The following is a 288,358-nucleotide window of genomic DNA, read 5'->3' on the forward strand; positions in this document are numbered from 1 at the left end:
AATTGGCTCCGACGGATGAGCAGAGGAAGCAAGCGGTACACCGGACAGAGCAGAGTGGGAGGAAAGCCGCGCGACTGATTGAGATATTGAGTCCAACACCTCAAAAATGGACAGAGTCATCCTCTCCATATTACCTATACTGGTGGCCTGAGCGTCTAGTTCCTCCTGCCAGCCTTTCACCACTGCTGGGTCCATAATTATGGCCAGATCGTTTCTGTCACGGGAACGAAGGGACGAGGGAGCTAAAGCCACGTAGGAGGACGTGGTGTAGGACCCAAGTGCAAGTGGTTATAGGCACAGGAGGCAGGAGGGAATTATAAATTATATTTAATAATTAAACAAACTAAAACAGAACAGAAAGCGTCACCGAACCGGGAGAAACAGAGCGAACACAGAATGTAAAAACAGAGTAACCAATACTAACGGAAGTGCACAAACATGAGTAAAAAGTCAAAACAGAAAGCGTCACCGACCCGGGAGTTAAATGAACTTAAATCACAAATGAGACCGAGAATAAACTACAAAAGAAACCAAGAAAAACGGCAAACAGCAAGAAACCAAAAACATTAACTCAAGGCAGCAGGGTTAAACAGTGTAACAAAAGAACTAGCAAGCGCACAGAACAAGAGAACGAAAACAAAGAGAGCCACGAGTTCAATTAACCTGTTAGCAAACAGAACTAAAAGCCGAACACAGGAAGAGACACGAGAACCAGGAGAGCTAGCAAATGGAACGAAAGAAGCCTTAACACAGGGAGAGACACGAGAACCAGGAGAGCTAACAAATCGAACAAAAGAAGCCGGACACAGGGAGAGACACGAGAACCAGGAGAGCTAGCAAATTGGAACAAAAGAAGCCGAACACAGGGAGAGACACGAGAACCAGGAGTTACCACGGGGGAACGAGAGGAGTCCAGAAGCACAGGAACCAGAGGAAACATTACAGGGGACGTGGAAACACATAGGGACTAGGAGAACTGGCAGGAAACAAAGACAACGATCTGGCACACGTTGCTGGAGCCCAGGTGTTCTTGAAGACCGTAATCAGGGGGTAATCGGCTCCAGCCGTGTGCCAAAGGAACAGAGGGAGAGAAGCAAAACTAGGACTCGGAGCCTGGAAGCGGAGCCATGACATTATCAACATTTTTATGTTTGGTGTTCCGGAACCCACCTTATCTCAAGCTGAAAACGCGTTTTCTGCATTGTGCCATAACTTTGCAGGGAAGTTTCAGAACATGAAATGTTCACTTCCCACTATAGCAGAAAGGGTCTTTCTAGTAGTTGCACATCAAATCTATGCTGTCTGAAGTGTTTTTTGAAAGTTATCAACATTTTTATGATTGGCGTTCCAGAATCGACCTTATCTCAGGCTAAAAACGCGTTGTCTGCATTGTGCCATAACTTTGCTTGGAAGCTTTCGAACATGAAATTTTAACCTCCCACTATAGCAGAAACGGTCTTTCTAGTAGTTGCACATCAAATCTAAGCTGTCTGATGTGTTTTTCCAAAGTTATCAACATTTTTATGTTTGGCTTTCCGGAATCGACCTTATCTCAGGCTGAAAACGTGTTTTCTGCATTGTGCCATAACTTTGCAGGGAAGTTTCAGAACATGAAATTTACACCTCCCACTATAGCAGAAATCGTCTTTCTAGTAGTTGCACATCAAATCTAAGCTGCCTGAAGTGTTTTTCGAAAGTTATCAACATTGTTTTGTTTGGCTTTCCGAAACCCACCTTATCTCAGGCTGAAAACGCGTTTTCTGCATTGTGCCATAACTTTGCAGGGAAGCTTCAGAACATGAAATTTTCACCTCCCACTATAGCAGAAAGGGTCTTTCTAGTAGTTGCACATCAAATCTAAGCTGTCTGATGGGTTTTTCGAAAGTTATCAATGTTTTTTTGTTTTGCATTCCGGAAGCCACCTTATCTCAGGATGAAAACGCTTTTTCTGCCTTGTGCCATAACTTTGCAGGGAAGCTTCAGAACATGACATTTTCACATCCCACAATAGCAGAAAGGGTCTTTCTCATAGTTGCACATTAAAGCTAAGCTGTCTGAAGTGTTTTTCCAAACTTATCAACATTTTTATGTTTGGCGTTCCGGAGTCGATCTTATCTCAGGCTGAAAATGCTTTTTACGCATTGTGCCACAACTTTTCAGGGAAGCTTCAGAACATGAAATTTTAACCCCCCACTATAGCAGAAAGGTTTTTTACGGAGTTGCATATCAAATCTAAGCTGTCTGAAGTGTTTTTCAAAAGTTATCAGCATTTTTATGTTTGGCGTTCCGGAACCCACCTTTTCTCAGGCTGAAAACGCTTTTTCTGCATTGTGCCATAACTTTTCAGGTGAGCTTCAGAACATGACATTTTAAACTTCCTCTATGGCAGAAAGGGTCTTTCAAGTAGTTGCACATTCAAGCTAAGCTGTCTGAAGTGTTTTTCCAAACTTATCAACATTTTTATGTTTGGCGTTCCGGAACCCATCTTATCTCTGGCTGAAAACGTGTTTTAAGCATTGTGCCACAACTATGCATAAAGCTTAAGAACATGAAATTTTCACCTCCCACTATAGCAGAAAGGGTCTTTCTAGTAGTTTCACGTGAAATCTAAGCTGTCTGAAGTGTTTTTCCAAAGTTATCAACATTTTTATGTTTGGCGTTCCGGAATCGACCTTATCTCAGGCTGAAAACGCATTTTCTGCATTGTGCCATAACTTTGCAGGGAAGCTTCAGAATAAGAAATTTTAACCTCCCACTGTTGCAGAAAGGGACTGTCTTGTAGTTGCACATCAAATCGAAGCTGTCTGAAGTGTTTTTCCAAAGTTATCAACATTTTAATGTTTGGCGTTCCGGAATCGACCTTATCTCAGGCTGAAAACGCATTTTCTGCATTGTGCCATAACTTTGCAGGGAAGCTTCTGAACATGATATTTTCACCTCCCACTATAGCAGAAAGGGTCTTTCTCGTAGTTGCACATCAAATCTAAGCTGTCTGAAGTGTTTTTCCAAGGTTATCAACATTTTTATCTTTGGCGTTCCTGAATCGACCTTATCTCAGGTCGAAAACGCGTTTTCTGCATTGTGCCATAACTTCTCAGGGAAGCTTCAGAAAATGAAATGTTCACCTCCCACTATAGCAGAAAGGGTCTTTCTAGTACTTGCACATCAAATCTAAGCTGTCTGATGTGTTTTTCAAAAGTTATCAACATTTTTATGTTTGGCGTTCCGGAATCGACCTTATCTCAGGCTGAAAACGCGTTTTACGCAATTTGCCATAACTTTGCAGGAAAGCCTCAGAACATGATATTTTCACCTCCCACTATAGCAGAAAGGGTCTTTCTCGAAGTTGCACATCAAATCTAAGCTGTCTGAAGTGTTTTTCCAATGTTATCAACATTTTTATCTTTGGCGTTCCTGAATCGACCTTATCTCAGGTCGAAAACGCGTTTTCTGCATTGTGCCATAACTTCTCAGGGAAGCTTCAGAAAATGAAATTTTAACCTCCCACTATTGCAGAAAGGGTCTTTCTCGTAGTTGCACATCAAATCTAAGCTGTCTGAAGTGTTTTTCCAAGGTTATCAACATTTTTACGTTTGGCGTTCCGGAATCAACCTTATCTCAGGCTGAAAACGCGTTTTCTGCATTGTGCCATCACTTTGCAGGAAAGCTGCAGAATATGAAATTTTCACCTCCCACTATTGCAGAAAGGGTCTTTCTAGTAGTTGCACATCAAATCTAAGCTGTCTGAAGTGTTTTTCCGAAGTTATCAACATTTTTATGTTTGGCGTTCCGGAATCGACCTTATGTGAGGCTGAAAACGCGTTTTCTGCATTGTGCCATAACTTTGCAGGGAAGCTTCAGAACAAAAATTTTTCACCTCACACTATAGCAGAAAGGGTCTCTCTAGTAGTTCCACATCAAATCTAACATGTATGAAGTGTTTTTCCAAAGTCATCAACATTTTTATGTTTGGCGTTCCGAAATCAACCTCATCTCAGGCTGAAAACGCGTTTTACGCATTGTGCCATAACTTTGCAGGGAAGCTTCAGAACATGAAATTTTAACATCCCACTATAGCAGAAAGGGTCTTTCTAGTAGTTGCACATCAAATCTAAGCTGTCTGAAGTGTTTTTCCAAAGTTATCAACATTTTTATGTTTGGCGTTCCGGAATCAACCTTATCTCAGGCTGAAAACGCGTTTTCTGCATTGTGCCATAACTTTGCAGGGAAGCTTCAGAACATGAAATCTTAACCTCCCACTATAGCAGAACGGGTCTTTCTAGTAGTTGCACATCAAATCTAAGCTGTCTGAAGTGTTTTTCCAAAGTTTTCAACATTTTTATGTTTGGTGTTCCTGAATCGACCTTATCTCAGGCTGAAAACGCATTTTACGCATTGTGCCATAACTTTGCAGGAAAGCTTCAGAACATGAAATGTTCACCTCCCACTATAGCAGAAAGGGTCTTTCTAGTAGTTGCACATCAAATCTAAGCTGTCTGAAGTGTTTTTCCGAAGTTATCAACATTTTTATGTTTGGCGTTCCGGAATCGACCTTATGTGAGGCTGAAAACGCGTTTTCTGCATTGTGCCATAACTTTGCAGGGAAGCTTCAGAACAAAAAAAATTCACCTCCCACTATAGCAGAAAGGGTCTTTCTAGTAGTTGCACATCAAATCTAAGCTGTCTGAAGTGTTTTTCCGAAGTTATCAACATTTTTATGTTTGGCGTTCCGGAATCGACCTTATGTGAGGCTGAAAACGCGTTTTCTGCATTGTGCCATAACTTTGCAGCGAAGCTTCAGAACATGTAATTTTCACCTCCCACTATAGCAGAAAGGGTCTTTCTAGTAGTTGCACATCAAATCTAAGCTGTCTGAAGTGTTTTTCCGAAGTTATCAACATTTTTATGTTTGGCGTTCCGGAATCGACCTTATGTGAGGCTGAAAACGCGTTTTCTGCATTGTGCCATAACTTTGCAGGGAAGCTTCAGAACAAAAAAATTTCAGCTCCCACTATAGCAGAAAGGGTCTTTCGAGTAGTTGCACATCAAATCTAAGCTGTCTGAAGTGTTTTTCCGACGTTATTAACATTTTTTATGTTTGGCGTTCCGGAATTGACCTTATGTGAGGCTGAAAACGCGTTTTCTGCATTGTGACATAACTTTGCAGGGAAGCTTCAGAACATGAAATTTTAACCTCCCACTAAAGCAGAATGCGTCTTTCTAGTAGTTGCACATCAAATCTAAGCTGTCTGAAGTGTTTTTCCAAAGTTATCAACATTCTTATGTTTGGCGTTCCGGAATCGACCTTATCTCAGGCTGAAAACGCGTTTCCTGCATTGTGGCATAACTTTGCAGGGAAGCTTCAGAACATGAAATTTTAACCTCCCACTGTAGCAGAAAGGGTCTTTCTAGTAGTTACACATCAAATCTAAGCTGTCTGAAGTGTTTTTCCAAAGTTATCAACATTTTTATGTTTGGCGTTCCGGAATCAACCTCATCTCAGGCTGAAAACGCCTTTTCTGCATTGAGCCATAACTTTGCAGGGAAGCTTCAGAACATGAAATTTTCACCTCCCACTATAGCAGAATGGGTCTTTCTAGTAGTTGCACATCAAATCTAAGCTGTCAGAAGTGTTTTTCTAAAGTTATCAACATTTTTATGTTTGGCGTTCCGGAACCCACCTTACCTCAGGCTGAAAACGCGTTTTCTGCATTGTGCCATAACTTTGCAGGAAACTTCAGAATATGAAATTTTAACCTCCGACTATTGCAGAAAGGGTCTGTCTTGTTGTTGCACATCAAATCTAAGCTGTCTGAAGTGTTTTTTCCGAAGTTATTAACATTTTTATGTTTGCCGTTCCGGAATTGACCTTATGTGAGCCTGAACACGAGTTTTCTGCATTGTGCCATAACTTTGCAGGGAAGCTTCAGAACATGAAAATTTCACCTCCCACTATAGCAGAAAGGGTCTTTCTCGTAGTTGCACATCAAATATAAGCTGTCTGAAGTGTTTTTCGAAAGTTATCAACATTTTTAGGTTTGGCGTTTCGGAATCGACCTTATATCCGCCTGAAAACGCGTTTTCTGCATTGTGAAATAACTTTGCAGGGAAGCTTTAGAACATGAAATTTTCACCTCCCACTAGAGCAGAATGGGTCTTTCTAGTAGTTGCACATCAAATCTTAGCTGTCTGAAGTGTTTTTCCAAAGTTATCAACATTTTTTTGTTTGGCGTTCTGAAAACAACCTCATCTCAGGCTGAAAACGCGTTTTACGCATGGTGCCATAACTTTGCAGGGAAGCTTCAGAACATGAAATTTTTACCTCCCACTATAGCAGAAAGGGTCTTTCTAGTAGTTGCTCATCAAATCTAAGCTGTCGAAAGTGTTTTTCCAAAGTTATCAACATTTTTATGTTTGGCGTTCTGAAATCAACCTCATCTCAGGCTGAAAACGCGTTTTACGCATTGTGCCATAACTTTGCAGGGAAGCTTCAGAACATGATATTTTCACCTCCCACTATAGCAGAAAGGGTCTTTCTCGTAGTTGCACATCAAATCTAAGCTGTCTGAAGTGTTTTTCGAAAGTTATCAACATTTTTATGTTTGCCGTTTCGGAATCGACCTTATATCCGGCTGAAAACGCGTTTTCTGCATTGTGAAATAACTTTGCAGGGAAGCTTTAGAACATGAAATTTTCACCTCCCACTCGAGCAGACAGGGTCTTTCTAGTAGTTGCACATCAGATCTAAGTTGTCTGAAGTGTTTTTCGAAAGCTATCAACATTTTTTAGGTTGGCGTTCCGGAAACGACCTTATCTCGGGCTGAAAACGCATTTTCTTCATTGTACCATAACTTTGCAGGGAAGCTTCAGAACATGAAATTTTAACCTCCCACTATAGCAGAAAGGGTCTTTCAAGTCGTTGCACATCAAATCTAAGCTGTCTGAAGTGTTTTTCCAAAGTTATAAACATTTTTACGTTTGGCGTTCCGGAACCCACCTTATCTCAGGCTGAAAACGCGTTTTCTGCATTGTTACTTAACTTTGCAGGGAAGCTTCAGAACATGAAATTTTCAACTCCCACTATAACAGACAGGGTCTTTCTAGTAGTTGCACATCAAATCTAAGCTGTCTGAAGTGTTTTTCGAAAGCTATCAACATTTTTTAGGTTGGCGTTCCGGAAACGACCTTATCTCGGGCTGAAAACGCGTCTTGTGCATTGTGCCATAACTTTGCAGGGAAGCTTCAGAACATGAAATTTAAACCTCCCACTACAGCAGAAAGGGTCTTTCAAGTCGTTGCACATCAAATCTAAGCTGTCTGAAGTGTTTTTCCAAAGTTATAAACATTTTTATGTTTGGCGTTCCGGAACCCACCTTATCTCAGGCTGAAAATGCGTTTTCTGCATTGTCCCATAACTTTGAAGGAAAGCTTCAGAACATGAAAGTTTCACCTCCCACTATAGCAGAAAGGGTCTTTCTAGTAGTTGCACATCAAATATAAGCTGTTTGAAATGTTTTTCCAAAGTTATCAACATTTTTATGTTTGGCGTTCCGGAATCGACCTTATCTCAGGCTGAAGACGCGTTTTACGCATTGTGCCATAACTTTGCAGGGAAGTTCCAGAACATGAAATTTTCACCTCCCACTATAGCAGAAAGGGTTTTTCTAGTAGTTGCACATCAAATCTAAGCTGTCTGAAGAGTTTTTCGAAAGTTATCAACATTTTTATGTTTGGCGTTACGGAACCCACCTTATCTCAGGCTGAAAACGCGTTTTCTGCATTGTTCCTTAACTTTGCAGGGAAGCTTCAGAACATGAAATTTTCACCTCCCACTATAGCAGAAAGGGTCTTTCTAGTAGTTGCACATCAAATCTAAGCTGTTTGAAGTGTTTTTCGAAAGTTATCAACATTTTTATGTTTGGCGTTCCGGAATCGACCTCATCTCAGGCTGAAAACGCGTTTTACGCATTGTCCCATAACTTTCCAAGGAAGCTTCAGAACATGACATTTTTACCTCCCACTATGGCAGAAAGAGTCTTTCTAGTAGTTGCCCATCAAATCTAAGCCGTCTGTAGTGTTTTTCGAAAGTTATCAACATTTTTATCTTTGGCGTTCCAGAATCGACCTTATCTCAGGCTGAAAAAGCATTTCACGCATTGTGCCATAACTTTGGTTGGAAGCTTCAGATCATCGAATTTTCACCACCCACTATATCAGAAAGGGTCTTTCTAGTAGTTGCACATAAAATGTAAGCTGTCTGTAGAGTTTTTCCTCAGTTATCAACATTTTTACGTTTGGCGTTCCGGAATTGACCTTATGTGAGGCTGAAAACGCGTTTTCTGTATTGTGCCATAACTTTGCAATGAAGCTTTAGAACATGAAATTTTCACCTCCACAATGGCAGATATGATCTTTCTAGTAGTTGCACATCAAATCGAAGCTGTCTGAAGTGTTTTTCCAAAGTTATCAACATTTTTATGTTTGGCGTTCCGGAACCCACCTCATCTCAGGCTGAAAACATGTTTTCTGCATTGTGCCAAAACTTTGCAGGGAAGCTTCAGAACATGAAATTTTCACCTCCCACAAAATCAGAAAGGATCTTTCTAGTAGTTGCACATCACATCTAAGCTGTCTGAAGTGTTTTCCCGAAGTTATCAACATTTTTCTGTTTGGTGTTTCGGAATCGACCTAATCTCAGGCTGAAAACGCGTTTTCTGCATTGTGCCATAACTTTGCAGGGAAGCTTCAGAACATGAAGTTTTCACCTCCCACTATAGCAGAATGGGTCTTTCTAGTAGTTGCACATCAAATCTAACCTGTCTGAAGTGTTTTTTCAAAGTTATCAACATTTTTATGTTTGGCGTTCCGGAATCGACCTTATCTCAGGCTGAAAAAGCGTTTTACGCATTATGCCATAATTTTCCGTACAGCTTCAGAACATGAAATTTTCACCTCCCACTATAGCAGAATGGGTCTTTCTAGTAGTTGCACATCAAATCTAACCTGTCTGAAGTGTTTTTCCAAAGTTATCAACATTTTTATGTTTGGCGTTCCGGAACCCACCTTATCTCAGGCTGAAAACGCGTATTCTGCACTGAGCCTTAACTTTGCAGGGAAGCTTCAGAACATGAAATTTTCACCTCCCACTATAGCAGAAATGGTCTTTCTAGTAGTTGCACGTCAAATCTAAGCTGTCTGAAGTGTTTTTCCAAAGTTTTCAACATTTTTATGGTTGGCGTTCCGGAACCCACCTCATCTCAGGCTGAAAACGTGTTTTCTGCATTGTGCCATAACTTTGCAGGGAAGCTTCAGAACATGAAATTTTCACCTCTCACTATAGCAGAAAGGGTCTTTCTAGTAGTTGCACAACAAATCTAAGCTGTCTGAAGTGTTTTTCGAAAGTTATCAACATTTTTATGTTTGGCGTTCCGGATCGCACCTTATTGAAAACGCCTTTTCTGCATTATGCCATAACTTTGCAGGGAAGCTTCAGAACATGAAATTTTAACCTGCCACTATAGCAGAAATGGTCTTTCTAGTAGTTGCACATCAAATCTAAGCTGTCTGAAGTGTTTTTCCGAAGTTCTCAACATTTTTATGTTTGGCGTTCTGGAACACATCTTATCTCAGGCTGAAAACGCGTTATCTGCATTGCGCCATACCTTTGCAGGGAAGTTTCAGAACATGAAATTTTCACCTCCCACTATAGCATAAAGGGTCTTTCTAGTAGTTTCACGTGAAATCTAAGCTGTCTGAAGTGTTTTTCCAAAGTTATCAACATTTTTATGTTTGGCGTTACGGAACCCACCTTATCTCAGGCTGAAAACGCGTTTTCTGCATTGTTCCTTAACTTTGCAGGGAAGCTTCAGAACATGAAATTTTCACCTCCCACTATAGCAGAAAGGGTCTTTCTAGTAGTTGCACATCAAATCTAAGCTGTTTGAAGTGTTTTTCGAAAGTTATCAACATTTTTATGTTTGGCGTTCCGGAATCGACCTCATCTCAGGCTGAAAACGCGTTTTACGCATTGTCCCATAACTTTCCAAGGAAGCTTCAGAACATGACATTTTTACCTCCCACTATGGCAGAAAGAGTCTTTCTAGTAGTTGCCCATCAAATCTAAGCCGTCTGTAGTGTTTTTCGAAAGTTATCAACATTTTTATCTTTGGCGTTCCAGAATCGACCTTATCTCAGGCTGAAAAAGCATTTCACGCATTGTGCCATAACTTTGGTTGGAAGCTTCAGATCATCGAATTTTCACCACCCACTATATCAGAAAGGGTCTTTCTAGTAGTTGCACATAAAATGTAAGCTGTCTGTAGAGTTTTTCCTCAGTTATCAACATTTTTACGTTTGGCGTTCCGGAATTGACCTTATGTGAGGCTGAAAACGCGTTTTCTGTATTGTGCCATAACTTTGCAATGAAGCTTTAGAACATGAAATTTTCACCTCCACAATGGCAGATATGATCTTTCTAGTAGTTGCACATCAAATCGAAGCTGTCTGAAGTGTTTTTCCAAAGTTATCAACATTTTTATGTTTGGCGTTCCGGAACCCACCTCATCTCAGGCTGAAAACATGTTTTCTGCATTGTGCCAAAACTTTGCAGGGAAGCTTCAGAACATGAAATTTTCACCTCCCACAAAATCAGAAAGGATCTTTCTAGTAGTTGCACATCACATCTAAGCTGTCTGAAGTGTTTTCCCGAAGTTATCAACATTTTTCTGTTTGGTGTTTCGGAATCGACCTAATCTCAGGCTGAAAACGCGTTTTCTGCATTGTGCCATAACTTTGCAGGGAAGCTTCAGAACATGAAGTTTTCACCTCCCACTATAGCAGAATGGGTCTTTCTAGTAGTTGCACATCAAATCTAACCTGTCTGAAGTGTTTTTTCAAAGTTATCAACATTTTTATGTTTGGCGTTCCGGAATCGACCTTATCTCAGGCTGAAAAAGCGTTTTACGCATTATGCCATAATTTTCCGTACAGCTTCAGAACATGAAATTTTCACCTCCCACTATAGCAGAATGGGTCTTTCTAGTAGTTGCACATCAAATCTAACCTGTCTGAAGTGTTTTTCCAAAGTTATCAACATTTTTATGTTTGGCGTTCCGGAACCCACCTTATCTCAGGCTGAAAACGCGTATTCTGCACTGAGCCTTAACTTTGCAGGGAAGCTTCAGAACATGAAATTTTCACCTCCCACTATAGCAGAAATGGTCTTTCTAGTAGTTGCACGTCAAATCTAAGCTGTCTGAAGTGTTTTTCCAAAGTTTTCAACATTTTTATGTTTGGCGTTCCGGAACCCACCTCATCTCAGGCTGAAAACGTGTTTTCTGCATTGTGCCATAACTTTGCAGGGAAGCTTCAGAACATGAAATTTTCACCTCTCACTATAGCAGAAAGGGTCTTTCTAGTAGTTGCACAACAAATCTAAGCTGTCTGAAGTGTTTTTCGAAAGTTATCAACATTTTTATGTTTGGCGTTCCGGATCGCACCTTATTGAAAACGCCTTTTCTGCATTATGCCATAACTTTGCAGGGAAGCTTCAGAACATGAAATTTTAACCTGCCACTATAGCAGAAATGGTCTTTCTAGTAGTTGCACATCAAATCTAAGCTGTCTGAAGTGTTTTTCCGAAGTTCTCAACATTTTTATGTTTGGCGTTCTGGAACACATCTTATCTCAGGCTGAAAACGCGTTATCTGCATTGCGGCATACCTTTGCAGGGAAGTTTCAGAACATGAAATTTTCACCTCCCACTATAGCATAAAGGGTCTTTCTAGTAGTTTCACGTGAAATCTAAGCTGTCTGAAGTGTTTTTCCAAAGTTATCAACATTTTCATGATTGGCGTTCCGGAATCGACCTTATCTCAGGCTGAAAACGCGTTTTACGCATTATGCCATAATTTTGCATACAGCTTCAGAACATGAAATTTTCACCTCCCACTATAGTAGAAAGGGTCTTTCTAGTAGTTGCACATCCAATCTAAGCTGTCTGAAGTGTTTTTCCAAAGTTTTCAACATTTTTATGTTTGGCGTTCCGGAATCGACCATATCTCAGGCTGAAAACGCGTATTCTGCACTGTGCCTTAACTTTGCAGGGAAGCTTCAGAACATGAAATTTTCACCTCCCACTATAGCAGAAATGGTCTTTCTAGTAGTTGCACGTCAAATCTAAGCTGTCTGAAGTGTTTTTCCAAAGTTTTCAACATTTTTATGTTTGGCGTTCCGGAACCCACCTCATCTCAAGCTGAAAACGTGTTTTCTGCATTGTGCCATAACTTTGCAGGGAAGCTTCAGAACATGAAATTTTCACCTCTCACTATAGCAGAAAGGGTCTTTCTAGTAGTTGCACAACAAATCTAAGCTGTCTGAAGTGTTTTTCGAAAGTTATCAACATTTTTATGTTTGGCGTTCCGGATCGCGCCTTATCGAAAACGCCTTTTCTGCATTGTGCCATAACTTTGCAGGGAAGCTTCAGAACATGAAATTTTAACATCCCACTATAGCAGAAAGGGTCTTTCTAGTAGTTGCACATCACATCTAAGCTGTCTGAAGTGTTTTTCGAAAGTTATCACCATTTTTATGTTTGGCGTTCCTGAATCGACCTTATCTCAGGCTGAAAACGTGTTTTCTGCATTGTGCCATAACTTTGCATAAAGCTTCAGAACATTAAATTTTCACCTCCCACTATAGCAGAAAGGGTCTTTCTAGTAGTTGCAGATCAAATCTAAGCTTTCTGAAATGTTTTTTCCAAAGTTATCAACATTTTTATGTTTGCCGTTCTGGAACCCACCTTATCTCAGTCTGAAAACGTGTTTTCTGCATTGTGCCATAACTTTGCAGGGAAGCCTCAGAACATGAAATTTTCACGTACCACTATAGTTGAAAGGGTCTTTCTACTAGTTACACATCAAATCTAAGCTGTCTGAAGTGTCTTTCATAAGTTATCAACATTTTTATGTTTGGCTTTCCGGAATCGACCTTATCTCAGGCTGAAAACGCGTTTTCTGAATTGTGCCATAACTTTGCAGGGAAGCCTCACAACATGAAATTTTCACCTCCCACTATAGCAGAAAGGGTCTTTCTAGTAGATGCACATCAAATCTATGCTGTCTGAAGTGTTTTTCAAAGTTATCAACATTTTTATGTTTGGCTTTCCGGAATCGACCTTATCTCAGGCTGAAAACTTTTTTTCTGCATTGTGCCATAACTTTGCAGGGAAGCCTCAGAACATGAAATTTTCACCTCCCACTATAGCAGAAAGGGTTTTTCTAATAGTTGCACATTAATTCTAAGCGGTTTAAAGTGTTTTTCCAAAGTTATCAACATTTTTATGTTTGGCGTTCCGGAAACCACCTTATCTCAGGCTGTAAAAGCGTTTTCTGCATTGTGCCATAACTATGGAGGGAAGCTTCAGAACATGAAATTTTAACCTGCCACTATAGCAGAAGGGGTCTTTCTACTAGTTGCACATCAAATCTATGCTGTCTGAAGTGTTTTTCCAAAGTTATCAACATTTTTATGTTTGGCGTTCTGGAACCCACCTAATCTCAGGCTGAAAACGCGTTTCCTGCATTGTGGCATAACTTTGCAGGGATGCATCAGAAAATGACATTTTAAAGTTCCACAATAGCAGAAAGGGTCTTTCTAGTAGTTGCACATCAAATCTAAGCTGTTTGAAGTGTTTTTCGAAAGTTATCAACATTTTTATGTTTGGCGTTCCGGAATCGACCTCATCTCAGGCTGAAAACGCGTTTTACGCATTGTCCCATAACTTTCCAAGGAAGCTTCAGAACATGACATTTTTACCTCCCACTATGGCAGAAAGAGTCTTTCTAGTAGTTGCCCATCAAATCTAAGCCGTCTGTAGTGTTTTTCGAAAGTTATCAACATTTTTATCTTTGGCGTTCCAGAATCGACCTTATCTCAGGCTGAAAAAGCATTTCACGCATTGTGCCATAACTTTGGTTGGAAGCTTCAGATCATCGAATTTTCACCACCCACTATATCAGAAAGGGTCTTTCTAGTAGTTGCACATAAAATGTAAGCTGTCTGTAGAGTTTTTCCTCAGTTATCAACATTTTTACGTTTGGCGTTCCGGAATTGACCTTATGTGAGGCTGAAAACGCGTTTTCTGTATTGTGCCATAACTTTGCAATGAAGCTTTAGAACATGAAATTTTCACCTCCACAATGGCAGATATGATCTTTCTAGTAGTTGCACATCAAATCGAAGCTGTCTGAAGTGTTTTTCCAAAGTTATCAACATTTTTATGTTTGGCGTTCCGGAACCCACCTCATCTCAGGCTGAAAACATGTTTTCTGCATTGTGCCAAAACTTTGCAGGGAAGCTTCAGAACATGAAATTTTCACCTCCCACAAAATCAGAAAGGATCTTTCTAGTAGTTGCACATCACATCTAAGCTGTCTGAAGTGTTTTCCCGAAGTTATCAACATTTTTCTGTTTGGTGTTTCGGAATCGACCTAATCTCAGGCTGAAAACGCGTTTTCTGCATTGTGCCATAACTTTGCAGGGAAGCTTCAGAACATGAAGTTTTCACCTCCCACTATAGCAGAATGGGTCTTTCTAGTACTTGCACATCAAATCTAACCTGTCTGAAGTGTTTTTTCAAAGTTATCAACATTTTTATGTTTGGCGTTCCGGAATCGACCTTATCTCAGGCTGAAAAAGCGTTTTACGCATTATGCCATAATTTTCCGTACAGCTTCAGAACATGAAATTTTCACCTCCCACTATAGCAGAATGGGTCTTTCTAGTAGTTGCACATCAAATCTAACCTGTCTGAAGTGTTTTTCCAAAGTTATCAACATTTTTATGTTTGGCGTTCCGGAACCCACCTTATCTCAGGCTGAAAACGCGTATTCTGCACTGAGCCTTAACTTTGCAGGGAAGCTTCAGAACATGAAATTTTCACCTCCCACTATAGCAGAAATGGTCTTTCTAGTAGTTGCACGTCAAATCTAAGCTGTCTGAAGTGTTTTTCCAAAGTTTTCAACATTTTTATGTTTGGCGTTCCGGAACCCACCTCATCTCAGGCTGAAAACGTGTTTTCTGCATTGTGCCATAACTTTGCAGGGAAGCTTCAGAACATGAAATTTTCACCTCTCACTATAGCAGAAAGGGTCTTTCTAGTAGTTGCACAACAAATCTAAGCTGTCTGAAGTGTTTTTCGAAAGTTATCAACATTTTTATGTTTGGCGTTCCGGATCGCACCTTATTGAAAACGCCTTTTCTGCATTATGCCATAACTTTGCAGGGAAGCTTCAGAACATGAAATTTTAACCTGCCACTATAGCAGAAATGGTCTTTCTAGTAGTTGCACATCAAATCTAAGCTGTCTGAAGTGTTTTTCCGAAGTTCTCAACATTTTTATGTTTGGCGTTCTGGAACACATCTTATCTCAGGCTGAAAACGCGTTATCTGCATTGCGCCATACCTTTGCAGGGAAGTTTCAGAACATGAAATTTTCACCTCCCACTATAGCATAAAGGGTCTTTCTAGTAGTTTCACGTGAAATCTAAGCTGTCTGAAGTGTTTTTCCAAAGTTATCAACATTTTCATGATTGGCGTTCCGGAATCGACCTTATCTCAGGCTGAAAACGCGTTTTACGCATTATGCCATAATTTTGCATACAGCTTCAGAACATGAAATTTTCACCTCCCACTATAGTAGAAAGGGTCTTTCTAGTAGTTGCACATCCAATCTAAGCTGTCTGAAGTGTTTTTCCAAAGTTTTCAACATTTTTATGTTTGGCGTTCCGGAATCGACCATATCTCAGGCTGAAAACGCGTATTCTGCACTGTGCCTTAACTTTGCAGGGAAGCTTCAGAACATGAAATTTTCACCTCCCACTATAGCAGAAATGGTCTTTCTAGTAGTTGCACGTCAAATCTAAGCTGTCTGAAGTGTTTTTCCAAAGTTTTCAACATTTTTATGTTTGGCGTTCCGGAACCCACCTCATCTCAAGCTGAAAACGTGTTTTCTGCATTGTGCCATAACTTTGCAGGGAAGCTTCAGAACATGAAATTTTCACCTCTCACTATAGCAGAAAGGGTCTTTCTAGTAGTTGCACAACAAATCTAAGCTGTCTGAAGTGTTTTTCGAAAGTTATCAACATTTTTATGTTTGGCGTTCCGGATCGCGCCTTATCGAAAACGCCTTTTCTGCATTGTGCCATAACTTTGCAGGGAAGCTTCAGAACATGAAATTTTAACATCCCACTATAGCAGAAAGGGTCTTTCTAGTAGTTGCACATCACATCTAAGCTGTCTGAAGTGTTTTTCGAAAGTTATCACCATTTTTATGTTTGGCGTTCCTGAATCGACCTTATCTCAGGCTGAAAACGTGTTTTCTGCATTGTGCCATAACTTTGCATAAAGCTTCAGAACATTAAATTTTCACCTCCCACTATAGCAGAAAGGGTCTTTCTAGTAGTTGCAGATCAAATCTAAGCTTTCTGAAATGTTTTTTCCAAAGTTATCAACATTTTTATGTTTGCCGTTCTGGAACCCACCTTATCTCAGTCTGAAAACGTGTTTTCTGCATTGTGCCATAACTTTGCAGGGAAGCCTCAGAACATGAAATTTTCACGTACCACTATAGTTGAAAGGGTCTTTCTACTAGTTACACATCAAATCTAAGCTGTCTGAAGTGTCTTTCATAAGTTATCAACATTTTTATGTTTGGCTTTCCGGACTCGACCTTATCTCAGGCTGAAAACGCGTTTTCTGAATTGTGCCATAACTTTGCAGGGAAGCCTCACAACATGAAATTTTCACCTCCCACTATAGCAGAAAGGGTCTTTCTAGTAGATGCACATCAAATCTATGCTGTCTGAAGTGTTTTTCAAAGTTATCAACATTTTTATGTTTGGCTTTCCGGAATCGACCTTATCTCAGGCTGAAAACTTTTTTTCTGCATTGTGCCATAACTTTGCAGGGAAGCCTCAGAACATGAAATTTTCACCTCCCACTATAGCAGAAAGGGTTTTTCTAATAGTTGCACATTAATTCTAAGCGGTTTAAAGTGTTTTTCCAAAGTTATCAACATTTTTATGTTTGGCGTTCCGGAAACCACCTTATCTCAGGCTGTAAAAGCGTTTTCTGCATTGTGCCATAACTATGGAGGGAAGCTTCAGAACATGAAATTTTAACCTGCCACTATAGCAGAAGGGGTCTTTCTACTAGTTGCACATCAAATCTAAGCTGTCTGAAGTGTTTTTTCAAAGTTATCATATTTTTATGTTTGGCGTTCCGGAATTGACCTTGTCTCATGCTGAAAACGCGTTTTCTGCATTGTGCCATAACTTTGCAGGGAAGCTTCAGAACATGACATTTAAACATCCCACTATAGTAGAAAGGGTCTTTCTACTAGTTGCACATCAAATCTAAGCTGTCTGAAGTGTTTTTCCAAAGTTATCAACATTTTTATGTTTGGCGTTCCGGAATCGACCTTATCTCAGGCTGAAAACGCGTTTAACGCATTGTGCCATAACTTTGCAGGGACGCTTCAGAACATGACATTTTCAAATCCCACTATAGCAGAAAGGGTCTTTCTAGTAGTTGCACATCAAATCTATGCTGTCTGAAGTGTTTTTCCAAAGTTATCAACATTTTTATGTTTGGCGTTCTGGAACCCACCTTATCTCAGGCTGAAAACGCGTTTTCTGCATTGTGCCATAACTTTGCATGGAAGCTTCCGAACATGAAATTTTCACCTCCCACTATAGCAGAAAGGGTCTTTCTAGTAGTTGCACATCAAATGTAAGCTGTTTGAAGTGTTTTTCCAAAGTTAACACTATTTTTATGTTTGGCGTTCCAGAAACAACCTTATCTCAGGCTGAAAACGCATTTTATGCAATTTGCCCTAACTTTGCAGGAAAGCTTCAGAACATGAAATTTTAACCTCGCACTATAGCAGAAAGGGTCTTTCTAGTAGTTGCACATCAAATCGAAGCTGTCGAAAGTGTTTTTCCAAAGTTATCAACATTTTTATGTTTGGCGTAACGGAATCGACCTTATCTCCGGCTGAAAACGCGTTTTCTGCATTGTGCCATAACTTTGCAGGGAAGCTTCAGAACATGAAATTTTTACCTCCCACTATAGCAGAAAAGGTCATACTAGTAGTTGCACATCAAATCTAAGCTGTCTTGAAGTGTTTTTCTAAAGTTATCAACATTTTTATGTTTGGCGTTCCGGAACCCACCTTATCTCAGCCTGAAAACGCGTTTTACATATTTTGCCATAACTTTGCAGGGAAGCTTCAGAACATGAAATTTTAACATCCCACTATAGCAGAAAGGGTCTTTCTAGTAGTTTCACATCAAATCTAAGCTGTCTGAAGTGTTTTTCCAAAGTTATCAATATTTTTATGTTTGGCGTTCCGGAATCGACCTTATCTCAGGCTGAAAACGCGTTTCCGGCATTGTGGCGTAACTTTGCAGGGATGCATCAGAACATGAAATTTTCACCTCCCACTGTAGCAGAAAGGGTCTTTCTAGTAGTTGCACATCAAATCTAAGCTGTCTGAAGTGTTTTTCCAAAGTTATCAACATTTTTATGTTTGGCCTTCTGGAACCCACCTAATCTCAGGCTGAAAACGCGTTTTACATATTTTGACATAACTTTGCAGGGAAGCTTCAGAACATGAAATTTTCACCTCCCACTGTAGCAGAAAGGGTCTTTCTAGTAGTTGCACATCAAATCTAAGCTGACTGAAGTGTTTTTCCAAAGTTATCAACATTTTTATGTTTGGCGTTCTGGAACCCACCTAATCTCAGGCTGAAAACGCGTTTCCTGCATTGTGGCATAACTTTGCAGGGATGCATCAGAAAATGACATTTTAAAGTTCCACAATAGCAGAAAGGGTCTTTCTAGTAGTTGCACATCAAATCTAAGCTGTCTGAAGTGTTTTTCCAAAGTTATCAACATTTTTAAGTTTGGCGTTCCGGAATCGATTTTATCTCAGGCTGAAAACGTGTTTTCCGCATTGTGCCATAACTTTGCAAGGAAGCTTCAAAACATGAAATTTTAAACTTCCACTATAGCAGAAAAGGTTTTTCTGGTAGTTGCACATCACATCTAAGCTGTCTGAAGTGTTTTTCCAAACTTTTCAACATTTTTATGTTTGGCGTTCCGGAATCAGCCTTATCTCAGGCTGAAAACGCGTTTTCTGCATTGTGCCATAACTTTGCAAAGAAGCTTCAGAAAATGAAATTTTCATTTCCCACTATAGCAGAAAGGGTTTTCTAGTAGTTGCACATCAAATCTAAGCTGTCTGAAGTGTTTTTCGAAAGTTATCAACATTTTTATGTTTGGCGTTCCTGAATCGACCTTATCTCAGGCTGAAAACGCGTTTTCTGCATTGTGCCATAACTTTGCAGGAAACTTCAGAATATGAAATTTTAACCTCCCACTATTGCAGAAAGGGTCTGTCTTGTTGTTGCACATCAAATCTAAGCTGTCTGAAGTGTTTTTCCAAAGTTATCAACATTTTCATGTTTGGCGTTCCGGAATCGTCCTTATCTCAGGCTGAAAACGCGTTTTACGCATTGTGCCATAACTTTGCATAAAGCTTCAGAACATTAAATTTTCACCTCCCACTATAGCAGAAAGGGTCTTTCTAGTAGTTGCAGATCAAATCTAAGCTTTCTGAAGTGTTTTTCCAAAGTTATCAACATTTTCATGTTTGGCGTTCCGGAATCGTCCTTATCTCAGGCTGAAAACGCGTTTTCTGCATTGTGCCATAACTTTGCAGGGAAGCTTCCGAACATGAAGTTTTCACCTCCCACTATAGCAGAAAGGGTCTTTCTAGTAGTTGCACATCAAATCTAAGTTGTTTGAAGTGTTTTTCCAAAGTTAACACCATTTTTATGTTTGGCGTTCCAGAAACAACCTTATCTCAGGCTGAAACCGCATTTTACGCAATTTGCCCTAACTTTGCAGGAAAGCTTCAGAACATGAAATTTTAACCTCGCACTATAGCAGAAAGGGTCTTTCTAGTAGTTGCACATCAAATCGAAGCTGTCGAAAGTGTTTTTCCAAAGTTATCAACATTTTTATGTTTGGCGTTACGGAATCGACCTTATCTCCGGCTTAAAACGCGTTTTCTGCATTGTGCCATAACTTTGCAGGGAAGCTTCAGAACATGAAATTTTAACCTCCCACTATAGCAGAAAGGCTCTTTCTAGTAGTTGCACGTCAAATCTAAGCTGTCTGAAATGTTTTTCCCAAAGTTATCAACATTTTTATGTTTGGCGTTCCGGAATCGACCTTATCTCAGGATGAAAAATCGTTTTCTGCATTGTCCCATAACTTTGCAGGGAAACTTCAGAACATGAAATTTTCACGTCCCACTATAGCAAAAATGGTCTTTCTAGTACTGGCACATCAAATCTAAGCTGTCTGAAGTGTTTTTCTAAAGTTATCAACATTTTTATGTTTGGCGTTCCGGAACCCACCTTCTCTCAGCCTGAAAACGCATTTTACATATTTTGCCATAACTTTGCAGGGAAGCTTCAGATCATCGAATTGTCAACTCCCACTATAGCAGAAAGGGTCTTTCTAGTAGTGGCACATCAAATCTAAGCTGTCTTAAGTGTTTTTCCAAAGTTATCAACATTTTTATGTTTGGCGTTCCGGAATCGACCTTATCTCAGGCTGAAAACGCGTTTTCGGAATTGTGCCATAACTTTGCAGGGAAGCTTCGGAACATGAAATTTTCACATCCCACTATAGCAGAAAGGGTCGTTCTAGTAGTTGCACCATCAAAGCTAAGCTGTCTGAAGTGTTTTTCCAAAGTTATCAACATTTTTATGTTTGGCGTTGCAGAATTGACTTTATCTCAGGCTGAAAACCTGTTTGCCGCATTGTGCCATAACTTTGCAAGGAAGCTTCAGAACATGAAATTTTAAACTTCCACTATAGCAGAAAAGGTCTTTCTGGTAGTTGCACATCAAATCTAAGCTGTCTGAAGTGTTTTTCCAAACTTTTCAACATTTTTACGTTTGGCGTTCGGGAACCCATCTTATCTCAAGCTGAAAACGCGTTTTCTGCATTGTGCCATAACTTTGCAGGAAACTTCAGAATAAGACATTTTAACCTCCCACTATTGCAGAAAGGGTCTTTCTAGTAGGTGCAGATCAAATCTAAGCTGTCTGAAATGTTTTTCCAAAGTTATCAACATTTTTATGTTTGCCGTTCTGGAACCCACCTTATCTCAGTCTGAAAACGTGTTTTCTGCATTGTGCCATAACTTTGCAGGAAAGCTTCAGAACATGAAATTTTCAATTCCCACTAAAGCAGAAAGGGTTTTTCTCCTACTTGCACATCAAATCTAAGCTGTCTGAAGTGTTTTTCCAAAGTTGTCAACATTTTTATGTTTGGCGTTCCGGAATCGACCTCATCTCAGGCTGAAAACGCGTTTTGCGCATTGTGCCATAACTTTGCATAAAGCTTCAGAACATCACATTTTCACATCCCACTATAGCAGAAAGGGTCTTTCTCGTAGTTGCACGTCAAATCTAAGCTGACTGATGTGTTTTTCCGAAGTTATCAACATTTTTATGTTTGGCGTTCCGGAATCAACCTTATCTCAGGCTGAAAACGCGTTTTCTGCATTGTGCCATAACTTTGCAGGGAAGCTTTAGAACATGAAATTTTCACCCCCCACTAGAGCAGAAAGGGTCTTTCTAGTAGTTGCACATCAAATCTAAGCTGTCTGAAGTGTTTTTCCAAAGTTGTCAACATTTTTATGTTTGGCTTTCCGGAATCGACCTTATCTCAGGCTGAAAACGCGTTTCCTGCATTGTGGCATAACTTTGCAGGGATGCTTCAGAACATGAAATGTTCGCCTCCCACTATAGCGGATAGGGTCTTTCTAGTAGTTGCACATCAAATCTAAGCTGTCTGAAGTGTTTTTCCAAAGTTATCAACATTTTTATGTTTGGCGTCCTGGAACCCACCTAATCTCAGGCTGAAAACGCGTTTTCTGCATTGTGCCATAACTTTTCAGGGAAGCTTCAGAACATGAAATGTTCGCCTACCACTATAGCGGATAGGGTCTTTCTAGTAGTTGCACATCAAATCTAAGCTGTTTGAAGTGTTTTTCCAAAGTGAAAACCATTTTTATGTTTGGCGTTCCAGAAACAACCTTATCTCAGGCTGAAAACGCGTTTTACGCAATTTGCCATAACTTTGCAGGAAAGCTTCAGAACATGAAATTTTCACCTCCCACTAAAGCAGAAATGGTCTTTCTAGTAGTTGCACATCAAATCTAAGCTGTCTGAAGTGTATTTCCAAAGTTATCAACATTTTTATGTTTGGCGTTCCAGAATCGACCTTGTCGCAGGCTGAAAACGCGTTTTACGCAATTTGCCATAACTTTGCAGGAAAGCCTCAGAACATGAAATTTTCACCTCTCACTATAGCAGAAAGGGTCTTTCTAGTAGTTGCACATCAAATCTAAGCTGTCTGAAGTGTTTTTTCAAAGTTATCATATTTTTATGTTTGGCGTCCTGGAACCCACCTAATCTCAGGCCGAAAACGGGTTTTCTGCATTGTGCCATAACTTTGCAGGGAAGCTTCAGAACATGAAATTTTCAAATTCCACTATAGCAGAAAGGCTCTTTCCAGCAGTTGCACATCAAATCTAAGCTGTGTGAAGTGTTTTTCCAAAGTTATCAACATTTTTATGTTTGGCTTTCCGGAATCGACCTTATCTCAGGATGAAAAATCGTTTTCTGCATTGTCCCATAACTTTGCAGGGAGACTTCAGAACATGAAATTTTCTCCTCCCACTATAGCAGAAAGAGTATTTCTAGTAGTTGCATATCAAATCTAAGTTGTCTGAGGTGTTTTTCGAAAGTTTTCAACATTTTTACGTTTGGCGTTCCTGAATCGACCTTATCTCAGGCTGAAAACGCGTTTTCTGCCATGTGCCATAACTTTGCAGGGAAGCTTCAGAACATGAAATTTGAACTTCCACTATAGCAGAAAGGGTCTTTCCAGCAGTTGCACATCAAATCTAAGCTGTCTGAAGTGTTTTTCCAAAGTTATCAACATTTTTATGTTTGGCGTTCCAGAAACAACCTTATCTCAGGCTGAAAACGCGTTTTCTGCCATGTGCCATAACTTTGCAGGGAAGCTTCAGAACATGAAATTTGAACTTCCACTATAGCAGAAAGGGTCTTTCCAGCAGTTGCACATCAAATCTAAGCTGTTTGAAGTGTTTTTCGAAAGTTATCTACATTTTTTTTGTTTGGCGTTCCGGAATCGACCTTATCACAGGATGAAAAATCGTTTTCTGCATTGTCCCATAACTTTGCAGGGAAGCTTCAGAACATGAAATTTTGACCTCCCAATATAGCAGAAAGGGTCTTTCTAGTAGTTGCACATCAAATCTAATCTGTCTGAAATGTTTTTCCAAAGTTATCAACATTTTTATGTTTGGCGTTCCGGAATCGAAATTATCTCAGGCTTAAAACGCGTTTTACGCATTGTGCCATAACTTTGCAGGGAACCTTTAGAACATGAAATTTTCACCTCCCACTATAGCAGAAAGGGTCTTTCTAGTAGTTGCACATCAAATCTAATCTGTCTGAAATGTTGTTCCAAAGTTAGCAACATTTTTTAAGTTTGGCGTTTCGGAACCCACCTTATCTCAGGCTGAAAACGCGTTTTCTGCATTGTGCCATAACTTCTCAGGGAAGCTTCAGAAAATGAAATGTTCACCTCCCACTATAGCAGAAAGGGTCTTTCTTGTAGTTGCACATCAAATCTAAGCTGTCTAAAGTGTTTTTCCAAAGTTATCAACATTTTTATGTTTGGCGTTCCGGAACCCACCTTATCTCAGGCTGAAAACGCGTTTTCTGCATTGTGCCATAACTTTGCAGGGAAGCTTCAAAACATGAAATTTTCACCTCCCACTATTGCAGAACGTGTCTTTCTAGTAGTTGCACATCAAATCTAAGCTGTCTGATGAGTTTTTCCAAAGTTATCAACATTTTCAAGTTTGGCGTCCCGGAACCCACCTTATCTCAGGCTGAAAATGCGTTTTCCGCATTGTTCCATAACTTTGCAGGGAAGCTTCAGAACATGAAATTTTTAACTCCCACTATAACAGACAGGGTCTTTCTAGTAGTTGCACATCAAATCTAAGCTGTCTGAAATGTTTTTTAAAAAGTTATAAACATTTTCAAGTTTGGCGTCCCGGAACCCACCTTATCTCAGGCTGAAAACGCGTTTTCGGCATTGTGCCATAACTTTGCAGGGAAGCTTCAGAACTTGAAATTTTCACCTCCCACTACAGCAGAAATGGTCTTTCTAGTAGTTGCACATCAAATCTAAGCTGTCTGAAATGTTTTTCGAAAGTTATCAACATTTTTACGTTTGGCGTTTCAGAATCGACCTTATGTGAGGCTGAAAACGCGTTGTCTGCATTGTTCCATAACTTTGCATGGAAGCTTCAGAACATGAAATGTTCACCTCCCACTATAGCAGAAAGTGTCTTTCTAGTAGTTGCACATCAAATCTAAGCTGTCTGAAGTGTTTTTCCAAAATTATGAACATTTTTATGTTTGGCGTTCCGGAACCCACCTTATCTCAGGCTGAAAATGCGTTTTCGGCATTGTGCCATAACTTTGCAGGGAATCTTCAGAACATGAAATTTTCAGGTACCACTAAAGCAGAAAGGGTCTTTTTCGTAGTTGCACATGAAATCTAAGCTGTCTGAAGTGTTTTTCGAAAGTTATCAACATTTTTATGTTTGGCGTTCCGGAATCGACCTTATCTCAGGATGAAAAATCGTTTTCTGCATTGTCCCATAACTTTGCAGGAAAGCTTCAGAACATGAAATTTTCACGTCCCACTATAACAGAAAGGGTCTTTCTAGTATTTGCACATCAAATCTAAGCTGTCTGAAATGTTTTTCCAAAGTTATCAACATTTTTATGTTTGGCGTTCCGGAATCGACCTTATCTCAGGATGAAAAATCGTTTTCTGCATTGTCCCATAACTTTGCAGGGAAGCTTCAGAACATGAAATTTTCACCTCCCACTAAAGCAGAAAGGGTCTTTCTAGTCGTTGCACATCAAATCTAAGCTGTCTGAAGTGTTTTTCCAAAGTTATCAACATTTTTATGTTTGGCGTTCCGGAACCCACCTTATCTCAGGCTGAAAACGCGTTTTCGGCATTGTGCCATAACTTTGCTGGGAAGCTTCAGAACATGAAATTTTCACATCCCACTATAGCAGAAAGGGTCTTTCTAGTATTTGCACATCAAATCTAAGCTGTCTGAAGTGTTTTTCGAAAGTTATCAACATTTTTATGTTTGGCGTTCCGGAACCCACGTTATCACAAGCTGAAAACGCGTTTTCTGCATTGTGCCATAACTTCGCAGGGAAGCTTCAGAACATGAAAATTTCACCTCCCACTATAGCAGAAAGGGTCTTTCAAGTAGTTGCACATTAAATCTAAGCTGTCAGAACTGTTGTTCCAAAGTAATCAACATTTTTACGTTTGGCGATTTGGAAACCACCTTATCTCAGGCTGAAAACGCGTTTTCTGCATTGTCCCATAACTTTGCAGGGAAGCTTCAGAACATGAAATTTTCACCTCCCACTACAGCAGAAAGGGTCTTTCTAGTAGTTGCAGAGCAAATCTAAGCTGTCTGAAGTGTTTTTCCAAAGTTATCATCATTTTTATGTTTGGCGATCCGGAACCCACCTTATCTCAAGCTGAAAACGCGTTTTCTGCATTGTGCCATAACTTTGCAGGGAAGCTTCAGAACATGAAATTTTAACCTCCCACTACAGCAGAAAGGGTCCTTCTAGTAGTTGCACATCAAATCTAAGCTGTCTGAAGTGTTTTTCCAAAGTTATCAACATTTTTATGTTTGGCGTTCCGGAATCTACCTTATCTCAGGCTGAAAACGCTTTTTACGCTTTGTGCCATAACTTTGCAGGGAAGCTTCAGAAAATGAAATTTTCACCTCCCACTATAGTAGAAAAGGGACTTTCTCGTAGTTGCATATCAAATCTCAGCTGTCTGAAGTGTTTTTCCAAAGTTATCAACATTTCTATGTTTGGCGTTCCGGAATCAACCTTATCTCAGGCTGAAAACGCATTTTCTGCATTGTGCCATAACTTTGCAGGGAAGCTTCACAACATGAACTTTTCACCTCCCACTATAGCAGAAAGGGTCTTTCTAGTAGTTGCACCTCAAATCTAAGCTGCCTGAAGTGTTTTTCCAAAGTTATCAACATTTTTATGTTTGGCGTTCCGGAATCGAAATTATCTCAGGCTTAAAACTCGTTTTACGCATTGTGCAATAACTTTGCAGGGAACCTTTAGAACATGAAATTTTCACCTCCCACTATAGCAGAAAGGGTCTTTCTAGTAGTTGCACATCAAATCTAATCTGTCTGAAATGTTGTTCCAAAGTTAGCAACATTTTTTAAGTTTGGCGTTTCGGAACCCACCTTATCACAAGCTGAAAACGCGTTTTCTGCATTGTGCCATAACTTTGCAGGGAAGCATCAGCACATGAAATTTTCACGTCCCACTATACCAGAAAGGGTCTTTCTAGTAGTTGCACATCAAATCTAAGCTGTCTGAAGTGTTTTTCGAAAGTTATGAACATTTTTATGTTTCGCGTTTCGTAATCGACCTTATCAGAGGATGAAAAATCGTTTTCTGCATTGTCCCATAACTTTCCATGGGAAGATTCAGAACATGAAATTTTGACCTCCCACTATAGCAGAAAGGGTCTTTCTAGTAGTTGCACATCAAATGTAAGCTGTCTGAAGTGTTTTTCGAAAGTCATCAACATTTTTATGTTTGGCGTTCCGGAATCGACCTTATCTCAGGCTGAAAACGCGTTTTCTGCATTGTCCCATAACTTTGCAGGGAAGCTTCAGAACATGAAATTTTCACCTCCCACTATAGCAGAAAGGGACTTTCTAGTAGTTGCACATCAAATCTAAGCTGTCTGAAGTGTTTTTCGAAAGTTATCAACATTTTTATGTTTCGCGTTACGTAATCGACCTTATCTCAGGATGAAAAATCTTTTTCGGCGTTGTCCCATAACTTTCCACGGGAAGCTTCAGAATATGAAATTTTCACCCCCCACTATAGCAGAAAGGGCCTTTCTAGTAGTTGCACATCAAATCTAAGCTGTCTGAAGTGTTTTTTGAAAGTTATCAACATTTTTATGTATGGCGTTCCGGAATCGACCATATCTCAGGCTGAAAACGCGTTTTACGCATTGTGCCATAACTTTGCAGGGAAGTTTCAGAAAATGAAATTTTCACGTCCCACTATAGCAGAAAGGGTCTTTCTAGTAGTTGCACATCAAATCTAAGCTGTTTGAAGTTCTTTTCCAAAGTTATCAACATTTTTATGTTTGGCGTTCGGGAATCAACCTTATCTCAGGCTGAAAACGCGTTTTCTGAATTTTGCCATAACTTTGCAAGGAAGTTTCAGAACATGAAATTTTCACCTCCCACTATAGCAGAAAGGGTCTTTCTAGTAGTTGCACATCAAATCTAAGCTGTCTGAAGTGTTGTTCCAAAGTTATCAACATTTTTACGTTTGGCGTTCCGGAACCCACCTTATGTCAGGCTGAAAACGCGTTTTCGGCATTGTGCCATAACTTTGCAGGGAAACTTCAGAACATGAAATTTTCAGGTCCCACTAAAGCAGAAAGGGTCTTTTTAGGAGTTGCACATGAAATCTAAGCTGTCTGAAGTGTTTTTCGAAAGTTATCAACATTTTTATGTTTGGCGTTATGGAATCGACCTTATCTCAGGATGAAAAATCGTTTTCTGCATTGTCCCATAACTTTGCAGGGAAGATTCAGAACATGAAATTTTCACCTCCCACTATACCAGAAAGGGTCTTTCTAGTAGTTGCACCTCAAATCTAAGCTGTCTGAAGTGTTTTTGGAAAGTTTTCAACATTTTTATGTTTGGTGTTCCTGAATCGACCTTATCTCAGGCTGAAAACGCGTTTCCTGCATTGTGCCATAACTTTGCAAGGAATCTTCAGAACATGAAATTTTCACCTCACACTACAGCAGAAAGGGTGTTTCTAGTAGTTGCACCTCAAATCTAAGCTGTCTGAAGTGTTTTTGGAAAGTTTTCAACATTTTTATGTTTGGTGTTCATGAATCGACCTTATCTCAGCCTGAAAACGCGTTTCCTGCATTGTGCCATAACTTTGCAAGGAATCTTCAGAACATGAAATTTTCACGTCCCACTATAGCAGAAACGGTCTTTCTTGTAGTTGCACATCAAATCTAAGCTGTCTGAAGTGTTTGTCCAAAGTTATCAACATTTTTATGGTTGGCGTTCCGGAATCGACCTTATCTCAGGCTGAAAACACGTTTTCGGCATTGTGCCATAACTTTGCTGGGAAGCTTCAGAACATGAAATTTTCAGGTCCCACTATAGCAGAAAGGGTCTTTCTAGTAGATGCACATCAAATCTAAGCTGTCTGAAGTGTTTTTCGAAAGTTATCAACATTTTTATGTTTGGCGTTCCGGAATCGACCTTATCTCAGACTGAAAATGCGTTTTCGGCATTGTGCCATAACTTTGCATGGAAGCTTTCGAACATGAAATTTTAACCTCCCACTATAGCAGAATGCGTCTTTCTACTATTTGAACATCAAATCTAAGCTGTCTGAAATGTTTTTCGAAAGTTATCAACATTTTTATGTTTGGCGTTCTGGAACCCACCTTATCACAAGCTGAAAACGCGTTTTCTGCATTGTGCCATAACTTTGCTGGGAAGCTTCAGAAAATGAAATTTTCACCTCCCACTATAGCAGAAAGGGTCTTTCTAGTAGTTGCACATTAAATCTAAGCTGTCAGAAGTGTTGTTCCAAAGTAATCAACATTTTTACGTTTGGCGTTTTGGAAACCACCTTATCTCAGGCTGAAAACGCGTTTTCTGCATTGTCCCATAACTTTGCAGGGAAGCTTCAGAACATTAAATTTTCACCTCCCACTATAGCAGAAAGGGTCTTTCTAGTAGTTGCACATCAAATCTAAGCTGTCTGAAGTGTTTTTCGAAAGTTATCAACATTTTTATGTTTCGCGTTCCGTAATCGACCTTATCTCAGGATGAAAAATCTTTTTCTGCGTTGTCCCATAACTTTCCACGGGACGCTTCAGAACATGAAATTTTGACCTCCCACTATAGCAGAAAGGGCCTTTCTGGTATTTGCACATCAAATCTAAGCTGTCTGAGGTGTTTTTCGAAAGTTATCAACATTTTTATGTTTGGCGTTCTGGAACCCACCTTATCTCAAGCTGAAAACGTGTTTTCTGCATTGTGCCATAACTTTGCAGGGAAGCTTCAGAACATGAAATTTTCACCTCCCACTGTAGCAGAAAGGATCTTTCTAGCAGTTGCACATCAAATCTAAGCTGTCTGAAGTGTTTTTCCAAAGTTATCAACATTTTTATGTTTGGCGTTCCGGAACTCTCCTTATCTCACGCTTAAAACGCGTTTTCTGCATTGTGCCATAACTTTGCAGGGAAGCTTCAGAACATGAAATTTTCACCTCCCACTAGAGCAGAAAGGGTCTTTCTAGTAGTTGCACATCAAATCTAAGCTGTCTGAAGTATTTTTCGAAAGTTATCAACATTTTTATGTTTGCCGTTTCGGAATCGACCTTATATCCGGCTGAAAACGCGTTTTCTGCATTGTGAAATAACTTTGCAGGGAAGCTTTAGAACATGAAATTTTCACCTCCCACTATACCAGAAAGGGTCTTTCTAGTAGTTGCACATCAGATCTAAGTTGTCTGAAGTGTTTTTCGAAAGCTATCAACATTTTTTAGGTTGGCGTTCCGGAAACGACCTTATCTCGGGCTGAAAACGCATTTTCTCCATTGTACCATAACTTTGCAGGGAAGCGTCAGAACATGAAATTTTAACCTCCCACTATAGCAGAAAGGGTCTTTCAAGTCGTTGCACATCAAATCTAAGCTGTCTGAAGTGTTTTTCCAAAATTATAAACATTTTTACGTTTGGCGTTCCGGAACCCACCTTATCTCAGGCTGAAAACGCGTTTTCTGCATTGTTACTTAACTTTGCAGGGAAGCTTCAGAACATGAAATTTTCAACTCCCACTATAACAGACAGGGTCTTTCTAGTAGTTGCACATCAATTCTAAGCAGTATGAAGTGTTTTTTCCAAAATTATCAACATTTTTATGTTTGGCGTTCCGGAACCCACCTCATCTCAGGCTGAAAACGCATTTTCTGCTTTGTGCCATAACTTTGCTGGGAAGCTTAAGAACATGAAATTTTCACCTCCCACAATGGCAGAAAGGGTCTTTCTAGTAGTTTCAGGTGAAATCTAAGCTGTCTGAAGTGTTTTTCCAAAGTTATCAACATTTTTCTGTTTGGTGTTTCGGAATCGACCTAATCTTAGGCTGAAAACGCGTTTTCGGAATTGTGCCATAACTTTGCAGGGAAGCTTCAGAACATGAAGTTTTCACCTCCCACTATAGCAGAAAGGGTCTTTCTAGTAGTTGCAGATCAAATCTAAGCTGTCTGATGTGTTTTTCCAAAGTTATCAATATTTTTATGTTTGGCGTTCCGGAATCGACCTTATCTCAGGCTGAAAACGCGTTTCCTGCATTGTGGCATAACTTTGCAGGGAAGCTTCAGAACATGAAATTTTCACCTCCCACTGTAGCTAAAAGGGTCTTTCTAGTAGTTGCACATCAAATCTAAGCTGTCTGAAGTGTTTTTCCAAAGTTATCAATATTTTTATGTTTGGCGTTCTGGAACCCACCTAATTCCAGGCTGAAAACGCGTTTCCTGCATTGTTGCATAACTTTGCAGGGATGCATCAGAACATGAAATGTTCGCCTCCCACTGTAGCAGACAGGGTCTTTCGAGGAGTTGCACATCAAATCTAAGCTGTCTGAAGTGTTTTTCCAAAGTTATCAACATTTTTATGTTTGGCGTTCTGGAACTCACCTTATCTCAGGCTGAAAACGCGTTTTCTGCAATGTGCCATAACTTTGCAGGGCAGCTTCAGAACATGAAATTTTTACCTGCCGCTATAGTAGAAAGGGTCTTTCTAGTAGTTGCACATCAAATCTAAGCTGTCTGATGTGTTTTTCCAAAGTTATCAACATTTTTATGTTTGCCGTTCCAGAATCGACCTTATCTCAGGCTGAAAACACGATTTACGCATTCTTCCATAACTTTGCAGGGAAGCTTCAGAACATGAAATTTTAACATCCCACTATAGCAGAAAGGGTCTTTCTAGTAGTTGCACATCAAATCTAAGCTGTCTGAAGTGTTTTTCTAAAGTTATCAACATTCTTATGTTTGGCGTTCCAGAATCAACCTTATCTCAGGCTGAAAACGCGTTTTACGCATTGTGCCATAACTTTGCAGGGAAGCTTCAGAACATGAAATTTTAACCTCCCACTATAGCAGACAGGGTCTTTCTAGTAGTTGCACATCAGATCTAAGCAGTCGAAAGTGTTTTTCCAAAGTTTTCAACATTTTTATGTTTGGCGTTTCGGAATCGACCTTATCTCAGCCTAAAAACGCGCTTTACATATTTTGACATAACTTTGCAGGGAAGCTTCAGAACATGACATTTTCACCTCCCACTATAGCAGAAAGGGTCTTTCTAGTATTTGCACATCAAATCTAAGCTGTCTGAAGTGTTTTTCTAAAGTTATCAACATTCTTATGTTTGGCGTTCCGGAATCGACCTTATCTCAGGCTGAAAACGCTTTTCACGTATTGTGCCATAATTTGCAGGGAAGCTTCAGAACATCGAATTTTCACCACCCACTATCGCAGAAAGGGTCTTTCTCCTATTTGCACATCAAAACTAAGCTGTCTGAAGTGTTTTTTCCAAAGTTATCAACATTTTTATGTTTGGCGTTCTGGAACCCACCTTATCTCAGGCTGAAAACGCGTTTTCTGCATTGTGCCATAACTTTGCAGGGAGACTTCAGAACATGAAATTTTCTCCTCCCACGATAGCAGAAAGGGTATTTCTAGTAGTTGCACATCACATCTAAGTTGTCTGGAGTGTTTTTCCAAAGTTATCAACATTCTTATGTTTGGCGTTCCGGAACCCACCTTATCTCAGCCTGAAAACGCGTTTTACATATTTTGCCATAACTTTGCAGGGAAGCTTCAGAACATGAAATTTTCACCTCCCACTGTATCAGAAAGGGTCTTTCTAGTAGTTGCACATCAAATCTAAGCTGTCTGAAGTGTTTTTCCAAAGTTATCAACATTTTTATGTTTAGCGTTCTGGAAACCACCTTATCTCAGGCTGAAAACAGGTTTTCTGCATTGTGTCATAACTTTGCAGGGAAGCTTCAGAACATGAAATTTTTACCTCCCAGTAGAGCAGAAAGGGTCTTTCTAGTAGTTGCACATCAAATCTAAGCTGTCGAAAGTGTTTTTCCAAAGTTATCAACATTTTTATGTTTGGCGTTTCGGAATCGACCTTATCTCCGGCTGAAAACGCATTTTCTGCATTGTGCCAAAACTTTGCAGGGAAGCTTCAGAACAGGAAATGTTCACCTCCCACTATAGCAGAAAGGGTCTTTCTAGTAGTTGCACATCAAATCTAAGCTGTCTGAATTGTTTTTCGAAAGTTTTCAACATTTTTATGTTTGGTGTTCCTGAATCGACCTTATCTCAGGCTGAAAACGCGTTTTCTGCATTGTGCCATAACTTTGCAGGGAATCTTCAGAAAATGAAATTTTCACCTCCCACCACAGCAGAAAGGGTCTTTCTAGTAGTTGCACATCAAATCTAAGCTGTCTGAAGTGTTTTTCCAAAGTTATCAACATTTTTATGTTTGGCGTTCCGGAACCCACCTTATCTCAGGCTGAAAACAGGTTTTCTGCATTGTGCCATAACTTTGCAGGGAAGCTTCAGAACATGAAATGTTCACCTCCCACTATCGCAGAAAGGGTCTTTCTAGTAGTTGCACATCAAATCTAAGCTGTCTGAAGTGCTTTTCGAAAGTTATCAACATTTTCATGTTTGGCGTTTCGGAATCAACCTTATCTCAAGCTGAAAACGCGTGTTACGCATTGTGCCATAACTTTGCAGGGAAGCTTCAGAACATGACATTTTCACCTCCCACAATAGCCGAAAGGGTCTTTCTAGTAGTTGCACATCATGTCTAAGCTGTCTGAAGTGTTTTTCCAAAGTTATCAACATTTTTATGTTTGGCGTTCCGGAACCCACCTTATCTCAGGCTGAAAACAGGTTTTCTGCATTGTGCCATAACTTTGCAGGGAAGCTTCAGAACATGAAATGGTCACCTCCCACTATAGCAGAAAGGGTCTTTCTAGTAGTTGCACATCAAATCTAAGCTGTCTGAAGTGTTTTTCGAAAGTTTTCAACATTTTTACGTTTGGCGTTCCGGAATCAATCTTATGTTAGGCTGAAAACGCGATTTACACATTGTGCAATAACTTTGCAGGGAAGCTTCAGAACATGAAATGTTCACATCCCACTATAGCAGAAAGGGTCTTTCTAGTAGTTGCACATCAAATCTAAGCTGTCTGAAGTGTTTTTCCAAAGTTATCAACATTCTTATGTTTGGCGTTCCGGAATCAACCTTATCTCAAGCTGAAAACGCGTTTTCTATATTGTGCCATAAATTTGCAGGGAAGCTTCAGAACATGAAATGTTCACCTCCCACTATAGCAGAAAGGGTCTTTCTAGTAGTTGCACATCAAATCTAAGCTGTCTGAAGTGTCTTTCGAAAGCTATCAACATTTTTATGTTTGGCGTTCCAGAATCGACATTATCTCAGGCTGAAAACGCGTTGTCTGCATTGTGCCATAACTTTGCTGGGAAGCTTCAGAACATGGAATTTTCACCTCCAACTATAGCAGAAAGGGTCTTTCTAGTAGTTGCCCGTCAAATCTAAGCTGTCTGAAGCGTTTTTCCAAAGTTATAAACATTTCTATGTTTGGCGTTTCGGAACCCAGCTTATCTCAGGCTGAAAACGCGGTTTCTGCATTGTGCCATAACTTTGCAGGGAAGCTTCAGGACATGAAATTTTCACCTCCCCCTATAGCAGAAATGGTCTTTCTAGTAGTTTCACATCAAATCTAAGCTGTCTGAAGTGTTTTTCGCAAGTTATCAACATTTTATGTTTGGCGTTCCGGAACCCAACTTATCCCAGGCTGTAAAAGCGTTTTCTGCATTGTGCCGTCACTTTGCAGGGAAGCTTCAGAACATGAAATTTTCACCTCCCACTATAGCAGAAAGGGTCTTTCTAGTAGTTGCACATCAAATCTAAGCTGTTTGAAGTGTTTTTCCAAAGTTATCAAGATTCTTATGTTTGGCGTTCCGGAATCAACCTTATCTCAGGCTGAAAACGCGTTTTACGCATTGTGCCATAACTTTGCAGGAAAGCTTCAGAACATGAAATTTTCAACTCCCACAATAGCAGAAAGGGTCTTTCTAGTAGTTGCACATCAAATCTAAGCTGTCTGAAGTGTTTTTCCAAAGTTAACATCATTTTTATGTTTGGCGTTCCAGAAACAACCTTATCTCAGGTTGAGAACGCGTTTTACGCAATTTGCCCTAACTTTGCAGGAAAGCTTCAGAACATGAAATTTTCAACTCCCACAATAGCAGAAAGGGTCTTTCTAGTAGTTGCACATCAAATCTAAGTTGTCTGAAGTGTTTTTCCAAAGTTATCAACATTCTTATGTTTGGCGTTCCGGAATCAACCTTATCTCAGACTGAAAACGTGTTTTCTGCATTGTGCCATAACTTTGGAGGGAAACTTCAGAACATGAAATTTTCACATCCAACTATAGCAGAAAGGTTCTTTCTAGTAGTTGCACATCAAATCGAAGCTGTTTGAAGTGTTTTTTCAAAGTTAACTCCATTTTTATGTTTGGCGTTCCAGAAACAACCTTATCTCAGGCTGAAAACGCGTTTTACACAATTTGCCATAACTTTGCAGGAAAGCTTCAGAACATGAAATTTTTACCTCCCACTATAGCAGAAAGGGTCTTTCTAGTAGTTGCACATCAAATCTAAGCTGTCTGAAGTGTTTTTCCAAAGTTATCAACATTCTTATGTTTGGCGTTCCGGAATCAACCTTATCTCAGGCTGAAAACGCGTTTTACGCATTGTGCCATAACTTTGCAGGAAAGCTTCAGAACATGAAATTTTCAATTCCCACTAAAGCAGAAAGGGTTTTTCTCCTACTTGCACATCAAATCTAAGCTGTCTGAAGTGTTTTTCCAAAGTTATCAACATTTTTATGTTTGGCGTTCCGGAATCAACCTTATCTCAGGCTGAAAACGCCTTTTCTGCATTGTGCCATAACTTTGCAGGGAAGCTTCAGAACATGAAATTTTAACCTGCCACTATAGCAGAAAGGGTCCTTCTAGTCGTTGCATATCAAATCTAACCTGTCTGAAGTGTTTTTCCAAAGTTATCAACATTCTTATGTTTGGCGTTCCAGAATCGATCTTATCTCAGGCTGAAAACACGTTTTCTGCATTGTGCCATAACTTTGCAGGGAAGCTTCAGAACATGAAATTTTCACCTCCCACTATAGCAGAAAGGGTCTTTCTAGTAGTTGCACATCAAATCTAAGCTGTCTGAAGTGTTTTTTCAAAGTTATCATATTTTTATGTTTGGCGTTCCGTAATTGACCTTGTCTCATGCTGAAAACGCGTTTTCTGCATTGTGCCATAACTTTGCAGGGAAGCTTCAGAACATGAAATTTTCAACTCCCACTATAGCAGAAAGGCTTTTTTCCAGTAGTTGCACATCAAATCTAAGCTGTCTGAAGTGTTTTTCCAAAGTTATCAACATTTTTATGTTTGGCGATCCGGAATCGACCTTATCTCAGGCTGAAAAGGCGTTTTCTGCATTGTGCCATAACTTTACAGGGAATCTTGAGAACATGAAATTTTCACCTCCCACTATATCAGAATGGGTCTTTCTAGTAGTTGCACATCAAATCTAAGCTGTCTGAAGTGTCTTTAGATAGTTATCAACATTTTTATGTTTGGCGTTCCAGAACCCATCTTATCTCAGGCTGAAAACGCGTTTTACGCATTGTGCCATAACTTTGCAGGAAAGCTTCAGAACATGAAATTTTCAACTCCCACAATAGCAGAAAGGGTCTTTCTAGTAGTTGCACATCAAATCTAAGCTGTCTGCAGTGTTTTTCCAAAGTTGTAAACATTTTTATGTTTGGCGTTCAGGAACCCACCTTATCCCAGGCTGTAAAAGCGTTTTCTGCATTGTGCCGTCACTTTGCAGGGAAGCTTCAGAACATGAAATTTTCCCCTCCCACTGTATCAGAAAGGGTCTTTCTAGTAGTTGCACATCAAATCTAAGCTGCCTGAAGTGTTTTTCTAAAGTTATCAACATTTTTATGTTTGGCGTTCCGGAATCGACCTTATCTCAGTCTATAAACGCGTTTTCTGCATTGTGCCATAACTTTGCAGGGAAGCTTCAGAACATGAAATTTTCAACTCCCACAATAGCAGAAATGGTCTTTCTAGTAGTTGCACATCAAATCTAAGTTGTCTGAAGTGTTTTTCCAAAGTTATCAACATTCTTATGTTTGGCGTTCCGGAATCAACCTTATCTCAGACTGAAAACGTGTTTTCTGCATTGTGCCATAACTTTGGAGGGAAACTTCAGAACATGAAATTTTCACATCCAACTATAGCAGAAAGGTTCTTTCTAGTAGTTGCACATCAAATCGAAGCTGTTTGAAGTGTTTTTTCAAAGTTAACTCCATTTTTATGTTTGGCGTTCCAGAAACAACCTTATCTCAGGCTGAAAACGCGTTTTACACAATTTGCCATAACTTTGCAGGAAAGCTTCAGAACATGAAATTTTTACCTCCCACTATAGCAGAAAGGGTCTTTCTAGTAGTTGCACATCAAATCTAAGCTGTCTGAAGTGTTTTTCCAAAGTTATCAACATTCTTATGTTTGGCGTTCCGGAATCAACCTTATCTCAGGCTGAAAACGCGTTTTACGCATTGTGCCATAACTTTGCAGGAAAGCTTCAGAACATGAAATTTTCAATTCCCACTAAAGCAGAAAGGGTTTTTCTCCTACTTGCACATCAAATCTAAGCTGTCTGAAGTGTTTTTCCAAAGTTATCAACATTTTTATGTTTGGCGATCCGGAATCGACCTTATCTCAGGCTGAAAAGGCGTTTTCTGCATTGTGCCATAACTTTACAGGGAATCTTGAGAACATGAAATTTTCACCTCCCACTATATCAGAATGGGTCTTTCTAGTAGTTGCACATCAAATCTAAGCTGTCTGAAGTGTCTTTAGATAGTTATCAACATTTTTATGTTTGGCGTTCCAGAACCCATCTTATGTTAGGCTGAAAATGCGTTTTCTGTATTGTGTCATAACTTTGCAGGGAAGCTTCAGAACATGAAATTTTCACCTCCCACTATAGCAGAAAGGGTCTTTCTTGTAGTTGCACATCAAATCTAAGCTGTCTGAAGTGTTTTTCAAAAGTTATCAACATTTTTATGTATGGCGCTCTGGAACCCACCTTATGTCATGCTGAAAATGCGTTTTCTGCATTGTGCCATAATTTTGCTGGGAAGCTTCAGAACACGAAATTTTCCCCTCCCACTGTATCAGAAAGGGTCTTTCTAGTAGTTGCACATCAAATCTAAGCTGCCTGAAGTGTTTTTCTAAAGTTATCAACATTTTTATGTTTGGCGTTCCGGAATCGACCTTATCTCAGTCTATAAACGCGTTTTCTGCATTGTGCCATAACTTTGCAGGGAAGCTTCAGAACATGAAATTTTCGAATCCCACTGTAGCAGAAAGGGTCTTTCAAGTAGTTGCACACCAAATCTATGCTGTCTGAAGTTTTTTTTCCAAAAGTTATCAACATTTTTATGTTTGGCGTTCCGGAATCGACCTTATCTCAGGCTGAAAACGCGTTTTAAGCATTGTGCCATAACTTTGCAGGCAAGCTTCAGAACATGAAATTTTCACATCCCACTGTAGCAGAAAGGGTTATTCTATGCATCAAATCTATGCTGTCTGAAGTGTTTTTCAAAAGTTATCAAAATTTTTATGTTTGGCGTTCCGGAATCGACCTTATCTCAGGCTGAAAACGAGTTTTCTGCATTGTGCCATAACTTTGCAGGGAAGGTTCAGAACATGAAATTTTCACGTCCCACTATAGCAGGAAGGGTCTTTCTAGTAGTTGTACATCAAATCTAACCTTTCTACAGTCTTTTTCCAAAGTTATCAACATTTTTATGTTCCGCGTTCCGGAATCGACCTTATCTCAGGCTGAAAACGCATTTTTCGGAGCATGCCATAAATTTGCAGGGAAGCTTCAGAACATGAAATTTCCACCTGCCACTCTAGCAGAAACGGCCTTTCTAGTATTTGCACATCAAATCTGAGCTGTCTGAAGTGTTTTTCTAAAGTTATCAACATTTTTATGTTTGGCGTTCTAGAACCCACCTTATCTCATGCTGAAAACGCGTTTTCTGCATTGTGCCATAATTTTGCTGGGAAGCTTCAGAACCCGAAATTTTCACCTCCTACTGTATCAGAAAGGGTCTTTCTAGTCGTTGCACATCAAATCTAAGGTGTCTGAAGTGTTTTTCCAAAGTTATCAACATTTTTATGTTTGGCGTACCGGAATCGACCTTATGTCAGGCTGAAAACGCATTTTCTGCATTGTGCGATAACTTGGCAGGGAAGCTTCAGAACATGGAATTTTCACCTCCCACTGTAGCAGAAAGGGTCTTTCTGTTATTTGCACATCAAATCTAAGCTGTCTGAGGTGTTTTTACAAAGTTATCAACATTTTTATGTTTGGTGTTCGAGAACCCACCTTATCTCAGGCTGAAAATGCGTTTTCTGCATTGTGCCACAAAATTTGCAGGGAAGCTTCAGAACATGAAATTTTCACATCCCACTGATGCAGAAACGGTCTTTCTAGTAGTTTCACATCAAATCTAAGCTGTCTGAAGTGTTTTTCGAAAGTTATCAACATTTTTATGTTTGGCGTTACGGAATTGACCTTATGTGAGGCTGAAAACGCGTTTTCTGCATTTTGACATGACTTTGCAGGGAAGCATCAGAACATGAAATTTAACCTCCCACGATAGTAGAAAGGGTCTTTCTAGTAGTTGCACATCAAATCGAAGCTGATTGAATTGTTTTTCCAAAGTTATCAAGACTTTTATGTTTGGTTTTCCGGAATCAACCTTATCTCAGGCTGAAAACGCGTTTTACGCATTGTGCCATAACTTTGCAGGGAAGTTTCAGTACATGAAATTTTCAATTCCCACTATAGCAGAAAGGGTCTTTCTAGTAGTTGCACATCAAATCTAACCGGTCTGAAGTGTTTTTCCAAAGGTATCAACATTTTTATGTTTGGCGTTCCGGAATCGACCTTATCTCAGGCTGAAAACGCGTTTTACGCATTGTGCCATAACTTTGGTGGGAAGCTTCAGAACATGAAATTTAAAACTTGTGCTATAGCAGAAAAGGTCTTTCTAGTAGTTGGACATCCAATCTACGCTGTCTGAAATGTTTTGCAAAGTTATTAACATTTTTATGTTTGGCGTTCTGGAACCCACCTTATCTCAGGCTGAAAACGCGTTTTCTGCATTGTGCCATAACTTTGCAGGGAGACTTCAGAACATGAAATTTTCTCCTCCCACTATAGCAGAAACGGTCTTTCTAGTAGTTGCACATCAAATCTAAGCTGTTTGATGTGTTTTTCCTAAGTTATCAACATTTTTATGTTTGGCGTTCCGGAATCAACCTTATCTCAGGCTGAAAACGCGTTTTCTGCATTGTGCCATTACTTTGCGGGGAAGTTTCAGTACATGAAATTTTCAATTCCCACTATAGCAGAAAGGGTCTTTCTAGTAGTTGCACATCAAATCTAACCGGTCTGAAGTGTTTTTCCAAAGGTATCAACATTTTTATGTTTGCCGTTCCGGAATCGACCTTATCTCAGGCTGAAAAGGCGTTTTCTGCATTGTGCCATAAATTTGGAGGGAAGCTTCAGAACATGACAATTTCACCTCCCACTATAGCAGAAAGGGTCTTTCTAGTAGTTGCACATAAAATCTAAGCTATCTGAAGTGTTTTTCCAAAGCTATCAACTTTTTTATGTTTGGCGTTCCGGAATCGACCTTATCTCAGGCTGAAAACGCGTTTTACGCATTGTGCCATAACTTTGCAGGGAAGCTTCAGAACATGAAATTTTCACCTGCCATTATAGCAGAAAGGGTCTTTCAAGTAGTTGCACATCAAATCTAAGCTGTCTGAGGTGTTTTTTAAAAGTTATCAACATTTTTATGTTTGGCGTTCCGGAATCGACCTTATCTCAGGCTGAAAACGCGTTTTACGCATTGTGCCATAACTTTACAGGGAAGCTTCTGAACATTAAATTTTAACCTCCCACTATCGCACATAGCGTCTTACTAGTAGTTGGACATCAAATCTAAGCTGTCTGAAGTGTGTTCCCAAAGTGATCAACATTTTTATGTTTGGCGTTCCGGAACCTACCTGGGCTGAGGCTGAAAATGCCTTTTCTGCATTGTGCCATAACTTTGCAGAGAAGCTTCAGAACATGAAATTTTCACCTCCCACTACAACAGAAAGGGTGTTTCTAGCAGTTGCACATCAAATCTAAGCTGTCTGAAGTGTTTTTCCAATATTATGAACATTTTCATGTTTGGCGTTCGGGAATCAACCTTATGTCAGGCTGAAAAGGCGTTTTCTGCATTGTGCCATAACTTTGCAGCGAAGCTTCAGAACATGAAATTTTCACCTCCCACTATAGCAGAAAGGGTCTTTCTCGTAGTTGCACATCAAATCTAAGCTGTCTGAAGTGTTGTTCCAAAGTTGTCAACATTTTTACGTTTGGCGTTTCGGAAACCACCTTATCTCAAGCTGAAAACGCGTTTTCTGCATTGTGCCATAACTTTGCAGGGAAGCTTCAGAACATGAAATTTTCACGTCCCACTATAACAGAAATGGTCTTTCTAGTAGTTGCACAACAAATCTAAGCTGTCTGAAGTGTTTTTCCAAAGTTATCAACATTTTTATGTTTGGCGTTCCGGAATCGACCTTATCTCAGGCTGAAAACGCGTTTTCTGTATTGTGCCATAACTTCTCAGGGAAGCTTCAGAACATGAAATGTTCACTTCCCACTATAGCAGAAAGGGTCTTTCTAGTAGTTGCTCATCAAATCTAAGGTGTCTGAAGTGTTGTTCCAAAGTTATCAACATTTTTACGTTTGGCGTTTCGGAAAACACCTTATCTCAGACTGAAAACGCGTTTTCTGCATTGTGCCATAACTTCTCAGGGAAGCTTCAGAAGATGAAATGTTCACCTCCCACTATAGCAGAAAGGGTCTTTCTAGTAGTTGCACATCAAATCTAAGCTGTCTGAAGTGTTGTTCCAAAGTTATCAACATTTTTATATTTGGCGTTCCGGAATCGACCTTATCTCAGGCTGAAAACGCGTTTTACGGATTGTGCCATAACTTTGCAGGGAAGCTTCAGAACATGAAATTTTCACCTCCCACTATACCAGAAAGGGTCTTTCGAGTAGTTGCACATTAAATCTAAGCTGTCTGAAGTGTTGTTCCAAAGTTATCAACATTTTTACGTTTGGCGTTTCGGAATCGACCTTATCACAAGCTGAAAACGCGTTTTACGCATTGTGCAATAACTTTGCAGGGAAGCTTCAGAACATGAAATGTTCACCTCCCACTATAGCAGAAAGGGTCTTTCTAGTAGTTGCACATCAAATCTAAGCTGAATGAAGTGTTTTTCGAAAGCTATCAACATTTTTATGTTTGGCGTTCCGGAATATACCTTATCTCAGGCTGAAAACGCGTTTTACGCATTGTGCCATAACTTTGCAGGGAAGCTTCAGAAAATGAAATTTTCAACTCCCACTATAGCAGAAAGGGTCTTTCTAGTAATTGCACATCAAATCTAAGCTGTCTGAAGCGTTTTTCCAAAATTATCAACATTTTTATGTTTGGCGTTCCGGAATCGACCTTATGTCAGGCTGAAAACGCGTTTTACGGATTTTGCCATAACTTTGCAGGGAAGCTTCAGAACATGAAATTTTCAGGTCCCACTATAGCAGAAAGGGTCTTTCTAGTAGTTGCACATCAAATCTAAGCTGAATGAAGTGTTTTTCGAAAGCTATCAACATTTTTATGTTTGGCGTTCCAGAATCGACCTTATCTCAGGCTGAAAACGCGTTGTCTGCATTGTGCCATAACTTTGCATCGAAGCTTCCGAACATGAAATTTTTACCTCCCACTATAGCAGAAAGGGTCTTTCTAGTAATTGCACATCAAATCTAAGCTGTCTGAAGCGTTTTTCCAAAATTATCAACATTTTTATGTTTGGCGTTCCGGAATCGACCTTATCTCAGGCTGAAAACGCGTTTTACGGATTGTGCCATAACTTTGCAGGGAAGCTTCAGAACATGAAATGTTCACCTCCCACTATAGCAGAAAGGGTCTTTCTAGTAGTTGCACGTCAAATCTAAGCTGTCTGAAGTGTTTTTCCAAAGTTATCAACATTTTTATGTTTGGCGTTCTGGAACCCACGTTATCACAATCTGAAAACGCATTTTCTGCATTGTGCCATAACTTTGCAGGGAAGCTTCAGAACATGAAATTTTCAGGTCCCACTATAGCAGAAAGGGTCTTTCTAGTAGTTGCACATCAAATCTAAGCTGTCTGAAGTGTTTTTCGAAAGTTATCAACATTTTTATGTTTGGCGTTCCAGAATCGACCTTATCTCGGGCTGAAAAATCGTTTTCTGCATTGTGCCATAACTTTGCAGGGAAGCTTCAGAACATGAAATTTTCACGTCCCACTATAGCAAAAACGGTCTTTCTAGTATTTGCACATCAAATCTAAGCTGTCTGAAGTGTTTTTCGAAAGTTTTCAACATTTTTATGTTTGGCGTTCCGGAATCGACCTTATCTCAAGCTGAAAACGCGTTTTCTGCATTGTGCAATAAATTTGCAGGGAAGCTTCAGAACATGAAATGTTCACCTCCCACTATAGCAGAAAGGGTCTTTCTAGTAGTTGCACATCAAATCTAAGCTGTCTGAAATGTTTTTCCAAAGTTATCAACATTTTTACGTTTGGCGTTTCAGAATCGACCTTATCTCAGGCTGAAAACGCGTTGTCTGCATTGTGCCATAACTTTGCATGGAAGCTTCCGAACATGAAAATTTAACCTCCCACTATAGCAGAAAGGGTCTTTCTAGTAGTCGCAGATCAAATCTAAGCTGTCTGATGTGTTTTTCCAAAGTTATCAACATTTTTATGTTTGGCGTTCCGGAATCGACCTTATCTTAGGCTGAAAACGCGTTTTACGCATTGTGCCATAACTTTGCAGGGAAGCTTCAGAACATGAAATGTTCACCTCCCACCATAGCAGAAAGGGTCTTTCTAGTAGTTGCACATCAAATGTAAGCTGTCTGAAGTGTTTTTCCAAAGTTATCAACATTTTTATGTTTGGCGTTCCGGAATCGACCTTATCTCAGGCTGAAAACGCGTTTCACACATTGTGCCATAACTTTTCAGGGAAGGTTCAGAAAATGAAATTTTCACCTCCCACTATAGCAGAAAGGGTATTTCTAGTAGTTGCACATTAAATCTAAGCTGTCTGAAGTGTTGTTCCAAAGTTATCAACATTTTTACGTTTGGCGTTTCGGAAACCACCTTGTCTCAGGCTGAAAACGCGTTTTCTGCATTGTGCCATAACTTCTCAGGGTAGCTTCAGAACATGAAATGTTCACCTCCCACTATAGCAGAAAGGGTCTTTCTAGTAGTTGCACATCAAATCAAAGCTGTCTGAAGTGTTTTTCCAAAATTATCAACATTTTTATGTTTTGCGTTCCGGAACCCACCTTATCTCAGGCTGAAAACGCGTTGTCTGCATTGTGCCATAACTTCTCAGGGAAGCTTCAGAACATGAAATGTTCACCTCCCAGTATAGCAGAAAGGGTCTTTCTAGTAGTTGCACATCAAATCTAAGCTGTCTGAAATGTTTTTCCAAAGTTATCAACATTTTTACGTTTGGCGTTCCGGAATCGACCTTATCTCAGACTGAAAACGCGTTTTCGGAATTGTGCCATAACTTGGCAGGGAAGCTTCAGAACATGAAATTTTCACCTCCCACTATAGCAGAAAGGGTCTTTCTAGTAGTTGCACATCAAATCTAAGCTGTCTCAAGTGTTTTTCCAAAGTTATCCAAATGTTAATGTTTGGCGTTCTGGAATCGACCTTATCTCAGGCTGAAAACGCGTTTCTTGCATTTTGGCATAACTTTGCAGGGAAGCTTCAGAACATGAAATTTTCACCTCCCACTGTAGCAGAAAGGGTCTTTCTAGTAGTTGCACATCAAATCTAAGCTGTCTGAAGTGTTTTTCCAAAGTTATCAACACTTTTATGTTTGGCGTTCCGGAATCGACCTTATCTCAGGCTGAAAACACGATTTACGCATTCTGCCATAACTTTGCAGGGAAGCTTCAGAACATGAAATTTTCATATCCCACTATAGCAGAAAGGGTCTTTCTAGTAGTTGCACATCAAATCTAAGCTGTCTGAAGTGTTTTTCCAAAGTTATAAATATTTTTATGTTTGGCGTTCCGGAATCGACCTTATCTCAGGCTGAAAACGCGTTTCCTGCATTGTGGCATAACTTTGCAGGGAAGCTTCAGAACATGCAATTTTCACCTCCCACTGTAGCAGAAAGGGTCTTTCTAGTAGTTGCACATCAAATCTAAGCTGTCTGAAGTGTTTTTCCAAAGTTATCAATATTTTTATGTTTGGCGTTACGGAATCGACCTTATCTCAGGCTTAAAACGCGTTTTCTGCATTGTGCCATAACTTTGCAGGGAAGCTTCAGAACATGAAATTTTCACCTCCCACTATAGCAGAAAGGGTCTTTCTAGTAGTTGCACTTCAAATCTAAGCTGTCTGAAGTGTTTTTCGAAAGTTATCAACATTTTTATATTTGGCGTTCCGGAACCCACCTTATCTCAGGCTGAAAACGCGTTTCCTGCATTGTGGCATAACTTTGCAGGGAAGCTTCAGAACATGAAATTTTCACCTCCCACTATAGCAGAAAGTGTCTTTCTAGTAGTTGCACATCAAATCTAAGCTGTCTGAAGTGTTTTTCCAAAGTTATCAATATTTTTATGTTTGGCGTTACGGAATCGACCTTATCTCAGGCTTAAAACGCGTTTTCTGCATTGTGCCATAACTTTGCAGGGAAGCTTCAGAACATGAAATTTTCACCTCCCACTATAGCAGAAAGGGTCTTTCTAGTAGTTGCACTTCAAATCTAAGCTGTCTCAAGTGTTTTTCCAAAGTTATCCACATGTTAATGTTTGGCGTTCTGGAATCGACCTTATCTCAGGCTGAAAACGCGTTTCTTGCATTGTGGCATAACTTTGCAGGGAAGCTTCAGAACATGAAATTTTCACCTCCCACTGTAGCAGAAAGGGTCTTTCTAGTAGTTGCACATCAAATCTAAGCTGTCTGAAGTGTTTTTCCAAAGTTATCAACACTTTTATGTTTGGCGTTCCGGAATCGACCTTATCTCAGGCTGAAAACACGATTTACGCATTCTGCCATAACTTTGCAGGGAAGCTTCAGAACATGAAATTTTCATATCCCACTATAGCAGAAAGGGTCTTTCTAGTAGTTGCACATCAAATCTAAGCTGTCTGAAGTGTTTTTCCAAAGTTATCAATATTTTTATGTTTGGCGTTACGGAATCGACCTTATCTCAGGCTTAAAACGCGTTTTCTGCATTGTGCCATAACTTTGCAGGGAAGCTTCAGAACATGAAATTTTCACCTCCCACTATAGCAGAAAGGGTCTTTCTAGTAGTTGCACTTCAAATCTAAGCTGTCTGAAGTGTTTTTCGAAAGTTATCAACATTTTTATATTTGGCGTTCCGGAACCCACCTTATCTCAGGCTGAAAACGCGTTTCCTGCATTGTGGCATAACTTTGCAGGGAAGCTTCAGAACATGAAATTTTCACCTCCCACTATAGCAGAAAGTGTCTTTCTAGTAGTTGCACATCAAATCTAAGCTGTCTGAAGTGTTTTTCCAAAGTTATCAATATATTTATGTTTGGCGTTACGGAATCGACCTTATCTCAGGCTTAAAACGCGTTTTCTGCATTGTGCCATAACTTTGCAGGGAAGCTTCAGAACATGAAATTTTCACCTCCCACTATAGCAGAAAGGGTCTTTCTAGTAGTTGCACTTCAAATCTAAGCTGTCTGAAGTGTTTTTCGAAAGTTATCAACATTTTTATATTTGGCGTTCCGGAATCGACCTTATCTCAGGCTGAAAACGCGTTTTCTGCTTTGTGCCATAACTTTGCAGGGAAGCTTCAGAACATGAAATTTTAACCTCCCACTATAGCAGAATGCGTCTTTCTAGTAGTTGCACATCAAATCTTAGCTGTCTGAAGTGTTTTTCCAAAGTTATCAATATTTTTATGTTTGGCGTTCTGAAATCGACCTTATCTCAGGCTGAAAACGCGTTTTACGCATTGTGCCATAACTTTGCAGGGAAGCTTCAGAACATGAAATTTTCAGCTCCCACTGTAGCAGAAAGGGTCTTTCTAGTAGTTGCACATCAAATCTAAGCTGTCTGAAGTGTTTTTCCAAAGTTATCAACATTTTTATGTTTGGCGTTCTGGAACCCACCTTATCTCAGGCTGAAAACGCGTTTTCTGTATTGTGCCAAAACTTTGTAGGTAAGCTCAGGAACATGAAATTTTCACCTCCCACTATAGCAGAAAGGGTCTTTCTAGTAGGTGCACATCAAATCGAAGCTGTCTGAAGTGTTTTTCCAAAGTTATCAACACTTTTATGTTTGGCGTTCCGGAATCGACCTTATCTCAGGCTGAAAACACGATTTAGGCATTCTGCCATAACTTTGCAGGGAAGCTTCAGAACATGAGATTTTCATATCCCACTATAGCAGAAAGGGTCTTTCTAGTAGTCTCACATCAAATCTAAGCTGTCTGAAGTGTTTTTCCAAAGATATCAACACTTTTATGTTTGGCGTTCCGGAACCCACCTTATCTAAGGCTGAAAAGCGTTTTTGTGCATTGTGCCATAACTTTTCAGGGAAGCTTCAGAACATCGAATTTTCAACTCCCACTATAGCAGAAAGGGTCTTTCTAGTAGTTGCTCATCAAATCTAAGCTCTCTGAAGTGTTTTTCCAAAGTTTTCAACATTTTTATGTTTGGCGTTCGGGAACCCACCTTATCTCAAGGTGAAAACGCGTTTTCTGCATTGTGCCATAACTTTGCAGGAAACTTCAGAATACGAAATTTTAACCTCCCACTGTTGCAGAAAGGGTCTGTCTTGTAGTTGCACATCAAATCAAAGCTGTCTGAAGTGTTTTTCCAAAGTTATCAACATTTTCATGTTTGGCGTTCCGGAATCGACCATAGCTCAGGCTGAAAACGCGTATTCTGCACTGTGCCTTAACTTTGCAGGGAAGCTTCAGAACATGAAATTTTCACCTCCCACTATAGCAGAAATGGTCTTTCTAGTAGTTGCACGTCAAATCTAAGCTGTCTAAAGAGTTTTTCCAAAGTTATCAACATTTTTATGTTTGGCGTTCTGGAACCCACCGTATCTCAGGCTGAAAACGCGTTTTCTGCATTGTGCCATAACTTTGCAGGGAAGTTTCAGAGCATGAAATTTTAACCTTCCACTATAGCAGAAAGTGTCTTTCTAGTAGTTGCACATCAAATCTAAGCTGTCTGAAGTGTTTTTCTGCAGTTATCAACATTTTTATGTTTGGCGTTCTGGAACCCACCTTATCTGAGGCTGAAAACGCATTTTCTGCATTGTGCCATAACTTTGCAGGGAGACTTCAGAACATGAAAGTTTCTCCTCCCACTATAGCAGAAAGGGTCTTTCTAGTAGTTACACATCAAATCTAAGCTGTCTGAAGTGTTTTTCCGAAGTTATCAACATTTTTCTGTTTGGTGTTTCGGAATCGACAAAATCTCAGGCTGAAAACGCGTTTTCTGCATTGTGCCATAACTTTGCAGGGAAGCTTCAGAACATGAAGTTTTCACCTGCCACTATAGCAGAATGGGTCTTTCTAGTAGTTGTTCGTCAAATCTAAGCTGTCTGAAGTTTTTTTCCAAAGTTATCAACATTTTTATGGTTGGCGTTCCGGAACCCACCTTATCTCAGGCTGTAACCGCGTTTTCTGCATTGTGCCATAACTTTGCTGGGACGCTTCAGAACATGAAATTTTCACCTCCCACAATAGCATAAAGGATCTTTCTAGTAGTTGCACATCAAATCTAAGCTATGTGAAGTGTTTTTGCAAAGTCATCAACATTTTAATGTTTGGCGTTCCGGAACCCACCTTATCTCAGGCTGAAGATGCATTTTCTGCCATGTGCCATAACTTTGCAGGGAAGCTTCAGAACATGAAATTTTCACAACCCACTATAGCAGAAAGGGTCTTTCTAGTAGTTGCACATCAAATCTAAGCTGTCTGAAGTGTTTTTCCAAAGTTATCAATATTTTTATGTTTGGCGTTCCGGAATCGACCTTATCTCAGGCTTAAAACGCGTTTTCTGCATTGTGCCATAACTTTGCAGGGAAGCTCCAGAACATGAAATTTTCACCTCCCACTATAGCAGAAAGGGTCTTTCTAGTAGTTGCACTTCAAATCTAAGCTGTCTGAAGTGTTTTTCGAAAGTTATCAACATTTTTATGTTTGGCGTTCCGGAATCGACCATATCTCAGGCTGAAAACGCGTATTACGCATTGTGCCATAACTTTGCAGGGAAACTTCAGAACATGAAATTTTCACCTCCCACTACAGCAGAAAGGGTCTTTCTAGAAGTTGCACATCAAATCTAAGCTGTCTGAAGTGTTTTTCAAAAGTTATCAACATTTCTATGTTTGGCGTTCCGGAACCCACCTTATCTTAGGCTGAAAATGCGTTTTCGGCATTGTGCCATAACTTTGCAGGGAAGCTTCAGAACATGAAATTTTCACGTCCCACTATAGTAGAGAGTGTCTTTCTAGTAGTTGCACATCAAATCTAAGCTGTCTGAAGTGTTTTTCGAAAGTTATCAACATTTTTATGTTTGGCGTTCCGGAACCCACCTCATCTCAAGCTGAAAACGCGTTTTCTGCATTGTGCCATAACTTTGCAGGGAAGCTTCAGAACATGAAATTTTCACGTCCCACTATAGTAGAAAAGGTCTTTCTCCTACTTGCACATCAAATCTAAGCTGTCTGAAGTGTTTTTCCAAAGTTATCAACATTTTTATGTTTGGCGTTCCGGAATCTACCTTATCTCAGGCTGAAAACGCTTTTTACGCTTTGTGCCATAACTTTGCAGGGAAGCTTCAGAACATGAAATTTTAACCTCCCACTATAGCAGAAAGGGTCTTTCTAGTAGTTGCTCAACAAATCTAAGCTGTCTGAAATGTTTTTCCAAAGTTATCAACATTTTTATGTATGGTGTTCCGGAACCCACCTTATCTGAGGCTGAAAACGCGTTTTCTGCATTGTGCCATAACTTTGCTGGGAAGCTTCAGAACATGAAATGTTCACCTCCCACTATAGCAGAAAGGGTCTTTCTAGTAGTTGCACATCAAATCTAAGCTGTCTGAAGTGTTTTTCCAAAGTTATCATCATTTTTATGTTTGGCGTTCCGGAATCGACCTTATCTCAGGCTGAAAACGCGTATTACGCATTGCGCCATAACTTTGCAGGGTAGCTTCAGAAAATGAAATTTTCACCTCCCACTAAAGCAGAAATGGTCTTTCTAGAAGTTGCACATCAAATCTAAGCTGTCTGAAGTGTTTTTCAAAAGTTATCAACATTTTTATGTTTGGCGTTCCGGAACCCACCTTATCTCAGGCTGAAAAGGCGTTTTCTGCATTGTGCCATAACTTTGCAGGGAAACTTCAGAACATGAAATTTTCACCTCCCACTATACCAGAAAGGGTCTTTTTAGTAGTTGCACATCAAATCTAAGCTGTCTGATGTGTTTTTCCAAAGTTATCAACATTTTTATGTTTGGCGTTCCGGAATCGACCTTATCTCAGGCTGAAAACGCGTATTACGCATTGTGCCATAACTTTGCAGGGAAGCTTCAGAAAATGAAATTTTCACCTCCCACTATAGCAGAAAGGTTCTTTCTAGTAGTTGCACATCAAATCTAAGCTGTCTGAAGTGTTTTTCCAAAGTTATCAACATTTTTATGTTTGGCGTTCCGGAACCCACCTTATCTCAGGCTGAAAACGCGTTTTCTGCATTGTGCCATAACTTTGCTGGGAAGCTTCAGAACATGAAATGTTCACCTCCCACTATAGCAGAAAGGGTCTTTCTAGTAGTTGCACATCAAATCTAAGCTGTCTGAAGTGTTTTTCCAAAGTTATCAACATTTTTATGTTTGGCGTTCCGGAATCTACCTTATCTCAGGCTGAAAACGCTTTTTACGCTTTGTGCCATAACTTTGCAGGGAAGCTTCAGAACATGAAATTTTAACCTCCCACTATAGCAGAAAGGGTCTTTCTAGTAGTTGCTCAACAAATCTAAGCTGTCTGAAATGTTTTTCCAAAGTTATCAACATTTTTATGTATGGTGTTCCGGAACCCACCTTATCTGAGGCTGAAAACGCGTTTTCTGCATTGTGCCATAACTTTGCTGGGAAGCTTCAGAACATGAAATGTTCACCTCCCACTATAGCAGAAAGGGTCTTTCTAGTAGTTGCACATCAAATCTAAGCTGTCTGAAGTGTTTTTCCAAAGTTATCATCATTTTTATGTTTGGCGTTCCGGAATCGACCTTATCTCAGGCTGAAAACGCGTATTACGCATTGCGCCATAACTTTGCAGGGTAGCTTCAGAAAATGAAATTTTCACCTCCCACTAAAGCAGAAATGGTCTTTCTAGAAGTTGCACATCAAATCTAAGCTGTCTGAAGTGTTTTTCAAAAGTTATCAACATTTTTATGTTTGGCGTTCCGGAACCCACCTTATCTCAGGCTGAAAAGGCGTTTTCTGCATTGTGCCATAACTTTGCAGGGAAACTTCAGAACATGAAATTTTCACCTCCCACTATACCAGAAAGGGTCTTTTTAGTAGTTGCACATCAAATCTAAGCTGTCTGATGTGTTTTTCCAAAGTTATCAACATTTTTATGTTTGGCGTTCCGGAATCGACCTTATCTCAGGCTGAAAACGCGTATTACGCATTGTGCCATAACTTTGCAGGGAAGCTTCAGAAAATGAAATTTTCACCTCCCACTATAGCAGAAAGGTTCTTTCTAGTAGTTGCACATCAAATCTAAGCTGTCTGAAGTGTTTTTCCAAAGTTATCAACTTTTTTATGTTTGGCGTGCCGGAATCAACCTTATCTCAGGCTGAAAACGCATTTTCTGCATTGTGCCATAACTTTGCAAAGAAGCTTCAGAACATGAAATTTTCACCTCCGACTATACCAGAAAGGGTATTTCTAGTAGTTGCACATCAAATCTAAGCTGTCTGATGTGTTTTTCCAAAGTTATCAACATTTTTATGTTTGGAGTTGCGGAATCGACCTCATCTCAGGCTGAAAACACGTTTTACGCATTGTGCCATAACTTTGCAGGAAAGCTTCAGAAAATGAAATTTTCATCTCCCACTATAGCAGAAAGGATCTTTCTTGTAGTTGCACATCAAATCTAAGCTGTCTGAAGTGTTTTTCCAAAGTTATCAACATTTTTATGTTTGGCGTTCCGGAACCCACCTTATCTCAGGCTGAAAATGCGTTTTCGGCATTGTGCCATAACTTTGCAGGGAAGCTTCAGAACATGAAATTTTCAGGTCCCACTATAGTAGAGAGTGTCTTTCTAGTAGTTGCACATCAAATCTAAGCTGTCTGAAGTGTTTTTCGAAAGTTATCAACATTTTTATGTTTGGCATTCCGGAAACCACCTTATCTCAAGCTGAAAACGCGTTTTCTGCATTGTGCCATAACTTTGCAGGTAGACTTCAGAACATGAAATTTTCACCTCCCACTATAGCAGAAAGGGTCCTTCTAGTAGTTGCACATCAGATCTAAGCTGTCTGAAGTGTTTTTCCAAAGTTATCAACCTTTTTATTTTTGGCGTGCCGGAATCAACCTTATCTCAGGCTGAAAACGCATTTTCTGCATTGTGCCATAACTTTGCAAGGAAGTGTCAGAACATGAAATTTTCACCTCCCACTATACCAGAAAGGGTATTTCTAGTAGTTGCACATCAAATCTAAGCTGTCTGATGTGTTTTTCCAAAGTTATCAACATTTTTATGTTTGGCGTTGCCGAATCGACCTTATATCAGGCTGAAAACGCGTTTTACGCATTGTGCCATAACTTTGCAGGGAAGCTTCAGAAAATGAAATTTTCACCTCCCACTATACCAGAAAGGGTATTTCTAGTAGTTGCACATCAAATCTAAGCTGTCTGATGTGTTTTTCCAAAGTTATCAACATTTTTATGTTTGGCGTTCCGGAACCCACCTTATCTCAGGCTGAAAACGAGTTTTCGGCATTGTGCCATAACTTCGCAGGGAAGCTTCAGAACATGAAATTTTCACGTCCCACTATAGCAGAAAGGATCTTTCTCATAGTTGCACATCAAATCTAAGCTGTCTGAAGTGTTTTTCGAAAGTTATCAACATTTTTATGTTTGGCGTTCCGGAACCCACCTTATCTAAAGCTGAAAACGTGTTTTCTGCATTGTGCCATAACTTTGCAGGGAGGTTTCAGAACATGAAATGTTCACCTCCCACTTCAGCAGAAAGGGTCTTTCTAGTAGTTGCACATCAAATCTAAGCTGTCTGAAGTGTTTTTCCAAAGTTATCAACATTTTTATGTTTGGCGTTCCGGAATCTACCTTATCTCAGGCTGAAAACGCTTTTTACGCTTTGTGCCATAACTTTGCAGGGAAGCTTCAGAACATGAAATTTTAACCTCCCACTATAGCAGAAAGGGTCTTTCTAGTAGTTGCTCAACAAATCTAAGCTGTCTGAAATGTTTTTCCAAAGTTATCAACATTTTTATGTATGGTGTTCCGGAACCCACCTTATCTCTGGCTGAAAACAGGTTTTCTGCATTGAGACATAACTTTGCAGGGAAGCTTCAGAACATGAAATTTTCCGGTCCCACTATAGCAGAAAGGGTCTTTCTAGAAGTTGCACATCAAATCTAAGCTGTCTGAAGTGTTTTTCCAAAGTTATCATCATTTTTATGTTTGGCGTTCCGGAATCGACCTTATCTCAGGCTGAAAACGCGTATTACGCATTGTGCCATAACTTTGCAGGGTAGCTTCAGAACATGAAATTTTCACCTCCCACTATACCAGAAAGGGTATTTCTAGTAGTTGCACATCAAATCTAAGCTGTCTGATGTGTTTTTCCAAAGTTATCAACATTTTTATGTTTGGCGTTGCCGAATCGACCTTATATCAGGCTGAAAACGCGTTTTACGCATTGTGCCATAACTTTGCAGGGAAGCTTCAGAAAATGAAATTTTCACCTCCCACTATACCAGAAAGGGTATTTCTAGTAGTTGCACATCAAATCTAAGCTGTCTGATGTGTTTTTCCAAAGTTATCAACATTTTTATGTTTGGCGTTCCGGAACCCACCTTATCTCAGGCTGAAAACGAGTTTTCGGCATTGTGCCATAACTTCGCAGGGAAGCTTCAGAACATGAAATTTTCACGTCCCACTATAGCAGAAAGGATCTTTCTCATAGTTGCACATCAAATCTAAGCTGTCTGAAGTGTTTTTCGAAAGTTATCAACATTTTTATGTTTGGCGTTCCGGAACCCACCTTATCTAAAGCTGAAAACGTGTTTTCTGCATTGTGCCATAACTTTGCAGGGAGGTTTCAGAACATGAAATGTTCACCTCCCACTTCAGCAGAAAGGGTCTTTCTAGTAGTTGCACATCAAATCTAAGCTGTCTGAAGTGTTTTTCCAAAGTTATCAACATTTTTATGTTTGGCGTTCCGGAATCTACCTTATCTCAGGCTGAAAACGCTTTTTACGCTTTGTGCCATAACTTTGCAGGGAAGCTTCAGAACATGAAATTTTAACCTCCCACTATAGCAGAAAGGGTCTTTCTAGTAGTTGCTCAACAAATCTAAGCTGTCTGAAATGTTTTTCCAAAGTTATCAACATTTTTATGTATGGTGTTCCGGAACCCACCTTATCTCTGGCTGAAAACAGGTTTTCTGCATTGAGACATAACTTTGCAGGGAAGCTTCAGAACATGAAATTTTCCGGTCCCACTATAGCAGAAAGGGTCTTTCTAGAAGTTGCACATCAAATCTAAGCTGTCTGAAGTGTTTTTCCAAAGTTATCATCATTTTTATGTTTGGCGTTCCGGAATCGACCTTATCTCAGGCTGAAAACGCGTATTACGCATTGTGCCATAACTTTGCAGGGTAGCTTCAGAAAATGAAATTTTCACCTCCCACTAAAGCAGAAAGGGTCTTTCTAGAAGTTGCACATCAAATCTAAGCTGTCTGATGTGTTTTTCCAAAGTTATCAACATTTTTATGTTTGGCGTTCCGGAATCGACCTTATCTCAGGCTGAAAACGCGTATTACGCATTGTGCCATAACTTTGCAGGGAAGCTTCAGAAAATGAAATTTTCACCTCCCACTATAGCAGAAAGGGTCTTTCTAGTAGTTGCACATCAAATCTAAGCTGTCTGAAGTGTTTTTCCAAAGTTATCAACATTTTTATGTTTGGCGTGCCGGAATCAACCTTATCTCAGGCTGAAAACGCATTTTCTGCATTGTGCCATAACTTTGCAAGGAAGTGTCAGAACATGAAATTTTCACCTCCGACTATACCAGAAAGGGTATTTCTAGTAGTTGCACATCAAATCTAAGCTGTCTGATGTGTTTTTCCAAAGTTATCAACATTTTTATGTTTGGCGTTGCGGAATCGACCTTATATCAGGCTGAAAACGCGTTTTACGCATTGTGCCATAACTTTGCAGGGAAGCTTCAGAAAATGAAATTTTCACCTCCCACTATATCAGAAAGGGTCTTTCTAGTAGTTGCACATCAAATCTAAGCCGTCTGAAGTGTTTTGCGGAAGTTATCAACATTTTTATGTTTGGCGTTCCGGAACCCACCTTATCTCAGGCTGAAAATGCGTTTTCGGCACTGTGCCATAACTTTGCAGGGAAGCTTCAGAACATGAAATTTTCACGTCCCACTATAGTAGAGAGTGTCTTTCTAGTAGTTGCACATCAAATCTAAGCTGTCTGAAGAGTTTTTCGAAAGTTATCAACATTTTTATGTTTGGCGTTCCGGAACCCACCTTATCTCAAGCTGAAAACGCGTTTTCTGTATTGTGCCATAACTTTGCATGGAGGCATCAGAACATGAAATTTTAACCTCCCACTATAGCAGAAAGGGTCCTTCTAGTAGTTGCACATCAAATCTAAGCTGTCTGAAGTGTTTTTCCAAAGTTATCAACATTTTTATGTTTGGCGTTGCGGAATCGACCTTATCTCAGGCTGAAAACGCGTTTTACGCATTGTGCCATAACTTTGCAGGGAAGCTTCAGAAAATGAAATTTTCACCTCCCACTATAGCAGAAAGGGTCTTTCTAGTAGTTGCACATCAAATCTAAGATGTCTGAATTGTTTTGACAAAGTTATCAACATTTTTATGTTTGGCGTTCCGGAACCCACCTTATCTCAGGCTGAAAACGAGTTTTCGGCATTGTGCCATAACTTCGCAGGGAAGCTTCAGAACATGAAATTTTCACGTCCCACTATAGCAGAAAGGATCTTTCTCGTAGTTGCACATCAAATCTAAGCTGTCTGAAGTGTTTTTCCAAAGTTATCAACATTTTTATGTTTGGCGTTCCGGAACCCACCTTATCTAAAGCTGAAAACGTGTTTTCTGCATTGTGCCATAACTTTGCAGGGAGGTTTCAGAACATGAAATGTTCACCTCCCACTTCAGCAGAAAGGGTCTTTCTAGTAGTTGCACATCAAATCTAAGCTGTCTGAAGTGTTTTTCGGAAGTTATCAAAATTTTTATGTTTGGCGTTCCAGAATCGACCTTATCTCAGGCTGAAAACGCGTTGTCTGCATTGTGCCATAACTTTGCATGGAAGCTTCCGAACATGAAATTTTCACCTCCCACTATAGCAGAAAGGGTTTTTCTAGTAGTTGCACATCAAATCTAAGATGTCTGAATTGTTTTGACAAAGTTATCAACATTTTTATGTTTGGCGTTCCGGAATCGACCTTATCTCAGGCAGAAAACGCATTTTCTGCATTGTGCCATAACTTTGCAGGGAAGCTTCAGAAAATGAAATTTTCACTTCCCACTATAGCAGAATGGGTTTTTCTAGTAGTTGCACATCAAATCTAAGATGTCTGAAGTGTTTTCCCAAAGTTATCAACATTTTTACGTTTGGCGTTCCGGAATCAACCTTATCTCAGGCTGAAAACGCATTTTCTGCATTGTGCCATAACTTTGCAAGGAAGCTTCAGAACATGAAATGTTCACCTCCCACTATAGCAGAAAGGGTCTTTCTAGTAGTTGCACATCAAATCTCAGCTGTCTGAAGTGTTTTTCGGAAGTTATCAACATTTTTATGTTTGGCGTTCCAGAATCGACCTTATATCAGGCTGAAAACGCGTTTTACGCATTGTGCCATAACTTTGCAGGGAAGCTTCAGAACATGAAATTTTCACGTCCCACTATAGCAGAAAGGGTCTTTCCTGTAGTTGCACATCAAATCTTAGCTGTCTGAAGTGTTTTTCGAAAGTTATCAACATTTTTATGTTTGGCGTTCCGGAATCGACCTTATCTCAAGCTGAAAACGCGTTTTCTGCATTGTGCCATAACTTTGCAGGGAAGCATCAGACAATGAAATTTTCACCTCCCACTATAGCAGAAAGTGTCTTTCTAGCAGTTGCACATCAAATCTAAGCTGTCTGAAGTGTTTTTCGAAAGTTATCAACATTTTTTTGTCTGGCGTTCCGGAATCGACCTTATCTCAGAATGAAAATGCGTTTTCTGCATCGTGCCATAACTTTGCAGGGAAGCTTCAGAACATGAAATTTTGACCTCCCACTAAAGCAGAAAGGGTTTTTCTAGTAGTTGCACATCAAATCTAAGCTGTCTGTAGTGTTTTTCCAAAGTTATCAACATTTTTATGTTTGGCGTTCCGGAACCCACATTATCTCAGGCTGAAAACGCGTTTTCTGCATTGTGCCATAACTTTGCAGGGAAGCTTCAGAACATGAAATGTTCACCTCCGACGATAGCAGAAAGGGTCTTTCTAGTAGTTGCACATCAAATCTAAGCTGTCTGATGTGTTTGTCCAAAGTTATCAACATTTTTATGTATGGCGTTCCGGAATCGACCTTATCTCAGGCTGAAAACGCGTTTTACGCATTGTGCCATAACTTTGCAGGGAACCTTTAGAACATGAAATTTTCACCTCCCACGATAGCAGAAAGGGTCTTTCTAGTAGTTGCACATCAAATCTAAGCTGTCTGAAGTGTTTTTCGAAAGTTATCAACATTTTTATGTATGACGTTCCGGGATCGACCTTATCTCAGGCTGAAAACGCGTTTTACGCATTGTGCCATAACTTTGCAGGGAACCTTTAGAACATGAAATTTTCACCTCCCACTAAAGCAGAAATCGTCTTTCTAGTAGTTGCACATCAAATCTAAGCTGTCTGATGTGTTTTTCGAAAGTTATCAACAGTTTTATGTTTGGCGTTCCGGAATCGACCTAATCTCAGTATGAAAATGCGTTTTCTGCATTGTCCCATAACTTTCCAGCGAAGCTTCAGAACATGAAATTTTAACCTCCCACTATAGCAGAAAGGGTCTTTCTAGTAGTTGCACATCAAATCTAAGCTGTCTGAAGTGTTTTTCCAAAGTTATCAAAATTTTTATGTTTGGCGTTCCGGAATCAACCTTATCTCAGGCTGAAAACGCATTTTCTGCATTGTGCCATAACTTTGCAAGGAAGCTTCAGAACATGAAATTTTCACCTCCCACTATAGCAGAAAGGGTCTTTCTAGTAGTTGCACATCAAATCTAAGCTGTCTGAAGTGTTTTTCGAAAGTTATCAACATTTTTATGTATGGCGTTCCGTAATCAACCGTATCTCAGGCTGAAAACGTGTTTTCTGCATTGTGCCATAACTTTGCAAGGAAGCTTCAGAACATGAAATTTTCACCTCCCACTATAGCAGAAAGGGTCTTTCTAGAGGTTGCACATCAAATCTAAGCTGTCTGAAGTGTTTTTGAAAAGTTATCAAGTTTTTTATGTTTGACGTTCCGGAATCAACCTTATCTCAGGATGAAAACGTGTTTTCTGCATTGTCCCATAACTTTCCAGGGAAGCTTCAGAACATGAAATTTTGACCTCCCACTATAGCAGAAAGGGTCTTTCTGGTAGTTGCACATCAAATCTAACCTGTCTGAAGTGTTTTTCGAAAGTTATCAACATTTTTATGTTTGGCGTTCCGGAACCCACCTTATCTCAAGCTGAAAACGCGTTTTCTGCATTGTGCCATAACTTTGCATGGAAGCTTCAGAACATGAAATGTTCACCTCCCACTATAGCAGAAAGGGTCTTTCTAGTAGTTACACATCAAATCTAAGCTGTCTGATGTGTTTGTCCAAAGTTATCAACATTTTTATGTATGGCGTTCCGGAATCGACCTTATCTCAGGCTGAAAACGCGTTTTACGCATTGTGCCATAACTTTGCAGGGAACCTTTAGAACATCAAATTTTCACCTCCCACTATAGCAGAATGGGTCTTTCTAGTAGTTGCACATCAAATCTAAGCTGTCTGAAGTGTTTTTCCCAAGTTATGAACATTTTTATGTTTGGCGTTCCGGAATCGACCTTATCTCAGGCTGAAAACGCGTTGTCTGCATTGTGCCATGACTGTGCATGGAAGCTTCCGAACATGAAATTTTAACCTCCCACTATAGCAGAAAGGGTCTTTCTAGTAGTTGCACATCAAATAAAAGCTGTCTGAAGTGTTGTTCCAAAGTTATCAACATTTTTACGTTTGGCGTTTCGGAACCCACCTTATCTCAGGCTGAAAACGCGTTTTCTGCATTGTGCCATAACTTCTCAGGGAAGCTTCAGAACATGAAATGTTCACCTCCCACTATAGCAGAAAGGGTCTTTCTAGAAGTTGCACATCAAATCTAAGCTGTCTGAAGTGTTTTTCGAAAGTTATCAACATTTTTATGTTTGGCGTTCCGGAACCCACCTTATCTCAAGCTGAAAACGCGTTTTCTACATTGTGCCATAACTTTTCAGGGAGGCTTCAGAACATGAAATTTTAACCTCCCACTATAGCAGAAAGGGTCCTTCTAGTAGTTGCACATCAAATCTAAGCTGTCTGAAGTGTTTTTCCAAAGTTATCAACATTTTTATGTTTGGCCTGCCGGAACCCATCTTATCTCTGGCTGAAAACAGGTTTTCTGCATTGAGACTTAACTTTGCAGGGAAGCTTCAGAACATGAAATTTTCCGGTCCCACTATAGCAGAAACGGTCTTTCTAGTAGTTGCACATCAAATCTAAGCTGTCTGAAGTGTTTTTCGAAAGTTATCAACATTTTTATGTTTGGCGTTCCGGAACCCACCTTATCTCAGGCTGAAAACGCGTTTTCTGCATTGTGCCATAACTTTGCTGGGAAGCTTCAGAACATGAAATGTTCACCTCCCACTATAGCAGAAAGGGTCTTTCTAGTAGTTGCACATCAAATCTAAGCTGTCTGATGTGTTTTTCCAAAGTTATCAACATTTTTATGTTTGGCGTTCCGGAATCGACCTTATCTCACGCTGAAAATGCGTATTACGCATTGTGCCATAACTTTGCAGGGAAGCCTCAGAAAATGAAATTTTCACCTCCCACTATAGCAGAAAGGGTCTTTCTAGTAGTTTCACATCAAATCTAAGCTGTTTGAAGTGTTTTTCCAAAGTTATCAACAATTTTATGTTTGGCGTTCCGGAATCGACCTTATCTCAGGCTGAAAACACGTTTTACGCATTGTGCCATAACTTTGCAGGGAAGCTTCAGAAAATGAAATTTTCACCTCCCACTATAGCAGAAAGGGTCTTTCTTGTAGTTGCACATCAAATCTAAGCTGTCTGAAGTGTTTTTCCAAAGTTATCAACATTTTTATGTTTGGCGATCCGGAACCCACCTTATCTCAGGCTGAAAACGTGTTTTCTGCATTGTGCCATAACTTTGCAAGGAAGCTTCTGAACATGAAATTTTCACCTCCCACCACAGCAGAAAGGGTCTTTCTAGTAGTTGCACATCAAATCTAAGCTGTCTGAAGTGTTTTTCCAAAGTTATCAACATTTTTATGTTTTGCGTTCCGGAATCGACCTTATCTCAGGCTGAAAACGCGTTTTCTGCATTGTGCCATAACTTTGCAGGGAAGCTTCAGAACATGAAATGTTCACCTCCCACTATAGCAGAAAGGGTCTTTCTAGTAGTTGCACATCAAATGTTAGCTGTCTGAAGTGTTTTTCCAAAGTTATGAACATTTTTATGTTTGGCGTTCCGGAATCAACCTTATCTCAGGCTGAAAACGTGTTTTCTGCATTGTGCCATAACTTTGCAAGGAAGCTTCTGAACATGAAATTTTCACCTCCCACCACAGCAGAAAGGGTCTTTCTAGTAGTTGCACATCAAATCTAAGCTGTCTGAAGTGTTTTTCCAAAGTTATCAACATTTTTATGTTTTGCGTTCCGGAATCGACCTTATCTCAGGCTGAAAACGCGTTTTCTGCATTGTGCCATAACTTTGCAGGGAAGCTTCAGAACATGAAATGTTCACCTCCCACGATAGCAGAAAGGGTCTTTCTAGTAGTTGCACATCAAATCTAAGCTGTCTGAAGTGTTTTTCCAAAGTTATCAACATTTTTATGTTTGGCGTTCCGGAATCGACCTTATCTCAGGATGAAAAATCGTTTTCTGCATTGTCCCATAACTTTCCAGGGAAGCTTCAGAACATGAAATTTTGACGTCCCACTATAGCAGAAAGGGTCTTTCTAGTAGTTGCACATCAAATCTAAGCTGTCTGAAGTGTTTTTCGAAAGTTATCAACATTTTTATGTTTGGCGTTCCGGAATCGACCATATCTCAAGATGAAAAATCGTTTTCTGCATTGTCCCATAACTTTGCAGGGAAGCTTCAGAACATGACATTTTGACCTCCCACTATAGCAGATAGGGTCTTTCTAGTAGTTGCACATCAAATCTAAGCTGTCTGAAGTGTTTTTCCAAAGTTATCAACATTTTTATGTTTGGCGTTCCGGAATCGACCTTATCTCAGGATGAAAAATCATTTTCTGCATGGTCCCATAACTTTCCAGGGAAGCTTCAGAACATGAAATTTTGACGTCCCACTATAGCAGAAAGGGTCTTTCTAGTAGTTGCACATCAAATCTAAGCTGTCTGAAGTGTTTTTCGAAAGTTATCAACATTTTTATCTTTGGCGTTCCGGAATCTACCTTATCTCAGGCTGAAAACGCTTTTTACGCTTTGCGCCATAAATTTGCAGGGAAGCTTCAGAAAATCAAATTTTCACCTCCCACTATAGCAGAAAGGGTTTTTCTAGTAGTTGCACCTCAAATCTAAGCTGTCTGAAGTGTTATTCCAAAGTTATCAACATTTTTATGTTTGGCGTTCCAGAATCAACCTTATCTCAGGCTGAAAACGCGTTGTCTGCATTGTGACATAACTTTGCATGGAAGCTTCCGAACATGAAATTTTAACTTCCCACTATAGCAGAAAGGGTCTTTCTAGTAGTTGCACATCAAATCTAGGCTGTCTGAAGTGTTTTTCCAAAGTTATCAACATTTTTATGTTTGGCGCTCCGGAACCCACCTAATCTCAGGCTGAAAACGCGTTTTCTGCATTGTGGCATAACTTTCCAGGGAAGCTTCAGAACATGAAATTTTAACCTGCCACTATAGCAGAAAGGGTCCTTCTAGTAGTTGCACATCAAATCTAAGCTGTCTGAAGTGTTTTTCCAAAGTTATCAACATTTTTATGTTTGGCGTTCCAGAATCGACTTTATCTCAGGCTGAAAACACATTTTCTGCATTGTGCCATAACTTTGCAAGGAAGCTTCAGAACATGAAATTTTCACTTCCCACTATAGCAGAAAGGGTCTTTCTAGCAGTTGCACATCAAATCTAAGCTGTCTGAAGTGTTTTTCCAAAGTTATCATATTTTTATGTTTGGCGTTCCAGACTTGACCTTGTCTCATGCTGAAAACGCGTTTTCTGCATTGTGCCATAACTTTACAGGGAAGTTTCAGAACATGAAATTTACACCTCCCACTATAGCAGAAATGGTCTTTCTAGTAGTTGCACATCAAATCTAAGCTGTCTGAAGTGTTTTTCCAAAGTTAACATATTTCTATGTTTGGCGTTCCAGAATTGACCTTGTCTCATGCTGAAAACGCGTTTTCTACATTGTGACATAACTTTGCAGGGAAGCTTCAGAACATGAAATTTTCACCTCCCACTATAGCAGAAAGGGTCTTTCTAGTAGTTGCACATCAAATCTAAGCTGTCTGAAGTGTTTTCCCAAAGTTATCATATTTTTTTGTTTGGAGTTCCGGAACCCACCTTATCTCAGGCTGAAAACGCGTTTTCTGCATTGTGCCATAACTTTGCAGGGAAGCTTCAGAACATGAAATTTTCACCTCCCACTATAGCAGAAAGGGTCTTTCTAGTAGTTGCACATCAAATCTAAGCTGTCTGATGGGTTTTTCGAAAGTTATCAACATTTTTTTGTTTTGCGTTCCGGAACCCACCTTATCACAGGCTGAAAACGCTTTTTCTGCCTTGTGCCATAACTTTGCACGGAAGCTTCAGAACTTGAAATTTTCACCTCCCACTGTAGCAGAAAGGGTCTTTCTAGTAGTTGCACATAAAATCTAAGCTGTCTGAAGTGTTTTTCAAAGGTTATCATATTTTTATATTTGGCGTTCCGGAATTGACCTTGTCTCATGCTGAAAACGCGTTTTCTGCATTGTGCCATAACTTTGCAGGGAAGTTTCAGAACTTGAAATTTACTCCTCCCACTATAGCAGAAAGGGTCTTTCTAGTAGTTGCACATCAAATCTAAGCTGTCTGAAGTGTTTTTCGAAAGGTATCAACATTTTTATGTTTGGCGTTCCGGATCGCACCTTATTGAAAACGCCTTTTCTGCATTGTGCCATAACTTTGCAGGGAAACTTCAGAACATGACATTTTCACCTCCCACTATAGCAGAAAGGGTCTTTCTCGTAGTTGCACATCAAATCTAAGCTGTCTGAAGTGTTTTTCGAAAGTTTTCAACATTTTTATGTTTGGTGTTCCTGAATCGACCTTATCTCAGGCTGAAAACGCGTTTTCTGCATTGTGCCATAACTTTGCAGGGAAGCTTCAGATCATGAAATGTTCATTTCCCACTATAGCAGAAAGGGTCTTTCTCGTAGTTGCACATCAAATCGAAGCTATCTGAAGTGTTTGTCCAAAGTTATTAACATTTTTATGTTTGGCGTTCCGGAATCAACCTTATCTCAGGCTGAAAACGCATTTTACGCATTGTGCCATAACTTTGCAGGGAAGCTTCAGAACAAAAATTTTTCACCTCCCACTATAGCAGAAAGGGTCTTTCTAGTAGTTGCACATCAAATGTAAGCTGTCTGAAGTGTTTTTCCAAAGTTATCAACATTACTATAGCAGAAAGGTTCTTTCTAGTAGCTGCACATCAAATCTAAGCTGTCCGAAGTGTTTTTCGAAAGTTATCAACATTTTTATGTTTGGCGTTCCGGAACCCACATTATCTCAGGCTGAAAACGCGTTTTCTGCATTGTGCCATAACTTTGCAGGGAAGCTTCAGAACATGAAATGTTCACCTCCCACGATAGCAGAAAGGGTCTTTCTAGTAGTTGCACATCAAATCTAAGCTGTCTGAAGTGTTTTTCCAAAGTTATCAACATTTTTATGTTTGGCGTTCCGGAATCGACCTTATCTCAGGATGAAAAATCGTTTTCTGCATTGTCCCATAACTTTCCAGGGAAGCTTCAGAACATGAAATTTTGACGTCCCACTATAGCAGAAAGGGTCTTTCTAGTAGTTGCACATCAAATCTAAGCTGTCTGAAGTGTTTTTCGAAAGTTATCAACATTTTTATGTTTGGCGTTCCGGAATCGACCATATCTCAAGATGAAAAATCGTTTTCTGCATTGTCCCATAACTTTGCAGGGAAGCTTCAGAACATGACATTTTGACCTCCCACTATAGCAGATAGGGTCTTTCTAGTAGTTGCACATCAAATCTAAGCTGTCTGAAGTGTTTTTCCAAAGTTATCAACATTTTTATGTTTGGCGTTCCGGAATCGACCTTATCTCAGGATGAAAAATCATTTTCTGCATTGTCCCATAACTTTCCAGGGAAGCTTCAGAACATGAAATTTTGACGTCCCACTATAGCAGAAAGGGTCTTTCTAGTAGTTGCACATCAAATCTAAGCTGTCTGAAGTGTTTTTCGAAAGTTATCAACATTTTTATCTTTGGCGTTCCGGAATCTACCTTATCTCAGGCTGAAAACGCTTTTTACGCTTTGCGCCATAAATTTGCAGGGAAGCTTCAGAAAATCAAATTTTCACCTCCCACTATAGCAGAAAGGGTTTTTCTAGTAGTTGCACCTCAAATCTAAGCTGTCTGAAGTGTTATTCCAAAGTTATCAACATTTTTATGTTTGGCGTTCCAGAATCAACCTTATCTCAGGCTGAAAACGCGTTGTCTGCATTGTGACATAACTTTGCATGGAAGCTTCCGAACATGAAATTTTAACTTCCCACTATAGCAGAAAGGGTCTTTCTAGTAGTTGCACATCAAATCTAGGCTGTCTGAAGTGTTTTTCCAAAGTTATCAACATTTTTATGTTTGGCGCTCCGGAACCCACCTAATCTCAGGCTGAAAACGCGTTTTCTGCATTGTGGCATAACTTTCCAGGGAAGCTTCAGAACATGAAATTTTAACCTGCCACTATAGCAGAAAGGGTCCTTCTAGTAGTTGCACATCAAATCTAAGCTGTCTGAAGTGTTTTTCCAAAGTTATCAACATTTTTATGTTTGGCGTTCCAGAATCGACTTTATCTCAGGCTGAAAACACATTTTCTGCATTGTGCCATAACTTTGCAAGGAAGCTTCAGAACATGAAATTTTCACTTCCCACTATAGCAGAAAGGGTCTTTCTAGCAGTTGCACATCAAATCTAAGCTGTCTGAAGTGTTTTTCCAAAGTTATCATATTTTTATGTTTGGCGTTCCAGACTTGACCTTGTCTCATGCTGAAAACGCGTTTTCTGCATTGTGCCATAACTTTACAGGGAAGTTTCAGAACATGAAATTTACACCTCCCACTATAGCAGAAATGGTCTTTCTAGTAGTTGCACATCAAATCTAAGCTGTCTGAAGTGTTTTTCCAAAGTTAACATATTTCTATGTTTGGCGTTCCAGAATTGACCTTGTCTCATGCTGAAAACGCGTTTTCTACATTGTGACATAACTTTGCAGGGAAGCTTCAGAACATGAAATTTTCACCTCCCACTATAGCAGAAAGGGTCTTTCTAGTAGTTGCACATCAAATCTAAGCTGTCTGAAGTGTTTTCCCAAAGTTATCATATTTTTTTGTTTGGAGTTCCGGAACCCACCTTATCTCAGGCTGAAAACGCGTTTTCTGCATTGTGCCATAACTTTGCAGGGAAGCTTCAGAACATGAAATTTTCACCTCCCACTATAGCAGAAAGGGTCTTTCTAGTAGTTGCACATCAAATCTAAGCTGTCTGATGGGTTTTTCGAAAGTTATCAACATTTTTTTGTTTTGCGTTCCGGAACCCACCTTATCACAGGCTGAAAACGCTTTTTCTGCCTTGTGCCATAACTTTGCACGGAAGCTTCAGAACTTGAAATTTTCACCTCCCACTGTAGCAGAAAGGGTCTTTCTAGTAGTTGCACATAAAATCTAAGCTGTCTGAAGTGTTTTTCAAAGGTTATCATATTTTTATATTTGGCGTTCCGGAATTGACCTTGTCTCATGCTGAAAACGCTTTTTCTGCCTTGTGCCATAACTTTGCACGGAAGTTTCAGAACTTGAAATTTACTCCTCCCACTATAGCAGAAAGGGTCTTTCTCGTAGTTGCACATCACATCTAAGCTGTCTGAAGTGTTTTTCGAAAGTTATCAACATTTTTATGTTTGGCGCTCCGGAATCGACCGTATCTCAATCTGAAAACGCGTTTTCTGCATTGTGCCATAACTTTGCTGGGACGCTTCAGAACATGAAATTTTTACCTCCCACTATAGCAGAAAGGGTCTTTCTAGTAGTTGCACATCAAATCTAAGCTGTCGAAAGTGTTTTTCCAAAGTTATCAACATTTTTATGTTTGGCGTTTCGGAATCGACCTTATCCCCGGCTGAAAACGCGTTTTCTGCATTGTGCCATAACTTTGAAGGGAAGCTTTAGAAAATGAAATTTTCACCTCCCACTAGAGCAGAAAGGGTATTTCTAGTAGTTGCACATCAAATCAAAGCTGTTTGAAGTGTTTTTCCAAAGTTATCAACACTTTTATGTTTGGTGTTCCGGAATCGACCTTATCTCAGGCTGAAAACACTATTTACGTATTCTGCCATAACTTTGCAGGGAAGCTTCAGAACATGAAATTTTCATATCCCACTATAGCATAAAGGGTCTTTCTAGTAGTCTCACATCAAATCTAAGCTGTCTGAAGTGTTTTTCCAAAGTTATCAACATTTTTATGTTTGGCGTTCTGAAATCAACCTCATCTCAGGCTGAAAACGCGTTTCACGCATTGTGCCATAACTTTGCAGGGAAGCTTCAGAACATGAAATTTTAACATCCCACTACAGCAGAAAGAGTTTTTCTAAAGTTATCAACATTCTTATGTTTGGCGTTCCGAAATCGACCTTATCTCAGGCTGAAAACGCGTTTCCTGCATTGTGGCATAACTTTGTAGGGAAGCTTCAGAACATGAAATGTTCACCTCCCACTGTAGCAAAAAGGGTCTTTCCAGTAGTTGCACATCAAATCTAAGCTGTCTGAAGTGTTTTTCCAAAGTTATCAACATTTTTATGTTTGGCGTTTCGGAATCGACCTTATATCAGGCTGAAAACGGGTTTTCTGCATTGTGCCATAACTTTACAGGGAAGCTTCAGAACATGAAAGTTTCACCTCCCACTATAGCAGAAAGGGTCTTTCGAGTAGGTGCACATCAAATCAAAGCTGTTTGAAGTGTTTTTCCAAAGTTATCAACACTTTTATGTTTGGCGTTCCGGAATCGACCTTATCTCAGGCTGAAAACACGATTTACGCATTCTGCCATCACTTTGCAGGGAAGCTTCAGAACATGAAATTTTCATATCCCACTATAGCAGAAAGGGTCTTTCTAGTAATCTCACATTAAATCTAAGCTGTCTGAAGTGTTTTTCCTGAGTTATCAACATTTTTATGTTTGGCGTTCTGAAATCAACCTCATCTCAGGCTGAAAACGCGTTTCACGCATTGTGCCATAACTTTGCAGGGAAGCTTCAGAACATGAAATTTTAACATCCCACTACAGCAGAAAGGGTTTTTCTAAAGTTATCAACATTCTTATGTTTGGCGTTCCGAAATCGACCTTATCTCAGGCTGAAAACGCGTTTCCTGCATTGTGCCATAACTTTGCAGGGAAGCTTCAGAACATGAAATGTTCACCTCCCACTGTAGCAAAAAGGGTCTTTCTAGTAGTTGCACATCAAATCTAAGCTGTCTGAAGTGTTTTTCCAAAGTTATCAACATTTTTATGTTTGGCGTTCTGGAAACCACCTTATCTCAGGCTGAAAACAGGTTTTCTGCATTGTGCCATAACTTTGCAGGGAAGCTTCAGAACTTTAAATTTTCACCTCCCACTATAGAAGAAAGGGTCTTTCTAGTAGATGCACATCAAATCTAAGCTGTCTGAAGTGTATTTCCAAAGTTATCAACATTTTTATGTTTGGCGTTCTGGTACCCACCTTATCTCAGGCTGAAAACGCGTTTTCTGCATTGTGCCATAACTTTGCAGGGAAGCTTTAGAACATGAAATTTTCACCTCCCACTAGAGCAGAAAGGGTATTTCTAGTAGTTGCACATCAAATCTAAGCTGTCTGTAGAGTTTTTCCTGAGTTATCAACATTTTTATGTTTGGCGTTCTGAAATCAACCTCATCTCAGGCTGAAAACGCGTTTTACGCATTGTGGCATAACTTTGCAGGGAAGCTTCAGAACATGATATTTTCACCTCCCACTATAGCAGAAAGGGTCTTTCTTGTAGTTGCACATCAAATCTAAGCTGTCTGAAGTGTTTTTCGAAAGTTATCAACACTTTTATGTTTGGCGTTCCGGAATCGACCTTATCTCAGGCTGAAAGCGCGTTTTACGCATTGTGCCATAACTTTGCAAGGAAGCCTCAGAACATGAAATTTTAAACTTCCACTATAGCAGAAAGGGTCTTTCTAGTAGTTGCACGTCAAATCTAAGCTGTCGAAAGTGTTTTTCCAAAGTTATCAACATTTTTATGTTTGGCGTTCCGGAACCCACCTTATCTCAGCCTGAAAACGCGTTTTACACATTTTGCCATAACTTTGCAGGGAAGCTTAAGAACATGACATTTTAACATCCCACTACAGCAGAAAGGGTCTTTCTAGTAGTTGCACATCAAATCTAAGCTGTCTGAAGTGTTTTTCCAACGTTATCAACATTCTTATGTTTGGCGTTCCGGAATCAACCTTATCTCAGGCTGAAAACGTGTTTTACGCATTGTGCCATAACTTTGCAGGGAAGCTTCAGAACATGAAATGTTCGCCTCCCACTATAGCAGATAGGGTCTTTCTAGTAGTTGCACATCACATCTAAGCTCTCTGAATTGTTTTTCCAAAGTTATCAACATTTTTATGTTTGGCGTTCTGAAATCAACCTCATCTCAGGCTGAAAACGCGTTTCAGGCATTGTGCCATAACTTTTCAGGGAAGCTTCAGAACATGAAATTTTAACATCCCACTATAGCAGAAAGGGTCTTTCTAGTAGTTGCACATCAAATCTAAGCTGTCTGAAGTGTTTTTCCAAAGTTATCAACATTTTGATGTTTGGCGTTCTGGAACCCACCTTATCTCTGGCTGAAAACGCGTTTTCTGCATTGTGCCATAACTTTGCAGGGAGACTTCAGAACATGAAATTTTCTCCTCCCACTATTGCAGAAAGGGTATTTCTAGTCGTTACACTTCAAATCTAAGCTGTCTGGTGTTTTTCCAAAGTTATCAACATTTTTATGTTTGGCGTTCCGGAATCGACCTTATCTCAGTCTGCAAACGTGTTTTTTGCATTCTGCCATAACTTTGCAGGGAAGCTTCAGAACATGAAATGTTCACCTCCCACTATAGCAGATAGGGTCTTTCTAGTAGTTGCACATCAAATCTAAGCTGTCTGAAATGTTTTTCCAAAGTTCTCAACATTTTTATGTTTGGCGCTCCGGAATCGACCTTATCTCAGGCTGAAAAGGCGTTTTCTGCATTGTGCCATAACTTTGCAGGGAATCTTGAGAACATGAAATTTTCACCTCCCACTAGAGCAGAAAGGGTCTTTCGAGTAGTTGCACATCAAATCTAAGCTGTCTGAAGTGTTTTTCCAAAGTTATCAACATTTTTATGTTTGGCGTTACAGAATCGACCTTATCTCAGGCTGAAAACGCGTTTTCTGCATTGTGCCATAACTTTGCATGGATGCTTCCGAACATGAAATTTTCACGTCCCACTATCGCAGAAAGGGTATTTCTAGTAGTTGCACATCAAATCTAAGCTGTCTGAAGTGTTTTTCCAAAGTGATCAACATTTTTATGTTTGGCGTTCGGCAATCGACCTTATCTCAGGCTGAAAATGCGTTTTCCGCATTGTGCCATAACTTTGCCCAGAAGCTACAGAACATGAAATTTTCACCTCCCACTATTGCAGAAAGGATCTGTCTTCTAGTTGCACATCAAATCTAAGCTGTCTGAAGTGTTTTCCCAAAGTTATCAACATTTTTATGTTTGGCGTTCGGGAACCCATCTTATCTCAGGCTGAATAGGCGTTTGCTGCATTGTGCCATAACTTTGCAGGAAACTTCAGAATATGAAATTTTAACCTCCCACTATTGCAGAAAGGATCTGTCTTCTAGTTGCACATCAAATCTAAGCTGTCTGAAGTGTTTTTACAAAGTTATCAACATTTTTATGTTTGGCGTTCCGGAATCGACCTTATCTCAGGCTGAAAACGCGTTTTACGCATTGTGCCATAACTTTGCATAAAGCCTCAGAACATGAAATTTTCACCTGCCACTATTGTAGAAAGGGTCTTTCTAGTAGTTGCACATCAAATCTAAGCTGTCTGAAGTGTTTTTACAAAGTTATCAACTTTTTTATGTTTCCCGTTCCGGAATCGACCTTATGTCAGGCTGAAAACGCGTTTTACGCATTGTGCCATAACTTCTCAGGGAAGCTTCAGAACATGAAATTTTCACCTCCCACTATAGCAGAAAGGGTCTTTCTAGTAGTTGCACATCAAATCTAAGCTGTCTCAAGTGTTTTTCAAAGTTATCAACATTTTTATGTTTGGCGTTCTGGAACCCATCTTATCTCAGTCTGAAAACGACTTTTCTGGATTGTGCCATAACTTTGCAGGGAAGCCTCAGAACATGAATTTTTCACCTCCCACTACAGTAGAAAGGGTCTTTCTAGTAGTTGCAGATCAAATCTTAGCTGTCTGAAGTGTTTTTTCAAAGTTATCAACATTTTTATGTTTGGCGTTCCGGAATCGACCTTATGTCAGGCTGACAACGTGTTTTACGCATTGTGCCATAACTTTGCATAAAGCTTCAGCACATGAAATTTTCACCTCCCACTATAGCAGAAAGGGTCTTTCTAGTAGTTGCACATCAAATCTAAGCTGTCTGAAGTGTTTTTCGAAAGTTTTCAACATTTTTATGTTTGGCGTTCTGAAATCAACCTCATCTCAGGCTGAAAACGCGTTTTACGCATTGTGGCATAACTTTGCAGGGAAGCTTCAGAACATGATATTTTCACCTCCCACTATAGCAGAAAGGGTCTTTCTTGTAGTTGCACATCAAATCTAAGCTGTCTGAAGTGTTTTTCGAAAGTTATCAACACTTTTATGTTTGGCGTTCCGGAATCGACCTTATCTCAGGCTGAAAGCGCGTTTTACGCATTGTGCCATAACTTTGCAAGGAAGCCTCAGAACATGAAATTTTAAACTTCCACTATAGCAGAAAGGGTCTTTCTAGTAGTTGCACGTCAAATCTAAGCTGTCGAAAGTGTTTTTCCAAAGTTATCAACATTTTTATGTTTGGCGTTCCGGAACCCACCTTATCTCAGCCTGAAAACGCGTTTTACACATTTTGCCATAACTTTGCAGGGAAGCTTAAGAACATGACATTTTAACATCCCACTATAGCAGAAAGGGTCTTTCTAGTAGTTGCACATCACATCTAAGCTCTCTGAATTGTTTTTCCAAAGTTATCAACATTTTTATGTTTGGCGTTCTGAAATCAACCTCATCTCAGGCTGAAAACGCGTTTCAGGCATTGTGCCATAACTTTTCAGGGAAGCTTCAGAACATGAAATTTTCACCTCCCACTATAGCAGAAAGGGTCTCTCTAGTAGTTGCACATCAAATCTAAGCTGTCTGAAGTGTTTTTCTAAAGTTATCAACATTCTTATGTTTGGCGTTCCGGAATCAACCTTATCTCAGGCTGAAAACGCGTTTTAGGCATTGTGCCATAACTTTGCAGGAAAGCTTCAGAACATGAAATTTTCAACTCCCAATATAGCAGAAAGGGTCTTTCTAGTAGTTGCACATCAAATCTAAGCTGTCTGAAGTGTTTTTCCAAAGTTATCAACATTTTGATGTTTGGCGTTCTGGAACCCACCTTATCTCTGGCTGAAAACGCGTTTTCTGCATTGTGCCATAACTTTGCAGGGAGACTTCAGAACATGAAATTTTCTCCTCCCACTATTGCAGAAAGGGTCTTTCTAGTAGTTGCACATCAAATCTAAGCTGTCTGAAATGTTTTTCCAAAGTTCTCAACATTTTTATGTTTGGCGCTCCGGAATCGACCTTATCTCAGGCTGAAAAGGCGTTTTCTGCATTGTGCCATAACTTTGCAGGGAATCTTGAGAACATGAAATTTTCACCTCCCACTAGAGCAGAAAGGGTCTTTCGAGTAGTTGCACATCAAATCTAAGCTGTCTGAAGTGTTTTTCCAAAGTTATCAACATTTTTATGTTTGGCGTTACAGAATCGACCTTATCTCAGGCTGAAAACGCGTTTTCTGCATTGTGCCATAACTTTGCATGGATGCTTCCGAACATGAAATTTTCACGTCCCACTATCGCAGAAAGGGTATTTCTAGTAGTTGCACATCAAATCTAAGCTGTCTGAAGTGTTTTTCCAAAGTGATCAACATTTTTATGTTTGGCGTTCGGCAATCGACCTTATCTCAGGCTGAAAATGCGTTTTCCGCATTGTGCCATAACTTTGCCAAGAAGCTACAGAACATGAAATTTTCACCTCCCACTATTGCAGAAAGGATCTGTCTACTAGTTGCACATCAAATCTAAGCTGTCTGAAGTGTTTTCCCAAAGTTATCAACATTTTTATGTTTGGCGTTCGGGAACCCATCTTATCTCAGGCTGAAAAGGCGTTTGCTGCATTGTGCCATAACTTTGCAGGAAACTTCAGAATATGAAATTTTAACCTCCCACTATTGCAGAAAGGATCTGTCTTCTAGTTGCACATCAAATCTAAGCTGTCTGAAGTGTTTTTACAAAGTTATCAACATTTTTATGTTTGGCGTTCCGGAATCGACCTTATCTCAGGCTGAAAACGCGTTTTACGCATTGTGCCATAACTTTGCATAAAGCCTCAGAACATGAAATTTTCACCTGCCACTATTGTAGAAAGGGTCTTTCTAGTAGTTGCACATCAAATCTAAGCTGTCTGAAGTGTTTTTACAAAGTTATCAACTTTTTTATGTTTCCCGTTCCGGAATCGACCTTATGTCAGGCTGAAAACGCGTTTTACGCATTGTGCCATAACTTCTCAGGGAAGCTTCAGAACATGAAATTTTCACCTCCCACTATAGCAGAAAGGGTCTTTCTAGTAGTTGCACATCAAATCTAAGCTGTCTCAAGTGTTTTTCAAAGTTATCAACATTTTTATGTTTGGCGTCCTGGAACCCATCTTATCTCAGTCTGAAAACGACTTTTCTGGATTGTGCCATAACTTTGCAGGGAAGCCTCAGAACATGAATTTTTCACCTCCCACTACAGTAGAAAGGGTCTTTCTAGTAGTTGCAGATCAAATCTTAGCTGTCTGAAGTGTTTTTTCAAAGTTATCAACATTTTTATGTTTGGCGTTCCGGAATCGACCTTATGTCAGGCTGACAACGTGTTTTACGCATTGTGCCATAACTTTGCATAAAGCTTCAGCACATGAAATTTTCACCTCCCACTATAGCAGAAAGGGTCTTTCTAGTAGTTGCACATCAAATCTAAGCTGTCTGAAGTGTTTTTCGAAAGTTTTCAACATTTTTATGTTTGGTGTTCCTGAATCGACCTTATCTCAGGCTGAAAACGCGTTTTCTGCATTGTGCCACAACTTTACAGGGAAGCTTCAGGACATGAAATTGTCACCTCCCACTATAGCAGAAAGGGTCTTTCTAGTAGGTGCACATCAAATCTAAGCTGTCTGAAGTGTTTTTCCAAAGTTATCAACATTTTTTTGTTTGGCGTTCCGGAATCGACCTTATCTCAGGCTGAAAACGCGTTTTACGCATTGTGCCATAACTTTGCAGGGAAGCTTCAGAACATGACATTTTCACCTCCCACAATAGCCGAAAGGGTCTTTCTAGTAGTTGCACATCATATCTAAGCTGTCTGAAGTGTTTTTCCAAAGTTATGAACATTTTCATGTTTGGCGTTCCGGAACCCACCTTATCTCAGGCTGAAAACAGGTTTTCTGCATTGTGCCATAACTTTGCAGGGAAGCTTCAGAACATGAAATTTTCACCTCCCACTACAGCAGAAAGGGTCTTTCTAGTAGTTGCACATCAAATCTAAGCTGTCTGAAATGTTTTTCCAAAGTTATCAACATTTTTACGTTTGGCGTTCCGGAACCCACCTTATGTCAGGCTGAACACGCGTTTTCTGCATTGTGCCATAACTTTGCAGGGAAGCTTCAAGACATGAGATGTTCACCTCCCACTATAGCAGAAAGGGTCTTTTTAGTAGTTGCAGATCAAATCTAAGCTGTCTGATGTGTTTTTCCAAAGTTATCAACATTTATATGTTTGGCGTTCCGGAATCGACCTTATCTTAGGCTGAAAACGCGTTTTACACATTGTGCAATAACTTTGCAGGGAAGCTTCAGAACATGAAATGTTCACATCCCACTATAGCAGAAAGGGTCTTTCTAGTAGCTTCACATCAAATGTAAGCTGTCTGAAGTGTTTTTCCAAAGTTATGAACATTTTTATGTTTATCGTTCGGGAATCAACCTTATCTCAGGCTGAAAAGGCGTTTTCTGCATTGTGCCATAACTTTGCAGGGAAGCTTCAGAACATGAAATGTTCACCTCCCACTATAGCAGAAAGGGTCTTTCTAGTAGTTGCACATCAAATCTGAGCTGTCTGAAGTGTTTTTCCAAAGTTATCAACATTTTTATGATTGGCGTTCCGGAATCGACCTTATCTCAGGCTGAAAACGCGTTTTCTGCATTGTGCCATAACTTTGCAGGGAAGCTTCAGAACATGAAATTTTAACCTCCCACGATAGCAGAAAGGGTATTTCTAGTAGTTGCACATCAAATCTAAGTTGTCTGAAGTGCTTTTCCAAAGTTATTAACATTCTTATGTTTGGCGTTCCGGAACCCACCTTATTTCAGCCTTAAAAAACACGTTTTACATATTTTGCCATAACTTTGAGGGAAGCTTCAGAACATGAAATTTTAACATCCCACTAGAGCAGAAAGGGTATTTCTAGTAGTTGCACATCAAATCTAAGCTGTCTTTAGAGTTTTTCCTGAGTTATCAACATTTTTATGTTTGGCGTTCTGAAATCAACCTCATCTCAGGCTGAAAACGCGTTTTACGCATTGTGGCATAACTTTGCAGGGAAGCTTCAGAACATGATATTTTCACCTCCCACTATAGCAGAAAGGGTCTTTCTCGTAGTTGCACATCAAATCTAAGCTGTCTGTAGAGTTTTTCCTGAGTTATCTGTCGTCGGGTTTAGGTTATCAAGGTCTTGTGTACAAGGCGATTGGCTATAACATAAGCCGTCCCTAGTTCCGAGCACACTACCTCCCTTTGCCTCTCTGGTAAAGGGCCCCTCGGTTGGTCAACTCAGTCAGCCTCTTGTTGCGGACACGGTTCTAAGACTATAATAAGCATATCAACTATACCTTATTATATTAGTGAGTAGTGTCGGCGCTTCACTGAGCGGGTTATTTAATTAGCCCGACCTGTTAAAAAACAGGTTCTTGACCTTACAATGCTACACCTCTTACCGTAGTCTCTTTACTTAACTTCGTTTAGGGACTCATGATCGGATCCTAAATCCATTCCTTTCAAATCACATTTTCCCCATAAATGCCTAAAACTACCACCTAATCATTGACACAATAATTCAGGATGGAATAATGCTACCATGTGAGACACTCATTAAATGTGCAACAGGAGGAAATCAAACAATAACTCACCTATAACCCAATTGATGGTAGTAGGTAGGAGCCAGTTGATTCTTTAGTAGTCAGGGATCAACGCCGTTGTGCCTTTTCAGTACTTAATTCGTACTCAATTTTATTATGTTTTTTATCACAAAAATGTTTCTTCAAAAAATTAATAAAAGAATAGTAAAAACAGCAAAGTCAACCAAGAATAATAAAATCCATAAACTCAAGGGTATCGCCAGACGCTGATACCCAACAATATCAAAAGTACCGCCAGACGCTGGTACTAGTACATATACTTCAAAAACCATATAATCAAAAATACTTCAAAAGTCATATAATCAAAATACATGCAATAAAAAGAATTAATTCAAAAATAGTAAGAGAAAAATAAAAGATGAGTTAAAATCAGATGGTCTGAGAGCAAACAGCAAGAGCACCGTCCCAAGATAAGATATAAAATCTTACAGCGGACAGACGCGGGCGAAGATCCAAAAAGAGCAAGAACCCAGGGTCACATCTCCGAGCGCTTATATAGCAACACGCATGGCTTTGAAGACATACCGACGTCCGTTTCTCATGCCGAGGCAATTAATCATATCTTTAACTTATCTTGTTTTTCTCCAGATGGCCTTTGAAGTCCTTCCCTCAAAAGGATGCATGTTTGGTGATAGATCATATTAGTGTCAATTGCATCAGCACTTGCATCATTATTTACGTCAATGATGCCCGGTTTACCATATTAGGTCAGTACATCTACTCCATCTTTGTCTGCACGTGCGCTTACAAGTTCAAACTCAGTTCAAGATGGCCACCTGCTCATGACTTCAAACGAGCGCGCCTACAAGGTCATTCTTAGTTCAAAGCACACAGCTGTTCGTGAGTTCAAACGTTCACAATCAAAAGCATACAGGTTCACTAAAGTTCAAAACATCAAACAATTAATGATAAAAAATCAGAAATAATATCAAATATTATTTAGCAGGTTTGTCAATGATAAAAACAGAAATAATATCAAATATTATTTAGCAGGTTTTGATTATAATATTTTCGAATTTCCAGTATATACAACATTATCAACATTTTTATGTTTGGCGTTCCGGAACCCACCTTATCTCGGGATGAAAAATCGTTTTCTGCATTGTCCCATAACTTTGCAGGGAAGCTTCAGAACATGAAATTTTGACCTCCCAATATAGCAGAAAGGGTCTTTCTAGTGGATTCACATCAAATCTAAGCTGACTGAAGTGTTTTTCGAAAGTTATCAACATTTTTATGTTTGGCGTTTCGGAATCGACCTTATCTCAAGCTGAAAACGCGTTTTCTGCATTGTGCCATAACTTTGCAGGGAAGCTTCAGAACATGAAATTTTAACCTCCCACGATAGCAGAAAGGGTATTTCTAGTAGTTGCACATCAAATCTAAGTTGTCTGAAGTGCTTTTCCAAAGTTATTAACATTCTTATGTTTGGCGTTCCGGAACCCACCTTATTTCAGCCTTAAAAAACACGTTTTACATATTTTGCCATAACTTTGAGGGAAGCTTCAGAACATGAAATTTTAACATCCCACTAGAGCAGAAAGGGTATTTCTAGTAGTTGCACATCAAATCTAAGCTGTCTTTAGAGTTTTTCCTGAGTTATCAACATTTTTATGTTTGGCGTTCTGAAATCAACCTCATCTCAGGCTGAAAACGCGTTTTACGCATTGTGGCATAACTTTGCAGGGAAGCTTCAGAACATGATATTTTCACCTCCCACTATAGCAGAAAGGGTCTTTCTCGTAGTTGCACATCAAATCTAAGCTGTCTGTAGAGTTTTTCCTGAGTTATCTGTCGTCGGGTTTAGGTTATCAAGGTCTTGTGTACAAGGCGATTGGCTATAACATAAGCCGTCCCTAGTTCCGAGCACACTACCTCCCTTTGCCTCTCTGGTAAAGGGCCCCTCGGTTGGTCAACTCAGTCAGCCTCTTGTTGCGGACACGGTTCTAAGACTATAATAAGCATATCAACTATACCTTATTATATTAGTGAGTAGTGTCGGCGCTTCACTGAGCGGGTTATTTAATTAGCCCGACCTGTTAAAAAACAGGTTCTTGACCTTACAATGCTACACCTCTTACCGTAGTCTCTTTACTTAACTTCGTTTAGGGACTCATGATCGGATCCTAAATCCATTCCTTTCAAATCACATTTTCCCCATAAATGCCTAAAACTACCACCTAATCATTGACACAATAATTCAGGATGGAATAATGCTACCATGTGAGACACTCATTAAATGTGCAACAGGAGGAAATCAAACAATAACTCACCTATAACCCAATTGATGGTAGTAGGTAGGAGCCAGTTGATTCTTTAGTAGTCAGGGATCAACGCCGTTGTGCCTTTTCAGTACTTAATTCGTACTCAATTTTATTATGTTTTTTATCACAAAAATGTTTCTTCAAAAAATTAATAAAAGAATAGTAAAAACAGCAAAGTCAACCAAGAATAATAAAATCCATAAACTCAAGGGTATCGCCAGACGCTGATACCCAACAATATCAAAAGTACCGCCAGACGCTGGTACTAGTACATATACTTCAAAAACCATATAATCAAAAATACTTCAAAAGTCATATAATCAAAATACATGCAATAAAAAGAATTAATTCAAAAATAGTAAGAGAAAAATAAAAGATGAGTTAAAATCAGATGGTCTGAGAGCAAACAGCAAGAGCACCGTCCCAAGATAAGATATAAAATCTTACAGCGGACAGACGCGGGCGAAGATCCAAAAAGAGCAAGAACCCAGGGTCACATCTCCGAGCGCTTATATAGCAACACGCATGGCTTTGAAGACATACCGACGTCCGTTTCTCATGCCGAGGCAATTAATCATATCTTTAACTTATCTTGTTTTTCTCCAGATGGCCTTTGAAGTCCTTCCCTCAAAAGGATGCATGTTTGGTGATAGATCATATTAGTGTCAATTGCATCAGCACTTGCATCATTATTTACGTCAATGATGCCCGGTTTACCATATTAGGTCAGTACATCTACTCCATCTTTGTCTGCACGTGCGCTTACAAGTTCAAACTCAGTTCAAGATGGCCACCTGCTCATGACTTCAAACGAGCGCGCCTACAAGGTCATTCTTAGTTCAAAGCACACAGCTGTTCGTGAGTTCAAACGTTCACAATCAAAAGCATACAGGTTCACTAAAGTTCAAAACATCAAACAATTAATGATAAAAAATCAGAAATAATATCAAATATTATTTAGCAGGTTTGTCAATGATAAAAACAGAAATAATATCAAATATTATTTAGCAGGTTTTGATTATAATATTTTCGAATTTCCAGTATATACAACATTATCAACATTTTTATGTTTGGCGTTCCGGAACCCACCTTATCTCGGGATGAAAAATCGTTTTCTGCATTGTCCCATAACTTTGCAGGGAAGCTTCAGAACATGAAATTTTGACCTCCCAATATAGCAGAAAGGGTCTTTCTAGTGGATTCACATCAAATCTAAGCTGACTGAAGTGTTTTTCGAAAGTTATCAACATTTTTATGTTTGGCGTTTCGGAATCGACCTTATCTCAAGCTGAAAACGCGTTTTCTGCATTGTGCCATAACTTTGCAGGGAAGCTTCAGAACATGAAATGTTCACCTCCCACTATAGCAGAAAGGGTATTTCTAGTAGTTGCACATCAAATGTAAGCTGACTGAAGTGTTTTTCCAAAGTTATCAACATTTTTATGTTTGGCGTTCCGGAACCCACCTTATCTCAGGCTGAAAACGCGTTTTTCGGCATTGTGCCATAACTTTGCAGGGAAGCTTCAGAACATGAAATTTTCACCTCCCACTACAGCAGAAAGGGTCTTTCTAGTAGTTGCACATCAAATCTAAGCTGTCTGAAATGTTTTTCCAAAGTTATCAACATTTTTACGTTTGGCGTTTCAGAATCGACCTTATCTCAGGCTGAAAACGCGTTGTCTGCACTGTGCCATAACTTTGCATGGAAGCTTCCGAAAATTAAATTTTTACCTCCCACTCTAGCAGAAAGGGTCTTTCGAGTAGTTGCACATCAAATCTAAGCTGTCTGAAGTGTTTTTCCAAAGTTATCAACATTTTAATGTTTGGCGTTACAGAATCGACCGTATCTCAGGATGAAAAATTGTTTTCTGCATTGTCCCATAACTTTCCAGGGAAGCTTCAGAACATGAAATATTGACCGAACACTATAGCAGAAAGGGTCTTTCTAGTACTTGCACATCAAATCTAAGCTGTCTGAAGTGTTGTTCCAAAGTGATCAACATTTTTACGTTTGGCGTTTCGGAACCCACCTTATCTCAGGCTGAAAACATGTTTTCTGCATTGTCCCATAACTTTCTAGGGAGGCTTCAGAACATGGAATTTTGACCTCCCACTATAGCAGAAAGGGTCTTTCTAGTAGTTGCACATCAAATCTAAGCTGTCTGATGTGTTTTTCCAAAGGTATCAACATTGTTATGTATGGCGTTCCGGAATCAACCTTATCTCAGGCTGAAAACGCGTTATACGCATTGAGCCATAACTTTGCAGGGAACCTTTAGAACATGAATTTTTCACCTCCCACTATAGCAGATAGGGTCTTTCTCGTAGTTGCACATCAAATCTAAGCTGTCTGAAGTGTTTTTCCAAAGTTATCAACATTTTTATGTTTGGCGTTCCGGAATCAACCTTATCTCAGGCTGAAAACGCATTTTCTGCATTGTGCCATAACTTTGCAAGGAAGCTTCAGAACATGAAATTTTCACCTCCCACTATAGCAGAAAGGGTCTTTCTAGTAGTTGCACATCAGATCTAAGCTGTCCGAAGTGTTTTTCGAAAGTTATCAACATTTTTATGTTTGGCGTTTCGGAACCCACCTTGTCTCAGGCTGAAAAATCGTTTTCTGCATTGTCCCATAACTTCTCAGGGAAGCTTCAGAACATGAAATTTCGACCTCCCACTATAGCAGAAAGGGTCTTTCTTGTTGTTGCACTTCAAATCTAAGCTGTCTGAAGTGTATTTCAAAAGTTATCAACATTTTTATGTTTGGCGTTCTGGAACCCACCTTATCTCAGTCTGAAAACGTGTTTTTTGCATTGTGCCATAACTTGGCAGGGAAGCTTCAGAACTTGAAATTTTGACCTCCCACTATAGCAGAAAGGGGCTTTCTAGTAATTGCACATCAAATGTAAGCGGTCTGAAGTGTATTTCAAAAGTTATCAACTTTTTTATGTTTGACGTTCCTGAATCGACCTAATCACAGGCTGAAAAGGTGTTTTACGCATTGTTCAATAACTTTGCATAAAGCTTCAGAACATGAAATTTTCACCTCCCACTATAGCAGAAAGGGTCTTTCTCGTAGTTTCACGTGGAATCTAAGCTGTCTGAAGTGTTTTTCCAAAGTTATCAACATTTTAATGTTTGGCGTTACAGAATCGACCGTATCTCAGGATGAAAAATTGTTTTCTGCATTGTCCCATAACTTTCCAGGGAAGCTTCAGAACATGAAATTTTGACCCAACACGATAGCAGAAAGGGTCTTTCTAGTAGTTGCACATCAAATCTAAGCTGTCTGAAGTGTTTTTCCAAAGTTATTAACATTTTTATGTTTGGCGTTCCGGAATCGACCTTATCTCAGGCTGAACACGCATTTTCTGCATTGTGCAATAACTTTTCAGGGGAGCTTCAGAACATGACATTTTAAACTTCCACTATAGCAGAAAAGGTCTTTCTAGTAGTTGGACATCAAATCTAAGCTGTCTGAAGTGTTTTTCCAAAGTTATCAACATTCTTATGTTTGGCGTTCCGGAATCGACCTTATCTCAGGCTGAAAACACGTTTTACGCATTGTGCCATAACTTTCCAGGGAAGCTTAAGAGCATCGAATTTTCACCACCCACTATAGCAGAAAGGGTCTTTCTAGTAGTTTCACATCAAATCGAAGATGTCTGAAGTGTATTTCAAAAGTTATCAACTTTTTTATGTTTGGCGTTCCGGAATCGACCTTATCTCAGGCTGAAAACGTGTTTTACGCATTGGGCCATAACTTTCCAGGGAAGATTCAGAACATCGAATTTTCTCCACCCACTATAGCAAAAAGGGTCTTTCGAGCAGTTGCACATCAAATCTAAGCTGTCTGAAGTGCTTTTCCAAAGTTATCAACGTTTTTATGTTTGGCGTTCCGGAATCGACCTTATCTCAGGCTGAAAACGCATTTTACGCATTGTGCCATAACTTTGCAGGGAAGCTTCAGAACATGAAATTTTCACCTCCCACTATAGCAGAAAGGGTCTTTCTAGTAGTTTCACGTGAAATCTATGCTGTCTGAAGTGTTTTTTCAAAGTTATCAACATTTTTATGTTTGGCGTTCGGGAACCCACCTTATCTCAGGCTGAAAACGTGTTTTCTGCATTGTGGCATAACTGTGCAGGAAACTTCACAATATGAAATTTTAACCTCCCACTATTGCAGAAAGGATCTGTCTTCTAGTTGCACATCAAATCTAAGCTGTCTGAAGTGTTTTTACAAAGTTATCAACATTTTTATGTTTGGCGTTCCGGAATCGACCTTATGTCAGGCTGAAAACGCGTTTTACGCATTGAGCCATAACTTTGCAAGGAAGCTTCAGAACATAAAAATTTCACATCCCACTATAGCAGAAAGGGTATTTCTAGTAGTTACACTTCAAATCAAAGCTGTCTGGTGTTTTTCCAAAGTTATCAACATTTTTATGTTTCTCGTTCCTGAACCCACCTTATATCAGGCTGAAAATGCGTTTTCTGCATTGTGCCATGATTTTGCAGGGAAGCTTCAGAACATGAAATTTTCACCTCCCACTATAGCAGAAAGGGTCTTTCTAGCAGTTGCAGATCAAATCTAACCTGTCTGAAATGTTTTTCCAAAGTTATCAACATTTTTATGTTTGGCGTTCTGGAACCCACCTTATCTCAGTCTGAAAACGTGTTTTTTGCATTGTGCCATAACTTTGCAGGGAAGCTTCAGAACATGAAATTTTGACCTCCCACTATAGCAGAAAGGGGCTTTCTAGTAGTTTCACGTGGAATCTAAGCTGTCTGAAGTGTTTTTCCAAAGTTATCAACACTTTTATGTTTGGCGTTCCGAAACCCACCTCATCTCAGGCTGAAAAGCGTTTTTGTGCATTGTGCCATAACTTTTCAGGGAAGCTTCAGAACATGAAATTTTAAACTTCCACTATAGCAGAAAGGGTATTTCTGTGAGTTGCACATCAAATCTAAGCTGTCTAAAGTGTTTTTACAAAGTTTTCAACATTTTTATGTTTGGCGTTCGGGAACCCACCTTATGTCAGGCTGAAAACGCGTTTTCTGCATTGTGCCATAACTTTGCAGGAAACTTCAGAATATGAAATTTTAACCTCCCACTATTGCAGAAAGGGTCTCTCTTGTAGTTGCACATCAAATCGAAGCTGTCTGAAGTGTTTTTCCAAAGTTAGCAGCATTCTTATGTTTGGCGTTCCGGAATCAACCTTATCTCAGGCTGAAAACGCGTTTTCTGCATTGTGCCATAACTTTGCAGGAAAGCTGCAGAATATGAAATTTTCACCTCTCACTATAGCAGAAAGGGTCTTTCTAGTAGTTGCAAAACAAATCTAAGCTGTCTGAAGTATTTTTCCATAGTTATCAACATTCTTATGTTTGGCGTTCCGGAATCGACCTTATCTCAGGCTGAAAACGCGTTTTCTGCATTGTGCCATAACTTTGCAGGGAAGCTTCAGAACATGAAATTTTCAACTCCCACTATAGCAGAAATGGTCTTTCTAGTAGTTGTACCTCAAATCTAAGCTGTCTGACGTGTTTTTCCAAAGTTAACAACATTTTTATGTTTGGCGTTCCTGAACCCACCTCATCTCAGGCTGAAAACGTGATTTCTGCATTGTGCCAAAACTTTGCAGGGAAGCTTCAGAACATGAAATTTTCAGCTCCCACTATATCAGAAAGGATCTTTCTAGTAGTAGCACATCACATCTAAGCTGTCTGACATGTTTTTCCAAAGTTATCAACATTTTTATGTTTGGCGTTCCGGAATCGACCATATCTCAGGCTAAACACGCGTTTTCTACATTGTGCTTTTCAGGGGAGCATCAGAACATGACATTTTAAACTTCCACTATAGCAGAAAAGGTCTTTCTAGTAGTTGCACATCAAATCTAAGCTGTCTGAAGTGTTTTACCAAAGTTTTAAACACTTTTATGTTTGGCGTTCCGAAACCCACCTTATATCAGGCTGAAAAAGAGTTTTTGTGCATTGTGCCATAACATCACAGGGACGCTTCAGAACATGAAATTTTCACCTCCCACTATAGCAGAAAGGGTCTTTCTCGTAGTTGCACATCAAATCTAAGCTGTCTGAATTGTTTTTCCAAAGTTGTCCACATTTTTATGTTTGGCGTTCCGGATCCCACCTTATCCCAGGCTGAAAACGCATTTTACACATTGTGCCATAACTTTGCAGGGAAGCTTCAGAACATCGAATTTTCACCACCCACTATTGCAGAAAGGGTCTTTCTAGTAATGGCTCATCAAATCTAAGCAGTCTGAAGTGATTTTCCAAAGTTATCAACATTTTTATGTTTGGCGTTCTGGAACCCACCTTATCTGAGGCTGAAAACGCATTTTCTGTATTGTGCCATAACTTTGCAGGGAAGCTTCAGAACATGAAATATTCAAATGCGACTATAGCAGAAAGGGTCTTTCTAGTAGTTACACATCAAATCTAATCTGTCTGAAGTGTTTTTCCAAAGTTATCAACATTTTTATGTTTGGCCTTCCGGAATCGACCATATCTCAGGCTGAAAACGCGTTTTCTGCATTGTGCCATAACTTTGCAGGGAAGCTTCAGAACATTAAATTTTCAACTACCACTATAGCAGAAAGGGTCTTTCTAGTAGTTGCACATCAAATCTAAGCTGTCTGAAGTGTTTTTCGAAAGTTATCAACATTTTTATGTTTGGCGTTCCGGAATCGACCTTCATCTGGACTCCGCAGGAACCTATGCCAGGATCCTGTTTGTGGACTTCAGCTCTGCCTTTAATACAATTCTTCCAACTCTGCTTGAAGACAAGCTTCGCCAGCTGGACGTGCCTGACTCCCTCTGCAGATGGATTACAGACTTCCTGACCAGCCGAAGTCAGCGTGTGCGGCTGGGGATGACTGTCTCTGACACTCGGACCCTCAACATTGGGTCTCCTCAGGGCTGTGTTCTCTCTCCATGGCTCTTCTCCCTGTACACTAACTGCTGCACCTCCAGCCACGAGTCCGTGAAGCTGATCAAGTTTGCGGACGACACCACCATCATCGGGCTCATCTCAGATGGAGATGAGTCGGCTTACAGGAGGGAGGTGGAGCGGCTGGTGTCCTGGTGCAGCCACAACAACCTGGAGCTCAACGCTCAGAAGACAGTGGAGATGATCATGGACTTCAGGAGAGTAACAGCTCCTCCGTCCCCTCTCATGTTGGCTGGTTTATCGATTCCTATTGTGGACTCCTTCTGCTTCCTGGGAACCACCATCACTGAGGACCTCAAATGGGAGCCAACCATCAGGTCCCTCATCAGGAAGGCCCAGCAGAGAATGTTCTTTCTGAGGCAGCTACGAAAACTACGACTGCCGACGAAGTTGCTGGTGGAATTCTACACAGCCATCATCCAGTCCATCATCACCTCCTCTATCACCGTCTGGTACAACAGTGCCACCTCCAGGGACAAGAGCAGACTGCAGCGCATCGTACATTCTGCTGAGAAGGTGATCGGTTGCAGCCTGCCACCTCTTCATGACCTGTATGCCTCTAGGACCCAGAGACGTGCAGGTCGGATCAGAGCCGACCCTTCTCACCCTGGACATAGACTGTTTGTTCCTCTTCCCTCTGGCAGGAGGCTACGGTCCATCCAGACCAGAACCTCCCGTCACAGGAACAGCTTCTTTCCCTCGGCCGTCAGATTGTTAAATTCATGAACAGCCTTGTTGTAATGTTATTCTATTTATTTTATTTTATTTGTTTTTTGTTGCACTTTATTCCAAGGCACTTTCCTAGTCAGTGGGCTCCCCACTGACCATGGCAATAAATTTGATTCTGATTCTGATTCTGATTCTGATTCTGATTCTGATTCTGATTCTGATTCTGATTCTGATCTCTGGCTGAAAACGCGTTTTACGCATTGTGCCATAACTTTGCAGGGAAGCTTCAGAACATGAAATGTTCACCTCCCACTATAGCAGAAAGGGTCTTTCTAGTAGTTGCACATCAAATCTAAGCTATCTGAAGTGTTTTACCAAAGTTATCAACATTTTTATGTTTGGCGTTCCGGAATCGACCTTATCTCGGGCCGAAAACGCGTTTTCTGCATTGTGCCATAACTTTGCAGGGAAGCTTCAGAACATGAAATTTTCACCTCCCACTATAGCAGAAAGGGTCTTTCTAGTATTTGCACATCAAATCTAAGCAGTCTAAAGTGTTTTTCGAAAGTTATCAACATTTTTATGTTTGGCGTTCCGGAACCCACGTTATCACAAGCTGAAAACGCGTTTTCTGCATTGTGCCATAACTTTGCAGGGAAGCTTCAGAACATGAAATTTTCAGGTCCCATGATAGCAGAAAGGGTCTTTCCAGTAGTTGCACATCAAATCTAAGCTGTCTGAAGTGTTTTTCGAAAGTTATGAACATTTTTATGTTTCGCGTTCCGTAATCGACCTTATCTCAGGATGAAAAATCGTTTTCTGCATTTTCCCATAACTTTCCATGGGAAGCTTCAGAACATGAAATTTTGACCTCCCACTATAGCAGAAAGGGTCTTTCTAGTAGTTGCACATCAAATCTTAGCTGTCTGAAGTGTTTTTTCCAAAGTTATCAACATTTTTATGTTTGGCGTTCCGGAACCCACCTTATCTCAGGCTGAAAACGCGTTTTCGGCATTATGCCATGACTTTGCTGGGAAGCTTCAGAACATGAAATTTTCACCTCCCACTATAGCAGAAAGGGTCTTTCTAGCAGTTGCACATCAAATCTAAGCTGTCTGAAGTGTTTTTCGAAAGTTATCAACATTTTTACCTTTGGCGTTCCGGAATCGACCTTAACTCAGGATGAAAAATCGTTTTCTGCATTGTCCCATAACTTTGCAGGGAAGCTTCAGAACATGAAATTTTCACGTCCCACTAAAGCAGAAAGGGTCTTTCTAGTATTTGCACATCAAATCTAAGCTGTCTGAAGTGTTTTTCGAAAGTAATCAACATTTTTACCTTTGGCGTTCCGGAATCGACCTTAACTCAGGATGAAAAATCGTTTTCTGCATTGTCCCATAACTTTCCATGGGAAGCTTCAGAACATGAAATTTTGACCTCCCACTATAGCAGAAAGGGTCTTTCTAGAAGTTGCACATTAATTCTAAGCTGTCAGAAGTGTTGTTCCAAAGTTATCAACATTTTTACGTTTGGCATTTTGGAAACCACCTTATCTCAGGCTGAAAACGCGTTTTCTGCATTGTGCCATAACTTTGCAGGGAAGCTTCAGAACATGAAATTTTGACCTCCCACTATAGCAGAAAGGGTCTTTCTAGAAGTTGCACATTAATTCTAAGCTGTCAGAAGTGTTGTTCCAAAGTTATCAACATTTTTACGTTTGGCATTTTGGAAACCACCTTATCTCAGGCTGAAAACGCGTTTTCTGCATTGTGCCATAACTTTGCAGGGAAGCTTCAGAACATGAAATTTTGACCTCCCACTATAGCAGAAAGGGTCTTTCTAGAAGTTGCACATTAATTCTAAGCTGTCAGAAGTGTTGTTCCAAAGTTATCAACATTTTTATGTTTGGCGTTCCGGAACCCACGTTATCACAAGCTGAAAACGCGTTTTCTGCATTGTGCCATAACTTTGCAGGGAAGCTTCAGAACATGAAATTTTCAGGTCCCATGATAGCAGAAAGGGTCTTTCTAGTAGTTGCACATCAAATCTAAGCTGTCTGAAGTGTTTTTCGAAAGTTATGAACATTTTTATGTTTCGCGTTCCGTAATCGACCTTATCTCAGGATGAAAAATCGTTTTCTGCATTGTCCCATAACTTTCCATGGGAAGCTTCAGAACATGAAATTTTGACCTCCCACTACAGCAGAAAGGGTCTTTCTAGTAGTTGCACATCAAATCTAAGCTGTCTGAAGTGTTTTTCGAAAGTTATCAACATTTTTACGTTTGGCGTTCCGGAATCGAGTTTATCTCAGGATGAAAAATCGTTTTCTGCATTGTCCCATAACTTTGCAGGGAAGCTTCAGAACATGAAATTTTCACGTCCCACTATAGCAGAAAGGGTCTTTCTGGTATTTGCACATCAAATCTAAGCTGTCTGAAGTGTTTTTCGAAAGTTATCAACATTTTTATGTTTGGCGTTCCGGAATCGACCTTATCTCAGGCTGAAAACGCATTTTCTGCATTGTGCCATAACTTTGCAGGGAAGCTTCAGAACATGAAATATTCAACTCCCACTATAGCAGGAAGGGTCTTTCAAGTAGTTGCACATCAAATCTAAGCTGTCTGAAGTGTTTTTCGAAAGTTATCAACATTTTTATGTTTGGCGTTCCGGAATCAACCTTATCTCAGGCTGAAAACGCGTTTTACGCATTGTGCCATAATATTGCAGGGAACCTTTAGAACATGAAATGTTCACCTCCCACTATAGCAGAAAGGGTATTTCTTGTAGTTGCACATCAAATCTAAGCTGTCTGAAGTGTTTTTCGAAAGTTATCAACATTTTTATGTTTGGCGTTCCGGAACCCACCTTATCTCAGGCTGAAAACGCGTTTTCGGCATTGTGCATTAACTTTGCTGGGAAGCTTCAGAACATGAAATTTTCACGTCCCACTATAGCAGAAAGGGTCTTTCTAGTAGTTGCACATCAAATCTAAGCTGTCTGAATTGTTTTTCGAAAGTTATCAACATTTTTACCTTTGGCGTTCCGGAATCGACCTTAACTCAGGATGAAAAATCGTTTTCTGCATTGTCCCATAACTTTGCAGGGAAGCTTCAGAACATGAAATTTTCACGTCCCACTATAGCAGAAAGGGTCTTTCTAGTATTTGCACATCAAATCTAAGCTGTCTGAAGTGTTTTTCGAAAGTTATCAACATTTTTATGTTTGGCGTTCCGGAACCCACGTTATCACAAGCTGAAAACGTGTTTTCTGCATTGTGCCATAACTTTGCAGGGAATGTTCAGAACATGAAATTTTCAGGTCCCACTATAGCAGAAAGGGTCTTTCTAATAGTTGCACATCAAATCTAAGCTGTCTGAAGTGTTTTTCCAAAGTTATCAACATTTTGATGTTTGGCGTTCCGGAATCCACCTCATCTCAGGATGAAAAATCGTTTTCTGCATTGTCCCATAACTTTCCATGGGAAGCTTCAGAACATGAAATTTTGACCTCCCACTATAGCAGAAAGAGTCTTTCTAGTAGTTGCACATCAAATCTAAGCTGTCTGAAGTGTTTTTCGAAAGTTATCAACATTTTTACGTTTGGCGTTCCGGAATCGACTTTATCTCAGGATGAAAAATCGTTTTCTGCATTGTCCCATAACTTTGCAGGGAAGCTTCAGAACATGAAATTTTCACCTCCCACTATAGCAGAAAGGGTATTTCTAGTAGTTGCACATCAAATCTAAGCTGTCTGAAGTGTAATTCCAAAGTTATCAACATTTTTACGTTTGACGTTTCGGAAACCACCTTATCTCAGGCTGAAAACGCGTTTTCTGCATTGTGCCATAAATTTGCAGGGAAGCTTCAGAACATGAAATTTTAACCTCCCACTATAGCAGAAAGGGTCCTTCTAGTAGTTGCACATCAAATCTAAGATGTCAGAACTGTTTTTCCAAAGTTATCAACATTTTTATGTTTGGCGTTCCGGAATCTACCTTATCTCAGGATGAAAATGCATTTTCTGCATTGTCCCATAACTTTCCAGGGAAGCTTCAGAACATGAAATTTTGACCTCCCACTATAGCAGAAAGGTTCTTTCTAATAGTTGCACATCAAATCTAAGCTGTTTGAAGTGTTTTTCGAACGTTATCAACATTTTTATGTTTGGCGTTTCAGAATCGACCTTATCTCAGGCTGAAAACGCGATCTCTGCATTGTGACATAACTTTGCATGGAAGCTTCCGAACATGAAATTTTAACCTCCCACTATAGCAGAAATGGTCTTTCTAGTAGTTGCACATCAAATCTAAGCTGTCTGAAGTGTTTTTCAAAAGTTAAAAACATTTTTAAGTTTGGCGTTCCGGAATCGACCTAATCTCAGGCTGAAAACGCATTTTCTGTGTAGTGATTCCTTCTCCAGAGATTAAAGCATGGACCTGGTGAACTTTTCCGGAATGTGTAACTTCAACTCGGAGACATCTCCTTGGGTTCCCACCATGCCTTTGGCAGCTCAGAGGTTTCTGAACCCTCCGATAAGGACCATAAATCATTGGAATGGTCAAAGGGGGGAGAGACTAGAGCAACAGTCCAGGATGCTGTGCCGTAAGAGGAAAAAACCCTGAACAACTCGTGAACCCTGTTCGGTGGGGGACACACACAGCTCCCCCTTTTCCAAGTTCCAGATGAACAAAGACAGACTTATATGTGAATGTGTCTTAATGTGTATTTCTGAAAAAGGACTTTTGTTTCCCACTTAACCCATGGGTTCCACAGGATGTTCCAGCAAACCAGATGCCCTGAACATGTGATGTTAAACTTGACATGAATGGTTGATTGTTATGTTGATCATTATAAGAAGACAATGTGCTAGGATGGTCATGTTTGGTGTCGTTTGAATGCTTAAATTGAGATGGGAAAGTTTTGACAGATTGTGAGCAACTTTACAACTCAGGTAATGTTTTATTGTGAAATAAAACTCTGGTACTGGGGGGATCAAAATCTCCCATCTCAAGACTGGAATTTAGGACCCCGTTGGAGGAGGAGGAGGAAGGCCAGGCTTGGAAATCCTCGTCCAATCAGCAATAGGTGATGGAACTCCTTCAACCAATCAAGACTGGACAAGGAGACTCTTCATGAGAGTTTAAAAGACCCAGTTTACAGAGGTTCATAGCTCTGTTCACCCCCGTCTATTCACTCCTCTGTTGCCCTCTGTTCAGCCCTCTGTGCTCCTCTCTTACCCCGTTGCTCTTTTCTCTTCTGTTCCCCTCTGTCCCTCTGTTGCCCTCGGTTGCCCTCTTTCCCCTCCTTCTGCCGCTTCCTCTGGATACTTCGCCTCCTACAACCAACTACAACCAACTTCTCCGACGGTTCCTGCTCAAGTTCCTGCAAAGACTCTTGCTTCTCCTCCACCCTTGAAGCCGTACCAGCGTTCCACTCGCTGCCCATCCAAGTGTGAGAGTGATAGAGAACTTCTCCAAAGTTGCACGTCGCCCTCGTCCTACAGCGGTCTGCCAAGCCAGAGCCTCCTTCAGGAACGGCCCAGTCACACCACGTGATCACAGCCGGCGGCCGTGACGAGCACGCGAGTCCAACTTCCAACAACCTTCCGCTACCTGGAGTGTGTCATTAAGGCGACCACTCTAGAAGGTTGTTCAGACCGGTGAATCACCTGGCATGAGAGAAAGATACGCCTTCGGTCCTACGCCGCTCTCTGCCAGCTACGATCACCCCGTCTGCGACGAAAGATCCACGACGGTCGGGAAGACGATCCGAGAGTGCCATCGACGCCTGAAGCTGCGGGTCCTCATCACCTCCAAGTCACTACGCTGAGAACCAGGACGCCTCCTTCCAAAGCCGCCTGCCTCCTCCCTCGCCTCCTAATCGACCTTCTGCATCTACTCATCACCCTCTCATCCATCCATCCATCCCATTCATCCCTCCATTCATCGCCAAAGTAAGCCGCCGCTTGTCATCTCTGCACAGATTGGTGTGTTGGGGTTTAGTAATATCATTACTTGCCTGAGGTTCACAGTTAGACTAGAACGTCTTAACTTTCCCATCAGTTACATACGCGTCTGATGCAGTATTGACATTGCTTCATAACTGGTTTGCGTTTCCATCGCGATATTGTTGGGATCATATTATTCTACTTCTGCATCTTTCCTGTTTCTTTCTGTTCTTTTATTCCTAAATAAATCTATAAAATTACGTTGGTCTTGATCACGTTACTTTGGAGTGTATTATAATCAATCTAAGACCCTCTGATGAGTAAAGGACATTACATCACGAGTAGTGACTTCAGATAAATAGATTGATTACGCTAATAATTAATTAAGTTACCACAGTTAATTAATTAATTAAGTGTTAATCAAGAGAGCTTAATAGTCTCCTGGAAACTATATTTCAGGTGGTGCCCCAAACTTTCGAGGAGATATTATTTTTCATAATATCCACGTCACAGACGCAGGCGTCCGTGACCCGACAATCCGTCACTTTCACTACATCTGCATTGTGCCATAACTTTGCAAGGAAGCTTCAGAACATGAAATTTTGACCTCCCACTATAGCAGAAAGGGTCTTTCTAGTAGTTGCACATCAAATCTAAGCTGTCTGAAGTGTTTTTCGAAAGTTATCAACATTTTTATGTGTGGCGTTCCGGAATCTACCTTATCTCAGGATGAAAATGCATTTTCTGCATTGTCCCATAACTTTCCAGGGAAGCTTCAGAACATGAAATTTTGACCTCCCACTATTGCAGAAAGGGTCTTTCTAGTAGTTGCACATCAAATCTAAGCTGTATAAAGTGTTTTTCCAAAGTTATCAACATTTTTATGTTTGGCGAAATGGAATCGACCTTATCTCAGGCTGAAAACGCGTTTTCTGCCTTGTGCCATAACTTTGCAGGGAAGCTTCAGAAAATGAAATTTTCACCTCCCACTATAGCAGAAAGGTTCTTTCTAGTAGTTGCACATCAAATCTAAGCTGTCTGAAGTGTTTTCCCAAAGTTATCAACATTCTTATGTTTGGCGTTCCGGAATCAACCATATCTCAGGCTGAAAACATGTTATCTGCATTGTGCCATAACTTTGCAGGCAAGCTTCAGAACATGAAATTTTCACCTCCCACTATACCAGAAAGGGTCTTTCTAGTGCTTGCACATCAAATCTAAGCTGTCTGAAGTGTTTTTCCGAAGTTATTAACATTTTTATGTATGGCGTTCTGGAACCCACCTTATCTCAGGTTGAAAACGCGTTTTCTGCATTGTGCCATAACTTTGCAGGGAAGCTTCAGAAGATGAAATTTTCACCTCCCAGTATAGCAGAAAGGGTATTTCTAGTAGTTGCACATAAAATCTAAGTTGTCTGAAGTGTTTTCCCAAAGTTATCAACATTTCTATGTTTGGCGTTCTGGAACACACCTTATCTCAGGCTGAAAACGCGTTTTCTGCATTGTGCCATAACTTTGCAGGGAAGCTTCAGAACATGAAATTTTCACCTCCCACTATAGCAGAAAGGGTATTTTTAGTAGTTGCACATCAAATCTAAGCTGTCTGAAATGTTTTTCCAAAGTTATCAACATTTTTATGTTTGGCGTTCCGGAACCCACCTTATCTCAGGCTGAAAATGCGTTTTACGCATTGTGCCATACCTTTGCAGGGAAGCTTCAGAACATGAAATTTTCACCTGTCACTAAAGCAGAATTGGTCTTTCCAGTAGTTGCACATCAAATCTAAGCTGTCTGAAGTGTTTTTCAAAAGTTAAAAACAATTTTAAGTTTGGCGTACCGGAATCGACCTTATCTCAGGCTGAAAACGCGTTTTCTGCATTGTGCCATAACTTTGCAGGGAAGCTTCAGAACATGAAATTTTCACCTCCCACTATAGCAGAAAGGGTATTTTTAGTAGTTGCACATCAAATCTAAGCTGTCTGAAATGTTTTTCCTAAGTTATCCACATTTTTATGTTTGGCGTTCCGGAATCGACCTTATCTCAGGCTGATAAGCGTTTTTCGCATTGTGCCATAAATTTGCAGGGAAGCTTCAGAACATGACATTTTCACCTCCCACTATAGTAGAAAGGGTCTTTCTAGTAGTTTCACATCAAATCTAAGCTGTCTGAAGTGTTTTTCCAAAGTTATCAACATTTTTATGTTTGGCGTTCCAGAGTCGAACTTATCTCAGGCTGAAATCGCCAATTACGCATTGTGCCATAGCTTTGCATAAAGCTTAAGAACATGAAATTTTCACCTCCCACTATAGCAGAAATGGTGTTTCTAGTAGTTGCACATCAAATCTAAGCTGTCTGAAGTGTTTTTCCAAAGCTATCAACATTTCTATGTTTGGCGTTTCGGAATCGACTTTATCTCAGGCTGAAAACCTGTTTTCTGCATTGTGCCTTAACTTTGCAGGGAAGCTTCAGAACATGAAATTTTCACCTCCCACTATAGCAAAAAGGGTCTTTCTAGTAGTTGCACATCAAATCTAAGCTGTCTGAAGTGTTTTTCCAAAGATATCAACATTTTGATGTTTGGCGTTCCGGAATCGACCTTATCTGAGGATGAAAACGCGTTTTCTGCATTGTGCCAAAACTTTGTAGGTAAGCTCCAGAACATGAAATTTTCACCTCCCACTATAGCAGAAAGGGTCTTTCTAGTAGTTGCACATCAAATCTAAGCTGTCTTGAAGTGTTTTTCTGAAGTTATCAACATTTTTATGTTTGGCGTTCCGAAACCCACCTTATCTCAGGCTGAAAAGCGTTTTTGTGCATTGTGCCATAACTTTTCAGGGAAGCTTCAGAACATGAAATTTTAACATCCCACTATAGCAGAAAGAGTCTTTCTAGTAGTTGCACATGAAATCTAAGCTGTCTGAAGTGTCTTTCCAAAGTTATCAATGTTTTTATGTTTGGCGTTCCGGAATCGACCTTATCTCAGGCTGAAAATGCGTTTCCTGCATTGTGGCATAACTTTGCAGGGAAGCTTCAGAACATGAAATTTTCACCTCCCCCTATAGCAGAAAGGGTCTTTCTAGTAGTTGCACATCAAATCTCAGCTGTCTGAAGTGTTTTTCCAAAGTTATCAACATTTCTATGTTTGGCGTTCTGGAACCCACCTTATCTCAGGCTGAAAACGCGTTTTCTGCATTGTGCCGTAACTTTGCAGGGAGACTTCAGAACATGAAATGTTCTCCTCCCACTATAGCAGAAAGGGTCTTTCTAGTAGGTGCACATCAAATCGAAGCTGTCTGAAGTGTTTTTCGAAAGTTATCAACACTTTTATGTTTGCCGTTCCGGAATCGACCTTATCTCAGGCTGAAAACACGATTTACGCATTCTACCATAACTTTGCAGGGAAGCTTCAGAACATGAAATTTTAACCTCCCACTATAGCAGAATGCGTCTCTTTCTAGTAGTTGCACATCAAATCTAAGCTGTCTGAAGTGTTTTTCCAAAGTTATCAATATTTTTATGTTTGGCTTTCCAGAAACAACCTTATCTCAGGCTGAAAACGCGTTTCCTGCATTGTGGCATAACTTTGCAGGAAAGCCTCAGAACATGAAATTTTCAACTCCCACTGTAGCAGAAAGGGTCTTTCTAGTAGTTGCACATCAAATCTAAGCTGTCTGAAGTGTTTTTCCAAAGTTATCAATATTTTTATGTTTGGCGTTCCGGAATCGACCTTATCTCAGGCTGAAAACGCGTTTCCTGCATTGTGGCATAACTTTGCAGTGAAACTTCAGAACATGAAATTTTCAACTCCCACTGTAGCAGAAAGGGTCTTTCTAGTAGTTGCACATCAAATCTATGCTGTCTGAAGTGTTTTTCGAAAGTTTTCAACATTTTTATGTTTGGCGTTCCTGAATCGACCTTATCTCAGGCCGAAAACGCGTTTTCTGCATTGTGCCATAACTTTGCAGGGAAGCTTTAGAACATGAAATTTTCACATCCCACTGTAGCAGAAAGGGTCTTTCTCGTAGTTGCACATCAAATCTAAATGGTCTGAAGTGTTTTTCCAAAGTTATCAACATTTTTATGTTTGGCGTTCTGGTACCCACCTTATCTCAGGCTGAAAACGCGTTTTCTGCATTGTGCCATAACTTTGCAGGGAAGCTTCAGAACATGAAATTTTCACCTCCCACTATAGCAGAAAGGGTCTTTCTAGTAGTTGCACATCAAATCTCAGCTGTCTGAAGTGTTTTTCGAAAGTTTTCAACATTTTTATTTTTGGTGTTCCTGAATTGACTTTATCTCAGGCCGAAAACGCGTTTTCTGCATTGCACAATAACTTTGCAGGGAAGCTTTAGAACATGAAAATTTCACCTCCCACTATAGTAGAAAGGGTCTTTCTAGTAGGTGCACATCAAATCAAAGCTGTTCGAAGTGTTTTTCCAAAGTTATCAACACTTTTATGTTTGGCGTTCCGGAATCGACCTTATCTCAGGCTGAAAACACCATTTAAGCATTCTGCCATAACTTTGCAGGGAAGCTTCAGAACATGAAATTTTCACCTCCCACGATAGCAGAAAGGGTCTTTCTAGTAGTTGCACATCAAATCTAAGCTGTCCGAAGTGTTTTTCCAAAGTTATCAATATTTTTACGTTTGGCGTCTTGGAAACCACCTTATCTCCGGCTGAAAACGCATTTTCTGCATTGTGCCATAACTTCTCAGGGAAGCTTCAGAACATGAAATGTTCATCTCCCACTTTTGCAGAAAGGGTCTTTCTAGTAGTTGCAGATCAAATCTAAGCTGTCTGAAGTGTTTTTCGAAAGTTATCAACATTTTTCTGTTTGGCGTTCCGGAACCCACCTTATCTCAAGCTGAAAACGCGTTTTCTGCATTGTGCCATAACTTTGCAGGGAAGCATCAGAACATGAAATGTTCACCTCCCACTATAGCAGAAAGGGTCTTTCTAGTAGTTGCACATCAAATCTAAGCTGTCTGAAGTGTTTTTCCAAAGTTATCAACATTTTTATGTTTGGCGTTCCGGAACCCACCTTATCTCAGGCTGAAAACGCGTTTTCTGCATTGTGCCATAACTTCTCAGGGAAGCTTCAGAACATGAAATGTTCACCTCCCACTTTTGCAGAAAGGGTCTTTCAAGTAGTTGCACATCAAATCTAAGCTGTCTGAAGTGTTTTTCCAAAGTTATCAAAATTTTTTTGTTTGGCGGTCCGGAACCCACCTTATCTCAGGCTGAAAACGCGTTTTCAGCATTGTGCCATAACTTTGCTGGGAAGCATCAGAACATGAAATTTTCACGTCCCACTATAGCAGAAAGGGTCTTTCGAGTAGGTGCACATCAAATCTAAGCTGTCTGAAGTGTTTTTCCAAAGTTATCAACATTTTTATGTTTGGCGTTCCGGAATCGACATTATCTCAGGATGAAAATGCATTTTCTGCATTGTCCCATAACTTTCCAGGGAAGCTTCAGAACATTAAATTTTGACCTCCCACTATAGCAGAAAGGTTCTTTCTAATAGTTGCACATCAAATCTAAGCTGTCTGAAGTGTTTTTCCAAAGTTATCAACATTTTTACCTTTGGCGTTCCGGAATCGATCTTTTCTCAGGATGAAAAATCGTTTTCTGCATTGTGCCATAACTTTGCTGGGAAGCTTCAGAACATGAAATGTTCACCTCCCACTACAGCAGAAAGGGTCTTTCTAGTAGTTGCACATCAAATCTAAGCTGTCTGAAGTGTTTTTCCAACGTTATCAACATTTTTATGTTTGGCGTTCCAGAATCGACCTTATCTCAGGCTGAAAACGCGTTGTCTGCATTGTGACATAACTTTGCTTGGAAGCTTCCGAACATGAAATTTTAACCTCCCACGATAGCAGAAAGGGTTTTTCTAGTAGTTGCACATCAAATCTAGGCTTTCTGAAGTGTTTTTCCAAAGTTATCAACATTTTTATGTTTGGCGTTCCAGAATCGACCTTATCTCAGGCTGAAAACGCGTTGTCTGCATTGTGCCATAACTTTGCATGGAAGCTTCAGAACATGGAATTTTCACCTCCCACTGTAGCAGAAAGGTTCTTTCTAATAGTTGCACATCAAATCTAAGCTGTCTGAAGTGTTTTTCGAACGTTATCAACATTTTTATGTTTGGCGTTCCAGAATCGACCTTATCTCAGGCTGAAAACGCGTTGTCTGCATTGTGACATAACTTTGCATGGAAGCTTCCGAACATGAAATTTTAACCTCCCACTATAGCAGAAAGGGTCTTTCTAGTAGTTGCACATCAAATCTAAGCTTTCTGAAGTGTTTTTCCAAAGTTATCAACATTTTTATGTTTGGCGTTCCAGAATCGACCTTATCACAGGCTGAAAAAGCGTTTTCTGCATTGTGCCATAACTTCTCAGGGAAGCTTCAGAGCATGAAATGTTCACCTCCCACTATACTAGAAAGGGTATTTCTAGTAGTTGCACATCAAATCTTAGCTGTCTGAAGTGTTTTTCCAAAGTTATCAACATTTTTATGTTTGGCGTTCTGGAATCGACATTATCTCAGGATGAAAACGCGTTTTACGCATTGTGCCATAACTTTGCAGGGAAGCTTCAGAACATGAAATTTTGACCTCCCACTATAGCAGAAAGGTTCTTTCTAGTAGTTGCACATCAAATCTAAGCTGTCTGAAGTGTTTCTCGAAAGTTATCAACATTTTTATGTTTGGCGTTCCAGAATCGACCTTATCCAGGCTGAAAACGCTTTGTCTGCATTGTGCCATAACTTTGCATGGAAGCTTCAGAACATGGAATTTTCACCTCCCACTGTAGCAGAAAGGGTCTTTCTAGTAGTTGCACATCAAATCTAAGCTGTCTGAAGTGTTTTTCGAAATTTATCAACATTTTTATGTTTGCCGTTCCAGAATCGACCTTTTCTCAGGCTGAAAACGCCTTGTCTGCATTGTCCCATAACTTTCCAGGGAAGCTTCAGAACATGAAATTTTGACCTCCCACTATAGCAGAAAGGTACTTTCTAATAGTTGCACATCAAATCTAAGCTGTCTGAAGTGTTTTTCGAACGTTATCAACATTTTTATGTTTGGCGTTCCAGAATCGACCTTATCTCAGGCTGAAAACGCCTTGTCTGCATTGTCCCATAACTTTCCAGGGAAGCTTCCGAACATGAAATTTTAACCTCCCACGATAGCAGAAAGGCTCTTTCTAGTAGTTGCACATCAAATCTAAGCTTTCTGAAGTGTTTTTCCAAAGTTATCAACATTTTTATGTTTGGCGTTTCGGAACCCACCTTATCTCAGGCTGAAAACGCGTTTTCTGCATTGTGCCATAACTTCTCAGGGAAGCTTCAGAGCATGAAATGTTCACCTCCCACTCTACTAGAAAGGGTCTTTCTAGTAGTTGCACATCAAATCTTAGCTGTCTGAAGTGTTTTTCAAAAGTTATCAACATTTTTATGTTTGGCATTCCGGAATCGACATTATCTCAGGCTGAAAACGCATTTTCTGCATTGTGCCATAACTTCTCAGGGAAGCTTCAGAGCATGAAATGTTCACCTCCCACTCTACTAGAAAGGGTCTTTCTAGTAGTTGCACATCAAATCTTAGCTGTCTGAAGTGTTTTTCAAAAGTTATAAACATTTTTATGTTTGGCATTCCGGAATCGACCTTATCTCAGGCTGAAAACGCGTTTTACGCATTGTGCCATAACTTTACAGGGAAGCTTCAGAACATGAAATTTTCACCTCCCACTATAGCAGAAAGGGTATTTCTAGTAGTTGCACATCAAATCTAAGCTGTCTGAAGTGTTTTTCCAAAGTTATCAACATTTTTATGTTTGGCATTCCGGAATCGACATTATCTCAGGCTGAAAACGCATTTTCTGCATTGTGCCATAACTTTGCAAGGAAGCTTCAGAACATGAAATTTTGACCTCCCACTATAGCAGAAAGGGTCTTTCTAGTAGTTGCACATCAAATCTAAGCTGTCTGAAGTGTTTTTCGAAAGTTATCAACATGTTTATGTTTGCCGTTCCAGAATCGACCTTATCTCAGGCTGAAAACGCCTTGTCTGGATGGTGCTATAACTTTGCATGGAAGCTTCCGAACATGAAATTTTAACCTCCCACTATAGCAGAAAGGGTCTTTCCAGTAGTTGCACATCAAATCTAAGCTGTCTGAAGTGTTGTTCCAAAATGATCAACATTTTTACGCTTGGCGTTCCGGAATCGACATTATCTCAGGCTGAAAACGCGTTTTCGGCATTGTGCCATAACTTCTCAGGGAAGCTTCAGAACATGAAATGTTCACCTCCCACTTTTGCAGAAAGGGTCTTTCTAGTAGTTGCACATCAAATCTAAGCTGTCTGAAGTGTTTTTCCAAAGTTATCAACATTTTTAAGTTTGGCGTTCCAGAATCGACCTTATCTCAAGCTGAAAACGCGTTGTCTGCATTGTGCCATAACTTTGCATGGAAGCTTCAGAACATGGAATTTTCATCTCCCACTATAGCAGAAAGGGTCTTTCTACTAGTTGCACATCAAATCTATACTGTCTGAAGTGTTTTTCGAAAGTTATCAACATTTTTACCTTTGGCGTTCCGGAATCGATCTTTTCTCAGGATGAAAAATCGTTTCCTGCATTGTGCCATAACTTTGCTGGGAAGCTTCAGAACATGGAATTTTCACCTCCCACTATAGCAGAAAGGGTATTTCTACTAGTTGCACATCAAATCTAAGCTGTCTGAAGTGTTTTTCCAAAGTTATCAACATGTTTATGTTTGCCGTTCCAGAATCGACCTTATCTCAGGCTGAAAACGCCTTGTCTGCATGGTGCTATAACTTTGCATGGAAGCTTCCGAACATGAAATTTTAACCTCCCACTATAGCAGAAAGGGTCTTTCCAGTAGTTGCACATCAAATCTAAGCTGTCTGAAGTGTTGTTCCAAAATGATCAACATTTTTACGTTTGGCGTTTCGGAACCCACCTTATCTCATGCTGAAAACGCGTTTTCTGCATTGTGCCATAACTTCTCAGGGAAGCTTCAGAACATGAAATGTTCACCTCCCACTATAGCAGAAAGGGTCTTTCTAGTAGTTGCACATCAAATCTAAGCTGTCTGAAGTGTTTTTCCAACGTTATCAACATTTTTATGTTTGGCGTTCCAGAATCGACCTTATCTCAGGCTGAAAACGCGTTGTCTGCATTGTGACATAACTTTGCTTGGAAGCTTCCGAACATGAAATTTTAACCTCCCACGATAGCAAAAAGGGTTTTTCTAGTAGTTGCACATCAAATCTAGGCTTTCTGAAGTGTTTTTCCAAAGTTATCAACATTTTTATGTTTGGCGTTCCAGAATCGACCTTATCTCAGGCTGAAAACGCGTTGTCTGCATTGTGCCATAACTTTGCATGGAAGCTTCAGAACATGGAATTTTCACCTCCCACTGTAGCAGAAAGGTTCTTTCTAATAGTTGCACATCAAATCTAAGCTGTCTGAAGTGTTTTTCGAACGTTATCAACATTTTTATGTTTGGCGTTCCAGAATCGACCTTATCTCAGGCTGAAAACGCGTTGTCTGCATTGTGACATAACTTTGCATGGAAGCTTCCGAACATGGAATTTTCACCTCCCACTGTAGCAGAAAGGTTCTTTCTAATAGTTGCACATCAAATCTAAGCTTTCTGAAGTGTTTTTCCAAAGTTATCAACATTTTTATGTTTGGCGTTCCAGAATCGACCTTATCTCAGGCTGAAAACGCGTTTTCTGCATTGTGCCATAACTTCTCAGGGAAGCTTCAGAGCATGAAATGTTCACCTCCCACTATACTAGAAAGGGTATTTCCAGTAGTTGCACATCAAATCTTAGCTGTCTGAAGTGTTTTTCCAAAGTTATCAACATTTTTATGTTTGGCGTTCCGGAATCGACATTATCTCAGGATGAAAACGCGTTTTACGCATTGTGCCATAACTTTGCAGGGAAGCTTCAGAACATGAAATTTTGACCTCCCACTATAGCAGAAAGGTTCTTTCTAGTAGTTGCACATCAAATCTAAGCTGTCTGAAGTGTTTCTCGAAAGTTATCAACATTTTTATGTTTGGCGTTCCAGAATCGACCTTATCTCAGGCTGAAAACGCGTTGTCTGCATTGTGCCATAACTTTGCATGGAAGCTTCAGAACATGGAATTTTCACCTCCCACTGTAGCAGAAAGGGTCTTTCTAGTAGTTGCACATCAAATCTAAGCTGTCTGAAGTGTTTTTCGAAAGTTATCAACATGTTTATGTTTGCCGTTCCAGAATCGACCTTATCTCAGGCTGAAAATGCCTTGTCTGCATGGTGCTATAACTTTGCATGGAAGCTTCCGAACATGAAATTTTAACCTCCCACTATAGCAGAAAGGGTCTTTCCAGTAGTTGCACATCAAATCTAAGCTGTCTGAAGTGTTGTTCCAAAATGATCAACATTTTTACGTTTGGCGTTTCGGAACCCACCTTATCTCATGCTGAAAACGCGTTTTCTGCATTGTGCCATAACTTCTCAGGGAAGCTTCAGAACATGAAATGTTCACCTCCCACTACAGCAGAAAGGGTCTTTCTAGTAGTTGCACATCAAATCTAAGCTGTCTGAAGTGTTTTTCCAAAGTTATCAACATTTTTATGTTTGGCGTTCCAGAATCGACCTTATCTCAGGCTGAAAACGCGTTGTCTGCATTGTGCCATAACTTTGCATGGAAGCTTCAGAACATTGAATTTTCACCTCCCACTGTAGCAGAAAGGTTCTTTCTAATAGTTGCACATCAAATCTAAGCTGTCTGAAGTGTTTTTCGAACGTTATCAACATTTTTATGTTTGGCGTTCCAGAATCGACCTTATCTCAGGCTGAAAACGCGTTGTCTGCATTGTGACATAACTTTGCATGGAAGCTTCCGAACATGAAATTTTAACCTCCCACGATAGCAGAAAGGGTCTTTCTAGTAGTTGCACATCAAATCTAAGCTGTCTGAAGTGTTTTTCGAAAGTTATCAACATGTTTATGTTTGCCGTTCCAGAATCGACCTTATCTCAGGCTGAAAATGCCTTGTCTGCATGGTGCTATAACTTTGCATGGAAGCTTCCGAACATGAAATTTTCACCTCCCACTATAGCAGAAAGGGTCTTTCCAGTAGTTGCACATCAAATCTAAGCTGTCTGAAGTGTTGTTCCAAAATGATCAACATTTTTACGTTTGGCGTTTCGGAACCCACCTTATCTCATGCTGAAAACGCGTTTTCTGCATTGTGCCATAACTTCTCAGGGAAGCTTCAGAACATGAAATGTTCACCTCCCACTATAGCAGAAAGGGTCTTTCTAGTAGTTGCACATCAAATCTAAGCTGTCTGAAGTGTTTTTCCAACGTTATCAACATTTTTATGTTTGGCGTTCCAGAATCGACCTTATCTCAGGCTGAAAACGCGTTGTCTGCATTGTGACATAACTTTGCTTGGAAGCTTCCGAACATGAAATTTTAACCTCCCACGATAGCAGAAAGGGTTTTTCTAGTAGTTGCACATCAAATCTAAGCTTTCTGAAGTGTTTTTGCAAAGTTATCAACATTTTTATGTTTGGCGTTCCAGAATCGACCTTATCTCAGGCTGAAAACGCGTTTTCTGCATTGTGCCATAACTTCTCAGGGAAGCTTCAGAGCATGAAATGTTCACCTCCCACTATACTAGAAAGGGTATTTCTAGTAGTTGCACATCAAATCTTAGCTGTCTGAAGTGTTTTTCCAAAGTTATCAACATTTTTATGTTTGGCGTTACGGAATCGACATTATCTCAGGATGAAAACGCGTTTTACGCATTGTGCCATAACTTTGCAGGGAAGCTTCAGAACATGAAATTTTGACCTCCCACTATAGCAGAAAGGTTCTTTCTAGTAGTTGCACATCAAATCTAAGCTGTCTGAAGTGTTTCTCGAAAGTTATCAACATTTTTATGTTTGGCGTTCCAGAATCGACCTTATCTCAGGCTGAAAACGCGTTGTCTGCATTGTGCCATAACTTTGCATGGAAGCTTCAGAACATGGAATTTTCACCTCCCACTGTAGCAGAAAGGGTCTTTCTAGTAGTTGCACATCAAATCTAAGCTGTCTGAAGTGTTTTTCGAAAGTTATCAACATGTTTATGTTTGCCGTTCCAGAATCGACCTTATCTCAGGCTGAAAACGCCTTGTCTGCATTGTGCCATAACTTTGCATGGAAGCTTCAGAACATGGAATTTTCACCTCCCACTGTAGCAGAAAGGTTCTTTCTAATAGTTGCACATCAAATCTAAGATGTCTGAAGCGTTTTTCGAAAGTTATCAACATTTTTATGTTTGGCGTTCCGGAATCGACCTTATCTCAGGATGAAAAATCGTTTTCTGCATTGTGCCATAACTTTGCAGGGAAGCTTCAGAACATCAAATGTTCACCTCCCACTATAGCAGAAAGGGTTTTTCTAGCAGTTGCACATCAAATCTAAGCTGTCTGAAGTGTTTTTCGAAAGTTATCAACATTTTTATGTTTGGCGTTCCGGAACCCACCTTATATCAGGCTGAAAACGCGTTTTCTACATCGTGCCATAACTTTGCAGGGAATCTTCAGAACATGAAATTTTCACCTCCCACTACAGCAAAAAGGGTCTTTCTAGTAGTTGCACATCAAATCTAAGCTGTCTGAAGTGTTTTTCGAAAGTTATCAACATTTTTATGTTTGGCGTTCCGGAATCGACCTTATCTCGGGATGAAAAATCGTTTTATGCATTGTCCCATAACTTTGCAGGGAAGCTTCAGAACATGAAATTTTGACCTCCCAATATAACAGAAAGGGTCTTTCTAGTAGATGCAGATCAAATCTAAGCTGACTGAAGTGTTTTTCGAAAGTTATCAACATTTTTATGTTTGGCGTTCCGGAACGCACCATATCTCAAGCTGAAAACGCGTTTTCTGCATTGTGCCATAACTTTGCAGGGAAGCTTCAGAACATGAAATGTTCACCTCCCACTATAGCAGAAAGGGTTTTTCTAGTAGTTGCACATCAAATCTAAGCTGTCTGCAGCGTTTTTCGAAAGTTATCAACATTTTTATGTTTGGCGTGCCGGAATCAACCTTATCTCAGGATGAAAAATCGTTTTCTGCATTGTCCCATAACTTTGCAGGGAAGCTTCAGAACATGAAATGTTCACCTCCCACTATAGCAGAAAGGGTCTTTCTAGCAGTTGAACATCAAATCTAAGCTGTCTGAAGTGTTTTTCGAAAGTTATCAACATTTTTATGTTTGGCGTTCCGGAATCGACCTTATCTCGGGATGAAAAATCGTTTTATGCATTGTCCCATAACTTTGCAGGGAAGCTTCAGAACATGAAATGTTCACCTCCCACTATAGCAGAAAGGGTCTTTCTAGCAGTTGAACATCAAATCTAAGCTGTCTGAAGTGTTTTTCGAAAGTTATCAACATTTTTATGTTTGGAATTCCAGAATCGATCTTATCTCAGGCTGAAAACGAGTTGTCTGCATTGTGCCATAACTTTGCACGGAAGCTTCCAAACATGAAATTTTAACCTCCCACTATAGCAGAAAGGGTCTTTCTTGTAGTTGCACATCAAATCTAAGCTGTCTGAAGTGTTTTTCCAAAGTTATCAACATTTTTATGTTTGGCGTTCTGGAACCCACCTTATCTCAGGCTGAAAACGCGTTTTCTGCATTGTGCCATAACTTTGCAGGGAAGCTTCAGAACATGAAATGTTCGCCTCCCACTATAGCAGAAAGGTTTTTCCAGTAGTTGCACATCAAATCTAAGCTGTTTGAAATGTTTTTCCAAAGTTAACACCATTTTTATGTTTGGCGTTCCAGAAACAACCTTATCTCAGGCTGAAAACGCGTTTTCTGCATTGTGCCATAACTTTGCAGGGCGACTTCAGAACATGAAATTTTCTCCTCCCACTATAGCAGAAAGGGTCTTTCTCGTAGTTGCACATCAAATCTAAGCTGTCTGAAGTGTTTGTCCAAAGTTATCAACATTTTTATGTTTGGTGTTCCGGAATCAACCTTATCTCAGGCTGAAAACGCGTTTCCTGCATTGTGGCATAAATTTGTAGGGAAGCTTCAGAACATGAAATTTTCTCCTCCCACTATAGCAGAAAGGGTCTTTCTAGTAGTTGCACGTCAAATCTAAGCTGTCTGAAGTGTTTTTCGGAAGCTATCAACATTTTTATGTTTGGCGTTCCGGAATCGACCTTATGTGAGGCTGACAACGCGTTGTCTGCATTGTGCCATAACTTTGCAGGAAAGCTTCAGAACATGAAATTTTCACCTCCAAATATAGCAGAAGGGGTCTTTCTAGTAGTTGCACATCAAATCTAAGCTGTCTGAAGTGTTTGTCCAAAGTTATCAACATTTTTACGTTTGGCGTTTCGGAAACCACCTTATCTCAGGCTGAAAACGCGTTTTACGCATTGTGCCATAACTTTGTAGGGAAGCTTTAGAACATGATATTTTCACCTCCCACTATAGCAGAAAGGGTCTTTCTCGTAGTTGCACATCAAATCTAAGCTGTCTGAAGTGTTTTTCGAAAGTTTTCAACATTTTTATGTTTGGCGTTCCGGAATCGACCTTATGTGAGGCTGACAACGCGTTTTCTGCATTGTGCCATAACTTTGCAGAGAAGCTTCAGAACATGAAATTTTCACCTCCCACGATAGCAGAAAAGGTCTTTCGAGGAGTTGCACATCAAATCTAAGCTGTCTGAAGTGTTTTTCGAAAGTTTTCAACATTTTTATGTTTGGCGTTCCGGAATCGACCTTATGTGAGGCTGACAACGCGTTTTCTGCATTGTGCCCTAACTTTGCAGGGAAGCTTCAGAACATGAAATTTTCACCTCCCACGATAGCAGAAAGGGTCTTTCGAGTAGTTGCACATCAAATCTAAGCTGTCTGAAGTGTTTTTCCAAAGTTATCAACATTTTGATGTTTGGCGTTCCGGAATCAACCTTATCTGAGAATGAAAATGCGTTTTCTGCATTGTACCAAAACTTGGTAGGTAAGCTCCAGAACATGAAATTTTCACATCCCACTACAGCAGAAAGGGTCTTTCTAGTAGTTGCACATCAAATCTAAGCTGTTTGAAGTGTTTTTCCAAAGTTATCAACACTTTTATGTTTGGCGTTCCAGAATCGACCTTATCTCAGCCTGAAAACGCGCTTTACATATTTTGCCATAACTTTGCAGGGAAGCTTCAGAACATTGAATTTTCACCTCCCACTATAGCAGAAAGGGTATTTCTAGTAGTTGCACATCAAATCTAAGCTGTCGAAAGTGTTTTTCCAAAGTTATCAACATTTTTATGTTTGGTGTTCCGGAATCAACCTTATCTCAGGCTGAAAACGCGTTTCCTGCATTGTGGCATAAATTTGTAGGGAAGCTTCAGAACATGAAATTTTCACCTCCCACAGTAGCAGAAAGGGTCTTTCTAGTAGTTGCACGTCAAATCTAAGCTGTCTGAAGTGTTTTTCGGAAGCTATCAACATTTTTATGTTTGGCGTTCCGGAATCGACCTTATGTGAGGCTGACAACGCGTTTTCTGCATTGTGCCATAACTTTGCAGGAAAGCTTCAGAACATGAAATTTTCACCTCCCACTACAGCAGAAAGGGTCTTTCTAGTAGTTGCACATCAAATCTAAGCTGTCTGAAGTGTTTGTCCAAAGTTATCAACATTTTTACGTTTGGCGTTTCGGAAACCACCTTATCTCAGGCTGAAAACGCGTTTTACGCATTGTGCCATAACTTTGTAGGGAAGCTTCAGAACATGATATTTTCACCTCCCACTATAGCAGAAAGGGTCTTTCTCGTAGTTGCACATCAAATCTAAGCTGTCTGAAGTGTTTTTCGAAAGTTTTCAACATTTTTATGTTTGGCGTTCCGGAATCGACCTTATGTGAGGCTGACAACGCGTTTTCTGCATTGTGCCATAACTTTGCAGAGAAGCTTCAGAACATGAAATTTTCACCTCCCACGATAGCAGAAAAGGTCTTTCGAGGAGTTGCACATCAAATCTAAGCTGTCTGAAGTGTTTTTCGAAAGTTTTCAACATTTTTATGTTTGGCGTTCCAGAATCAACCTTATCTGAGAATGAAAATGCGTTTTCTGCATTGTACCAAAACTTGGTAGGTAAGCTCCAGAACATGAAATTTTCACCTCCCACTACAGCAGAAAGGGTCTTTCTAGTAGTTGCACATCAAATCTAAGCTGTTTGAAGTGTTTTTCCAAAGTTATCAACACTTTTATGTTTGGCGTTCCAGAATCGACCTTATCTCAGCCTGAAAACGCGCTTTACATATTTTGCCATAACTTTGCAGGGAAGCTTCAGAACATGACATTTTCACCTCCCACTATAGCAGAAAGGGTATTTCTAGTAGTTGCACATCAAATCTAAGCTGTCGAAAGTGTTTTTCCAAAGTTATCAACATTTTTATGTTTGGCGTTCCGGAAACGACCTTATCTCAGGCTGAAAACGCGTTTTCTGCATTGTGCCATAACTTTGCAGGGAAGCATCACAACATGAAATTGTCACCTCCCACAAAAGCAGAAAAGGTCTTTCTAGTAGTTGCACATCAGATCTAAGCTGTCTGAAGTGTTTTTCAAAAGTTATCAACATTTTTATGTTTGGCGTTCCGGAACCCACCTTATCTCTGGCTGAAAACGTGTTTTCTTCATTGTGCCATAACTTTGCAGGGAAGCTTCAGAACATGAAATTTTCACCTCCCACTATAGCAGAAAGGGTCTTTCTCGTAGTTGCACATCAAATCTAACCTGTCTGAAGTGTTTTTCCAAAGTTATCACCATTTTTATGTTTGGCGTTCCGGAACCCACCTCATCTCAAGCTGAAAACGCGTTTTCTGCATTGTGCCATAACTTTGCAGGGAAGCTTCAGAACATGAAATGTTCACCTCCCACTATAGCAGAAAGGGTCTTTCTAGTAGTTGCAGATCAAATCTAAGCTGTCTGAAGTGTTTTTCCAAAGTTATCAACATTTTTATGTTTGGCGTTCCGGAATCGACCTTTTCTTAGGCTGAAAACGCATTTTACGCATTGTGCCATAACTTTGCAGGGAAGCTTCAGAACATGAAACTTTCACCTCCCACTATAGCAGAAAGGGGCTTTCTAGTAGTTGCACATCAAATGTAAGCTGTCTGAAGTGTTTTTCCAAAGTTATCAACATTTTTATGTTTGGAGTTCCGGAATCGACCTTATCTCAGGCTGAAAACGCGTTTCACGCATTGTGCCATAACTTTGCAGGGAAACTTCAGAACATGAAATTTTCACGTCCCACTATAGCAGAAAGGGTCTTTCTAGTAGTGGCACATCAAATCTAAGCTGTCTGAAGTTTTTTTCGAAAGTTATCAACATTTTTATCTTTGGCGTTCCGCAACCCACCTGATCTCAGTCTGAAAACGCATTTTCTGCATTGTGCCATAACTTGGCATGGAAGCTTCCGAACATGAAATGTTCACCTCCCACTATAGCAGAAAGGATCTTCCTAGTAGTTGCACATCAAATCTAAGCTGTCTGATGTGTTTTTCCAAAGTTAATAACGTTTTTATGTTTGGCGTTCCTGAATCGACCTTATCTCAGGCTGAAAACGCGATTTACGCATTGTGCCATAACTTTGCAGGGAACCTTTAGAACATGAAATTCTCACCTCCCACTATAGCAGAAAGGGTCTTTCTAGTAGTTGCACATCAAATCTAAGCTGTCTGAAGTGTTGTTCCAAAGTTATCAACATCTTTACGTTTGGCATTTCGGAAACCACCTTATCTCAGGCTGAAAACGCGTTTTCTGCATTGTGCCATAACTTCTCAGGGAAGCTTCCGAACATGAAATGTTCACCTCCCACTATAGCAGAAAGGGTCTTCCTAGTAGTTGCACATCAAATCTAAGCTGTCTGAAGTGTTTTTCGAAAGTTATCAACATTTTTATGTTTGGCGTTCCAGACTCGACCTTATCTCAGGCTGAAAACGCGTTTTCTGCATTGTGCCAAAACCTCTCAGGGAAGCTTCAGAACATGAAATGTTCACCTCCCACTATAGCAGAAAGGGTCTTTCTAGTAGTTGCACATCAAATCTAAGCTGTCTGAAGTGTTTTTCCAAAGTTATCAACATTTTTATGTTTGGCGTTCTGAAATCAACCTCATCTCAGGCTGAAAACGCATTTTACGCATTGTGCCATAACTTTGCAGGGAAGCTTCAGAACATGAAATTTTCAACTCCCACTATAGCAGAAAGGTACTTTCTAGTAGTTGCACATCAAATCTAAGCTGTCTAAAGTGTTTTTCCAAAGTTATCAACATTTTTATGTTTGGCGTTCCAGAATCGACCTTATCTGAGGCTGAAAACGCGTTTTACGCATTTTGCAATAACTTTGGAGGGAAGCTTCAGAAAATGAAATTTTCACCTCCCACTATAGCAGAAAGGGTCTTTCAGGATGTTGCACATCAAATCTAAGCTGTCTGAAGTGTTTTTCCAAAGTTATCAACATTTTTATGTTTGGCGTTCCAGAATCGACCCTATCTCAGGATGAAAAATCGTTTTCTGCATTGTCCCATAACTTTGCAGTTAAACTTCAGAACATGAAATTTTCACCTCCAACTATAGCAGAGAGGTTCTTTCTAGTAGTTGCACATCAAATATAAGCTGTTTGAAGTGTTTTTCCAAAGTTAACACCATTTTTATGTTTGGCGTTCCAGAAACAACCTTATCTCAGGCTGAAAACGCGTTTTACACAATTTGCAATAACTTTGCTGGAAAGCTTCAGAACATGAAATTTTTACCTCCCACTATAGCAGAAAGGGTCTTTCTTGTAGTTGCACATCAAATCTAAGCTGTCTGAAGTGTTTTTCCAAAGTTATCACCATTTTTATGTTTGGCGTTCCGGAACCCACCTCATCTCAAGCTGAAAACGCGTTTTCTGCATTGTGCCATAACTTTGCAGGGAAGCTTCAGAACATGAAATGTTCACCTCCCACTATAGCAGAAAGGGTCTTTCTAGTAGTTGCAGATCAAATCTAAGCTGTCTGAAGTGTTTTTCCAAAGTTATCAACATTTTTATGTTTGGCGTTCCGGAATCGACCTTATCTTTGGCTGAAAACGCATTTTACGCATTGTGCCATAACTTTGCAGGGAAGCTTCAGATCATGAAATTTTCACCTCCCACTATAGCAGAAAGGGTCTTTCTAGTAGTTGCACATCAAATGTAAGCTGTCTGAAGTGTTTTTCCAAAGTTATCAACATTTTTATGTTTGGAGTTCCGGAATCGACCTTATCTCAGGCTGAAAACGCGTTTCACGCATTGTGCCATAACTTTGCAGGGAAACTTCAGAACATGAAATTTTCACGTCCCACTATAGCAGAAAGGTTCTTTCTAGTAGTGGCACATCAAATCTAAGCTGTCTGAAGTTTTTTTCGAAAGTTATCAACATTTTAATCTTTGGCGTTCCGCAACCCACCTGATCTCAGTCTGAAAACGCATTTTCTGCATTGTGCCATAACTTGGCATGGAAGCTTCCGAACATGAAATTTTAAACTCCCACTGTCGCAGAAAGTGTCTTTCTAGTAGTTGCACATCAAATCTAAGCATTCTTAAGTGTTTTTCCATAGTTATCAACATTTTTATGTTTGGCGTTCCGGAATCGACCTTATCTCAGGCTGAAAACGCGTTTTCTGCATTGTGCCATAACTTTGCAGGAAAGCTTCAGAACATGAAATGTTCACCTCCCACTCTAGCATAAAGGGTCTTTCTAGTAGTTGCAGTTCAAATCTAAGCTGTCTGAAGTGTTTTTCCAAAGTTATCAACATTTTTATGTTTGGCGTTCCGGAACCCACCTTACCTCTGGCTGAAAACGCGTTTTCTGCATTGTTCCTTAACTTTGCAGGGAAGCTTCAGAACAAGAAAGTTTCTACTCCCACTATAGCAGAAAGGTACTTTCTAGTAGTTGCACATCAAATCTAAGCTGTCTAAAGTGTTTTTCCAAAGTTATCAACATTTTTATGTTTGGCGTTCCAGAATCGACCTTATCTGAGGCTGAAAACGCGTTTTACGCATTTTGCAATAACTTTGTAGGGAAGCTTCAGAAAATGAAATTTTCACCTCCCACTATAGCAGAAAGGGTCTTTCAGGATGTTGCACATCAAATCTAAGCTGTCTGAAGTGTTTTTCCAAAGTTAACACCATTTTTATGTTTGGCGTTCCAGAAACAACCTTATCTCAGGCTGAAAACGCGTTTTACACAATTTGCAATAACTTTGCTGGAAAGCTTCAGAACATGAAATTTTTACCTCCCACTATAGCAGAAAGGTTCTTTCTAGTAGTTGCACATCAAATCTAAGCTGTCTGAAGTGTTTTTCCAAAGTTATCAACATTTTTATGTTTGGCGTTCCGGAATCGACCTTATCTCAGGCTGAAAACGCGTTTCCTGCATTGTGGCATAACTTTGTAGGGAAGCTTCAGAACATGAAATTTTCACATCCCACTGTAGCAGAAAGGGTCTTTCTAGTAGTTGCACATCAAATCTAAGCTGTTTGAAGTGTTTTTCGAAAGTTATCAACATTTTTATGTTTGGCTTTCCAGAATCGACCTTATCTCAGGCTGAAAACGCGTTGTCTGCATTGTGCCATAACTTTGCAGGGAAGCTTCAGAACATGACATTTTAACCTCCCACTATAGCAGAAAGGGTCCTTCTAGTAGTTGCACATCAAATCTAAGCTGTCTGAAATGTTTTTCCAAAGTTATCAACATTTTTATGTTTGGCGTTCCGGAATCGACCTTATCTCAGGCTGAAAACGCTTTTTACGCTTTGTGCCATAACTTTGCAGGGAAGCTTCAGAAAATGAAATTTTCACCTCCCACTATAGCAGAAAGGGTTTTTCTAGTAGTGTCACATCAAATCTAAGCTGTCTGAAGTGTTGTTCCAAAGTTATCAATATTTTTGCGCTTGGCGTTCCGGAATGGACCTTATCTCAGGATGAAAACGCATTTTCTGCATTGTCCCATAACTTTGCAAGGAAGGTTCAGAACATGAAATTTTCACCTCCCACTATAGCAGAAAGGGTCTTTCTAGTAGTTGCAGATCCAATCTAAGCTGTTTGAAGTGTTTTTCCAAAGTTATCAACATTTTTATGTTTGGCGTTTCGGAATCGACCTTATCTCCGGCTGAAAACACGTTTTCTGCATTGTGCCATAACTTTGCAGGGAGACTTCAGAACATGAAATTTTCTCCTCCCACTATAGCAGAAAGGGTATTTCTAGTAGTTGCACATCAAATCTAAGTTGTCTGAAGTGTTCTTCCAAAGTTATCAACATTTTTATGTTTGGCGTTCCGGAATTAACCTTATCTAAGACTGAAAACGTGTTTTCTGCATTGTGCCATAACTTTGCAGGGAAACTTCAGAACATGAAATTTTCACCTCCAACTATAGCAGAAAGGTTCTTTCTAGTAGTTGCACATCAAATCTAAGCTGTTTGAAGTGTTTTTCCAAAGTTAACACCATTTTTATGTTTGGCGTTCCAGAAACAACCTTATCTCAGGCTGAAAATGCATTTTACGCATTGTGCCATAACTTTGCAGGAAAGCTTCAGAACACGAAAGTTTCATCTACCACTATAGCAAAAAGGGTCTTTCTAGTAGTTGCACATCAAATCTAAGCTGTCTGAAGTGTTTTTTCGAAGTTATCAACATTTTTATGTTTGGCGTTCCGGAATCGACCTTATGTGAGGCTGAAAACGCGTTTTGTGCATTGTGCCATAACTTTGCAGGGAATCTTCAGAACATGAAATTTTCACCTCCCACTATAGCAGCAAGGGTCTTTCTAGCAGTTGCACATCAAATCTAAGCTGTCTGAAGTGTTTTTCCAAAGATATCAACATTTTTATGTTTGGCGTTCCGGAATCGACCTTATGTGATGCTGAAAACTCGTTTTCTGCATTGTGCCATAACTTTGCAGGGAAGCTTCAGAACATGAAATTTTCACCTCCCACGATAGCAGAAAGGGTCTTTCGAGTAGTTGCACATCAAATCTCAGCTGTCTGAAATGTTTTTCAAAAGTTATCAACATTTTGATGTTTGGCGTTCCGGAATCGACCTTATCTGAGGATGAAAATGCATTTTACGCATTGTGCCATAACTTTGCAGGAAAGTTTCGGAACATGAAATGTTCATTTCCCACTATAGCAGAAAGGGTCTTTCTAGTAGTTGCACATCAAATCTAAGCTGTTTGAAGTGTTTTTCCAGAGTTAACACCATTTTTATGTTTGGCGTTCCAGAAACAACCTTATCTCAGGCTGAAAACGCGTTTTACGCAATTTGCCCTAACTTTGCAGGAAAGTTTCAGAACATGAAATTTTCACCTCCCACTATAGCAGAAAGTGTCTTTCTAGTAGTTGCACATCAAATCTAAGCTGTCTGATGTGTTTTTCCAAAGTTATCAACATTTCTATGTTTGGCGTTCCGGAACCCACCTTATCTCAGCCTGAAAACGCGTTTTACATATTTTGCCATAACTTTGCAGGGAAGCTTCAGAACAAGAAATGTTCGCCTCCCACTATAGCAGATAGGGTCTTTCTAGTAGTTGCACATCAAATCTAAGCTGTCTGAAGTGTTTTTTCAAAGTTATCAACATTTTTATGTTTGGCGTTCTGGAATCGACCTTATCTCAGACTGAAAACGTGTTTTCTGCATTGTGCCATAACTTTGCAGGGCGACTTCAGAACATGAAGTTTTCAACTCCCACTATAGCAGAAAGGGTATTTCTAGTAGTTGCACATCAAATCTAAGTTGTCTGAAGTGTTTTTCCAAAGTTATCAACATTTTTATGTTTGGCGTTCCGGAACCCACCTTATCTCAAGCTGAAAACGCGTTTTCTGCATTGTGCCATAACTTTGCAGGGAAGCTTCAGAACATGAAATTTTCACCTCCCACTATAGCAGAAAGGGTCTTTCTAGTAGTTGCACATCAAATCTAAGCTGTCTGATGTCTTTTTCCAAAGTTATAAACATTTTTATGTATGGCGTTCCGGAATCTACCTTATCTCAGGCTGAAAACGCGTTTTCTGCATTGTGCCATAACTTTGCAAGGAAGCTTCAGAACATGAAATTTTAACCTCCCACTATAGCAGGAAGGGTCCTTCTAATAGTTGCACATCAAATCTAAGCTGACTGAAGTGTTTTTCAAAAGTTAACAACATTTTTATGTTTGGCGTTCCGGAACCCACCTTATCTTAAGCTGAAAACGCGTTTTCTGCATTGTGCCATAACTTTGCAGGGAGGCTTCAGAACATGAAATTTTAACCTCCCACTATAGCAGGAAGGGTCCTTCTAGTAGTTGCACATCAAATCTAAGATGTCTGATGTGTTTTCCCAAAGTTATCAACATTTTTATGTTTGGCGTTCCAGAATTGACCTTATCTCAGGCTGAAAACGCGTTTTACGCATTGTGCCATAACTTTGCAAGGAAGCTTCAGAACATGAAATTTTTACCTCCCACTGTAGCAGAAAGGGACTTTCTAGTAGTTGCACATCAAATCTAAGCTGTCTGAAGTGTTTTTCCAAAGTTATCAACATTTTTATGTTTGGCGTTCCAGAATTGACCTTATCTCAGGCTGAAAACGCGTTTTACGCATTGTGCCATAACTTTGCAGGGAAGCATCAGAAAATGAAATTTTCACCTCCCACTATAGCAGAAATGTTCTTTCTAGTAGTTGCAAATCAAATCTAAGCTGTCTGAAGTGTTTTTCGATAGTTATCAACATTTTTACGTTTGGCGTTTCGGAACCCACCTTATCTCAGGCTGAAAACACGTTTTCTGCATTGTGCCATAACTTTGCAAGGAAGCTTCAGAAAATGAAATTTTCACGTCCCACTATAGCAGAAAGGGTCTTTCTAGTATTTGCACATCAAATCTAAGCTGTCTGATATGTTTTTCCAAAGTTATGAACATTTTTATGTTTGGCGTTCCGGAATCAACCTTATCTCAGGCTGAAAACGCATTTTCTGCATTGTGCCATAACTTTGCAAGGAAGCTTCAGAACATGAAAATTTCACCTCCCACTATACCAGAAAGGGTCTTTCTAGTAGTTGCACATCAAATCTAAGCTGTCTGATGTGTTTTTCCAAAGTTATCAACATTTTTATGTTTGGCGTTCCGGAATCGACCTTATCTCATGCTGAAAACGCGTTTTACGCATTGTGCCATAACTTTGCAGGGAAGCTTCAGAAAATGAAATTTTCACCTCCCACTATAGCAGAAAGGGTCTTTCTCGTAGTTGCACATCAAATCTAAGCTGTCTGGAGTGTTTTTCCAAAGTTATCAACATTTTTATGTTTGGTGTTCCGGAACCCACCTTATCTCAGGCTGAAAACGCGTTTTCGGCATTGTGACATAACTTTGCAGGGAAGCTTCAGAACATGAAATGTTCACCTCCCACTATGGCAGAAAGGGTCTTTCTAGTAGTTGCACATCAAATCTAAGCTGTCTGAAGTGTTTTTCCAAAGTTATCAACATTTTTATGTTTGGCGTTCCGGAATCGACCTTATCTCAGGATGAAAAATTGTTTTCTGCATTGTCCCATAACTTTGCAGGGAAGATTCTGAACATGAAATTGTCACGTCCCACTATAGCAGAAAGGGTCTTTCTAGTATTTGCACATCAAATCTAAGCTGTCTGAAGTGTTCTTCCAAAGTTATGAACATTTTTATGTTTGGCGTTCCGGAATCAACCTTATCTCAGGCTGAAAACGCATTTTCTGCATTGTGCCATAACTTTGCAAGGAAGCTTCAGAACATGCAATTTTCACCTCCCACTATACCAGAAAGGGTCTTTCTAGTAGTTACACATCAAATCTAAGCTGTCTGATGTGTTTTTCCAAAGTTATCAACATTTTTATGTTTGGCGTTCCGGAATCGACCTTATCTCAGGCTGAAAACGCGTTTTCGGCATTGTGCCATAACTTTGCAGGGAAGCTTCAGAACATGAAATTTTCACGTCCCACTATAGCAGAAAGGGTCTTTCTAGTAGTTGCACATCAAATCAAACTGTCTGAAGTGTTTTTCCAAAGTTATCAACATTTTTATGTTTGGCGTTCCGGAACCCACCTTATCTCAGGATGAAAATGCGTTTTCTGCATTGTCCCATAACTTTCCAGGGAAGCTTCAGAACATGAAATTTTGACCTCCCACTATAGCAGAAATGTTCTTTCTAGTAGTTGCAAATCAAATCTAAGCTGTCTGAAGTGTTTTTCGATAGTTATCAACATTTTTACGTTTGGCGTTTCGGAACCCACCTTATCTCAGGCTGAAAACACGTTTTCTGCATTGTGCCATAACTTTGCAAGGAAGCTTCAGAAAATGAAAATTTCACGTCCCACTATAGCAGAAAGGGTCTTTCTAGTATTTGCACATCAAATCTAAGCTGTCTGATATGTTTTTCCAAAGTTATGAACATTTTTATGTTTGGCGTTCCGGAATCGACCTTATCTCATGCTGAAAACGCGTTTTACGCATTGTGCCATAACTTTGCAGGGAAGCTTCAGAAAATGAAATTTTCACCTCCCACTATAGCAGAAAGGGTCTTTCTCGTAGTTGCACATCAAATCTAAGCTGTCTGGAGTGTTTTTCCAAAGTTATCAACATTTTTATGTTTGGTGTTCCGGAACCCACCTTATCTCAGGCTGAAAACGCGTTTTCGGCATTGTGCCATAACTTTGCATGGAAGCTTCAGAACATGAAATGTTCACCTCCCACTATAGCAGAAAGGGTCTTTCTAGTAGTTTCACATCAAATCTAAGCTGTCTGAAGTGGTTTTCGAAAGTTATCAACATTTTTATGTTTCACGTTCCAGAATTGACCTTATCTCAGGCTGAAAACGCGTTTTCTGCATTGTGCCATAATTTTGCATAGAAGCTTCAGAACATGAAATGTTCACCTCCCACTATAGCAGAAAGGGTCTTTCTAGTAGTTGCACATCAAATCTAAGCTGTCTGAAGTGTTTTTCGAAAGTTATCAACATTTTTATGTTTGGCGTTCCGGAATCGACCTTATCTCAGGATGAAAAATTGTTTCCTGCATTTTCCCATAACTTTGCAGGGAAGATTCTGAACATGAAATTTTCACGTCCCACTATAGCAGAAAGGGTCTTTCTAGTATTTGCACATCAAATCTTAGCTGTCTGAAGTGGTTTTCGAAAGTTATCAACATTTTTATGTTTGGCGTTCCGGAATCGACCTTATCTCAGGCTGAAAACAGGTTTTCTGCATTGTGACATAACTTTGCAGGGAAGCTTCAGAACATGAAATTTTCACGTCCCACTATAGCAGAAAGGGTCTTTCTAGTATTTGCACATCAAATCTAAGCTGTCTGAAGTGTTCTTCCAAAGTTATGAACATTTTTATGTTTGGCGTTCCGGAATCGACCTTATCTCAGGCTGAAAACGCGTTTTCGGCATTGTGCCATAACTTTGCAGGGAAGCTTCAGAACAAAGAATTTTCACGTCCCACTATAGCAGAAAGGGTCTTTCTAGTATTTGCACATCAAATCTAAGCTGTCTGAAGTGTTTTTCGAAAGTTATCAACATTTTTATGTTTGGCGTTCCGGAACCCACCTTATCTCAAGCTGAAAACGCGTTTTCTGCATTGTGACATAACTTTGCAGGGAAGCTTCAGAACATGAAATTTTCACGTCCCAATATAGCAGAAAGGGTCTTTCTTGTAGTTGCACATCAAATCTAAGCTGTCTGAAGTGTTTTTCGAAACTTATCAACATTTTTATGTTTGGCGTTCCAGAATCGACCTTATCTCAGGCTGAAAACGCGTTTTCTGCATTGTGCCATAACTTTGCATGGAAGCTTCAGGACATGAAATGTTCACCTCCCACTATAGCAGAAAGGGTCTTTCTCGTAGTTGCACATCAAATCTAAGCTGTCTGAAGTGTTTTTCCAAAGTTATCAACATTTTTATGTTTGGCGTTCCGGAATCGACCTTATCTCAGGCTGAAAACGCGTTTTCTGCATTGTGCCATAACTTTGCAGGGAAGCTTCCGAACATGAAATTTTAACCTCCCACAAAAGCAAAAAGGGTCTTTCTAGCAGTTGCACATCAAATCTAAGCTGTCTGAAGTGTTTTTCCAAAGTTATCAACATTTTTATGTTTGGCGTTCCGGAATCAACCTTATCTCAGGCTGAAAACGCATTTTCTGCATTGTGCCATAACTTTGCAAGGAAGCTTCAGAACATGAAATTTTCACCTCCCACTATAGCCGAAAGGGTCTTTCTCGTAGTTGCACATCAAATCTAAGCTGTCTGAAGTGTTTTTCAAAAGAAATCAACATTTTTATGTTTGGCGTTCCGGAATCGACCTAATCTAAGGATGAAAATGCGTTTTCTGCATTGTCCCATAACTTTACAGGGAAGCTTTAGAACATGAAATTTTAACCTCCCACTATAGCAGAAAGGGTCTTTCTAATAGTTGCACATCAAATCTAAGCCGTCTGAAGTGTTTTTCCAATGTTATCAACATTTTAAGTTTGGCGTTCCGGAACCCACCTTATCTCAGGCTGAAAACGCGTTTTCTGCAGTGTGCCATAACTTTGCAGGGAAGTTTCAGAACATGAAATTTTAACCTCCCACTATTGCAGAAAGTGTCTTTCCAGTAGTTGCACATCAAATCTAAGCTGTCTGATGAGTTTTTCCAAAGTTATCAACATTTTTATGTTTGGCGTTCCGGAATCTACCTTATCTCAGGCTGAAAACGCTTTTTACGCTTTTTGCCATAACTTTGAAGGGAAGCTTCAGAAAATGAAATGTTCACCTCCCACTATAGCAGAAAGGGTCTTTCTAGTAGTTGCACATCAAATCTAAGCTGTCTGAAGTGTTTTTCGGAAGTTATCACCATTTGTATGTTTGGCGTTCCAGAATCGACCTTATCTCAGGCTGAAAACGCGTTGTCTGCATTGTGCCATAAATTTACATGGGAAGATTCCGAACATCAAATTTTTCAGCTCCCACTGTAGCAGAAAGGGTCTTTCTAGTAGTTGCACATCAAATCTAAGCAGTCTGAAGTGTTTTTCCAAAGTTATCAACATTTTTATGTTTCGCGTTCCGGAATCAATCTTATCTCAAGCTGAAAACGCGTTTTCTGCATTGTGCCATAACTTTGCAGGGAAGCGTCAGAATAAGAAATTTTCACCTCCCACTATAGCAGTACGGGTTTTTCTAGTAGTTGCACATCAAATCTAAGCAGTCTGAAGTGTTTTTCCAAAGTTATCAACATTTTTATGTTTCGCGTTCCGGAATCAACCTTATCTCAGGCTGAAAACGCGTTTTCTGCATTGTGCCATAACTTTGCTGGGAAGCTTCAGAACATGAAATGTTCACCTCCCACTATAGCAGAAAGGGTCTTTCTAGTAGTTGCACATCAAATCTAAGCTGTCTGAAATGTTTTTCCAAAGTTATCAACATTTGTATGTTTGGCGTTCCGGAACCCACCTTATCTCAAGCTGAAAACGCGTTTTCTGCATTGTGCCATAACTTTGCAGGGAAGCGTCAGAATAAGAAATTTTCACCTCCCACTATAGCAGTAAGGGTTTTTCTAGTAGTTGCACATCAAATCTAAGCAGTCTGAAGTGTTTTTCCAAAGTTATCAACATTTTTATGTTTCGCGTTCCGGAATCAACCTTATCTCAGGCTGAAAACGCGTTTTCTGCATTGTGCCATAACTTTGCAGGGAAGCTTCAGAAAATGAAATTTTCACCTCCCACTATAGCAGTAAGGGTTTTTCTAGTAGTTGCACATCAAATCTAACCAGTCTGAAGTGTTTTTCCAAAGTTATCAACAGTTTTATGTTTGGCGTTCCGGAATCGACCTTATCTCAGGATGAAAACGCGTTTTCTGCATTTTGCCATAACTTTGCAGGGAAGCTTCAGAAAATGAAATTTTCACCTCCCACTATAGCAAAAATGGTCTTTCTAGTAGTTGCACATCAAATCTAAGCTGTCTGAAGTGTTTTACAAAAGTTATCAACATTTTTATGTTTGGCGTTCCGGAACCCACCTTATCTAAAGCTGAAAACGCGTTTTCTGCATTGTGCCATAACTTTGCTGGGATGCTTCAGAACATGAAATTTTCACGTCCCACTATAGCAGAAAGGGTCTTTCTAGTAGTTGCCCATCAAATCTAAGCTGTCTGAAGTGTTTTTCGAAAGTTATCAACATTTTTATGTTTGGCGTTCTTGAATCAACCTTATCTCAGGCTGAAAACGCGTTTTCTGCATTGTCCCATAACTTTCCAGGGAAGCTTCAGAACATGAAATTTTGACCTCCCACTATAAGAGAAAGGTTCTTTCTAGTAGTTGCACATCAAATCTAAGCTGTCTGAAGTGTTTTTCGATAGTTATCAACATTTTTACGTTTGGCGTTTCGGAACCCACCTTATCTCAGGCTGAAAACGCGTTTTCTGCATTGTGCCATAACTTCTCAGGGAAGCATCAGAAAATGAAATTTTCACCTCCCACTATAGCAGAAAGGGTTTTTCTAGTAGTTGCACATCAAATCTAAGCTGTCTGAAGTGTTTTTCCAAAGTTATCAACATTTTTATGTTTGGCGTTCCGGAACCCACCTTATCTCAAGCTGAAAACGCGTTTTCTGCATTGTGCCTTAACTTTGCTGGGAAGCTGGAGAACATGAAATGTTCACCTCCCACTATAGCAGAAAGGGTCATTCTAGTAGTTGCACATCAAATCAAACTGTCTGAAGTGTTTTTCGAAAGTTATCAACATTTTTATGTTTGGCGTTCCGGAATCGACCTTATCTCAGGATGAAAATGCGTTTTCTGCATTGTCCCATAACTTTCCAGGGAAGCATCAGAACATGAAATTTTGACCTCCCACTATAGCAGAAAGGTTCTTTTTAGTAGTTGCACATCAAATCTAAGCTGTCTGAAGTGTTTTTCGATAGTTATCAACATTTTTACGTTTGGCGTTTCGGAACCCACCTTATCTCAGGCTGAAAACGCGTTTTCTGCATTGTGCCATAACTTCTCAGGGAAGCATCAGAAAATGAAATTTTCACCTCCCACTATAGCAGAAAGGGTTTTTCTAGTAGTTGCACATCAAATCTATGCTGTCTGAAGTGTTTTTCCAAAGTTAACAACATTTTTATGTTTGGCGTTAAGGAATCAACCTTATCTCAGGCTGAAAACATGTTTTACGCATTGTGCCATAACTTTGCAGGGAAGCATCAGAAAGTGAAAGTTTCACCTCCCACTATAGCAGAAAGGGTTTTTCTAGTAGTTGCACATCAAATCTAAGCTATCTGAAGTGTTTTACAAAAGTTATCAACATTTTTATGTTTGGCCTTCCGGAACCCACCTTATCTCAAGCTGAAAACGCGTTTTCTGCATTGTGCCTTAACTTTGCTGGGAAGCTGCAGAACATGAAATGTTCACCTCCCACTATAGCAGAAAGGGTCTTTCTAGTAGTTGCACATCAAATCAAACTGTCTGAAGTGTTTTTCCAAAGTTATCAACATTTTTATGTTTGGCGTTCTGGAACCCACCTTATCTCAAGCTGAAAACGCGTTTTCTGCATTGTGCCATAACTTTGCAGGGACGCTTCAGAACATGAAATGTTCACCTCCCACTATAGCAGAAAGGGTCTTTCTAGTAGTTGCACATCAAATCTAAGCTGTCTGAAGTGTTTTTCGGAAGTTATCAACATTTTTATGTTTGGCGTTCCAGAATCGACCTTATCTCAGGCTGAAAACGCGTTGTCTGCATTGTGCCATAACTTTGCATGGAAGCTTCCGAACATGAAATTTTAACCTCCCACTATAGCAGAAAGGGGCTTTCTAGTAGTTGCACATCAAATCTAAGATGTCTGAAGTGTTTTCCGAAAGTTATCAACATTTTTATGTTTGGCGTTTCGGAATCGACCTTATCTCAGGCAGAAAACGTTTTTTACGCTTTGTGCCATAACTTTGCATGGAAGCTTCAGAACATGAAATTTTCACGTCCCACTATAGCAGAAAGGGTCTTTCTAGAGGTTGCACATCAAATCTAAGCTGTCTGAAGTGTTTTTCGAAAGTTATCAACATTTTTATGTTTGGCGTTCCGGAACCCACCTTATCTCAGGCTGAAAAGGCGTTTTTTGCATTGCGCCATAACTTTGCAGGGAAGCTTCGGAACATGAAATTTTAACCTCCCACTATAGCAGAAAGGGTCTTTCTAGTAGTTGCACATCAAATCTATGCTGTCTGATGTGTTTTTCCAAAGTTATCAACATTTTTATGTATGGCGTTCTGGAATCGACCTTATCTCAGGCTGAAAACGCGTTTTACGGATTGTGCCATAACTTTGCAGGGAACCTTTAGAACATGAAATTTTCACGTCCCACTATAGCAGAACGGGTCTTTCTAGTAGTTTCACATCAAATCTATGCTGTCTGAAGTGTTTTTCGAAAGTTATCAACATTTTTATGTTTGGCGATCCGGAACCCACCTTATCTCAAGCTGAAAACGTGTTTTCTGCATTGTGCCATAACTTTCCAGGGAAGCTTCAGAACATGAAATGTTCACCTCCCACTATAGCAAAAAGGGTCTTTCTAGTAGTTTCACATCAAATCTAAGCTGTCTGAAGTGTTTTTCGAAAGTTATCAACATTTTTATGTTTGGCGTTCCAGAATCGACCTTATCTCAGGCTGAAAACGCGTTTTCTGCATTGTGCCATAACTTTGCAGGGAAGCTTCAGAACATGAAATTTTCACCTCCCACTATAGCAGAAAGGGTTTTTCTAGTAGTTGCACATCAAATCTAAGCTGTCTGAAGTGTTTTTCCAAAGTTATCAACATTTTTATGTTTGGCGTTCCAGAATCGACCTTATCTCAGGCTGGAAACGCGTTCTACGCATGGTGCCATAACTTTGCAGGGAAGCTTCAGAACATGAAATTTTCACATCCCACTATAGCAGAAAGGGTCTTTCTAGTAGTTGCACATCACAGCTAAGCTGTCTGAAGTGTTTTTCCAAAGTTATTAACATTTTTATGTTTGGCGTTCCGGAACCCATCTTATCTCAGGCTGAAAACGTGTTTTCTGCATTGTGCCATAACTTTGCAGGGATGCCTCAGAACATGAAATTTTCACCTCCCACTATAGCAGAAAGGGTCTTTCTAGTAGTTGCAAATCAAATCTAAGCTGTCTGAAGTGTTTTTCGAAAGTTATCAACATTTTTATGTTTGGCGTTCCGGAACCCACCTTATCTCCGGCTGAAAACGCGTTTTCTGCATTGTCCCATAACTTTGCAGGAAGCTTCAGAACATGAAATTTTCACCTCCCACTATAGCAGAAAGGGTCTTTATAGTAGTTGCACATCAAATCTAAGCTGTCTGAAATGTTTTTTCCAAAGTTATCAACATTTTTATGTTTGGCGTTCCGGAACCCACCTTATCTCTGGCTAAAAACGCATTTTCTGCTTTGTGCCATAACTTTGCTGGGAAGCTTCAGAACATGAAATTTTCAACTCCCACTATAACAGACAGGGTCTTTCTAGTAGTTGCACATCAAATCTAAGCTGTCAGAAGTGTTTTTCGAAAGTTATCAACATTTTTATGTTTGGCGTTCCGGAAATCACCTTGTCTCAGGCTGAAAACGCGTTTTCTGCATTGTGCCATATCTTTGAAGGAAAGCTTCAGAACATGAAAGTTTCACCTCCCACTATAGCAGAAAGGGTCTTTCTAGTAGTTACACATCAAATCTAAGCTGTCTGAAGTGTTATTCCAAAGTTATCAACATTTTTATGTTTGGCGTTCCGGAACCCACCTTATCTCTGGCTGAAAACGCGGTTTCTGCATTGTTCCTTAACTTTGCAGCGAAGCTTCAGAACATGAAATTTTCAACTCCCACTATAGCAGAAAGGGTCTTTCTAGTAGTTGCACATCAAATCTAAGATGTCTGAAGTGTTTTTCGAAAGTTATCAATATTTTTATGGTTGGCGTTCCGGAATCGACCTTATCTCAGGCTGAAAACGCGTTTTCTGCATTGTGCCATAACTTTGCAGGGAAGCTTCAGAACATGAAATTTTAACCTCCCACTATAGCAGAATGCGTCTTTCTAGTAGTTGCACATCAAATCTTAGCTGTCTGAAGTGTTTTTCCAAAGTTCTCAACATTTTTATGTTTGGCGTTCCGGAATCGATCTTATCTCAGGCTGAATACTCGTTTTCTTCATTGTGCCATAACTTTGCAGGAAGACTTCAGAACATGAAATTTTCTCCTCCCACTATAGCAGAAAGGGTATTTCAAGTAGTTGCACATCAAATCTAAGTTGTCTGAAGTGTTTTTCCAAAGTTATCAACATTCTTATGTTTGGCGTTCTGGAACCCACCTTATCTCAGGCTGAAAACGTGTTTTCTGCATTGTGCCATAACTTTGCAGGGAAGCTTCAGAACATGAAATTTTCACCTCCCACTATAGCAGAAAGGGTCTTTCTAGTAGTTGCACATCAAATCTAAGCTGTCGAAATTGTTTTTCCAAAGTTATCAACATTTTTATGTTTGGCGTTCTGGAACCCACCTTATCTCAGGCTAAAAACGCGTTTTCTGGATAGTGCCATAACTTTGCAGGGAAGCTTCAGAACATGAAATTTTAACATCCCGCTATAGCAGAAAGGGTCTTTCTAGTGGTTGCACATCAAATCTAAGCTGTCTGAAGTGTTTTTTGAAAGTTTTCAACATTTTTATGTTTGGTGTTCCTGAATCGACCTTATCTCAGGCCGAAAACGCGTTTTCTGCATTGTGCCATAACTTTGCAGGGAAGCTTTAGAACATGAAATTTTCATATCCCACTATAGCAGAAAGGGTCTTTCTAGTAGTTGCACATCAAATCTAAGCTGTCTGAAGTGTTTTTCCAAAGTTATCAACATTCTTATGTTTGGCGTTCCGGAATCAACCTTATCTCAGGCTGAAAACGCGTTTTACGCATTGTGCCATAACTTTGCAAGAAAGCTTCAGAACATGAAATTTTCAACTCCCACTATAGCAGAAAGGGTCTTTCTAGTAGTTGCGCATCAAATCTAAGCTGTCTGAAGTGTTTCTCCAAAGTTATCAATATTTTTATGTTTGGCGTTCCGGAATCGACCTTATCTCGGGCTGAAAACGCGTTTCCTGCATTGTGGCATAACTTTGCAGGGAAGCTTCAGAACATGAAATTTCTACATCCCACTATAGCAGAAAGGGTCTTTCTAGTAGTTGCACATTAAATCGAAGCTGTCTGAAGTGTTTTTCCAGAATTATGAACCTTTTTATGTTTGGCGTTCCGGAATCGACCTTATCTCAGGCTGAAAACGCGTTTTACGCATTGTGCCATAACTTTGCATGAAAGCTTCAGAACATGAAATTTTCACCTCCCACTACAATAGAAACGGTCTTTCTAGTGGTTGCACATCAAATCTAAGCTGTCTGAAGTGTTTTTCCAAAGTTATCAATATTTTTATGTTTGGCGTTCCGGAATCGACCTTATCTCAGGCTGAAAACGCGTTTCCTGCATTGTGGCATAACTTTGCAGTGAAGCTTCAGAACATGAAATTTTCACCTCCCACTGTAGCAGAAAGGGTCTTTCTAGTAGTTGCACATCAAATCTAAGCTGTTTGAAGTGTTTTTCTAAAGTTATCAACATTTTTATGTTTGGCGTTCTGGAACCCACCTTATCTCAGGCTGAAAACGCGTTTTCTGGATAGTGCCATAACTTTGCAGGGAAGCTTCAGAACATGAAATTTTAACATCCCACTATAGCAGAAGGGGTCTTTCTCGTAGTTGCACATCAAATCTAAGCTGTCTGAAGTGTTTTTCCAAAGTTATCAGTATTTTTATGTTTGGCGTTCCGGAATCGACCTTATCTCAGGCTGAAAACGTGTTTCTTGCATTGTGGCATAACTTTGCAGGGCAGCTTCAGAACATGAAATTTTCACCTCCCACTGTAGCAGAAAGGGTCTTTCTAGTAGGTGCACATCAAATCGAAGCTGTCTGAAGAGTTTTTCCAAAGTTATCGACACTTTTATGTTTGGCGTTGCGGAATCGACCTTATCTCAGGCTGAAAACGTGTTTCTTGCATTGTGGCATAACTTTGCAGGGAAGCTTCAGAACATGAAATTTTCATATCCCACTATAGCAGAAAGCGTCTTTCTAGTAGTTGCACTTCAAACCTAAGCTGTCTGTAGAGTTTTTCCTGAGTTATCAACATTTTTATGTTTGGCATTCCAGAATCGACCTTATCTCAGGCTGAAAACGCGTTTTCTGCATTGTGCCATAACTTTGCAGGGAAGCTTCAGAACATGAAATTTTAACCTCCCACTATGGCAGAATTCGTCTTTCTAGTAGTTGCACATCAAATCTAAGCTGTCTGCAGTGTTTTTCCAAAGTTATCAATATTTTTATGTTTGGCGTTCCGGAATCGACCTTATCTTAGCCTGAAAACGCGTTTCCTGCATTGTGGCATAACTTTGTAGGGAAGCTTCAGAACATGAAATTTTCTCCTCCCACTATAGCAGAAAGGGTCTTTCTAGTAGTTGCACATCAAATCTAAGCTGTCTGAAGTGTTTTTTGAAAGTTTTCAACATTTTTATGTTTGGTGTTCCTGAATCGACCTTATCTCAGGCCGAAAACGCGTTTTCTGCATTGTGCCATAACTTTGCAGGGAAGCTTTAGAACATGAAATTTTCATATCCCACTATAACAGAAAGGGTCTTTCTAGTAGTTGCACATCAAATCTAAGCTGTCTGAAGTGTTTTTTGAAAGTTTTCAACATTTTTATGTTTGGTGTTCCTGAATCGACCTTATCTCAGGCTGAAAACACGATTTACACATTGTGCCATAACATTGCAGGAAAGCTTCAGAACATGAAATTTTCAACTCCCACTATAGCAGAAAGGGTCTTTCTAGTAGTTGCACATCAAATCTAAGCTGTCTGAAGTGTTTTTCCAAAGTTATCAATATTTTTATGTTTGGCGTTCCGGAATCGACCTTATCTCGGCCTGAAAACGCGTTTCCTGCATTGTGGCATAACTTTGCAGGGAAGCTTCAGAACATGAAATTTCTACATCCCACTATAGCAGAAAGGGTCTTTCTAGCAGTTGCACATCAAATCTAAGCTGTTTGAAGTGTTTTTCCAAAGTAATCAACATTTTTAAGTTTGGTGTTCCGGAATCAACCTTATCTCAGGCTGAAAACGTGTTTCTTGCATTGTGGCATAACTTTGCAGGGAAGCTTCAGAACATGAAATTTTCACCTCCCACTGTAGCAGAAAGGGTCTTTCTAGTAGGTGCACATCAAATCGAAGCTGTCTGAAGAGTTTTTCCAAAGTTATCGACACTTTTATGTTTGGCGTTGCGGAATCGACCTTATCTCAGGCTGAAAACACGATTTAGGCATTCTGCCATAACTTTGCAGGGAAGCTTCAGAACATGAAATTTTCATATCCCACTATAGCAGAAAGCGTCTTTCTAGTAGTTGCACTTCAAACCTAAGCTGTCTGTAGAGTTTTTCCTGAGTTATCAACATTTTTATGTTTGGCATTCCAGAATCGACCTTATCTCAGGCTGAAAACGCGTTTTCTGCATTGTGCCATAACTTTGCAGGGAAGCTTCAGAACATGAAATTTTAACCTCCCACTATGGCAGAATTCGTCTTTCTAGTAGTTGCACATCAAATCTAAGCTGTCTGCAGTGTTTTTCCAAAGTTATCAATATTTTTATGTTTGGCGTTCCGGAATCGACCTGATCTTAGCCTGAAAACGCGTTTCCTGCATTGTGGCATAACTTTGCAGGGAAGCTTCAGAACATGAAATTTTCTCCTCCCACTATAGCAGAAAGGGTCTTTCTAGTAGTTGCACATCAAATCTAAGCTGTCTGAAGTGTTTTTTGAAAGTTTTCAACATTTTTATGTTTGGTGTTCCTGAATCGACCTTATCTCAGGCCGAAAACGCGTTTTCTGCATTGTGCCATAACTTTGCAGGGAAGCTTTAGAACATGAAATTTTCATATCCCACTATAGCAGAAAGGGTCTTTCTAGTAGTTGCACATCAAATCTAAGCTGTCTGAAGTGTATTTTGAAAGTTTTCAACATTTTTATGTTTGGTGTTCCTGAATCGACCTTATCTCAGGCTGAAAACACGATTTACACATTCTGCCATAACTTTGCAGGGATGCTTCAGAACATGAAATTTTCACCTCCCACTATAGCAGATAGGGTCTTTCTAGTAGTTGCACATCAAATCTAAGCTGTCTGAAGTGTTTTTCCAAAGTTATCAACATTCTTATGTTTGGCGTTCCGGAATCAACCTTATCTCAGGCTGAAAACGCGTTTTACGCATTGTGCCATAACATTGCAGGAAAGCTTCAGAACATGAAATTTTCAACTCCCACTATAGCAGAAAGGGTCTTTCTAGTAGTTGCACATCAAATCTAAGCTGTCTGAAGTGTTTTTCCAAAGTTATCAATATTTTTATGTTTGGCGTTCCGGAATCGACCTTATCTCGGGCTGACAACGCGTTTCCTGCATTGTGGCATAACTTTGCAGGGAAGCTTCACAACATGAAATTTCTACATCCCACTATAGCAGAAAGGGTCTTTCTAGCAGTTGCACATCAAATCTAAGCTGTTTGAAGTGTTTTTCCAAAGTAATCAACATTTTTAAGTTTGGTGTTCCGGAATCAACCTTATCTGAGGCTGAAAACGCGTTTTACGCATGGTGCCATAACTTTGCAGGGAAGCTTCAGAACATCGAATTTTCACCTCCCACTATAGCAGAAACGGTTTTTCTCGTAGTTGCACATCAAATCTAAGCTGTCTGAAGTGTTTTTCCAAAGTTATCAACACTTTTATGTTTGGCGTTCCGGAATCGACCTTATCCCAGGCTGAAAACGCGTTTTACGCATTGTGCCAAACTTTGCAGGGAAGCTTCAGAACATGAAAATTTCACCTCCCACTATAGCAGAAAGGGTCTTTCTAGTAGGTGCACATCAAATCGAAGCTGTCTGAAGTGTTTTTCCAAAGTTATCAACTCTGTTATGCTTGCCGTTCCGGAATCGACCTTATCTCAGGCTGAAAACACGATTTACGCATTCTGCCATAACTTTGCAGGGAAGCTTCAGAACATGAAATTTTAACTTCCCACTATAGCAGAAAGGGTCTTTCTAGTAGTTGCACATCAAATCTAAGCTGTCTGAAGTGTTTTTCCAAAGTTATCAATATTTTTATGTTTGGCGTTCCGGAATCGACCTTATCTCAGGCTGAAAACGTGTTTCCTGCATTGTGGCATAACTTTGCAGGGAAGCTTCAGAACATCGAATTTTCACTTCCACAATGGCAGAAATGGTCTTTCTAGTAGTTGCACATCAAATCGAAGCTGTCTGAAGTGTTTTTCCAGAATTATGAACCTTTTTATGTTTGGCGTTCCGGAATCGACCTTATCTCAGGCTGAAAACGCGTTTTACGCATTGTGCCATAACTTTGCATGAAAGCTTCAGAACATGAAATTTTCACCTCCCACTATAGCAGAAAGGGTATTTCAAGTAGTTGCACATCAAATCTAAGCTGTCTGAAGTGTTTTTCCGAAGTTATCAACATTTTTACGTTTGGCGTTCCGGAATTGACCTTATGTGAGGCTGAAAACGCGTTTTCTGCATTGTGCCATAACTTTGCAGGGATGCCTCAGAACATGAAATTTTCACCTCCCACTATAGTAGAAAGGGTCATTCTTGTAGTTGCACATCAATTGTAAGCGGTCTGAAGTGTATTTCACAAGTTATCCACTTTTTTATGTTTGACGTTCCTGAATCGACCTGATCACAGGCATAAAACGCGTTTCACGCATTGTTCCATAACTTTACCGTGAAGCTTCAGAACATGAAATTTTCACCTCCCACAATGGCAGAAAGGGTCTTTCTAGTAGTTTCACCTGAAATCTAAGCTGTCTGAAGTGTTTTTCCAAAGTTATCAACATTTTCATGTTTGGCGTTCCGGAAACGACCTTATCTCAGGCTGAAAACGCGTTTTAAGCATTGTGCCACAACTATGCATAAAGCTTAAGAACATGAAATTTTCAGCTCCCACTATAGCAGAAAGGGTATTTCTAGTAGTTTCACGTGAAATCTAAGCTGTCTGAAGTGTTTTTCCAAAGTTATCAACATTTTCATGTTTGGCGTTCCGGAATCGACCTTATCTCAGGCTGAAAACGCGTTTAACGCATTGTTCCATAACTTTGCAGGGAAGCTTCAGAACATGAAATTTTCACCCCCCACTATAGCAGAAAGGGTCTGTCTTGCAGTTGCACATCAAATCTAAGTTGTCTGAAGTGTTTTTCCAAAGTTGTCAACATTTTTATGTTTGGCGTTCCGGAACCCACCTTATCTCAGGCTGAAAACGCGTTTTCTCCATTGTGCCATAACTTTGCAGGGAGGCTTCAGAACATAAAATTTTCACCTCCCACTATAGCAGAAAGGGTCTTTCTAGTAGTTGCACATCAAATCTAAGCTGTCTGAAGTGTTTTTCGAAAGTTATCAACATTTTTATGTTTGGCGTTCCGGAATCGACCTTATCACTGGATGAAAAATCATTTTCTGCATTGTGCCACAACTTTGCACGGAAACTTCAGAACATGAAATTTTCACCTCCCACTATAGCAGAAAGGGTCTTTCTAGTAGTTGCACATCAAATCTAAGCTGTCTGAAGTGTTTTTCGAAAGTTTTCAACATTTTTATGTTTGGCGTTCCGGAATCGACCTTATCTCAGGCTGAAAACGCGTTTTCTGCATTGTGCCATAACTTTGCAGGGAATTTTCAGAACATGAAATTTTCACCTCCCACTATATCAGAAAGGGTCTTTCTAGTAGTTGCACATCAAATCTAAGCTGTCTGAAGTGTTTTTCCAAAGTTATCAACATTTTTATGTTTGGCGTTCTGGAACCCACCTTATCTCAGGGTGAAAACGCGTTTTCTGCATTGTGCCATAACTTTGCAGGAAAGCTTCAGAACATGAAATTTTCACCTCCCACTATAGCAGAAAGGGTCTTTCTAGTAGTTGCACATCAAATATAAGCTGTCTGAAGTGTTTTTCCGAAGTTATTAACATTTTTATGTTTGGCGTTCCGGAATTGACCTTATGTGAGGCTGAACACGAGTTTTCTGCATTGTGCCATAACTTTGCAGGGAAGCTTCAGAACATGAAAATTTCACCTCCCACTATAGCAGAAAGGGTCCTTCTAGTAGTTGCACATCAAATCGAAGCTGTCTGAAGTGTTTTTCCAAAGTTATCAACACTGTTATGTTTGCCGTTCCGGAACCCACCTTATCTCAAGCTGAAAACGCGTTTTCTGCATTGTGCCATAACTTTGCATGGAAGCATCCGAACATGAAATTTTAACCTCCCACTATAGTAGAACGGGTCTTTCTAGTAGTTGCACATCAAATCTAAGCTGTCGAAATTGTTTTTCCAAAGTTCTCAACATTTTTATGTTTGGCGTTCCGGAATCAACCTTATCTCAGGCTGAAAACGCGTTTCCTGCATTGTGCCATAACTTTGCAGGGAAGCTTCAGAACATGAAATTTTCACCTCCCATTATAGCAGAAATGGTCTTTCTAGTACTTGCACATCAAATCTAAGCTGTCTGAAGTGTATTTCAAAAGTTATCATATTTTTTATGTTTGGCGTTCCTGAATCGACCTTATCTCAGGCTGAAAATGCGTTTTACGCATTGTGCCATAACTTTGGAGGGAACCTTCAGAACATCAAATTTTCACCACCCACTATATCAGAAAGGGTCTTTCTAGTAGTTGCACATCAAATCTAAGCAGTCTGAAGTGTTTTTCCAAAATTGTCAACATTTTTATGTTTGGCGTTCCGGAATCGACTTTATCTCAGGCTGAAAATGCGTTTTACGCATTGTGCCATAACTTTGCAGTGAAGCTTCAGAACATCGAATTTTCAACTCCCACTATAGCAGAAAGGGTCTTTCTAGTAGTTGCACATCAAATCTAAGCTGTCTGAAGTGTTTTTCCAAAGTTATCAACATTTTTATGTTTGACGTTCCGGAATCAACCTTATCTCAGGCTGAACACCCCGTTTTCTGCATTGTGCCATAACTTTGCAGGGAAGCTTCAGAACATGAAATTCTGACCTCCCAATATAGCAGAAAGGGTCTTTCTAGTAGTTGCGCATCAAATCTAAGCTGTCTAAAGTGTATTTCCAAAGTTATCAACATTTTTATGTTTGGCGTTGTGGAACCCACCTTATCTCAGACTGAAAACGCGTTTTCTGCATTGTGCCATAACTTTGCAAGGAAGCTTCAGAACATGAAATTTTCACCTCCCACTATAGCAGAAAGGGTCTTTCTAGTAGTTGCACATCAAATCTAAGCTGTCTGAAGTGTTTTTCCAAAATTATCAACATTTTAATGTTTGGCGTTCCGGAATCGACCTTATCTCAGGCTGAAAATGTGTTTTACGCATTGTGCCATAACTTTGGAGGGAAGCTTCAGAACATCGAATTTTCACCACCCACTATATCAGAAAGGGTCTTTCTAGTAGTTGCACATCAAATCTAAGCTGTCTGATATGTTTTTCCAAAGTTATCTACTTTTTTCTGTTTGGCGTTCTGGAACCCACCTTATCTCAGTGTGAAAACGCGTTTTCTGCATTGTGCCATAACTTTGCAGGGAAGCTTCAGAACATGAAATTTCCACCTCCCACTATAGCAGAAAGGGTTTTTCTCGTAGTTGCACATCAATTCTAAGCTGTCTGAAGTGTTTTTCCAAAGTTATCAACATTTTTATGTTTGGCGTTCCGGAACCCACCTTATCTCTGGCTGAAAACGCGTTTTTTGCATTGTGCCATAATTTGCAGGGAAGCTTCAGAACATGAAATTTTCATCTCCCACTATAGCAGAAAGGGTCTTTCTAGCAGTTGCACATCAAATCTAAGCGGTCTGAAGTGTTTTTCCAAAGTTATCAACATTTTTATGTTTGCCGTTCCGGAATCGACCATATCTCAGGCTGAAAAGGCGTTTTCTGCATTGTGCCATAACTTTGCAGAGAAGCTTCAGAACATGAAATTTTCACATCCCACTATAGCAGAAAGGGTATTTCTAGTAGTTGCACATCAAATCTAAGCTGTCTGAAGTGTTTTTCCAAAGTTATCAACATTCTTATGTTTGGCGTTCCGGAATCGACCTTATCTCAGGATGAAAACGCGTTTCCTGCATTGTGGCATAACCATGCAGGGAAGCTTCAGAACATGAAATTTTCATCTCCCACTGTAGCAGAAAGGGCCTTTCTAGTAGTTGCACATCAAATCTAAGCTGTCTGAAGTGTTTTTCCAAAGTTATCAACATTTTTATGTTTGGCGTTCTGGAACCCACCTTATCTCAGGCTGAAAACGCGTTTTCTGCATTGTGCCAAAACTTTGCAGCGAAGCTTCAGAACATGACATTTTCACCTCCCACTAAAGCAGAAAGGGTCTTTCTAGTAGTTGCACATCAAAATTTCCAAAGTTATCAACATTTTTATGTTTGGCGTTCTGGAACCCACCTTATCTCAGGCTGAAAACGCGTTTTCTGCATTGTGCCATAACTTTGCAGGAAAGCTTCAGAACATGAAATTTTCACCTCCCACTATAGCAGAAAGGGTCTTTCTAGTAGTTGCACATCAAATATAAGCTGTCTGAAGTGTTTTTCCGAAGTTATTAACATTTTTATGTTTGGCGTTCCGGAATTGACCTTATGTGAGGCTGAACACGAGTGTTCTGCATTGTGCCATAACTTTGCAGGGAAGCTTCAGAACATGAAAATTTCACCTCCCACTATAGCAGAAAGGGTCCTTCTAGTAGTTGCACATCAAATCGAAGCTGTCTGAAGTGTTTTTCCAAAGTTATCAACACTGTTATGTTTGCCGTTCCGGAACCCACCTTATCTCAAGCTGAAAACGCGTTTTCTGCATTGTGCCATAACTTTGCATGGAAGCATCCGAACATGAAATTTTAACCTCCCACTATAGTAGAACGGGTCTTTCTAGTAGTTGCACATCAAATCTAAGCTGTCGAAATTGTTTTTCCAAAGTTCTCAACATTTTTATGTTTGGCGTTCCGGAATCAACCTTATCTCAGGCTGAAAACGCGTTTCCTGCATTGTGGCATAACTTTGCAGTGAAGCTTCAGAACATGAAATTTTCACCTCCCACTGTAGCAGAAAGGGTCTTTCTAGTAGTTGCACATCAAATCTAAGCTGTCTGAAGTGTTTTTCCAAATTTATCAACATAATTATGTTTGGCGTTCCGGAACACATCTTATCTCAGGCTGAAAACGCGTTTTCTGCATTGTGCCATACCTTTGCAGGGAAACTTCAGAACATGAAATTTTCACCTCCCACTATAGCAGAAAGGGTCTTTCTAGTAGTTGCGCATCAAATCTAAGCTGTCTAAAGTGTATTTCCAAAGTTATCAACATTTTTATGTTTGGCGTTGTGGAACCCACCTTATCTCAGACTGAAAACGCGTTTTCTGCATTGTGCCATAACTTTGCAGGGAAGCTTCAGAACATGAAATTTTCACTTCCCACTATAGCAGAAAGGGTCTTTCTAGTAGTTGCACATCAAATCTAAGCTGTCTGAAGTGTTTTTCCAAAATTATCAACATTTTAATGTTTGGCGTTCCGGAATCGACCTTATCTCAGGCTGAAAAAGTGTTTTACGCATTGTGCCATAACTTTGGAGGGAAGCTTCAGAACATCGAATTTTCACCACCCACTATATCAGAAAGGGTCTTTCTAGTAGTTGCACATCAAATCTAAGCTGTCTGAAGTGTTTTTCCAAAGTTATCAACATTGTTATGTTTGGCGTTCCGGAATCAACCTTATCTCAGGCTGAAAACGCGTTTTCTGAATTGTGCCATAACTTTGCAGGGAAGCTTCAGAACATGAAATTTCCACCTCCCACTATAGCAGAAAGGGTCTTTCTAGTAGTTGCACATCAAATCTAAGCTGTCTGATATGTTTTTCCAAAGTTATCTACTTTTTTCTGTTTGGCGTTCTGGAACCCACCTTATCTCAGTGTGAAAACGCGTTTTCTGCATTGTGCCATAACTTTGCAGGGAAGCTTCAGAACATGAAATTATCACCTCCCACTACAACAGAAAGGGTGTTTCTAGCAGTTGGACATCAAATCTAAGCTGTCCGAAGTGTTTTTCGAAAGTTATCAACATTTTTATGTTTGGCGTTCCGGAATCGACCTTATCTCAGGCTGAAAACGTGTTTTACGCATTGTGCCATAACTTTGCAGGGAAGGTTCAGAACATGAAATTTTCACATCCCACTATAGCAGAAAGGGTATTTCTAGTAGTTGCACATCAAATCTAAGCTGTCTGAAGTGTTTTTCCAAAGTTATCAACATTCTTATGTTTGGCGTTCCGGAATCGACCTTATCTCAGGATGAAAACGCGTTTCCTGCATTGTGGCATAACTATGCAGGGAAGCTTCAGAACATGAAATTTTCATCTCCCACTGTAGCAGAAAGGGCCTTTCTAGTAGTTGCACATCAAATCTAAGCTGTCTGAAGTGTTTTTCCAAAGTTATCAACATTTTTATGTTTGGCGTTCTGGAACCCACCTTATCTCAGGCTGAAAACGCGTTTTCTGCATTGTGCCATAACTTTGCAGGGAAGCTTCAGAACATGAAATTTTCACCTCCCACTAAAGCAGAAAGGGTCTTTCTAGTAGTTGCACATCAAATCTAAGCTGTCTGTAGAGTTTTTCCTGAGTTATCAACATTTTTATGTTTGGCGTTCCGGAATCGACCTTATCCCAGGCTGAAAACGCGTTTTCTGCATTGTGCCAAAACTTTGCAGGGAAGCTTCAGAACATGACATTTTCACCTCCCACTAAAGCAGAAAGGGTCTTTCTAGTAGTTGCACATCAAAATTTCCAAAGTTATCAACATTTTTATGTTTGGCGTTCTGGAACCCACCTTATCTCAGGCTGAAGACGCGTTTTCTGCATTGTGCCATAACTTTGCAGGGAAGCTTCAGAACATGAAATTTTCACCTCCCACTAAAGCAGAAAGGGTCTTTCTAGTAGTTGTACATCAAATCTAAGCTGTCTGTAGAGTTTTTCCTGAGTTATCAACATTTTTATGTTTGGCGTTCCGGAATGGACCTTATCTCAGGCTGAAAACCCGTTTTCTGCATTGTACCATAACTTTGCAGGGAAGGTTCAGAACATGACATTTTCACCTCCCACTAAAGCAGAAAGGGTCTTTCTAGTAGTTGCACATCAAATCTAAGCTGTCTGGAATGTTTTTCCAAAGTTATCAACATTTTTATGTTTGGCGTTCCGGAACCCACCTTATCTCAGGCTGAAAACGCGTTTTCTACATCGTGCCATAACTTTGCAGGGAATCTTCAGAACATGAAATTTTCACCTCCCACTACAGCAGAAAGTGTCTTTCTAGTAGTTGCACAACAAATCTAAGCTGTCTGAAGTGTTTTTCGAAAGTTATCAACATTTTTATGTTTGGCGTTCCGGAATCGACCTTATCTCGGGATGAAAATCGTTTTCTGCATTGTCCCATACCTTTGCAGGGAAGCCTCAGAACTTGAAATTTTGACCTCCCAATATAGCAGAAAGGGTCTTTCTAGTAGATGCACATCAAATCTAAGCTGACTGAAGTGTTTTTCGAAAGTTATCAAGATTTTTATGTTTGGCGTTCCGGAACCCACCTTATCTCAAGCTGAAAACGCGTTTTCTGCATTGTGCCATAACTTTGCAGGGAAGCTTCAGAACATGAAATGTTCACCTCTGACTATAGCAGAAAGGGTTTTTCTAGTAGTTGCACATCAAATCTAAGCTATCTGAAGTGTTTTTCCAAAGTTATCAACATTTTTATGTTTGGCGTTCCGGAATCGACCTTATCGTAGGCTGAAAACGCGTTTTACGCATTGTGCAATAACTTTGCAGGGAAGCTTCAGAACATGAAATGTTCACCTCCCACTATAGCAGAAAGGGTCTTTCTAGTAGTTGCACATCAAATGTAAGCTGTCTGAAATGTTTTTCCAAAGTTATCAACATTTTAACGTTTGGCGTTTCGGAAACCACCTTATCTCAGGCTGAAAACGCGTTTTCTGCATTGTGCCATAACTTCTCAGGGAAGCTTCAGAACATGAAATGTTCACCTCCCACTATAGCAGAAAGGGTCTTTCTAGTAGTTGCACATCAAATCTAAGCTGTCTAAAGTGTTTTTCGAAAGTTATGAACATTTTTATGTTTCGCGTTCCGTAATCGACCTTATCTTAGGATGAAAAATCGTTTTCTGCATTGTCCCATAACTTTGCAGGGAAGCTTCAGAACATGAAATTTTCACCTCCCACTATAGCAGAAAGGGTCTTTCTAGTAGTTGCACATCAAATCTAAGCTGTCTGAAGTGTTTTTCGAAAGTTATCAACATTTTTATGTTTGGCGTTCCGGAATCGACCTTATCTCAGGCTGAAAACGGGTTTTATGCATTGTGCCATAACTTTGCAGGGACGCTTCAGAAAATGAAAATTTCACCTCCCACTATAGCAGAAAGGGTCTTTCTAGTAGTTGCACATTAAATCTAAGCTGTTAGAATTGTTGTTCCAAAGTAATCAACATTTTTACGTTTGGCGTTTTGGAAACCACCTTATCTCAGGCTGAAAACGCGTTTTTTGCATTGTGCCATAACTTCTCAGGGAAGCTTCAGAACATGAAATTTTAACCTCCCACTATAGCAGAAAGGGTCCTTCTAGTAGTTGCACATCAAATCTAAGCTGTCTGAAGTGTTTTTCCAAAGTTATCAACATTTTTTTGTTTGGCGTTCCGGAACCCACCTTATCTCAGGCTGAAAACGCTTTTTACGCTTTGTGCCATAACTTTGCAGGGAAGCTTCAGAAAATGAAATTTTCACCTCCCACTATACCAGAAAGGGTCTTTCTAGTAGTTGCACATCAAATCTAAGCTGTCTGAAGTGTTTTTCCAAAGTTATCAACATTTTTATGTTTGGCGTTCCGGAACCCACCTTATCTCAGGCTGAAAACGCGTTTTCTGCATTGTGCCATAACTTTGCAAGGAAGCTTCAGAACATGAAATTTTCACCTCCCACTATAGCAGAAAGGGTCTTTCTGGTAGTTGCACATCAAATCTAAGCTGTCTGAAGTGTTTTTCCAAAGTTATCAACATTTTTATGTTTGGCGTTCCGGAATCGACCTTATCTCAGGCTTAAAACGCGTTTTACGCATTGTGCCATAACTTTGCAGGGAAACTTTAGAACATGAAATTTTCACCTCCCACTATAGCAGAAAGGGTCTTTCTAGTAGTTGCACATCAAATCTAAGCTCTCTGAAATGTTTTTCCAAAGTTATCAACATTTTTACGTTTGGCGTTCCGGAACCCACCTTATCTCAGGCTGAAAACGCGTTTTGTGCATTGTGCCATAACTTCTCAGGGAAGCTTCAGAACATGAAATGTTCACCTCCCACTATAGCAGAAAGGGTCTTTCTAGTAGTCTCACATCAAATCTAAGCTGTCTGAAGTGTTTTTCCAAAGTTATCAACATTTTGATGTTTGGCGTTCCAGAATCGACCTTATCTCAGGCTGAAAACGCGTTTTACGCATTGTGCCATACCTTTGCAGGGAACCTTTAGAACATGAAATTTTCACCTCCCACGACAGCAGAAAGGGTCTTTCCAGTAGTTGCACATCAAATCTAAGCTGTCTGAAGTGTTGTTCCAAAGTGATCAACATTTTTAAGTTTGGCGTTCCGGAACCCACCTTATCTCAGGCTGAAAACGCGTTTTCTGCAATGTGCCATAACTTAGCAGGGAAGCTTCAGAACATGAAATTTTCAGCTCCCACTATAGCAGAAAGGGTCTTTCTAGTAGTTGCACATCAAATCTAAGCTGTCTGAAATGTTTTTTCCAAAGTTATCACCATTTTTAAGTTTGGCGTTCTGGAACCCACCTTATCTCTGGCTGAAAACGCGTTTTCTGCATTGTGCCATAACTTTGCAGGGAAGCTTCAGAACATGAAATTTTAAACTCCCAGTGTAGCAGAAAGGGTCTTTCTAGTAGTTGCACATCAAATCTAATCTGAATGAAGTGTTTTTCGTAAGTTATTAACATTTTTATGTTGGCGTTCCGGAACCCACCTTATCTCAGGCTGAAAATGCGTTTTCTGCATTGTCCCATAACTTTGAAGGAAAGCTTCAGAACATGAAAGTTTCACCTCCCACTATAGCAGAAAGGGTCTTTGTCGTAGTTGCACATCAAATATAAGCTGTCTGAAGTGTTTTTCCAAAGTTATCAACATTCTTATGTTTGGCGTTCCGGAATCAACCTTATCTCAGGCTGAAAACGCGTTTTACGCATTGTGCCATAACTTTGCAGGAAAGCTTCAGAACATGAAATTTTCTACTCCCACTATAGCAGAAAGGGTCTTTCTAGTAGTTGCACATCAAATCTAAGCTCTCTGAAATGTTTTTCCAAAGTTATCAACATTTTTATGTTTGGCGTTCCGGAATCGACCTTATCGTAGGCTGAAAACGCGTTTTACGCATTGTGCAATAACTTTGCAGGGAAGCTTCAGAACATGAAATGTTCACCTCCCACTATAGCAGAAAGGGTCTTTCTAGTAGTTGCACATCAAATGTAAGCTGTCTGAAATGTTTTTCCAAAGTTATCAACATTTTAACGTTTGGCGTTTCGGAAACCACCTTATCTCAGGCTGAAAACGCGTTTTCTGCATTGTGCCATAACTTCTCAGGGAAGCTTCAGAACATGAAATGTTCACCTCCCACTATAGCAGAAAGGGTCTTTCTAGTAGTTGCACATCAAATCTAAGCTGTCTAAAGTGTTTTTCGAAAGTTATGAACATTTTTATGTTTCGCGTTCCGTAATCGACCTTATCTTAGGATGAAAAATCGTTTTCTGCATTGTCCCATAACTTTGCAGGGAAGCTTCAGAACATGAAATTTTCACCTCCCACTATAGCAGAAAGGGTCTTTCTAGTAGTTGCACATCAAATCTAAGCTGTCTGAAGTGTTTTTCGAAAGTTATCAACATTTTTATGTTTGGCGTTCCGGAATCGACCTTATCTCAGGCTGAAAACGGGTTTTATGCATTGTGCCATAACTTTGCAGGGACGCTTCAGAAAATGAAAATTTCACCTCCCACTATAGCAGAAAGGGTCTTTCTAGTAGTTGCACATTAAATCTAAGCTGTTAGAATTGTTGTTCCAAAGTAATCAACATTTTTACGTTTGGCGTTTTGGAAACCACCTTATCTCAGGCTGAAAACGCGTTTTTTGCATTGTGCCATAACTTCTCAGGGAAGCTTCAGAACATGAAATTTTAACCTCCCACTATAGCAGAAAGGGTCCTTCTAGTAGTTGCACATCAAATCTAAGCTGTCTGAAGTGTTTTTCCAAAGTTATCAACATTTTTTTGTTTGGCGTTCCGGAACCCACCTTATCTCAGGCTGAAAACGCTTTTTACGCTTTGTGCCATAACTTTGCAGGGAAGCTTCAGAAAATGAAATTTTCACCTCCCACTATACCAGAAAGGGTCTTTCTAGTAGTTGCACATCAAATCTAAGCTGTCTGAAGTGTTTTTCCAAAGTTATCAACATTTTTATGTTTGGCGTTCCGGAACCCACCTTATCTCAGGCTGAAAACGCGTTTTCTGCATTGTGCCATAACTTTGCAAGGAAGCTTCAGAACATGAAATTTTCACCTCCCACTATAGCAGAAAGGGTCTTTCTGGTAGTTGCACATCAAATCTAAGCTGTCTGAAGTGTTTTTCCAAAGTTATCAACATTTTTATGTTTGGCGTTCCGGAACCCACCTTATCTCAGGCTGAAAACGCGTTTTGTGCATTGTGCCATAACTTCTCAGGGAAGCTTCAGAACATGAAATGTTCACCTCCCACTATAGCAGAAAGGGTCTTTCTAGTAGTCTCACATCAAATCTAAGCTGTCTGAAGTGTTTTTCCAAAGTTATCAACATTTTGATGTTTGGCGTTCCAGAATCGACCTTATCTCAGGCTGAAAACGCGTTTTACGCATTGTGCCATACCTTTGCAGGGAACCTTTAGAACATGAAATTTTCACCTCCCACGACAGCAGAAAGGGTCTTTCCAGTAGTTGCACATCAAATCTAAGCTGTCTGAAGTGTTGTTCCAAAGTGATCAACATTTTTAAGTTTGGCGTTCCGGAACCCACCTTATCTCAGGCTGAAAACGCGTTTTCTGCAATGTGCCATAACTTAGCAGGGAAGCTTCAGAACATGAAATTTTCAGCTCCCACTATAGCAGAAAGGGTCTTTCTAGTAGTTGCACATCAAATCTAAGCTGTCTGAAATGTTTTTTCCAAAGTTATCACCATTTTTAAGTTTGGCGTTCTGGAACCCACCTTATCTCTGGCTGAAAACGCGTTTTCTGCATTGTGCCATAACTTTGCAGGGAAGCTTCAGAACATGAAATTTTAAACTCCCAGTGTAGCAGAAAGGGTCTTTCTAGTAGTTGCACATCAAATCTAATCTGAATGAAGTGTTTTTCGTAAGTTATTAACATTTTTATGTTGGCGTTCCGGAACCCACCTTATCTCAGGCTGAAAATGCGTTTTCTGCATTGTCCCATAACTTTGAAGGAAAGCTTCAGAACATGAAAGTTTCACCTCCCACTATAGCAGAAAGGGTCTTTGTCGTAGTTGCACATCAAATATAAGCTGTCTGAAGTGTTTTTCCAAAGTTATCAACATTCTTATGTTTGGCGTTCCGGAATCAACCTTATCTCAGGCTGAAAACGCGTTTTACGCATTGTGCCATAACTTTGCAGGAAAGCTTCAGAACATGAAATTTTCTACTCCCACTATAGCAGAAAGGGTCTTTCTAGTAGTTGCACATCAAATCTAAGCTGTCTGAAGTGTTTTTCCAAAGTTATCAATATTTTTATGTTTGGCGTTCCGGAATCGACCTTATCTCAGGCTGAAAACGCGTTTCTTCAATTGTGGCATAACTTTGCTGGGAAGCTTCAGAACATGAAATGTTCACCTCCCACTATAGCAGAATGCGTCTTTCTAGTAGTTGCACTTCAAATCTTTGCTGTCTGATGTGTTTTTCCAAAGTTCTCAACATTTTTATGTTTGGCGTTCTGAAATCAACCTCATATCAGGCTGAAAACGCGTTTTACGCATTTTGCCATAACTTTGCAGGAAGCTTCAGAACATGAAATTTTAACCTCCCACTATAGCAGAAAGAGTCTTTCTAGTAGTTGCACATCAAATCTAAGCTGTCTGAAGTGTTTTTCCAAAGTTATCAACATTCTTATGTTTGGCGTTCTGGAACCCACCTTATCTCAGGCTAAAAACGCGTTTTCTGGATAGTGCCATAACTTTGCAGGGAGACTTCAGAACATGAAATTTTAACATCCCACTATAGCAGAAAGGGTCTTTCTAATAGTTGCACATCAAATCTAAGCTGTCTGAAGTGTTTTTCCAAAGTTATCAACATTTTTACGTTTGGCGTTCCAGAATCGACCTTATCTCAGGCTGAAAACGCGTTTTCTGCATTGTGCCATAACTTTGCAGGGAAGCTTCAGAACATGAAATTGTAACCTCCCACTATAGCAGAATGCGTCTTTCTAGTAGTTGCATATCAAATCTTAGCTGTCTGAAGTGTTTTTCCCAAGTTCTCAACATTTTTATGTTTGGCGTTCAGAAATCAACCTCATCTCAGGCTGAAAACGCGTTTTACACATTGTGCCATAACTTTGCAGGGAAGCTTCAGAACATGAAATGTTCACCTCACACTATAGCAGAAAGGGTCTTTCCAGTAGTTGCACATCAAATCTAAGCTGTCTGAAGTGTTTTTCCAAAGTTATCAACATTTTTACGTTTGGCGCTCCGGAACCCACATTACCTCAGGCTGAATACGCGTTTTCTGCATTGTGTCATAACTTTGCAGGGAAGCTTCAGAACATGAAATTTTAACCTCCCATTGTAGCAGAAAGGGTCTTTCTAGTAGTTGCACATCAAATCTAAGCTGTCTGAAGTGATTTTCGGAAGTTAGCAACATTTTTATGTTTGGCGTTGCGGAACCCACCTTGTCTCATGCTGAAAACGCGTTTTTTGCATTGTGCCATAACTTTGAAGGAAAGCTTCAGAACATGAAAGTTTCACCTCCCACTATAGCAGAAAGGGTCTTTCTCGTAGTTACACATCAAATCTAAGCTATTTGAAGTGTTTTTCAAAAGTTATCAACATTTTTATGTTTGGCGTTCCGGAACCCACCTTATCTCTGGCTGAAAACGTGTTTTCTGCTTTGTGCCATAACTTTGCTGGGAATCTTTAGAGCATGAAATTTTCACCTCCCACTATAGCAGAAAGGGTCTTTCTAGTGGTTGTACATCAAATCTAAGCTTTTTGAAGTGTTGTTCCAAAGTTATCAACATTTTTACGTTTGGCGTTCCGGAACCCACCTTATCTCAGGCTGAAAACTCGTTTTGTGCATTGTACCATAACTTCTCAGGGTAGCTTCAGAACATGAAATGTTCACCTCACACTATAGCAGAAAGGGTCTTTCCAGTAGTTGCACATCAAATCTAAGCTGTCTGAAGTGTTTTTCCAAAGTTATCAACATTTTTATGTTTGGCGTACCGGAATCGACCTTATCTCAGGCTTAAAACGCGTTTTACGCATTGTGCCATAACTTTGCAGGGAACCTTTCGAACATGAAATTTTCACCTCCCACTATAGCAGAAAGGGTCTTTCTCGTAGTTGCACATCAAATCTAAGCTGTCTGAAGTGTTGTTCCAAAGTTATCAACATTTTTACGTTTGGCGTTCCGGAACCCACCTTATCTCAGGCTGAAAACTCGTTTTGTGCATTGTGCCATAACTTCTCAGGGTAGCTTCAGAACATGAAATTTTCACCTCACACTATAGCAGAAAGGGTCTTTCTAGTAGTTGCACGTCAAATCTAAGCTGTCTGAAATGTTGTCCCAAAGTTATCAACATTTTTACGTTTGGCGTTTCGGAACCCACCTTATCTCAGGCTGAAAACGCGTTTTCTGCATTGTCCCATAACTTCTCAGGGAAGCTTCAGAACATGAAATGTTCACCTCCCACTTAGCAGAAAGGGTCTTTCTAGTAGTTGCACATCAAATCTAAGCTGTCTGAAGTGTTTTTCCAAAGATATCAACATTTTTATGTTTGGCGTTCCAGAATCGACCTTATCTCTGGCTGAAAACGTATTTTCTGCATTGTGCCATAACTTCTCAGGGAAGCTTCAGATCACGACATTTTCACCTCCCACTATAGCAGAAAGGGTTTTTCTAGTATTTGCTCATCAAATCTAAGCTGTCTGAATACTTTTTCCAAAATTATCAACATTTTTATGTTTGGCGTTCCGGAACCCACCTTATCTCAGGCTGAAAACGCGTTTTCTGTTGGGTGCCATAACTTTGCAGGGAAGCTTCAGAACTTGAAATTTTCACCTCCCACTGAAGCAGAAAGGGTCTTTCTAGTAGTTGCACATCAAATCTAAGTTGTCTGAAGTGTTTTTTAAAAGCTATCAACATTTTTTAGGTTGGCGTTCCAGAAACGACATTATCTCGGGCTGAAAACGCTTTTTCTGCATTGTCCCATAACTTCGCAGGGAAGCTTCAGAACATCGAATTTTCACCTCCCACTATAGCAGAAAGGGTCTTTCTAGTCGTTGTACATCAAATCTAAGCTGTTTGAAGTGTTTTTCCAAAGTTATCAACATTTTTATGTTTGGCGTTCCGGAACCCACCTTATCTCGGGCTGAAAACGCTTTTTCTGCATTGTGCCATAACTTTGCAGGGAAGCTTCAGAACATCGAATTTTCACCTCCCACTATAGCAGAAAGGGTCTTTCTAGTAGTTGCACATCAAATCTAAGCTGTCTGAAGTGTTTTTCCAAAGTTATCAACATTTTTACGTTTGGCGCTCCGGAACCCACATTACCTCAGGCTGAATACGCGTTTTCTGCATTGTGTCATAACTTTGCAGGGAAGCTTCAGAACATGAAATTTTAACCTCCACCTGTAGCAGAATGGGTCTTTCTAGTAGTTGCACATCAAATCTAAGCTGTCTGAAGTGTTTTTCCAAAGTTATGAACATTTTTAAGTTTGGCGTTCCGGAACCCACCTTATCTCAGGCTGAAAACGCGTTTTCTGCATTGTGCCATAACTTTGCAGGGAAGCTTCAGAACATGAAATTTTCATCTCCCACTGTAGCAGAAAGGGTCTTTCTCGTAGTTGCACATGAAATATAAGCTGTCTAAAGTGTTTTTCCAAAGTTATCAACATTTTTATGTTTGAAGTTCCGGAACCCACCTTGTCTCAGGCTGAAAACGCGTTTTCTGCATTGTGCCATAACTTTGAAGGAAAGCTTCAGAACATGAAAGTTTCACCTCCCACTATAGCAGAAAGGGTCTTTCTAGTAGTTACACATCAAATCTAAGCTATCTAAAGTGTTTTTCCAAAGTTATCAACATTTTTATGTTTGGCGTTCCGGAACCCGCCTCATCTCTGGCTGAAAAAGCGTTTTCTGCTTTGTCCCATAACTTTGCTGGGAATCTTTAGAACATGAAATTTTAACCTCCCACAATAGCATAAAGGGTCTTTCTTGCAGTTGCAAATCAAATCTAAGCTGTCTGGAGTGTTTTTCCAAAGTTATCAACGTTTTCACGTTTGGCGTTCCGGAACCCACCTTATCTCAGGCTGAAAACGCGTTTTCTGCATTTTGCCATAACTTTGCAGGGGGCTTCACAACATGAAATTTTCACCTCCCACTATAGATGAAAAGGTCTTTCTAGTAGTTGTACATCAAATCTAAGCTTTCTGAAATGTTTTTTCCAAATTTATCAACATTTTTATGTTTGGCGTTCCGGAACCCACCTTATCTCAGGCTGAAAACGCGTTTTCTGCATTGTCCCATAACTTTGCAGGGAAACTTCAGAACATGAAATTTTCACTTCCCACTATAGCATAAAGGGTCTTTCTTGTAGTTGCACATCAAATCTAAGCTGTCTGAAGTGGTTTCCTAAAGTTATCAACATTTTTATGTTTGGCGTTCCGGAACCCACCTTTTTTCAGGCTGAAAAGGCGTTTTCTGCATTGTGCCATAATTTTGCAGGGAAGCTTCAGAACATGAAATTTTAACCTCCCACTGTAGCAGAAAGGGTCTTTCTATTAGTTGCACATCAAATCTAAGCTGTCTGAAGTGTTTTTCCAAAGTTATCAACATTTTTACGTTTGGCGCTCCGGAACCCACATTACCTCTGGCTGAAAACGCGTTTTCTGCATTGTGCGATAACTTTGCTGGGAATCTTTAGATCATGAAATTTTAACCTCCCACAATAGCATAAAGGGTCTTTCTTGTAGTTGCACATCAAATCTAAGCTGTCTGAAGTGGTTTCCCAAAGTGATCAACATTTTTATGTTTGGCGTTCCGGAACCCACCTTTTTTCAGGTTGAAAAGGCGTTTTCTGCATTGTGCCATAACTTTGCAAGGAAGCTTCAGAACATGAAATTTTAACCTCCCACTGTAGCAGAAAGGGTCTTTCTATTAGTTGCACATCAGATCTAAGCTGTCTGAAGTGTTTTTCCAAAGTTATCAACATTTTTAAGTTTGGTGTTCCGGAACCCACCTTATCTCAGGCTGAAAACGCGTTTTCTGCATTGTTCCTTAACTTTGCAGGGAAGCATCAGAACATGACATTTTCAACTCCCACTATGACAAACAGGGTCTTTCTAATAGTTGCACATCAAATCTAATCTGTCTGAAGTGTTTTTCGAAAGTTATCAACAATTTTATGTTTGGCGTTCCGGAACCCACCTTATCTCAGGCTGAAAACGCATTTTCTGCTTTGTGCCATAACTTTGCTGGGAATATTTAGAACATGAAATTTTAACCTCCCACAATAGCATAAAGGGTCTTTCTTGTAGTTGCACATCAAATCTAAGCTGTCTGAAGTGGTTTCCCAAAGTTATCAACATTTTCATGTTTGGCGTTCCGGAACCCACCTTTTTTCAGGCTGAAAAGGCGTTTTCTGCATTGTGCCATAACTTTGCAGGGAAGCTTCAGAACATGAAATTTTAACCTCCCACTGTAGCAGAAAGGGTCTTTCTATTAGTTGCACATCAAATCTAAGCTGTCTGAAGTGTTTTTCGAAAATTATCAACATTTTTATGTTTGGCGTTCCGCAACCCACCTTGTCTCAGGCTGAAAAAGCGTTTTCTGCATTGTGCCATAACTTTGAAGGAAAGCTTCAGAACATGAAAGGTTCACCTCCCACAATAGCATAATGGGTCTTTAATGTAGTTGCACATCAAATCTAAGCTGTCTGAAGTGGTTTTCCAAAGTTATCAACATTTTTATGTTTGGCGTTCCGGAACCCACCTTATCTCTGGCTGAAAACGCATTTTCTGCTTTGTGCCATAAATTTGCAGGAAGCTTCAGAACATGAAATTTTCACCTCCCACTATAGCAGAAAGGGTCTTTCTCGCAGTTGCACATCAAATCTAAGCTGTCTGAAATGTTTTTTCCAAAGTTATCAACATTTTTATGTTTGGCGTTCCGGAACCCTCCTTATCTCAGGCTGAAAAAGCGTTTTCTGCATTGTGCCATAACTTTGCAGGGAAGCTTCAGAACATGAAATTTTAACCTCCCACTGTAGCAGAAAGGGTCTTTCTAGTCGTTGCACATTAAATCTAAGCTTTCTGATATGTTTTTCCAAAGTTATCAACATTTTTACGTTTGCCGCTCTGGAACCCACATTATCTCGGGCTGAAAACGCGTTTTCTGCATTGTGCCATAACTTTGCAGGGAAGCTTCAGAACATGAAATTTTAACCTCCCACTGTAGCAGAAAGGGTCTTTCTAGTAGCTGCACATCAAATCTAAGCTGTCTGAAGTGTTTTTCCAAAGTTATCAACATTTTTATGTTTGGCGTTCTGGAACCCACCTTATCTCAGACTGAAAACACGTTTTCTGCATTGTGCCATAACTTTGCAGGGAAGCTTCAGAAAATGAAATTTTCACCTCCCACTACAGCAGAAAGGGTCTGTCTAGTAGTTGCACATCAAATCTTAGCTGTCTGAAGAGTTTTTTCAAAGTTCTCAACATTTTTATGTTTGGCATTCTGAAATCAACCTCATCTCAGGCTGAAAACGCGTTTAACGCATTGTGCCATAACTTTGCAGGGAAGCTTCAGAAAATGAAATTTTAACCTCCCACTATAGCAGAAAGGGTCTTTCTAGTAGTTGCACATCAAATCTAATCTGTCTGAAGTGTTTTTCGAAAGTTATCAACATTTTTCTGTTTGGCATTCCGGAACCCACCTTGTCTCAGGTTGAAAACGCGTTTTATGCGTTGTGCCATAACTTTGACGGAAAGCTTCAGAACATGAAAGTTTCACCTCCCACTATAGCAGAAAGAGTCTTTTTAGTAGTTACACATCAAATCTAAGCTGTCTGAAGTGTTTGTCCAAAGTTATCAATATTTTTATGTTTGGCGTTCCAGAATCGACCTTATCTCAGGCTGAAAGCGCGTTTCACGCATTGTCCCATCACTTTCCAGGGATCTTCAGAACATGAAATTTTGACCTCCCACTCTAGCAGAAAGGGTCTTTCTAGTAGTTGCACATCAAATCTAAGCTGTCTGAAGTGTTTTTCGAAAATTATCAACATTTTTATGTTTGGCGTTCCGGAACCCACCTTATCACAGGCTGAAAACGCGTTTTCTGCATTGTGGCATTACTTTGCAGGGAAGCTTCGGAACATGAAATGTTCACCTCCCACTATGGCAGAAAGGGTCTCTCTAGTAGTTGCACATCGAATCTAAGCTGTATGAAGTTTTTTTAGAAAGTTATCAACATTTTTATGTTTGGCGTTCCGGAATTGACCTTATCTCAGGCTGAAGACGCGTTTTACGCATTGTGCCATAACTTTGCAGGGAAGTTCCAGAAAATGAAATTTTCACCTCCCACTATAGCAGAACGGGTCTTTCTAGTAGTTGCACATCAAATGTAAGCTGTCTGAAGTGTTTTTCCAAAGTTATCAACATTTTTATGTTTGGCGTTCCGGAACCCACCTTATCTCAGGCTGAAAACGTGTTTTCTGCATTGTGCCATAACTTTGCAAGGAAGCTTCAGAACATGAAATTTTAACGTCCCACTATTGCAGAAAGTGTCTTTCTAGGAGTTGCAAATCTAAGCTTTCTGATCAGTTTTTCCAAAGTTATCAACATTTTCATGTTTGGCATTCCGGAATTGACCTTATCTCAGGCTGAAGACGCGTTTTACGCATTGTGCCATAACTTTGCAGGGAAGTTCCAGAAAATGAAATTTTCACCTCCCACTATAACAGAAAGGGTTTTTTTAGTAGTTGCACATCAAATCTAAGCTGTCTGAAATGTTTTTTCCAAAGTTATCAACATTTTTATGTTTGGCGTTCCGGAACCCACCTTATCTCTGGCTGAAAACGCGTTTTCTGCATTGTGCCATAACTTTCCAGGAAGCTTCAGAACATGAAATTTTCACCTCCCACTACAGCAGAAAGGGTCTTTCTAGTAGTTGCACATCAAATCTAAGCTGTCTGAAATGTTTTTTCCAAAGTTATCAACATTTTCATGTTTGGCTTTCCGGGCCCCACCTTATCTCACACTGAAAACGCATTTTCTGCATTGTGCCATAACTTTGCAGGGAAGCTTCAGAACATGAAATTTTCACCTCCCACTGTACGAGAAAGGGACTTTCTCGTAGTTGCACATGAAATATAAGCTGTCTAAAGTGTTTTTCCAAAGTTATCAACATTTTTATGTTTGGCGTTCCGGAACCCACCTTGTCTCAGGCTGAAAACGCGTTTTCTGCATTGTGCCATAACTTTGAAGGAAAGCTTCAGAACATGAAAGTTTCACCTCCCACTATAGCAGAAAGGGTCTTTCTAGTAGTCACACATCATATCTAAGCTATCTAAAGTGTTTTTCCAAAGTTATCAACATTTTTATGTTTGGCGTTCCGGAAACCACCTTATCTCTGGCTGAAAAAGCGTTTTCTGCTTTGTGCCATAACTTTGCTGGGAATATTTAGAACATGAAATTTTAACCTCCCACAATAGCATAAAGGGTCTTTCTTGTAGTTGCACATCAAATCTAAGCTGTCTGAAGTGGTTTCCCAAAGTGATCAACATTTTTATGTTTGGTGTTCCGGAACCCACCTTATCTCAGGCTGAAAACGCGTTTTCTGCATTGTTCCTTAACTTTGCAGGGAAGCATCAGAACATGAAATTTTCAACTCCCATTATAACAAACAGGGTCTTTCTAATAGTTGCACATCAAATCTAATCTGTCTGAAGTGTTTTTCGAAAGTTATCAACATTTTTATGTTTGGCGTTCCGGAACCCACCTTATCTCAGGCTGAAAACGCACTTTCTGCTTTTGTGCCATAACTTTGCTGGGAATCTTTAGAACATGAAATTTTAACCAACCACAATAGCATAAAGGGTCTTTCTTGTAGTTGCACATCAAATCTAAGCTGTCTGAAGTGGTTTCCCAAAGTTATCAACATTTTTATGTTTGGCGTTCCGGAACCCACCTTTTTTCAGGCTGAAAACGCGTTTTCTGCATTGTGCCATAACTTTGCAGGGAAGCTTCAGAACATGAAATTTTCAGCTGCCACTATAGCAGAAAGGGTCTTTCTAGTAGTTGCACATCAAATCTAAGTTGTCTGAAATGTTTTTTCCAAATTATCAACATTTTTATGTTTGGCGTTCCGGAACCCACCTTATCTCAGGCTGAAAACGTGTTTTCTGCATTGTGCCATAACTTTGCAGGGAAGCTTCAGAACATGAAATTTTATCCTCCCACTCTAGCAGAAAGGGTCTTTCTAGTAGTTGCTCATCAAATCTAAGCTGTCTGAAGCGTTTTTCCAAAGTTATAAACATTTTTATGCTTGGCGTTCCGAAACCCACCTTATCTCAGGCTGAAAACGCGGTTTCTGCATTGTGCCATAACTTTGCAGGGAAGCTTCAGAACATGAAATTTTCAACTCCCACTACAACAGACAGGGTCTTTCTAGTAGTTGCACATCAAATCTAAGCTGTCTGAAGTGTTTTTCCAAAGTTATCAACATTTTTAAGTTTGGCGTTCCGGAACCCACCTTATCGCAGGCTGAAAACGCGTTTTCTGCATTGTTCCTTAACTTTGCAGGGAAGCATCAGAACATGAAATTTTCAGCTCCCACTATGACAAACAGGGTCTTTCTAATAGTTGCACATCAAATCTAATCTGTCTGAAGTGTTTTTCGAAAGTTATCAACATTTTTCTGTTTGGCGTTCCGGAACTCACCTTGTCTCAGGTTGAAAACGCGTTTTATGCATTGTGCCATAACTTTGACGGAAAGCTTCAGAAGATGAAAGTTTCACCTCCCACTATAGCAGAAAGAGTCTTTTTAGTAGTTACACATCAAATCTAAGCTGTATGAAGTGTTTTTCCAAAGTTATCAATATTTTTATGTTTGGCGTTCCGGAATCGACCTTATCTCAGGCTGAAAGCGCGTTTCACGCATTGTCCCATCACTTTCCAGGGAAGCTTCAGAACATGAAATTTTGACCTCCCACTATAGCAGAAAGGGTTTTTTTAGTAGTTGCACATCAAATCTAAGCTGTCTGAAGTGTTTTTCGAAAGTTATCAACATTTTTATGTATGGCGTTCCGGAATCGACCTTATCTCAAGCTGAAAACGCGTTTTCTGCATTGTGCCATAACTTTGCAGGGAAGCTTCAGAACATGAAATGTTCACCTCCCACTATAGCAGAAAGGGTCTTTCTAGTATTTGCACATCAAATCTAAGCTGTATGAAGTGTTTTTCCAAAGTTATCAACATTTTTATGTTTGGCGTTGCGGAATCAACCTTATCTCAGGCTGAAAACGCGTTTTCTGCATTGTGCCATAACTTTGCAGGCAAGCTTCAGAACATGAAATTTTCAACTCCCACTGTAACAGACAGGGTCTTTCTTGTAGTTGCACATCAAATCTAAGTTGTCTGAAGTGTTTTTCGAAAGCTATCAATATTTTTTAGGTTGCCGTTCCGGACACGGCCTTATCTTGGGCTGAAAACGCGTTTTCTGCATTGTGCCATAACTTTGCAGGGAAGCTTCAGAACATGAAATTTTCACCTCCCACTATAGCAGAAAGGGTCTTTCTATTAGTTGCACATCAAATCTAAGCTGTCTGAAGTGTTTTTCCAAAGTTATCAACATTCTTATGTTTGGCGTTTCGGAATCAACCTTATCTCAGGCTGAAAACGCGTTTTCAGCATTGAGCCATCACTTTGCAGGAAAGCTGCAGAATATTAAATTTTCACCTCCCACTATAGCAGAAAGGGTCTTTCTAGTAGTTGCACATCAAATCTAATCTGTCTGAAGTGTTTTTTCAAAGTTATCAACATTTTTATGTTTGGCGTTCCGGAATCAACCTTATCTCAGGCTGAAAACGCGTTTTACGCATTGCGCCATAACTTTGCAGGAAAGCTTCAGAACATGAAATTTTCAATTCCCACCACTAAAGCAAAAAGGGTTTTTCTCCTACTTGCACATCAAATGTAAGCTGTCTGAAGTGTTTTTCGATAGTTTTCAACATTTTTATATTTGGCGTTCCAGAATCGACCTTATCTCAGGCTGAAAACACGTTTTCTGCATTGTGCCATAACTTTGCAGGGAAGCTTCAGAACATGAAATTTTCAACTCCCTCTACAGCAGAAAGGGTCTTTCTCGTAGTTGCACGTCAAATCTAAGCTGTCTGAAGTGTTTTTCCAAAGTTATCATATTTTTATGTTTGGCGTTCCGGAATTGACCTTGTCTCATGCTGAAAACGCGTTTTCTGCATTGTGCCATAACTTTGCAGGGAAGCTTTAGAACATGAAATGTTCACCTCCCACTATAGCAGAAAGGGTCTTTCTAGTAGTTGCACATCAAATCTAAGCTGTCTGAAGTGTTTTTCCAAAGTTGTCAACATTTTTATGTTTGGCGTTCCGGAACCCACCTTTTCTCAGGCTGAAAATGCGTTTTCTGCATTGTGCCACAACTTTGCTGGGAAGCTTCAGAACATGAAATTTTCACCTCCCACTAAAGCAGAAAGGGTCTTTCTAGTAGTTACACATCAAATCTAAGCTGTCTGAAGTGTTTTTCCAAAGTTATCAACATTTTAATGTTTGGCGTTCCGGAACCCACCTTTTGTCAGGCTGAAAATGCGTTTTCTGCATTGTGCCACAGCTTTGCAGGGAAGCTTAAGAACATGAATTTTTAACCTCCCACAATAGCAGAAAGGGTCTTTCTAGTAGTTGCACATCAAATCTAAGCTGTCTGAAGTGTTTTTCCAAAGTTATCAACATTTTTATGTTTGGCGTTGCGGAACCCACCTTTTGTAAGGCTGAAAACGCGTTTTCTGCATTGTTCCATAACTTTGCAGCGAAGCTTCAGAACATGAAATTTTAACCTCCCACTATAGCAGAAAGGGTCTTTCTCGTAGTTACACATCAAATCTAAGCTGTCTGAAGTGTTTTTCGAAAGTTTTCAAGATTTGTATGTTTGGTGTTCCTGAATCGACCTTATCTCAGGCTGAAAACGCATTTTACGCATTGTGCCATAACTTTGCAGGAAAGCTTCAGAACATGAAATTTTCACCTCCCATTATAGCAGAAAGGGTCTTTCTAGTAGTTGCACATCAAATCTAAGCTGTCTGAAGTGTTTTTCCGAAGTTATCAACATTTTTATATTTGGCGTACCGGAATCGACCTTATGTGAGGCTGAAAACGCGTTTTCTTCATTGTGCCATAACTTTGCAGGGAATTTTCAGAACATGAAATTTTCAACTCCCACTATAGCAGTAAGGGTCTTTCTAGTAATTGCATATCAAATCTAAGCTGTCTGAAGTGTTTTTCCAAAGTTATCAACATTTTTATGTTTGGCGTTCCGGAATCAACCTTATCTCAGGCTGAAAACGCGTTTTCTGCATTGTGCCATACCTTTGCAGGGAAGCTTCAGAACATGACATTTTCACCTCCCACTATAGCATAAAGGGTCTTTCTAGTTGTTGCACATCAAATCTAAGCTGTCTGAAGTGTTTTTCCGAAGTTATCAACATTTTTATGTTTGGCGTTCCGGAATTGACCATATGTGAGGCTGAAAACGCGTTTTCTGCATTGTGACATACCTTTGCAGGGAAGCTTCAGAACATGAAATTTTAACCTCCCACGATAGCAGAAAGGGTCTTTCTAGTAGTTGCACATCAAATCGAAGGTGTTTGAATTGTTTTTCCAAAGTTATCAACACTTTTATGTTTGGTTTTCCGGAATCAACCTTATCTTAGGCTGAAAACGCGTTTTACGCATTGTGCCATAACTTTGCAGGAAAGCTTCAGAACATGAAATTTTCAACTCCTACTATAGCAGAAAGGGTCTTTCTAGTAGTTGCACATCAAATCTAAGCTGTCTAAAGAGTTTTTCCAAAGTAATCAATATTTTTATGTTTGGCGTTCCGGAATCGACCTTATCTCAGGCTGAAAACGCGTTTCCTGCATTGTGGCATAACTTTGCAGGGAAGCTTCAGAACATCGAATTTTCAATTCCCATTATAGCAGAAAGGGTCTTTCTCATTCTTGCACATAAAATCTAAGCTGTCTGAAGTGTTTTTCCAGAATTATGAACATTTTTATCTTTGGCGTTCCGGAATCGACCTTATCTCAGGTTGAAAACGCGTTTTACGCATGGTGCCATAACTTTGCAGGGAAGCTTCAGAACATCGAATTTTCACCTCCCACTATAGCAGAAACGGTCTTTCTAGTAGTTGCACATCAAATATAAGCTGTCTGAAGTGTTTTTCCAAAGTTATAAACATTTTTATGTTTGACATTCCGGAATCGACCTTATGTGATGCTGAAAACTCGTTTTCTGCAATGTGCCATAACTTTGCAGGAAAGCTTCAGAACATGAAATTTCTACATCCCACTATAGCAGAAAGGGTCTTTCTAGTAGTTGCACATCAAATCTAAGCTGTTTGAAGTGTTTTTCCAAAGTAATCAACATTTTTATTTTTGACGTTCCGGAATCAACCTAATCTCAGGCTGAAAACGCATTTTACGCAATGTGCCATAACTTTGCAGGAAAGCTTCAGAACATTAAATTTTCACCTCCCACTATAGCAGAAAGGGTCTTTCTAGTACTTGTACAACTAATCTAAGCTGTCTGAAGTGTTTTTCCGAAGTTATCAACATTTTTATGTTTGGCGTTCCGGAATTGACCATAAGAGGAGCTGAAAACGCGTTTTCTGCGTTGTGACATAACTTTGCAGGGAAGCTTCAGAACATGAAATTTTCATCTCCCACTATAGCAGAAAGGGTCTTTCTAGTAGTTGCACATCAAATCTAGGCTGTCTGAAGTGTTTTTCCAAAGTTATCAACATTTTTATGTTAGGCGTTCCGGAATCAACCTTATCTCAGGCTGAAAACGCGTTTTCTGCATTATGCCATCACTTTGCAGGAAATCTGCAGAATAAGAAATTTTCACCTCCCACTATAGCAGAAAGGGTCTTTCTAGTAGTTGCAAATCAAATCTAAGCTGTCTGAAGTGTTTTTCCAAAGTTATCAATATTTTTATGCTTGGCGTTCTGAAACCCACCTTATCTCAGGCTGAAAACGCGTTTCCTGCATTGTGCCATAACATTGCAGGGAAGTTTCAGAACATGAAATTTTCACCTCCCACTATAGCAGAAAGGGTCTTTCTAGTAGTTGCACATCAAATCTAAGCTGCCTGAAGTGTTTTTCGAAAGTTATCAACATTTTTTTGTTTGGCGTTCCGGAACCCGCCTTATCTCAGGCAGAAAATGACTTTTCTGCCTTGTGCCATAACTTTGCAGGGAAGCTTCAGAACATGACATTTTCACATCCCACTATAGCAGAAAGGGTCTTTCTAGTAGTTGCACATCAAATCTAAGCTGTTTGACGTGTTTTTCCAAAGTTATCAACATTTTTATGTTTGGCGTTCCGGAATCGACCTTATCTCAGGCTGAATACACGTTTTCTGCATTGTGCCATAACTATGCAGGGAAGTTTCAGAACATGAAATTTACACCTCCCACTATAGCAGAAATGGTCTTTCTAGTAGTTGCACATCAAATCTAAGCTGTCTGAAGTGTTTTTCCAGAATTATGAACATGTTTATGTTTGGCGTTCCGGAATCGACCTTATCTCAGGCTGAAAACGCGTTTCCTGCATTGTGGCATAACTTTGCAGGGAAGCTTCAAAACATCGAATTTTCACCTCCCACTACAGCAGAAATGGTCTTTCTAGTACTTGCACATCAAATCTAAGCTGTCTGAAGTGTTTTTCGGAAGTTATTAACATTTTTATGTTTGGCGTTCCGGAATTGACCTTATGTGAAGCTGAAAACGCGTTTTCTGCATTGTGACATAACTTTGCAGGGAAGCTTCAGAACATGAAATTTCCACGACCCACGATAGCAGAAAGGGTCTTTCTAGTAGTTGCACATCAAATCGAAGCTGTTTGAATTGTTTTTCCAAAGTTATCAACATTTTTATGTTTGGCGTTCTGGAACCCACCTTATCTCAGGCTGACAACGCGTTTTCTGCATTGTGCCATAACTTTGCAGGGAAGCTTCAGAACATGAAATTTCTACATCCCACTATAGCAGAAAGGGTCTGTCTTGTAGTTGCACATCAAATCTAAGCTGTCTGAAGTGTTTTTCCAAAGTTATCAACAGTTTTATGCTTGGCATTCCGGAATCAACCTTATCTCAGGCTGTAAACGCGTTTTACGCATGGTGCCATAACTTTGCTGGGAAGATTCAGAACATCAAATTTTCACCTCCCACAATAGCAGAAACGGTCTTTCTAGTAGTTGCACTTCAAATCTAAGCTGTCTGAAGTGTTTTTCCAAAGTTATCAACATTTTTATGTTTGGCGTTCCGGAATCGACTTTATCTCAGGCTGAAAACGTGTTTTCCGCATTGTGCCATAACTTTGCAAGGAAGCTTCAGAACATGAAATTTTAAACTTCCACCATTGCAGAAAAGGTCTTTCTGGTAGTTGCACATCAAATCTAAGCTGTCTGAAGTGTTTTTCCAAACTTTTCAACATTTTTATGTTTGGCGTTCGGAAACCCACCTTATCTCAAGCTGAAAACGCGTTTTCTGCATTGTGCCATAACTTTGCAGGAAACTTCAGAATATGAAATTTTAACCTCCCACTACTGCAGAAAGGGTCTGTCTTGTTGTTGCACATCAAATCTAAGCTGTCTGATGTGTTTTTCCAAAGTTATCAACATTTTCATGTTTGGCGTTCCGGAATCGACCTTATCTCAGGCTGAAAACGCGTTTTACGCATTGTGCCATAACTTTGCAGGAAACTTCAGAATATGAAATTTTAACCTCCCACTATTGCAGAAAGGGTCTTTCTAATAGTTGCACGTCAAATCTAAGCTGTCTGAAGTGTTTTTCCAAAGTTATCAACATTTTTATGTTTGGCGTTCCGGAATCGACCTTATCTCAGGCTGAAAACGCGTTTTACGCATTGTGCCATAACTTTGCATAAAGCTTCAGAACATTACATTTTCACATCCCACTAAAGCAGAAAGGGTCTTTCTAGTAGTTGCACATCAAATCTAAGCTGTCTGAAGTGTTTTTCCAAAGTTATCAATATTTTTATGTTTGGCGTTTCGGAATCGACCTTATCTCAGGCTGAAAACGCATTTCCTGCATTGTGGCATAACTTTGCAGGGAAGCTTTAGAACATGAAATTTTCACCTCCCACTGTAGCTAAAAGGGTCTTTCTAGTAGTTGCACATCAAATCTAAGCTGTCTGAAGTGTTTTTCCAGAGTTATCAACATTTTTATGTTTGGCGTTCTGGAACCCACCTATTCTCGGGCTGAAAACGCGTTTCCTGCATTGTTGCATAACTTTGCAGGGATGCTTCACAACATGAAATGTTCGCCTCCCACTATAGCAGATAGGGTCTTTCGAGGAGTTGCACATCAAATCTAAGCTGTCTGAAGTGTTTTTCCAAAGTTATCAACATTTTTATGTTTGGCGTTCCGGAATCAACCTTATCTCAGGCTGAAAACACGTTTTTTGCATTGTGCCATAACTTTGCAGGGAAGCTTCAGAACATGAAATTTTCACCTCCCACTATAGCAGAAAGTGTCTTTCTAGTAGTTGCACATCAAATCTAAGCTGTCTGAAGTGTTTTTCCAAAGTTATCAACATTTTTATGTGTGGCGTTCTGGAACCCACCTTATCTCAGCCTGAAAACGCGTTTTACATATTTTGCCATAACTTTGCAGGGATGCTTCAGAAGACGAAATTTTAACATCCCACTATAGCAGAAATGGTCTTTCTAGTAGTTGCACATAAAATCTAAGTTGTCTGAAGTGTTTTTCCAAAGTTATCAACATTCTTATGTTTGGCGTTCCGGAATCAACCTTATCTCAGACTGAAAACGTGTTTTCTGCATTGTGCCATAACTTTGCAGGGAAACTTCAGAACATGAAATTGTCACCTCCAACTATAGCAGAAAGGGTCTTTCTAGTAGTTTCACATCAAATCTAAGCTGTCTGAAGTGTTTTTCCAAAGTTATCAATATTTTTATGTTTGGCGTTCCGGAATCGACCTAATCTCAGTCTGAAAACGCGTTTCCTGCATTGTAGCATAACTTTGCAGGGATGCTTCAGAACATGAAATGTTCGCCTCCCACTGTAGCAGAAAGGGTCTTTCTAGTAGTTGCACATCAAATCTAAGCTGTCTGAAGTGTTTTTCCAAAGTTATCAACATTTTTATGTTTGGCGTTCTGGAACCCACCTTATCTCAGGCTGAAAACGCGTTTTCTGCATTGTGCCATAACTTTGCAGGGAAGCTTATGTTTGGCGTTCCAGAAACAACCTTATCTCAGGCTGAAAATGCGTTTTACATATTTTGCCATAACTTTGCAGGGAAACTTCAGAACATGAAATTTTGACATCCCACTATAGCAGAAAGGGTCTTTCTAGTAGTTGCACATCAAATCTAAGCTGTCTGAAGTGTTTTTCCAAAGTTATCAACATTCTTATGTTTGGCGATCCGGAATCAACCTTATCACAGGCTGAAAACGCGTTTTACGCATTGTGCCATAACTTTGCAGGAAAGCTTCAGAACATGAAATTTTCAACTCCCACTATAGCAGAAAGGGTCTTTCTAGTAGTTGCACATCAAATCTAAGCTGTCTGAAGTGTTTTTCCAAAGTTATCAACATTTTTATGTTTGGCGTTCTGGAACCCACCTAATCTCAGGCTGAAAACGCGTTTTCTGCACTGTGCCATAACTTTGCAGGGAAGCTTCAGAACATGAAATTTTCACCTCCCACTATATCAGAAAGGGTATTTCTAATAGTTGCACATCAAATCTAAGTTGTCTGAAGTGTTTTTCCAAAGTTATCAACGTTCTTATGTTTGGCGTTCCGGAATCAACCTTATCGCAGACTGAAAACGCGTTTTCTGCATTGTGCCATAACTTTGCAGGGAAACTTCAGAACATGAAATTTTCACGTCCAACTAAAGCAGAAAGGTTCTTTCTAGTAGTTGCACATCAAATCTAAGCTGTCTGAAGTGTTTTTCGAAAGTTATCAACATTTTTATGTTTGGCGTTCCGGAACCCACCTTATCTCAGGCTGAAAACGCGCTTTACGCATTGTGCCATAACTTTGCAGGAAAGCTTCAGAACATGAAATTTTCAACTCCCACTATAGCAGAAAGGGTCTCTCTAGTAGTTGCACATCAAATCTAAGCTCTCTGAAGTGTTTTTCCAAAGTTATCAATATTTTTATGTTTGGCTTTCCGGAATCGACCTTATCTCACGCTGAAAACGCCTTTTACACATTGTTTCATAACTTTGCCGGGAAGGTTGAGAACATCAAATTTTCACCTCCCACTATAACAGAAAGGGTTTTTCTAGTAGTTGCACATCAAATCTAAGCTGTCTGAAGTGTTTTTCCAAAGTTATCAACATTCTTATGTTTGGCGATCCGGAATCAACCTTACCTCAGGCTGAAAATGCGTTTTCTGCAATGTGCCATAACTTTGCAGGGAAGTTTCAGAACATGAAATTTTCAACTCCCACTATAGCAGAATGGGTCTTTCTAGTAGTTGCACATCAAATCTAAGCTGTCTGAAGTGTTTTTCCAAAGTTATCAACATTTTTATGTTTGGCGTTCTGGAACCCACCTTATCTCAGGTTGAAAACGCGTTTTCTGCATTGTTGCATAACTTTGCAGGGATGCTTCAGAACATGAAATGTTCGCCTCCCACTATAGCAGATAGGGTCTTTCGAGGAGTTGCACATCAAATCTAATCTGTCTGAAGTGTTTTTCCAAAGTTATCAACATTTTTATGTTTGGCGTTCTGGAACCCACCTTATCTCAGGTTGAAAACGCGTTTTCTGCATTGTGCCATAACTTTGCAGGGAAGCTTCAGAACATGAAATTTTCACCTCCCACTATAGCAGAAAGTGTCTTTCTAGTAGTTGCACATCAAATCTAAGCTGTCTGAAGTGTTTTTCCAAAGTTATCAACATTTTTATGTGTGGCCCTCCGGAACCCACCTTATCTCAGCCTGAAAACGCGTTTTACATATTTTGCCATAACTTTGCAGGGAAGCTTCAGAAGATGAAATTTTAACATCCCACTATAGCAGAAAGGGTCTTTCAAGTAGTTGCACATAAAATCTAAGTTGTCTGAAGTGTTTTTCCAAAGTTATCAACATTCTTATGTTTGGCGTTCGGGAATCAACCTTATCTCAGACTGAAAACGTGTTTTCTGCATTGTGCCATAACTTTGCAGGGAAACTTCAGAACATGAAATTTTCACCTCCAACTATAGCAGAAAGGGTCTTTCTAGTATTTTCACATCAAATCTAAGCTGTCTGAAGTGTTTTTCCAAAGTTATCAACATTCTTATGTTTGGCGTTCCGGAATCAACCTTATCTGAGGCTGAAAACGCGTTTTACGCATTGTGCCATAACTTTGCAGGAAAGCTTCAGAACATGAAATTTTCAACTCCCACTATAGCAGAAAGGGTCTTTCGAGGAGTTGCACATCAAATCAAAGCTGTCTGAAGTGTTTTTCCAAAGTTATCAACATTTTTATGTTTGGCGTTCTGGAATCCACCTTATCTCAGGCTGAAAACGCGTTTTCTGCATTGTGCCATAACTTTGTAGGGAAGCTTATGTTTGGCGTTCCAGAAACAACCTTATCTCAGGCTGAAAATGCGTTTTACATATTTTGCCATAACTTTGCAGGGAAGCTTCAGAACATGACATTTTGACATCCCACTATAGCAGATAGGGTCTTTCTAGTAGTTGCACATCAAATCTAAGCTGTCTGAAGTGTTTTTCCAAAGTTATCAACATTTTTATGTTTGGCGTTCCGGAACCCACCTTATCTCAGGCTGTGAGCGTGTTTTCTGCATTGTGGCATAACTTTGGAGGAAAGCTTCAGAACATGAAATTTTCAATTCCCATTATAGCAGAAAGGGTCTTTCTCGTACTTGCACATCAAATCTAAGCTGTCTGAAGTGTTTTTCCAAATTTATCAAAATTTTTATGTTTGGCATTCCGGAATCGACCTTATCTCAGGCTGAAAACGCGTTTTCTGCATTGTGCCATAACTTTGCAGGGATGCTTCAGAACATGAAATGTTCGCCTCCCACTATAGCAGATAGGGTCTTTCGAGGAGTTGCACATCAAATCTAAGCTGTCTGAAGTGTTTTTCCAAAGTTATCAACATTTTTATGTTTGGCGTTCCGGAACCCACCTTATCTCAGGCTGAAAACGCGCTTTACGCATTGTGCCATAACTTTGCAGGAAAGCTTCAGAACATGAAATTTTCAACTCCCACTATAGCAGAAAGGGTCTCTCTAGTAGTTGCACATCAAATCTAAGCTCTCTGAAGTGTTTTTCCAAAGTTATCAATATTTTTATGTTTGGCTATCCGGAATCGACCTTATCTCACGCTGAAAACGCCTTTTACACATTGTTTCATAACTTTGCCGGGAAGGTTGAGAACATCAAATTTTCACCTCCCACTATAACAGAAAGGGTTTTTCTAGTAGTTGCACATCAAATCTAAGCTGTCTGAAGTGTTTTTCCAAAGTTATCAACATTCTTATGTTTGGCGATCCGGAATCAACCTTACCTCAGGCTGAAAATGCGTTTTCTGCAATGTGCCATAACTTTGCAGGGAAGTTTCAGAACATGAAATTTTCAACTCCCACTATAGCAGAATGGGTCTTTCTAGTAGTTGCACATCAAATCTAAGCTGTCTGAAGTGTTTTTCCAAAGTTATCAACATTTTTATGTTTGGCGTTCTGGAACCCACCTTATCTCAGGTTGAAAACGCGTTTTCTGCATTGTGCCATAACTTTGCAGGGAAGCTTCAGAACATGAAATTTTCACCTCCCACTATAGCAGAAAGTGTCTTTCTAGTAGTTGCACATCAAATCTAAGCTGTCTGAAGTGTTTTTCCAAAGTTATCAACATTTTTATGTGTGGCCCTCCGGAACCCACCTTATCTCAGCCTGAAAACGCGTTTTACATATTTTGCCATAACATTTGCAGGGAAGCTTCAGAAGATGAAATTTTAACATCCCACTATAGCAGAAAGGGTCTTTCAAGTAGTTGCACATAAAATCTAAGTTGTCTGAAGTGTTTTTCCAAAGTTATCAACATTCTTATGTTTGGCGTTCGGGAATCAACCTTATCTCAGACTGAAAACGTGTTTTCTGCATTGTGCCATAACTTTGCAGGGAAACTTCAGAACATGAAATTTTCACCTCCAACTATAGCAGAAAGGGTCTTTCTAGTATTTTCACATCAAATCTAAGCTGTCTGAAGTGTTTTTCCAAAGTTATCAACATTCTTATGTTTGGCGTTCCGGAATCAACCTTATCTGAGGCTGAAAACGCGTTTTACGCATTGTGCCATAACTTTGCAGGAAAGCTTCAGAACATGAAATTTTCAACTCCCACTATAGCAGAAAGGGTCTTTCGAGGAGTTGCACATCAAATCAAAGCTGTCTGAAGTGTTTTTCCAAAGTTATCAACATTTTTATGTTTGGCGTTCTGGAATCCACCTTATCTCAGGCTGAAAACGCGTTTTCTGCATTGTGCCATAACTTTGTAGGGAAGCTTATGTTTGGCGTTCCAGAAACAACCTTATCTCAGGCTGAAAATGCGTTTTACATATTTTGCCATAACTTTGCAGGGAAGCTTCAGAACATGACATTTTGACATCCCACTATAGCAGATAGGGTCTTTCTAGTAGTTGCACATCAAATCTAAGCTGTCTGAAGTGTTTTTCCAAAGTTATCAACATTTTTATGTTTGGCGTTCCGGAACCCACCTTATCTCAGGCTGTGAGCGTGTTTTCTGCATTGTGGCATAACTTTGGAGGAAAGCTTCAGAACATGAAATTTTCAATTCCCATTATAGCAGAAAGGGTCTTTCTCGTACTTGCACATCAAATCTAAGCTGTCTGAAGTGTTTTTCCAAATTTATCAAAATTTTTATGTTTGGCATTCCGGAATCGACCTTATCTCAGGCTGAAAACGCGTTTTCTGCATTGTGCCATAACTTTGCAGGGATGCTTCAGAACATGAAATGTTCGCCTCCCACTATAGCAGATAGGGTCTTTCGAGGAGTTGCACATCAAATCTAAGCTGTCTGAAGTGTTTTTCCAAAGTTATCAACATTTTTATGTTTGGCGTTCTGGAACCCACCTTATCTCAGGCTGAAAACGCGTTTTCTGCATTGTGCCATAACTTTGCAGGGAAGCTTCAGAACATGAAATTTTCACCTCCCACTATAGCAGAAAGTGTCTTTCTAGTAGTTGCACATCAAATCTAAGCTGTCTGAAGTGTTTTTCCAAAGTTATCAACATTTTTATGTGTGGCCCTCCGGAACCCACCTTATCTCAGCCTGAAAACGCGTTTTACATATTTTGCCATAACATTTGCAGGGAAGCTTCAGAAGATGAAATTTTAACATCCCACTATAGCAGAAAGGGTCTTTCAAGTAGTTGCACATAAAATCTAAGTTGTCTGAAGTGTTTTTCCAAAGTTATCAACATTCTTATGTTTGGCGTTCGGGAATCAACCTTATCTCAGACTGAAAACGTGTTTTCTGCATTGTGCCATAACTTTGCAGGGAAACTTCAGAACATGAAATTTTCACCTCCAACTATAGCAGAAAGGGTCTTTCTAGTATTTTCACATCAAATCTAAGCTGTCTGAAGTGTTTTTCCAAAGTTATCAACATTCTTATGTTTGGCGTTCCGGAATCAACCTTATCTGAGGCTGAAAACGCGTTTTACGCATTGTGCCATAACTTTGCAGGAAAGCTTCAGAACATGAAATTTTCAACTCCCACTATAGCAGAAAGGGTCTTTCGAGGAGTTGCACATCAAATCAAAGCTGTCTGAAGTGTTTTTCCAAAGTTATCAACATTTTTATGTTTGGCGTTCTGGAATCCACCTTATCTCAGGCTGAAAACGCGTTTTCTGCATTGTGCCATAACTTTGTAGGGAAGCTTATGTTTGGCGTTCCAGAAACAACCTTATCTCAGGCTGAAAATGCGTTTTACATATTTTGCCATAACTTTGCAGGGAAGCTTCAGAACATGACATTTTGACATCCCACTATAGCAGATAGGGTCTTTCTAGTAGTTGCACATCAAATCTAAGCTGTCTGAAGTGTTTTTCCAAAGTTATCAACATTTTTATGTTTGGCGTTCCGGAACCCACCTTATCTCAGGCTGTGAGCGTGTTTTCTGCATTGTGGCATAACTTTGGAGGAAAGCTTCAGAACATGAAATTTTCAATTCCCATTATAGCAGAAAGGGTCTTTCTCGTACTTGCACATCAAATCTAAGCTGTCTGAAGTGTTTTTCCAAATTTATCAAAATTTTTATGTTTGGCATTCCGGAATCGACCTTATCTCAGGCTGAAAACGCGTTTTCTGCATTGTGCCATAACTTTGCAGGGATGCTTCAGAACATGAAATGTTCGCCTCCCACTATAGCAGATAGGGTCTTTCGAGGAGTTGCACATCAAATCTAAGCTGTCTGAAGTGTTTTTCCAAAGTTATCAACATTTTTATGTTTGGCGTTCTGGAACCCACCTTATCTCAGGCTGAAAACGCGTTTTCTGCATTGTGCCATAACTTTGCAGGGAAGCTTCAGAACATGAAATTTTCACCTCCCACTATAGCAGACAGTGTCTTTCTAGTAGTTGCACATCAAATCTAAGCTGACTGAAGTGTTTTTCCAAAGTTATCAACATTTTTATGTGTGGCGTTCCGGAACCCACCTTATCTCAGCCTGAAAACGCGTTTTAGATATTTTGCCATAACTTTGTAGGGAAGCTTATGTTTGGCGTTCCAGAAACAACCTTATCTCAGGCTGAAAATGCGTTTTACATATTTTGCCATAACTTTGCAGGGAAGCTTCAGAACATGAAATTTTTACCTCCCACTATAGCAGAAAGGGTCTTTCTAGTAGTTGCACATCAAATCTAAGCTGTCTGAAGTGTTTTTCGAAAGTTATCAACATTTTTATGTTTGGCGTTCCGGAACCCACCTTATCTCAGGCTGAAAACGCGTTTTACGCATTGTGCCATAACTTTGCAGGAAAGCTTCAGAACATGAAATTTTCAACTCCCACTATAGCAGAAAGGGTCTTTCTAGTAGTTGCACATCAAATCTAAGCTGTCTGAAGTGTTTTTCCAAAGTTATCAATATTTTTATGTTTGTTTTTCCGGAATCGACCTTATCTCAGGCTGAAAACGCGTTTCCTGCATTGTGGCATAACTTTGCAGGGATGCTTCAGAACATGAAATTTTCACCTCCCACTGTAGCAGAAAGGGTCTTTCGAGTAGTTGCACATCAAATCTAAGCTGACTGATGTGTTTTTCCGAAGTTATTAACATTTTTATGTTTGGCGTTCCGGAATCAACCTTATCTCAGGCTGAAAACGCCTTTTACACATTGTTTCATAACTTTGCCGGGAAGGTTGAGAACATAAAATTTTCACCTCCCACTATAGCAGAAAGGGTCTTTCTAGTAGTTGCACATCAAATCTAAGCTGTCTGAAGTGTTTTTCCAAAGTTATCAACATTTTTATGTTTGGCGTTCCGGAACCCACCTTATCTCAGGCTGTGAGCGCGTTTTCTGCATTGTGGCATAACTTTGGAGGAAAGCTTCAGAACATGAAATTTTCAATTCCCATTATAGCAGAAAGGGTCTTTCTCGTACTTGCACATCAAATCTTAGCTGTCTGAAGTGTTTTTTGAAAGTTTTGAACATTTTTATGTTTGGCGTTCCTGAATCGACCTTATCTCAGGCTGAAAATGCGTTTTCTGCAATGGGCCATAACTTTGCATGGAAGTTTCAGAACATGAAATTTTCAACTCCCACTATAGCAGAATGGGTCTTTCTAGTAGTTGCACATCAAATCTAAGCTGTCTGAAGTGTTCTTCCAAAGTTATCAACATTTTTATGTTTGGCATTCCGGAATCGACCTTATCTCAGGCTGTAAACGCTTTTTTTGCATTGTGCCATAACCTTGGAGGGAAGCTTCAGAACATGAAATTTTCAATTCCCATTATAACAGAAAGGGTCTTTCTCATACTTGCACATCAAATCTAAGCTGTCTGAAGTGTTTTTTCAAAGTTATCATATTTTTATGTTTGGCGTTCCGGAATCGACCTTATCTCAGGCTGAAAACGTGTTTTCTGCAATGTGCCATAACTTTGCAGGGAAGCTTCAGAACATGAAATTTTCAACACCCACTATAGCAGAAAGGCTTTTTCCAGTAGTTGCACATCAAATCTAAGTTGTCTGAAGTGTTTTTCCAAAGTTATCAACATTCTTATGTTTGGCGTTTCGGAATCAACCTTATCTCTCGCTGAAAACGCGTTTTCAGCATTGTGCCATCACTTTGCAGGAAAGCTGCAGAACATGAAATGTTCACCTCCCACTATAGCAGAAAGGGTCTCTCTAGTAGTTGCACATCAAATCTAAGCTGTCTGAAGTGTTTTTCCAAAGTTATCAACATTTTTATGTTTGGCGTTCCGGAATCGACCTTATCTCAGGCTGAAAACGCCTTTTACACATTGTTTCATAACTTTGGAGGGAAGCTTCAGAACAAGAAAATTTTCAATTCCCATTATAACAGAAAGGGTCTTTCTCATACTTGCACATCAAATCTAAGCTGTCTGAAGTGTTTTTTGAAAGTTTTCAACATTTTTATGTTTGGCGTTCCTGAATTGATCTTATCTCAGGCTGAAAACGCGTTTTCTGCAATGTGCCATAACTTTGCTGGGAAGCTTCAAAACATGAAATTTTCAACTCCCACTATAGCAGAAGGGGTCTTTCTAGTAGTTGCACATCAAATCTAAGCTGTCTGAAGTGTTTTTCCAAAGTTATCAACATTTTTATGTTAAGCGTTCCGGATCGCACCTTATTGAAAACGCCTTTTCTGCATTGTGCCATAACTTTGCAGGGAAGCTTCAGAACTTGACATTTTCACCTCCCACTATAGCAGAAAGGGTCTTTCTAGTAGTTGCCCATCAAACTAAGCTGTCTGATGTGTTTTTCGAAAGTTATCAACATTTTTTTGTTTGGCGTTCCGGAACCCACCTTATCTCAGGCTGAAAACGCGTTTTCTGCTTTGTGGCATAACTTTGCAGGGAAGCTTCAGAACATGAAATTTTCAACTCCCACTATAGCAGAACGGCTTTTTCCAGTAGTTGCACATCAAATCTAAGCTGTCTGAAGTGTTTTTCTAAACTTATCAACATTTTTATGTTTGGCTTTCCGGAATCGACCTTATCTCAGGCTGAAAACGCGTTTTACGCATTGTGCCATAACTTCTCAGGGAAGCTTCAGAACATGAAATGTTCACCTCCCACTATAGCTGAAAGGGTTTTTCTAATAGTTGCACATCAAATCTAAGCTGTCTGAAGTGTTTTTCCAAAGTTATCAACATTCTTATGTTTGGCGTTTCGGAATCAACCTTATCTCAGGCTGAAAACGCGTTTTCAGCATTGTGCCATCACTTTGCAGGAAAGCTGCAGAATATTAAATTTTCACCTCCCACTATAGCAGAAAGGGTCTTTCTAGTAGTTGCACATCAAATCTAAGCTGTCTGAAGTGTTTTTCGAAAGTTATGAACATTTTTATGTTTCGCGTTTCGTAATCGACCTTATCAGAGGATGAAAAATCGTTTTCTGCATTGTCCCATAACTTTCCATGGGAAGATTCAGAACATGAAATTTTGACCTCCCACTATAGCAGAAAGGGTCTTTCTAGTAGTTGCACAAAAATCTAAGCTGTCTGAAGTGTTTTTCCAAAGTTATAAACATTTTTATGTTTGGCGTTCCTGAATCAACCTTATCTCAGGCTGAAAACGCGTTTTACGCATTGCGCCATAACTTTGCAGGAAAGCTTCAGAACATGAAATTTTCAATTCCCACTAAAGCAGAAAGGGTTTTTCTCCTACTTGCACATCAAATCTAAGCTGTCTGAAGTGTTTTTCGATAGTTTTCAACATTTTTATATTTGGCTTTCCTTAATCGACCTTATCTCAGGCTGAAAACACGTTTTCTGCATTGTGCCATAACTTTGCAGGGAAGCTTCAAAACATGAAATTTTCAACTCCCACTACAGCAGAAAGGGTCTTTCTAGTAGTTGCACGTCAAATCTAAGCTGTCTGAAGTGTTTTTCCAAAGTTATCAACATTTTTATGTTTGGCATTCCAGAATCGACCTTATCTCTGTCTGAAAACGCGTTTTCTGCATTGTGCCATAACTTTCCAGGGAAACTTCAGAACATGAAATTTTCACCTCCCACTATAGCAGAAAGGGTCTTTCTAGTAGTTGCACATCAAATCTAAGCTGTCTGAAGTGTTTTTTCAAAGTTATCATATTTTTATGTTTGGCGTTCCGTAATTGACCTTGTCTCAGGCTGAAAACGCGTTTTCTGCATTGTGCCATAACTTTGCAGGGAAGCTTCAGAACATGAAATGTTCACCTCCCACTATAGCAGAAAGGGTCTTTATAGTAGTTGCACATCAAATCTAAGCTGTCTGAAGTGTTTTTCCAAAGTTATCAACATTTTTATGTTTGGCGTACCAGAATCGACCTTATGTGAGGCTGAAAACGCATTTTCTGCATTGTGCCATAACTTTGCAGGGAAGCTTCAGAACAAGAAATTTTCACCTCCCACTATAGCAGAAAGGGTCTTTATAGTAGTTGCACATCAAATCTAAGCTGTCTGAAGTGTTTTTCCAAAGTTATCAACATTTTTATGTTTGCCGTTCCGGAATCGACCTTACGTGATGCTGAAAACTCGTTTTCTGCATTGTGCCATAACTTTGCAGGGAAGCTTCAGAATCTGAAATTTTCACCTCCCACGATAGCAGAAAGGGTCTTTCGAGTAGTTGCACATCAAATCTAAGCTGTCTGAAATGTTTTTTTTCCAAAGTTATCAACATTTTTATGTTTGTCATTCCAGAACCCACCTTATCTCAGCCTGAAAACGCGTTTTACAAATTTTGGCATAACTTTGGAGGGAAGCTTCAGAACATGAAATTTTTACATCCCACTATAGCAGAAAGGGTCTTTCTAGTAGTTGCACATCAAATCTAAGCTGTCTGAAGTGTTTTTCCAAAGTTATCAACATTTTTATGTTTGTCGTTCTGGAACCCACCTTATCTCAGACTGAAAACGTGTTTTCTGCATTGTGCCATAACTTTGCAGGGAAACTTCAGAACATGAAATTTTCACGTCCAACTATAGCAGAAAGGTTCTTTCTAGTAGTTGCACATCAAATCTAAGCTGTCTGAAGTGTTTTTCCAAAGTTATCAACATTTTTATGTTTGGCGTTCTGGAACCCACCTTATCTCAGGCTGAAAACGCGTTTTCTGCATTGTGCCGTAACTTTGCAGGGAGACTTCAGAACATGAAATTTTCTCCTCCCACTATAGCAGAAAGGGTATTTCTAGTAGTTGCACATCAAATCTTAGCAGTCTGAAGTGTTTTTCCAAAGTTCTGAACATTTTTATGTTTGGCGTTCTGAAATCAATCTTATCTCAGGCTGAAAACGCGTTTTACGTACTGTGCCATAACTTTGCAGGGAAGCTTCAGAACATGAAATTTTAACCTCCCACTATAGCAGAAAAGGTCCTTCCAGTATTTGCACATCAAATCTAAGCTGTCTGAAGTGTTTTTCCAAAGTTATCAACATTTTTATGTTTGGCGTTCTGGAACCCACCTTATCTCAGGCTGGAAACGCGTTTTCTGCATTGTGCCATAACTTTGCAGGGAAGCTTCAGAACATGAAATTTTCACCTCCCACTATAGCAGAAAGTGTCTTTCTAGTAGTTGCACATCAAATCTAAGCTGTCTGAAGTGTTTTTCGAAAGTTATCAACATTTTTATGTTTGGCGTTCTGGAACCCACCTAATCTCAGGCTGAAAACGCGTTTTCTGCATTGTGCCATAACTTTGCAGGGAAACTTCAGAAAATGAAATTTTTACCTCCCACTATAGCAGAAAGGGTCTTTCTAGTAGTTGCACATCAAATCTAAGCTGTCTGAAGTGTTTTTCGAAAGTTATCAACATTCTTATGTTTGGCGTTCCGGAATCAACCTTATCTGAGGCTGAAAACGCGTTTTACGCATTGTGCCATAACTTTTGCAGGAAAGCTTCAGAACATGAAATTTTCAACTCCCACTATAGCAGAAAGGGTCTTTCTAGTAGTTTCACATCAAATCTAAGCTGTCTGAAGTGTTTTTCCAAAGTTATCAATATTTTTATGTTTGGCGTTCCGGAATCAACCTTATCGCAGACTGAAAACGTGTTTTCTGCATTGTGCCATAACTTTGCAGGGAAACTTCAGAACATGAAATTTTCTCCTCCCACTATAGCAGAAAGGTTCTTTCTAGTAGTTGCACATCAAATCTAAGCTGTCTGAAGTGTTTTTCCAAAGTTATCAACATTTTTATGTTTGGCGTTCTGGAACCCACCTTATCTCAGGCTGAAAACGCGTTTTCTGCATTGTGCCGTAACTTTGCAGGGAGACTTCAGAACATGAAATTTTCTCCTCCCACTATAGCAGAAAGGGTATTTCTAGTAGTTGCACATCAAATCTTAGCAGTCTGAAGTGTTTTTCCAAAGTTCTGAACATTTTTATGTTTGGCGTTCCGGAATCAACCTTATCGCAGACTGAAAACGTGTTTTCTGCATTGTGCCATAACTTTGCAGGGAAACTTCAGAACATGAAATTTTCACGTCCAACTATAGCAGAAAGGTTCTTTCTAGTAGTTGCACATCAAATCTAAGCTGTCTGAAGTGTTTTTCGAAAGTTATCAACATTTTTTTGTTTGGCGTTCTGGAACCCACCTAACCTCAGGCTGAAAACGCGTTTTCTGCATTGTGCCATAACTTTTCAGGGAAGCTTCAGAACATGAAATTTTCAACTCCCACTATAGCAGAAAGGGTCTTTCTAGTAGTTGCACATCAAATCTAAGCTGTCTGAAGTGTTTTTCCAAAGTTATCAATATTTTTATGTTTGGCTTTCCGGAATCGACCTTATCTCAGGCTGAAAACGCGTTTCCTGCATTGTGGCATAACTTTGCAGGGATGCTTCAGAACATGAAATTTTCACCTCCCACTGTAGCAGAAAGGGTCTTTCGAGTAGTTGCACATCAAATCTAAGCTGACTGATGTGTTTTTCCGAAGTTATTAACATTTTTATGTTTGGCGTTCCGGAATCGACCTTATCTCAGGCTGAAAACGCCTTCTACACATTGTTTCATAACTTTGCCGGGAAGGTTGAGAACATCAAATTTTCACCTCCCACTACAGCAGAAAGGGTTTTTCTAGTAGTTGCACATCAAATCTAAGCTGTCTGAAGTGTTTTTCCAATGTTATCAACATTTTTATGTTTGGCATTCCGGAATCGACCTTATCTCAGGCTGAAAACGCGTTTTCTGCATTGTGCCATAACTTTGCAGGGAAGCTTCAGAACATGACATTTTCACCTCCCACTATAGCAGAAAGGGTCTTTCCAGTAGTTGCACATCAAATCTAAGCTGTCTGAAGTGTTTTTCCAAAGTTATCAATATTTTTATGTTTGGCTTTCCGGAATCGACCTTATCTCAGGCTGAAAACGCGTTTCCTGCATTGTGGCATAACTTTGCAGGGAAGCTTCAGAACATGAAATTTTCACCTCCCACTGTAGCTAAACGGGTCTTTCTAGTAGTTGCACATCAAATCTAAGTTGTCTGAAGTGATTTTCCAAAGTTATCAACATTTTTATGTTTGGCGTTCTGGAACCCACCTAATCTCTGGCTGAAAACGCGTTTCCTGCATTGTTGCATAACTTTGCAGGGATGCTTCAGAACATGAAATGTTCGCCTCCCATTATAGCAGATAGGGTCTTTCGAGGAGTTGCACATCAAATCTAAGCTGTCTGAAGTGTTTTTCCTAAGTTATCAACATTTTTATGTTTGGCGTTCTGGAACCCACCTTATCTCAGGCTGAAAACGCGTTTTCTGCATTGTGCCATAACTTTGCAGGGAAGCTTCAGAACATGAAATTTTCACCTCCCACTATAGCAGAAAGTGTCTTTCTAGTAGTTGCACATCAAATCTAAGTTGTCTGAAGTGTTTTTCCAAAGTTATCAACATTCTTATGTTTGGCGTTCCGGAATCAACCTTATCTCAGACTGAAAACGTGTTTTCTGCATTGTGCCATAACTTTGCAGGGAAACTTCAGAACATGAAATTTTCACCTCCAACTATAGCAGAAAGGGTCTTTCTAGTAGTTGCACAACAAATCTAAGCTGTCTGAAGTGTTTTTCCAAAGTTATCAACATTTTTATGTTTGGCGTTCTGGAACCCACCTTATCTCAGGCTGAAAACGCGTTTTCTGCATTGTGCCATAACTTTGCAGGGAAGCTTATGTTTGGCGTTCCAGAAACAACCTTATCTCAGGCTGAAAATGCCTTTTACATATTTTGCCATAACTTTGCAGGGAAGCTTCAGAACATGAAATTTTGACATCCCACTATAGCAGAAAGGGTCTTTCTAGTAATTGCACATCAAATCTAAGCTGTCTGAAGTGTTTTTCCAAAGTTATCAACATTCTTATGTTTGGCGATCCGGAATCAACCTTATCTCAAGCTGAAAACGCGTTTTACGCATTGTGCCATAACTTTGCAGGAAAGCTTCAGAACATGAAATTTTCACCTCCCACTACAGCAGAAAGGGTCTGTCTAGTAGTTGCAGAACAAATCTAAGCTGTCTGAAGTGTTTTTGCAAAGTTCTCAACATTTTTATGTTTGGCGTTCTGGAACACACCTTATCTCAGGATGAAAACGCGTTTTCTGCATTGTGCCATAACTTTGTAGGGAGACTTCAGAACATGAAATTTTCTGCTCCCACTATAGCAGAAAGGGTATTTCTAGTAGTTGCACATCAAATCTAAGCTGTCTGAAGTGTTTTTCCAATGTTCTCAACATTTTTATGTTTGGCGTTCTGAAATCAACCTCATCATAGGCTGAAAACGCGTTTAACGCATTGTGCCATAAGTTTGCAGGGAAGCTTCAGAACATGAAAGTTTCACCTCCCACTATAGCAGAAAGGGTCTTTCTAGTAGTTGCACATCAAATCTAAGCTGTCGAAAGTGTTTTTCCAAAGTTATCAACATTTTTATGTTTGGCGTTTCGGAATCGACCTTATCTCCGGCTTAAAACGCGTTTTCTGCATTGTGCCATAACTTTGCAGGGAAGCTTCAGATCATGAAATTTTAACCTCCCATTATAGCAGAAAAGGTCATTCTAGTAGTTGCACATCAAATCTAAGCTGTCTGAAGTGTTTTTCCAAAGTTATCAACATTTTTATGTTTGGCGTTCCGGAATCGACCTTATAACAGGATGAAAAATCGTTTTCCGCATTGTGCCATAATTTTGCAAGGAAGCTTCAGAACATGAAATTTTAAACTTCCACTATAGCAGAAAGGGTATTTCTGGTAGTTGCACATCAAATCTAAGCTGTCTGAAGTGTTTTTCCAAAGTTGTCAACATTTTTATGTTTGGCGTTCCGGAACCCACCTTATCTCAGGCTGAAAACTCTTTTTCTGCATTGTGCCATAACTTTGCAGGGATGCATCAGAACATGACATTTTCACCTCCCACAATAGCATATAGGGTCTTTCTAATAGTTGCACATCAAATCTAAGCTGTCTGAAGTGTTTTTCCAAAGCTCTCAACATTTTTATGTTCAGCGTTACGGAATCGAGCTTATCTCAGGCTGAAAACGCGTTTTACGCATTGTGCCATAACTTTGCATAAAGCTTCAGAACATTACATTTTCACATCCTACTACAGCAGAAAGGGTCTTTCTAGCAGTTGCACATCAAATCTAAGCTGTCTGAAGTGTTTTTCCAAAGTTATCAACATTTTTATGTTTGGCGTTCCGGAATCAACCTTATCACAGCCTGAAAACGCGTTTTCTGCTTTGTGCCATAACTTTGCAGGGAAGCATCAGAATATGAAATTTTCAACTCCCAACATTGCAGAAAGAGTCTGTCTTGTAGTTGAACATCAAAACTAAGCTGTCTGAAGTGTTTTTCCAAAGTTATCAACATTTTTATGTTTGGCGTTCCGGAATCGACCTTATCTCAGGCTGAAAACGCGTTTTACGCATTGTGCAATAACTTTCCAGGGAAGCTTCAGAACATCGAATTTTCACCACCCACGATAGCAGAAAGGGTCTTTCTAGTAGTTGCACATCAAATCTAAGCTGTCTGAAGTGTTTTTCCAAAGTTATCAACTTTTTATGTTTGGCGTTCCGGAATCGACCTTATCTCAGGCTGAAAACGCGTTTTACGCATTGTGCCATAACTTTGCAGGGAAGCTTCAGAACATGAAATATTCACATGCCACTATAGCAGAAAGGGTCTTTCTAGTAGTTGCACATCAAATCTAAGCTGTCTGAAGTGTTTTTCCAAAGTTATAAACATTTTTATGTTTGGCGTTCCGGAACCCACCTTATCTCAGGCTGAAAACGCGTTTTCGGAATTGTGCCATAATTTTGCAGGGAAGCTTCAGAACATGAAATTTTAAACTTGCGCTATAGCAGAAAGGGTCTTTTTAGTAGTTGCACATCAAATCTAAGCTGTTTGAAGTCTTATTCCAAAGTTATCAACATTTTTATGTTTGGCGTTCCGGAATCGACCTAATCTCAAACTGAAAACGCGTTTTACGCATTGTGCCATAACTTTGGAGGGAAGCTTCAGAATATCGAATTTTGACCACCCGCTATATCAGAAACGGTCTTTCAAGTAGTTGCAAATCAAATCTAAGCTGTCTGAAGTGTTTTTCCAAAGTTATCAACATTCTTATGTTTGGCGTTTCGGAATCGACCTAATCTCAGGCTGAAAACGTGTTTTACGCATGGTGCCATAACTTTGCAGGGAAGCTTCAGAACATGACATTTTCACCTCCCACTATAGCAGAAAGGGTCTTTCTAGTAGTTGCACATCAAATCTAAGCTGTCTGAAGTGTTTTTCCAAAGTTATCTACTTTTTTATGTTTGGCGTTCTGGAACCCACCTTATCTCAGTCTGAAAACGTGTTTTTTGCATTGTGCCATAACTTTGCAGGGAAGCCACAGGACATGAAATTTTCACCTGCCGCTATAGTAGAAAGGGTCTTTCTAGTAGTTGCACATCAAATCTAAGCTGTCTGAAGTGTTGTTCCAAAGTTATCATATTTTTTTGTTTGGCGTTCCGGAACCCACCTTATCTCAGGCTGAAAACGCGTTTTAGGAATTGTGCCATAACTTTGCAGGGAAGCGTCAGAACATGAAATTTTAAACTTGCGCTATAGCAGAAAGGGTCTTTCTAGTAGTTGTACATCAAATCTAAGCTGTCTGAAGTGTTTTTCCAAAGTTATAAACATTTTTATGTTTGGCGTTCCGGAACCCACCTTATCTCAGGCTGAAAACGCGTTTTCGGAATTGTGCCATAATTTTGCAGGGAAGCTTCAGAACATGAAATTTTAAACTTGCGCTATAGCAGAAAGGGTCTTTTTAGTAGTTGCACATCAAATCTAAGCTGTTTGAAGTCTTATTCCAAAGTTATCAACATTTTTATGCTTGGCGTTCCGGAACCCACCTTATCTCAGGCTGAAAACGCGTTTTCGGAATAGTGCCATAGCTTTGCAGGGAAGCTTCAGAACATGAAATTTTAAACTTGCGCTATAGCAGAAAGGGTCTTTCTAGTAGTTGTACATCAAATCTAAGCTGTCTGAAGTGGCTTTCCAAAGTTATCAACATTTTTATGTTTGGCGTTCCGGAATCGACCTAATCTCAAACTGAAAACGCGTTTTACGCATTGTGCCATAACTTTGGAGGGAAGCTTCAGAATATCGAATTTTGACCACCCGCTATATCAGAAACGGTCTTTCAAGTAGTTGCAAATCAAATCTAAGCTGTCTGAAGTGTTTTTCCAAAGTTATCAACATTCTTATGTTTGGCGTTTCGGAATCGACCTAATCTCAGGCTGAAAACGTGTTTTACGCATGGTGCCATAACTTTGCAGGGAAGCTTCAGAACATGACATTTTCACCTCCCACTATAGCAGAAAGGGTCTTTCTAGTAGTTGCACATCAAATCTAAGCTGTCTGAAGTGTTTTTCCAAAGTTATCTACTTTTTTATGTTTGGCGTTCTGGAACCCACCTTATCTCAGGCTGAAAACGCGTTTTAGGAATTGTGCCATAACTTTGCAGGGAAGCGTCAGAACATGAAATTTTAAACTTGCGCTATAGCAGAAAGGGTCTTTCTAGTAGTTGTACATCAAATCTAAGCTGTCTGAAGTGTTTTTCCAAAGTTATCAACATTTTAATGTTTGCCGTTCCGGAATCGACCTCATCTCAGGCTGATAACGCGTTTTACGCATTGTGCCATAACTTTGCATAAAGCTTCAGAACATGAAATTTTCACCTCCCACTATAGCAGAAAGGGTCTTTCTAGTAGTCGCAGATTAAATCTAAGCTGTCTGAAATGTTTTTCCAAAGTTTTCAACTTTTTTATGTTTGGCGTTCTGGAACCCACCTTATCTCAGTCTGAAAACGTGTTTTTTGCATTGTGCCATAACTTTGCAGGGAAGCCTCAGGACATGAAATTTTCCCCTGCCGCTATAGTAGAAAGGGTCTTTCTAGTAGTTGCACATCAAATCTAAGCTGTCTGAAGTGGCTTTCCAAAGTTATCAACATTTTTATGTTTGACGTTCCGGAATCAACCTTATCTCAGGCTGAACACCCGTTTTCTGCATTGTGCCATAACTTTGCAGGGATGCATCAGAAAATTCCATTTTAAAGTTCCACAATAGCAGAAAGGGTCTTTCTAGTAGTTGCACATCAAATCTAAGCTGTCTGATATGTTTTTCCAAAGTTATCTACTTTTTTCTGTTTGGCGTTCCGGAATCGACCTTATCTCAGACTGAAAACGCGTTTTACGCATTGTGCCATAACTTTGCAGGGATGCATCAGTACATGAAATTTTCACCTCCCACAATAGCATATAGGGTCTTTCCAGCAGTTGCACATCAAATCTACGCTGTCTGAAGTGTTCTTCCAAAGTTATCAAAATTTTTATGTTTGGCGTTCCGGAACCCACCTTATCTCAGGCTGTCAGCGCGTTTTCTGCATTGTGGCATAACTTTGGAGGAAAGCTTCAGAACATGAAATTTTCAATTCCCATTATAGCAGAAAGGGTCTTTCTCATGCTTGCACATCAAATCTAAGCTGTCTGAAGTGTTTTTTGAAAGTTTTCAACATTTTTAGTTTGGCATTCCTGAATCGATCTTATCTCAGGCTGAAAACGCGTTTTCTGCAATGTGCCATAACTTTGCAGGGAAGCTTCAGAACATGAAATTTTCAACTCCCACTATAGCATAAGGGGTCTTTCTAGGAGTTGCACAGCAAATCTAAGCTGTCTGAAGTGTTTTTCCAAAGTTATCAACATTTTTATGTTTGGCATTCCTGAATCGACCTTATCTCAGGCTGAAAACGCGTTTTCTGCATTGTGCCATAACTTTGCAGGGAAACTTCAGAACATGAAATTTTCACCTCCCACTATAGCAGAAAGGGTCTTTCTAGTAGTTGCACATCAAATCTTAGATGTCTGAAGTGTTTTTTCAATGTTATCATATTTTTATGTTTGGCGTTCCGGAATTGACCTTGTCTCATGCTGAAAACGCGTTTTACGCATTGTGCCGAAACTTTGCAGGGAACCTTCAGAACATCAAATTTTCACTTCCCACAATGGCAGAAAGGGTCTTTCTAGTAGTTGCACATCAAATGTAAGCGGTCTGAAGTGTATTTCAAAAGTTATCAACTTTTTTATGTTTGACGTTCCTGAATCGACCTTATCACAGGCTGAAAACGCGTTTTACGCATTGTTCAATTACTTTGCCGTAGTAGCTTCAGAACATGAAATTTTCACCTCCCACAATGGCAGAAATGGTCTATCTAGTAGTTGGACATCAAATCTAAGCTGTCTGAAGTGTTTTTCCAAAGTCATCAACATTTTTATGTCTGGAGTTCCGGAATCGACCTTATCTCAGGCTGAAAACGCGTTTTACGCATTGTGCCACAACTTTGCAGGGAAGCTTCAGAACATGAAATTTTCACCTCCCACTATAGCAGAAAGGGTCTTTATAGTAGTTTCACATCAAATCTAAGCTGTCTGAAGTGTTTTTCCAAAGTCATCAACATTTTTATGTTTGGCGTTCCGGAATCGACCTAATCTCAAACTGAAAACGCGTTTTACGCATTGTGCCATAACTTTGGAGGGAAGCTTCAGAATATCGAATTTTGACCACCCGCTATATCAGAAACGGTCTTTCAAGTAGTTGCACATCAAATCTAAGCTGTCTGAAGTGTTTTTCCAAAGTTATCAACATTCTTATGTTTGGCGTTTCGGAATCGACCTAATCTCAGGCTGAAAACGTGTTTTACGCATGGTGCCATAACTTTGCAGGGAAGCTTCAGAACATGACATTTTCACCTCCCACTATAGCAGAAAGGGTCTTTCTAGTAGTTGCACATCAAATCTAAGCTGTCTGAAGTGTTTTTCCAAAGTTATCTACTTTTTTATGTTTGGCGTTCTGGAACCCATCTTATCTCAGTCTGAAAATGTGTTTTCTGCTTTGTGCCGTAACTTTGCTGGGAAGCCTCAGAACATGAAATTTTCACCTCCCACTATAGCAGAAAGGGTCTTTCTAGTAGTTGCACTTCAAATATAAGCTGTCTGAAGTGTTTTTCCAAAGTTATCAACATTCTTATGTTTGGCGTTCCGGAAACGACCTTATCTCAGGCTGAAAACGCGTTTTACGCATTGTGCCACAACTTTGCAGGGAAGCTTCAAACATGAAATTTTCACCTCCCACTATAGCAGAAAGGGTCTTTCTAGTAGTTTCAGGTGAAATCTAAGCTGTCTGAAGTGTTTTTCCAAAGTTATCAACATTTTTATGTTTGGCGTTCCGGAATCGACTTTATCTCAGACTGAAATCGTGTTTTCCGCATTGTGCCATAACTTTGCAAGGAATCTTCAGAACATGAAATTTTAAATTTCCACTATAGCAGAAAGGGTCTTTCTGGTAGTTGCACATCAAATCTAAGCTGTCTGAAGTGTTTTTCCAAAGTTGTCAACATTTTTATGTTTGGCGTTCCGGAACCCACCTTATCTCAGGCTGAAAACGCTTTTTCTGCATTGTGCCATAACTTTGCATAAAGCTTCAGAACATTACATTTTCACATCCTACTACAGCAGAAAGGGTCTTTCTAGCAGTTGCACATCAAATCTAAGCTGTCTGAAGTGTTTTTCCAAAGTTTTCAACATTTTTATGTTTGGCATTCCAGAATCGACCTTATCTCTGTCTGAAAACGCGTTTTCTGCATTGTGCCATAACTTTCCAGGGAAACTTCAGAACATGAAATTTTCACCTCCCACTATAGCAGAAAGGGTCTTTCTAGTAGTTGCACATCAAATCTAAGCTGTCTGAAGTGTTTTTTCAAAGTTATCATATTTTTATGTTTGGCGTTCCGTAATTGACCTTGTCTCAGGCTGAAAACGCGTTTTCTGCATTGTGCCATAACTTTGCAGGGAAGCTTCAGAACATGAAATGTTCACCTCCCACTATAGCAGAAAGGGTCTTTATAGTAGTTGCACATCAAATCTAAGCTGTCTGAAGTGTTTTTCCAAAGTTATCAACATTTTTATGTTTGGCGTACCAGAATCGACCTTATGTGAGGCTGAAAACGCATTTTCTGCATTGTGCCATAACTTTGCAGGGAAGCTTCAGAACAAGAAATTTGCACCTCCCACTATAGCAGAAAGGGTCTTTATAGTAGTTGCACATCAAATCTAAGCTGTCTGAAGTGTTTTTCCAAAGTTATCAACATTTTTATGTTTGCCGTTCCGGAATCGACCTTACGTGATGCTGAAAACTCGTTTTCTGCATTGTGCCATAACTTTGCAGGGAAGCTTCAGAATCTGAAATTTTCACCTCCCACGATAGCAGAAAGGGTCTTTCGAGTAGTTGCACATCAAATCTAAGCTGTCTGAAATGTTTTTTTTCCAAAGTTATCAACATTTTTATGTTTGTCATTCCAGAACCCACCTTATCTCAGCCTGAAAACGCGTTTTACAAATTTTGGCATAACTTTGGAGGGAAGCTTCAGAACATGAAATTTTTACATCCCACTATAGCAGAAAGGGTCTTTCTAGTAGTTGCACATCAAATCTAAGCTGTCTGAAGTGTTTTTCCAAAGTTATCAACATTTTTATGTTTGTCGTTCTGGAACCCACCTTATCTCAGACTGAAAACGTGTTTTCTGCATTGTGCCATAACTTTGCAGGGAAACTTCAGAACATGAAATTTTCACGTCCAACTATAGCAGAAAGGTTCTTTCTAGTAGTTGCACATCAAATCTAAGCTGTCTGAAGTGTTTTTCCAAAGTTATCAACATTTTTATGTTTGGCGTTCTGGAACCCACCTTATCTCAGGCTGAAAACGCGTTTTCTGCATTGTGCCGTAACTTTGCAGGGAGACTTCAGAACATGAAATTTTCTCCTCCCACTATAGCAGAAAGGGTATTTCTAGTAGTTGCACATCAAATCTTAGCAGTCTGAAGTGTTTTTCCAAAGTTCTGAACATTTTTATGTTTGGCGTTCTGAAATCAATCTTATCTCAGGCTGAAAACGCGTTTTACGTACTGTGCCATAACTTTGCAGGGAAGCTTCAGAACATGAAATTTTAACCTCCCACTATAGCAGAAAAGGTCCTTCCAGTATTTGCACATCAAATCTAAGCTGTCTGAAGTGTTTTTCCAAAGTTATCAACATTTTTATGTTTGGCGTTCTGGAACCCACCTTATCTCAGGCTGGAAACGCGTTTTCTGCATTGTGCCATAACTTTGCAGGGAAGCTTCAGAACATGAAATTTTCACCTCCCACTATAGCAGAAAGTGTCTTTCTAGTAGTTGCACATCAAATCTAAGCTGTCTGAAGTGTTTTTCGAAAGTTATCAACATTTTTATGTTTGGCGTTCTGGAACCCACCTAATCTCAGGCTGAAAACGCGTTTTCTGCATTGTGCCATAACTTTGCAGGGAAACTTCAGAAAATGAAATTTTTACCTCCCACTATAGCAGAAAGGGTCTTTCTAGTAGTTGCACATCAAATCTAAGCTGTCTGAAGTGTTTTTCGAAAGTTATCAACATTCTTATGTTTGGCGTTCCGGAATCAACCTTATCGCAGACTGAAAACGTGTTTTCTGCATTGTGCCATAACTTTGCAGGGAAACTTCAGAACATGAAATTTTCTCCTCCCACTATAGCAGAAAGGTTCTTTCTAGTAGTTGCACATCAAATCTAAGCTGTCTGAAGTGTTTTTCCAAAGTTATCAACATTTTTATGTTTGGCGTTCTGGAACCCACCTTATCTCAGGCTGAAAACGCGTTTTCTGCATTGTGCCGTAACTTTGCAGGGAGACTTCAGAACATGAAATTTTCTCCTCCCACTATAGCAGAAAGGGTATTTCTAGTAGTTGCACATCAAATCTTAGCAGTCTGAAGTGTTTTTCCAAAGTTCTGAACATTTTTATGTTTGGCGTTCCGGAATCAACCTTATCGCAGACTGAAAACGTGTTTTCTGCATTGTGCCATAACTTTGCAGGGAAACTTCAGAACATGAAATTTTCACGTCCAACTATAGCAGAAAGGTTCTTTCTAGTAGTTGCACATCAAATCTAAGCTGTCTGAAGTGTTTTTCGAAAGTTATCAACATTTTTATGTTTGGCGTTCTGGAACCCACCTAACCTCAGGCTGAAAACGCGTTTTCTGCATTGTGCCATAACTTTTCAGGGAAGCTTCAGAACATGAAATTTTCAACTCCCACTATAGCAGAAAGGGTCTTTCTAGTAGTTGCACATCAAATCTAAGCTGTCTGAAGTGTTTTTCCAAAGTTATCAATATTTTTATGTTTGGCTTTCCGGAATCGACCTTATCTCAGGCTGAAAACGCGTTTCCTGCATTGTGGCATAACTTTGCAGGGATGCTTCAGAACATGAAATTTTCACCTCCCACTGTAGCAGAAAGGGTCTTTCGAGTAGTTGCACATCAAATCTAAGCTGACTGATGTGTTTTTCCGAAGTTATTAACATTTTTATGTTTGGCGTTCCGGAATCGACCTTATCTCAGGCTGAAAACGCCTTCTACACATTGTTTCATAACTTTGCCGGGAAGGTTGAGAACATCAAATTTTCACCTCCCACTACAGCAGAAAGGGTTTTTCTAGTAGTTGCACATCAAATCTAAGCTGTCTGAAGTGTTTTTCCAATGTTATCAACATTTTTATGTTTGGCATTCCGGAATCGACCTTATCTCAGGCTGAAAACGCGTTTTCTGCATTGTGCCATAACTTTGCAGGGAAGCTTCAGAACATGACATTTTCACCTCCCACTATAGCAGAAAGGGTCTTTCCAGTAGTTGCACATCAAATCTAAGCTGTCTGAAGTGTTTTTCCAAAGTTATCAATATTTTTATGTTTGGCTTTCCGGAATCGACCTTATCTCAGGCTGAAAACGCGTTTCCTGCATTGTGGCATAACTTTGCAGGGAAGCTTCAGAACATGAAATTTTCACCTCCCACTGTAGCTAAACGGGTCTTTCTAGTAGTTGCACATCAAATCTAAGTTGTCTGAAGTGATTTTCCAAAGTTATCAACATTTTTATGTTTGGCGTTCTGGAACCCACCTAATCTCTGGCTGAAAACGCGTTTCCTGCATTGTTGCATAACTTTGCAGGGATGCTTCAGAACATGAAATGTTCGCCTCCCACTATAGCAGAAAGTGTCTTTCTAGTAGTTGCACATCAAATCTAAGTTGTCTGAAGTGTTTTTCCAAAGTTATCAACATTCTTATGTTTGGCGTTCCGGAATCAACCTTATCTCAGACTGAAAACGTGTTTTCTGCATTGTGCCATAACTTTGCAGGGAAACTTCAGAACATGAAATTTTCACGTCCAACTATAGCAGAAAGGTTCTTTCTAGTAGTTGCACATCAAATCTAAGCTGTCTGAAGTGTTTTTCGAAAGTTATCAACATTTTTATGTTTGGCGTTCTGGAACCCACCTAACCTCAGGCTGAAAACGCGTTTTCTGCATTGTGCCATAACTTTTCAGGGAAGCTTCAGAACATGAAATTTTCAACTCCCACTATAGCAGAAAGGGTCTTTCTAGTAGTTGCACATCAAATCTAAGCTGTCTGAAGTGTTTTTCCAAAGTTATCAATATTTTTATGTTTGGCTTTCCGGAATCGACCTTATCTCAGGCTGAAAACGCGTTTCCTGCATTGTGGCATAACTTTGCAGGGATGCTTCAGAACATGAAATTTTCACCTCCCACTGTAGCAGAAAGGGTCTTTCGAGTAGTTGCACATCAAATCTAAGCTGACTGATGTGTTTTTCCGAAGTTATTAACATTTTTATGTTTGGCGTTCCGGAATCGACCTTATCTCAGGCTGAAAACGCCTTCTACACATTGTTTCATAACTTTGCCGGGAAGGTTGAGAACATCAAATTTTCACCTCCCACTACAGCAGAAAGGGTTTTTCTAGTAGTTGCACATCAAATCTAAGCTGTCTGAAGTGTTTTTCCAATGTTATCAACATTTTTATGTTTGGCATCCCGGAATCGACCTTATCTCAGGCTGAAAACGCGTTTTCTGCATTGTGCCATAACTTTGCAGGGAAGCTTTAGAACATGACATTTTCACCTCCCACTATAGCAGAAAGGGTCTTTCCAGTAGTTGCACATCAAATCTAAGCTGTCTGAAGTGTTTTTCCAAAGTTATCAATATTTTTATGTTTGGCTTTCCGGAATCGACCTTATCTCAGGCTGAAAACGCGTTTCCTGCATTGTGGCATAACTTTGCAGGGAAGCTTCAGAACATGAAATTTTCACCTCCCACTGTAGCTAAACGGGTCTTTCTAGTAGTTGCACATCAAATCTAAGTTGTCTGAAGTGATTTTCCAAAGTTATCAACATTTTTATGTTTGGCGTTCTGGAACCCACCTAATCTCTGGCTGAAAACGCGTTTCCTGCATTGTTGCATAACTTTGCAGGGATGCTTCAGAACATGAAATGTTCGCCTCCCATTATAGCAGATAGGGTCTTTCGAGGAGTTGCACATCAAATCTAAGCTGTCTGAAGTGTTTTTCCTAAGTTATCAACATTTTTATGTTTGGCGTTCTGGAACCCACCTTATCTCAGGCTGAAAACGCGTTTTCTGCATTGTGCCATAACTTTGCAGGGAAGCTTCAGAACATGAAATTTTCACCTCCCACTATAGCAGAAAGTGTCTTTCTAGTAGTTGCACATCAAATCTAAGTTGTCTGAAGTGTTTTTCCAAAGTTATCAACATTCTTATGTTTGGCGTTCCGGAATCAACCTTATCTCAGACTGAAAACGTGTTTTCTGCATTGTGCCATAACTTTGCAGGGAAACTTCAGAACATGAAATTTTCACCTCCAACTATAGCAGAAAGGGTCTTTCTAGTAGTTGCACATCAAATCTAAGCTGTCTGAAGTGTTTTTCCAAAGTTATCAACATTCTTATGTTTGGCGTTCCGGAATCAACCTTATCTGAGGCTGAAAACGCGTTTTACGCATTGTGCCATACTTTTGCAGGAAAGCTTCAGAACATGAAATTTTCAACTCCCACAATAGCAGAAAGGGTCTTTCGAGGAGTTGCACATCAAATCTAAGCTGTCTGAAGTGTTTTTCCAAAGTTATCAACATTTTTATGTTTGGCGTTCTGGAACCCACCTTATCTCAGGCTGAAAACGCGTTTTCTGCATTGTGCCATAACTTTGCAGGGAAGCTTATGTTTGGCGTTCCAGAAACAACCTTATCTCAGGCTGAAAATGCCTTTTACATATTTTGCCATAACTTTGCAGGGAAGCTTCAGAACATGAAATTTTGACATCCCACTATAGCAGAAAGGGTCTTTCTAGTAATTGCACATCAAATCTAAGCTGTCTGAAGTGTTTTTCCAAAGTTATCAACATTCTTATGTTTGGCGATCCGGAATCAACCTTATCTCAAGCTGAAAACGCGTTTTACGCATTGTGCCATAACTTTTCAGGAAAGCTTCAGAACATGAAATTTTCACCTCCCACTACAGCAGAAAGGGTCTGTCTAGTAGTTGCAGAACAAATCTAAGCTGTCTGAAGTGTTTTTGCAAAGTTCTCAACATTTTTATGTTTGGCGTTCTGGAACACACCTTATCTCAGGATGAAAACGCGTTTTCTGCATTGTGCCATAACTTTGTAGGGAGACTTCAGAACATGAAATTTTCTGCTCCCACTATAGCAGAAAGGGTCTTTCTAGTAGTTGCACATCAAATCTAAGCTGTCTGAAGTGTTTTTCCAAAGTTCTCAACATTTTTATGTTTGGCGTTCTGAAATCAACCTCATCATAGGCTGAAAACGCGTTTAACGCATTGTGCCATAAGTTTGCAGGGAAGCTTCAGAACATGAAAGTTTCACCTCCCACTATAGCAGAAAGGGTCTTTCTAGTAGTTGCACATCAAATCTAAGCTGTCGAAAGTGTTTTTCCAAAGTTATCAACATTTTTATGTTTGGCGTTTCGGAATCGACCTTATCTCCGGCTTAAAACGCGTTTTCTGCATTGTGCCATAACTTTGCAGGGAAGCTTCAGATCATGAAATTTTAACCTCCCATTATAGCAGAAAAGGTCATTCTAGTAGTTGCACATCAAATCTAAGCTGTCTTGAAGTGTTTTTCTAAAGTTATCAACATTTTTATGTTTGGCGTTCCGGAACCCACCTTATCTCAGTCTGAAAACGCGTTTTACATATTTTGCCATAACTTTGCAGGGAAGCTTAAGAACATGAAATTTTAACATCCCACTATAGCAGAAATGGTCTTTCTAGTAGTTGCACATCAAATCTAAGCTGTCTGAAGTGTTTTTCCAAAGTTATCAACATTTTTATGTTTGGCGTTCTGAAATCAACCTCATCTCAGGCTGAAAACGCGTTTTCTGCATTGTGCCATAACTTTGCAGGGAAGCTTCAGAAAATGAAATTTTAACCTCCCACTATAGCAGAAAGGGTCTTTCTAGTAGTTGCACATCAAATCTAAGCTGTCTGAAGTGTTTTTCCAAAGTTATCGACATTCTTATGTTTGGCGTTCCGGAATCAACCTTATCTCAGGCTGAAAACGCGTTTTACGCATTGTGCCATAACTGTGCAGGGAAGCTTCAGAACATAAAATGTTCGCCTCCCACTACAGCAGAAAGGGTCTTTCTAGTAGTTGCAGAACAAATCTAAGCTGTCTGAAGTGTTTTTCCAAAGTTATCAACATTTTTATGTTTGGCGTTCTGGAACCCACCTTATCTCAGGCTGAAAACGCGTTTTCTGCATTGTGCCATAACTTTGCAGGGAGACTTCAGAACATGAAATTTTCTCCTCCCACTATAGCAGAAAGGGTATTTCTAGTAGTTGCAGATCAAATCTAAGTTGTCTGAAGTGTTTTTCCAAAGTTATCAACATTCTTATGTTTGGCGTTCCGGAACCCACCTTATTTCAGCCTGAAAACGCGTTTTACATATTTTGCCATAACTTTGAGGGAAGCTTCAGAACATGAAATTTTAACATCCCACTATAGCAGAACGGGTATTTCTAGTAGTTGATCATCAAATCTAAGCTTTCTGAAGTGTTTTTCCAAAGTTATCAACATTTTTATGTTTGGCTTTCTGGAATCCACCTTATCTCAGGCTGAAAACGCGTTTTCTTCATTGTGCCATAACTTTGCAGGGAAGCTTCAGAACATGAAATTTTCACCTCCCACTAGAGCAGAATGGGTCTTTCTCGCAGTTGCACATCAAATCTAAGCTGTCTGAAGTGTTTTTCGAAAGTTATCAACATTTTTATGTTTGGCGTTCCGGAACCCACCTTATCTCAGTCTGAAAACGCGTTTTACATATTTTGCCATAACTTTGCAGGGACGCTTCAGAACATGAAATTTTCACGTCCCACTATAGCAGAAAGGGTCGTTCTAGTAGTTGCATATCAAATCTAAGCTGTCTGAAGCGTTTTTCGAAAGTTATCAACATTTTTATGTTTGGCGTTCCGGAATCGACCTTATAACAGGATGAAAAATCGTTTTCTGCATTGTCCCATAACTTTGCAGGGAAGCTTCATAACATGAAATTTAAACCTTCCATTATAGCAGAAAAGGTCATTCTAGTAGTTGCACATCAAATCTAAGCTGTCTTGATGTGTTTTTCTAAAGTTATCAACATTTTTATGTTTGGCGTTCCGGAACCCACCTTATCTCAGGCTGAAAACGCGTTTTATGCATTGTGCCATAACTTTGCAAGGAAGCTTCAGAATATGAAATGTTCGCCTCCCACTATAGCAGATAGGGTCTTTCTAGTAGTTGCACATCAAATCTAAGCTGTCTGAAGTGTTTTTCCAAAGTTATCAACATTTTTATGTTTGGCGTTCTGGAACCCACCTTATCTCAGGCTGAAAACACGTTTTCTGCATTGTGCCATAACTTTTCAGGGAAGCTTCAGAACATGAAATTTTCACCTCCCACTACAGCAGAAAGGGTCTTTCTAGTAGTTGCAGAGCAAATCTAAGCTGTCTGAAGTGTTTTTCCAAAGTTATCAACATTTTTATGTTTGGCGTTCTGGAACCCACCTTATCTCAGGCTGAAAACGCGTTTTCTGCATTGTGCTATAACTTTGCAGGGAGACTTCAGAACATGAAATTTTCTCCTCCCACTATAGCAGAAAGGGTATTTCTAGTAGTTGCACATCAAATCTAAGTTGTCTGAAGTGTTTTTCCAAAGTTATCAACATTCTTATGTTTGGCGTTCCGGAACCCACCATATTTCAGACTGAAAACGCGTTTTACATATTTTGCCATAACTTTGAGGGAAGCTTCAGAACATGAAATTTTAACATCCCACTATAGCAGAAAGGGTATTTCTAGTAGTTGCACATCAAATCTAAGTTGTCTGAAGTGTTTTTCCAAAGTTATCAACATTCTTATGTTTGGCGTTTCGGAATCGACCTTATCTCAGGCTGAAAACGCGTTTCCTGCATTGTGGCATAACTTTGCAGGGAAGCTTCAGAACATGAAATTTTCAACTCCCACTGTAGCAGAAAGGGTCTTTCTAGTAGTTGCACATCAAATCTAAGCTGTCTGAAGTGTTTTTCCAAATTTATCAACATTTTTATGTTTGGCGTTCTGGAACCCACCTAATCTCAGGCTGAAAACGCATTTTCTGCATTGTGCCATAACTTTTCAGGGAAGCTTCAGAACATGAAATGTTCGCCTCCCACTATAGCAGATAGGGTCTTTCCAGTATTTGCACATCAAATCTAAGCTGTCTGAAGTGTTTTTCCAAAGTTATCAACATTTTTATGTTTGGCGTTCTGGAACCCACCTTATCTCAAGCTGAAAACGCGTTTTCTTCATTGTGCCATAACTTTGCAGGGAAGCTTCAGAACATGAAATTTTCACCTCCCACTAGAGCAGAAAGGGTCTTTCTCATAGATGCACATCAAATCTAAGCTGTCTGAAGTGTTTTTCGAAAGTTTTCAACATTTTTATGTTTGGTGTTCCTGAATCGACCTTATCTCAGGCCGAAAACGCGTTTTACATATTTTGCCATAACTTTGCAGGGAAGCTTAAGAACATGAAATTTTAACATCCCACTATAGCAGAAATGGTCTTTCTAGTAGTTGCACATCAAATCTAAGCTGTCTGAAGTGTTTTTCGAAAGTTTTCAACATTTTTATGTTTGGTGTTCCTGAATCGACTTTATCTCAGGCCGAAAACGCGTTTTCTGCATTGTGCCATAACTTTGCAGGGAAGCTTCAGAACATGAAAATTTCACCTCCCACTATAGCAGAAAGGGTCTTTCGAGTAGATGCACATCAAATCTAAGCTGTCTGAAGTGTTTTTCGAAAGTTTTCAACATTTTTATGTTTGGTGTTCCTGAATCGACTTTATCTCAGGCCGAAAACGCGTTTTCTGCATTCTGCCATAACTTTGCAGGGAAGCTCCAGAACATGAAAATTTCACCTCCCACTATAGCAGAAAGGGTCTTTCTAGTAGATGCACATCAAATCTAAGCTGTCTGAAGTGTTTTTCCAAAGTTATCAACATTTTTATGTTTGGCGTTCCGGAATCGACCTTATCTCAGGCTGAAAACGCGTTTTCTGCATTGTGCCATAACTTTGCAGGGAAGCTTCAGAAAATGAAATTTTAACCTCCCACTATAGTAGAAAGGGTCTTTCTAGTAGTTGCACATCAAATCTAAGCTGTCGAAAGTGTTTTTCCAAAGTTATCAACATTTTTATGTTTGGCGTTTCGGAATCGACCATATCTCCGGCTGAAAACGTGTTTTCTGCATTGTGTCATAACTTTGCAGGGAAGCTTCAGAACATGAAATTTTAACCTCCCATTATAGCAGAAAAGGTCATTCTAGTAGTTGCACATAAAATCTAAGCTGTCTTGAAGTGTTTTTCTAAAGTTATCAACATTTTTATGTTTGGCGTTCCGGAACCCACCTAATCTCAGTCTGAAAACGCGTTTTACATATTTTGCCATAACTTTGCAGGGAAGCTTAAGAACATGAAATTTTAACATCCCAATATAGCAGAAAGGGTCTTTCTAGTAGTTGCACATCAAATCTAAGCTGTCTGAAGTGTTTTTCCAAAGTTATCAACATTTTTATGTTTGGCGTTCTGGAACCCACCTAATCTCAGGCTGAAAACGCGTTTTCTTCATTGTGCCATAACTTTGAAGGGAAGCTTCAGAACATGAAATTTTCACCTCCCACTAGACCAGAAAGGGTCTTTCTCGTAGATGCACATCAAATCTAAGCTGTCTGAAGTGTTTTTCGAAAGTTTTCAACATTTTTATGTGTGGTGTTTCTGAATCGACCTTATCTCAGGCTGAAAACGCGTTTTCTGCATTGTGCCATAACTTTGCAGGGAAGCTTCAGAACATGAAAATTCCACCTCCCACTAGAGCAGAAAGGGTCTTTCTCGTAGATGCACATCAAATCTAAGCTGTCTGAAGTGTTTTTCCAAAGTTATCAACATTTTTATGTTTGGCGTTCCGGAATCGACCTTATCTCAGGCTGAAAACGCGTTTTCTGCATTGTGCCATAACTTTGCAGGGAAGCTTCAGAACATGAAATTTTAACCTCCCACAATAGCAGAATGGGTCTTTCTAGTAGTTGCACATCAAATCTTAGCTGTCTGAATTGTTTTTCTAAAGTTCTCAACATTTTTATGTTTGGCGTTCTGAAATCAACCTCATCTCAGGCTGAAAACGCGTTTAACGCATTGTGCCATAACTTTGCAGGGAAGCTTCAGAAAATGAAATTTTAACCTCCCACTATAGCAGAAAGGGTCTTTCTAGTAGTTGCACATCAAATCTAAGCTGTCGAAAGTGTTTTTCCAAAGTTATCAACATTTTTATGTTTGGCGTTTCGGAATCGACCTTATCTCCGGCTGAAAACGTGTTTTCTGCATTGTGCCATAACTTTGCAGGGAAGCTTCAGAACATGAAATTTTAACCTCCCATTATAGCAGAAAAGGTCATTCTAGTAGTTGCACATCAAATCTAAGCTGTCTTGAAGTGTTTTTCTAAAGTTATCAACATTTTTATGTTTGGCGTTCCGGAATCAACCTTATCTCAGGCTGAAAACACGTTTTCTGCATTGTGCCATAACTTTGCAGGGAAGCTTCAGAAAATGAAATTTTCACCTCCCACTATAGCAGAAAGGGTCTTTCTAGTAGTTGCACATCAAATCTAAGCTGTCTGAAGTGTTTTTCCAAAGTTATCAACATTTTTATGTTTGGAGTTCCGGAATCGACCATATCTCAGGATGAAAACGCGTTTTCTGCATTGTGCCATAACTTTGGAGGGAAGCTTCAGAACATGAAATGTTCGCCTCCCACTATAGCAGATAGGGTCTTTCTAGTATTTGCACATCAAATCTAAGCTGTCTGAAGTGTTTTTCCAAAGTTATCTACTTTTTTATGTTTGGCGTTCTGGAACCCATCTTATCTCAGTCTGAAAATGTGTTTTCTGCTTTGTGCCGTAACTTTGCTGGGAAGCCTCAGAACATGAAATTTTCACCTCCCACTATAGCAGAAAGGGTCTTTCTAGTAGTTGCACTTCAAATATAAGCTGTCTGAAGTGTTTTTCCAAAGTTATCAACATTCTTATGTTTGGCGTTCCGGAAACGACCTTATCTCAGGCTGAAAACGCGTTTTACGCATTGTGCCACAACTTTGCAGGGAAGCTTCAAACATGAAATTTTCACCTCCCACTATAGCAGAAAGGGTCTTTCTAGTAGTTTCAGGTGAAATCTAAGCTGTCTGAAGTGTTTTTCCAAAGTTATCAACATTTTTATGTTTGGCGTTCCGGAATCGACTTTATCTCAGACTGAAAACGTGTTTTCCGCATTGTGCCATAACTTTGCAAGGAATCTTCAGAACATGAAATTTTAAATTTCCACTATAGCAGAAAGGGTCTTTCTGGTAGTTGCACATCAAATCTAAGCTGTCTGAAGTGTTTTTCCAAAGTTGTCAACATTTTTATGTTTGGCGTTCCGGAACCCACCTTATCTCAGGCTGAAAACGCTTTTTCTGCATTGTGCCATAACTTTGCATAAAGCTTCAGAACATTACATTTTCACATCCTACTACAGCAGAAAGGGTCTTTCTAGCAGTTGCACATCAAATCTAAGCTGTCTGAAGTGTTTTTCCAAAGTTTTCAACATTTTTATGTTTGGCGTTCGGGAACCCACCTTATCTCAGGCTGAAAACGTGTTTTACGCATTGTGCCATAACTCTGCATAAAGCATCAGAACATGAAATTTTCACCTCCCACTATAGCAGAAAGGGTCTTTCTAGTAGTTGCAGTTCAAATCTAAGCTGTCTGAAGTGATTTTCCAAAGTCATCAACATTTTTATGTTTGGCGTTCCGGAATCGACCTTATCTCAGGCTGAAAACGCGTTTTACGCATTATGCCATAACTTTGCATAAAGCTTCCGAACATTAAATTTTCACATCCCACTATAGGAGAAAGGGTCTTTCTCGTAGTTGCACATCAAATCTAAGCTGTCTGAAGTGTTTTTCTAAAGTTGTCCACATTTTTATGTTTGGCGTTCCGGAACCCACCTTATCTCAGGCTGAAAACGCGTTTTCTGCATTGTGCCATAACTTTGCTGGGACGCTTCAGAACATGAAATTTTCACCTCCCACTATAGCAGAAAGGGTCTTTCTAGTAGTTGCACATCAAATCTAAGCTGTCTGAAGTGTTTTTCCAAAGTTATCAACATTTTTATGTTTATCGTTCCGGAATCGACCTTATGTCAGGCTGAAAACGCGTTTTACGCATGGTGCCATAACTTTGCAGTGAAGCTTCAGAACATCGAATTTTCAGCTCCCACTATAGCAGAAAGGGTCTTTCTAGTAGTTGCAGATCAAATCTAAGCTGTCTGAAATGTTTTTCCAAAGTTATCAAAATTTCTATGTTTGGCGTTCTGGAACCCACCTTATCTCAGTCTGAAAACGTGTTTTACGCATTGTGCCATAACTTTGCAGGGATGCCACAGAACATGAAATATTCACTTGCCGCTATAGTAGAAAGGGTCTTTCTAGTAGTTGCACATCAAATCTCAGCTGTCTGAAATGTTTTTCCATAGTTATCAACATTTTTATGTTTGGCGTACCGGAATCGACCTTATCTCAAGCTGAAAACGCGTTTTCTGCATTGTGCCATAACTTTGCAGGGAAGCTTCAGAACATGAAATTTTCACCTCCCACTATAGCAGAAAGGGTCTTTCTAGTAGTTGCACATCAAATGTAAGCGGTCTGAAGTGTATTTCAAAAGTTATCAACTTTTTTATGTTTGACGTTCCTGAATCGACCTTATCACAGGCTGAAAACGCGTTTTACGCATTGTTCAATTACTTTGCCGTGAAGCTTCAGAACATGAAATTTTCACCTCCCACAATGGCAGAAATGGTCTATCTAGTAGTTGGACATCAAATCTAAGCTGTCTGAAGTGTATTTCCAAAGTCATCAACATTTTTATGTCTGGAGTTCCGGAATCGACTTTATCTCAGACTGAAAACGTGTTTTCCGCATTGTGCCATAATTTTGCAAGGAAGCTTCAGAACATGAAATTTTAAACTTCCACTATAGCAGAAAGGGTATTTCTGGTAGTTGCACATCAAATCTAAGCTGTCTGAAGTGTTTTTCCAAAGTTGTCAACATTTTTATGTTTGGCGTTCCGGAACCCACCTTATCTCAGGCTGAAAACTCTTTTTCTGCATTGTGCCATAACTTTGCAGGGATGCATCAGAACATGACATTTTCACCTCCCACAATAGCATATAGGGTCTTTCTAATAGTTGCACATCAAATCTAAGCTGTCTGAACTGTTTTTCCAAAGCTCTCAACATTTTTATGTTCAGCGTTACGGAATCGAGCTTATCTCAGGCTGAAAACGCGTTTTACGCATTGTGCCATAACTTTGCATAAAGCTTCAGAACATTACATTTTCACATCCTACTACAGCAGAAAGGGTCTTTCTAGCAGTTGCACATCAAATCTAAGCTGTCTGAAGTGTTTTTCCAAAGTTATCAACATTTTTATGTTTGGCGTTCCGGAATCAACCTTATCACAGCCTGAAAACGCGTTTTCTGCTTTGTGCCATAACTTTGCAGGGAAGCATCAGAACATGAAATTTTCACCTCCCACTACAGCAGAAATGGTCTTTCTAGTAGTTGCACATCAAATCGAAGCTGTCTGAAATGTTTTTCCAAAGTTATCAACATTTTTATGTTTGGCGTTCCGGAACCCACCTTATCTCAGGCTGAAAACGCATTTTCGGCATTGTGCCATAACTTTGCTGGGAAGCTTCAGAACATGAAATTTTCTGGTCCCACTATAGCAGAAAGGGTCTTTCTAGTAGTTGCACATCAAAACTAAGCTGTCTGAAGTGTTTTTCCAAAGTTATCAACATTTTTATGTTTGGCGTTCCGGAATCGACCTCATCTCAGGCTGAAAACGCGTTTTACGCATTGTGCCATAACTTTCCAGGGAAGCTTCAGAACATCGAATTTTCACCTCCCACTATAGTAGAAAGGGTCTTTCTAGTAGTTGCACTTCAAATCTAAGCTGTCTGAATTGTTTTTCCAAAGTTATCAACATTTTTATGTTTGGCGTTCCGGAATCGACCTTATCTCAGGCTGAAAACGCGTTTTACGCATTGTGCCATAACTTTGCAGGGAAGCTTCAGAACATGAAATATTCACATGCCACTATAGCAGAAAGGGTCTTTCTAGTAGTTGCACATCAAATCTAAGCTGTCTGAAGTGTTTTTCCAAAGTTATAAACATTTTTATGTTTGGCGTTCCGGAACCCACCTTATCTCAGGCTGAAAACGCGTTTTCGGAATTGTGCCATAATTTTGCAGGGAAGCTTCAGAACATGAAATTTTAAACTTGCGCTATAGCAGAAAGGGTCTTTTTAGTAGTTGCACATCAAATCTAAGCTGTTTGAAGTCTTATTCCAAAGTTATCAACATTTTTATGCTTGGCGTTCCGGAACCCACCTTATCTCAGGCTGAAAACGCGTTTTCGGAATAGTGCCATAACTTTGCAGGGAAGCTTCAGAACATGAAATTTTAAACTTGCGCTATAGCAGAAAGGGTCTTTCTAGTAGTTGTACATCAAATCTAAGCTGTCTGAAGTGGCTTTCCAAAGTTATCAACATTTTTATGTTTGGCGTTCCGGAATCGACCTAATCTCAAACTGAAAACGCGTTTTACGCATTGTGCCATAACTTTGGAGGGAAGCTTCAGAATATCGAATTTTGACCACCCGCTATATCAGAAACGGTCTTTCAAGTAGTTGCAAATCAAATCTAAGCTGTCTGAAGTGTTTTTCCAAAGTTATCAACATTCTTATGTTTGGCGTTTCGGAATCGACCTAATCTCAGGCTGAAAACGTGTTTTACGCATGGTGCCATAACTTTGCAGGGAAGCTTCAGAACATGACATTTTCACCTCCCACTATAGCAGAAAGGGTCTTTCTAGTAGTTGCACATCAAATCTAAGCTGTCTGAAGTGTTTTTCCAAAGTTATCTACTTTTTTATGTTTGGCGTTCTGGAACCCACCTTATCTCAGGCTGAAAACGCGTTTTAGGAATTGTGCCATAACTTTGCAGGGAAGCGTCAGAACATGAAATTTTAAACTTGCGCTATAGCAGAAAGGGTCTTTCTAGTAGTTGTACATCAAATCTAAGCTGTCTGAAGTGTTTTTCCAAAGTTATCAACATTTTAATGTTTGCCGTTCCGGAATCGACCTCATCTCAGGCTGATAACGCGTTTTACGCATTGTGCCATAACTTTGCATAAAGCTTCAGAACATGAAATTTTCACCTCCCACTATAGCAGAAAGGGTCTTTCTAGTAGTCGCAGATTAAATCTAAGCTGTCTGAAATGTTTTTCCAAAGTTTTCAACTTTTTTATGTTTGGCGTTCTGGAACCCACCTTATCTCAGTCTGAAAACGTGTTTTTTGCATTGTGCCATAACTTTGCAGGGAAGCCTCAGGACATGAAATTTTCCCCTGCCGCTATAGTAGAAAGGGTCTTTCTAGTAGTTGCACATCAAATCTAAGCTGTCTGAAGTGGCTTTCCAAAGTTATCAACATTTTTATGTTTGACGTTCCGGAATCAACCTTATCTCAGGCTGAACACCCGTTTTCTGCATTGTGCCATAACTTTGCAGGGATGCATCAGAAAATTCCATTTTAAAGTTCCACAATAGCAGAAAGGGTCTTTCTAGTAGTTGCACATCAAATCTAAGCTGTCTGAAGTGTTTTTCCAAAGTTATCAACACTTTTATGTTTGGCGTTCCGGAATCGACCTTATCTCAGGCTGAAAACGCGTTATATGCATTGTGCCATAACTTTGCAGGGAAGCCTCAAAACATGAAATTTTCAGCTCCCACTATAGCAGAAAGGGTCTTTCTCGTAGTTGCACATCAAATCTAAGCTGTCTGAAGTGTTTTTCCAAAGTTATCAACATTTTTATGTTTGGCGTTCTGGAACCCACCTTATCTCAGGCTGAAAACGCGTTTTCTGCATTGTGCAATACCTTGTAGGTAAGCTCCAGAACATGAAATTTTCACCTCCCACTATAGCAGAAAGCGTCTTTCTAGTAGGTGCACATCAAATCGAAGCTTTCTGAAGTGTTTTTCCAAAGTTATCAACACTTTTATGTTTGGCGTTCCGGAATCGACCTTATCTCAGGCTGAAAACGCGTTTCCTGCATTGTGGCATAACTTTGCAGTGAAGCTTCAGAACATGAAATTTTCACCTCCCACTGTAGCAGAAAGGGTCTTTCTAGTAGTTGCACATCAAATCTAAGCTGTCTGTAGAGTTCTTCCTGAGTTATCAACATTCTTATGTTTGGCGCTCCGGAATCAACCTTATCTCAGGCTGAAAACGCGTTTTACGCATTGTGCCATAACTTTGCAGGAAAGCTTCAGAACATGAAATTTTCAACTCCCACTATAGCAGAAAGGGTCTTTCTAGTAGGTGCACATCAAATCAAAGCTGTTTGAAGTGTTTTTCCAAAGTTATCAACACTTTTATGTTTGGCGTTCCGGAATCGACCTTATCTCAGGCTGAAAACACGATTTACGCATTCTGCCATAACGTTGCAGGGAAGCTTCAGAACATGAAATTTTCATATCCCACTATAGCAGAAAGGGTCTTTCTAGTAGTCTCACATCAAATCTAAGCTGTCTGAAGTGTTTTTCCAAAGTTATCAACATTTTTATGTTTGGCGTTCTGGAACCCACCTTATCTCATGCTTAAAACGCGTTTTCTGCATTGTGCCATAACTTTGCAGGGAAGCTTCAGAACATGAAATTTTCACCTCCCACTATAGCAGAAAGGGTCTTTCTAGTAGTTGTACATCAAATCTAAGCTGTCTGAAGAGTTTTTCCAAAGTTATCAACATTTTTATGTTTGGCGTTCCGGAATCAACCTTATCTCAGGCTGAAAACGCGTTTTACGCATTGTGCCATAACTTTGCATAAGGCTTCAGAACATTAAATTTTCACCTCCCACTATAGCAGAAATGGTCTTTCTAGCACTTGCACATCAAATCTAAGCTGTCTGAAGTGTTTTTCCGAAGTTATTAACATTTTAATGTTTGGCGTTCCGGAATCGACCTTTACTCAGGCTGAAAACGCGTTTCCTGCATTGTGGCATAACTTTGCTGGGAAGCTTCAGAACATCGGATTTTCACCTCCCACAATGGCAGAAATGGTCATTCTAGTAGTTGCACATCAAATCTAATCTGTCTGTAGAGTTTTTTCTGAGTTATCAACATTTTTATGTTTGGGGTTCTGAAATCAACCTCATCTCAGGCTGAAAACGCGTTTTACGCATTGTGCCATAACTTTGCAGGGAAGCTTCAGAACATGATCTTTTCAACTCCCACTATAGCAGAAAGGGTCTTTCTAGTAGTTGTACATCAAATATAAGCTGTCTGAAGTGTTTTTCCAAAGTTATCAACACTTTTATGTTTGGCGTTCCGGAATCGACCTTATCTCAGGCTGAAAACACGATTTACGCATTCTGCCATAACTTTGCAGGGAAGATTCAGAACATGAAATTTTCATATCCCACTATAGCAGAAAGGGTCTTTCTAGTAGTCTCACATCAAATCTAAGCTGTCTGAAGTGTTTTCCCAAAGTTATCATATTTTTTTATTTGGCGTTCCGGAACCCACCTTATCTCAGGCTGAAAACTCGTTTTCTGCATTGTGCCATAACTTTGCAGGGAAGCTTCAGAACATTAAATTTTCAACTCCCACTATAGCAGAAAGGGTCTTTCTTGTAGTTGCACGTCAAATCTAAGCTGTCTGAAGTGTTTTTCCAAAGTTATCTACATTTTTATGTTTGGCATTCCAGAATCGACCTTATCTCTGGCTGAAAACGCGTTTTCTGCATTGTGATATAACTTTGCAGGGAAGCTTCAGAACATGAAATTTTAACCTGCCACTATAGCAGAAAGGGTCCTTCTAGTAGTTGCACATCAAATCTAACCTGTCTGAAGTGTTTTTCCAAAGTTATCAACAGTCTTATGTTTGGCGTTCAGTAATCAACCTTCTCTCAGGCTCAAAACGCGTTCTCTGCATTGTGCCATCACTTTGCAGGAAAGCTGCAGAATATGAAATTTTCATCTACCACTATAGCAGAAATTGTCTTTCTAGTCGTTGCACATCAAATCTAAGCTGTCTGAAGTGTTTTTCCAAAGTTAGCAACATTTTTATGTTTGCCGTTCTGAAATCAACCTCATCTCAGGCTGAAAACGAGTTTCACGCATTGTGCCAGAACTTTGCGGCGAAGCTTCAGAACATGACATTTTCACCTCCCACTATAGCAGAAAGGGTCTTTCTAGTAGTTGCACATCAAATCTAAGCTGTCTGAAGTGTTTTTCCAAAGTTATCTACTTTTTTATGTTTGGCGTTCTGGAACCCATCTTATCTCAGTCTGAAAATGTGTTTTCTGCTTTGTGCCGTAACTTTGCTGGGAAGCCTCAGAACATGAAATTTTCACCTCCCACTATAGCAGAAAGGGTCTTTCTAGTAGTTGCACTTCAAATATAAGCTGTCTGAAGTGTTTTTCCAAAGTTATCAACATTCTTATGTTTGGCGTTCCGGAAACGACCTTATCTCAGGCTGAAAACGCGTTTTACGCATTGTGCCACAACTTTGCAGGGAAGCTTCAAACATGAAATTTTCACCTCCCACTATAGCAGAAAGGGTCTTTCTAGTAGTTTCAGGTGAAATCTAAGCTGTCTGAAGTGTTTTTCCAAAGTTATCAACATTTTTATGTTTGGCGTTCCGGAATCGACTTTATCTCAGACTGAAAACGTGTTTTCCGCATTGTGCCATAACTTTGCAAGGAATCTTCAGAACATGAAATTTTAAATTTCCACTATAGCAGAAAGGGTCTTTCTGGTAGTTGCACATCAAATCTAAGCTGTCTGAAGTGTTTTTCCAAAGTTGTCAACATTTTTATGTTTGGCGTTCCGGAACCCACCTTATCTCAGGCTGAAAACGCTTTTTCTGCATTGTGCCATAACTTTGCATAAAGCTTCAGAACATTACATTTTCACATCCTACTACAGCAGAAAGGGTCTTTCTAGCAGTTGCACATCAAATCTAAGCTGTCTGAAGTGTTTTTCCAAAGTTTTCAACATTTTTATGTTTGGCGTTCGGGAACCCACCTTATCTCAGGCTGAAAACGTGTTTTACGCATTGTGCCATAACTCTGCATAAAGCTTCCGAACATTAAATTTTCACATCCCACTATAGGAGAAAGGGTCTTTCTAGTAGTTGCAGTTCAAATCTAAGCTGTCTGAAGTGATTTTCCAAAGTCATCAACATTTTTATGTTTGGCGTTCCGGAATCGACGTTATCTCAGGCTGAAAACGCGTTTTACGCATTATGCCATAACTTTGCATAAAGCTTCCGAACATTAAATTTTCACATCCCACTATAGGAGAAAGGGTCTTTCTCGTAGTTGCACATCAAATCTAAGCTGTCTGAAGTGTTTTTCTAAAGTTGTCCACATTTTTATGTTTGGCGTTCCGGAACCCACCTTATCTCAGGCTGAAAACGCGTTTTCTGCATTGTGCCATAACTTTGCTGGGACGCTTCAGAACATGAAATTTTCATCTCCCACAATAGCATAAAGGGTCTTTCTAGTAGTTGCACATCAAATCTAAGCTGTCTGAAGTGTTTTTCCAAAGTTATCAACATTTTTATGTTTATCGTTCCGGAATCGACCTTATGTCAGGCTGAAAACGCGTTTTACGCATGGTGCCATAACTTTGCAGTGAAGCTTCAGAACATCGAATTTTCACCTCCCACTATAGCAGAAAGGGTCTTTCTAGTAGTTGCAGATCAAATCTAAGCTGTCTGAAATGTTTTTCCAAAGTTATCAAAATTTCTATGTTTGGCGTTCTGGAACCCACCTTATCTCAGTCTGAAAACGTGTTTTACGCATTGTGCCATAACTTTGCAGGGATGCCACAGAACATGAAATATTCACTTGCCGCTATAGTAGAAAGGGTCTTTCTAGCAGTTGCACATCAAATCTCAGCTGTCTGAAATGTTTTTCCATAGTTATCAACATTTTTATGTTTGGCGTACCGGAATCGACCTTATCTCAAGCTGAAAACGCGTTTTCTGCATTGTGCCATAACTTTGCAGGGAAGCTTCAGAACATGAAATTTTCACCTCCCACTATAGCAGAAAGGGTCTTTCTAGTAGTTGCACATCAAATGTAAGCGGTCTGAAGTGTATTTCAAAAGTTATCAACATTTTTATGTCTGGAGTTCCGGAATCGACCTTATCTCAGGCTGAAAACGCGTTTTACGCATTGTGCCACAACTTTGCAGGGAAGCTTCAGAACATGAAATTTTCACCTCCCACTATAGCAGAAATGGTCTTTCTAATCGTTTCACGTGAAATCTAAGCTGTCTGAAGTGTTTTTCCAAAGTCATCAACATTTTTATGTCTGGAGTTCCGGAATCGACTTTATCTCAGACTGAAAACGTGTTTTCCGCATTGTGCCATAATTTTGCAAGGAAGCTTCAGAACATGAAATTTTAAACTTCCACTATAGCAGAAAGGGTATTTCTGGTAGTTGCACATCAAATCTAAGCTGTCTGAAGTGTTTTTCCAAAGCTCTCAACATTTTTATGTTCAGCGTTACGGAATCGAGCTTATCTCAGGCTGAAAACGCGTTTTACGCATTGTGCCATAACTTTGCATAAAGCTTCAGAACATTACATTTTCACATCCTACTACAGCAGAAAGGGTCTTTCTAGCAGTTGCACATCAAATCTAAGCTGTCTGAAGTGTTTTTCCAAAGTTATCAACATTTTTATGTTTGGCGTTCCGGAATCAACCTTATCACAGCCTGAAAACGCGTTTTCTGCTTTGTGCCATAACTTTGCAGGGAAGCATCAGAATATGAAATTTTCAAATCCCAATATTGCAGAAAGAGTCTGTCTTGTAGTTGAACATCAAAACTAAGCTGTCTGAAGTGTTTTTCCAAAGTTATCAACATTTTTATGTTTGGCTTTCCGGAATCGACCTCATCTCAGGCTGAAAACGCGTTTTACGCATTGTGCCATAACTTTCCAGGGAAGCTTCAGAACATCGAATTTTCACCTCCCACTATAGTAGAAAGGGTCTTTCTAGTAGTTGCACTTCAAATCTAAGCTGTCTGAATTGTTTTTCCAAAGTTATCAACATTTTTATGTTTGGCGTTCCGGAATCGACCTTATCTCAGGCTGAAAACGCGTTTTACGCATTGTGCAATAACTTTCCAGGGAAGCTTCAGAACATCGAATTTTCACCACCCACGATAGCAGAAAGGGTCTTTCTAGTAGTTGCACATCAAATCTTAGATGTCTGAAGTGTTTTTTCAATGTTATCATATTTTTATGTTTGGCGTTCCGGAATTGACCTTGTCTCATGCTGAAAACGCGTTTTACGCATTGTGCCGAAACTTTGCAGGGAACCTTCAGAACATCAAATTTTCACTTCCCACAATGGCAGAAAGGGTCTTTCTAGTAGTTGCACATCAAATGTAAGCGGTCTGAAGTGTATTTCAAAAGTTATCAACTTTTTTATGTTTGACGTTCCTGAATCGACCTTATCACAGGCTGAAAACGCGTTTTACGCATTGTTCAATTACTTTGCCGTAGTAGCTTCAAAACATGAAATTTTCACCTCCCACAATGGCAGAAATGGTCTATCTAGTAGTTGGACATCAAATCTAAGCTGTCTGAAGTGTTTTTCCAAAGTCATCAACATTTTTATGTCTGGAGTTCCGGAATCGACCTTATCTCAGGCTGAAAACGCGTTTTACGCATTGTGCCACAACTTTGCAGGGAAGCTTCAGAACATGAAATTTTCACCTCCCACTATAGCAGAAAGGGTCTTTATAGTAGTTTCACATCAAATCTAAGCTGTCTGAAGTGTTTTTCCAAAGTTATCAACATTTTTATGTTTGGCGTTCCGGAATCGACCTTATCTCAGACTGAAAACGCGTTTTACGCATTGTGCAATAACTTTCCAGGGAAGCTTCGGAACATCGAATTTTCACCACCCACGATAGCAGAAAGGGACTTTCTAGTAGTTGCACATCAAATCTAAGCTGTTTGAAGTCTTTTTCCAAAGTTATCAACATTTTTATGCTTGGCGTTCCGAAACCCACCTTATCTCAGGCTGAAAACTCGTTTTCTGCATTGTGCCATAACTTTGCAGAGAAGATTCAGAACATGAAATTTTCACCTCCCACTATAGCAGAAAGGGTCTTTCTAGTAGTTGCACATCAAATCTAAGGTGTCTGAAGTGTTGTTCCAAAGTTATCATATTTTTTTGTTTGGCGTTCCGGAACCCACCTTATCTCAGGCTGAAAACGGGTTTTCGGAATTTTGCTATAACTTTGCAGGGAAGCTTCAGAACATGAAATTTTAAACTTGCGCTATAGCAGAAAGGGTCTTTCTAGTAGTTGTACATCAAATCTAAGCTGTCTGAACTGTTTTTCCAAAGTTATCAACATTTTAATGTTTGCCGTTCCGGAATCGACCTTATCTCAGGCTGAAAACGCGTTTTACGCATTGTGCCATAACTTTGCATAAAGCTTCAGAACATGAAATTTTCACCTCCCACTATAGCAGAAAGGGTCTTTCTAGTAGTTGCAGATTAAATCTAAGCTGTCTGAAATGTTTTTCCAAAGTTTTCAACTTTTTTATGTTTGGCGTTCTGGAACCCACCTTATCTCAGGCTGAAAACGTGTTTTTTGCATTGTGCCATAACTTTGCAGGGATGCCACAGACCATGAAATTTTCACCTGCCGCTATAGTAGAAAGGGTCGTTCTAGTAGTTGCACATCAAATCCAAGCTGTCTGAAGTGGCTTTCCAAAGTTATCAACATTTTTATGTTTGGAGTTCCGGAATCAACCTTATCTCAGGCTGAAAACGCGTTTCCTGCATTGTCTCATAACTTTGCAGGGATGCTTCAGAACATGAAATTTCCACCTCTCACTATAGCAGAAAGGGTCTTTCTAGTAGTTGCACGTGAAATCTAAGCTGTCTGAAGTGTTTTTCCAAAGTTATCAACATTTTTATGTTTGGCATTCCAGAATCGACCTTATCTCAGGCTGAAAACGCGTTTTCTGCATTGTGCCATAACTTTGCAGGGAAACGTCAGAACATGAAATTTTCACCTCCCACTATAGCAGAAAGGGTCTTTCTAGTAGTTGCACATCAAATCTAAGATGTCTGAAGTGTTTTTTCAATGTTATCATATTTTTATGTTTGGCGTTCCGGAATTGACCTTGTCTCATGCTGAAAACGCGTTTTCTGCATTGTGCCATAACTTTGCAGGGAAGCTTCAGAACATGACATTTAAACATCCCACGATAGCAGAAAGGGTCTTTCTAGTAGTTGCACATCAAATCTAAGCTGTTTGAAGTGTTTTTCCAAAGTAATCAACATTTGTATGTTTGGCGTTCCGGAATCGACCTTATCTCAGGCTGAAAACGCGTTTTCTGCAATGTGCCATAACTTTGCAGGGAAGCTTCAGAACATGAAATTTTCAACTTCCACTATAGCAGAAAGGCTTTTTCTAGTAGTTGCACATCAAATCTAAGCTGTTTGAAGTGTTTTTCGAAAGTTATCAACGTTTTTATATTTGGCATTCCTGAATCGACCTTATCTCAGGCTGAAAACACGTTTTCTGCATTGTGCCATAACTTTGCAGGGAAGCTTCAGAACATGAAATTTTCAACTCCCACTATAACATCAAGGGTCTCTCTAGTAGTTGCACATCAAATCTAAGCGTTCTGAAGTGTTTTTCCGAAGTTATTAACATTTTTATGTTTGGCGGTCCGGAATTGACCTTATGTGAGGCTGAAAACGCGTTTTCTGCATTGTGCCATAACTTTGCAGGGAAGCTTCCGAACATGAAATTTTCAACTCCCACTATAGCAGAAAGACTTTTTCCAGTAGTTGCACATCAAATCTAAGCTGTCTGAAGTGTTTTTCCAAAGTTATCAACATTCTTATGTTTGGCGTTCCGGAATCAACCTTATCTCAGGCTGAAAACGCGTTTTACACATTGTGGCATAACTTGCAGGGAAGCTTCAGAACATGAAATTTTCTCCTCCCACTATAGCAGAAAGGCTTTTTCCAGTAGTTGCACATCAAATCTAAGCTGTCTGAAGTGTTTTTCCAAAGTTATCAACATTTTTTTGTTTGGTGTTCCTGAATCGACCTTATCTCAGGATGAAAAATCGTTTTCTGCATTGTCCCATAACTTTGCAGGGAAGCTTCAGAACATGAAATTCTGACCTCCCAATAAAGCAGAAAGGGCCTTTCTAATAGTTGCACATCAAATCTAAGCTCTCTGATGTGTTTTTCCAAAGTTATCAACATTTTTATGTATGGCGTTCTGGAACCCACCTTATCTCAGTCTGAAAACTCGTTTTGTGCATTGTGCCATAACTTTGCAGGGAGACTTCAGAACATGAAATTTTCTCCTCCCACTATATCAGAAAGGGTATTTCTAGTAGTTGCACGTCAAATCTAATCTGTTTGAAGTGTTTTTCCAAAGTTATCACCATTTTTATGTTTGGCGTTCCAGAAACAACCTTGTCTCAGGCTGAAAATGCGTTTTACGCAATTTGCCATAACTTTGCAGGAAAGCCTCAGGACATGAAATTTTCACCTCCCACTTTAGCAGAAAGGGTCTTTCTAGTAGTTGCACATCAAATCTAAGCTGCCTGAAGTGTATTTCCAAAGTTATCAACATTTTTATGTTTGGCGTTCTGGTATCCACCTTATCTCAGCCTGAAAACGCGTTTTCTGCAATGTGCCATAACTTTGCTTGGAAACTTCAGAACATGAAATTTTCACCTCCAACTATAGCAGAAAGGGTCTTTCTAGTAGTTGCACATCAAAACTAAGCTGTTTGAAGTGTTTTTCCAAAGTTAACCCCATTTTTATGTTTGGCGTTCCAGAAACAACCTTATCTCAGGCTGAAAACGCGTTTTCTGCATTGAGTCATAACTTTGCAGGAAAGCTGCAGAATATGAAATTTTCACCTCCCACTATAGCAGAAAGGGTCTTTCTAGTAGTTGCACAACAAATCTAAGCTGTCGGAAGTGTTTTTTGAAAGTTATCAACATTTTTATGTTTGGCGTTCCGGATCGCACCTTATTGAAAACGCATTTTCTGCATTGTGCCATAACTTTGCAGGGAAACTTCAGAACATGAAATTTTCACCTCCCACTATAGCAGAAAGGGTCTCTCTAGTAGTTGCACATCAAATTTAAGCTGTTTGAAGTGTTTTTCGAAAGTTTTCAACATTTTTATGTTTGGCGTTCCTGAATCGACCTTATCTCAGGCTGAAAACGCGTTTTCTGCATTGTGCCATAACTTTGCAGGGAAGCTTCAGAACATGAAATTTTCACCTCCCACGATAGCAGAAAGGGTCTTTCGAGTAGTTGCACATAAAATCTAAGCTGCCTGAAGTGTATTTCCAAAGTTATCAACATTTTTATGTTTGGCGTTCTGGTATCCACCTTATCTCAGGCTGAAAACGCGTTTTCTGCATTGTGCCATAACTTTGCAATGAAGCTTTAGAACATGAAATTTTCACCTCCAACTATAGCAGAAAGGGTCTTTCTAGTAGTTGCGCATCAAATCTAAGCTGTCTGAAGTGTTTTTCCAAAGTTATCAACATTTTTATGTTTGGCGTTCCTGAATCGACCTTATCTCAGCCTGAAAACGCGTTTTCTGCAATGTGCCATAACTTTGCTTGGAAACTTCAGAACATGAAATTTTCACCTCCAACTATAGCAGAAAGGGCCTTTCTAGTAGTTGCACATCAAATCTAAGCTGTTTGAAGTGTTTTTCCAAAGATAACCCCATTTTTATGTTTGGCGTTCCAGAAACAACCTTATCTCCGGCTGAAAACGCGTTTTACGCAATTTGCCATAACTTTGCAGGAAAGCTTCAGAACATGAAATTTTCACCTCCCACAATAGCAGAAAGGGTCTTTCTCGTAGTTGCGCATCAAATCTAAGCTGTCTGAAGTGTTTTTCGAAAGTTTTCAACATTTTTATGTTTGGTGTTCCTGAATCGACCTTTTCTCAGGCTGAAAACGCGTTTTCTGCATTGTGCCATAACTTTTCAGGGAACCTTCAGATCATGAAATGTTCATTTCCCACGATAGCAGAAAGGGTCTTTCTAGTAGTTGCACATCAAATCTAAGCTGTCTGAAGTGTTTGTCCAAAGTTATCAACATTTTTATGTTTGGCTTTCCGGAATCGACCTTATCTCAGGCTGAAAACGCATTTGACGCATTGTGCCATAACTTTGCAGGGAAGCTTCAGAACATGAAATTTTCACCTCCCACTGTAGCAGAAAGGGTCTTTCTAGTAGTTGTACATCAAATCTAAGCTGTCTGAAGTGTTTTTCCAAAGTTATCAACATTTTTATGTTTGGCGTTCTGGAACCCACCTTATCTCAGGCTGAAAACGCGTTTTATGCATTGTGCCATAACTTTGCAGGGAAGCTTCAGAAAATGAACTTTTCACCTCCCACTATAGCAGAAAGGGTCTTTCTAGTAGTTGCACATCAAATCTAAGCTGTCTGAAGTGTTGTTTCAAAGTCATCATCATTTTTACGCTTGGCGTACCGGAACCCACCTTATCTCAGGCTGAAAACGCGTTTTCTGCATTGTGCCATAACTTCTCAGGGAAGCTTCAGAACATGAAATGTTCACCTCCCACTATAGCAGAAAGGGTCTTTCTAGTAGTTGCACATCAAATCTTAGCTGTATGAAGTGTTTTTCCAAAGTTATCAACATTTTTATGTTTGGTGTTCCGGAATCGACCTTATCACAGGATGAAAAATCGTTTTCTGCATTGTCCCATAACTTTCCAGGGAAGCTTCAGAACATGAAATTTTGACCTCCCACTATAGCAGAAAGGGTCTTTCTAGTAGTTGCACATCAAATCTAAGCTGTCTGTAGTGTTTTTCGAAAGTTATCATCATTTTTATGTTTGGCGATCCGGAACCCACCTTATCTCAAGCTGAAAACGCATTTTCTGCATTATGCCATAACTTTGCAGGGAAGCTTCGGAACATGAAATGTTCACCTCCCACTATAGCAGAAAGGGTCTTTCTAGTAGTAGCACATCAAATCTTAGCTGTCTGAAGTGTTGTTCGAAAGTTATCAACATTTTTATGTTTGGCGTTCCGGAACCCACCTTATCTCAGGCTGAAAACGCTTTTTACGCTTTGTGCCATAACTTTGCAGGGAAGCTTCAGAAAATGAAATTTTCACCTCCCACTATAGCAGAAAAGGGATTTTCTCGTAGTTGCATATCAAATCTCAGCTGTCTGAAGTGTTTTTCCAAAGTTATCAACATTTCTATGTTTGGCGTTCCGGAATCAACCTTATCTCAGGCTGAAAACGCGTTTTCTGCATTGTGCCAAAACTTTGTAGGTAAGCTTCATAACATGAAATTTTAACCTCCCACAATAGCAGAAAGGGTCTTTCTAGTAGTTGCACATCAAATCTAAGCTGTCTGAAGTGTTTTTCCAAAGTTATCAACATTTTTATGTTTGGCGTTCCGGAATCTACCTTATCTCAGGCTGAAAACGCTTTTTACGCTTTGTGCCATAACTTTGCAGGGAAGCTTCAGAAAATGAAATTTTCACCTCCCACTATAGCAGAAAAGGGATTTTCTCGTAGTTGCATATCAAATCTCAGCTGTCTGAAGTGTTTTTCCAAAGTTATCAACATTTCTATGTTTGGCGTTCCGGAATCAACCTTATCTCAGGCTGAAAACGCGTTTTCTGCATTGTGCCAAAACTTTGTAGGTAAGCTCCAGAACATGAAATTTTCACCTCCCACTATAGCAGAAAGGGTCTTTCTAGTAGTTGCACATCAAATCTAAGCAGTTTGAAGTGTTTTTCCAAAATATCAACACTTTTATGTTTGGCATTCCTGAATCGACCTTATCTCTGGCTGAAAACATGTTTTCTACATTGTGCCATAACTTTGCAGGGAAGCTTCAGAAAATGAACTTTTCACCTCCCACTATAGCAGAAAGGGTCTTTCTAGTAGTTGCACATCAAATCTAAGCTGTCTGAAGTGCTGTTTCAAAGTCATCATCATTTTTACGGTTGGCGTTCCGGAACCCAACTTATCTCAGGCTGAAAACGCGTTTTCTGCATTGTGCCATAACTTCTCCTGGTAGCTTCAGAACATGAAATGTTCACCTCCCACTATAGCAGAAAGGGTCTTTCTAGTAGTTGCACATCAAATCTAAGCTGTCTGAAGTGTTTTTCCAAAGTTATCAACATTTTTATGTTTGGTGTTCCGGAATCGACCTCATCTCAGGATGAAAAATCGTTTTCTGCATTGTCCCATAACTTTCCAGGGAAGCTTCGGAACATGAAATGTTCACCTCCCACTATAGCAGAATGGGTCTTTCTAGTAGTTGCACATCAAATCTAAGCTGTCTGAAGTGTTTTTCCAAAGTTATCAACATTTTTATGTCTGGCGTTCCGGAACTCACCTTATCTCAGGCTGAAAACGCGTTGTCTGCATTGTGCCATAACGTTGCATTGAAGCTTCCGAACATGAAATTTTAACCTCCCACTATAGCAGAAAGGGTCTTCCTAGTAGTTGCACATCAAATCTAAGCTGTCTGATGTGTTTTTCCAAAGTTATTAACATTTTTATGTATGGCGTTCCGGAATCAACCTTATCTCAGGCTGAAAACGCGTTTTACGCATTGTGCCATAACTTTGCAGGGAACCTTTAGAACATGAAATTTTCACTTCCCACTATAACAGAAAGGGTTTTTCTAGTAGTTGCACATCAAATCTTAGCTGTCTGAAGTGTTGTTCCAAAGTTATCAACATTTTTATGTTTGGCGTTCCGGAACCCACCTTATCTCACGCTGAAAACGCGTTTTCTGCATTGTGCCATAACTTTGCTGGGAAGCTTCAGAACATGAAATTTTAACCTCCCACTATAGCAGAAAGGGTCCTTCTAGTAGTTGCACATCAAATCTAAGCTGTCTGAAGTGTTTTTCCAAAGTTATCAACATTTTTATGTTTGGCGTTCCGGAATCTACCTTATCTCAGGCTGAAAACGCTTTTTACGCTTTGTGCCATAACTTTGCAGGGAAGCTTCAGAAAATGAAATTTTCACCTCCCACTATAGTAGAAAAGGGATTTTCTCGTAGTTGCATATCAAATCTCAGCTGTCTGAAGTGTTTTTCCAAAGTTATCAACATTTCTATGTTTGGCGTTCCGGAATCAACCTTATCTCAGGCTGAAAACGCATTTTCTGCATTGTGCCATAACTTTGCAGGGAAGCTTCACAACATGAAATTTTCACCTCCCACTATAGCAGAAAGGGTCTTTCTAGTAGTTGCACATCAAATCTAAGCTGTCTGAAGTGTTTTTCGAAAGTTATAATATTTTTTATGTTTGGCGTTCCGGAATCGACCTAATCTCAGGATGAAAATGCGTTTTCTGCATTGTCCCATAACTTTCGAGGGAAGCTTCATAACATGAAATTTTGACATCCCACTATAGCAGAAAGGGTCTTTCTAGTAGTTGCACATCAAATCTAAGCTGTCTGAAGTGTTTTTCCAAAGTTATCAACATTTTTATGTTTTGCGTTCCGGAATCGACCTTTTCTCAGGCTTAAAACGCGTTTTATGCATTGTGCCATAACTTTGCAGGGAACCTTTAGAATATTAAATTTTCACCTCCCACTATAGCAGAAAGGGACTTTCTAGTAGTTGCACATCAAATCTAATCTGTCTGAAATGTTGTTCCAAAGTAATCAACATTTTTAAGTTTGGCGTTTCGGAACCCACCTTATCTCAGGCTGAAAACGCGTTTTCTGCATTGTGCCTTAACTTCTCAGGGAAGCTTCAGAACATGAAATGTTCACTTCCCACTATAGCAGAAAGGGTCTTTCTCGTAGTTGCACATCAAATCTAAGCTATCTAAAGTGTTTTTCCAAAGTTATCAACATTTTTATGTTTGGCGTTCCAGAATCGACCTTATCTGACACTGAAAACGCGTTTTACGCATTTTGCCATAACTTTGGAGGGAAGCTTCAGAAAATGAAATTTTCACCTCCCATAATAGCAGAAAGGGTCTTTCTAGTAGTTGCACATCAAATCTAAGCTGTCTGAAGTGTTTTTCCAAAGTTATCAACATTTTTATGTTTGGCGTTCCGGAATCAACCTTATCTCAGGCTTAAAACGCGTTTTACGCATTGTGCCATAACTTTGCAGGGAACCTTTAGAACATGAAATTTTCTCCTCCCACTATAGCACAAAGGGTCTTTCTAGTAGTTGCACATCAAATCTAAGCTGTCTGAAGTGTTTTTCCAAAGTTATCAACATTTTTATGTTTGGCGTTCCGGAATCGACCTTATCTGAGGCTGAAAGTGCGTTTTCTGCATTGTTCCTTAACTTTGCAGAGAAGCTTCAGAACATGAAATTTTCACCTCCCACTGTAGCAGAAAGGGTCTTTCTAGTAGTAGCACATCAAATCTAAGCTGTCTGAAGTGTTGTTCCAAAGTTATCAACATTTTTACGTTTGGCGTTCCGGAACCCACCTTATCTCAGGCTGAAAACGTATTTTCTGCATTGTGCCATAACTTCTCAGGGAAGCTTCAGATCACGAAATTTTCACCTCCCACTATAGCAGAGAGGGTTTTTCTAGTAGTTGCACATCAAATGTAAGCTGTCTGAATACTTTTTCCAAAATTATCAACATTTTTATGTTTGGCGTTCCGGAACCCACCTTATCTCAGGCTGAAAACGCGTTTTCTGTTGTGTGCGATAACTTTGCAGGGAAGCTTCAGAACTTGAAATTTTCACCTCCCACTATAGCAGAAAGGGTCTTTCTCGTAGTTGCACATCAAATCTAAGTTCTCTGAAGTGTTTTTCCAAAGTTATCAACATTTTTATGTTTGGCTTTCCGGAACTCGACTTATCTCAGGCTGAAAACGCGTTTTCTGCATTGTGCCATAACTTTGCAGGGAAGCTTCAGAACATGAAATTTTAACCTCCCACTGTAGCAGAAAGGGTCTTTCTAGTAGTTGCACATCAAATCTAAGCTGTCTGAAGTGTTGTTCCAAAGTTATCAACATTTTTACGTTTGGCGTTCCGGAACCCACCTTATCTCAGGCTGAAAACGTATTTTCTGCATAGTGCCATAACTTTGCAGGGAAGCTTCAGAACATGAAATGTTCACCTCCCACTATAGCAGAAAGGGTCTTTCTAGTAGTTGCACATCAAATCTAAGCTGTCTGAAGTGTTTTTCCAAAGTTATCAACATTTTTATGTTTAGCGTTCCGGAACTCACCTTATCTCAGGCTGAAAACGCGTTTTCTGCATTGTTCCTTAACTTTGCAGAGAAGCTTCAGAACATGAAATTTTCAACTCCCACTATAACAGACTGGGTCTTTCGAGTAGTTGCACATCAAATATAAGTTGTCTGAAGTGTTTCTCGAAAGCTATCAACATTTTTATGTTTGGCGTTACGGAAACGACCATATCTCAGGCTGAAAACGTATTTTCTGCATTGTGCCATAACCTTGCAGGGAAGCTTCAGAACATCAAATTTTCACCGCCCACTATAGCAGAAAGGGTCTTTCCAGTAGTTGCACATCAAATCTAAGCTCTCTGAAGTGTTTTTCCAAAGTTATCAACATTTTCATGTTTGGCGTTCCGGAATCCACCTTATCTCAGGCTGAAAACGCGTTTTCTGCATTGTGCCATAACTTCTCAGGGAAGCTTCAGAACATGAAATGTTCACCTCCCACTATAGCAGAAAGGGTGTTTCTAATAGTTGCACATCATATCTAAGCTGTCTGAAGTGTTTTTCCAAAGTTATCAACATTTTTATGTTTGACGTTCCAGAATCGACCTTATCTCAGGCTGAAAACGCGATTTACGCATTTTGCCATAACTTTGGAGGGAATCTTCAGAAAATGAAATTTTCACCTCCCACTATAGCAGAAAGGGTCTTTCTCGTAGTTGCTCATCAAATCTAAGTTGTCTGAAGTGTTTTTCCAAAGTTATCAACATGTTTATGTTTGGCGTTCCGGAACCCACCTTATCTCTGGCTGAAAACGCGTTTTCTGCATTGTGCCCTTACTTTTCTGGGGAGCTTCAGAACATGGAATTTTCACATCCCACGATAACAGAAAGGGTCCTTCTAGTAGTTGCACATCAAATCTAAGCAGTCTGAAGTGTTTTTCCAAAGTTATCAACATTTTTTCGTTTGGCGTTCCGGAACCCACCTTATCTCAGGCTGAAAACGTATTTTCTGCAATGTGCCATAACTTCTCAGGGAAGCTTCAGATCACGAAATTGTCACCTCCCACTATAGCAGAAAGGGTTTTTCTAGTAGTTGCACATCAAATCTAAGCTGTTTGAATACTTTTTCCAAAATTATCAACATTTTTATGTTTGGCGTTCCGGAACCCACCTTATCTCAGGCTGAAAACGCGTTTTCTGTTGTGTGCTATAACTTTGCAGGGAAGCTTCAGAACTTGAAATTTTCACCTCCCACTATATCAGAAAGGGTCTTTCTCGTAGTTGCTCATCAAATCTAAGTTGTCTGAAGTGTTTTTCCAAAGTTATCAACATTTTTATGTTTGGCGTTCCGGAACTCGGCTTATCTCAGGCTGAAAACGCGTTTTCTGCATTGTGCCATAACTTTGCAGGGAAGCTTCAGAACATGAAATTTTAACCTCCCTCTGTAGCAGAAAGGGTCTTTCTAGTAGTTGCATATCAAATCTAAGCTGTCTGAAGTGTTGTTCCAAAGTTATCAACATTTTTACGTTTGGCGTTCCGGAACCCAATTTATCTCAGGCTGAAAACGCGTTTTCTGCATTGTTCCTTGACTTTGCAGAGAAGCTTCAGAACGTGAAATTTTCAACTCCCACTATAACAGACTGGGTCTTTCGAGTAGTTGCACATCAAATATAAGTTGTCTGAAGTGTTTCTCGAAAGCCATCAACATTTTTATGTTTGGCGTTACGGAAACGACCATATCTCGGGCTGAAGACGCGTTTTCTGCATTGTGCCATAACTTTGCAGGGAAGCTTCAGAACATGAAATTTTCACCTCCCACTATAACAGACAGGGTCTTTCTAGTAGTTGCACATCAAATCTAAGTTGTCTGAAGTGTTTTTTAAAAGCTATCAACATTTTTTAGGTTGGCGTTCCAGAAACGACCTTATCTCGGGCTGAAAACGCTTTTTCTGCATTGTTCCATAACTTTGCAGGGAAGCTTCAGAACATCAAATTTTCACCTCCCACTATAGCAGAAAGGGTCTTTCTAGTCTTTGTACATCAAATCTAAGCTGTTTGAAGTGTTTTTCCAAAGTTATCAACATTTTTATGTTTGGCGTTCCGGAACCCACCTTATCTCGGGCTGAAAACGCTTTTTCTGCATTGTGCCATAACTTTGCAGGGAAGCTTCAGAACATCAAATTTTCACCTCCCACTATAGCAGAAAGGGTCTTTCTAGTCGTTGCACATCAAATCTAAGCTGTCTGAAGTGTTTTTCCAAAGTTATCAACATTTTTACGTTTGGCGCTCCGGAACCCACATTACCTCAGGCTGAATACGCGTTTTCTGCATTGTGTCATAACTTTGCAGGGAAGCTTCAGAACATGAAATTTTAAACTCCCACTGTAGCAGAAAGGGTCTTTCTAGTAGTTGCACATCAAATCTAAGCTGTCTGAAGTGTTTTTCGGAAGTTATCAACATTTTTATGTTTGGCGTTCCGGAACCCACCTTGTCTCATGCTGAAAACGCGTCTTTTGCATTGTGCCATAACTTTGAAGGAAAGCTTCAGAACATGAAAGTTTCACCTCCCTCTATAGCAGAAAGGGTCTTTCTCGTAGTTGCACATCAAATCTAAGCTGTCTGAAGTGTTTTTCCAAAGTTATCAACATTTTTAAGTTTGGTGTTCCGGAACCCTCCTTATCTCAGGCTGAAAACGCATTTTCTGCATTGTTACTTAACTTTGCATGGAAGCATCAGAACATGAAATTTTCAACTCCCACTATGACAAACAGGGTCTTTCTAATAGTTGCACATCAAATCTAATCTGTCTGAAGTGTTTTTCGAAAGTTATCAACATTTTTATGTTTGGCGTTCCGGAACCCACCTTATCTCAGGCTGAAAACGCGTTTTCTGCATTGTGCCATAACTTTGCAGGGAAGCTTCAGAACATGAAATTTTCACCTCCCACTGTAGCAGAAAGGGTCTTACTAGTAGTTGGAAATCAAATCTAAGCTGTCTGAAGTGTTTTTCCAAAGTTATCAACATTTTTATGTTTGAAGTTCCGGAACCCACCTTGTCTCAGGCTGAAAACGCGTTTTCTGCATTGTGCCATAACTTTGAAGGAAAGCTTCAGAACATGAAAGTTTCACCTCCCACTATAGCAGAAAGGGTCTTTCTAGTAGTTACACATCAAATCTAAGCTGTCTGAAGTGTTTTTCCAAAGTTATCAACATTTTTACGTTTGGCGTTCCGGAACCCACCTTATCTCAGGCTGAAAACGCGTTTTCTGCATTTTGCCATAACTTTGCAGGAAGCTTCACAACATGAAATTTTCACCTCCCACTATAGATGAAAGGGTCTTTCTAGTAGTTGTACATCAAATCTAAGCTTTCTGAAATGTTTTTTCCAAAGTTATCAACATTTTTATGTTTGGCGTTCCGGAACCCACCTTATCTCAGGCTGAAAACGCGTTTTCTGCATTGTCCCATAACTTTGCAGGGAAACTTCAGAACATGAAATTTTAACTTCCCACTATAGCAGAAAGGGTCTTTCTAGTAGTTGCACATCAAATCTAAGCTGTCTGAAATGTTTTTTCCAAAGTTATCAACATTTTTATGTTTGGCGTTCCGGAACCCACCTTATCTCAGGCTGAAAACTCGTTTTTTGCATTGTGCCATAACTTTGCAGGAAGCTTCAGAAGATGAAATTTTCACCTCCCACTACAGCAGAAATGGTCTTTCTAGTAGTTGCACATCAAATCTAAGCTGTCTGAAATGTTTTTTACAAAGTTATCAACATTTTTATGTTTGGCGTTCCGGAACCCACCTTATCTCTGGCTGAAAACGCATTTTCTGCTTTGTGCCATAACTTTGCTGGGAATCTTTAGAACATGAAATTTTAACCTCCAACTATAGCATAAAGGGTCTTTCTTGTAGTTGCACATCAAATCTAAGCTGTCTGAAGTGGTTTCCCAAAGTTATCAACATTTTTATGTTTGGCGTTCCGGAACCCACCTTTTTTCAGGCTGAAAAGGCGTTTTCTGCATTGTGCCATAACTTTGCAGGGAAGCTTCAGAACATGAAATTTTAACCTCCCACTGTAGCAGAAAGGGTCTTTCTAATAGTTGCACATCAAATCTAAGCTGTCTGAAGTGTTTTTCCAAAGTTATCAACATTTTTAAGTTTGGTGTTCCGGAACCCACCTTATCTCAGGCTGAAAACGCGTTTTCTGCATTGTTCCTTAACTTTGCATGGAAGCATCAGAACATGAAATTTTCAACTCCCACTATGACAAACAGGGTCTTTCTAATAGTTGCACATCAAATCTAATCTGTCTGAAGTGTTTTTCGAAAGTTATCAACATTTTTATGTTTGGCGTTCCGGAACCCACCTTATCTCAGGCTGAAAACGCGTTTTCTGCATTGTGCCATAACTTTGCAGGGAAGCTTCAGAACATGAAATTTTCACCTCCCACTGTAGCAGAAAGGGTCTTACTAGTAGTTGGAAATCAAATCTAAGCTGTCTGAAGTGTTTTTCCAAAGTTATCAACATTTTTATGTTTGAAGTTCCGGAACCCACCTTGTCTCAGGCTGAAAACGCGTTTTCTGCATTGTGCCATAACTTTGAAGGAAAGCTTCAGAACATGAAAGTTTCACCTCCCACTATAGCAGAAAGGGTCTTTCTAGTAGTTACACATCAAATCTAAGCTGTCTGAAGTGTTTTTCCAAAGTTATCAACATTTTTACGTTTGGCGTTCCGGAACCCACCTTATCTCAGGCTGAAAACGCGTTTTCTGCATTTTGCCATAACTTTGCAGGAAGCTTCACAACATGAAATTTTCACCTCCCACTATAGATGAAAGGGTCTTTCTAGTAGTTGTACATCAAATCTAAGCTTTCTGAAATGTTTTTTCCAAAGTTATCAACATTTTTATGTTTGGCGTTCCGGAACCCACCTTATCTCAGGCTGAAAACGCGTTTTCTGCATTGTCCCATAACTTTGCAGGGAAACTTCAGAACATGAAATTTTAACTTCCCACTATAGCAGAAAGGGTCTTTCTAGTAGTTGCACATCAAATCTAAGCTGTCTGAAATGTTTTTTCCAAAGTTATCAACATTTTTATGTTTGGCGTTCCGGAACCCACCTTATCTCAGGCTGAAAACTCGTTTTTTGCATTGTGCCATAACTTTGCAGGAAGCTTCAGAAGATGAAATTTTCACCTCCCACTACAGCAGAAATGGTCTTTCTAGTAGTTGCACATCAAATCTAAGCTGTCTGAAATGTTTTTTACAAAGTTATCAACATTTTTATGTTTGGCGTTCCGGAACCCACCTTATCTCTGGCTGAAAACGCATTTTCTGCTTTGTGCCATAACTTTGCTGGGAATCTTTAGAACATGAAATTTTAACCTCCAACTATAGCATAAAGGGTCTTTCTTGTAGTTGCACATCAAATCTAAGCTGTCTGAAGTGGTTTCCCAAAGTTATCAACATTTTTATGTTTGGCGTTCCGGAACCCACCTTTTTTCAGGCTGAAAAGGCGTTTTCTGCATTGTGCCATAACTTTGCAGGCAAGCTTCAGAACATGAAATTTTAACCTCCCACTGTAGCAGAAAGGGTCTTTCTAATAGTTGCACATCAAATCTAAGCTGTCTGAAGTGTTTTTCCAAAGTTATCAACATTTTTAAGTTTGGTGTTCCGGAACCCACCTTATCTCAGGCTGAAAACGCGTTTTCTGCATTGTTCCTTAACTTTGCAGGGAAGCATCAGAACATGAAATTTTCAACTCCCACTATGACAAACAGGGTCTTTCTAATAGTTGCTCATCTAATCTAATCTGTCTGAAGTGTTTTTCGAAAGTTATCAACATTTTTATGTTTGGCGTTCCGGAACCCACTTTATCTCAGGCTGAAAACGCCTTTTCTGCATTGTGCCATAACTTTGCAGGGAAGCTTCAGAACATGAAATTTTCACCTCCCACTATAGCAGAAAGGGTCTTTCTCGTAGTTGCACATGAAATATAAGCTGTCTGAAGTGTTTTTCCAAAGTTATCAACATTTTTATGTTTGGCGTTCCGGAACCCACCTCATCTCTCGCTGAAAAAGCGTTTTCTGCATTGTGCCATAACTTTGCTGTGAATATTTAGAACATGAAATTTTAACCTCCCACAATAGCAGAAAGGGCCTTTCTAGTAGTTGCACATCAAATCTAAGCTGTCTGAAGTGTTTTTCCAAAGTTATCAACATTTTTACGTTTGGCGCTCCGGAACCCACATTACCTCTGGCTGAAAACGCGTTTTCTGCAATGTGCCATAACTTTGCTGGGAATCTTTAGAACATGAAATTTTAACCTCCCACAATAGCATAAAGGGTCTTTCTTGTAGTTGCACATTAAATCTAAGCTGTCTGAAGTGGTTTCCCAAAGTTATCAACATTTTTATGTTTGGCGTTCCGGAACCCACCTTTTTTCAGGCTGAAAAGGCGTTTTCTGCATTGTGCCATAACTTTGCAGGGAAGCTTCAGAACAAGAAATTTTAACCTCCCACTGTAGCAGAAAGGGTCTTTCTATTAGTTGCACATCAAATCTAAGCTGTCTGATGTGTTTTTCCAAAGTTATCAACATTTTTAAGTTTGGTGTTCCGGAACCCACCTTATCTCAGGCTGAAAACGCGTTTTATGCATTGTTCCTTATCTTTGCAGGGAAGCATCAGAACATGAAATTTTCAACTCCCACTATGACAAACAGGGTCTTTCTAATAGTTGCACATCAAATCTAATCTGTCTGAAGTGTTTTTCGAAAGTTATCAACAATTTTATGTTTGGCGTTCCGGACCCCACCTTATCTCAGGCTGAAAACGCCTTTTCTGCATTATGCCATAACTTTGCAGGGAAGCTTCAGAACATGAAATTTTCACCTCCCACTATAGCAGAAAGGGTATTTCTCGTAGTTGCACATGAAATATAAGCTGTCTGAAGTGTTTTTCGAAAGTTATCAACATTTTTATGTTTGGCGTTCTGAAACCAATCTTATCTCAGGCTGAAAACGCGTTTTACGCACTGTGCCATAACTTTGCAGGGAAGCTTCAGAACATGAAATTTTAACATCCCAATATGGCAGAAAGGGTCTTTCTAGTAGTTGCACATCAAATCTAAGCTGTCTGAAGTGTTTTTCCAAAGTTATCAATATTTTTATGTTTGGCGTTCCGGAATCGACCTTATCTCAGGCTGAAAACGCATTTCCTGCATTGTGGCATAACTTTGCAGAGAAGCTTCAGAACATGAAATTTTCAACTCCCACTGTAGGTAAAAGGGTCTTTCTAGTAGCTGCACATCAAATCTAAGCTGTCTGAAGTGTTTTTCCAAAGTTATCAACATTTTTATGTTTGGCGTTCTGCAACCCACCTAATCTCAGGATGAAAACGCGTTTCCTGCATTGTTGCATAACTTTGCAGGGATGCTTCAGAACATGAAATGTTGGCCTCCCACTATAGCAGATAGGGTCTTTCGAGGAGTTGCACATCAAATCTAAGCTGTCTGAAGTGTTTTTCCAAACTTATCAACATTTTTATGTTTGGCGTTCTGGAACCCACCTTATCTCAGCCTGAAAACGCGTTTTACATATTTTGCCATAACTTTGCAGGGAAGCTTCAGAAGATGAAATTTTAACATCCGACTATGGCAGAAAGAGTCTTTCTAGTCGTTGCACATCAAATCTAAGCTATCTGAAGTGTTTTTCCAAAGTTATCAACATTTTTATGTTTGGCGTTCCGGAATCAACCTTATCTCAGGCTGAAAACGCATTTTCTGCATTGTGCCATAACTTTGCAGGGAGACTTCAGAACATGAAATTTTCTCCTCCCACTATAGCAGAAAGGGTATTTCTAGTAGTTGCACATCAAATCTAAGTTGTCTGAAGTGTTTTTCCAAAGTTATCAACATTCTTATGTTTGGCGTTCCGGAATCAACCTTATCTCAGACTGAAAACGTGTCTTCTGCATTGTGCCATAACTTTGCAGGGAAGCTTCAGAACATGAAATTTTAACATCCCACTATAGCAGAAAGGGTCTTTCTCGTAGTTGCACATCAAATCTAAGCTGTCTGAAGTGTTTTTCCAAAGTTATCAACATTTTTATGTTTGGCGTTCCGGAATCGACTTTATCTCAGACTGAAAACGTGTTTTCCGCATTGTGCCATAACTTTGCAAGGAAGCTTCAGAACATGAAATTTTAAACTTCCACTATAGCAGAAAGGGTCTTTATAGTAGTTTCACTTGAAATCTAAGCTGTCTGAAGTGTTTTTCCAAAATTGTCAACATTTTTATGTTTGGCGTTCCGGAACCCACCTTATCTCAGTCTGAAAACGTCTTTTCTGGATTGTGCCATAACTTTGCAGGGAAGCCTCAGAACATGAAATTTTCACCTCCCACTATAGTGGAAAGGGTCTTTCTAGTAGTTGCACATCAAATCTAAGCTGTCTGAAGTGTTTTTCCAAAGTTATCAACATTTTTATGTTTGGCGTTCCGGAATCTACCTTATCTCAGGCTGAAAACGCGTTTTACGCATTGTGGAATAACTTTCCAGGGAAGCTTCAGAACATCGAATTTTCACCACCCACGATAGCAGAAAGGGACTTTCTAATAGTTGCACATCAAATCTAAGCTGTCTGAAGTGTTTTTCCAAAGTTATCAACATTTTTATGTTTGGCATTCCTGAATCGACCTTATCTCAGGCTGAAAACGCATTTTCTGCATTGTGCCACAACTTTGCAGGCAAGCTTCAGAACATGAAATATTCACATGCCACTATAGCAGAAAGGGTCTTTCTAGTAGTTGCACATCAAATCTAAGCTGTTTGAAGTGTTTTTCCAAAGTTATCAACATTTTTATGTTTGGCGCTCAGGAATCGACCTTATCTCAGGCTGAAAACACGATTTACGCATTCTGCCATAACTTTGCAGGGAATCTTCAGAACATGAAATTTTCATATTCCGCTATAGCAGAAAGGGTCTTTCTAGTAGTTGCACATCAAATCTAAGCTGTCTGAAGTGTTTTTCCAAAGTTATAAACATTTTTATCTTTGGCGTTACGGAATCGACCTTATCTCAGGCTGAATACGCGTTTTCTGCATTGTGCCGTAACTTTGCAGGGAATCTTCAGAACATGAAATTTTCACCTCCCATAATAGCAGAAAGGGTCTTTTTAGTAGTTGCACATCAAATCTAAGCTGTTTGAAGTCTTTTTCCAAAGTTATCAACATTTTTATGCTTGGCGTTCCGAAACCCACCTTATCTCAGGCTGAAAACGCGTTTTCGGAATTTTGCCATAACTTTGCAGGGAAGCTTCAGAACATGAAATTTTAAACTTGCGCTATAGCAGAAAGGGTCTTTCTAGTAGTTGTACATCAAATCTAAGCTGTCTGAAGTGTTTTTCCAAAGTTATCAACATTTTAATGTTTGCCGTTCCGGAATCGACCTTATCTCAGGCTGAAAACGCGTTTTACGCATTGTGCCATAACTTTGCATAAAGCTTCAGAACATGAAATTTTCACCTCCCACTATAGCAGAAAGGGTCTTTCTAGTAGTTGCAGATCAAACCTAAGCTGTCTGAAATGTTTTTCCAAAGTTTTCAACATTTTTATGTTTGGCGTTCCGGAACCCACCTTATCTCAGGCTGAAAACGCGTTTCCTGCATTGTCTCATAACTTTGCAGGGATGCTTCAGAACATGAAATTTTCACCTCCCACTATAGCAGAAAGGGTCTTTCTAGTAGTTGCACGTGAAATCTAAGCTGTCTGAAGTGTTTTTCCAAAGTTATCAACATTTTTATGTTTGGCATTCCAGAATCGACCTTATCTCAGGCTGAAAACGCGTTTTCTGCATTGTGCCATAACTTTGCAGGGAAACGTCAGAACATGAAATTTTCACCTCCCACTATAGCAGAAAGGGTCTTTCTAGTAGTTGCACATCAAATCTAAGATGTCTGAAGTGTTTTTTCAATGTTATCATATTTTTATGTTTGGCGTTCCGGAATTGACCTTGTCTCATGCTAAAAACGCGTTTTCTGCATTGTGCCATAACTTTGCAGGGAAGCTTCAGAACATGACATTTAAACATCCCACGATAGCAGAAAGGGTCTTTCTAGTAGTTGCACATCAAATCTAAGCTGTTTGAAGTGTTTTTCCAAAGTTATCAACATTTTTATGTTTGGCGTTCCGGAATCGACCTTATCTCAGGCTGAAAACGCGTTTTCTGCAATGTGCCATAACTTTGCAGGGAAGCTTCAGAACATGAAATTTTCAACTTCCACTATAGCAGAAAGGCTTTTTCTAGTAGTTGCACATCAAATCTAAGCTGTTTGAAGTGTTTTTCGAAAGTTATCAACGTTTTTATATTTGGCATTCCTGAATCGACCTTATCTCAGGCTGAAAACACGTTTTCTGCATTGTGCCATAACTTTGCAGGGAAGCTTCAGAACATGAAATTTTCAACTCCCACTATAGCAGAAAGGGTCTTTCTAGTACTTGCATGTCAAATCTAAGCTGTCTGAAGTGTTTTTCCAAAGTTATCAACATTTTTATGTTTGGCATTCCAGAATCGACCTTATCTCAGGCTGAAAACGCGTTTTCTGCATTGTGCCATAACTTTGCAGGGAAACTTCAGAACATGACATTTTCACCTCCCACTATAGCATAAAGGGTCTCTCTAGTAGTTGCACATCAAATCTAAGCTGTCTGAAGTGTTTTTCCGAAGTTATTAATATTTTTATGTTTGGCGGTCCGGAATTGACCTTATGTGAGGCTGAAATCGCGTTTTCTGCATTGTGCCATAACTTTGCAGGGAAGCTTCCGAACATGAAATTTTCAACTCCCACTATAGCAGAAAGACTTTTTCCAGTAGTTGCACATCAAATCTAAGCTGTCTGAAGTGTTTTTCCAAAGTTATCAACATTTTTATGTTTGGCTTTCCGGAATCCACCTTATCTCAGGCTGTAAAAGCGTTTTCTGCATTGTGCCATAACTTTGCAGGGAGACTTCAGAACATGAAAGTTTAACATCCCACTATAGCAGAATGGGTTTTTCTAGTAGTTGCACATCAAATCTAAGCTGTCTGAAGTGTTTTTCCAAAGTTATCAACATTCTTATGTTTGGCGTTCCGGAATCAACCTTATCTCAGGCTGAAAACGCGTTTTCTGCATTGTGCCAAAACTTTTCAGGGAAGTTTCAGAACATGAAATGTTCGCCTCCCACTATAGCAGAAAGGGTCTTTCTAGTAGTTGCACTTCAAATCTAAGCTGTCTGAAGTGTTTTTACAAAGTTATCAACATATTTATGTTTGGCGTTCTGGAACCCACCTATCTCGGGCTGAAAACGCGTTTTCTGCATTGTGCCATAACTTTGCAGGGAGACTTCAGAACATGAAATTTTCTCCTCCCACTATATCAGAAAGGGTATTTCTAGTAGTTGCACGTCAAATCTAATCTGTTTGAAGTGTTTTTCCAAAGTTATCACCATTTTTATGTTTGGCGTTCCAGAAACAACCTTGTCTCAGGCTGAAAACGCGTTTTACGCAATTTGCCATAACTTTGCAGGAAAGCCTCAGGACATGAAATTTTCACCTCCCACTATAGCAGAAAGGGTCTTTCTAGTAGTTGCACATCAAATCTAAGCTGCCTGAAGTGTATTTCCAAAGTTATCAACATTTTTATGTTTGGCGTTCTGGTATCCACCTTATCTCAGGCTGAAAACGCGTTTTCTGCATTGTGCCATAACTTTGCAATGAAGCTTTAGAACATGAAATTTTCACCTCCAACTATAGCAGAAAGGGTCTTTCTAGTAGTTGCGCATCAAATCTAAGCTGTCTGAAGTGTTTTTCCAAAGTTATCAACATTTTTATGTTTGGCGTTCCTGAATCGACCTTATCTCAGCCTGAAAACGCGTTTTCTGCAATGTGCCATAACTTTGCTTGGAAACTTCAGAACATGAAATTTTCACCTCCAACTATAGCAGAAAGGGTCTTTCTAGTAGTTGCACATCAAAACTAAGCTCTTTGAAGTGTTTTTCCAAAGTTAACCCCATTTTTATGTTTGGCGTTCCTGAATCGACCTTATCTCAGGCTGAAAACGCGTTTTACGCAATTTGCCATAACTTTGCAGGAAAGCTTCAGAACATGAAATTTTCAACTTCCACTATAGCAGAAAGGCTTTTTCTAGTAGTTGCACATCAAATCTAAGCTGTTTGAAGTGTTTTTCGAAAGTTATCAACGTTTTTATATTTGGCATTCCTGAATCGACCTTATCTCAGGCTGAAAACACGTTTTCTGCATTGTGCCATAACTTTGCAGGGAAGCTTCAGAACATGAAATTTTCAACTCCCACTATAGCAGAAAGGGTCTTTCTAGTACTTGCATGTCAAATCTAAGCTGTCTGAAGTGTTTTTCCAAAGTTATCAACATTTTTATGTTTGGCATTCCAGAATCGACCTTATCTCAGGCTGAAAACGCGTTTTCTGCATTGTGCCATAACTTTGCAGGGAAACTTCAGAACATGGCATTTTCACCTCCCACTATAGCATAAAGGGTCTCTCTAGTAGTTGCACATCAAATCTAAGCTGTCTGAAGTGTTTTTCCGAAGTTATTAATATTTTTATGTTTGGCGGTCCGGAATTGACCTTATGTGAGGCTGAAATCGCGTTTTCTGCATTGTGCCATAACTTTGCAGGGAAGCTTCCGAACATGAAATTTTCAACTCCCACTATAGCAGAAAGACTTTTTCCAGTAGTTGCACATCAAATCTAAGCTGTCTGAAGTGTTTTTCCAAAGTTATCAACATTTTTATGTTTGGCGTTCCTGAATCGACCTTATCTCAGCCTGAAAACGCGTTTTCTGCAATGTGCCATAACTTTGCTTGGAAACTTCAGAACATGAAATTTTCACCTCCAACTATAGCAGAAAGGGTCTTTCTAGTAGTTGCACATCAAAACTAAGCTGTTTGAAGTGTTTTTCCAAAGTTAACCCCATTTTTATGTTTGGCGTTCCTGAATCGACCTTATCTCAGGCTGAAAACGCGTTTTACGCAATTTGCCATAACTTTGCAGGAAAGCTTCAGAACATGAAATTTTCAACTTCCACTATAGCAGAAAGGCTTTTTCTAGTAGTTGCACATCAAATCTAAGCTGTTTGAAGTGTTTTTCGAAAGTTATCAACGTTTTTATATTTGGCATTCCTGAATCGACCTTATCTCAGGCTGAAAACACGTTTTCTGCATTGTGCCATAACTTTGCAGGGAAGCTTCAGAACATGAAATTTTCAACTCCCACTATAGCAGAAAGGGTCTTTCTAGTACTTGCATGTCAAATCTAAGCTGTCTGAAGTGTTTTTCCAAAGTTATCAACATTTTTATGTTTGGCATTCCAGAATCGACCTTATCTCAGGCTGAAAACGCGTTTTCTGCATTGTGCCATAACTTTGCAGGGAAACTTCAGAACATGACATTTTCACCTCCCACTATAGCATAAAGGGTCTCTCTAGTAGTTGCACATCAAATCTAAGCTGTCTGAAGTGTTTTTCCGAAGTTATTAATATTTTTATGTTTGGCGGTCCGGAATTGACCTTATGTGAGGCTGAAATCGCGTTTTCTGCATTGTGCCATAACTTTGCAGGGAAGCTTCCGAACATGAAATTTTCAACTCCCACTATAGCAGAAAGACTTTTTCCAGTAGTTGCACATCAAATCTAAGCTGTCTGAAGTGTTTTTCCAAAGTTATCACCATTTTTATGTTTGGCGTTCCAGAAACAACCTTGTCTCAGGCTGAAAACGCGTTTTACGCAATTTGCCATAACTTTGCAGGAAAGCCTCAGGACATGAAATTTTCACCTCCCACTATAGCAGAAAGGGTCTTTCTAGTAGTTGCACATCAAATCTAAGCTGCCTGAAGTGTATTTCCAAAGTTATCAACATTTTTATGTTTGGCGTTCTGGTATCCACCTTATCTCAGGCTGAAAACGCGTTTTCTGCATTGTGCCATAACTTTGCAATGAAGCTTTAGAACATGAAATTTTCACCTCCAACTATAGCAGAAAGGGTCTTTCTAGTAGTTGCGCATCAAATCTAAGCTGTCTGAAGTGTTTTTCCAAAGTTATCAACATTTTTATGTTTGGCGTTCCTGAATCGACCTTATCTCAGGCTGAAAACGCGTTTTACGCAATTTGCCATAACTTTGCAGGAAAGCTTCAGAACATGAAATTTTCAACTTCCACTATAGCAGAAAGGCTTTTTCTAGTAGTTGCACATCAAATCTAAGCTGTTTGAAGTGTTTTTCGAAAGTTATCAACGTTTTTATATTTGGCATTCCTGAATCGACCTTATCTCAGGCTGAAAACACGTTTTCTGCATTGTGCCATAACTTTGCAGGGAAGCTTCAGAACATGAAATTTTCAACTCCCACTATAGCAGAAAGGGTCTTTCTAGTACTTGCATGTCAAATCTAAGCTGTCTGAAGTGTTTTTCCAAAGTTATCAACATTTTTATGTTTGGCATTCCAGAATCGACCTTATCTCAGGCTGAAAACGCGTTTTCTGCATTGTGCCATAACTTTGCAGGGAAACTTCAGAACATGACATTTTCACCTCCCACTATAGCATAAAGGGTCTCTCTAGTAGTTGCACATCAAATCTAAGCTGTCTGAAGTGTTTTTCCGAAGTTATTAATATTTTTATGTTTGGCGGTCCGGAATTGACCTTATGTGAGGCTGAAATCGCGTTTTCTGCATTGTGCCATAACTTTGCAGGGAAGCTTCCGAACATGAAATTTTCAACTCCCACTATAGCAGAAAGACTTTTTCCAGTAGTTGCACATCAAATCTAAGCTGTCTGAAGTGTTTTTCCAAAGTTATCAACATTTTTATGTTTGGCTTTCCGGAAACAACCTTGTCTCAGGCTGAAAACGCGTTTTACGCAATTTGCCATAACTTTGCAGGAAAGCCTCAGGACATGAAATTTTCACCTCCCACTATAGCAGAAAGGGTCTTTCTAGTAGTTGCACGTCAAATCTAATCTGTTTGAAGTGTTTTTCCAAAGTTATCACCATTTTTATGTTTGGCGTTCCAGAAACAACCTTGTCTCAGGCTGAAAACGCGTTTTACGCAATTTGCCATAACTTTGCAGGAAAGCCTCAGGACATGAAATTTTCACCTCCCACTATAGCAGAAAGGGTCTTTCTAGTAGTTGCACATCAAATCTAAGCTGCCTGAAGTGTATTTCCAAAGTTATCAACATTTTTATGTTTGGCGTTCTGGTATCCACCTTATCTCAGGCTGAAAACGCGTTTTCTGCATTGTGCCATAACTTTGCAATGAAGCTTTAGAACATGAAATTTTCACCTCCAACTATAGCAGAAAGGGTCTTTCTAGTAGTTGCGCGTCAAATCTAAGCTGTCTGAAGTGTTTTTCCAAAGTTATCAACATTTTTATGTTTGGCGTTCCTGAATCGACCTTATCTCAGCCTGAAAACGCGTTTTCTGCAATGTGCCATAACTTTGCTTGGAAACTTCAGAACATGAAATTTTCACCTCCAACTATAGCAGAAAGGGTCTTTCTAGTAGTTGCACATCAAAACTAAGCTGTTTGAAGTGTTTTTCCAAAGTTAACCCCATTTTTATGTTTGGCGTTCCTGAATCGACCTTATCTCAGGCTGAAAACGCGTTTTACGCAATTTGCCATAACTTTGCAGGAAAGCTTCAGAACATGAAATTTTCAACTTCCACTATAGCAGAAAGGCTTTTTCTAGTAGTTGCACATCAAATCTAAGCTGTTTGAAGTGTTTTTCGAAAGTTATCAACGTTTTTATATTTGCCATTCCTGAATCGACCTTATCTCAGGCTGAAAACACGTTTTCTGCATTGTGCCATAACTTTGCAGGGAAGCTTCAGAACATGAAATTTTCAACTCCCACTATAGCAGAAAGGGTCTTTCTAGTACTTGCATGTCAAATCTAAGCTGTCTGAAGTGTTTTTCCAAAGTTATCAACATTTTTATGTTTGGCATTCCAGAATCGACCTTATCTCAGGCTGAAAACGCGTTTTCTGCATTGTGCCATAACTTTGCAGGGAAACTTCAGAACATGACATTTTCACCTCCCACTATAGCATAAAGGGTCTCTCTAGTAGTTGCACATCAAATCTAAGCTGTCTGAAGTGTTTTTCCGAAGTTATTAATATTTTTATGTTTGGCGGTCCGGAATTGACCTTATGTGAGGCTGAAATCGCGTTTTCTGCATTGTGCCATAACTTTGCAGGGAAGCTTCCGAACATGAAATTTTCAACTCCCACTATAGCAGAAAGACTTTTTCCAGTAGTTGCACATCAAATCTAAGCTGTCTGAAGTGTTTTTCCAAAGTTATCAACATTTTTATGTTTGGCTTTCCGGAATCCACCTTATCTCAGGCTGTAAAAGCGTTTTCTGCATTGTGCCATAACTTTGCAGGGAGACTTCAGAACATGAAAGTTTAACATCCCACTATAGCAGAATGGGTTTTTCTAGTAGTTGCACATCAAATCTAAGCTGTCTGAAGTGTTTTTCCAAAGTTATCAACATTCTTATGTTTGGCGTTCCGGAATCAACCTTATCTCAGGCTGAAAACGCGTTTTCTGCATTGTGCCAAAACTTTTCAGGGAAGTTTCAGAACATGAAATGTTCGCCTCCCACTATAGCAGAAAGGGTCTTTCTAGTAGTTGCACTTCAAATCTAAGCTGTCTGAAGTGTTTTTACAAAGTTATCAACATATTTATGTTTGGCGTTCTGGAACCCACCTATCTCGGGCTGAAAACGCGTTTTCTGCATTGTGCCATAACTTTGCAGGGAGACTTCAGAACATGAAATTTTCTCCTCCCACTATATCAGAAAGGGTATTTCTAGTAGTTGCACGTCAAATCTAATCTGTTTGAAGTGTTTTTCCAAAGTTATCACCATTTTTATGTTTGGCGTTCCAGAAACAACCTTGTCTCAGGCTGAAAACGCGTTTTACGCAATTTGCCATAACTTTGCAGGAAAGCCTCAGGACATGAAATTTTCACCTCCCACTATAGCAGAAAGGGTCTTTCTAGTAGTTGCACATCAAATCTAAGCTGCCTGAAGTGTATTTCCAAAGTTATCAACATTTTTATGTTTGGCGTTCTGGTATCCACCTTATCTCAGGCTGAAAACGCGTTTTCTGCATTGTGCCATAACTTTGCAATGAAGCTTTAGAACATGAAATTTTCACCTCCAACTATAGCAGAAAGGGTCTTTCTAGTAGTTGCGCATCAAATCTAAGCTGTCTGAAGTGTTTTTCCAAAGTTATCAACATTTTTATGTTTGGCGTTCCTGAATCGACCTTATCTCAGCCTGAAAACGCGTTTTCTGCAATGTGCCATAACTTTGCTTGGAAACTTCAGAACATGAAATTTTCACCTCCAACTATAGCAGAAATGGTCTTTCTAGTAGTTGCACATCAAATCTAAGCTGTTTGAAGTGTTTTTCCAAAGTTATCAACATTTTTATGTTTGGCGTTCTGGAAACCACCTTATCTCAGGCTGAAAACAGGTTTTCTGCATTGTGCCATAACTTTGCAGGGAAGCTTCAGAACATGAAATTTTCATATCCCACTATAGCAGAAAGGGTCTTTCTAGTAGTCTCACATCAAATCTAAGCTGTCTGAAGTGTTTTTTCAAAGTTATCAACATTTTTATGTTTGGCGCTCCGGAATCGACCTTATCTCAGGCTGAAAACGCGTTTTCTGCCTTGTGCCATAACTTTGCAGGGAGATTTCAGAACATGAAATTTTCTCCTCCCACTATAGCACAAAGGGTCTTTCTAATAGTTGCACATCAAATCTAAGCTGTCTGAAGTGTTTTTCGAAAGTTATCAACATTTTTATGTTTGGCGTTCCGGAACCCACCTTATCTCAGCCTGAAAACGCGTTTTACATATTTTGCCATAACTTTGCAGGGAAGCTTCAGAACATGAAATTTTAACATCCCACTATAGCAGAAAGGGTCTTTCTCGTAGTTGCACATCAAATCTAAGCTGTCTGAAGTGTTTTTCCAAAGTTATCAACATTTTTATTTTGGCGTTCTGGAACCCACCTTATCTCAGGCTGAAAACGTGTTTTAGGCATTGTGCCATAACTTTGCAGGGAAGCTTTAGAACATGATATTTTCACCTCCCACTAAAGTTGAAAGGGTCTTTCTCGTAGTTGCACATCAAATCTAAGCTGACTGAAGTATTTTTCGAAAGTTTTCAACATTTTTTTGTTTGGTGTTCCTGAATCGACCTTATCTCAGGCCTAAATCGCGTTTTCTGCATTGTGCCGTAACTTTGCAGGGCAGCTTCAGAACATGAAATTTTCACCTCCCACTATAGCAGAAAGGGTCTTTTCAGTAGTTGCACATCAAATCTAAGCTGTCTGTAGAGTTTTTCCTCAGTTATCAACATTTTTAAGGTTGGCGTTCCGGAATCGACCTTATCTCAGGCAGAAAACGCGTTTTCTGCATTGTGCCATAACTTTGCAGGGAAGCTTTAGAACATGAAATTTTCACCTCCCACTAGAGCAGAAAGGGTATTTCTAGTAGTTGCACAACAAACTAAGCTGTCTGAAGTGTTTTTCGAAAGTTATCAACATTTTTATGTTTGGCGTTCCGGAATCGACCTTATCTCAGGATGAAAAATCGTTTTCTGCATTGTCCCATAACTTTGCAGGGAAGCTTCAGAACATGAAATTCTGACCTCCCAATATGGCAGAAAGGGTCTTTCTAGTAGTTGCACATCAAATCTAAGCTGTCTGATGTGTTTTTCCAAAGTTATCAACATTTTTATGTTGGCCGTTCTGGAACCTACCTAATCTCAAGCTGACAACGCGTTTTCTGCATTGTGCCAAAACTTTTCAGGGAAGCTTCAGAATATGAAATTTTCACGTCCCACTATAGCAGAAAGGGTATTTCTAGTAGTTGCACATAAAATCTAAGTTGTCTGAAGTGTTTTTCCAAAGTTATCAACATTCTTATGTTTGGCGTTCTGGAATCAACCTTATCTCAGACTGAAAACGTGTTTTCTGCATTGTGCCATAACTTTGCAGGGAAACTTCAGAACATGAAATTTTCACCTCCAACTATAGCAGAAAGGGTCTTTCTAGTAGTTGCACATCAAATCTCAGCTGTCTGAAGTGTTTTTCCAAAGTTATCAACATTTTTATTTTGGCGTTCTGGAACCCACCTTATCTCAGGCTGAAAACGCGTTTCACGCATTGTGCCATAACTTTGCAGGGAAACTTCAGAACATGAAATTTTCACCTCCCACTATAGCAGAAAGGGTCTTTCTAGTAGTTGCACATCAAATCGAAGCTGTCTGAAGTGTTGTTCCAAAGTTATCAACATTTTTAGTTTTGGCGTTCCGGAATCGACCTAATCTCGGGATTAAAATGCGTTTTCTGCATTGTCCCATAACTTTCCAGGGAAGCTTCAGAACATGAAATTCTGACCTCCCAATATGGCAGAAAGGGTCTTTCTAGTAGTTGCACATCAAATCTAAGCTGTCTGAATAGTTTTTCCAAAGTTATCAACATTTTTATGTTTGGCGTTCCGGAACCCACCTTATCTCAGGCTGAAAACGCGTTTTCTGTTGTGTGCCATAACTTTGCAGGGAAGCTTCAGAACTTGAAGTTTTCACTTCCCACTATAGCAGAAAGGGTCTTTTATCGTAGTTGCACATCAAATCTAAGTTGTCTGAAGTGTTTTTCCAAAGTTATCAACATTTTTATGTTTGGCGTTTTGGAATCGACCTTATCTCAGGCCGAAGACGCGTTTTACGCATTGTGCCATAACTTTGCAGCGAAGCTTCAGATCATGAAATTTTCACATCCCACTATAGCAGAAAGGGTCTTTCTAGTAGTTGCACATCAAATCAAAGCTGTCTTAATAGTTTTTCCGAAGTTATCAACATTTTTATGTTTGGCGTTCCGTAATCGACCTTATCTCAGGCTGAAATCGCGTTTTCTGTTGTGTGCCATAACTTTGCAGGGAAGCTTCAGAACTTGAAATTTTCACCTCCCACTATAGCAGAAAGGGTCTTTCTCGTAGTTGCACATCAAATCTAAGTTGTCTGAAGTGTTTTTCGAAAGCTATCAACATTTTCATGTTTGGCGTTCCGGAAACGACATTATCTCGGGATGTAAACGCGTTTTTTGCATTGTGCCATAACTTTGCAGGGAAGCTTCGGAACATGCAATTTTCAACCCCCACTATAACAGACAGGGTCTTTCGAGTAGTTGCACATCAAATCTAAGCTGACTGAAGTGTTTTTCCAAAGATATCAACATTTTTATGTTTGGCGTTCCGGAACCCACCTTATCTCAGGCTGAAAACGCTTTTTCTGTTGTGTGCCATAACTTTGTAGGGCAGCTTCAGAACATGAAATTTTCCCCTCCCACTATAGCAGAAAGGGTCTTTCTAGTAGTTGCACATCAAATCTAAGCTGTCTGAATAGTTTTTCCAAAGTTATCAACATTTTTATGTTTGGCGTTCCGGAACCCACCTTATCTCAGGCTGAAAACGCGTTTTCTGTTGTGTGCCATAACTTTGCAGGGCAGCTTCAGAACATGAAATTTTCACCTCCCACTATAGCAGAAAGGGTCTTTCTAGTATTTGCACATCAACTCTAAGCTGTCTGAAGTGTCTTTCCAAAGTTATCAACATTTTTATGTTTCGCGTTCCGGAATCGACCTTATCTCAGGCTGAAAACGCGTTTTACGCCTTTTGCATAAATTTGCAGGGAAGCTTCAGAACATGGAATTTTCAGTACCAACAATAGCAGAAAGGGTCTTTCTAGTATTTGCACATCAACTCCAAGCTGTCTGAAGTGTCTTTCCAAAGTTATCAACATATTTATGTTTTGCGTTCCGGAATCGACCTTATCTCAGGCTGAAAACGCGTTTTACGCATTGTGCCAAAACTTTGCAGGGAAGCTTCAGAACATGAAATTTTCACCTGCCACTATAGCAGAAATGGTCTTTCTAGTAGTTGCATATCAAATCTAAGCTGTCTCCAGTCTTTTTCCAAAGTTATCAACATTTTTATGTTTCGCGTTTCGGAATCGACCTTATCTCAGGCTCAATACGCGTTTTCTGCATTGTGATATAACTTTGCAGGGAAGGTTCAGAACATGAAATTTTCACATCCCACTATAGCAGAAAGGGTATTTCTAGTAATTGCACATCAAATCTAAGCTGTCTGAAGTGTTTTTCCAAAGTTATCAACATTTTTATGTTTGGCGTTCCGGAACCCACCTTATCGCACTCTGTAAGCGCGTTTTCTGCATTGTGCCATAACTTTGCAGGGAAGCATCAGAACATGAAATTTTCAACTCCCACTATGACAAACAGGGTCTTTCTAATAGTTGCACATCAAATCTAATCTGTCTGAAGTGTTTTTCGAAAGTTATCAACAATTTTATGTTTGGCGTTCCGGAACCCACCTTATCTCAGGCTGAAAACGCCTTTTCTGCATTGTGCCATAACTTTGCAGGGAAGCTTCAGAACATGAAATTTTCACCTCCCACTATAGCAGAAACGGTATTTCTCGTAGTTGCACATGAAATCTAAGCTGTCTGAAATGTTTTTTCCAAAGTTATCAACATTTTTATGTTTGGCTTTCCGGGCCCCACCTTATCTCAGACTGAAAACGCATTTTCTGCTTTGTGCCATATCTTTGCTGGGCATATTTAGAACATGAAATTTTAACCTACCACAATAGCATCAAGGGTCTTTCTTGTAGTTGCACATCAAATCTAAGCTGTCTGAAGTGGTTTCCCAAAGTTATCAACATTTTTATGTTTGGCGTTCCGGAACCCACCTTTTTTCAGGCTGAAATGGCTTTTTCTGCATTGTGCCATAACTTTGCAGGGAAGCTTCAGAACATGAAATTTTAACCTCCCACTGTAGCAGAAAGGGTCTTTCTATTAGTTGCACATCAAATCTAAGCTGTCTGAAGTGTTTTTCCAAAGTTATCAACATTTTTAAGTTTGGTGTTCCGGAACCCACCTTATCTCAGGCTGAAAACGCGTTTTCTGCATTGTTCCTTAACTTTGCAGGGAAGCATCAGAACATGAAATTTTCAACTCCCACTATGACAAACAGGGTCTTTCTAATAGTTGCACATCAAATCTAATCTGTCTGAAGTGTTTTTCGAAAGTTATCAACAATTTTATGTTTGGCTTTCCGGAACCCACCTTATCTCAGGCTGAAAACGCGTTTTCTGCATTGTGCCATAACTTTGCAGGAAGCTTCCGAACATGAAATTTTCACCTCCCACTATAGCAGAATGGGTCTTTCTAGTAGTTGCACATCAAATCTAAGCTGTCTGAAATGTTTTTTCCAAAGTTATCAACATTTTCATGTTTGGCTTTCCGGAACCCACCTTATCTCAGACTGAAAACGCATTTTCTGCTTTGTGCCATAACTTTGCTGGGAATCTTTAGAACATGAAATTTTAACCTACCACAATAGCATAAAGGGTCTTTCTTGTAGTTGCACATCAAATCTAAGCTGTCTGAAGTGGTTTCCCAAAGTTATCAACATTTTTATGTTTGGCGTTCCGGAACCCACCTTTTTTCAGGCTGAAAAGGCGTTTTCTGCATTGTGCCATAACTTTGCAGGGAAGCTTCAGAACATGAAATTTTCACCTCCCACTATAGCAGAAAGGGTCTTTCTAGTAGTTGCACATCAAATCTAAGATGTCTGAAATGTTTTTTCCAAATTATCAACATTTTTATGTTTGGCGTTCCGGAACCCACCTTATCTCAGGCTGAAAACGTGTTTTCTGCATTGTGCCATAACTTTGCAGGGAAGCTTCAGAACATGAAATTTTAACCTCCCACTCTAGCAGAAAGGGTCTTTCTAGTAGTTGCACATCAAATCTAAGCTGTCTGAAGCGTTTTTCCAAAGTTATAAACATTTTTATGCTTGGCGTTCCGGAACCCACCTTATCTCAGGCTGAAAACGCGGTTTCTGCATTGTGCCATAACTTTGCAGGGAAGCTTCAGAACATGAAATTTTCAACTCCCACTACAACAGACAGGGTCTTTGTAGTAGTTGCACATCAAATCTAAGCTGTCTGAAGTGTTTTTCGAAAGTTATCAACATTTTTATGTTTGGCGTTCCGGAACCCTCCTTATCTCAGGCTGAAAAAGCGTTTTCTGCATTGTGCCATAACTTTGCAGGGAAGCTTCAGAACATGAAATTTTCACCTCCCACTGTAGCAGAAAGAGTCTTTCTAGTAGTTGCACATCAAATCTAAGCTGTCTGAAGTGTTTTTCCAAAGTTATAAACATTTTTATGTTTGGCGTTCTGGAACCCACCTTATCTCAGGCAGAAAACGCGGTTTCTGCATTGTTCCTTAACTTTGCAGGGAAGCTTCAGAACATGAAATTTTCACCTCCCACCATAGCAGAAAGGGTCTTTCTAGTCGTTGCACATTAAATCTAAGCTTTCTGATATGTTTTTCCAAAGTTATCAACATTTTTACGTTTGCCGCTCCGGAACCCACATTATCTCGGGCTGAAAACGCGTTTTCTGCATTGTGCCATAACTTTGCAGGGAAGCTTCAGAACATGAAATTTTCAGCTCCCACTATGACAAACAGGGTCTTTCTAGTAGTTGCACATCAAATCTAAGCTGTCTGAAGTGTTTTTCCAAAGTTATCAACATTTTTATGTTTGGCGTTCCGGAATCAACCTTATCTCAGGCTGAAAACGCGTTTTCTGCATTGTGCCATACCTTTGCAGGGAAGTCTCAGAACATGACATTTTCACCTCCCACTATAGCATAAAGGGTCTTTCTAGTAGTTGCACATCAAATCTAAGCTGTTTGAAGTGTTTTTCCGAAGTTATCAACATTTTTATGTTTGGCGTTCCGGAAGTGACCATATGTGAGGCTGAAAACGCGTTTTCTGCATTGTGACATACCTTTGCAGGGAAGCTTCAGAACATGAAATTTTAACCTCCCACGATAGCAGAAAGGGTCTTTCTAGTAGTTGCACATCAAATCGAAGCTGTTTGAATTGTTTTTCCAAAGTTATCAACACTTTTATGTTTGGTTTTCCGGAATCAAACTTATCTTTGGCTGAAAACGCGTTTTACGCATTGTGCCATAACTTTGCAGGAAAGATTCAGAACATGAAATTTTCAACTCCCACTATAGCAGAAAGGGTCTTTCTAGTAGTTGCACATCAAATCTAAGCTGTCTAAAGAGTTTTTCCAAAGTTATCAATATTTTTATGTTTGGCGTTCCGGAATCGACCTTATCTCAGGCTGAAAACGCGTTTCCTGCATTGTGGCATAACTTTGCAGGGAAGCTTCAGAACATCGAATTTTCAATTCCCATTATAGCAGAAAGGGTCTTTCTCATTCTTGCACATAAAATCTAAGCTGTCTGAAGTGTTTTTTCGAAGTTATCAACATTTTTATGTTTGGCGTTCCGGAATTGACCTTATGTGAGGCTGAAAACGCGTTTTCTGCATTGTGACATAACTTTGCAGGGAAGCTTCAGAACATGAAATTTTCATCTCCCACTATAGCAGAAAGGTTCTTTCTAGTAGTTGCACATCAAATCTAGGCTGTCTGAAGTGTTTTTCCAAAGTTATCAACATTTTTATGTTAGGCGTTCCTGAATCAACCTTATCTCAGGCTGAAAACGCGTTTCCTGCATTGTCCCATAACATTGCAGGGAAGCTTCAGAACATGAAATTTTCACCTCCCACTATAGCAGAAAGGGTCTTTCTAGTAGTTGCACATCAAATCTAAGCTGCCTGAAGTGTTTTTCAAAAGTTATCAACATTTTTTTGTTTGGCGTTCCGGAACCCACCTTATCTCAGGCAGAAAATGACTTTTCTGCCTTGTGCCATAACTTTGCGGGGAAGCTTCAGAACATGACATTTTCACATCCCACTATAGCAGAAAGGGTCTTTCTAGTAGTTGCACATCAAATCTAAGCTGTCTGAAGTGTTTTTCCAAAGTTATCAACATTTTTATGTTTGGCGTTCCGGAATCGACCTTATCTCAGACTGAAAACGCGTTTTACGCATTGTGCCATAACTTTGCATAAAGCTTCAGAACATTACATTTTCACATCCCACTGAAGCAGAAAGGGTCTTTCTAGTAGTTGCACATCAAATCTAAGCTGTCTGAAGTGTATTTCAAAAGTTATCATATTTTTTATGTTTGGCGTTCCTGAATCGACCTTATCTCAGGCTGAAAACGTGTTTTACGCATTGTGCCATAACTTTGCATGGAAGCTTCAGAACATCGAATTTTCAACTCCCACTATAGCAGAAAGGGTCTTTCAAGTAGTTGCAGATCAAATCTAAGCTGTCTGAAATGTTTTTCCAAAGTTATCAACATTTTTATGTTTGGCGTTCTGGACCCCACCTTATCTCAGTCTGAAAACGTGTTTTTTGCATTGTGCCATAACTTTGCAGGGAAGCCTCAGAACATGAAATTTCCACCTGCCGCTATAGTAGAAAGGGCCTTTCTAGTAGTTGCACATGAAATCGAAGCTGTCTGAAGTGTGTTTAATAAGTTATCAACATTTTTATGTTTGGCATTCCTGATTCGACCTTATCTCTGGCTGAAAACGCGTTTTCTGCATTGTGCCACAACTTTGCAGGGAAACTTCAGAACATGAAATTTTCACCTCCCACAATAGCATATAGGGTCTTTCTAATAGTTGCACATCAAATCTAAGCTGTCTGAAGTGTTTTTCCAAAGTTATCAACATTTTTATGTTTGGCGTTCCGGAATCGACCTTATCTCAGGCTGAAAACGCGTTTTACGCATTGTGCCATAACTTTGCATAAAGCTTCAGAACATTACATTTTCAAATCCCACTAAAGCAGAAAGGGTCTTTCTAGTAGTTGCACATCAAATCTAAGCTGTCTGAAGTGTATTTCAAAAGTTATCATATTTTTTATGTTTGGCGTTCCTGAATCGACCTTATCTCAGGCTGAAAACGTGTTTAACGCATTGTTCCATAACTTTGCAGGGAAGCTTCAGAACATGAAATTTTCACCTCCCACAATGGCAGAAAGGGTCTTTCTAGTAGTTGCACATCAAATCTAAGCTGTCTGAAGAGTTTTTCCAAAATTATCAACATTTTCATATTTGGCGTTCCGGAATCGACCTTATCTCAGGCTGAAAATGTGTTTTACGCATTGTGCCATAGCTTTGCATGGAAGCTTCAGAACATCGAATTTTCAACTCCCACTATAGCAGAAAGGGTCTTTCAAGTAGTTGCAGATCAAATCTAAGCTCTCTGAAATGTTTTTCCAAAGTTATCAACATTTTTATGTTTGGCGTTCTGGACCCCACCTTATCTCAGTCTGAAAACGTGTTTTTTGCATTGTGCCATAACTTTGCATGGAAGCTTCAGAACATCGAATTTTCAACTCCCACTATAGCAGAAAGGGTCTTTCAAGTAGTTGCAGATCAAATCTAAGCTCTCTGAAATGTTTTTCCAAAGTTATCAACATTTTTATGTTTGGCGTTCTGGACCCCACCTTATCTCAGTCTGAAAACGCGTTTTCTGCATTGTGCCATAACTTTGCAGGGAAGCTTCAGAATATGATATTTTAACCTCCCGCTATTGCAGAAAGGGTCTGTCTTGTAGTTGCACATCAAATCTAAGCTGTCTGAAGTGTTTTTCCAAAGTTATCAACATTTTTATGTTTGGCGTTCCGGAACCCACCTTATCTCAGGCTGAAAACGCGTTTTCTCCATTGTGCCATAACTTTGCAGGGAAGCTTCAGAACATGAAATTTTCACCTCCCACTATAGCAGAAAGGGTCTTTCTAGTAGTTGCAGATCAAAACTAAGCTGTCTGAAATGTTTTTCCAAAGTTATCAACAGTTTTATGCTTGGCATTCCGGAATCGACCTTATCTCAGGCTGTAAACGCGTTTTACGCATGGTGCCATAACTTTGCTGGGAAGATTCAGAACATCAAATTTTCACCTCCCACAATAGCAGAAACGGTTTTTCTAGTAGTTGCACTTCAAATCTAAGCTGTCTGAAGTGTTTTTCCAAAGTTATCAACGTTTTTATGTTTGGCGTTCCGGAATCGACTTTATCTCAGGCTGAAAACGTGTTTTCCGCATTGTGCCATAACTTTGCAAGGAAGCTTCATAACATGAAATTTTAAACTTCCACCATTGCAGAAAAGGTCTTTCTGGTAGTTGCACATCAAATCTAAGCTGTCTGAAGTGTTTTTCCAAACTTTTCAACATTTTTATGTTTGGCGTTCGGAAACCCACCTTATCTCAAGCTGAAAACGCGTTTTCTGCATTGTGCCATAACTTTGCAGGAAACTTCAGAATATGAAATTTTAACCTCCCACTATTGCAGAAAGGGTCTGTCTTGTTGTTGCACATCAAATCTAAGCTGTCTGATGTGTTTTTCCAAAGTTATCAACATTTTCATGTTTGGCGTTCCGGAATCGACCTTATCTCAGGCTGAAAACGCGTTTTACGCATTGTGCCATAACTTTGCAGGAAACTTCAGAATATGAAATTTTAACCTCCCACTATTGCAGAAAGGGTCTGTCTTGTTGTTGCACATCAAATCTAAGCTGTCTGATGTGTTTTTCCAAAGTTATCAACATTTTCATGTTTGGCGTTCCGGAATCGACCTTATCTCAGGCTGAAAACGCGTTTTACGCATTGTGCCATAACTTTGCATAAAGCTTCAGAACATTACATTTTCACATCCCACTAAAGCAGAAAGGGTCTTTCTAGTAGTTGCACATCAAATCCAAGCTGTCTGAAGTGTATTCCAAAAGTTATCATATTTTTTATGTTTGGCGTTCCTGAATCGACCTTATCTCAGGCTGAAAACGTGTTTAACGCATTGTTCCATAACTTTGCAGGGAAGCTTCAGAACATGAAATTTTCACCTCCCACTATAGCAGAAAGGGTCTTTCTAGTAGTTGCACATCAAATCTAAGCTGTCTGAAGAGTTTTTCCAAAATTATCAACATTTTCATATTTGGCGTTCCGGAATCGACCTTATCTCAGGCTGAAAATGTGTTTTACGCATTGTGCCATAACTTTGCTTGGAAGCTTCAGAACATCGAATTTTCAACTCCCACTATAGCAGAAAGGGTCTTTCAAGTAGTTGCAGATCAAATCTAAGCTGTCTGAAATGTTTTTCCAAAGTTATCAACATTTTTATGTTTGGCGTTCTGGACCCCACCTTATCTCAGTCTGAAAACGTGTTTTTTGCATTGTGCCATAACTTTGCAGGGAAGCCTCAGAACATGAAATTTCCACTTGCCGCTATAGTAGAAAGGGTCTTTCTAGTAGTTGCTCATCGAATCTAAGCTGTCTTAAGTGTCTTTTCGAAGTTATCAACACTTTTATGTTTGGCGTTCCAGAATCGACCTTATCTCAGCCTGAAAACGCGTTTTACGCATGGTGCCATAACTTTGCAGGGAAGCTTCAGAACATCAAATTTTCACCTCCCACAATGGCAGAAAGGGTCTTTCTAGTAGTTGCACATCAAATCTAAGCTGTCTGAAATGTTTTTCCAAAGTTATCAACATTTTAATGTTTGGCGTTCTGGAACCCACCTTATCTCAGGCTGAAAACGCGTTTTCTCCATTGTGCCATAACTTTGCAGGGAAGCTTCAGAACATGAAATTTTCACCTCCCACTATAGCAGAAAGGGTCTTTCTAGTAGTTGCACATCAAATCTAAGCTGTCTGAAGTGTATTTCAAAAGTTATCAACTTTTTTATGTTTGGCGTTCCTGAATCAACCTTATCTCAGGCTGAAAACGCGTTTAACGCATTGTTCCATAAATTTGCAGGGAAGCTTCAGAACATGAAATGTTCACCTCCCACGATAGCAGATAGGGTCTTTCGAGGAGTTGCACATCAAATCTAAGCTGTCTGAAGTGTTTTTCCAAAGTTATCAACATTTTTATGTTTGGCGTTCTGGAACCCACCTTATCTCAGGCTGAAAACGCGTTTTCTGCATTGTGCCATAACTTTGCAGGGAAGCTTCAGAACATGAAATTTTCACCTCCCACTATAACAGACAGGGTCTTTCTAGTAGTTGCACATCAAATCTAAGTTGTCTGAAGTGTTTTTTAAAAGCTATCAACATTTTTTAGGTTGGCGTTCCGGAACCCACCTTATCTCGGGCTGACAACGCTTTTTCTGCATTGTGCCATAACTTTGGAGGGAAGCTTCAGAACATCAAATTTTAACCTCCCACTATAGCAGAAAGGGTCTTTCTCGTAGTTGCTCATCAAATCTAAGTTGTCTGAAGTGTTTTTCCAAAGTTATCAACATGTTTATGTTTGGCGTTCCGGAACCCACCTTATCTCTGGCTGTAAACGCGTTTTCTGCATTGTGCCTTTACTTTTCTGGGGAGCTTCAGAACATGGAATTTTCACATCCCACAATAGCATAAAGGGTCTTTCTTGTAGTTGCACATCAAATCTAAGCTGTCTGAAGTGTTGTTCCAAAGTTATCAACATTTTTACGTTTGGCGTTCCGGAACCCACCTTATCTCAGGCTGAAAACGTATTTTCTGCATTGTGCCATAACTTTGCAGGGAAGCTTCAGAACATGAAATTTTAACCTCCCACTATAGCAGAAAGGGTCTTTCTAGCAGCTGCACATAAAATCTAAGCTGTCTGAAGTGTTTTTCCAAAGTTATCAACATTTTTATGTTTGGCGTTCCGGAACCCACCTTATCTCAGGCTGAAAACGCGTTTTCTGTTGTGTGCCATAACTTTGCAGGGAAGCTTCAGAACTTGAAATTTTCACCTCCCACTGTAGCAGAAAGGGTCTTTCTAGTAGTTGCACATCAAATCTAAGCTGTCTGAAGTGTTGTTCCAAAGTTATCAACATTTTTACGTTTGGCGTTCCGGAACCCACCTTATCTCAGGCTGAAAACGTATTTTCTGCATTGTGCCATAACTTTGCAGGGAAGCTTCAGAACATGAAATGTTCACCTCCCACTATCGCAGAAAGGGTCTTTCTAGTAGTTGCCCATCAAATCTAAGCTGTCTGAAGTGTTTTTCGAAAGTTATCAACATTTTTATGTTTGGCGTTCCGGAACTCACCTTATCTCAGGCTGAAAACGCGTTTTCTGCATTGTTCCTTAACTTTGCAGAGAAGCTACAGAACATGAAATTTTCAACTCCCATTATAACAGACTGGGTCTTTCGAGTAGTTGCACATCAAATATAAGTTGTCTGAAGTGTTTCTCGAAAGCTATCAACATTTTTATGTTTGGCGTTACGGAAACGACCATATCTCGGGCTGAAAACGCGTTTTCTGCATTGTGCCATAACTTTGCAAGGAAGCTTCAGAACATGAAATTTTCACCTCCCACTATAGCAGAAAGGGTCTTTCTAGTAGTTGCACATCAAATCTAAGCTGTCTGAAGTGGCTTTCCAAAGTCATCAACATTTTTATGTTTTACGTTCCGGAATCAACCTTATCTCAGGCTGAACATCCGTTTTCTGCATTGTGCCATAACTTTGCAGGGATGCATCAGAAAATGACATTTTAAAGTTCCACAATAGCAGAAAAGGTCTTTATAGTAGTTGCATATCAAATCTAAGCTGTCTGAAGTGTTTTTCCAAAGTTATTAACACTTTTATGTTTGGCGTTCCGGAACCCACCTTATCTCAGGCTGAACACCCGTTTTCTGCATTGTGCCATAACTTTGCAGGGAAGCTTCAGAACATGAAATTTTCATATCCCACTATAGCAGAAAGGGTCTTTCTCGTAGTTGCACATCAAATCTAAGCTGTCTGAAGTGTTTTTCCAAAGTTATCAACATTTTTATGTTTGGCGTTCCGGAATCCACCTTATCTCAGGCTGAAAACGCGTTTTCTGCATTGTGCCATAACATTGCAGGGAAGCTTCAGAACATGAAATGTTCACCTCCCACCATAGCTGAAAGGGTCTTTCTCATAGTTGCAGATCAAATCTACGCTGTCTGAAGTGTTTGTCCAAAGTTATCAACATTCTTATGTTTGGCGTTCCGGAATCAACCATATCTCAGGCTGAAAACGTGTTTTCTGCATTGTGCCATAACTTTGCAGGGAAGCTTCAGAACATGAAGTTTCCACATCCCAGTATAGCAGAATATGTCTTTCTAGTAGTTGCACATCAAATCTAAGCTGTCTGAAGTGTATTTCAAAAGTTATCATATTTTTTACGTTTGGCGTTCTGGAACCCCCCTTATCTCAGGCTGAAAACGCGTTTTCTGCATTGTGCCATAACTTTGCAAGGAAGCTTCAGAACATGAAATTTTAAACTTGCGCTATAGCAGAAAAGGTCTTTCTAGTAGTTGTACATCAAATCTAAGCTGTCTGAAGTGTTTTTCCAAAGTTATCCACATTTTAATGTTTGGCGTTCCGGAATCGACCTTATCTCAGGCTGTAAACGCGTTTTACGCATGGTGCCATAACTTTGCAGGAAAGCTTCAGAACATTAAATTTTCAACTCCCACTATAGCAGAAAGGGTCTTTCTAGTAGTTGCACATCAAATCTAAGCTGTCTGAAGTGTTTTTCCAAAGTTATCAATATTTTTATGTTTGGCTTTCCGGAATTGACCTTATCTCAGGCTGAAAACGCGTTTTCTGCATTGTGCCGTAACTTTGCAGCGAGACTTCAGAACATGAAATTTTCTCCTCCCACTATAGCAGAAAGGGTATTTCTAGTAGTTGCACATCAAATCTTAGCAGTCTGAAGTGTTTTTCCAAAGTTCTGAACATTTTTATGTTTGGCGTTCTGAAATCAATCTTATCTCAGGCTGAAAACGCGTTTTACGTACTGTGCCATAACTTTGCAGGGAAGCTTCAGAACATGAAATTTTAACCTCCCACTATAGCAGAAAGGGTCTTTCTAGTATTTGCACATCAAATCTAAGCTGTCGAAAGTGTTTTTCCAAAGTTATCAACATTTTTATTTTTGGCGTTTCGGAAGCGAACTTATCTCCGGATGAAAACGCGTTTTCTGCATTGTGCCGTAACTTTGCAGGGAAGCTTAAGAACATGAAATATTAACCTCCCACTATAGCAGAAAAGGTCATTCGAGAAGTTGCACATAAAATCTAAGCTGTCTTGAAGTGTTTTTCTGAAGTTATCAACATTTTTATGTTTGGCGTTCCGGAACCCACTTTATCTAAGCCTGAAAACGCGTTTTACATATTTTGCCATAACTTTGCAGGGAAGCTTCAGAACATGAAATTTTAACATCCCACTATGGCAGAAAGGGTCTTTCTAGTAGTTGCACATCAAATCTAAGCTGTCTGAAGTGTTTTTCCAAAGTTATCAACATTTTTATGTTTGGCGTTCTGTAACCCACCTTATCTCAGGCTGAAAACGCGTTTTCTGCATTGTGCCGTAACTTTGCAGGGAGACTTCAGAACATGAAATTTTCTCTTCCCACTATAGCAGAAAGGGTATTTCTAGTAGTTGCACATCAAATCTTAGCAGTCTGAAGTGTTTTTCCAAAGTTCTGAACATTTTTATGTTTGGCGTTCTGAAATCAATCTTATCTCAGGCTGAAAACGCGTTTTACGTACTGTGCCATAACTTTGCAGGGAAGCTTCAGAACATGAAATTTTAACCTCCCACTATAGCAGAAAGGGTCTTTCTAGTAGTTGCACATCAAATCTAAACTGTCGAAAGTGTTTTTCCAAAGTTATCAACATTTTTATTTTTGGCGTTTCGGAAGCGAACTTATCTCCGGATGAAAACGCATTTTCTGCATTGTGCCATAACTTTGCAGGGAAGCTTCAGAACATGAAATTTTAACTTCCCACTATAGCAGAAAAGGTCATTCAAGAAGTTGCACATAAAATCTAAGCTGTCTTGAAGTGTTTTTCTGAAGTTATCAACATTTTTATGTTTGGCGTTCCGGAACCCACCTTATCTCAGCCTGAAAACGCGTTTTACATATTTTGCCATAACTTTGCAGGGAAGCTTCAGAACATGAAATTTTAACATCCCACCATGGCAGAAAGGGTCTTTCTAGTAGTTGCACATCAAATCTAAGCTGTCTGAAGTGTTTTTCCAAAGTTATCAATATTTTTATGTTTGGCGTTTCGGAATCGACCTTATCTCAGGCTGAAAACGCATTTCCTGCATTGTGGCATAACTTTGCAGGGAAGCTTCAGAACATGAAATTTTCACCTCCCACTGTAGCTAAAAGGGTCTTTCTAGTAGTTTCACATCAAATCTAAGCTGTCTGAAGTGTTTTTCCAAAGTTATCAACATTTTTATGTTTGGCGTTCTGGAACCCACCTAATCTCAGGCTGAAAACGCGTTTCCTGCATTGTTGCATAACTTTGCAGGGATGCTTCAGAACATGAAATGTTCGCCTCCTACACTAGCAGATAGGGTCATTCGAGGAGTTGCACATCAAATCTAAGCTGTCTGAAGTGTTTTTCCAAAGTTATCAACATTTTTATGTTTGGCGTTCTGGAACCCACCTTATCTCAGGCTGAAAACGCGTTTTCTGCATTGTGCCATAACTTTGCAGGGAAGCTTCAGAACATGAAATTTTCACCTCCCACTATAGCAGAAAGTGTCTTTCTAGTAGTTGCACATCAAATCTAAGCTGTCGAAAGTGTTTTTCCAAAGTTATCAACATTTTTATTTTTGGCGTTTCGGAAGCGAACTTATCTCCGGATGAAAACGCGTTTTCTGCATTGTGCCATAACTTTGCAGGGAAGCTTCAGAACATGAAATTTTAACCTCCCACTATAGCAGAAAAGGTCATTCGAGAAGTTGCACATAAAATCTAAGCTGTCTTGAAGTGTTTTTCTGAAGTTATTAACATTTTTATGTTTGGCGTTCCGGAACCCACCTTATCTCAGCCTGAAAACGCATTTTACATATTTTGCCATAACTTTGCAGGGAAGCTTCAGAACATGAAATTTTAACATCCCACTATGGCAGAAAGGGTCTTTCTAGTAGTTGCACATCAAATCTAAGCTGTCTGAAGTGTTTTTCCAAAGTTATCAATATTTTTATGTTTGGCGTTTCGGAATCGACCTTATCTAAGGCTGAAAACGCATTTCCTGCATTGTGGCATAACTTTGCAGGGGTTCTTCAGAACATGAAATTTTCACCTCCCACTGTAGCTAAAAGGGTCTTTTATCGTAGTTGCACATCAAATCTAAGCTGTCTGAAGTGTTTTTCCAAAGTTATCAACATTTTTATGTTTGGCGTTCTGGAACCCACCTAATCTCGGGCTGAAAACGCGTTTCCTGCATTGTTGCATAACTTTGCAGGGATGCTTCACAACTTGAAATGTTCGCCTCCCACTATAGCAGATAGGGTCTTTCGAGGAGTTGCACATCAAATCTAAGCTGTTTGAAGTGTTTTTCGAAAGTTATCAACATTTTTATGTTTGGCGTTCCGTAATCGACCTTTTCTCAGGCTGAAAATGCGTTTTCTGCATTGTGCCATTACTTTGCAGGGAACCTTCAGATCATGAAATGTTCATTTCCCACTATAGCAGAAAGGGTCTTTCTAGTAGTTGCACATCAAATCTAAGCTGTCTGAAGTGTTATTCCGAAGTTATTAACATTTTTATGTTTGGCGTTCCGGAATTGACCTTATGTGAGGCTGAACACGAGTTTTCTGCATTGTGCCATAACTTTGCAAGGAAGCTTCAGAACATGAAAATTTCACCTCCCACTATAGCAGAAAGGGTCTTTCCAGTAGGTGCACATCAAATCGAAGCTGTCTGAAGTGTTTTTCCAAAGTTATCAACACTTTTATGTTTGCCGTTCGGGAATCGACCTTATCTCAGGCTGAAAACACGATTTACGCATTCTGCCATAACTTTGCAGGGAAGCTTCAGAACATGAAATTTTCACCTCCCACTATAGCAGAAAGGGTCTTTCTAGTAGTTGCACATCAAATCTAAGCTGTCGAAATTGTTTTTCCAAAGTTATCAACATTTTTATGTTTGGCGTTCTGGAACCCACCTTATCTCAGGCTGAAAACGCGTTTTACGCATTGTGCCATAACTTTGCAGGGAAGCTTCAGAACATGAAATTTTCTACTCCCACTATAGCAGAAAGGGTCTTTCTAGTAGTTGCACATCAAATCTAAGCTGTCTGAAGTGTTTTTCCAACGTTATCAACATTTTTATGTTTGGCGTTCTGGAACCCACCTTATCTCAGGCTGAAAACGCGTTTTCTGCATTGTGCCAAAACTTTGTAGGTAAGCTCCAGAACATGAAATTTTCTCCTCCCACTATAGCAGAAAGGGTCTTTCTAGTAGTTGCACATCAAATCTAAGCTGTCTGAAGTGTTTTTCCAAAGTTATCAATATTTTTATGTTTGGCGTTCCGGAATCGACCTTATCTCAGGCTGAAAACGCGTTTTACGCATTGTGCCATAACTTTGCAGGGAAACTTCAGAACATGAAATTTTAACCTCCCACTATAGCAGAAAGGGTCTTTCTAGTAGTTGCACATCAAATCTAAGCTGTCGAAAGTGTTTTTCCAAAGTTATCAACATTTTTATGTTTGGCGTTTCGGAATCGACCTTATCTCAGCCTGAAAACGCGCTTTACATATTTTGCCATAACTTTGCAAGGAAGCTTCAGAAAATGACATTTTCACCACCCACTATAGCAGAAAGGGTCTTTCTAGTAGTTGCACATCAAATCTAAGTTGTCTGAAGTGTTTTTCCAAAGTTATCAACATTCTAATGTTTGGTGTTCCGGAATCAACCTTATCTCAGGCTGAAAACGCGTTTTACGCATTGTGCCATAACTTTGCAGGAAAGCTTCAGAACATGAAATTTTCAACTCCCACTATAGCAGAAAGGGTCTTTCTAGTAGTTGCACATCAAATCTAAGCTGTCTGAAGTGTTTTTCCAAAGTTATCAACACTTTTATGTTTGCCGTTCGGGAATCGACCTTATCTCAGGCTGAAAACACGATTTACGCATTCTGCCATAACTTTGCAGGGAAGCTTCAGAACATGAAATTTTCACCTCCCACTATAGCAGAAAGGGTCTTTCTAGTAGTTGCACATCAAATCTAAGCTGTCGAAATTGTTTTCCCAAAGTTATCAACATTTTTATGTTTGGCGTTCTGGAACCCACCTTATCTCAGGCTGAAAACGCGTTTTACGCATTGTGCCATAACTTTGCAGGAAAGCTTCAGAACATGAAATTTTCTACTCCCACTATAGCAGAAAGGGTCTGTCTAGTAGTTGTACATCAAATCTAAGCTGTCTGAAGTGTTTTTCCAACGTTATCAACATTTTTATGTTTGGCGTTCTGGAACCCACCTGATCTCAGGCTGAAAACGCGTTTTCTGCATTGTGCCAAAACTTTGTAGGTAAGCTCCAGAACATGAAATTTTCTCCTCCCACTATAGCAGAAAGGGTCTTTCTAGTAGTTGCACATCAAATCTAAGCTGTCTGAAGTGTTTTTCCAAAGTTATCAACACTTTTATGTTTGGCGTTCCTGAATCGACCTTATCTCAGGCTGAAAACGCGTTTTATGCATTGTGCCATAACTTTGCAGGGAAGCTTCAGAACATGAAATTTTCAGCTCCCACTATAGCAGAAAGGGTCTTTCTCGTAGTTGCACATCAAATCTAAGCTGTCTGAAGTGTTTTTCCAAAGTTATCAATATTTTTATGTTTGGCGTTCCGGAATCGACCTTATCTCAGGGTGAAAACGAGTTTTACGCATTGTGCCATAACTTTGCAGCGAAGCTTCAGAACATGAAATTTTCACCTCCCGCTATAGCAGAAAGGGTCTTTCTCGTAGTTGCACATCAAATCTAAGCTGTCTGAAGTGTTTTTCGAAAGTTTTCAACATTTTTATGTTTGGTGTTCCTGAATCGACCTTTTCTCAGGCTGAAAACGTGTTTTCTGCATTGTGCCATAACTTTGCAGGGAACCTTCAGATCATGAAATGTTCATTTCCCACTATAGCAGAAAGGGTCTTTCTAGTAGTTGCACATCAAATCTAAGTTGTCTGAAGTGTTTTTCCAAAGTTATCAACATTCTAATGTTTGGTGTTCCGGAATCAACCTTATCTCAGGCTGAAAACGCGTTTTACGCATTGTGCCATAACTTTGCAGGAAAGCTTCAGAACATGAAATTTTCAACTCCCACTATAGCAGAAAGGGTCTTTCTAGTAGTTGCACATCAAATCTAAGCTGTCTGAAGTGTTTTTCCAAAGTTATCAACATTTTTACGTTTGGCGTTCCGGAATCGACCTTATCTCAGGTTGAAAACGCGTTTTCTGCATTGTGCCATAACTTTGCAGGGAAGCTTCAGAACATGAAATTTTAACCTCCCACTATAGCAGAAAGAGTCTTTCTAGTAGTTGCACATCAAATCTAAGCTGTCTGAAGTGTTTTTCCAAAGTTATCAACACTTTTATGTTTGGCGTTCCTGAATCGACCTTATCTCACGCTGAAAACGCGTTTTATGCATTGTGCCATAACTTTGCAGGAAAGCTTCAGAACATGAAATTTTCACCTCCCACTATAGCAGAAAGGGTCTTTCTCGTAGTTGCACATCAAATCTAAGCTGTCTGAAGTGTTTTTCCAAAGTTATCAATATTTTTATGTTTGGCGTTCCGGAATCGACCTTATCTCAGGCTGAAAACGCGTTTCTTCAATTGTGGCATAACTTTGCTGGCAAGCTTCAGAACATGAAATTTTCACCTCCCACTGTAGCAGAAAGGGTCTTTCTAGTCGTTGCACATCAAATCTAAGCTGTCTGAAGTGTTTTTCCAAAGTTATCAACATTTTTATGTTTGGCGTTCCGGAATTGACCTTATCTCAGGCTGAAAACGAGTTTTACGCATTGTGCCATAACTTTGCAGCGAAGCTTCAGAACATGAGATTTTCACCTCCCGCTATAGCAGAAAGGGTCTTTCTCGTAGTTGCACATCAAATCTAAGCTATCTGAAGTGTTTTTCGAAAGTTTTCAACATTTTTATGTTTGGTGTTCCTGAATCGACCTTTTCTCAGGCTGAAAACGCGTTTTCTGCATTGTGCCATAACTTTGCAGGGAACCTTCAGATCATGAAATGTTCATTTCCCACTATAGCAGAAAGGGTCTTTCTTGTAGTTGCACATCAAATCTAAGCTGTCTGAAGTGTTTTTCCAAAGTTATCAACATTTTTACGTTTGGCGTTCCGGAATCGACCTTATCTCAGGTTGAAAACGCGTTTTCTGCATTGTGCCATAACTTTGCAGGGAAGCTTCAGAACATGAAATTTTAACCTCCCACTATAGCAGAAAGAGTCTTTCTAGTAGTTGCACATCAAATCTAAGCTGTCTGAAGTGTTTTTCCAAAGTTATCAACATTTTTATGTTTGGCGTTCTGGAACCCACCTTATCTCAGGCTGAAAACGCGTTTTCTGCATTGTGCCAAAACTTTGTAGGTAAGCTCCAGAACATGAAATTTTCACCTCCCACTATAGCAGAAAGGGTCTTTCTAGTAGGTGCACATCAAATCTAAGCTGTCTGAAGTGTTTTTCCAAAGTTATCAATATTTTTATGTTTGGCGTTCCGGAATCGACCTTATCTCAGGCTGAAAACGCGTTTCTTCAATTGTGGCATAACTTTGCTGGGAAGCTTCAGAACATGAAATTTTCACCTCCCACTGTAGCAGGAAGGGTCTTTCTAGTAGCTGCACATCAAATCTAAGCTGTCTGAAGTGTTTTTCCAAAGTTATCAATATTTTTATGTTTGCCGTTTGGGAATCGACCTTATCTCAGGCTGAAAACACGATTTACGCATTCTGCCATAACTTTGCAGGGAAGCTTCAGAACATGAAATTTTCACCTCCCACTATAGCAGAAAGGGTCTTTCTAGTAGTTGCACATCAAATCTAAGCTGTCGAAATTGTTTTCCCAAAGTTATCAACATTTTTATGTTTGGCGTTCTGGAACCCACCTTATCTCAGGCTGAAAACGCGTTTTACGCATTGTGCCATAACTTTGCAGGAAAGCTTCAGAACATGAAATTTTCTACTCCCACTATAGCAGAAAGGGTCTGTCTAGTAGTTGTACATCAAATCTAAGCTGTCTGAAGTGTTTTTCCAACGTTATCAACATTTTTATGTTTGGCGTTCTGGAACCCACCTGATCTCAGGCTGAAAACGCGTTTTCTGCATTGTGCCAAAACTTTGTAGGTAAGCTCCAGAACATGAAATTTTCTCCTCCCACTATAGCAGAAAGGGTCTTTCTAGTAGTTGCACATCAAATCTAAGCTGTCTGAAGTGTTTTTCCAAAGTTATCAACACTTTTATGTTTGGCGTTCCTGAATCGACCTTATCTCAGGCTGAAAACGCGTTTTATGCATTGTGCCATAACTTTGCAGGGAAGCTTCAGAACATGAAATTTTCAGCTCCCACTATAGCAGAAAGGGTCTTTCTCGTAGTTGCACATCAAATCTAAGCTGTCTGAAGTGTTTTTCCAAAGTTATCAATATTTTTATGTTTGGCGTTCCGGAATCGACCTTATCTCAGGGTGAAAACGAGTTTTACGCATTGTGCCATAACTTTGCAGCGAAGCTTCAGAACATGAAATTTTCACCTCCCGCTATAGCAGAAAGGGTCTTTCTCGTAGTTGCACATCAAATCTAAGCTGTCTGAAGTGTTTTTCGAAAGTTTTCAACATTTTTATGTTTGGTGTTCCTGAATCGACCTTTTCTCAGGCTGAAAACGTGTTTTCTGCATTGTGCCATAACTTTGCAGGGAACCTTCAGATCATGAAATGTTCATTTCCCACTATAGCAGAAAGGGTCTTTCTCGTAGTTGCACATCAAATCTAAGCTGTCTGAAGTGTTTTTCCAAAGTTATCAACATTTTTACGTTTGGCGTTCCGGAATCGACCTTATCTCAGGTTGAAAACGCGTTTTCTGCATTGTGCCATAACTTTGCAGGGAAGCTTCAGAACATGAAATTTTAACCTCCCACTATAGCAGAAAGAGTCTTTCTAGTAGTTGCACATCAAATCTAAGCTGTCTGAAGTGTTTTTCCAAAGTTATCAACACTTTTATGTTTGGCGTTCCTGAATCGACCTTATCTCACGCTGAAAACGCGTTTTATGCATTGTGCCATAACTTTGCAGGAAAGCTTCAGAACATGAAATTTTCACCTCCCACTATAGCAGAAAGGGTCTTTCTCGTAGTTGCACATCAAATCTAAGCTGTCTGAAGTGTTTTTCCAAAGTTATCAATATTTTTATGTTTGGCGTTCCGGAATCGACCTTATCTCAGGCTGAAAACGCGTTTCTTCAATTGTGGCATAACTTTGCTGGCAAGCTTCAGAACATGAAATTTTCACCTCCCACTGTAGCAGAAAGGGTCTTTCTAGTCGTTGCACATCAAATCTAAGCTGTCTGAAGTGTTTTTCCAAAGTTATCAACATTTTTATGTTTGGCGTTCCGGAATTGACCTTATCTCAGGCTGAAAACGAGTTTTACGCATTGTGCCATAACTTTGCAGCGAAGCTTCAGAACATGAGATTTTCACCTCCCGCTATAGCAGAAAGGGTCTTTCTCGTAGTTGCACATCAAATCTAAGCTATCTGAAGTGTTTTTCGAAAGTTTTCAACATTTTTATGTTTGGTGTTCCTGAATCGACCTTTTCTCAGGCTGAAAACGCGTTTTCTGCATTGTGCCATAACTTTGCAGGGAACCTTCAGATCATGAAATGTTCATTTCCCACTATAGCAGAAAGGGTCTTTCTTGTAGTTGCACATCAAATCTAAGCTGTCTGAAGTGTTTTTCCAAAGTTATCAACATTTTTACGTTTGGCGTTCCGGAATCGACCTTATCTCAGGTTGAAAACGCGTTTTCTGCATTGTGCCATAACTTTGCAGGGAAGCTTCAGAACATGAAATTTTAACCTCCCACTATAGCAGAAAGAGTCTTTCTAGTAGTTGCACATCAAATCTAAGCTGTCTGAAGTGTTTTTCCAAAGTTATCAACATTTTTATGTTTGGCGTTCTGGAACCCACCTTATCTCAGGCTGAAAACGCGTTTTCTGCATTGTGCCAAAACTTTGTAGGTAAGCTCCAGAACATGAAATTTTCACCTCCCACTATAGCAGAAAGGGTCTTTCTAGTAGGTGCACATCAAATCTAAGCTGTCTGAAGTGTTTTTCCAAAGTTATCAATATTTTTATGTTTGGCGTTCCGGATTCGACCTTATCTCAGGCTGAAAACGCGTTTCTTCAATTGTGGCATAACTTTGCTGGGAAGCTTCAGAACATGAAATTTTCACCTCCCACTGTAGCAGGAAGGGTCTTTCTAGTAGCTGCACATCAAATCTAAGCTGTCTGAAGTGTTTTTCCAAAGTTATCAATATTTTTATGTTTGGCGTTCCGGAATCGACCTTATCTCAGGCTGAAAACGCATTTCCTGCATTGTGGCATAACTTTGCAGTGAAGTTTCAGAACATGAAATTTTCACCTCCCACTGTAGCAGAAAGGGTCTTTCTAGTAGTTGCACATCAAATCTAAGCTGTTTGAAGTGTTTTTCGAAAGTTATCAACATTTTTATGTTTGGCGTTCCGTAATCGACCTTATCTCAGGCTGACAACGCGTTTCCTGCATTGTGGCATAACTTTGCAGCGAAGCTTCAGAACATGAAATTTTCTACTCCCACTATAGCAGAAAGGGTCTTTCTAGTAGTTGCACATCAAATCTAAGCTGTCTGAAGTGTTTTTCCAACGTTATCAACATTTTTATGTTTGGCGTTCTGGAACCCACCTGATCTCAGGCTGAAAACGCGTTTTCTGCATTGTGCCAAAACTTTGTAGGTAAGCTCCAGAACATGAAATTTTCCCATCCCACTATAGCAGAAAGGGTCTTTCTAGTAGTTGCACATCAAATCTTAGCTGTCTGAAGTGTTTTTCCAAAGTTATCAACACTTTTATGTTTGGCGTTCCTGAATCGACCTTATCTCAGGCTGAAAACGCGTTTTATGCATTGTGCCATAACTTTGCAGGGAAGCTTCAGAACATGAAATTTTCAGCTCCCACTATAGCAGAAAGGGTCTTTCTCGTAGTTGCACATCAAATCTAAGCTGTCTGAAGTGTTTTTCCAAAGTTATCAATATTTTTATGTTTGGCGTTCCGGAATCGACCTTATCTCAGGCTGAAAACGCGTTTCTTCAATTGTGGCATAACTTTTTTGGGAAGCTTCAGAACATGAAATTTTCACCTCCCACTGTAGCAGAAAGGGTCTTTCTAGTAGTTGCACATCAAATCTAAGCTGTCTAAAGTGTTTTTCCAAAGTTATCAACATTTTTACGTTTGGCGTTCCGGAATCGACCTTATCTCAGGTTGAAAACGCGTTTTCTGCATTGTGCCATAACTTTGCAGGGAAGCTTCAGAACATGAAATTTTAACCTCCCACTATAGCAAAAAGAGTCTTTCTAGTAGTTGCACATCAAATGTAAGCTGTCTGAAGTGTTTTTCCAAAGTTATCAACATTTTTATGTTTGGCGTTCTGGAACCCACCTTATCTCAGGCTGAAAACGCGTTTTCTGCATTGTGCCAAAACTTTGTAGGTAAGCTCCAGAACATGAAATTTTCACCTCCCACTATAGCAGAAAGAGTCTTTCTAGTAGTTGCACATCAAATCTAAGCTGTCTGAAGTGTTTTTCCAAAGTTATCAACATTTTTATGTTTGGCGTTCTGGAACCCACCTTATCTCAGGCTGAAAACGCGTTTTCTGCATTGTGCCAAAACTTTGTAGGTAAGCTCCAGAACATGAAATTTTCACCTCCCACTATAGCAGAAAGGGTCTTTCTAGTAGGTGCACATCAAATCGAAGCTGTCTGAAGTGTTTTTCCAAAGTTATCAACACTTTTATGTTTGGCGTTCCGGAATCGACCTTATCTCAGGCTGAAAACACGATTTACGCATTCTGCCATAACTTTGCAGGGAAGCTTCAGAACATGAAATTTTCATATCCCACTATAGCAGAAAGGGTCTTTCTAGTAGTTGCACATCAAATCTAAGCTGTCTGAAGTGTTTTTCCAAAGTTATCAATATTTTTATGTTTGGCGTTCCGGAATCGACCTTATCTCAGGCTGAAAACGCGTTTCCTGCATTGTGGCATAACTTCGCACTGAAGCTTCAGAACATGAAATTTTCACCTCCCACTGTAGCAGAAAGGGTCTTTCTAGTTGGTGCACATCAAATCAAAGCTGTTTGAAGTGTTTTTCAAAAGTTATCAACACTTTTATGTTTGGCGTTCCGGAATCGACCTTATCTCAGGCTGAAAACACGATTTACGCATTCTGCCATAACTTTGCAGGGAAGCTTCAGAACATGAAACTTTAACCTCCCACTATAGCAGAAAGGGTCTTTCTAGTAGTCTCACATCAAATCTAAGCTGTCTGAAGTGTTTTTCCAAAGTTATCAACATTTTAATGTTTGGAGTTCCGGAATCGACCTTATCTCAGGCTGAAAACGCGTTTTCTGCATTGCGCCATACCTTTGGAGGAAACCTTTAGAATATGAAATTTTAACCTGCCACCATAGCAGAAAGGGTCCTTCTTGTATTTGCACATCAAATCTAACCTGTCTGAAGTGTTTTACCAAAGTTATCAACAGTCTTATGTTTGGCGTTACGTAATCAACCTTATCTCAGGCTGAAAACGCGTTTTCTGCATTGTGCCATAACTTTGCAGTGAAGCTTCAGAACATGAAATGTTCACCTCCCACTATAGCAGAAAGGGTCTTTCTAGTAGTTGCACATCAAATCTAAGCTGTCTGAAATGTTTTCCAAAAGTTATCAACATTTTTATGCTTGGCGTTCCGGAATCGACCATATCTCAGGCTGAAAACGCGTTTTCTGCATAGTGCCATCACTTTGCAGGAAAGCTGCAGAATATCAAATTTTCACCTCTCACTATAGCAGAAAGGGTCTTTCTAGTAGTTGCACATCAAATCTAAGCTGTCTGAAGTGTTTTTCCAAAGTTATCAACATTCTTATGTTTGGCGTTCCGGAATCAACCTTATCTCAAGCTGAAAACGCATTTTACGCAATTTGCCATAACTTTGCAGGAAAGCCTCAGAACATGAAATTTTCACCTTCCACTAGAGCAGAAAGGGTCTTTCTAATAGTTGCAGATCAAATCTAAGTTGTCTCAAGTGTTTTTCCAAAGTTATCAACATTCTTATGTTTGGCGTTCCAGAATCAACCTTATCTCAGACTGAAAACGTGTTTTCTGCATTGTGCCATAACTTTGCAGGGAAACTTCAGAACATGAAATTTTCACCTCCAACTATAGCAGAAAGGATCTTTCGAGTAGTTGCACATCAAATCTAAGCTGTGTGAAGTGTTTTTCCAAAGTTATCAACATTCTTATGTTTGGCGTTCCAGAATCAACCTCATCTCAGGCTGAAAATGCGTTTCCTGCATTGTGCCATAACTTTTCAGGGAAGCTTCAGAACATGAAATGTTCGCCTCCCACTATAGCAGATAGGGTCTTTCTAGTAGTTGCACATCAAATCTAAGCTGTCTGAAGTGTTTTTCCAAAGTTATCAACATTGTTATGTTTGGCGTTCTGGAAGCCACCATATCTCAGGCTGAAAACGCGTTTTACGCATTGTGCCATAACTTTGCAGGGAAGCTTCAGAACATGATATTTTCACCTCCCACTGTAGCAGAAAGGGTCTTTCTAGTAGTTGTACATCAAATCTAAGCTGTCTGAAGTGTTTTTCGAAAGTTTTCAACATTTTTTTGTTTGGTGTTCCTGAATCGACCTTATCTCAGGCCGAAAACACGTTTTGTGCATTGTGCCATAACTTTGCAGGGAAGCTTCAGAACATGAAATTTTCACCTCCCACTATAGCAGAAATGGTCTTTCTAGTAGTTGCACATCAAATCTAAGCTGTCTGATGTGTTGTTCCAAAGTTATCAACATTTTTATGTTTGGCGTACCGGAACTCTCCTTATCTCACGCTTAAAACGTGTTTTCTGCATTGTGCCATAACTTTGCAGGGAATCTTTAGAACATGAAATTTTCACCTCCCACATCAGCAGAAACGGTCTTTCTAGTAGTTGCACATCAAATCTAAGCTGTCTGAAGTGTTTTTCCAAAGTTATCAACATTTTTATGTTTGGCGTTCTGGAACCCACCTTATCTCAGGCTGAAAACGCGTTGTCTGCATTGTGCCATAACTTTGCATGGAAGCTTCAGAACATGAAATTTTCACCTCCCACTATAGCAGAAAGGGTCTTTCTAGTAGTTGCACATCAAATCTAAGCTGTCTGATGTGTTTTTCCAAAGTTATCAACATTGTTATGTATGGCGTTCCGGAATCAACCTTATCTCAGGCTGAAAACGCGTTTTACGCATTGTGCCATAACTTTGCAGGGAACCTTTAGAACATGAATTTTTCACCTCCCACTATAGCAGAAAGGGTCTTTCTAGTAGTTGTACATGAAATCTAAGCTGTCTGAAGTGTTTTTCCAAAGTTATCAACATTTTTATGTTTGGCGTTCCGGAATCGACCATATCTCAGGCTGAAAACGCGTTTTCTGCATTGTGCCATAACTTTGGAGGGAAGCTTCAGAAAATGAAATTTTCACCTCCCACTATAGCAGAAAGGGTCTTTCTAGTAGTTGCACATCAAATCTAAGCTGTCTGATGTGTTTTTCCAAAGTTATCAACATTGTTATGTATGGCCTTCCGGAATCAACCTTATGTCAGGCTGAAAACGCGTTTTACGCATTGTGCCATAACTTTGCAGGGAACCTTTAGAACATGAATTTTTCACCTCCCACTATAGCAGAAAGGGTCTTTCTCGTAGTTGCACATCAAATCTAAGCTGTCTGAAGTGTTGTTCCAAAGTGATCAACATTTTTACGTTTGGCGTTCCGGAACCCACCTTATCTCAGGCTGAAAACTCGTTTTGTGCATTATGCCATAACTTCTCAGGGTAGCTTCAGAACATGAAATGTTCACCTCACACTATAGCAGAAAGGGTCTTTCTAGTAGTTGCACATGAAATCTAAGCTGTCTGAAGTGTTTTTCCAAAGTTATCAACATTGTTATGTATGGCGTTCCGGAATCGACCATATCTCAGGCTGAAAACGCGTTTTCTGCATTGTGCCATAACTTTGGAGGGAAGCTTCAGAAAATGAAATTTTCACCTCCCACTATAGCAGAAAGGGTCTTTCTACTAGTTGCACATCAAATCTAAGCTGTCTGAAGTGTTTTTCCAAAGTGATCAACATTTTTACATTTTGCGTTTCGGAACCCACCTTATCTCAGGCTGAAAACGCGTTTTCTTCATTGTGCCATATCTTTGCAGGGAAGCTTCAGAACATGAAATTTTAACCTCCCACTATAGCAGAAAGGGTCTTTCTAGTAGTTGCACATCAAATCTAAGCTGTCTGAAGTGTTTTTCCAAAGTTATCAACATTTTAATGTATGGTGTTCCGGAATCGACCTTATCTCAGGCTGAAAATGCGTTTTACGCATTGTGCCATAACTTTGCAGGGAAGCTTCAGAACATGAAATGTTCACCTCCCACTATAGCTGAAAAGGTATTTCTAGTAGTTCCACATCAAATCGAAGCTGTGTGAAGTGTTTTTCCAAAGTTATCAACATTTTTATGTTTGGCGTTCCGGAATCGACCTTATCTTAGGCTGAAAACGCTTTTTACGCTTTGTGCCATAACTTTGCAGGGAAGCTTCAGAAAATGAAATTTTCACCTCCCCCCTATCGCAGAAAGGGTTTTTCTAGTAGTTGCACATCAAATCTAAGCTGTTTGAAGTGTTTTTCCAAAGTTATCAACATTTTTATGTTTGGCGTTCCGGAATCAACCTTATCTCAGGATGAAAAATCGTTTTCTGCATTGTCCCATGACTTTCCAGGGAAGCTTCAGAACATGAAATTTCGACCTCCCACTATAGCAGAAAGGGTCTTTCGAGGAGTTGCACATCAAATCTAAGCTGTCTGAAGTGTTTTTCCAAAGTTATCAACATTTTTAGGTTTGGCGTTCCAGAATCGACCTTATCTCAGGCTGAAAACGCGTTTTACGCATTGTGCCATAACTGTGCAGGGAAGCTTCAGAAAATAAAATTTCCACCTCCCACTATAGCAGAAAGGGTCTTTCTAGTAGTTGCACTTCAAATCTAAGCCGTCTGAAGTGTTTTTCCAAAGTTATCAACAATTTACTGTTTGGCGTTACAGAATCGACCGTATCTCAGGATGAAAACGCATTTTCTGCATTGTGCCATAACTTTCCAGGGAAGCTTCACAACATGAAATTTTGACCTAACACTATAGCAGAAAGGGTCTTTCCAGTAGTTGCACATCAAATCTAAGCTGTCTGAAGTGTTTTTCGAAAGTTATCAACATTTTTATGTTTGGCGTTCCAGAATCGACCTTATCTCAGGCTGAAAACGCGTTGTCTGCATTGTGCCATAACTTTGCATGGAAGCTTCCGAACATGACATTTTTACCTCCCACTATAGCAGAAAGGGTCTTTCTAGTAGTTGCACATCAAATCTAAGCTGTCTGAAGTATTGTTCCAAAGTTATCAACATTTTTACGTATGGCGTTCCGGAATCGACCTTATCTCAGGCTGAAAACACGTTTTATGCATTGTGCCATAACTTTGCAGGGAAGCTTCAGAACATGAAATTTTCACCTCCCACTATAGCAGAAAGGGTCTTTCCAGTAGTTGGACATCAAATCTAAGCTGACTGAAGTGTTTTTCCAAAGTTATCAACATTTTAATGTTTGGCGTTACAGAATCGACCGAATCTCAGGCTGAAAACGCGTTGTCTGCATTGTGCCATAACTTTGCATGGAAGCTTCCGAACATGAAATTTTAACCTACCACTATAGCAGAAAGGGTCTTTCTAGTAGTTGGACATCAAATCTAAGCTGTCTGAGGTGTTTTTCCAAAGTTATCAACATTCATATGTTTGGCGTTCCGGAACCCAGCTTATCTCAGGCTGAAAACGCATTTTCTGCATTGTGCCATAACTTCTCAGGGAAGCTTCAGAACATGAAATGTTCACCCCCCACGATAGCAGAAAGGGTCTTTCTAGTAGTTGCACATCAGATCTAAGCTGTCTGAAGTGTTTTTCCAAAGTTATCTACATTTTAATGTTTGGCGTTACAGAATCGACCTTATCTCAGGATGAAAAATTGTTTTCTGCATTGTCCCATAACTTTCCAGGGAAGCTTCAGAACATGAAATTTTGACCTAACACTATAGCAGAAATCGTCTTTCTAGTAGTTGCACATCAAATCTAAGCTGTCTGAAGTGTTGTTCCAAAGTGATAAACATTTTTACGTTTGGCGTTTCGGAATCGAGCTTGTCTCAGGCTGAAAACGCGTTTTCTGCATTGTGCCATAACTTCTCAGGGAAGCTTCAGAACATGAAATGTTCACCTCCCACTATAGCAGAAAGGGTCTTTCTCGTAGTTGCACATCAAATCTAAGCTGTCTGAAGTGTTTTTCCAAAGTTATCAACATTTTTATGTTTGGCGTTGCGTAACCCACCTTATCTCAGTCTGAAAACGTCTTATTTGGATTGTGCCATAACTTTGCAGGGAAGCCTCAGAACATAAAATTTTCACCTTCCACTGCTGTAGAAAAGGTCTTTCTAGTAGTTGCTCAACAAGTCTAAGCTGCCTGAAGTGTTTTTCCACAGTTATCAACTTTTTTATGTTTTGCGTTCCTGAATGGACCTTTTCTCAGGCTGAAAACGCGTTTCACGCATTGTTCCATAACTTTGCAGGAAAGCTTCAAAACATGAAATTTTCACCTCCCACAATGGCAGAAAGGGTCTTTCTCGTAGTTGCACATCAAATCTAAGCTGTCTGAAGTGTTTTTCCAAAATTATCAACATTTTTATGTTTGGCGTTCCGGAATTGACCTTATCTCTGGCTGAAAACGCGTTTTACGCATGGTGCCATAACTTTGCAGTGAAGCTTCAGAACATCGAATTTTCACTTCCCACTATAGCAGAAAGGGTCTTTCTAGTAGTTGCAGATCAAATCTAAGCTGTCTGAAATGTTTTTCCAAAGTTATCAACATTTTTATGTTTGGCGTTCTGGAACCCACCTTATCTCAGTCTGAAAACGTGTTTTTTGCATTGTGCCATAACTTTGCAGGGATGCCACAGAACATGAAATATTCACTTGCAGCTATAGTAGAAAGGGTCTTTCTAGTAGTTGCACATCAAATCTCAGCTGTCTGAAGTGGCTTTCCAAAGTTATCAACATTTTTATGTTTGGCGTTCCGGAATCGACCTTATCACAGGCTGAAAACGCGTTTAACGCATTGTGCCATAACTTTGGAGGGAAGCTTCAGAACATCGAATTTTCACCACCCACTATATCATAAAGGGTCTTTCTAGTAGTTACACATCAACTCTAAGCTCTCTGAAGTGTCTTTTCAAAGTTATCAACACTTTTATGTTTGGCGTTCCGAAATCGACCTTATCTCAGGCTGAAAACGTGTTTTACGCATGGTGCCATGACTTTGCAGGGAAGCTTCTGAACATCGAATTTTCACCTCCCACAATGGCAGAAAGGGTCTTTCAAGTAGTTGCTCATCAAATCTAAGCTGTCTGAAATGTTTTTCCATAGTTATCAACATTTTTATGTTTGGCGTACCGGAATCGACCTTATCTCAGGCTGAAAACGCGTTTTCTGCATTGTGCCATAACTTTGCAGGGAAGCCTCAGAACATGAAATTTTCACCTCCCGCTATAGTAGAAAGGGTCTTTCTAGTAGTTGCATATCAAATCTAAGCTGTCTGACATGTCTTTTCAAAGTTATCAAAATTTTTATGTTTGGCGTACCGGAATCGACCTTATCTCAGGCTGAAAACGCATTTTACACATTGTGCCATAACTTTGCAGGCAAGCTTCAGAACATGAAATTTTCAGCTCCCACTATATCAGAAAGGATCTTTCTCGTAGTAGCACATCACATCTAAGCTGTCTGACGTGTTTTTCCAAAGTTAACAACATTTTTATGTTTGGCGTTCCGGAATCAACCTTATCTAAGGCTGAAAACGCGTTTTCTGCATTGTGCCATCACTTTGCAGGAAAGCTGCAGAATATGAAATTTTCACCTCCCACTATAGCAGAAAGGGTCTTTCTAGTAGTTGCACATCAAATCGAAGCTGTCTGAAGTGTTTTTCCAAAGTTATCAATATTTTTATGCTTGGCGTTCTGAAACCCACCTTATCTCAGGCTGAAAACGCGTTTCCTGCATTGTGCCATAACTTTGGAGGAAAGCTTCAGAACATGAAATTTTCAATTCCCATTATAGCAGAAAGGGTCTTTCTCGTACTTGCACTTCAAATCTAAACTGTCTGAAGTGTTTTTTGAAAGTTTTCAACATTTTTGTGTTTGGCGTTCCTGAATCGACCTTATCTCAGGCTGAAAATGCGTTTTCTGCAATGTGCCATATCTTTGCAGGGGAGCTTCAGAACATGAAATTTTCAACTCCCACTATAGCAAAATGGGTCTTTCTAGTAGTTGCACATCAAATCTAAGCTGCCTGAAGTGTTTTTCCAAAGTTATCAACATTTTTACGTTTGGCATTCCGAAATCGACCTTATCTCGGGCTGAAAACGCATTTTCTGCATTGTGCCATAACTTTGCAGTATAGTGTCAGAACATGAAATTTTCACCTCCCACTATAGCAGAAAGGGTCTTTCTAGTAGTTGCACGTCAAATCTAAGCTGTCTGACGTGTTTTTCCAAAGTTAACAACATTTTTATGTTTGGCGTTCCGGAACCCACCTCATCTCAGGCTGAAAACATGTTTTCTGCATTGTGCCATAACTTTGCAGGGAAGCTTCAGAACATGAAATTTTCAGCTCCCACTATATCAGAAAGGGTCTTTCTAGTAGTTGCACATCAAATCGAAGCTGTCTGAAGTGTTTTTCCAAAGTTATCAATATTTTTATGCTTGGCGTTCTGAAACCCACCTTATCTCAGGCTGAAAACGCGTTTCCTGCATCGTGCCATAACTTTGGAGGAAAGCTTCAGAACATGAAATTTTCAATTCCCATTATAGCAGAAAGGGTCTTTCTCGTACTTGCACTTCAAATCTAAGCTGTCTGAAGTGTTTTTCCAAAGTTATCAACATTTTTACGTTTGGCATTCCGAAATCGACCTTATCTCGGGCTGAAAACGCATTTTCTGCATTGTGCCATAACTTTGCAGTATAGTGTCAGAACATGAAATTTTCACCTCCCACTATAGCAGAAAGGGTCTTTCTAGTAGTTGCACATCAAATCTAAGCTGTCTGAAGTGTTTTTCCAAAGTTATCAACATTTTTATGTTTGGCGTTCTGGAACCCACCTTATCTGAGGCTGAAAACGCATTTTCTGCATTGTGCCATAACTTTGCAGGGAAGCTTCAGAACATGAAATATTCACATGCGACTATAGCAGAAAGGGTCTTTCTAGTAGTTACACATCAAATCTAAGCTGTCTGATGGGTTTTTCGAAAGTTATCAACATTTTTTTGTTTTGCATTCCGGAACCCACCTTATCTCAGGCTTAAAACGCTTTTTCTGCCTTGTGCCATAACTTTGGAGGAAAGCTTCAGAACATGAAATTTTCAATTCCCATTATAGCAGAAAGGGTCTTTCTCGTACTTGCACTTCAAATCTAAGCTGTCTGAAGTGTTTTTCCAAAGTTATCAACATTTTTACGTTTGGCATTCCGAAATCGACCTTATCTCGGGCTGAAAACGCATTTTCTGCATTGTGCCATAACTTTGCAGTATAGTGTCAGAACATGAAATTTTCACCTCCCACTATAGCAGAAAGGGTCTTTCTAGTAGTTGCACATCAAATCTAAGCTGTCTGAAGTGTTTTTCCAAAGTTATCAACATTTTTATGTTTGGCGTTCTGGAACCCACCTTATCTGAGGCTGAAAACGCATTTTCTGCATTGTGCCATAACTTTGCAGGGAAGCTTCAGAACATGAAATATTCACATGCGACTATAGCAGAAAGGGTCTTTCTAGTAGTTACACATCAAATCTAAGCTGTCTGATGGGTTTTTCGAAAGTTATCAACATTTTTTTGTTTTGCATTCCGGAACCCACCTTATCTCAGGCTTAAAACGCTTTTTCTGCCTTGTGCCATAACTTTACAGGGAAGCTTCAGAACATGACATTTTCACATCCCACTATAGCAGAAAGGGTCTTTCTAGTAGTTGCACATCAAATCTAAGCTGTTTGAAGTGTTTTTCCAAAGTTATCAACATTTTTATGTTTGGCGTTCAGGAATCGACCTTATCTCAGGCTGAAAACACGATTTACGCATTCTGCCATAACTTTGCAGGGAATCTTCAGAACATGAAATTTTCATATCCCACTATAGCCGAAAGGGTCTTTCTAGTAGTTGCACATCAAATCTAAGCTGTCTGAAGTGTTTTTCCAAAGTTATAAACATTTTTATGTTTGGCATTACGGAATCGACCTTATCTCAGGCTGAATACGCGTTTTCTGCATTGTGCCATAACTTTGCAGGGAATCTTCAGAACATGAAATTTTCACCTCCCACTGTAGCAGAAAGGGTCTCTCTAGTAGTTGCACATCAAATCTTAGCTGTCTAAAGAGTTTTTCCAAAGTTATCAATATTTTTATGTTTGGCGTTCCGGAATCGACTTTATCTCAGGCTGAAAACGTGTTTCCTGCATTGTGGCATAACTTTGCAGGGAAGCTTCAGAACATCGAATTTTCACCTCCCACAATGGCAGAAATGGTCTTTCTAGTAGTTGCACATCAAATCTAAGCTGTCTGAAGTGTTTTTCCAGAATTATGAACATTTTTATGTTTGGCGTTCCGGAATCGACCTTATCTCAGGCTGAAAACGCGTTTTACGCATGGTGCCATAACTTTGCAGGGAAGCTTCAGAACATCGAATTTTCACCTCCCACTATAGCAGAAACGGTCTTTCTCGTACTTGCACATCAAATCTAAGCTGTCTGAAGTGTTTTTCCAAATTTATCAACATTTTTATGTTTGCCGTTCCGGAATTGACCTTATGTGAGGCTGAAAACGCGTTTTCTGCATTGTGACATAACTTTGCAGGGAAGCTTCAGAACATGAAATTTTAACCTCCCACGATAGCAGAAAGGGTCTTTCTAGTAGTTGCACATCAAATCTAAGCTGTTTGAACTGTTTTTCCAAAGTTATCAACACTTTTATGTTTGGTGTTCCGGAATCAACCTTATCTCAGGCTGAAAACGCGTTTCCTGCATTGTGGAATAACTTTGCAGGGAAGCTTCAAAACATCGAATTTTCACCTCCCACAATGGCAGAAATGGTCTTTCTAGTAGTTGCACATCAAATCTAAGCTGTCTGAAGTGTTTTTCCAGAATTATGAACATGTTTATGTTTGGCGTTCCGGAATCGACCTTATCTCAGGCTGTAGACGTGTTTTCTGCATTGTGCCATAACTTTGCAGGGAAGCTTCACAACATCAATTTTTCACCTCCCACTATAGCAGAAACAGTCTTTCTCGTAGTTGCACATCAAATCTAAGCTGTCTGAAGTGTTTTACCAAAGTGATCAACATTTTTATGTTTGGCGTACCAGAATCGATCTTATCTCAGGCTGTAGACGTGTTTTCTGCATTGTGCCATAACTTTGCAGGGAAGCTTCAGAACATGAAATTTTAAACTTGCGCTATAGCAGAAAAGGTCTTTCTAGTAGTTGGACATCAAATCTAAGCTGTCTGAAGTGTTTTTCCAAAGTTATCAACATTTTAATGTTTGGCGTTCTGGAACCCACCTTATCTCAGTCTGAAAATGTGTTTTCTGCATTGTGCCGTAACTTTGAAGGGAAACCTCAGAACATGAAATTTTCAACCTCCCGCTATAGTAGAAATGGTCTTTCTAGTAGTTGCACATTAAATCTAAGCTGTCTGAAGTGTCTTTTCAAAGTTATCAACACTTTTATGTTTGGCGTTCCGGAATCGACCTTATCTCAGGCTGAAAACGCGTTTTACGCATGGTGCCATAAGTTTGCAGGGAAGCTTCAGAACATGAAATTTTAAACTTCCACAATAGCAGAAAGGGTCTTTCTAGTAGTTGCACATCAAATCTAAGCTGTCTGAAGTGTTTTTCCAAAGTTATCAACATTTTTATGTTTGCCGTTCCGGAATCGACCTTATCTCAGCCTGAAAACGCGTTTTACGCATTGTGCCATAACTTTGCATAAAGCTTCAGAACATGAAATTTTCACCTCCCACTATAGCAGAAAGGGTCTTTCTAGTAGTTGCAGATCAAATCTAAGCTGTCTGAAATGTTTTTCCAAAGTTATCAACATTTTTATGTTTGGCGTTCCGGAATCGACCTTATCTCAGCCTGAAAACGCGTTTTACGCATTGTGCCATAACTTTGCATAAAGCTTCAGAACATGAAATTTTAACCTCCCACTATAGCAGAAAGGTTTTTTACGTAGTTGCATATCAAATCAAAGCTGTCTGAAGTGCTTTTCCGAAGTTATCAACATCTTTATGTTTGACGTTCCTGAATCGACCTGATCACAGGCTGAAAACGCGTTTCACGCATTGTTCCATAACTTTGCCGTGAAGCTTCAGAACATGAAATTTTCACCTCCCACAATGGCAGAAAGGGTCTTTCTAGTAGTTGCTCTTCAAATCTGAGCTGTTTGAAGTGTTTTTCCGAAGTTATCAACATTTTTATGTTTGGCGTTCCGGAATCGACCTTATCTCAGGCTGAAAACGCGTTTCCTGCATTGTGGCATGACTTTGCACGGAAGCTTCAGAACATGAAATTTTCATTTCCCACTGTAGCAGAAAGGATCTTTCTAGTAGTTGCTCATCAAATCTAAGCTGTCTGAAGTGTTTTTCCAAAGTTATCAACATTTTTATGTTTGGCATTCCGGAATCGACCTTATCTCAGGCTGAAAACGCGTTTTCTGCATTGTGCCATAACTTTGCAGGGAAGCTTCAGAACATAAAATTTTCACCTCCCACAATAGCAGAAAGGGTCTTTCTAGTAGTTGCACATCAAATCTATGCTATCTGAAGTGTTTTTCCAAAGTTGTCAACATTTTTATGTTTGGCTTTCCGAAACCCACCTTCTCTCAGGCTGAGAACGCATTTTTTGCATTGTGCCATATATTCTAAGGGAAGGTTCAGAACATGAAATTTCCACCACCCACTATAGTAGAAAGGGTCTTTCTAGTAGTTGCACATCAAATCTAAGCTGTCTGAAGTGTTTTTCCAAAGCCATCAACATTTTTTTGTTTGGCGTTCCGGAATCGACCTTATCTCAGGCTGAAAATGCGTTTTCTGAATTGTGCCATAACTTTGCAGGGAAGCCTCAGAACATGAAATTTTCACCTCCCACAATAGCAGAAAGGATTTTTCTAATAGTTGCACATCAAATCTAAGCTGTCTGTAGAGTTTTTCCTGAGTTATCAACATTTTTATGTTTGGCGTTCCGGAGTCGACCTTATCTCAGGTAGAAAACGCGTTTTCTGCATTGTGCCATAACTTTGCAGGGAAGCTTTAGAACATTAAATTTTCACTTCCCACTAGAGCAGAAAGGGTCTTTCTAGTAGTTGCACATCAAATCTAAGCTGTCTTGAAGTGTTTTTCTAAAATTATCAACATTCTTATGTTTGGCGTTCCGGAATCAACCTTATCTCAAGCTGAAAACGTGTTTTACGAAATTTGCCATAACTTTGCAGGAAAGCCTCAGAACATGAAATTTTCACCTCCCACTATAGCAGAAAGGGTCTTTCCAGTAGTTGCACATCAAATCTAAGCTGTCTGATGTGTTGTTACAAAGTTATCACCATTTTTATGTTTGGCGTTCCGGAACTCACCTTATCTCACGCTTAAAACGCTTTTTCTGCATTGTGCCATAACTTTGCAGGGAAACTTTAGAACATGAAATTTTCACCTCCCACTTCAGCAGAAAGGGTCTTTCTCGTAGTTGCACATCAAATCTAAGCTGTCTGATGTGTTTTTCCAAAGTTATCAACATTTTTATGTTTGGCGTTCTGGAACCCACCTAATGTCAAGCTGAAAACGCGTTTTCTGCATTTTGCCAAAACTTTTCAGGGAGGTTTCAGAACATGAAATTTTCACGTCCCACGAAAGCAGACAGGGTATTTCTAGTAGTTGCACATCAAATCTAAGCTGTCTGAAGTGTTTTTCCAAAGTTATCAACATTCTTATGTTTGGCGTTCTGAAACCCACCTTATCTCAGGCTGAAAACGCGTTTTCTACATTGTGCCATAACTTTGCAGGGAAGCTTCAGAACATGAAATTTTCACCTCCCACTATAGCAGAAAGGGTATTTCTAGTAGTTGCACATCATATCTAAGCTGTCTGAAGTGTTTTTCCAAAGTTATCAACATTTTTATGTTTGGCGTTCTGGAACCCACCTAATCTCAAGCTGAAAACGCATTTTCTGCATTTTGCCAAAACTTTTCAGGGAGGTTTCAGAACATGAAATTTTCACGTCCCACTATAGCAGACAGGGTATTTCTAGTAGTTGCACATCAAATCTAAGCTGTCTGAAGTGTTTTTCAAAAGTTATCAACATTTTTATGTTTGGCGTTCCGGAATCGTCCTTATCTCAGGATGAAAAATCGTTTTCTGCATTGTGCCATAACTTTGCAGGGAAGCTTTAGAACATGAAATTTTCACGTCCGACTAGAGCAGAAAGGGTATTTCTAGTAGTTGCACATAAAATCTAAGTTGTCTGAAGTGTTTATCGAAAGTTATCAACATTTTTATGTTTGGCGTTCCGGAATCGACCTTATCTCAGGATGAAAAATCGTTTTCTGCATTGTCCCATAACTTTGCAGGGAAGCTTCAGAACATGAAATTTTGACCTCCCAATATAGCAGAAAGGGTCTTTCTAGTAGTTGCACATCAAATCTAAGCTGTCTGAAGTGTTTTTCGAAAGTTATCAACATTTTTATGTTTGGCGTTCCAGAATCGACCTTATCTCAGGCTGAAAACGCGTTGTCTGCATTGTGCCATAACTTTGCCTGGAAGCTTCCGAACATGAAATTTTAACCTCCCACAATGGCAGAAAGGGTCTTTCTAGTAGTTGCTCTTCAAATCTGAGCTGTTTGAAGTGTTTTTCCGAAGTTATCAACATTTTTATGTTTGGCGTTCCGGAATCGACCTTATCTCAGGCTGAAAACGCGTTTCCTGCATTGTGGCATAACTTTGCACGGAAGCTTCAGAACATGAAATTTTCATTTCCCACTGTAGCAGAAAGGATCTTTCTAGTAGTTGCTCATCAAATCTAAGCTGTCTGAAGTGTTTTTCCAAAGTTATCAACATTTTTATGTTTGGCGTTCCGGAATCGACCATATCTTAGGCTGAAAACGCGTTTTACGCATTGTGCCATAACTTTGCAGCAAAGCTTCAGATCATCAAATTTTCACCTCCCACTATAGCAGAAAGGGTCTTTCGAGTACTTGCACATCAAATCTAAGCTGTCTGAAGTGTTTTTCCGAAGTTATTAACATTTTTATGTTTGGCGTTCCGGAATTGACCTCATCTCAGGCTGAAAACGCATTCTACGCATTGTGCCATAACTTTGCAGGAAAGCTTCAGAACATGGAAATTTCACCTCCCACTTTAGCAGAAAGGGTCTTTCTAGTAGTTGCACATCAAATCTAAGCTGTCTGATGTGTTTTTCCAAAGTTATCAACATTTTTATGTTTGGCGTTCCGGAATCGACCTTATCTTAGGCTGAAAACGCGTTTTACGCATTGTGCCATAACTTTCCAGGGAAGCTTCAGAACATGTAATTTTCACCCCCCACTATAACAGAAAGGGTCTTTCTAGTACTTGCACATCAAATCTAAGCTGTCTGAAGTGTTGTTCCAAAGTAATCAACATTTTTACGTTTGGCGTTTCGGAACCCACCTTGTCTCAGGCTGAAAAATCGTTTTCTGCATTGTCCCATAACTTCTCAGGGAAGCTTCAGAACATGAAATTTCGACCTCCCACTATTGCAGAAAGGGTCTTACTAGTTGTTGCACTTCAAATCTAAGCTGTCTGAAGTGTTTTTCCAAAGTTATCAACATTTTAATGTTTGGCGTTACAGAATCGACCGTATCTCAGGCTAAAAAATCGTTTTCTGCATTGTCCCATAACTTCTCAGGGAAGCTTCAGAAAATGAAATTACACCTCCCACTAAAGCAGAAAGGGTCTTTCTAGTAGTTGCACATCAAATCTAAGCTGTCTGAAGTGTTTTTCGAAAGTTATCAACATTTTTATGTTTCGCCTTCCAGAATCGACCTTATCTCAGGCTGAAAACGCGTTGTCTGCATTGTGCCATAACTTTGCATGGAAGCTTCCGAACATGAAATTTTAACCTACCACTATAGCAGAAAGGGTCTTTCTAGTATTTGCACATCAAATCTAAGCTGTCTGAAGTGTTTTTCCAAAGTTATCAACATTGTTATGTATGGCGTTCCGGAATCAACCTTATCTCAGGCTGAAAACGCGTTTTTTGCAATGTGCCATAACTTCTCAGGGAATCTTCAGAACATGAAATGTTCACCTCCCACTATCGCAGAAAGGGTCTTTCTTGTAGTTGCACATGAAATCTAAGCTGTCTGAAGTGTCTTTCGAAAGTTATCAACATTTTTATGTTTCGCGTTCCAGAATCGACCTTATCTCAGGCTGAAAACGCGTTGTCTGCATTGTGCCATAACTTTGCATGGAAGCTTCCGAACATGAAATTTTAACCTACCACTATAGCAGAAAGGGTCTTTCTAGTAGTTGCACATCAAATCTAAGCTGTCTGATGTGTTTTTCCAAAGTTATCAACATTTTTATGTTTGGCGTTCCGGAATCGACCTTATCTCAGGCTGAAAACGCTTTTTACGCATTGTGCCATAACTTTGCAGGGAAGCTTCAGAAAATGAATTTTTCACCTCCTACTATAGCAGAAAGGATCTTTCTAGTAGTTGCACATCAAATCTAAGCTGTCTGAAGTGTTTTTCGAAAGTTATCAACATTTTTATGTTTGGCGTTCCGGATCGCACCTCATTGAAAACGCATTTTCTGCATTGTGCCATAACTTTGCAGGGAAACTTCAGAACATGAAATTTTCACTTCCCACTATAGCAGAAAGGGTCTTTCTAGTAGTTGCACATCAAATCTAAGCTGTTTGAAGTGTTTTTCCAAAGTTATCAACATTTTTATGTTTGGCGTTCTGAAATCAACCTCATCTCTGGCTGAAAACGAGTTTTACGCATTGTGCCATAACTTTGCAGCGAAGCTTCGGAACATGAAATTTTCACCTCCCACTATAGCAGAAAGGGTCTTTCTCGTAGTTGCACATCAAATCTACGCTGTCTGAAGTGTTTTTCGAAAGTTTTCAACATTTTTATGTTTGGTGTTCCTGAATCGACCTTACATCAGGCTGAAAACGCGTTTTCTGCATTGTGCCATAACTTTGCAGGGAAGCTTCAGAACAAGAAATTTTCACCTCCCACTATAGCAGAAAGGGTCTTTCTAGTAGTTGCACATCAAATCTAAGCTGTCTGAAGTGTTTTTCCGAAGTTATTAACATTTTTATGTTTGGCGTTCCGGAATTGACCTTATGTGAGGCTGAAAACACGATTTACGCATTCTGCCATAACTTTGCAGGGAAGCTTCAGAACAAGAAATTTTCATATCCCACTATAGCAGAAAGGGTCTTTCTAGTAGTTGCACATCAAATCTAAGCTGTCGAAAGTGTTTTTCCAAAGTTATCAACATTTTTACGTTTGGCGTTCCGGAATCGACCTTATCTCAGGCTGAAAACACGTTTTACGCATTGTGCCATAACTTTCCAGGGAAGCTACAGAACATCAAATTTTCACCTCCCACTATAACAGAAAGGGTCTTTCTAGTACTTGCACATCAAATCTAAGCTGTCTGAAGTGTTTTTCCAAAGTTATCAACATTTTTACGTTTGGCGTTTCGGAACCCACCTTGTCTCAGGCTGAAAAATCGTTTTCTGCATTGTCCCATAACTTCTCAGGGAAGCTTCAGAACATGAAATTTCGACCTCCCACTATAGCAGAAAGGGTCTTACTTGTTGTTGCACTTCAAATCTAAGCTGTCTGAAGTGTTTTTCCAAAGTTATCAACATTTTAATGTTTGGCGTTACAGAATCGACCGTATCTCAGGCTAAAAAATCGTTTTCTGCATTGTCCCATAACTTCTCAGGGAAGCTTCAGAAAATGAAATTACACCTCCCACTAAAGCAGAAAGGGTCTTTCTAGTAGTTGCACATCAAATCTAAGCTGTCTGAAGTGTTTTTCGAAAGTTATCAACATTTTTATGTTTCGCGTTCCAGAATCGACCTTATCTCAGGCTGAAAACGCGTTTTCTGCATTGTGCCATAACTTTGCAGGGAGGCTTCAGAACATGAAATTTTCACCTCCCACTATATCAGAAAGGATCTTTCTAGTAGTTGCACATCACATCTAAGCTGTCTGAAGTGTTTTCCCGAAGTTATCAACATTTTTCTGTTTGGTGATTGGGAATTGACCTAATCTCAGGCTGAAAACGCGTTTTCTTCATTGTGCCATAACTTTGCAGGGAAGCTTCAGAACATGAAGTTTTCACCTCCCACTATAGCAGAAAGGGTCTTTCTAGTAGTTGCTCGTCAAATCTAAGCTGTCTGAAGTGTTTTTCCAAAGTTATCAACATTTTTATGTTTGGCGTTCTGGAACCCACCTTATCTCAGTCTGAAAACGTGTTTTCTGCATTGTGCCATAACTTTGCAGGGAAGCCTCAGAACATGAAATTTTCACCTACCGCTATAGTAGAAAGGGTCTTTCTAGTAGTTGCACATCAATTCTAAGCAGTCTGAAGTGTCTTTCATAAGTTACCAACATTTTTATGTTTGGCGTTCCGGAATCAACCTTATCTCAGGCTGAAAACGCTTTTTCGGCATTGTGCCATAACTTTGCAGGGATGCATCAGTACATGAAATTTTCACCTCCCACAATAGCATATAGGGTCTATCTAATAGTTGCACATCAAATCTAAGCTGTCTGAAGTGTTTTTCCAAAGTTATCAACATTTTTTTGTTTGGCGTTCCAGAATCGACCTTATCTCAGGCTGAAAACGCCTTTTACACATTGTTTCATAACTTTGCAGGGAAGCTTCAGAACATCAAATTTTCGCCTCCCACTATAGTAGAAAGGGTCTTTCTAGTAGTTGCACATCAAATCTAAGCTGTCTGAAGTGTTTTTCCAAAGTTATCAACATTTTTGTGTTTGGCGTTCCGGAATCGACCTTATCTCAGGCTGAAAACGCATTTACGCATTGTGCCATAACTTTGCAGGGAAGCTTCAGAACATGAAATTTTCAAATCCCTCTATAGCAGAAAGGGTATTTCTAGTAGTTGCACATCAAATCTAAGCTGTCTGAAGTGTTCGTCCAAAGTTATCAACATTTTTATGTTTGGCGTTCCGGAACCCACCTTATCTCAGGCTGTGAGCGCGTTTTCTGCATTGTTGCATAACTTTGGAGGAAAGCTTCAGAACATGAAATTTTCAATTCCCATTATAGCAGAAAGGGTCTTTCTCGTACTTGCACATCAAATCTAAGCTGTATGAAGTGTTTTTTGAAAGTTTTCAACATTTTTATGTTTGGCCTTCCTGAATCGACCTTATCTCAGGCTGAAAATGCGTTTTCTGCAATGTGCCATTACTTTGCAGTGAAGTTTCAGAACATGAAATTTTCAACTTCCACTATAGCAGAATGGGTCTTTCTCGTAGTTGCACATCAAATCTAAGCTGTCTGAAGTGTTTTTCCAAAGTTATCAACATTTTTATGTTTGGCGTTCCGGAATCGACCTTATCTCAGGCTGAAAACGCGTTTTACGCATTGTGCCATAACTTTGCAGGAAAGCTTCAGAACATGAAATTTTCAATTCCCACTAAAGCAGAAAGGGTTTTTCTCCAACTTGCAGATCAAATCTAAGCTGTCTGAAGTGTTTTTTCAAAGTTATCATATTTTTATGTTTGGCGTTCCGTAATTGACCTTGTCTCATGCTGAAAACGCATTTTCTGCATTGTGCCATAACTTTGCAGGGAAGCTTCAGAACATGAAATTTTCAACTCCCACTATAGCAGAAAGGCTTTTTCCAGTAGCTGCACATCAAATCTAAGCTGTCTGAAGTGTTTTTCCAAAGTTATCAACATTCTTATGTTTGGCGTTCCGGAATCAACCTTATCTCAGGCTGAAAACGCGTTTTACTCAATTTGCCATAACTTTGCAGGAAAGCCTCAGAACATGAAATGTTCATCTCCCACTGTGGCAGAAAGGGTCTTTCTAATAGTTGCCCATCAAATCTAAGTTGTCTGAAGTCTTTTTCCAAAGTTATTAACATTTTTATGTTTGGCGTTCCGGAATCGACCTTATCTCAGGCAGAAAACGTGTTTTCTGCATTGAGCCATAACTTTGCAGGGAAGCTTTAGAACATGAAATTTTCACCTCCCACTAGAGCAGAAAGGGTATTTCTAGTAGTTGCACAACAAATCTAAGCTATCTGAAGTGTTTTTCCAAAGTTATCTACATTTTTATGTTTGGCGTTCTGGAACCCACCTTATCTCAGGCTGAAAACGCTTTTTCTGCATTTTGCCATAACTTTGCAGGAAAGCCTCAGAACATGAAATTTTCACCTCCCACTATAGCAGAAATGGTCTTTCTAATAGTTGCACATCAAATCTAAGTTGTCTGAAGTGTTTTTCCAAAGTTATCAACATTCTTAAGTTTGGCCTTCCGGAATCAACCTTATCTCAGGCTGAAAACGCGTTTCACGCATTGTGCCATAACTTTGCAGGAAAGCTTCAGAACATGAAATTTTCAACTCCCACTATAGCAGAAAGGGTCTTTCTAGTAGTTGCACATCAAATCTAAGCTGTCTCAAGTGTTTTTCCAAAGTTATCAATATTTTTATGTTTGGCGTTCCGGAATCGACCTCATCTCAGGCTGAAAACGCGTTTTCTGCATTGTGGCATAACTTTGCAGGGAAGCTTCAGAACATGAAATTTTCATATCCCACTATAGCAGAAAGGGTCTTTCTAGTAGTCTCACATCAAATCTAAGCTGTCTGAAGTGTTTTTCCAAAGTTATCAATATTTTTATGTTTGGCGTTCCGGAATCGACCTTATCTCAGGCTGAAAACGCGTTTTCTGCATTGTGCCATAACTTTGCAGGGAAGCTTCAGAACATGAAATTTTCACCTCCCACTATAGCAGAAAGGGTCTTTCGAGTTGTTGCACATCAAATCTAAGCTGTCTGAAGTGTTTTTCAGAAGTTATCAACACTTTTATGTTTGGCGTTCCGGAATCGACCTTATCTCAGGCTGAAAACACGATTTACGCATTCTGCCATAACTTTGCAGGGAAGCTTCAGAACACGAAAGTTTCACCTACCACTATAGCAGAAATTGTCTTTCTAGTAGTTGCACATCAAATCTAAGCTGTCTGAAATGTTTTCCGAAAGTTATCAACACTTTTATGTTTGGCGTTCCGGAATCGACCTTATCTCAGGATGAAAAATCATTTTCTGCATTGTCCCATAACTTTGATGGGAATCTTCAGAACATGAAATTTTCACCTCCAACTCTAGCAGAAAGGGTCTTTCTAGTAGTTGCACATTAAATCTAAGCTGTCAGAAGTGCTATTCCAAAGTAATCAACATTTTTACGTTTGGCGTTTTGGAAACCACCTTATCTCAGGCTGAAAACGCGGTTTCTGAATTGTGCCATAACTTCTCAGGGAAGCTTCAGAACATGAAATTTTCACCTCCCACTATAGCAGAAAGGGTCTTTCTAGTAGTTGCACATCAAATCTAAGCTGTCTGAAGTGTTTTTCCAAAGTTTTCAACATTTTTATGTTTGGCGTTCCGGAATCGACCTTATCTCAGGATAAAAAAGCGTTTTCTGCATTGTGCCATAACTTTGCAGGGGAGCTTCAGAACATGAAATGTTCACCTCCCACCATAGCAGAAAGGGGCATTGTAGTAGTTGCACTTCAAATCTAAGCTGCCTGAAGTGTTTTTCGGAAGTTATCAACATTTTTATGTTTGGCGTTCCGGAACCCACCTTATCTCAAGCTTAAAACGCGTTTTCTGCATGGTGCCATAACTTTGCAGGGAAGCTTCAGAACAGGAAATGTTCAAGTCCCACTATAGCAGAAAGGGACTTTCTAGGAGTTGCACATCAAATCCAAGCAGTCTGAAGTGTTTTTCGAAAGTTATCAACATTTTTATGTTTGGTGTTCCAGAATCGACCTTATCTCAGGCTGAAAACGCGTTTTACGCATTGTGCCATAACTTTGCAAGGAAGCTTCAGAACATGAAATGTTCACCTCCCACTATAGCAGAAAGGGTCTTTCTCGGAGTTGCACATCAAATCCATGCTGTCTGAAGTGTTTTTCGAAAGTTATCAACATTTTTATGTTTGGCGTTCCGGAATCGACCTTATCTCAGGATAAAAAATTGTTTTCTGCATTGTCCCATAACTTTGCAGGGAAGCTTCAGAACATGAAATTTTAACCTCCCACTGTAGCAGAAAGGGTCTTTCTAGTAGTTGCACTTCAAATATAAGCTGTCTGAAGTGTTTTTCCAAAGTTATCAACACTTTTATGTTTGGCGTTCCGGAACCCACCTTATCTCAGGCTGAAAACGCGTTTTCTGCATTGTGCCATAACTTTGCAGGGAAGCTTCAGAACATGAAATTTTCACCTCCCACTATAGCAGAAATGGTCTTTCTAATAGTTGCACATCAAATCTAAGTTGTCTGAAGTGTTTTTCCAAAGTTATCAACATTCTTATGTTTGGCCTTCCGGAATCAACCTTATCTCAGGCTGAAAACGCGTTTCACGCATTGTGCCATAACTTTGCAGGAAAGCTTCAGAACATGAAATTTTCAACTCCCACTATAGCAGAAAGGGTCTTTCTAGTAGTTGCACATCAAATCTAAGCTGTCTCAAGTGTTTTTCCAAAGTTATCAATATTTTTATGTTTGCCGTTCCGGAACCCACCTTATCTCAAGCTTAAAACGCGTTTTCTGCATTGTGCCATAACTTTGCAGGGAAGCTTCAGAATAGGAAATGTTCAAGACCCACTATAGCAGAAAGGGACTTTCTAGGAGTTGCACATCAAATCCAAGCAGTCTGAAGTGTTTTTCGAAAGTTATCAACATTTTTATGTTTGGTGTTCCAGAATCGACCTTATCTCAGGCTGAAAACGGGTTTTACGCATTGTGCCATAACTTTGCCGGGAAGCTTCAGAACATTAAATTTTCACGTCCCACTATTGCAAAAAGGGTCTTTCTAGTAGTTGCACATCAAATCTAAGCTGTCTGAAGTGTTTTTCGAAAGTTATCAACATTTTTATGTTTGGCGTTCCGGAATCGACCTTATCTCAGGATAAAAAATCGTTTTCTGCATTGTCCCATAACTTTGCAGGGAAGCTTCAGAACATGAAATTTTAACCTCCCACTGTAGCAGAAAGGGTCTTTCTAGTAGTTGCACTTCAAATATAAGCTGTCTGAAGTGTTTTTCCAAAGTTATCAACACTTTTATGTTTGGCCTTCCGGAACCCACCTTATCTCAGGCTGAAAACGCGTTTTCTACATTGTGCCATAACTTTGCAGGGAAGCTTCAGAACATGAAATTTTAACCTCCCACTATAGCAGAAATGGTCTTTCTAGTAGTTGCACATCAAATCTAAGCTGTCTGATATGTTTTTTCCAAAGTTATCAACATTTTTATGTTTGGCGTTCCGGAACCCACCTTATCTCAGGCTGAAAACGCGTTTTCTGCATTGTTCCTTAACTTTGCAGGGAAGCTTCAGAACATGAAATTTTCAACTCCCACTATAACAAACAGGGTCTTTGTAGTCGTTGCACATCAAATCTTAGCTGTCTGAAGTGTTTTTCGAAAGTTATCAACATTTTTATGTTTGGCGTTCCGGAACCCACCTTATCTCAGTCTGAAAACGCGATTTCTGCATTGTGCCATAACATTGCAGGGAAGCTTCAGAACATGAAATTTTCACATCCCACTATAGCAGAAAGGGTTTTTCTAGTAGTTGCACATCAAAGCTAAGCTGTCTGAAGTGTTTTTCTCAAGTTATCAACATTTTCATGTTTGGCGTTCCGAAACCCACCTTATCTCACTCTGTAAGCGCGTTTTCTTCATTGCGCCATACCCTTGGAGGAAAGCTTTAGAATATGAAATTTTAACCTGCAACCATAGCATAAAGGGTCTCTCTAGTAGTTGCACATCAAATCTAACCTGTCTGAAGTGTTTTTCCAAAGTTATCAACATTTTTATGTTTGGCGTTCCGGAATCGACCTTATCTCAGGCTGTAAACGTGTTTTCTGCATTGTGCCATAACTTTGCAGGGAAGCTTCAGAACATGAAATTTTCACCTCCCACTATAGCAGAAAGGGTCTTTCTAGTAGTTGCAGATCAAATCTAAGCTGTCTGAAATGTTTTTCCAAAGTTATCAACATTTTTATGTTTGCCGTTCTGGAACCCACCTCATCTCAGGCTGTAAACGTGTTTTCTGCTTTGTGCCATGACTTTGCAGGGAAGCTTAAAAACATGACATTTTCACCTCCCACTATATCAGAAAGGATCTTTCTAGTAGTTGCACATCAAATCTAAGCTGTCTGAAGTGTTTTTCCAAACTTTTCAACATTTTTATGTTTGGCGTTCCGGAATCGACCATATCTCAGGCTGAAAACGCGTATTCTGCACTGTGCCTTAACTTTGCAGGGAAGCTTCAGAACATGAAATTTTCAAATCCCTCTATAGCAGAAAGGGTCTTTCTCGTAGTTGCACATCAAATCTAAGCTGTCTGAAGTGTTTTTCCAAAGTTATCAACATTTTTATGTTTGGCGTTCCGGAATCGACCTTATCACAGGCTGAAAAAGCGTTTTTCGCATTGTGCCATAACTTTGCAGGGAAGCCTCAGAACATGAAATTTTCAAATCCCTCTATAGCAGAAAGGGTCTTTCTCGTAGTTGCACATCAAATCTAAGCTGTCTGAAGTGTTTTTCCAAAGTTATCAACATTTTTATGTTTGGCGTTCCGGAATCGACCTTATCACAGGCTGAAAACGCGTTTTTCGCATTGTGCCATAACTTTGCAGGGAAGCCTCAGAACATGAAATTTTCAAATCCCTCTATAGCAGAAAGGGTCTTTCTCGTAGTTGCACATCAAATCTAAGCTGTCTGAAGTGTTTTTCCAAAGTTATCAACATTTTTATGTTTGGCGTTCCGGAATCAACCTTATCTCAGACTGAAAACGTGTTTTCTGCATTGTGCCATAACTTTGCAGGGAAACTTCAGAACATGAAATTTTCACCTCCAACTATAGCAGAAAGGATCTTTCTAGTAGTTGCACGTCAAATCTAAGCTGACTGTAGAGTTTTTCCTGAGTTATCAACATTTTTATGTTTGGCGTTCTGAAATCAACCTCATCTCAGGCTGAAAACGCGTTTCACGCATTGTGCCATAACTTTGCAGGGAAGCTTCAGAACATGATATTTTCACCTCCCACTATAGCAGAAAGGGTCTTTCTCGTAGTTGCACATCAAATCGAAGCTGTCTGAAGTGTTTTTCCAAAGTTATCAACATTTTTATGTTTGGCGTTCCGGAACCCGCCTTATCTCAGGCTGAAAACGCGTTTTCTGCATTGTGCCATATCTTTGCAGGGAAGCTTCAGAAAATGAAATGTTCACCTCCCACTATAGCAGAAAGGGTTTTTCTAGTAGTTGCACATCAAATCTAAGCTGTTTGAAGTGTTTTTCCAAAGTGATAAACATTTTTACGTTTTGCGTTTCGGAACCCACCTTATCTCAGGCTGAAAACGCGTTTTCTGCATTGTGCCATATCTTTGCAGGGAAGCTTCAGAACATGAAATTTTAACCTCCCACTGCAGCAGAAAGGGTCCTTCTAGTAGTTGCACATCAAATCTAAGCTGTCTGAAGTGTTTTTCCAAAGTTATCAACATTTTTATGTTTGGCGTTCCGGAATCGACCTTATCACAGGCTGAAAACGCTTTTTACGCTTTGTGCCATAACTTTGCAGGGAAGCTTCAGAAAATGAAAATTTCACCTCCCACTATAGCAGAAAGGGTTTTTCTAGTAGTTGCACATCAAATCTAAGCTGTCTGAAGTGTTTTTCCAAAGTTATCAACATTTTTATGTTTGGCGTTCCGGAACCCGCCTTATCTCAGGCTGAAAACGCGTTTTCTGCGTTGTGCCATATCTTTGCAGGGAAGCTTCAGAAAATGAAATTTTCACCTCCCCCCTATCACAGAAAGGGTTTTTCTAGTAGTTGCACATCAAATCTAAGCTTTTTCCAAAGTTATCAACATTTTTATGTTTGGCGTTCCGGAATCAACCTTATCTCAGGCTGAAAACGCATTTTCTGCATTGTGCCATTACTTCTCAGGGAAGCTTCAGAACATGAAATGTTCACCTCCCACGATAGCAGAAAGGGTCTTTCTAGTAGTTGCACATCAGATCTAAGCTGTCCAAAGTGTTTTTCGAAAGTTATCAACATTTTTATGTTTGGTGTTCCGGAATCGACCTTATTTCAGGATGAAAAATCGTTTTCTGCATTGTCCCATGACTTTCCAGGGAAGCTTCAGAACATGAAATTTCGACCTCCCACTATAGCAGAAAGGGTCTTTCGAGTAGTTGCACATCAAATCTATGCTGTCTGAAGTGTTTTTTGAAAGTTATCAACATTTTTATGTTTGGCGTTCCGGAATCGACCTTATCACAGGCTGAAAACGCTTTTTACGCTTTGTGCCATAACTTTGCAGGGAAGCTTCAGAAAATGAAAATTTCACCTCCCACTATAGCAGAAAGGGTTTTTCTAGTAGTTGCACATCAAATCTAAGCTGTCTGAAGTGTTTTTCCAAAGTTATCAACATTTTTATGTTTGGCGTTCCGGAATCAACCTTATCTCAGGCTGAAAACGCATTTTCTGCATTGTGCCATAACTTTGTAAGGAAGCTTCAGAACATGAAATTTTCACCTCCCACTATAGCAGAAAGGGTCTTTCTAGTAGTTGCACATCAAATCGAAGCTGTCTGAAGTGTTTTTCCAAAGTTATCAACATTTTTATGTATGGCGTTCCGGAATCGACCTTATCTCAGGCTGTAAACGCGTTTTACGCATTGTGCCATAACTTTGCAGGGAAGCTTCAGAACATGAAATGTTCACCTCCCACTATAGCAGAAAGGGTCTTTCTAGTAGTTGCACATCAAATCTAAGCTGTCTGAAGTGTTTTTCCAAAGTTATCAACATTTTTATGTTTGGCGTTCCGGAATCGACCTTATCTCAGGCTGAAAACGCGTTTTACGCATTGTGCCATAACTTTGCAGGGAAGCTTCAGAACATGAAATTTTCACCTCCCCCCTATCGCAGAAAGGGTTTTTCTAGTAGTTGCACATCAAATCTAAGCTTTTTGAAGTGTTTTTCCAAAGTTATCAACATTTTTATGTTTGGCGTTCCGGAATCAACCTTATCTCAGGCTGAAAACGCATTTTCTGCATTGTGCCATAACTTCTCAGGGAAGCTTCAGAACATGAAATGCTCACCTCCCATGATAGCAGAAAGGGTCTTTCTAGTAGTTGCACATCAGATCTAAGCTTTCCGAACTGTTTTTCGAAAGTTATCAACATTTTTATGTTTGGCGTTCCGGAATCGACCTTATCTCAGGATGAAAAATCGTTTTCTGCATTGTCCCATGACTTTCCAGGGAAGCTTCAGAACATGAAATTTCGACCTCCCACTATAGCAGAAAGGGTCTTTCGAGTAGTTGCACATCAAATCTATGCTGTCTGAAGTGTTTTTTGAAAGTTATCAACATTTTTATGTTTGGCGCTCCGGAATCGACCTTATCACAGGCTGAAAACGCTTTTTACGCTTTGTGCCATAACTTTACAGGGAAGCTTCAGAAAATGAAAATTTCACCTGCCACTATAGCAGAAAGGGTTTTTCTAGTAGTTGCACATCAAATCTAAGCTGTCTGAAGTGTTTTTCCAAAGTTATCAACATGTTTATGTTTGGCGTTCCGGAATCAACCTTATCTCAGGCTGAAAACGCATTTTCTGCATTGTGCCATAACTTTGTAAGGAAGCTTCAGAACATGAAATTTTCACCTCCCACTATAGCAGAAAGGGTCTTTCTAGTAGTTGCACATCAAATCGAAGCTGTCTGAAGTGTTTTTCCAAAGTTATCAACATTTTTATGTATGGCGTTCCGGAATCGACCTTATCTCAGGCTGAAAACGCGTTTTACGCATTGTGCCATAACTTTGCAGGGAAGCTTCAGAACATGAAATGTTCACCTCCCACTATAGCAGAAAGGGTCTTTCTAGTAGTTGCACATCAAATCTAAGCTGTCTGAAGTGTTTTTCCAAAGTTATCAACATTTTTATGTTTGGAGTTCCGGAATCGACCATATCTCAGGCTGAAAACGCGTTTTCTGCATTGTGCCATAACTTTGGAGGGAAGCTTCAGAAAATGAAATTTCCACCTCCCACTATAGCAGAAAGGGTCTTTCTAGTAGTTGCACATCAAATCTAAGCTGTCTGAAGTGTTTTTCCAAAGTGATCAACATTATTACGTTTTGCGTTTCGGAACCCACCTTATCTCAGGCTGAAAACGCGTTTTCTGCATTGTGCCATATCTTTGCAGGGAAGCTTCAGAACATGAAATTTTAACCTCCCACTATAGCAGAAAGGGTCTTTCTAGTAGTTGCACATCAAATCTAAGCTGTCTGAAGTGTTTTTCCAAAGTTATCAACATTTTTATGTTTGGCGTTCCAGAATCGACCTTATCTTAGGCTGAAAACGCTTTTTACGCTTTGTGCCATAACTTTGCAGGGAAGCTTCAGAAAATGAAATGTTCACCTCCCACGATAGCAGAAACGGTCTTTCTAGTAGTTGCACATCAGATCTAAGCTGTCCGAAGTGTTTTTCGAAAGTTATCAACATTTTTATGTTTGGTGTTCCGGAATCGACCTTATCTCACGATGAAAAATCGTTTTCTGCATTGTCCCATGACTTTCCAGGGAAGCTTCAGAACATGAAATTTCGACCTCCCACTATAGCAGAAATGGTCTTTCGAGTAGTTGCACATCAAATCTAAGCTGTCTGAAGTGTTTTTCCAAAGTTATCAACATTTTTATGTTTGGCGTTCCGGAACCCGCCTTATCTCAGGCTGAAAACGCGTTTTCTGCATTGTGCCATATCTTTGCAGGGAAGCTTCAGAAAATGAAATTTTCACCTCCCACTATAGCAGAAAGGGTTTTGCTAGTAGTTGCACATCAAATCTAAGCTGTTTGAAGTGTTTTTCCAAAGTCATCAACATTTTTATGTTTGGCGTTCCGGAATCGACCTTATCTTAGGCTGAAAACGCTTTTTACGCTTTGTGCCATAACTTTGCAGGGAAGCTTCAGAAAATGAAATTTTCACCTCCCCCCTATCGCACAAAGGGTTTTTCTAGTAGTTGCACATCAAATCTAAGCTTTTTGAAGTGTTTTTCCAAAGTTATCAACATTTTTATGTTTGGCGTTCCGGAATCAACCTTATCTCAGGCTGAAAACGCATTTTCTGCATTGTGCCATAACTTCTCAGGGAAGCTTCAGAACATGAAATGTTCACCTCCCACGATAGCAGAAAGGGTCTTTCTAGTAGTTGCACATCAGATCTAAGCTGTCCGAAGTGTTTTTCGAAAGTTATCAACATTTTTATGTTTGGTGTTCCGGAATCGACCTTATTTCAGGATGAAAAATCGTTTTCTGCATTGTCCCATGACTTTCCAGGGAAGCTTCAGAACATGAAATTTCGACCTCCCACTATAGCAGAAAGGGTCTTTCGAGTAGTTGCACATCAAATCTATGCTGTCTGAAGTGTTTTTTGAAAGTTATCAACATTTTTATGTTTGGCGTTCCGGAATCGACCTTATCACAGGCTGAAAACGCTTTTTACGCTTTGTGCCATAACTTTGCAGGGAAGCTTCAGAAAATGAAAATTTCACCTCCCACTATAGCAGAAAGGGTTTTTCTAGTAGTTGCACATCAAATCTAAGCTGTCTGAAGTGTTTTTCCAAAGTTATCAACATTTTTATGTTTGGCGTTCCGGAATCAACCTTATCTCAGGCTGAAAACGCATTTTCTGCATTGTGCCATAACTTTGTAAGGAAGCTTCAGAACATGAAATTTTCACCTCCCACTATAGCAGAAAGGGTCTTTCTAGTAGTTGCACATCAAATCGAAGCTGTCTGAAGTGTTTTTCCAAAGTTATCAACATTTTTATGTATGGCGTTCCGGAATCGACCTTATCTCAGGCTGTAAACGCGTTTTACGCATTGTGCCATAACTTTGCAGGGAAGCTTCAGAAAATGAAAATTTCACCTCCCACTATAGCAGAAAGGGTTTTTCTAGTAGTTGCACATCAAATCTAAGCTGTCTGAAGTGTTTTTCCAAAGTGATCAACATTATTACGTTTTGCGTTTCGGAACCCACCTTATCTCAGGCTGAAAACGCGTTTTACGCATTGTGCCATAACTTTGCAGGGAAGCTTCAGAAAATGAAATTTTCACCTCCCCCCTATCGCAGAAAGGGTTTTTCTAGTAGTTGCACATCAAATCTAAGCTTTTTGAAGTGTTTTTCCAAAGTTATCAACATTTTTATGTTTGGCGTTCCGGAATCAACCTTATCTCAGGCTGAAAACGCATTTTCTGCATTGTGCCATAACTTCTCAGGGAAGCTTCAGAACATGAAATGCTCACCTCCCATGATAGCAGAAAGGGTCTTTCTAGTAGTTGCACATCAGATCTAAGCTTTCCGAACTGTTTTTCGAAAGTTATCAACATTTTTATGTTTGGCGTTCCGGAATCGACCTTATCTCAGGATGAAAAATCGTTTTCTGCATTGTCCCATGACTTTCCAGGGAAGCTTCAGAACATGAAATTTCGACCTCCCACTATAGCAGAAAGGGTCTTTCGAGTAGTTGCACATCAAATCTATGCTGTCTGAAGTGTTTTTTGAAAGTTATCAACATTTTTATGTTTGGCGCTCCGGAATCGACCTTATAACAGGCTGAAAACGCTTTTTACGCTTTGTGCCATAACTTTGCAGGGAAGCTTCAGAAAATGAAAATTTCACCTCCCACTATAGCAGAAAGGGTTTTTCTAGTAGTTGCACATCAAATCTAAGCTGTCTGAAGTGTTTTTCCAAAGTTATCAACATTTTTATGTTTGGCGTTCCGGAATCAACCTTATCTCAGGCTGAAAACGCATTTTCTGCATTGTGCCATAACTTTGTAAGGAAGCTTCAGAACATGAAATTTTCACCTCCCACTATAGCAGAAAGGGTCTTTCTAGTAGTTGCACATCAAATCGAAGCTGTCTGAAGTGTTTTTCCAAAGTTATCAACATTTTTATGTATGGCGTTCCGGAATCGACCTTATCTCAGGCTGAAAACGCGTTTTACGCATTGTGCCATAACTTTGCAGGGAAGCTTCAGAACATGAAATGTTCACCTCCCACTATAGCAGAAAGGGTCTTTCTAGTAGTTGCACATCAAATCTAAGCTGTCTGAAGTGTTTTTCCAAAGTTATCAACATTTTTATGTTTGGAGTTCCGGAATCGACCATATCTCAGGCTGAAAACGCGTTTTCTGCATTGTGCCATAACTTTGGAGGGAAGCTTCAGAAAATGAAATTTCCACCTCCCACTATAGCAGAAAGGGTCTTTCTAGTAGTTGCACATCAAATCTAAGCTGTCTGAAGTGTTTTTCCAAAGTGATCAACATTATTACGTTTTGCGTTTCGGAACCCACCTTATCTCAGGCTGAAAACGCGTTTTCTGCATTGTGCCATATCTTTGCAGGGAAGCTTCAGAACATGAAATTTTAACCTCCCACTATAGCAGAAAGGGTCTTTCTAGTAGTTGCACATCAAATCTAAGCTGTCTCAAGTGTTTTTCCAAAGTTATCAACATTTTTATGTTTGGCGTTCCGGAATCGACCTTATCTTAGGCTGAAAACGCTTTTTACGCTTTGTGCCATAACTTTGCAGGGAAGCTTCAGAAAATGAAATGTTCACCTCCCAGGATAGCAGAAACGGTCTTTCTAGTAGTTGCACATCAGATCTAAGCTGTCCGAAGTGTTTTTCGAAAGTTATCAACATTTTTATGTTTGGTGTTCCGGAATCGACCTTATCTCACGATGAAAAATCGTTTTCTGCATTGTCCCATGACTTTCCAGGGAAGCTTCAGAACATGAAATTTCGACCTCCCACTATAGCAGAAAGGGTCTTTCGAGTAGTTGCACATCAAATCTAAGCTGTCTGAAGTGTTTTTCCAAAGTTATCAACATTTTTATGTTTGGCGTTCCAGAATCGACCTTATCTGAGGCTGAAAACGCGTTTTACGCATTGTGCCATAACTTTGCAGGGACGCTTCAGAACAAGAAATTTTCAGCTCCCACTACTGCAGAAAGGGTCTTTCTCGTAGTTGCACATCAAATCTAAGCTGTCTGAAGTGTTTTTCCAAAGTTATCAACATTTTTATGTTTGGCGTTCCGGAACCCGCCTTATCTCAGGCTGACAACGCGTTTTCTGCATTGTGCCATATCTTTGCAGGGAAGCTTCAGAACATGAAATGTTCACCTCCCACGATAGCAGAAAGGGTCTTTCTAGTAGTTGCACATCAAATCTAAGCTGTCTGAAGTGTTGTTCCAAAGTTATCAACATTTTTACGTTTGGCGTTCCGGAATCGACCTTATCTCAGGCTGAAAACACGTTTTACGCATTGTGCCATAGCTTTGCAGGGACGCTTCAGAACAAGAAATTTTCACCTCCCACTATCGCAGAAAGGGTCTTTCTCGTAGTTGCACATCAAATCGAAGCTGTCTGAAGTGTTTTTCCAAAGTTATCAACATTTTTATGTTTGGCGTTCCGGAATCAACCTTATCTCAGGCTGAAAACGCATTTTCTGCATTGTGCCATAACTTTGCAAGGAAGCTTCAGAACATGAAATTTTCACCTCCCACTATAGCAGAAAGGGTCTTTCTAGTAGTTGCACATCAGATCTAAGCTGTCCGAAGTGTTTTTCGAAAGTTATCAACATTTTTATGTTTGGCGTTT

Source organism: Synchiropus splendidus, chromosome 2, assembly GCF_027744825.2.
Source record: "Synchiropus splendidus isolate RoL2022-P1 chromosome 2, RoL_Sspl_1.0, whole genome shotgun sequence".
Classification (NCBI taxonomy): domain Eukaryota; kingdom Metazoa; phylum Chordata; class Actinopteri; order Syngnathiformes; family Callionymidae; genus Synchiropus; species Synchiropus splendidus.